Source organism: Hirundo rustica, chromosome 16 (genome assembly GCF_015227805.2).
Source record: "Hirundo rustica isolate bHirRus1 chromosome 16, bHirRus1.pri.v3, whole genome shotgun sequence".
Classification (NCBI taxonomy): Eukaryota; Metazoa; Chordata; class Aves; order Passeriformes; family Hirundinidae; genus Hirundo; species Hirundo rustica.
The window spans coordinates 1-204710 of record NC_053465.1 but is presented as its reverse complement, the minus strand read 5'-3'; the positions used below and the strand labels follow the sequence as shown (position 1 = coordinate 204710).

Sequence of the window (204710 nt, the reverse complement as noted above, 5' to 3'; positions counted from 1 at the left end):
TATGTATGACATGTAGGCCACATTAATGGTACAAAAGAACACAAAGATCAGCCAACATACTTTAAAAATGTCACATTTTTGCAAAAAAATGCAATCACAGTTCTGGTTTTCCTAAAGGCTAATACTACCTGCAAGACAGGCAAAAGAATTATTCTGGGCTCTTTAGTGCTGCTAAGACCTCCACTGGAATGCAATATCAATGCCATCCAAAAAAATATCAAGAAACACAAGAAGAACATGGAGAGAATGGAGAGGAGAACAAGAATGACCAGAACAAAGATCTACTGCAAAAGACTGAAATTAATTTTCTTCAGTCTTAGAAGACCAAAGGGAAACATGGTAACAGCTTTTAAATCTGTGGGGGGAATGGATGAGCCCATTCTAGCAGCAAGCAAAGTGAAACAAGCGGACCAGTCATGAGGGGGACATGATGGTTGTTAAGTACAGGCCAAACAAACATACTGCAAAGGACAGTTATTCCTGGTTTGACCTCAGGGAATGTTCTGATGGTCCCTCACTGTACCTTCTGGCTCTATTTGTCTAGAAAACCACAAACTAGAGAGTCACTGGGTCAGTTTACATTCAATTAATACCTCATGAACCCACCACAAGGTTACTTAAAATAAAGAGTTTATGTTTTCTTCCTCCCCTGCCCTCTGGGTTGTTTGTGGGGGTTTTGTTGTTGTCTTTGGCTTTTGGGTCTTTATGGTTTTGTTGTGTTTTTTAGGTGGGGTTTTTTTGGGGGGAGGGAGGCAGTTTTGTTTGTGTGGCTTTTTATGCTTGGTTAACCTAGTTTTTGAACAGTGTTAAGTACATGGCTTAAAGAGTTGGGTTTTTAATTTTTCTTTCTTTAATTGAAATGTCATACTTGCATAATCTCTACCATGGACATCAATAAACTGTATTTGAATCTTTTTACCAGTATGACAAAACCTCTCTCCACTGGACAACAGTTATTGAAATGTCAAGTAATGATACCCATACTGCTGCATCAGCACCATGTTCTGATTTGATGGATTAATCTGCCACTGTAAACAACTCAGTCTTTGGAAAGCGTGAGGGTCCCAAGATGGTATGTGTGACCTTTGAACAGGAGAAGGCTTTTATGGTTTCATTCAGAGCCACATAACATTGCCCAGAGAATTCCAAACCACCCTTTCTTAACCAATGAATCAAATGTTTCCACAGCTGTCCCACACACAGTTTGCACACATTCTCTTTTTTAAATATTTTGAAATACCACCTGTACAGAGATTAAATGTGAGAATTGTATACTGAAGAAAACAAAACAAAACAAAAAAAAACACAAAAAAACCACAAAAAACCCTCAAAACAAAACAAAACAAAACAAAACAAACAAACAAAAAAAAAAACCACCAAAAAAAAAACAACACCAAAAACAACCAAAAAAACCCCAACAACAACAACAACAAAAATTGAATAGCCACAAACTACTCTCTGGATGTAAACTGAATACTTCCACAGACAACATATATGTGGTAACCACAGAAGATCTAATCCACAATACTTGAGTTAAAATGGCTCAAATAGGTTTATAATCCCATTTCATGATTTAGGGAGGTCTTAATATGTGGGAATTTTTCTTGCCTGCTCTGATTAACAGCTGAAGTTTTTCACAAACAAATATATTTCATTTATTTATTTTAAGTGCAGTAAGTCAAATACAGAGATTCAATACCCATAGACTGGGGTAATACTCTTGACTCTAGAAATTTTAGGGTAAGATAGTTTTTTTAACTTCTATTAAATGCTGCCTCAGAGGAGTCTAAGAAGGCATAAGCATTAACCCCAAATTAAATTGACCGTGGTATGATTTGCATCATATAATGTGATAGCAGTGAAATGCTGAACGGACACAAAAGACCAATAATTTAAATGCTAAGAATTTCCAATTAAAAGGTCACCTGTAAATCTGCAAAGTCCAGTAAAATACAAGAAAAAAGATTAAGATTGCCAGTGCTCTCAGTGACCTAATTTGCATGTATAATTCTGGTTAATTACATTGCAGACAAAATGCTGAATATTCAGGGTATGGATATTCATTTCTCAGAGAAATCTCCACCCTCTCTCTCTATTTTCTTAAAAGATACTTCATCTCACAAGTAATCACAGATCTGCAGAAAACATCCTGCTAAAATACACCAATAAAAGCGGAACAACTATTGATGCAAAAATTGTTTTGGTATGAGTGTTTTATTAATTTCAAGACTGTTTAGCTAAATATTCTGCTTATCTCTTCTTCTGCTGGATGCTCTTTTGAGGCCCCTAAGCTTTCTACCTTTAATTCACAATTTACATAGAAGTAAATAGAAAATCATGAATCCTATGCACATTTTGGAAAAAAAAAATCTTCACGCATGCATTCCTTCCTTTAAATTTCATCTCATTGTTTCATATCTATTATCACTGAGGTGACAAACAAAAGAATTAAGGTATAACTGAGATCACATTCCTATACTCCACATCAGTAAGACTCCCTCCTGTCACAGCCTCCAGACGGATTGTGATTTTCAGTGAGGTCTTTGGCACCATTCACTAGAGAAGGAGGTTTAAGACCTTTAAAACCTCTCTTAGAGAAGATCTTTCTTCTCCTCCATATCGTATGTGACATGTGCTAGACACATGTGCGTTCTAATACCATATTGGAATATTAAATTTTACAGCTCTAGATTTGTAGGAATTTTTGTGCATTTTGTGTAAGAACCTGGCAAAAGAAGGATAGCTGTTGCTCCTCTTTGTTTGTTTATTAATTTACCCCATAGCATTTTTTCCTACTTTGTTCCAGACTGGTTTGTTCTCTGGATTTCACTTCCAAGGTGTGTTCAAATGGACTCTAAGTATAAAAGACAACATGAATTAAAGTGAACAAAATTTACTTGTTAACAAGCTAAAAAAAACCTGCTGCTGTATTCATTCAAGGAAAATCCACAACAATCTTTGGCTGAATTTAATAGATCGGTAAAAAATAATGCAACTCAAATAATATTCCCTACTACATGTTTCCTAAAATTATATATGCACATTCAATTTGCTCTTCTGGACTTCTACTGTGAGACACAACTGAATTTCCCCTTTAAATCCATCTATTGACAGGGCAAGTCACTTCAGCAACAGCTATTTAGGGATTCACATCCAGAGTTTTCCAGCGTTTTCAAACACACATGCATGAGATTCCTAACATGATACCCAGGATTCTCATGGGTATGCAGAGCATTCCCTGATTTCATCAGGGTTTTGTAAGTACTTGAAACATTTCATAAATAACTTCACATAGCAACTTAGGATCCTCTGCTGGAAATAATATAAGTTTCCCAGTTAATTTTTAATTAGTTGTGTGCAGTGCCCACTTTTGGCCTGCATCAGTTAAGTTTTTCCACAGAGTTTGTTACTTTTATCATTAAATCATTCAAACCTAAAGTTTGTTAAAACTAACACTGACAAGCTTCAATAAACAAACCCAAAGGGATTTGAAGATTGGGCATCTAGGATTTTAAATTTATGGCCCTTCAAGGACATTGGCACAACCAGAAAATAGAGAGGAGATTAAGGCGTGGAAAGTTGCAGACTCCCAATGTGAGCAAGAGATAAAGACTGAAGAATGTGGACCAGATTAGCATGAAGAGTGAGAAATCAACAACCAATAGGGGACAGAACACTAACTAAGGAAAAGAGTTACACATCTTAGAACCAATGAATATTGATTTCTTTGTTTGCTAAAAATGTATAGATAAGTGCAAAAGTCTTGTATTGGGGTCCATGTGGAGGCCAGAACTTTGTCAGCTACACACACACCTCTTGGCCAAGAATAATGTACTGTTTTACTCCCTAACACTAAAAAAGCAGAGTCGTATTTATCCCAAATATTTCAGAGGATTTTGGTAATACCTCCATATATCAAAACATCCAAATTTGCCTGTTCTCCCAAATTAGCAGCTTTCCCTAGGTCAAAATTGACTGCAACACCCATTAAAATTTATTAATTCAAAGCATAGGGTTTGATATTTTACATATTTCTGTTGTAATACCTGGTGCAGGATGATAGGACACATGAATATATGTTTATCCTCAACCTACATATGAAGAGGAAGGACTTCTGGTACTGCAAATTATTTGAAGTGATTTTTACCCTTTCCTGGTGTTGACATAATTTCCTTTGGGAGTGGAGCAGACCCTGTCATAAGTTATAGCTTCTATTCAGCACAGTAGATCTCATCTAGTCTGGCAAAGGTTTTTCTCTGGCAATTAAATTCATGTTTTATTCATCCCAGAATTCTTTAAAGCTCCAAATCAAAATGCCACTTTGTGCATTGCAAACCACATTATGAACAGCCCGTATCACAAATAAAGGTGCTTTTTGCATAGTAATCAGACTGCCTCTTTTCAGAGAAAATTAATCTAGCTCTGTATTTATCTCACTAATTGCACTCACAGCATTACAAATTATTACCAGCCTCCCATTTACATTATTCAAAACTCAATCTCTCTAAGTTACTAAACCAGAAGTGAGCCATACATTTCCTCCTGAGACCCAGAAAACACGTCATTTGAACTGTTGATCTATATGAACTAGATTTACCAGGAAAAAAGTTTAGATACCATAATTGATAAGGAGAAGACAGCTGACCAGGCATTTGCTGAATTTATATCCCTCTGATAATTATAAACGTGAAGAGCTGGTGTCTTACCTGAGTTCAGTTAAATTCAAGAGATAATGTAACATCCAAATACAAAGCACCGAGCACTTTCAGAGTTTCCCCCTCAGGTGCCCTCACAGCTCTAATAAGTTTATGGGTAAAGTTAGTCGGTTTTCATTGCTCCGCTGCACAAACGAAAAAAAAATCTTCCATAAAGAGTTACATAAATGTGTGTCCCAACTACCAGGAAAAATGTATTCCATGAAGAGTTACAACTCAGGGGCCAGAATCTGCTACTCTTATTTAGGCCCAGCTCCCACTGATGTCAATGGACTCTTTTGCTTGAAGCTGTAACTGAGTAAAAACTGAGACTGGACCCTCAGTTAAAATGCTGGAGCTTAGAAAGTAGTGGGGATCAAGGTAGCAACTGACACTATAAAAACCAACAGGCAAGCTAGAGTGGAAAAGAAGATAAATTTTCTATGTGGCAGAAGCTGCTGTATGAGACCACTATTTTAAAGATAAATACTCTCACTGCAGTTTGACTCTCCTTGTATGAACTACAGTTCGACTCTTCTTGTATGAACTACTGAAATTTTGTGATCACTAATCTACCAAATTCCAGGTTTTCCTTTTCAAAGATTTTTAGAAAATTCTTGTAAATAATGAATGATAGACTGTACCATGTAAATATGATTCAGTCTAGCTTTGAGAAAATTATCTAAACTAATCACCAGCGGATGGAAAATGTTCCTCTTCTTTCCTTAATGATGTTCATGTGTATTTCACAGATATAACACATGTATCAGGTTAAGACCGTATTCAAAAAGCACAAAATGCCAACAAAGAAGGTTTGCCACTTTACATTTTCTTCTGTTGCCCTACTTTATTTTATTTATTGTATTTATTTGACACCCTGATAGCCAAGTGCCTTTATTTGTTAATTATACTCCTTTATCCTGAGCAATATACTTTTTTTGTATGGGCCATAAAAGCCCATTTACTACTGCCATGTTGTATCATCTTCAGTTCTTGGCTTGAAATTTATTGGAGGTTGAGTGTGATCAGAATTACACTGGAAGTCTGCATGCAAGTAGTTCTGGCATTGCACCGTAGCTACAGGAAAAACAGCCAAGCTGAAGGATTGAATTAAAAGCTTGGCCCTTCCCCTCCTGCTTTCCATGGCCAACTTTTTTCTTAAGGTCTTTTCAAAAACCTGGCATCATAGCAATGCAAAAGAGTGGAAAGAATGATGTTCAGAATCACTTGGATGTACTACTTTGGTTGATCGCATCCCCAGTGAGCAAGCAGCCAATTGGTTTATCCTTGGGGTTCTCAAGAAGAGAAATACCCTCATATCTCCTTATTATCTTTCTTCTCTTTTCCTTTCTTCCTTTCCTTTTTAGCAAATTAAGGTGTGTTCTGTCTTTATTTTTGGTTTTGTAGGGAGATGGATTATGAGAAATTATAATTAGGGGAGGGTTTTTTGCTGGTTCAATTCTATCTGAGCCTTTGCATTTCAGCACCAGGAAGCATTATGAATTGAAAGCTAAATATATACAATTTCTCTGCAATGAAGAACACACCCCCTTTAAACAGGGGTTCTATGAAAAGAAACTCTCACAAATAGCTCACAATAAAGACTGCTACAGTGAGCAAAAAGCTTTTACACAATCAGCCCACTCACTTTCAGAGGATTTGTATTTCGCTGGCAAATGGTCCACTATAACTACTTTCCTCACCTCCCTGCACATACAAGAGAAGGACACTGAGCAGATCTTGCAATCAAATATGCAGGAGGTTTATCTGCAGTAAACTATGCATAGCATGAATAAAATATTTGATTGTAATTTTCTGCAAACAGACCTTAGTATTTACAAAGTTGTTGGTTATGCATAACTTTATTTGTCAGTATGTTACAGCCTGGAAGGGTTTGTAAAATTATTGTTTTTCAAATGATTTTGTCTATTTTGTACTTTGTGATTTACACATTTAGTTATTGTTTCCTCCAAGCTGGAAATAAGTAATTAGTCTTTTTCTTAACTGCCTATATATATATGCAGTTTTTGCCAGGAAACAAAGTCCCACTTACATGAAGGTATGATGAAATATAAAATGGAAAAACTGTCTAAATGCAGTTGAACTGAATGCATTTGAGTCACTACCCTCAAATGCAGGTTCACAGTGTTTATTTAGCTTCATCCTTTAGCTTATTTGGGTTTTTTTCCCTAAGAAATAACAAGAAGGATTATGTTCCTTCAGTTTAATACAGGAGTCACCAGTTCTGCTCTCATTTAGGAGTTATCTCCTCCTCTCAACTCAGACTTCATAACCTTTGGAGAGATTGTGACTCACTATAACTCTAAAAGAAGAAGGACAATAAGGATAAATGATTCTGCTTGCAGTAGTTTGAAGTGAAGCCTGTACTTGGAAATACCTGCTGTGAAGAATTTTCAAGCAAGTCCTCCAAAAATGGACTTCCCAGCCAACACTGGTCATTTTGTTTCCAGCAATGGCATGTACACACTAACACCATCAGAATGTTCCATCTTAAAATTAGGCTTTTGACTTGAGCTGTCCCTTCAGGATGAACATATTACCTCCCTAATGTTTATGTATCTGCTTGACAACCGTAGCCATGGTGATGGAATTCTGCCAATCAAAATGTTGTGTTTCATCCTTAATGTAAATAGTTGCTTCGAAGTGCTCCAGGTTTACTGAATGAACAAATAACGTTTGTGTAAAATATTGAGGGAAAATGTCCACAACCCATCAGCATGTAATTGCGGTTTTCCTTTAGATTCGTACAGTATATCAACAAATCTTCTTTTAAAGATACAGAGGCTCTTCCATTTTAACTGGCTTTCCTGACAGAAACAGTAATGACAAATCAATTTATCTTGCAGTAGATAATACTGACTTTTAATAAAAAGCCAATATAAAAATGATGTAAATCTCAACCATTTAGAATCAGGAATTGGAGTAAGATTAGATTGTACTGCTCCTGTAAGAGATTGTGGAGGGGCTATGTCTCTCTTTTGACTCTGTAGGAATCAAAGAGAGACTAAGACTCCCAACCTGGGGTTTTAAATCAGATGTGCAAGGTTAAGCTGTGTAAGAACAATCACCTTACACATTCACTTTCACCCTCACTAAATGAGCTGGGTAAGACATCTCCTTACTATGTTCTGTCACCTTCATGCATCAATAGCATGAATCAGATCAGCAGTCATAAATTGCCCTTTACTCTGCTTAGGATCTCAGCACCTCATTATTTAGCCAGAGGATGGATATAATAACACTTGCTACCATTAAGGTGTCGTTCTTTCAAACAGGTTTGAGAAACGTGCTGGATAATGTTATGACCAAAAGATAACTGCATAGACATGGAAGATTATGGTCAGGCAAAGGAGCATTAGGGTCCAGGAATTATAGGTTCCCTTACCTAAATTAGTAGCTCAGCACAAACTCTCAGAGGGGAGAACAGTATCTGATTATCTTTTTAGGTTGTGTGTCTTCCTCTAAAATGTCAGGAACTGGACAAACCTAAAGTCCTACTGTACATCAGTAACAACTTGATCTTTAATGTACCTTCCAACCCTAAGCATCCTATGACTGTTAAAAAGTTTGGCCAAATGCGAGCATCTTTTAATAACTAGAGGATGTGTCAAAGTGAGGATGAAGTACGTGCTCAGCCGATGTCAAAGAAAACAAGCTCCACTTCAGGTGGCAAAGATGCTGCATGTATCAAGTCCAGTTTACAAAGGTTTTCTTGGTCTTTGCCAAGCTCATAAAATAAAAGCATCCTATAACATAAGCAAAAGGAATTCAAAATCTGTTTCTCTTGAGCTGGTAATACAGATCCCATTTCAGTTCAGCATTGTGTGCAAGAACCAAACATGGTGGAAAAAAAAAAAGGAGAAGGAATCGTCTTCCCTTTTAATCTTTTATACTGGAATAATTTTACTTGATTCTTATTCCATGGTCCCACTACTGGATTGTCTCAACTAGCTTTGAGTGCTGTCTTGAAAGACAAGTTCCCATCCCTCAGAAAGGTTTAATTTCTTCCCTGCCAAGCCCTGTATTGAATTTATCTCCCTCTTCCTAGGATGCAACAGTAGCCTCAGTTTAAGATGGTGAACTCAGCCACTTAATTATTTAATACAAACTCCCTCCCTGTGCCTCAAACATCAGACTTTCTCATTGACTTTAACCTGCTCTGACTAAGCTATAATCAAATTATTCAAATAATTTGAAAAGCCAGAATCATTGAATAATTTTTTCCATTCATCATTCTAAACCCATCTGTTTAGACATAAACATAGACATGAACCACACTGCCTTTACATGAAGGAAGTGTTGCTTGGCTCTTTGTGTAATTTCTTCCTCAAAATATTTGCTCTCAAATAGGCTAATTGTTTTCCTCTGCCCACACTGACTCTGTCAGGAAGGTAAGTGCACAGCTAACCTTAATACACACTTCACCAGGGAAGAAAAATTTATCGTCATAGGAACTATATCCAGGAGACATTAAGAGTTTTACAGCCAAGTGACCTACATGTGACAAGGTAAAACTATAATCAGCACATTAAATCTTATAGACACATAAGAACCATCTGGTTCAATGCATCCAGCTCCCTGCTTTGGGCAAGTCAGGCACTTTAAAATCTTTTAAAACCCAATTTAAATGTTTTGCTGGAGGTGAGTGCAGCGTGAATTCAAAACTGTTAATTTTGTTAAACAGTTGGTTAAAGCTTGAAAAGAACCACAGACCCCTGTGCAACAGAAGAAATAGATGGGCTAAAGTGAACAGCAGGTGGCAAGAGAAGTTAATGACAGCAAGCCAAGTATGATCGTCAGTTTGTACTTATATATTAATTTTTAGAAGAGCTCCTCTACTTATATCAGCAAAAATAACTTATATGGCCTGTTTTCTCATGTTTAACCTCAAGACCTTGTCCCACTGTTTACTTAGAACTGAGATGCCATAGACTGCTACAACTGATAGAGCATGATCTGTGTTTTCTTTGTCTCTTCGTTGCCATGAAAGTAAGACAAGCTGATAGCATCTGCAGAAGTAAGGGCCCCTCTAGGTCAGTGTGCAGAATAGTTGTGTATTATTTGCTTCCTGGAAAGGGCAAACACATCACATGAAAATAAACCAAACGGGCTGGTAAATTTCAAATGCCACTGTTTCGCTGACTAAACTGGTTACAAGAAAAGTTTTCTTTTTGTGTTTAAATTTCAACTGATTCTGTTCTTTCTCCCCTATTTTCTGATAATTTGTTCTATAAATCTTTGTTCATAAACCTTGGTAGCTTGGTAAGTGCTGTGCCTCAGCAATGCCCTAGTCCCCCTCCTCCCTCTCCTCCCCCCACCCCTTCCCCCCCCCAGTCATCTTTGGACAGTAGATAGGACAAATTCATTAATTTGGTCAGAAGGAAAAAAAGATGAGCAGCTAATACACTAAGCAGTCACCAACAGCAGTAATGTCCATTCCTGTCACTGCAGCAGGGATCAAAGGATAAATCATATTGGAATAAACCATATTCAGTAGATTTATAATCCCAGTGATCTTCTAGACTGCTAAGTACTGCTTGGTTAGTGGAATATGAAACTGCACAAAGTTTCATTTGACATCACATATGTAATGTAATGACCTATTTTCCTCTGTCAAGGTAAGATCTATTCTTCCTTGAATAGCTGTGTTCCAGCTAACTTAAAAAGCCTCATCACTTTATAACAATACATTCAGCCCTGTGTCGCTTGTAAATAAATCATGGTCTCCAGAGAAGAGCAGAAAAGGGAAGAGATTTCTCCCTTCCCTTCCCAGTCTCTATGAACGGTTTTCAGATATCTCATATGGCCAAACTCCAAGTTGCTTGGAGAAACACAGTGGTTTGTAAAGGTTTTTGTCCACGAAAAGAGACATGTACAAATGGATGAAAATATGGTAGGAAAATATTTTATAGCTAATGTCTATGCAAACCTAGTCAACCGTCCTCCAAACAAGGAGCAGAAGGAACACCACATGGCTTAATAACATTTGCTCATTGAATAAATTGAAGTTACTCCAATGCTGGAGACAAGGATTGAACTAGTTGTAGAGAATTACCTGCTTATCATTACTTAAAACTGTCACACAACTTACAGTACTTTGAACTCTTACCACAACCCCAGTGGAACTACAAGCATCCATCATGGCATTCTGGAATCTTCACTGAAAGATGACAGAATCCTCTGCTGAAAAGGCAAGGGAGAAAAATGGTCTGTAGACAGTTTTGTCTCATTTGCTTCAAATATTCTGTCTGCAATTCTTCTCTGGAAGACAAAGTAGGAGGAATCTTCTCCCTGATGCTAGTGTGAATTTAGCTTGTGTGTTTGTGTCTCCATGGATACAGTGTAAACACATCTGTTTTCTTTTACACTCCTGATGGAAGCATTCTACACAGAATTCATCATAGCAGGGAGCAAAACCATTATCTTGAGGCAGAAATGGAGATAATTCCTCATACAATGAAAAAGGAAACCTGGTTTAGTTCAATTCCATCAATGATCAGTGTCACCAGGAGAGCAGAGCAGTGGAGTTTACAGCCATATCTTAAAGCTCAGGGTTTGCGTATCTTGATAGTTGAATAATAAAATAATGTTAATAGAACAGTTGTTAAGCTTGTGTTACAAGGGGAGAAAAAGAAATATAAATGCAGGATACTCATTGCCATCAGGAGAAATGTAATATTCTACAATTCTGAAATGTCAGGACATCATTATAATGCTGCCACATCTGTTATACATTGTTGCCCTTCATGTAGTCTCTAAAAATTAGTAATTCCCAAGATCTGACAACAAAGCTACACTATCAGTAACTTTGTTTTACATTTCCCTAACATCCATGCATTGCCAGTTAATGAAAGAGGAAAAGACATTGCACTGCAAAGATGTCAGTTTTGCTCCTTTTGTTAAAGATGTCCCAAGAACTAGAGAAGGAAAACAAAAGTTTAAGCAGAGTTCATTGTTTCAATAGCTGAATGTCCATTCAGCGCCTGAAGCATGTTAAGCTGGTTTTTACCAATCATAAGAATGTCCCATGTTCCTTGTTAATCCACTAACATAATGGAACACACCACTTGCAAACATGACTCTCTGCAAAAGGAGGGAAAAAAAAAAAAAAAAAAAAGAGTTCCTACCAGAATTTTAGTGATTTTCACAACATCAAGTAATTAATTTTAGAAAATACACATTTATCACAACACACTACCTTCAATATGCATTCCTAACATTCCAGCATTTTATTAATCACTCCTGCTTGTGAAAACTTTAGCTTGCAATATGAACTAGTCCCATGATGCACTAACCAAGTTTTGGCTGTGGCCACAAGCCTAGAAATAAGTTCTTTCTGTAAAGTACCTTCTCTTAAATAGAAGTGATTACTCTTTGCCACACAAAGTCCCCACAAAAGAGAAGAAACAGAAATGATGTTTTAAAGATATACTGGAAATTTCAAATACCAAACCTTTTTGTCATGGACTAGTAACATACTAGTAGTTTCCTTGGTGAGTCCTATGATCTGAGGAGCACCTGGCTCTTCTCTGTAAATATTCCAGTGTGCTGCAGCAGTGTCAGCACATCTTGAAATCATGTATTAATAGACTGGTTGGACAGCTATAGCTGGCCTACAGCTGCACAGATAAAATTAGCCATAACACACCAACCTAGCTCATTAGAGAATACTAGTAAACAAATCCCCCGGGTATGATAATGGTAAGGTGATAATGGTAAGCAGGGGACCACTGCCAACCCCATTGAATCATGAATGAGTACACATCATTGGTCTGGGAGCTTCGGCTGCTGCTGTATGACCTCGGTGTGTTCTTGTCGCATTCCTGTCTGCAACAGCAGTGATAGACTGGGCCAATCTATTTCTTCCAGTGTTGCTGCCCGTGGCTGGAAGGAAAATGTGACCTGGGCTCCAGATTGCCTCCCCAGTAGTCCCAAGGCACTGAAGATACTTTTGATCAACTCTGGACTGTGCATTGTGGTTTCATCACCACCCACAAGGAAAAGCAGTTACAGGCAATAGTCCAAGGGCCATACTAGATCAGGAAGTTTCCTAGTGATGTCCTTAACCTAGGCTTGGGGAAGCAGCAGACTTCCCCAAGAGGAGGGTCTGGCGTTTGGATCATCTATTCCTCTCTGAAGGGCAATAGTCACCTACAACAATAACTTACCTTTCTTTTGACCAAGTCACAGAGTTTGGCCCTTCTGCCCCTGGCAACATCTCTGGCGCAGATGGGCCATCACCATATCATGTATTGATCGGCCTCGAATATCCAGAGCTTCAGTGTTTTGAAGTCTCGTTCTGGTCCTTGCTGAGGGCACGGCTCGGCCCTGAGGGGACACACCCTCCCAGACCGTTGTGGTCAGTGAGGATGGCACGGCTCGGCCCTGAGGGGACACACCCTCCCAGACCGTTGTGGTCAGTGAGGATGGCACGGCTCGGCCCTGAGAGGATACACCCTTCTCAGACCGTTGTGGTCAGTGAGGATGGCACGGCTCGGCCCTGAGGGGACACACCCTCCCAGACCGTTGTGGTCAGTGAGGATGGCACGGCTCGGCCCTGAGAGGATACACACTCCCAGACCGTTGTGGTCAGTGAGGATGGCAGGCTCGGCCCTGAGAGGATACACCCTCTCAGACCGTTGTGGTCAGTGAGGATGGCACGGCTCGGCCCTGAGAGGATACACCCTCCCAGACCGTTGTGGTCAGTGAGGATGGCAGGCTCGGCCCTGAGAGGATACACCCTCCCAGACCGTTGTGGTCAGTGAGGATGGCAGGCTCGGTGCTAAGGGGACGACGGCGCAGCCAGTCACCCCCTCAGCCGCTGCCCCTCGGCGGCGCTGGCGCCGCGCGCTCACAGTCTGCCCGCGCGCCGCGCGCTCGCTTTTAAACACCGCGGGGAGCGCGAGAGCCTCTCGCGTGAGCTGCCGGCCTGAGGGGAGCTGCGCGCGCTCTCCGCTTCTGTGACGTGCTTTCCGGTCGATTATCTTTCCATACTGTCAGTATTTATTTTATAAATGTATCAGCTACCCTGCCCTAAGAACACCCTCAGGGAGAGGTATTGGCATTCACGTCGCGATTGAACCTGTTTAATTGCCAGCTAAACAGGCGGCGGCTCAAGTGTTCTCTGGAAGGGCAGTTCAGATGATTGAAGTTGGAGCCATTTCACAGTCGTTTTACAGCTCCTTCAGCTAGGCCGTCATTTTTTATGCCTTTCAGAATACTCGGCGAAGGAATTTAATGACATGGCCGTACTTTGAGTGAATAGGGTTCAGTACATATCTTAGGCAAATTACAGTTTAAAAAAAAGAAAAAAAAAAAAAAAAGAAAAAAAAAAAGTAGTAGCAGTATGATATTAGGGTAGCAGAAATCAGGAAAAACAGGGTTGCTAAAGGGAGCTGGCTTTTGGGTAGCACAAGCAGAAGGGTATAAAGGAAAAGAGAGCCATGGAATAAATTGCTCACGCATACGCCTGCTCTGCTACTGAACTGCAGGTAGCTTAACGGTTCTTTCATTTTCCTCTCATTTTTCAGAAACAATTTTTTAACATATAAGCCAGGAATTAATATGTTTGTCTATTCTAGTGAAATGTCTGCTTTTTCAGTAGAAGAGTAGCATGGCATTAACATTACATTAATCAAAAATAGCATACATAGTGAAGAAAAGATTTACTAATGCCAGTAACTAATATTTCTGCTATGTGCCTCAAGAGTTCCCAGTCAATGCAGAAATGTTGCTGAGATGGAGGATGTTCTGTAATCTTAGAATTACTTCTGATGGTACAACATTCTGTGTTACTAGCATGTGATCTAGACATCTATGTACCTGTGGCATGGTTCACAGACAGAAGCAGTACAAAACCACCTAGGGACTAAGTCCTGCTTAGCTCTGAAGCACTGCTGCATTAAGAAACAAGTGTGAAAGGACTGGTATATGTCCTCAATGGAAATTGCAGAGAGAATATGTATGTATATATGTTACATCTGTTTATATACTTGTATAACTTCTGAAAAATGTTCCTCTGTCGGTGAAAATATTTTAAGTGGGATCTACACTTAGGAAAGACAAATGAAATGCATAAAAGCAAAAGGGGGACCATTTGGCAAGACATCATTTCAGCATAAAAACATCTGATGCCTATGCTGAATTAGTAACATGATGCTCAAACACAAAAGACTGATCTCATTCTGGGAGGCTTTGCTGCAGGAGTCATATGTAAGGCACAGATACAATCTACTGCACTCCTTTTGAGAAATAAGGATAGTGTTTCCAGGTTGGGGAACCAGATAAGAAAAAGAGTAGAATAAGTGGAGATATTTTAGAAGTGTGGGAACAGGAAGAGACATGGACACAACTGGTAGAGAAACTAAATATGGAACAGTCTAGAATGTCCTGTGTCTTGACACAGAGTGTCAAGAGTTATGTAAAATGTGCCCCTGAACAGACATTTCATAGTAGATATTAATCTAAGGACAGAGAACCAGATCTTCATCCGGACTGGCAGAACAAAACTTAGCCGTGCATCTAAAAGGTTACTAACTTTAACTCACTGCAAAAACTAATTGAACTTCAGTAAAAGGCAGTCAATATTTTCCCTCATTAAAAGTACAAAAATAAAACTGTCCATAAAGAAGGAACTCCTACACTTTGTAAAGCCTATTCAGTACATACTGCAATATTTTCAGAGGTGAAGCAATAGAAGAGAATGAGGTACCCCTAAAGTGCTAGTAATCAAAAAGAATGTGACTGTTCATATTTGTGATGATTTCAAGGTGCGTAAGTGATTTCCATAAGTGCATTATCCAGCACTTTCTGATATGTTCTTTCCTTGTAATTTAGAGAGTGGCTTTGCCCTCATCGCTTTGGTTAGTATTTCTTCAGTCTCATTGAAATCAGCCTCTAACTTACTAAGTTGACTTTTAAACAGGAAAGGCAAGCAAGTAATGAAGGTTCTGTGGGTATTGGGTGGAGGGTTGCAATTCCCATTACAGGAGGAGCTCCTGCTGCAGGAGAGAACACTAATGTAAGCGCTACAGTCCCTATACTTCCTTAAGTCTTTGCCTGATTATGAAGGAAATATACAGAATAGTAGGTTCCATCTAATTCTTTTAACTAAACAAACAAAGAATGCCAGGCTTAGCTACGTACACTCACTATTACGCCAGCAGACTTCTTAAACAGAGAGATACCATTTAAAATTCTGTAAGCTTATATAAGCCAGTATTCTGGCTGGTTATGCTATCATCAGTTGGTTGGTTTAATCTTTTTTGAAATCCTAGACAAACCAGACTATTTCCACAGGCAAACCAGTTACATTAACTGGTGTTAGGCACTAAGCTATCTTTTAATTTCATTCCTTTCATGCTTTGATCATTAGCACCTATTTACCTAATCAGGAGAAACAGAGTTGAATAACTCGCTGAAAGTTCTCAGCGGTGACCAGCGGTGAAATCAATGCTCTTTCTGGTTAGCACAGACCTGGGGAAAAGGGATTTTTACAAGCTGATGCCCATTTTTGGACAGCGGAAAAACAGCTTATTGCTGTTCCACTACAGGTCTTTTATTATTCCTTCTGTGAATTTATAATACTCAAACACTGACCAAAGAAATATTGGAGATATTAATGAGCATATAACTCCAGAGAAAAATGTTCTCTCTTTCATTGCTAGAATCCAGAATAAACTCCTCTACAATGATTCAGCATTAGAAATAATCTTCTTTATCTTCCTTTCTCCCTGTGATACATTCGCCCATTTCCATATTGTGTGTGTGTCATCCTTCGGTTTTAATCTTCCAGTGTCTTCTAGTGCACTATTGTCACTGAATGATGATGCAACAATATAATCTTCTTGGGATCGTGCTTGGCAGGCAAATGCTTCTTTGCTCTAAATCAACACATCACCAACAATAAATAACCTGCTACTGTGTGTACTATAAGGGGGTGTGGGGTGTAATTACTAAGAATCTGTCAAAACCTCTGTTTGAGGCCCTTTCCCCACCCCACACCTTCTCATTCTACCCCCTGGGAAAATAACCTATTCAAATATGAAGGGATTCTCTCAGGTAACAGGAATGGACTTCACTAGTTTGTTTTTATCTTCAGCAATAATTAAGATTTAAGTTAACTTTACGGTGTACAAATATTATTCCTGTGACCCTTTGGGAGCAGCACGTACATCCCCTGAAAACTGCACTCCCAAATTTCAAAATTTACTTTGTAGCACAATGCTTCCTTCAGGACAAAATGCCATACTCCTGAAAGCCTTAGCATTCTGTCTGCTCTGCTGCTGAAGGATTGCTATTCCTAGAAGATTTAGCTCTGTAAGATAAGTGTTAACACATTCTTTCTGCAGGTCCCTGAGGCCTGAAGTTTGAATTTAGTGTGAACTGAATAAAATCATTTGCTTTTTATCACCGTGGTCCATGAACTGTGGTTTGAGGCCAATATGTGACTCTAAGGTAAATTAGTTTAGCTCCAACTCCCTAATCCCCAGATAAGATCATAAAATCACCACACCTCACTCAGTCCTGTTTAGCAAAAAATGCCTGCCTCTCTAGTAGTAATGAAAACTGAATTCTAGTCACTGGCTTCACAAAGATGATGGCTCGTTCAGTTGAAGTTCGTGACTGTGTATGGAGAGGATGGAGTGCAGCCAACACAGCACAGTAACCTCCATTTCACATTGATGTTTGATTTTTGGAAATCTACTCAGAAATCTACTTTAAAAACAATGAACCACCCTCTTGCCTACTCTTTCTCTCATAAACAGCAACATACACATGCTTTTATATGTAATCCTTCTCAGTTAAAACTCATGCTCTACTTTAGGTAAAATACAATAGCAAACATGGGAGTAACTCCTCATGTAGACTGTTGTAATGACAAGTTTAGTTATGATTTATTCAGTTTATTCACATGCAAATGTAGAAACTCAAATGTAGAGATGGTTGCTTAAAAAATTAGTCTTTTCCTAGAGAAGGAAGATACAAATATTCAACAAGCAAAATGTCTCCATTCATATGAATTCACTGTTATTTCAAACATTGGTATTACCGCTCTGGAATATTTGTTACTAGTTTCACTGAATAGATAATTTAGTAGCAAGAACTTCTGCTAAACAACTAAAAGCAAATCAATAGCAAGAATTTCACAAATAAAAAAGAGAAGTATCTCTAAATTTCATTTCAATGGCATGTGCAGATAGTGCACATTTAACAGTGTAAACCGGATGGTGTTTATGTCCCGGCATGGAGCAGAAACAACTAGTACAGTGAATCCTCTTAATAGATAAAACCTGCTTTAATAGATAAAACTTAACTAAATAGAACACTTCTGCCAATTTAATGGCATAACGCATAAAAAGCATCCATGAGAGAAAATGCAGAGGGAAGCCTGTGAGCTCCTTTATGGTTGTTTGCATTGTAAAAGATTAACTCAGCAGAACACTCTCATTTTTTTTCTCTGAAGCAAGCTTCAGTATTTTTTATTCCATCATGAATTCTTTTAAAGAACTTTTCCTTCAAACAAACAAACTTTCCTTATCAAACAAACTTTCAATTAATAGGGAGATAGGAGTTTAAAGAACAGCAAATAGACATAAGCCTGTAAATTGATGGAAGCCAGCATCACTCAGATATATTTTGTAGAATTTAAACAACTACAGTCAAGCACATTGTACTCAGATGAGCTCTCAAGTGCTATTCTAAATTCAGAATCATTTCATTATGTAGGCATAGGCAGAATAGGTCCAGATTTACCGAAAGCAGAACAGAATTTGTTCACAGACAATGCTATAAAAGCTTAATTAAAGATTCAGCTTAGCCCTGGTGCTTTAAAACCACAAGATTTGCTAGTTTGAGAACAGTCCCTCACTAATCTGCACAAACAGCAAACCAATTTAGAATGTGAACAGAGCTATCTCACAGCTGTTCACATCTTACTGTGACTATTCATTCAAAGTTAGTTAAAAACATATTTAAAGTAAGGATCATAATAAAAGAAAAATGAAATAAGAGTTGCTATACAAATTAGTTATAGTGTTTAAACTAAACCAGTACTAGTCAGAGTGTACAGATTAGTCATAATAGTTTCTGTAATTCTCGTTTGAACTCAAGTGCACTGAATTATCCAACTCCACCTCTAAGGAAAAAAAAAAAAAAAAATTAAAAGCAGTTTTCATTTGGCACAGAATTTTTAGGCAAGAGTGACAGATCCTAACAAGAATATGTTGGGGCTATCTGTGCATGCATACCTATTTTACACAGTAGTAAATAAAATATTAGTCTTTTAAAAAAAACCCCAAACAGACAGTGATGTTCAATTAGGAATTCAGAGTTAGACAGTGATATTATTAAGAATATATGACTTTACACCCTGGATTAAAATGAATATGTACTCATATGAAAGATGTTCATACTCAAAAATTATCATTGATTATGAATATATTATCATATTATGAATTATTCTGTGCAGGTGTGCTGCAGCATTTTCTTCCAGAAGGGTTCCCATAGGGTCCAGTTCAGAGATTTTCAGGATTACTTTTTTGCAGTTCATTTTAGACAAACAAGAACATTATCATCTTGTCCTATACTTTGTTTCAAGCTGAACCTCTTTATTCAGTTTCCGTCCTCATACTCCATCACTTCCCCTCTCGTTTGACATCTTTCTGAATAACTTTTGAGTCTAAATTTTACACCCTTTCTACATGTATTCATTTTTGTTTCCATGCTTGAATGTATACATTTCTTGCCTACACACTCCCCAGGTGGCAACATTCTCCAGTCTGTGCACATATCTCTTGCTGCCCCTCTGCCTGTACGTGTTCACTTCAATGAGGAGCTGTGGGAACAGGTAAGAAATGAGTAACCAGAGGGTGCAGGGCAATTGCATTAGAGATCTCTCAAATGAGGGATGGGAGGAAAATGCTTTTAAGTCCCAGCTTTTCAAATGGAGGGAAAATCTCCATTAATACAAAATAGACTGACTTAGATAAAATGAACTGTCAGGGAAAAAGAATGTTTAGGATAGACTGATGCACAGACCTAAATGGGAGCAAAGCCTCAAAAATGCAGGAATTTTTTGTACATTCATTTGAAATTTAGAGTCAACCTCTCTAATGTGTATTTCAGTTCAGAGGTAAAATATTCGTAATACCCACCAGTACTTACACAAGAAGTGATCTTAGCTCTGCTAAAGTGGTTTCTTCTGCATTTGGTTTTGAGATGGGGGAAAGACATGGGGATTTTTTTATTCGCTTTGTTTTTACATAGCAAGAACTGGCTTGGTCATGGCTAAAACTTCAATGCCAGTGAAATTGTGCCAGGGATATATTTGGATCCCAAATACATCAAATCTGAAGTGCCAAGAAACAACATCACAGTGTTCAGCTCAAACAGAGCAACAGAACACAAACAAAGGGGAATAAGGAATATTTTCTTTCAAATGCAAATCTACATGTAGCAAATAAAGTTTTGTCATCTGACAAGAGGTCTCACATGCCATTCGGTGCCTGTTTCCAGAAGTAAATGGCTAATTTTCCTGCACTGCCTTTGGAAACAGTTTGGGCCTCTGTTTGTGAGAATAAGAAGACAGTGCATGCTTGTTGCTTAAGGGGACTGGAAATAGCAGCAACAGCAGCTACCCTGCTGTTCTCAGTGTGACCCAAACAGTAAAGGGCAAACTACTGAGCATGCCAGGCTATTTGTCTGTGGGCAGGACTAGTCTGTGGTGCTTAGTGATGCTGCTGCAGAGTTTGCAATAGACAAAATGTTGTGAAGAAGTAATTGTTTCAATGGTGCAATATTGGTGTAAGGCTATGTGAATATTGAAGTTATTATGATTTAATCCTGCTGTGACACCTATGCTAATGAAACTATGGTAACCAACAGGTTTACCCTGAGTTTACTGTGAGATTATGCATGCTATACATATAATAATGAATATGTAAATCAGCACCAAGAAAGAATAGATTCTAAAGAAATTTTTTTTTACAACTGTTCCCTACGGTCATGCTGCAATGCCTGTTGTATATTCTGTTTCAGACAAATTGTAGTGGGAGTAGGAAAGCGTATGTGTTTTGATTCTTCCAATAAAGACAGTTCCTATCTATCTGGATTTGGCAGAAATTCCACTACCTTATAATAATTTATGCAATATTGCTCCCGGAGACAAGCCATGTAACATCATCCACAGCCGCAGGAAACTGAAGAGTTACAATTAAGGGCAAGAGGCATAGTGAAGTATCAAGTGTGCAGTGTGCTATACACTCAGTGCTGTTTGCTAGAGGGTAGTTAATATTGTCCTGGCTCTGAGTTCTGGCAGCTTCTTACCTCAGCAACAGCATGGTGTGAATGTAGACAGTTTAGCCTCATGCTGTGCCTGAGCTGAAATATCTTCACAGGATCTGGAACCTGTGGAAACCCAACAATTATCACAGAGCTTAGCCCCAAAGGCTTAGAGGTGGTTCCATGGCATGGAGTATATTTACATTGCACCCCTACATGTTCATGTTTTCCCTACCTGAGGGGGATCCTGTTCTTCAGCAGGTGAGACGTTAACTCTGTAAAGATCTAAGTGCCAAACCCAGTTTTATTCTGTTGCAGACTGATCCAAAGGCTCCTGAGGCTATTGATCTCTTCTTATTTTGAATTATTAGAACCCAGTATATGTTCAACTCCACCTGAATGAACTGGTGGACAGAAGGTGGATAACAAGAAGTTACCTCTAACACAGATTGGGTGAAATGAACTGCAGCATACTGATTAGGGGGTTGATGGCTCAGGCACCTACCGCTCCATGCTGACATGGTAAGAGCAAATTACCAGATGTACTACAGTGACAAATATGCTCATTAGCAGAGGTTGTTGTTTTTCCAGGGAAGACAACCACTTCAAAAGCACGATTCTTCATGCTGGAAGACAGTCACAGCAGCATTTTGCTTTTTCAGATTTCCAAATTAGTATACGTATTTGTCATGTCAGGCTTCTACATCTGTTTAAATGTTGCAAACATTTATGACTGTTAATTATTATTTGTTCCAGAAGAGCTGTAAATCAGTTACTTAGGAACCTGTCGTCATATTTATATTGTCTAAAGAAAAATCTAAACTACAATAGAATATGAAAATAAGCTAAATATTAGTCTGCCATCACTATTTATAGATACATTAATTGGTGCACGCATAGGCTTCACATAACATGAGGTAGTTTTTTTCATACTGGCTACGTTTTGACCTAAAAAAAATTAAAAAGGGCTGAAACATATATTGTGATCATATTCCATTAACAGTTAGGCAAAGCACAGATCAGATGGGCCAGGGTTGGACTCTCAGCAAAAAGAAGCCACCAGCTTTAGGAGTTGCTGAATTCAGCAAGCTGAGATTTACAGAGAATAAACCCCTAAAATCAGTAATAAAAATAAATTGCCCATAACTAAATTACTTACTGACAAATAAGGGCTCAATTGGCAAGTATTTAACATTGGAGCTTTCCTTCCTATACACCTTCTTCCAATATTAGTAAGATAATAATTTCAGTGTTTTATGAATGCAAATGGTATTTTCTTCATACTCAGTTAATTTTATCTCTAAACAATAATGTTTCTTCATTACATAATCTGGATCATTCGTATACTCCAGCCAGCAATACTTACAATTTGCATTCTTCCCTCACAGTTTGAGGAGAATAGAGCAAATATAAATTGGCAGCACGAGTATAACAAAAGGTCCTTTAAATTTTTTTGTTTTACTTTGCCCCTTCTGTAGATATGATATATTGAAAAGACATGATGCCAAAAGGCTCAGCTGTAGCCAACTGTTGCTTTCATTACCATTCTAAGATCCAAAGTTTTGTCCATGACGACAAGTCCTGCTGAGTTTTAACCTTTCTTACTGAAGAAAGCCCATAATGTAGTCTGTTAGTAATGGGTGAGGGGAAAAAAAAAAAAAAAAAATTTAGCAGTGCCTTCAGTAAGTGTCAGTCTTAGAAAGTTAACACTAAGTAATGTTATTTCAGTGCATTGGAGGAAATTACTTGTATAAAGGACACACTCGTAATTGTCTAACATATAAATGCAATTGTCTCAAATATGGAGAGTGGTGAAGGAGACAAAGTCAACCTCCAAACAGAAATAAATTTCACTACACAATGTAAGTGGCTTTTTGAATTTAAATTACCCTTGGTGGAAACACTCATTCCTTTTCCATTATTTTTTTTTTAATTAGAACTTGCATGCATTAAATTTTAAGATTAACAGAGAAGCCTGAAAACGCTTTCAAAGCTTCCGTGCAGCTGACACATAACAACCGAATGCCTCAAATTTTACACATTGCTTCATGAGAAATATCTGCCTATAGATTTGACATAATTTTTTCTATTTTCAAGCAAATCAAATAATGTGGGCCATGTAACTTAAAATAAGTGTTCGTTCCCTCTCTCACACATATTACCCTTTAATGATTATTTTGACTTATGTATGTTAGAGATGAGTGATGCGATGGTTGGCTCTCATAATTAAGAGATGAATATTATGTGTATGTTAAGAGAAGTTTTATAGATGTCTAGTTATGTTATTATAGTATGTTCTCCCCTCTCCCTCGTCTTGTTGTCACTGGATGGCCTTGGTAGCTGGGGCACTCGGGGAGGGCTGGCTTGTTACTAAGAGGTGCAGCATGGCAACACCTGACCTGCAATTGAGATGTAAGAAAGTGATCTCCACCAATGGATGGCAGAGAAGAGTCGACTGATGGATTTTAGGAGGGGTTAGGGTTATCTGATGCAACACCAAGTGTATAAAAAGGTGGAGCAGCCATTTTGTGGGTGAGCACATGGCAGTTTAGTCCCATGCTCCCAGTGCTGTAATTTTTCCTTATTCAGTCCTCTGTTGCATTTTATTAAGGTTTAATAAATATTTGAAATTTAAAAAGTGAGCATTGTTTCTTACACGTATAACCAAAACCAATGTATAGAATATGAATGAAGCATATTTGAAGTTAATGACTGAATTCTCTTCCTTGGGGCCAAGGTTCCAGCAGAGTGGCCATCAATCCCCAGGAAGTGCCTGGTTCCAGCAGTCATTATTGTGCAATTGAAGGGATAGCAACCAACATAGTGGAAAACATATAACCTTCTACTGAGAATGTATTTTCTACTGAAAATACAGGCTCACACTAGGAACTCTTTCCTTCCATACCCTCAGATCAGGAATTGAGAACAACCTGGGAGGAGAAGTAAATCTGAGGATAAAAAGAGGCTCAACAGCAAACCAGCAGGTCACAAATAAAATCCCCCCACAAATGCCAACGGGTTTTATTTTTATCTTTCTTTTTTTTCCCCTCATTTTTTTCTTTTTTTTTTCTTTTTTTTCTTTCTTTTTATCATTCTTCACCTTGACATGAATCCTAATTAAAATTTTACACAGTGTGTCTTTTAATTAGCCGTGGCTGGAGTGGTGAAAGCTATCAATATTTAGCAGGATAATTGTACAAAATTACTTTTCAAAAATGAACAGCAGGCATGAATCCACTCAGCAGCAGGGGGTTATTCAGCCACACACTGTGCAAGATGGGGTGCCTCAGATAATGTGTGAGAGATAATAATGCACACAGGGAGGAACACATGCTGCTGTATTTTGTGCTTCATTGGTTTTCCGCAAACAGCATTTGGCTCTTTTTGCACTCAGAACATCAGGGTTCACACAACTTTTAATCTGGTTGTTTTTTATCTTTATGTTGTTGATTTATTTTAACTTAAATACAAGGATGTATTAGTAACAATGCCCACAAACAAACCACTGAGACACAGCTCCATGTAAGAATTAAGTGTGTACACTGTATACTTTGCAGATGCTAACAATGAACAAGGTCAAGAACAGAGGTCTTCTTTCTTCCTTCCTTCTTTTTTTTTTTTTTTTTTTTTTTTAATTCAAAAATAGAAGAAAAAGCTTTGCCCATACTAGCAGAATACAAAGCAGTTAATTAATTTCTGTTTTGCAAATCCATGATGTAAATGTACTCAGCTGTATTTTAAAATAGATTTGTAACAGTTCACTTCTCACGTAATCTTCTCTCCTTTCTTTGGCAAAAGAACCAGGAAAGGGAATTCGCAGCATTTTGTACTTGCTATTTACTTTCGGCACATAAAAAACCCCCCAAAACCAGGGAACACCTGCAGATGTTTCCTACATGCACGAAGGAAACATTCAGTAATGTCACAGACTGAGGTTCCGAGGCAGTTACTCACAAGCAAGCAGTCTGTGGGACAAAGACCTAAAGAAACTGTATCCAAGAGTAAGAACACAAATTCCCAGCACACAGATTCCCTACACAGAGCGCCAGATACAAAGCCCAAATGAGAGCAGTAGCAGAGGGCGCAGTCAGGTGAAATGTATGCAAGAACCAGCCCTTTAATTTTAGAATATATGAATGAGCACGTGTCTCGCTTTACCATCACAACAAAGAGAATTCCCTCAGTTCCTCATCTCCTGCAACTAGGCAGGTAGAGCAGTGACCTTGCATAAATCTAGTTAATAGCAGGGAAAGAATAAGCAAATTCAAGGATTCTATTTCTTTTAGCAAACTTTCTATTTTTTTTTCTGTCCACTTATTCATATTTTGCCTTTCTTTTGTCCTCCCATGCCATTCTTTTCATATGGATTTTTGAATTCTATGTTTTTCACTGTCTCTAAAATTATTAGGTGCATATTAAGGTTAGAATGAGTTAAATGGAACATGCAACGTCTAAATAAATCCATTGCAAATCACATCACCCATATTCCAGAAGAAAATGTGCCTGAACTCTTTTAAAATATCTAAAAGTGTTGTCTCCTGTGAACACCTAAAGGAGTCTGATGATTTTATAGGTAAGAAATAAAACACATGTGGATTTCTCTGATTATGAGGCTAGTCTGTGTGCTTATTGTTTATACAGCAGCATCAATTTCTAAGCAATAAAAGGATCCTGTTGCATATGGGTGAAAAACAAAACCTTGGGGAGGTGGGAGAAAGAATTGAAAATCCTACACAAAATTTTATTCTTCTAACATAGTAGAACATGCACAAGTTCTCAAACAGAAATTCCCAGTTGTATTTGGCACAATTGAGGTGGTTTCTTTAATGATAATCTGAGAATGAAAGTACATACATTTATTATAAGGAATAAACAATATGTACATTAAACAAGTAGAGATTTCCTTGGATTGAATGAGTTTTGCATGCCATGATGATAGTGAGGAAAAGCCCCTAGGAGATTTCTGGCAATTAGTCATACTGAGCATTTTGTTATTCTCAAAAGACTGTATCCAGATATATGCATAACTCATACAGCTGCAAATAGCAGAGTAACTGGAAGACCAGACATAGGAACTCTAGAGTGAAGTGGACTTAAAACCAATAGTCAGTATAGCTATCTGTGCTGCTCCTTCCCAGAAAGTAGGAAACTTCATCTGCAAAAGCTTTTAAATTATGTTTCATGTGTGTTACTCTGTATTACCCAACATTAAAAGGGCATACTATGTGCTACACAAAAAGGAAGGGCTGACTTTAAGATTAATTCTTTAAATAATAAAAGAAGGTAAAACAAAAATGCATATGCAATCAGTCATAATCAATATTTTCCAGGTTCACTGTTAGGTTATATGACCACACTTAGAAATTTCCACTGCAGCTGATAAAAACTGAGAGCTGACTTTTGAGTTTTACAATCAAACAGAACAAAGACAGAATCTGTGATTTTTTTATATGTGCCTACTCGTTTTTGTCCACACTATTTGCCTGTTGTAATCACAAAGTGAGAAACACAACAGCTGCAAATAAAAAGAATATAATACAATTTATAAGAAATTCTCCTTCATATTCAGGTCTCTCATGCATTGTGCTAAGAAATAAGTGAAATAAACATAAAACCAGTGTGATCAAGCAATGGGATGAAAGTTCAAATGATAACTCTCAGCTAGTTATCCTAAATTAATTTAGGAAATTTTAAGATGTTTTGTTGATGATTAAAAGAAAATCTAGAAAGCCTCACAAACATGTAACAGCCCAGAAAAATCAAACCCAAAAAATAACCCAGGCACCAAATGGCAGGAAATAATTTGAATTTTCTTTCTAAATCATTACTGCTTTAGGTAATGTTATTCTTCAATCCCTTTGCACTGTCTTTGCTTGTTATCTTGTATGATTCAGTAGCCAAAACATCATGATTCATGTATTTTAAGGCCAAACTTGAATGTGTGGATGTCAAAGCTCTTGTCTTGGGAGGTCTCTGTTCCCACACATTTTCAGGTTGCAAACAACACATGGCAATTTTATATATTCTGCAGTTATTCTTTCTTATACCATCACAGTATAGAAATAAACATTATTACAAATACTTACAAATATATGTTTACATTCTGCCTGTGAAGATCATGATCCTTACAGCTGCTGTTCCAAGCACGTTAAACTATCTTTTGCTATATAACTTTTGGGGGATAATTTGTATGATACCATATATTGAAAAAGGACACTATCTGGTAAAATCTGCTTAATAAAAAAATACTCCTGCTTCAATGGACTTTCCAGACAAAATTTCAATCCTTTTGCAAAAACCAGAACCCATTTTTTCACTCTGAGAAATGTCCATCTACTTCAGCAGGCTTTCATCTTAGTGATGAATGAGTTAAAAATCAAACGATGGCCTGGGTATTTATTCCACAATATAGTTTCTCTCCTAAGAACCATATAATGAAAATCTCTGTGTGGGATCCTCATTAGCTGCTCCTTCTTCCTAGAAGCTGCACAGCTCAGTCCCTTCCCCCTTCATGCACACATTCAGATTTCTCTACTCTGTCAATACAAAATGCAAAGGCAAACCCCGAGAATTCATACAGTTAAGAGCTGCAGCATGCGATGTCACTGTCATGGGAGCATATATTTCTTAAATCAGAATTTCTTTCTGTAAGAAGAAAACAGTTGAAATTGTTTATTATTTCTGTGCTTTGTGCCAACATGCCAAGCAGCAAGAAGAGCACAGCATGGGACTGTACACTTGCTTTCTACATAAAGTAAGGTTATGCGCAATGAAGGATATCTTACTGTGATGTCTCATTTGTGACTCATACCTGTTGTATGCTTCACAATCCAATTTATATCTAAAGCTCTTTGACCTCAGCCCACCACTTGTCCATCCTTCAATAAAAGACAAGCTTATACACATGCATATTGTTCAGGAAAACTACAACATAAAGAAAGTATATATAAGAATATATTCAGTGACTATATTTGAGAAGAATAAAATGGAAAAGAAATTTTGCTTTTTGCATATGTATTCTTTGTTGCCTAACATAAGCAAGTACTTTCAAGTCAACTGTCTTTGAGACCCTGAAGATTCAAAATCTGTCTTCATACATACTGACATGTATCTCACTGGTGCAGGTCTGGTTTGAGTCCAGATATTAAATCAATAAAGAAAATGGCAATTCTGTTAGAGATTTTTAAGTAGTAAAGGCTAGCAGCTATATCCAGGTGTGACTGTGATTCAAACTGCTTGTCCCAAAGGGAGTGGTTGATTTTAAGGCTCATTACATAGAAACACACATGGCATATGCAAGTAAAATACTGCCTAACCGTATCTATGGTATTGAACAGTTACCAGAGTAGAGACAGTGGTAACCAGTGAAAAATTTGCCATATAACCAGAAAAGGAAGGTGCCAGATCATCAAGTTAATCTCTCACAATGGTTCCTGCTTCTCTTAATATTTACAAATGTATATTTGTGCAGCCTAGCATATAGTTATACTTTTTACTTTATATTTTAGATGTAGAACAGGAAACATGAAGAAAATGTTTAAATACGGTATAAATTAACATGTGTGATTGAAGACAGCAGTAAACCAATGAGTGTTTGTTTTTGGTGAAGAGTGAAACTTGGAGCTGACTTAAAGCCTTAACAGCACAGCCTTACTGTTCTTCATCTGCAAACTACAGATCCACTGATTAATATACCAGTGTACCTGTAGTACCACTGTATAAGTGAAATACAACCTCCAAATACCAATGGAAACATTTCCCAGGGACAACTGTGTTAAATTCCTCCGGCATTTAAGAATGAAGAAATTGCATTTTTGTCGATTGACATTACTTTAGAAATACACAAATAATAGGAAAAATCCATGGACTTGTAATCAGAAATATGCCTTATGCACATTCAACCCATATGAACTGTATTAGATTTGTGCACAATCTGTAAATGCAAGACTGAGTAACTTCAGAGATCTGTCTGCTCTTAGTCTCATTTTTAACTTGCCTTGTTCAAAATGAAATCATCAATCATGAGATCTGCACCACATTTTATGGGATTATTTGATCTTTCCCATTACAAATTCAATTAAAGCATTTCACTTATCCATATACGTTGTATACGTATGTACAGGCATGACATATCGGTACAATCACAACTTTGTGACTTTGGTGAAATTGCAAAACTTCATTAGAATCAAGGAGACAGAGTGCCCTGGCAGTTTTCAGTTCTTTAGGGGGTCATTTATTGATGTAATAAATTTCATTTTTTTCTGTCTGAAGGGTAGAGTCTAAATACTGTAATAGAGCAATATTGAAGTATTTATTTTACCATTTTTTTTCTTCAGCTGAAATGCTAGCAAGGGAATGTTTTTTTCAGTTTGGCAGGCAGCCAGCCATTTCACAGTAAATAATGTGAACACTGTCCTGCAATGTAAAGCTGCACATCTTTACAAAAGTATTCAGTCCCCTACTAGAGTCCAAGGAAATTTTGCTTACGAAGTGTCCCTGCAGAAGCTTCTACAGCAAGTAACTTGGCAGAGAATTCTAAACTATATGAAATACTTCCTCCCTCTGTCTCTTTTTCCCCAATGAAAAGACTTCATGTATTCCTCCTCAAGATGCCTTTCCTCAACATACTGGAGATAGGAAAAAAAAAAATACTAGTCTTACTAAAATGTCTCAGGTGCTGTCTTCTACCCAAATCCTGAAAAAAACACGTTCTGTAACAATCTGCCCGATTCAGTACTGTATCAAAACTGACATGTGATACGTGCAATTGCTCAGACAGCCTCACTGCCAGCGTTCCATTCTAACTATGTGCACTTAAGTCCATGACTGTACTATGTGCTTCAAATAAAGAAATTTCGTTTAGTTACCAACAACTTGTAAATGGGCTCTTAAAAGGGTAACTTTTGGATACATATCATTCAGATCACTTAGGCTACTCGCTGAAAAAGGCACAATCAGTGTTCTAAGACAGAAGCTGTAAAAGGTACAAAGCCAAGGACTCCCATTCTTACCTAAAGTGAAGACAGTTGGTGTAAGTGAATGCATCCAGACAGGTGGATTCATCTTGATGAATTGGACTGAAAAGACAGACTCCATGTTATAGAGGGATTGTGTCTAAAATAAAATCCATTTTAGGTTAAATGTAGAAACCAATACAGCAAGTGATGATTTTAAAGACATAGAAAGTCAAAAAAGTAATTTTGTGAGCATGAGTGGGTAGCAGAAGGAACTTGATGATTCTCATCCTTCTGTCAGCACAGCTACCTTGCCTTTATATGTAACACATCAAAGGAGAAATCTAACTTGTGGAAGGAGGCTTTTTTTACCTCTGTGTATCATCTCACACCTCAAGAAAGGCAAAGATTTACAGCTACTGTGAAGCATGTTCTTTGTAGCTATCCAAAGAGCATGCTTTCAGCAGCTATCACCCCAGTACTGCCTCTCTGCACTTGCTCACTCATCCAACTCACAGCACACTTCAATCTTCAGGACCCGTAACAAAGCCCAACTATACAGAGATAGTGTGCTTCCCCAAAACTGAACACAGAACTGATGAATTCATCGGTGGTTGCAAATCCCTTTGCAACAGAAAAGTGCTCTAAAAGCTACAGATTGTTATTGCTGAACACTTCCTGTTAGCACTGGAGTGACAATCCACTACCCTTAATGTGTTCTGAGGAAGGGGATAGGAAACATGAGATTGAAGTTAACAGTTACCAGTTATCAAACATGCAAAACCTCACAGTTTTGGTAGCTGTGTTTACACAGAAAGACTCATCTTGGAATTGAATATACACTATATTACATGCTGAAGTTTAGACAGCTATTTCCTTATGTAGTTCTTGTATCTCTTCTTGCTATTGTTTCTTTTCTGGTTTTCCCCTTCCCCTTACAAATACAGTTGTTTGCCAGCAGAAGACATGGCCCTGTGGGGTAGGAACTTAACATCCACTGGTATTTTCAGCAGTTAGCACTGCCTATCCATGTTTTCGCTTGCTCACTAGTGTCAGCAGCTAAATGACATTTCAGCTGGTATCAGTTCTGCAGCTTCAGAGATGAATTTGTTTGTTTAGGCAAATACGCTACACTGTCTAAATCTAGGCTATATCTTGACACATTTGAAATAGCACATTCATTTTCATAACAGTTCCTGAGTCATCACTAGCACATAACAAAAAACAAAACACAAAACAAAACCCCAAAAAACAAACACAAAACCCCAAAAACAACAACAAAAAATCCTAGCTTTCGACACTTTATAAAAAGTGGCAACATTCCCACAAATCTGCTTTGTCTTTATAACAAAGCAACTTCTTTATGACTAAGGCTCCAAGGTATGTTTCTGACTGGTTTCTTCAGTTCCAGGGATGATTTTTTTTGTTTGTTTGTTTTTGTTTTTTGTTTTTTGTTTTTTTTCTTACCACTAGGAAGGAAGAGGTGAGTTGAAATTAAAACTTTGTTTTTGCACTCACATGCTGAGTTCCACTTGTATTGTTTCAGCTGGTTCACTTCAGAGAACAGCCTGCTTCAAGATCTGGAACTAAATCCATGGCCCAAGCTTGCACTTTGGATCTTAGGGCTTGCTTTTACCTTCACACCTTAATTACTGATGCTATTAATGTAACTTGATATATCTTTATTTGTAAATGGGAAATTGGCAAGAACAATCAGATTTGTTGGATTGATTTAAGGTTAATGGATCTTCATAGACATTAGGTATTAAAATAATTGATTATAACAGCTAATGTATATCAATATTTTTAACTCTGCTGAAAGCATCACTCTATTAGATAACATTTCTCTCAGCTTTGCTTAAAGAAAAGATGAGAAAAGAAAATTACAGTATAACTATAAGCAACATGCACACAACCATAAAACCAAAATTCCTAGGGCAAACATGTAGTGTGGGAATGGCAAGAGATGGTGTTTTCTCAGCTTATTGCATTAATGAACACCTACTACACACACAAAATGTGTGTTGGAAAACACACCAAAATAGTTTTTGAATAGTTTTTTTAGTGGTACCAGATCCTCATGTCATTGAACTCCCATAACTAGGCACTGCAATAATGTTTTGCGAAGAAAACCAAGTTTTTCAGGGATAGAGTGTTTTTCATGGTGAACCCTGAGGAAACGTGTTCATCCTCCATCTTTGGTCTCCTGAACTATAATTGCTTGCAGCTTTTCCTCTGCACACAATGTTAATGCATTGCTTAACAAAGGAAGAAAAGGCTTATTCTCTAAAAGATTTTCACAAAGGATCTTTGATGATTTTAAGATGTTTACTATATTTGACAAAAACACTGCCTAGATTTTAAACCTTACTTTATACTCTGTAGACTGCCAAATATTGCTTAGAATGAAAAGGAGAAAATGCTGTTGTCCTAGAATCATAGGATGGTTTACGTTGGCAGGGACTTTACAGATAATTTTGTTCCAGACCCTCTGCCATGGGCAGGGACAACTTCCAGGTTGCTCAAACCCTCATCCAGCCAAGTCTTGAACACTTCCAGGGATGGGGTATCCACAGGTTCTCTGGGTAACAGTGGCAGTGCCTCACCTCCCTCAGAGGGAAGAATTTATTCCTAATATGGATCTAATCCTGCCCTCCGTCAGTGGAAAGCCATTCCCCCTTGTCCTGTTACTCCAGCCTCTTGTCCTAAGTCACTCTCCTGCTCTCTTGGAGCCCTTTAAGGAGTGGAAGGGTCTCTAAAGTCTCCCTGGAGTCTTCTCTTCTCCATGCTGAACACCCCCAGTTCTCCCAGTCTGTCTCCAGAAGGACTCCAGCAGGTCCACAACCTCCTTGTGTTGGGAGCATCAGAGCTGGATGCAGTACTCCAGGTGGAATCCCAGAGGAGCAGTGGAGGAGGAGAATCACCTCCCTTGACCTGCTGGTCACCCAGCTTTTGGTGCAGCCTGGGATACAGCTGGCTTTCTGGACTGCAGCACATATTGCCATATGTTATGACGCACAATGATCAAATGTCTATATTCAAATATGTTATTTAGTAGTTAATTTTTTATAGCTAAATAAATTAATGAAATACTATTACTAATAGAGTGCCCTTTTTCAAGTCTGACTTGAAGATCAGTCAAGATCCCAGATTTCACAGATGAAAGAATGATTTACAAGTTCAGCAAACTGCCCAAGGTCACGTTCCAAGAAGAGGCAAGTAAAAATACAGAAGAAAAAGCCTAAATTGATCTTTCCCTATTAACATCCATGACATACATGTATGGTGTATGCATTCAGAATTTGTCATATTGTTAATCCATACAAAAAGTAATAAAAGGGTAATTAGCAAGCAGAAAGAATACATATTTCGAAAAAGGTAAGCAACTGCCTTTGTTGCAGTCATTTTGTAAATTAAACCACTCAATAAAGAAATACTGGTTTGAGACTTAAGACATAAGTTTTTCTATTTACCAGCATTGTTTATTATAGCAGTGGACTGAGATACACTTACCTGCCTATGCTTTTAGACTTTGCCAAGATTTCTTGTACAATTGAACAAGTTATTTGTGTTTTCACTGTTTCAGAGGTCAATTGTGTGCCTATATGTAGTTTTATTTCCAACCATCCTTTGTCTTTCATATATGATGACAGCTTGCTCTCCACTTTTTCATGCATGTATTTGGTACCTAGGTCAATTTGTTTAAGGTGTTAGAAGGAATTTCTATATATTAATAATAAAATCAATAATAACATTCTTAAAGTAATAAGACAAAACCTTGCATTAATGTTAGACATAATATCTCACAAAATTATTATGATCAGTCTTGATTAGAATATATATGGGAATAACTTAGGCTTAAGAATAGCTTTGTAAGATTAATGGAAGATTCACTAGCCAATTTATCATTCTGGTAATTGTAACTATATAGAAATAATTTCTTAAAAATATCATGTAATAACAAAACATCCCTTCAGATAAAGAGGCATTACACATGCATGTTGAGGACAAAATTTCATCCGTTTGGATGAAATTGCAAGAAAGATCGTAATCACCTAATTTTGTGTACTTTTTAGACTTCTTTTGTAACAATAAGATAAAGCTCAGCTGTGTTGAGCCCCTTTAATGCAATGATAAAACTTTCTTAGTGTGTGAGAAATAGATCCCATCTTTGAAAGTGTCTGTTTGGAGTAACACATTGAACCACTCACAAGCTATGTCATAACAGAATTAGTATAAAAATACAGCTGGTTGGCTTCCAGGAATAATATTTTTTTAATAATAAAAGGATGTATGATTAATTTAATTTATGATTAATTTAAATGCAAGACTATCGAGCTTATTTTGACCCTTTGACATTCACCCCATCATAAATCTGACTCTACATCAAATCCTCAAGTCCTGCAAATTGTGACTGGCCCATACTCTGGTTTTAAATGTGTAATTTGATACTGTTCTAGTGAGAAACAAGAATTTTAGAGTTTCAAAAATATATTAAAAATACAAAATTAGAACTTGTGTTGTTAACCCATTAAAGAAATGCACCTTTTTTCCTTCACACAGCATGAATCTCAAGATTATTTTCTTAACTTTAAGTTGTTGCAATTTGAGATAAATTTGCATCTTTTTCTTGACATGACTTCCTAAAAATATTACTCTAGAACCTGCTGGAATAAAGCTAGTGTCTCAGTCCCTGTATTTTCTCTGCAGGATCAACAGGAAACATAGGCACCTGGTTAAAAAGCATGATCAGAGAAAGGTCTGTAACAAGGAAATTAATACGAAACTATACAGAATGGTATCAATAATACAGAACTATTGCTCTGCTATTGTGAAATTCTACACCTGCACTGTATCTCAACTACTGTTGTCTGGAGTGGAGACCCAAAATAAAGGACTGGGCACATAGATGGTCCTCATGTTTGTGGGGAAAACCCTCCGTCTGGGAACGTGAAAGGCTAAAACTCAAACCCGCTAAATAGTGAAAGAGACTTGACTGTTTTGGGAGAGCTTGCTTACAAGAGGTGTCTAAATCTAAACACAGACAGATTTTAGCCCTGTTTCTGACACTGAAGCAGGACGAGACCGATTTCTCCGTGAAACATTCCACGTGGAAAATTCCAGCTATTGGCTGGGAAGTGCAAAAATTTTATCAGGTCGGGACTTTATCGCCTGCCCACCAGAGGAGAAGTCCCATATGCAGATCTTGCTCCCTGGCATCCCCGTCCCTCTCGCTGCCCCACCTGGCACTCCTGAGGCGGCTGTCCAGGCGAACGCCCAGCCCGCCGTGAGGGGAGCCGAGCGCTAAGAGAGAAGCGCCGGCCCTGGTACGGGGCGATTCTTAGGGGGCGAAAGGAGGCGCGGCACGGCCCCAGCCCCGGAGATGCCCAGGGTGACGCGCGCCCTGCAGGGGCTGCAGGCTCCCCGCAGGCCTCCCCCTCCTCGGCTGCGCGTGGGCGGGAGCCCCCGGCAAAGGGCTGGGGGAGGCGCCTCGCAACAGATGATTCAAGCCGGCTCCCGGGTCCTGGTGCGGCCTGCGTTGGCCAGCGGCGCGGGAAAGGGCGGTCGCGCCGCAGTGGCGGCTCCGCGGCGGGAGCGCAGCGCCCTCAGCTCGCTCGCCTCCCTCCGGGGTGCCGAGACCACCTCCGCTCCGGAACGTTGATCGCCTCTCACGGCTCCAGCGCCCGTGAGTGTCCGCCCGGCGGGACTGCGAGTGGCGCCTCATCCGCGCGCAGTCGGCCGGGGCCCCCGGGACTGCGGCGGCGGCGGGGCGCGAGGCCCTGAGGGCGCGAGGCCCTGAGGGCGCGAGGCCCTGAGGGCGCGAGGCCCTGAGGGCGCTCGGGGCCGGGAGCCGGAGCTGCCTCCTCTCCGGTCTAACCGGTGCGCCTGGGAAATGGGGAAGGGCTGGGGGGATTCTTCCCCGGGTGGAAGACGGAATCCATGCCGCGGGAATTTTTATCACCTGTAGGTGAGGGGAAAGCCCCGTTCCCCCTCTCCCTTTATTCCAGCTTCATCGATGCAGAGCCGCTTGTAGTGAGTAATTACCGAGTTTCGGTCTCGGCGCTCGGTGTGGAGCGGAGGACGGGCTGTCAGGTGGGGAGCTGAGATGCGGGGGAAGTGACTTGCCCATGGTCAGTCTGTTAGGCAGTGGCAAATAACGTGCTGTACTAAAAACTTAGGCAGCAGTCAGTGGAAACTTTGAATTACTGTTCGGTGAGGTAGGAAGCCTTGTAAACAGTGTGTTTCTACTGTGATCTGACAGTTCTGATGATCTCCGTAACTGAGTCATTGATTATGACTCTGCAGCTTAGTATATTAAATTGCTGTGTATAAGAACTCGTGATTTTGAGGAGTATTTGGGAAAGGGAGATTGTGCACCTAAAAATTAGATGCTGAGTTGTGTCAGAAGTGGATGTTGTTTTCAGTCTGGAAATGGAATAATGAAAATACCTTACAGGTTTTTGGTGTCTGGATGTTCTGATCAATTGACCTGTTATATAGATTTTCTTAGGTCTGCTTATAGTTTTAATATTTTTCTTCTGGATTCTGTCTTTGCTGTTGATGTGCTAATGGTGTGAAGTTCTTTATGCATCTTTTTTTTGCAATGTTATCCCTGCATGTTACCCCAGAGTTTCTGCCTTTCTGTGAACAGAAAGAACACAAATCAAAAAGGACAGGAATGTGCTTTAGAGTAGGGTTTTGCTCTGTTTTTGTAATTTTAATATAAGAATCCTAAACTCATACATTTTACTTCTGTGGCTGAAATATGCAGTCTGGGAAATTGCAGCTTGCTTCTAAAGAAAGTTAAGGTACCCAAATCCTAAGAAGTGAAGTTTCATTACTTCAACAACAAATACTTTGTAGGCGCATGATTAGAAGACTAGTACTTATTTTTTTATTTTCCCTTATATTACAGTACAGCATCATTTGAAGGACTTCCTAAATAACTGGACTCCTTTATGTCATCCATTCTTTATCAGAGGGAGAAGTAGTCAGTGTGGAAGACTTGAGTGGTTTAGAGAAAAATTATATGTTTCTGCTCTTAGAAAGCTTTTTCTCATAGATAATATGTGCAGAGACAAATTACTTCACCAAATGTAACTTAGTTGCGCATACAGAAGTGTGAGACACTGGTTGCCATCAAAGACAACACTGCAATGTGTCTTCTGCCTTCTAATTCACTGGGTAAATCTTCATCTCTTGTTGGATATCTAGCAGTATCATGACGCAATGGTGTCTGTGGTTCAGTTGGGGGTCTTCCAACTGCTCCAGATCATAGCACACTGATGAAAGTGGAGGCATCTGTAAGAGTAGATAAATGAGTTCTAATTAGTACATCTAAATCTCTGTCTAATGGTCGGTCTTTAGTCACACATCGGATAGTCTAACTGTAAGATCAAAGCACTCATTAAAAATTTTATTGCATTACCTTGCCTGTGATATTTGCATGGGTTATCTTCTCAGTGCTGTCTGCTGGAGAGCAGACTTGCAACGAGCCAACCTTAGATACAATACAAGATCCTGTGGGTTCTGTAGCTGTTAACAGTATGACATTAATGGTGTTAAATTAGCAGCATCAGCAATATTAATTGATTTTTTAATTCAAACTGCGACATTTGTTTGGTAAAATGATGATTAAATATTTGCAAACATTCTGTGTGCAGTAAAGGTCTTTGGGCCCTGACAAATGAGAAAATTGCAGGTTGTAGAAAAATGTAAATATTCTTTTGGAAATTCTTCTATGGCAAGACAAAAATGTTCCCCTCTAAGCAATGGAGGATTCATTTTCACCTCTGTAAAAAAAGCTGGAGACTGTTTTACGTACTTAATACATGTGTTGGTGTCTTCCTTTTGTTCAGGCACTGATGTTGAATTGGGTTTTGTCCTGGTTTTGTTAGGCAAGTAGTCCAGCACTCCACTGTAGAAAAGTGTTGTAGTCTCAATTTGCTCCTCTTGTAATCTTCTGGAAAATTTTGGTAGTGTCTTACATTTTCATTTATAATGGTTTTAGGTCACTTGTTAAGTCCTTTACCATCAGATGGCTACATGTAATACTATCTTATGTGTTTAATTGGTGAATGCATTAACCATGGATTTAGGGAAGGCTTTAGGGAAAGGCTTAATCTAGTTTCAGATAATCCTTATGACTTTTACCCTTCCTGTCTTTAGCAGAGTAAGGATTTGTAGTGTCACGTTGGAGAACTAACGTCACTAGCTACAGAATGTAAAGGCTTCAACAATGTGATGAATTTAGAGTAGCTTATTACCTAGTACAATTTAAAGTATATTTTATAGCTTCTGCACCAACATTCTAAAGTGTGACAGTATTATATTTCAGCCAGTGTCATTAAAAGTACAGCTGAAGTTTCTGTGCTATCAAACAATAAAACTAAACTGTGAGTTCATCGTGCTTTTATCTTGTAATATGGCTGCAGTTTGAAAAGAACCAGGCAGCCTTGATAGTTAGTAATTTTCAAAATTACTAAAATAATTTTCAGATACCTTGATTTTTTTTTGCCAGTCTGCAGGAATGGAGACATTACAAGCAATTAAAAGAACAGTTATATTTAATTTAAAAAAGATTAAGAATTACTGGAAGATTTAACTTGTAACTATCAAAAGTATTCCATGACTACTGTGGTGGATAAAGCTAAGTTAGTCCCTTGGTTTAATTACAGGTGTGAAGAAATTTAATGGGGACTACGCAGTAAGGAAATTTTATATCAGGAGCAGAGAAGCTATTAACACTAAATTTGAGCTCTTGATTTACATGTTATTGTATCCTAAGCAGTTTCATCCTCATCAGCTAGTGTGTAGTTAGATGCCATTCTGCATTACTAAATAAACATACTATAGGCAGCCTCTTAGAACAAGATGGTTGGTGTTGAGCATCTGACATCCATTGGAAACCACTGTTGCAAAGTGGTTTTGATTTAAAACAAACCTAAACCAAGGTCAGAATTTTCCAGTGTGCTGATTATCCTTATAGACATGTGTGCATAGCAACATGAACTTAAATATCTTGTTGGCACTGGTTTCTAGCACATAGGTCACTAATCCTAAGGACTGCAGTGTAGTTATATGGTGTAGTATTAAACAAATTTTTCAAATTTTGTGCTTTTGAATTAAAAAAAAAAAAACACCCAAACCAAACCTAAAATAAAATTTGAAAGCATCATAGGTAAGGACAGTTAAATGTCTTTCAAACGTCTGGTCTGAGTTTTTTAAAAAAATCTCTGGATTTATCTCAGTGACTTGGTTAATTTGACTCTTGATCATAGTCTTAATTTTTATTTTCTGGTGAGAAAAGTCTCACAATTAGCAGATCAGGATTTTAATATACTGAACCACAACATACCAGTTTTTATACTCTTGATTTCTATTTCCTACCCCTTTTTTTATAAGCTGTGAGAAAATTAACCATCTAGTTTTATTTTGCACAACACAAACTAAGCTTATTAAGTTCAAGTCAATTAAAATGAAATGTTTGCGTGTATGTCAGCTTCCCAGAAAATTGTATTGTGTAGTCCTGTACTTCACTATTCTGACAAGCTGAAGAAATGTTTCCAGTAGAGGAATCAATCAGAAGAAGTGAATCATCATCTGTGGGGACATGGGCCGGGGGGCCGTGAAAGGCAAAAATATTGTCCTCTGTAAATTAATTTACCTTTTAGTGATCTCCTGCTACCTCTAGAAAGGTTATAACCTAGAATAGACCCTGATACTGCAAAACAGTATATTCAAACTGTTTGTTGTATTCATCTTCTGTACTGGGGTGACATGGAAGGGAAGATCATCAACTGGGGAAGTAGCTTCCTTTGAACCTTTGATCCCAGATTGTTTCTGTTTTACAGTAGCCTTAGGGAGAGTGTGTGATTCCTCTTGGTTAAATGTATCTCCAGTGTTGCACTGTGTTCTGAAGGAAATAGTCTAACTTTACTTTTTCTATTATATTATCTGTCATTAAAGAAAAAAATGTTAAACTTTTTCTGTATTATCTTCTTTCCTTTGTTAGCGTGTATTCTGTAGAAACCACAGAGAAGTTACTGTACTTCAAGTGGAAACCTCTGCAGAAGATGTCAGCTGTTCTTTGTGGTAGGAGCCTCGAATGGAGTTCCAAGATGAAATTATTTAGTGTAGATAGGAACTTGTTTTATTTCTGAAGTAGGATTTAATAATGATATTACAGTAATCCTATTAATGGTAAGTTGTAGAAGATGCCAGGCTGAGCTAAAAATCCCTTCCAGTACAATGCAGTTTGCTGCAAATTCTTCTGATCTGTCAGACTTCTACTTGAGTACTGTGATTTGTCTTTTCCTTTTTTAGAAAAACTTGTGTGACAATTTCCAAGTAGTTAGTCTCTTTAAATGACAAAAAAAGAAGAGAGAGATCTACTTTCCTAGCTATCTTCATGTTTATGTAGTTGGGGGGCACAACTTTATCAGTTTCTACCATACTGAATAGGCCAAGGATGTTGCATATCTGTTTCGAGACTTTATTTGGCGGTGGGTTTATAAGCAATGTTATCATGCATGTACTGAAGATGGTGAAAACATATTTTGAAGTACACTGGAGTACCTGAGTTTGTATCAGCAGAAATTGGAAAATAACTTTGTGTGTGTTTTATTGGTCTACTTAAAATATACCTGTTTAAGAATCTCAAAAGTAAGGATAGTGCTGGGCCACTGCAGGTAAGTAACACCCTGGCCTAATCCAGTATTCTTATTCTCACACCAAGGCAGTTACAGAGACCTGTCAAGCTCAGTGTTTTGTCTCTTGTTGCAGCTGATAATAGGCACTTTAGCATGTAAGAAGAATACAGATGTAAAGAGGTATGATACTGAGAAGCAATTCTACAAGTTATACTGGGTTTACATGTCACAGTTAGTAACCCTTGATGGTATTTCTTTGCCTATAAATGTATGTTTTCCCTAAATTGAACCTGTACTACTCTTTCAGCAATTCTTGGCAATTTATGTTTGGATTGCGCTTTTCAAAGATTCTTGAAGCTTTCTTCTGCGTGGTAGTTTGCAGTTTTGAGCTCTTTGTTGAGTATGGATCAGTAAGGTGATACGAAGAGAAGGGAACTAACTTGAAGATATGTGTGTAAGTGTGATCAGGATAAGATTGTTTTGGAAAAAAAGACAGCTGAAAAAGAAAAAAAAAATGTTAGAAAGGTGGCAGGTTGAAAGATACCATTTCCAATGAAAGAAAACACTTAATGATTGGGACTTAGTTTAAAAAACCAGTAAGACTTGTTAATTTAAAACTATATTCTAAGTCCTGTGTAAACTTTGTATTCAGAAGCAGCATTTAGACTTGCTTATCTGATGACCTATGAATGTGTTTGTATATTGTGAAGGTTGTTGTGTTAAGCTGGGGTAGGGTAAGGATTTCTTTGTCTCTTAGTAGGCATAGAGCTGAGGCATTTAATAGACTAATTTCCCAGGAAGTCTTTAATGGGTTGATTTACTACTGTATTGTAAAAGATGTCTCAGGAGCATAATAACATTTAGCTGGCTATAAATTTTAGCTTTTACTGAACATTCCACATCATCTGTTGGAGGATGGGGGAAAAACTGATTTCAGACAATGACACTAAACCATATGGTGTGGAAACCATATTGTGTTGGGAGATGATTTGCTTGGTGATTCTTCTGATGTCTAATTTACATCATCTGCTCTAGAAACCCTGTGCTGTAGAAATTGTACATTCATGTGATTATGAAGCTAGACTGAATAGTATGGAATGGAATTTTGTTAAACACTGATTTCCCCCGCCCCCCCCCCCAATTCTTATATTGATGCAAGTTTTGGCAAGAGAACTCATGAGCTGCATTTCTGTAGCTCTGCATGAAGTGAAGAAAAGTGTTAGGTTTATAAGTTATTAATGTGAGTACTATATGTCTCTGAATTTTAGGAAAGCTACACACTTGTAATAAAAATGTTACTGCAGAGAATTAAAGGTTTTGAAGTTGTTGCTTTAATCTATTTTTTTTTTTTTAAATTCTATTTAATCCTGTTTCAAGGCCTTAAGATCAATCTACTTAAAAAAAAAATCAACCCCACTGGTTTGAAATACATTATATAGAATTCTTGATAATTGATTCAGTCTTTCAGAACCTTCTTTAGTGCAACTGATGCAAATCTGTTGGGTACAAACAAGTTCTAAATGTTTATTTAGTGTTGCCAATTCTTGCAGTGTTTGGACTATTGGACTTCTCATGATAGAGCTGCTGCTGAGGTATGTTGTTCATAAGAGACTGTATTGAGACAAAATACTTACGTATGTTATTTAGGTGCTGGTCAAAGTCATTAAAACTTAATGTTTTGGGTTTTTTCTTAACCCACATGACTTTTTTTTTTTTTTTTTTTTTTTTTTTTTTTTTTTTTTTTTTTTTTTAAGTCTTGTGTATTGACTTCTTTCTTGCCAACCCTGTTTTGGAGGAAAAGCTTACTTAAATATTTTCCAGTGGATTAAAAAAAAGTCAAAACCCCAGACTGCATGTGATGTTAAATACTCAGTATTTGTGCATGTATTTGAATACTTAGATCAAGTTGTATGCATGCGGCTGTAGACACAGTATTTTGTTTCATCAAAATAATGTGACATCAGTTAAAAGTGGTATGAATCATGACAGACATGGTGCCCTGGTATCTAAGATACGTCAGCATGCTGATAAGTTACTTGCTTTCCTGCTGTGAGAACTGGTTGCTGTATTTGATTCTTTAGCTGAATACAAACGAAATTAAATCTGCAGTGACCTATATTGTGCTATAGCTAATGACCCAGTTAACCTCTGGTTAATTTTCTGTCTTTTGGTGTCCTGGGAACAGGGACGTGTTTATTTCAGTAACCACAAACCTTTAGAAAAGTGCCACTGGCATTTATCATTCCAGAGCTCTGTGTTTTAACAGAAATTAGCTAATGGGCCATAGGGGTCTGCAGAAGTTGTAGAATGCCAATGAGGAGCTCTCTTTCACTTTTCCTCCACCCTGATTTTCATGACTAAACTTTTAGCTTTTCTTGATTTTTTTTAATAGTTTCTTTTTGTTTGTTTGTTTGTTTTTGTTTGTTTCTTGAGTATTGATCTGTCTCCTGTAGAGGAAACAAACTATTTGCTTAAAGTGTAGGAGTACATTACTGCTGGCAGCTTCCCAGGAGCTCCTCTCTTTTTCGTGCTTTAAATTTAGCTAGAAGCAGTACAGATGTTGGCAGCAAAGTTTGCAACTGATGACATTCTATTATTGAATGTCTGTGTTACGCAAATAGATCTGAATATAACCATAAAATAATAATGAAGATCTTGTCTAAGGACAGATCTGAAAACCACTTTTCTGATGCAAATGAGATTCTCTGGCACCTGGGTGGGCTCATCCATGAAGTATATACTCTTTTTAAGGAAGTGAAATTACACAACAATCAGCTGAAAAACACGGAATGATTATTCATGCCCATTCGCAGTAGCAGTTCATACTGTCTGTGTCACAGATCTATTAGGTAATGCATAATCCAAAACAACCTGAGCATTTCCTGAGCATTAGAGCATCGAGTGCTTACAGGGTGAGGCCTTGAGAAACAGCTGTTCTAGAGCCAGTCCTTTCTGCACTGTCTGTTCCTTGAAATTTTTACCACAAATATCCTTTGGAGATAAAATCCTTGCTTATTTTTTATTTTGCCTGTGGCAGCAACAGGAATAGCTAGGAACAACTTACTGAATACTCTGCAGAAAGCTGATGGAAACACTTCTACAGCAATCCTCAGTCTTTTGTTATCCATGTAGAGAGATGGGTTTGGCAGGGGAGTGTGGAATTTTGGGCTGCTACAGGACACTTTGTTCAGACACTTGTTTTGTTTTTATGACATGAGAATCGCTTCTTGATGATGTTACAAATATGCAATATCTAGAGGAATGGGAGAAATTTCCATGAACATATTCTTGGGAGCTTGATCTGTTCAGTCAGGTGGCTTAGAGTGCCACACCAAATAAGCGGTGTCTTTGCTTGGTGTATGCCATGGGTATATTCTGCAATTTTACTCGAGATCAGCTCCCTGCAACAACGAGGAAGAACTGGCATACCATTTTATCTGTCCTCATTTCCTTGTTACCTGTAAAACACACTGAACATAATAAAAACCTTCCTGAGACAGCACGGTACGAGCAGTGTCACTTGCTGTGAAACCACTGCCATCAAAATGGGACTTTGCATATATTCTACCTGGTGGTTAAACCAATTTTTTCCTCTGTTTTAAGAGCATGTATCTAAAAGATCTGCCATGTTGTACCCTACTGGGCACTGCAGCCCTTCTCCTTTTTGTAAAGTCGGGAAAAAAAAGAGTGAATCTGTAGAAATAATCCTGAAGTTGTGGTTTGTTATGTGGTTACAATGTGGCTTTGTGCCTAAACATAAATGATGAAAATGTGTCCTGTATTTTCCTGGGGTTTGTTTTGTTTTTCTTATGGCAGCGGAAGACGTAGAATATAATTCTCTGTCTTGTTTGGGTTTTCTTAAAAATTAAGTCGAAACAAAAGGAATGTTAAGTGTGAGATATTAAATCCTCTCTCTCTTTACTAACTGAAGCATCTTGAAAATGAGAACTTTTTCTGTCAGTCATCCGAGAGTACAGGGAATTCTATGTATAAAGGCAGTTAAAATGCCCCACAGCTTAGTCCCTGATCTTTTCTTTTTATGAGCTTATTCTGTCAAGGTCTGTTAGTTTTGGTATTGTTAGCTGTTTAACAGGATTTCAGACTTGGTGGTGGTCTCCATGGGTCCTTTGCCTATTTCAGCTCTGAGTATTCCAACTGCTAGAGGAAAAAAACCAGCTGCGATTGACAAGATTGAAATTACACACAGTGTAATTACCTTATTCATAAATTTATAAGGGAATTTCTTCTCTTGGTTAGTAGTTGAAAAAAACCAGATTGCAAACTTTTGAAAGAGTTCTGAGTATGCTTTTTATGTATTTCAAATCCTAAGTTCAGTGATAGCTCTTGTGATTAAAAAGAAATCAATGAGAGGTTTTTCCTGTATAGATATATGTGATGTTTCTATTAATTTGTACAAATTTGCAGTTGCTGCTATTAAGCCAAGAAGAACATTTTCAGATAGAAGGCTGAACCTGAATTCCTTCAAGGCCAGGTAAGAAAAATATACTGCATTTATTATACTGTGTTCTGGGTAATGCTCTCATGTGGTATGCGTTCAGGTTCAGTTTTGTGAGTAAAAATAACTTGGCCCTTCTGTTGATGGGGCAATTTGACATTGTGCATTCATTTATCACAAGTAATTTCTGAGTACCTCACAATGCAATGAAGTGTAATTAACTTTTTAAGGTGAAGATAGGGAAACATGAGAGTGACAGAGAAAGGAAAAAGTTAAAACATTTCTGAAATAGTATTTCAGAAGGAAATTTCAGAAATTCTCTTCACTGAATATGACTCTCATTGCCTGTGCATTTGCAAAAAGGGAAGAGATTTTTTAAAATATTTTGAATTTTCACCAAAGTTTTCATATATACTTGATGAATAAATAATAATAAATAATATCTCTGAAATGCTTCTGTTTATAGAAAAGAAATTACCTCGTAATGGTTCTTAATTTCAATTACTTAACTGAATTTATCAGAGATTCCGTTCTTGTTTGATTTCTTTTTTCAGTGCACTTTGATCCTTGTGGGAGGGTTAACTGCCACTGCTTCCATTGTGGGCACTTGAGGACACTTTAGATACTATCACTGTTTGTCTCAAAGGACTGAAAATACTTTGCATAAATATCCTATAATATAGAAATGGTGTGAAGAAGCTCATCTCCTATATTTGTCCTTGAAAATAGTTCTAAGTGTAAACATTAATGGAAAAATAGTATGTTGAGACTAGATTTGTATTTGAAAGGCAAATATGTAAAAAACAGAGTTGGGTTTTGATCTTTTAAACAGGACTGTAAGTTGTCTGTTAATGATATTCATTAATCTAGTTTAGCCTAATGGATATAATTTCAAAAAACTTCTGCTTAAAAGTTAAAATGTAAATTGCCGTACAGCTTTAGTATTTGTGACTAAATGAGTGACTTTGAAGTGAATATTGTCGTTTGTTAGATGTTTTGTTTTATAATTGTAGTATCCATGACAATTTAGAGAATGTTGAGAGAGTGAGAACCAAAACATTATTCTAACAATATAAGTTCTATTTACTGTCATGGCTATGCTTGGAAATAGCTGTTGAAGAAGCTTATTAATACCTGTTTTGTCTTTATATGAAAAATAAAATTTGATTTTGCAACATCATTTTATACGCAACATAAAAAGAGAGTAAAATGAGTCGAGCAGTTTGTGAAAACTTACACCAATTTTTTTTTTATGTGTAATACTTTTATGTAATTGTTATGTGAGCCTCCAGCATCTTTTTTTTGGAGAAGATTCTTGGCAATAGGACACCTGAACCTGAACTCAGAAAGTTGGTAAGCGCTATCCCTGTGCAGTTAGCAGCCATGCAGCAGAGAGAGAGGATGCAAACCATGTACCTGGTATGTGAGAGAATGGCAGAACTGGACAGAAAATTTGCTTTCCCATGTTAAACATCTGCCACATGAAGTAGGGGGTACATTTGGCACCTCACGTAACACTTCATACTCAGCAACTCTTCCCTCCTCCCATTCCCCAACCAGAAGGTCTTGCTTTTCTTTTGATGTGACTGATTTTGAAGTAAATACGACATGAAGTCAGTATGATGCAATACGTGGGGATAGGAAAAATGCTTTCTGGGAAGTGCAAAAAGTGATGAAACCTGTGAAACCTGATATGTCCTGTTTGGGTTACTGTGCAGAGAACACTGTCAGTCCAACACTGTCCCTGTTCACACACTTCGAACTGGGTTTGTGCCCAATATTTGTCTAATGCAGTTAGCAAAAAACCCCTTTAGATTTGTGCCACAATATGTAAGTTTTACTAAATTTAAATATTTGGAAAACCCCCCAGTATTTTCTTTATTGTGAAGTATAAATCTGCAATTGAAAATAGTTGGAAAACAGAAAATACTGGCTTGTGGAGAACTGGGTTCATACTTGGTTGTGGTGAACAGAGGTAATAGATTTCACTCTAAATCAGCTGGAAACTTGGCAGTAGACTTCAGCTCACTTAAGTGTTTGTGGAGCCATGGATGTCTTTTCTGATGTGGCTTATGGTTGATAAATTTTTATGTTACTTCTTTTAGCAGATGTTACATAAATAATTTGACATCAAGCTTTTGGAAGCTCTGCACTGGATCTTATAAACACATTCCAGTTTAAACTAAGCCTTCAGAATAACAAATTAACAAAAAATAGCAGATGCTTCCTATAGAAAAATATCTGTAACTGGTTTTCTATTTTGGAAGAAAAATGTCTTTTCAAGTTGGAACAACAGTTGTTACAACTAGTGGAAAATGCAGTAGATAGTTGTTAATGTCCACAGAATAATGCTGACATTTCCCCCTCAAGTGCACCTTTTGTCTTAACGGATTTTCACAATAAAAAATCATACTCTGTAATACACATTTATGTCAAAATCAATATGCAAAACGTAGTTGAAAGATGAGTACAGCTGATACTTGAACATCAGTTTTTATTGACATTGTTCCTATGCTCTGTAGATGTCAAGGCAATTAATGACAGTGTTGCAATCCTTCAAGAAAAATTAATTATCCCTGCTAGTTTCCAGATCTCGTGCTTCTTTAACCCTGTTTTCTAATAGCCCAGCAGGTTTGGAGACCTGGTGTTTGTTTATACAGAATATTTCATTGCTTTGAGGGGAGGATGTGAGCATTTAAAAATTCAGCAGCTGTTGCAGGTTGCTTACAGCTTAAGCAGCTCTTTCGTTTTGAGTAATTTATTTAGTTGGCTTCTCGTTGAGACAGTAGCAGTTTGCAGAGACTGTAACTATGTGAAGAAAAGATCCCGATTTGCCAGCTTGGGGGAAGGGGAGTTTTGTAGTCAGAAATAAAAAAGCATTATTCATTTTGTGGGTCTGATGTGTTGGCTATCCCCAGATACAGTTTGGAAAGAAAAGTGCCTATCAGCCATGCATTAGTTATTAGAGACTGAAAAGTGGAGCGGGGGTAGGGGGGAGGGCAGCAAATGCGTGAGGTTAAAAGAAGGTAGTAGAGATTGGATTAGGATATTCTGAAAGAAATAAGAGAAGGTACACCTCTGCACATTTTATGCCTTAGAGGCAAAACTAGAGTCATCAGAACTATGAGCAGATATGAAGATGAAGCTGAGCTTTCCCCCAGCTTGAGAATAAGATACAGTACATGAAGTTAAAAAGAAATAACTGCAGTGCTACATAAAAAATGAGTGTAAAGTACCTACCTCTTAACTGACTCATCTGCTATGACAGTTCACAGCAGTAGGAAGTTTGTCAGATGTATGGCACCAAAAAAACCCCCAAAAAAACAAAAAAACCAAACCAAAACAAAAAAAAACCCCACCAAAACCAGTAATGCTGAAGTCATTAGATGCAAACTTCATCTGCAGGTGTAAATTGATAATTTCTAGAAATCAAGAAGAATGATGGATGTCATCTGCGTAAGTTGGCATGCTTTGGCTGAACAGGTATTATCAAGGTGATAAAGGATTTAAGGATTTCATCTTTTTTGTTTACTTGTGCCTGTAAATTCATGGAGTGTTTTAGATGAGTTCTGAGGATAATGTGCAAGAATAGAGTTCACTGTAGACTAGTTTAAAATGTGTACTGTTTCAAAAATTTTTCAGTGGGTGCTTGGAAATTGAATGATATATATGCATTGCCAGCCACAGCAAGCTTTGCTTCTCCGTTTAAGTTAGTCATCTCACCTATTAAAAAACAACACTGCGTAAAGAGAAAGGATCAGTTAACAATAACTGGGACAAATTGCAGTTTGTGACACTTGTAGGGATAAATTTATTTGATTAACCAGGCGCACATTTGTTGTGCAAGAATTATGCTTATTACTGTGTTTGAGTAGTTTTAATGTTTTTACCCCCTATGAAATATAATACTTATATCAATAGCAGAAATAGCAAATTATATCCAGGATCTTTAGTTTCATTTAGTACAACACTGAACCCAGGGAGGGGTGACTAGTCTTACAGTAATCTGCAATAGTGTCCCAGTGAACTCCAGGTAAGAGTAAGTTAAATCCAGTGTATGTTTGTCTACAGAGGTAGCAAGCAAGTTAGCCACTGAGATCTTTTTTTGCATGGATTTCTGACCTTACTGATATTGAACCATTCATCTGACCTTTCATCCTCCATGAAAGGGGACATATGATTTGGTCTAAAACTGACGTTTGTAATACATCTTTAATGGGTTTTGATACTCTTGAGAAGAGAAAGTGTTCTAGTACAATGTGAGGCTCTGCTGGTTAAATTGAATGGATTGTACTGTGCATTGTTAAGAGCACACACAGGCTCTAGGCTCTCTTAATGTTTCTTTGTCCATTGGACAGAGATGACTGGGGCCAGTGTGCTTAAGAAAAATTATTAGGGAGGCTAGAGTGTGATGTTCTAGGCCAGAAAGATGCTTGACTTTGGAAGGAAGCAGAGACAACTGGCATAAGGAGCTTTATGGTTTTGGTGAAGTGGATTGAAAGTAAGAGGAAATTACATTAAAAACAGAGGGACTGAACTTTATAGGGCTGTGGAATAATGTAAGCTGTACTGAGCAAAACACTGGAATATGATTTGTGAAGCATCCCTAATACTGGCAAGGAGATGAACTGAATAATAATCTAATGTGGCACACAGTTCATGGTTATACCCTTCATTTTGGGTTGTCTGTAAAGCTGAGTAGAGATTAATGATAAACAGTTTTTCTTTCTGCTTTATTTTCTTTGTGCTGATGAGCTTTGCTAACATGTTTTAATAAAAAACTGTAATTGATCTTATGCACTGCTCAGGCTTTAGGCCTGAGTGTTTATGCTGCCTTCTAATACTGCCTCAGAGGTAGCATTCATGTATTTTTGAGGATATCTATGTAAAAGTATAGGCCTCATTGAAGAAGTGTGTAACTTCTATATTTGCCAATTTTAGGTGGATTTTTTCCTTTTCAATGCCTCTGAGTATCTTCGCAAAGCACTATGAAGCTATAATTAATTGTCAAAACCCTACTGGTGAAGTCCACACTGTTCCAGAACATAAAAATGATCTGTTTATTATCTGTAATATCATGATAGTTTCCTTGAACAGTAGTTGATGTCAATTATAGATGATGTCTATAAACTTGGAATTGTGTTATTTATCTGCTTAGGACCTTGAGAGTGTGATCTTCTAACTCAGCTACAGTAGTATAGATTCCATCTGTAGTGCAAAAATTGTCTAAGGACATAAATTACAGCAATTAAAATTAGCTAGAGGAGAGAGACTGACGCATTATTAATTGGCATAGTTGTTAAAGGGCTGAAAAGAACCTAAGAGATACAATGTCACTACGCAAGCACTAAAAGTGACAGGCAGTGAGCAAAGACCAGTCATTGTATTCAAAGCCTAAGGCCATTAAGATACAGGCAATTACGTGGAATTTTATGACTGTGGATTAAGATCATTCCAACATACTAACAATATGATAAAATGGAATTTTTTTAAGAATGGTGCTGTTCAGATGCCTACTCTGAAGACTAGAACAGTAGTGCAATTAATTTCTACCTAAAGAATGTGTAGCACTTTATTTTAAAGAAATTGGAAACAACAAAGAATTGAAAGGAAATCCTATCTGTAATTTGGTGAATTTAGGCAGAAAATTAATGTTTTTCAGCATTAAATATAATTATCTGAGCTCATATAAAGATGAAACCCTGGTACACTTAAGAATGGAGATTTAATTAGGAGTCTTTATACCTCAGAAACAAAGTCTTGCCTGTGTCATGCTGAGAAATAAAGTGTGAGTAAGAGGCTCATGGTAATGTTGCTGTATATCAGCTGCTTAACTTTTTATAAAACTTCTTGTCAGTGAGTTTCAGTGATTTACCTACCTCAGCTAGTTTGTTTTATTGGAAATAATGCTTGTTTTGTAAAATAGTTCACTTGTAGTGCTATAAATGAGGGGGAAAATGGGGAAAGGATCTGTTTTTCATGAGAGAACAGTTTTAATAATTGATTTGCAAAGCAAAGTAGGCTTCAAATACTGGAGATGTTAAGACAGTAGTTTACTTGTTTTGACAACTAATGGGACAGTGTATGTCTGCTGACTGATGAGTGGAGAGTTAAAATTCTAAAGCAAACATCTCAAATTTTCCTCATATAAGGGAACCTTGGGAATTTTTGGCTTTTAAAAACTTACCAATGGTTTCCTGTTCTACTTGCTAAGAATTCAGATTTCTAATTCGTCTCACTGTCTACTCTAAAGTTTAAACACTGAATGTGATTAGCTTTGCTGAACAGATGTCGAATTGAATGGCCTCTGTTGATTCAGAGAATCTGAGTAGTGTCAGAGTTCAGTTACTATGCTTTCAGGAAGGCCTACTGTTGCCAAAATGAGCTTTCTTTTTTCTGTTTCCAAGTTCTATGCCAGAGTCTGCATCAGCATGCAACTGGACTCAAGCATGTATGTATAGCCACTGAAAGAGCAATACAAGTGTACAGCTACATCTTTTCTGAGCCACCCATGCATTACTTGCTCCACTAGCAAGTTCAGGGGGCCTCCCTGTTTGCCTGTATTAGACAGGTACCTTTTTGCCCGAAGTGATTTTTTTGACTGGTTAGTATCCTTCTGAATACTGAGAAGCAGATGTGCCATGACTCTTGTAGCTGTTGAGCAGTGTTCAAAATCTGTCATACATCCTCAGAGACACAGGAGCAAGGCTGACTTTACCTCTGTGTTTGGTGTAGTAGAAGAGTTTGCTTGTTCCAAGACTTTGAAAATTTATTAGTAATTTGTGTATATGGTACAGTCTTGAAATACTCATATACTTGAAATTTCAAGTTTCTTCCAAAGGACCCTTCTTAACAGTATCTTTTGCCACACGGATGAAAATCTGGTCAGGGGAGTTACCCCATGCTGTTTACACATATGTAGGCTATGTTTAAAGATGCATCATTATTGATTTTCCTTTCTTGAGCTTCTTGTGTCATTTATCACATTCTAAGATGTCAACTTCACTTTAATAAACAGTTTATTAGTGATCTTCATTCAGTTAACATAGCCAGGGAACAGCACCTCCCCTGCAGTAGTGCCACCTTTCGTATCAGAAATGATACACCTTGCATGTTCCCATTTAACTTACAAAAGAAGTGATACTGGAATGTTTTCAGTGGCCTTTGACAAAAATATGATTTTAATCACCAGCAGGAGGTCCTAGGGAGGTCACTGGCATGTGACCTGAACTACTACTGCATAACAGCCATAGTGTAAAAAGTTACTGACAACTAAGTGCTGTAGATGCAGGGTACGTGACAAACTTCTGATGAGAGTTTTAGTGGCCCATTTAGTTTGGTCTTGAGAATATCTTTCACCGGTGTGTTACACATTTTAATATGTGATATGCATAAAAAAAAGCACATTAATTAAACATATTGCTTAATAAGTTAATTTGATTTCATTTTGGTTCTCATATTCTGCACTGAGGTTAGTGGGATTGGAGTGGCGTAACTTAGGACAAACAGGACAAAATATGATGTGAAGGGTCAGAAAAAAACAATGCCGAGAATTCCAGGAAGCAGCAATAGGAACTTGAGCTCTTTAATTGTAAGTTCACAAATTCTCCATGTTTAGTTGCTCTTTTCTAACTGGGTTGTACAAGAACCTGACAATTTTAACCATCTCTTATGCCTTTTTTTGGGGGGGAGGGGGGAGGGGAGTGGGGGGCTTTCTTCTAAAATATGAAGCCAACATTAGTGCTATTCATATGGAGTTGATAGTGTTTATTGTATCTATTGTTTATTGCATCATTTCCAAGATATTGTAGATGAAAGTAAGGGTATATATGCACTCTTTTTAAAGATACAAATGGGATTCTACGACTGTTTTAAAAATAGAATTTTTCTTTTTGTAAGCCGGGAAGAAGCCAACTATTAGAATATTACATTGTGCATTGTTCTTGTGGGGTGCTGAAGTGTTGCTTCCTCTGAGAAAAAAATCTTGATAAGCAACTGAGAATCTACTTGAGCCAGATCACATTAACTGACACTTCTGTAACAGAACATGGCTTTGCATTTTTCTTTTTGTGGGAATTTGTAGTTTTAACTTCCTTCTTAATCTTGGTCTCCTCTTTCCTAGCAATGTGTTTTACAAGGCAAAGGAGTGCTTTGTACTCTGTGATCTCATGAGGTTATCTGCTGTAATTTTAATTTATTACATTTTGCTTTTTTAGTTGACTCTTAATTTCATTTTGTCGTAACTTGACATGTTGTTTAGTTGCTGTTTTCCTGAGGTCTGCAGCTCCTCTGCCCTCATCATGTCACTTTTGATTAAGCAACTGCAAAGCCCTTTACCCAGTTTCCAAAGGGTAAAAGTCTAAAATCAATAATTTGGGTCAAAAAGCCAATCCTCCCAAAATACAGTGGCAGTAAGATGAGTGATTAAACATGATTAATAACAGTGTAATGGAAGATGCAAAGTAGGGAAAAGTGCTCACTTCAGCCTAAACTCTGAGATTTATTGCCGAGTACTGCAAATAATGGAATAATCAATCTACCAAGGACTGAAAAAAACCATCTTCTGCAGCCATTTTAAAATGCAGTGGAAAAAATCCTCCCTCTTCATCATTGCCTCTTGTGGCCCAAGAGTATTCTTATATATAAAATTATAAAAGTATATTCATTCTGAGTATAAAATACATGCTGCATGAAGAAATAGGTATGTAAACTTGGTAGTTAAAATTGTCTGCTTTTTGTACAGTTTAAAGTTGTCAAGACTGGGAAAGAAAACAAAATAGCCAGTATTGTTGATTACTATGAATGTGTGTACGAAGATACAAGTGTTCACGTGGTTTTGTAAGATGATAATTACACTTACTAAAACAGGGGATAAAGGAATGTTGCTAAAAGAGTGGAAAGAGAAACTTGCCAAGAATGTAAGGCAAAGAAGACAATTTAAAAGCTTGAGCTCTTATGGGATAATGGAAAAAAAATTAATGATAGATGCTTAACAGTGCCTAGTGTTTGGTTATTGACAACAGAGAGGACTAGCTAGAGACAGGACCAGTTTCCTTACCTTGCTCACCAACGATGAAAATATACAGAAATGGAGAGGAGTCGGTATTAAATAACAGGAAAAGTTTGTTAGCTATTTGTAGCTGAGAGTTAAGTTGTCCATGTCAGAGAAGAAAACCTTCCAGGCCAGTCCAGCTTCTGCAGGAAGCAGTGCTATGGATTTCAGTTGAAATTCCATATTTTAAGAGTTCTGATTTGCATCCTGGATGCAAATTATCTCAAAAGGTAACTCTAAGGTATTTCAAAGCTGTTCCTGCACCGGAAAATATGTCTGCATTTCTAAAGGTGTGTGGGTGGGAGCAACCTCAGAGAAGCATAGAAATCTATTCCTGGGGCAGATAAAATAGCAGGGAGTCCTGAAGGACTGTGTTACAGCACAGAGCAACATCTCCATAGATGTGGGGCTACAGCTTACTCTTTCTGTAATGTACCTTTTTTGGCAAACCAAAGGCTTGTAAAGGCGCCTCATTCAGTAGGAAAAATAGAGCAGTGGTGAAGTCTTTGGGTGTTTTCTTTCTATCTTTGAATAAGCTAAAGCTTGGTGTTAGGACTTGCTCTGTCTTCAGCATGAGAAGTCTTGGGTAATTTCAACTATTCTGAGTTCAAGAGCTCATCATTATCTTAGTTTTCAGTACCAGCTTCTTGCACAGTTACATTCTAGATGCCTAAATTCATCCTGTGGCTTTTAATGGATGTGTCATCACTGTTCTGGGTTTTATTCTCTCCGTCACGTCTCTTGTGTGCTTCCTTGCTTCTTCCCTATTAAAAATAAAAAAAGTCCTTTTAACTTTGAAATCTCTTTGTGCCTTATGTTTCACATAACCCATTAGCTCTTCAGAGAAGTTCCTACTCTGACCTATTCTTCTCTTGTATTCTCCTTATCTCCTTGGAGCTACTGACCTTATACAGATGCGTGTCTTGCATAGATATATGGAGTCCACTTACTTCACGCAAATCTGTTCTGGAGGATTTGTGTCTTCTTTGTGAAACTTTCATCTAGTGATTCTGTTATTTAATTCACTTTCACAGTGAGGTCAGGAAGCTGCAGCCATCTTGGAACCCTAGATCCTTTGCCCAGTGACATCTCAGCATTCTTCAACCTCTTTTTGTTTATTACACATGCTGTTAGTTTGCTGTGGGGTTCTGGTACTAATCTTTCAATTGCATTAAAATCAGCTATTTTAATTTTAACCCTTTTCCCCTGGAAGAACAGAAATGGTATCCGGAGGTATTTTCCAATTACTTCAAATAATGAATCCACCCTTTTTTTCTTTAGCATTCTTGACTGAACTATGGTGCAAGAAATAAAAAGCTTTCTGAAAGAGCAAAATCACTTTCAAAAAGAGTATTCTACCAGTAAGTAAGAGGAGGATGGCACAAAGAAAGGCTGTGATTGACTTAGTTGCCAATCCTACTAAGTAGTAGGATGGTATTCATGTTCCTGGGGAGTTCATGATGTTTGATATGATCAGTCGGGTTGCATCATTAAACTCCAGCACCCATTTGAATGGGAACTGCACTGTATTAAATTTTATTGCATTTAGTTCTTGTTGACTTTCATTCTGGGCCTGCTTCTCTCTTCTCTTATGGCTTTTATTGCCTTTTGGAGCTGTTTAAAGGGAAGGAATCTATATGCATGGGTTTATTGTTATTTATTGTCTATACAGACAGTTCATATTAATTTGATCCATCTAAATTATTCCTATATTTCTGCCAGTCTGGAATGTAGCCAGACAAAATATACTCCGGCAGATACATTCATGGGTTGACCTTTTCTCAGTCAGTGAACTAACAACAGCGATACTCTCAATGTAATGTTTTGGGATTGTGGCCTAGGCTGCAGCTCAAGCCATCAAATTTTCTGCCTCCAGCAATGGAATATATTGCCTGCTGAACTCTTCTCAATCATTATGTCTTTTAACCTTTTTGTATTTTAGTGAGTATTGACTTCTTGTATAAGAATTCTTCTCAGATGAAAAGGAACTTGAGAACTCCTGTTTGCCATTGCATCATCTCTGTGCCTACCACAGCAGCACAGAAGATGACAAAGCATGGAGCTAGGTCAGAGGGCTCTGGGCACTTAGATATGGACTTCTAAGCTGGGCGTGTGGAATTTCTCAAGTGTCCTGAGAGCTGCAGCTCTAGTCTGTGATGCTTAACCTCTCTGTGAAAAAATAATCTCTTAAAGTCCTGTGGAAATATACTCAGATATTCTTGTGTCAGACACTCCCGTTTGGCACGGGAAGTAGTGAAAGTACTTCGGGACTCTCAAAGAATTCTCAAGAATTACCACTGGAGTCAGGGTGATGAGCGTACTGATAATATAAAGTGAACTGAAGTACAAATGAAGAGGTTGCATTGCCAGGCATCAAGAGTGTTCAGGACCTAAAAAAAGGTACATAAATTTTCAGAACTTTTGTGTGGCTGCTTGCTACTTCTGAAAAATCAATCCTCTCTATTTTAGGAGCATAAATGAGACTTACTGTAAGTAAGGTATCTTGTAATTTGTTGTTTACTGATAATGCCAGAGCTTTGCAGTGATAGAAAAAAATCCGAAACCTGTGCCTCCAGTCATTAATACATTTCTCTCTGAATTCGGCATCAGACATAATGATTGAAATCAGAAACAATATGTATTCTAAGCCAGAAGGACAACCACGATGTTTAATTCTTCCATCTGAGGGTGGCACCTGAGACACTGGCACAGGTTGCCCAGAGGAGCTCTGGCTGCCCTTTGATCCCTGAAAGTGTCCAAGGCCAGGTTGGGCGGGGCTTGGAACAGCCTGGGATAGTGGAATGTGTCCCTGCCTGTGGCAGGAGATTGGAAGGAATGATCCTTAAGTCCCTTCCAACCCAAACAATTCTGTGATTTGAGACGTCACTGGTGGCCATTAATGGTATAGTATTGTAGTTATGATCTAGGTTTTTTCATATGCAGGAATCTTGTCACTACCTTATGGAAGATTGTAAACTCTAAAGGTAGGGGAGTGATGCTGAAGCTCATATGTAGGTTCAACTTCATTTTTACCGTTTTGGAAATGAAAGTAATGTGTTCTTTAGCCAGGGGCAGCTTGTTTCTGTTTCAGTGTCTTTTTTGTATTGAATGAAGTAGGAAGAATTTGGATGGCTTTAGTGTCCCTTAAATATTATGTAAATATTCTCTACCCTTGATACCGGTACAAGAAAAATAAACTGATTTGTCATTAAAAATTAACTTTTTCAGAATTATAGTAGTTTAAATTTTAAGAACTCACAAGGTAAGCATTATGTCTTTCAAAAGATTGCACATTCCCAGTACTGAGAGTAATGAAGCTACCATAACACTATCAAAACTGCATGTGTACTTGCTGATACATCTCTGTGGTCTCTACAGGAAGTAACCTGCATGCCCAAATGCACCAAATGACCTTACACAGAGGGAATCAAGAAATCCCCAAGGTCCTTGCCGATGATCAGTAAGAGAGATGCCAGTGACTGGTAGGTGAACATTTCTCATAAAGTAACTACCTTATTTCTGATGGATCAGTCCCGACCCTCAAGGGAAATCCATAAAGCACCTTCAAAAGATAAGCCTTAATATTAAAATTCATGACTCTGATAAAAGGTAAAAATGTTAGACTTATTAGACATACCGGTTTTAAAGGTATTGTAATTTTCTTAACCACTCTTCTCATTTCTCCCATCCCGGTAAAAAGTCTGTGTTTTTCAGCAGATGAGTTACTACCTTATTTTAACAATCCAAACTGTCTCTTTTTCCTTTGTTAGCAAGCCTTCCTATATCAGAGATAGGAACTACTTTCTTTCACATGGCTTGATTAACACATTAGTTAAATTCAGAGCAGCTTAACTTTGAAGATCGCTGCTTCTTTTTCAGATCTGAAGGAGTGCTTGATATGCCTGAGGCTGTGTCTGTTCATTCCCATCTGTAGCAGTTGATCTAATAACAGGTATCACATCCCACTGTAAGCTTTGCCTCACTTGTGCTATTCAGGCAAGGGGACAAGAAAATTACTTTCTGCATGTGCGAAATGCAGGCAGTTGTGTAATTTTCTCTCCTAATATTTCTTGCAGCCGTCCATTTGAAGCCCAGCTTAGAATATAAAAATATTTAGTCATATCTTAATCTATATATCTGTATATCCGTATATCTGTATCTATCTATATTACTATTTAAAGTATTTGAGGTGAACAGTGGTAATTAGAAGACAATGAAAAGTGAAGTAAACTCAGCTAAACTTTCCTAATGGAGGTAAAGTCCAGGTGCATCCCTTTGGACTATGTGCCTGCAGGATAGGTCTTTTTAAGTGTAAGTGCTTCTGCTGTAGGTGCATCAAGTTTACCTGAATGTAAAGACTGCAAACAAAACCTTTCTCTGGCAAAAAGTGCATAACATAGATTGTATACCTGTGCCAGTGTGTGAAACATGCAGAGGCAGGACATGGAGGTGACTGTTCAGGGACTGGGCTAGGACTGGGCTGCTGGAGATAAATGGAGCCACTGTGGTCATGTGAGGAGACCCTTGGGAAACACAGAATGCCCAGGGGACCGCAGGAAAGACTGAAGTTTGTCACGCTGAGGTCTGCTGTTCTAGCCATCCTCTTTAGCAGTTGGTTGTACTTTTTTCTGCTTTAATACTTACAAATCAGAGCATAGTTGTTTTAGATAGACATAGAGTATTTTATCATTATGTACTTTACCATTTTCTTAGGAAATGTTATTTAGATAAGGGAGAGGCTGTTGTCTTTCCTGGGAGATTTTTTAGTAAAAAATAATATAGTAGTCTTTCACATTTTGCATCACATACAAAATTGTGCTGAGAGTGCAGCTATTCATCAATTAAACAATGTGTTCAGTTGATGATTGGCCCATTGCTCCATATCCATAAAACATCCAAGTATTGGAACAGGAGGCAGCCTGAGCAATGTAGTACAACCTGTTGAAAGCCTACAAGGAAAATAAGATCAGGATGTACAAAAGAAAAATAATTCTTCATAAAAAGAAAAAATCTTTATTAAATGACTAAATTATTGCTGACTTATAGGCAGCTGTTTTAAGGGTCACTTATAAATCGGGTAGAAGGAGGCTGCTGATCTTCTTCCTTTTATGGGCTGTGTGACCAGCAATAGTTCACTGAGTTAACATTCTTCATCCTTCAGATACATCCTTGAGCATTATTAATAATACTGATACTCAGGACACAAATACTATTTTTTTAATATGAGTTTCAGGATTCTGCTAGTGTTTCCTTACGAATTTCTCTTTGGCATTGCAGGAAGGATTTGTTTTGAGTTTGTTGTCCAGGTAGATGAGCTGTCACTTTTGTCCGTGCTAGGGTGTTACTTTTATTGCTCTTACACCTTCCTCATTATCTTTGTTGCTTCAATATTTTGCTGGATAGCTTGCATTCACTGTTACAAACTGTGATCAAAATTAATTTGATTAATATTAAACTAGAATTATATTAAGTGTTGCAAACTCGTAGTTGTAACCAAATTCATACAGGATACTATACTTAATCTTTGTTTTCACACAGAAGAGTACAATGCCTAGCATTTAGCTCAAGCAAACTAGGTGATTTATTTTCCCTTCTCCTTTGCTTTTCCTGGTAGCATTCCCCTTTTTCACTTTTTGTAGTAGCTCAAAATGTATAAGCCATTTTCCCCCATAATGCGACTGAACATTTATTGAAAGTGTGACTTGACTTTAAAAGACAAGTGTCAAGCAATTGTCCATAGAATCATATTGAGCTGGAGTCTGTCATATAAAACACATATCATGTTTGGGATCAAGGAGTGGAGCGTGTTGTGTTGTTTATGCCTTCCTAATAGCATTTTGGTTTGTTGTTGAAGCATTATTTATGCATTTTATGCAACTGAAATGCAGTTGCTTAAAGTAGTAAAAAATAAAACTCTATAAACTCAGCCATGAGAGCTCTGAGCAGTGTAATTGCTATAACTGAGGACTGATGGCTGCAATAATTTATACTGAGGAAAAGCAAGGCTCGTGTTCTGTTGTTTGCCTTATATTTAGGTCTTTAAAGATGGCTCAAAGCGCATGTGTACACATTAAGAAACATGAAAGCAGAGAGGGGAAATCTAAATGACTAGTGGTGTGAGAGGTTTACATATAAGTTCCTAAAAAGCTAAAGATTAGCAAGTCTGAAGGAGAGTTAGAAGGCATTGACTAAGTATGTAGAAGTGTGAAAGCCAACCCTGTTTTTCTGTTTCATATGGCATGAGGATGATATTCAAGCTCTAAAAGCACAGTATATTTGGCAACAATGAAAAAGACATGCTTCGCACAAGAGGTTGCTTAGCTTCTATTTTTGGGATTTTTTAAAAGGGCTTTTGGACTCCTTCTGACTCTTCTTGTTTCCCAGAAGTTATTTCCCTGTATCATTGACATGCTGCCATTTCCTCATGACAGTTCCCCATGGTGCTTCTTACGCCCTTAAGTTTTAGCTGTTGTCTCAGGACTGATTAAAAGATAATGCTGTAGACCCCCACTATCTGGTGGCTGGATCAGTCGTTCCCCTTTACATGCAACTCCATACTTAATAGTCCAACATGCATTGTTTTATACATGTTTTTGTGCTATACTACTTGAGAGGAAGGTGGACAGAGGACCTGCAAATTAAATTTTTGAAGGAATTTTTGTGGTTAACAATGTAGATAGTTGTGTGATATTTAAAGAAATGTCTGCATATCTGTTTTCTCCTAACTTTAATAGGTAAATCCTAGGATAATTTTAGACAAATTATTTAGATGATAGGCAACATTTGTTATTTGAGGTGCAGCAAAATAAATTCAAGCTGTTCAATGGCATGCTGTGAGAGAAATCTGAAGTTTATTTGGTGTAAAAGCTCTGGTGTGTCAGTGAAAGGGAATGATCTTGCTTTTTCATTTCATCTTTTGAACTCTGATCAGCTATGATGATCCATACATACCAATGGAATCCTTTTCCAGGTAGTGAATAAAATTACTTCCTTTATTTAAAAGGGAGATACCTGAAAGGTTTCTTCATCGTTGCACAAGTCAGTTTTCAGACCTTCTTGTTTTACTAGTAATTTCACATTTTATTGCCTTAGACTTCAAATAAACCACAGTATTTTAAATACATCTGTATCCCTTGAGTTTTTTGCCGTAGGAAAACTAGCTGAAATCACCAAACTGCTTTAAGTTTGGATGCATCATCGTTGTTACCTGTCTTGTTTTGTAACCGGGTCAGAACAAGTTCTTTTGAAATGCCATTCGCTTGAAGAGGAAGCACTTTCCACTTTTCAGGGCTGTCTCAGACCGGGGGTTGTATTATCCTCTTAATGCACTTGCATAACTCCCATTAACATTAATGGAAATTACATGCACTCCCTGTGAGGTGAACATACTCTTTTGTTGAAATGAGCCATCTATTGTGACAGATTTTCCAGTGACATTAAATCAAATTTAGATTCCTGTACTAATGTCACTAATCCTAGTCTTAGTATCTTTGGATGCTTGTAGTTTGTATTAATGAAATTGTAGCTTTATATTGGGTCATGTGTTTCTTAAAATGGAAAATCCCATTTGCAGTCCTCTAGAAATACAGGGAGATAGTAAATTTTCTTCTTCAATGTGAAATAGTAAATTTTCTTCTTCAATGTGAAATGTGGACCACTGTATACCAAACTTAGTATTTTTTTGGTAGTTACTGCTTGCAGACCCTGTAGAGGTAGTTTATAGAGGTTGCCTGTTGCAGGTAGGAAACTGTTGGCCTGTGGTTAGGACAGAGGAATGCTGGGTTCCTCATTCTGTTCCAGGCCTGAAAGGCTGACTCTGGGTGTCTCAGCTGCCTTTAGACACTAATTCATGTCTAAAATGTGCAGAATCAGAACATCCTGGCTCATGGGTGTGTTGTAAAATTGTCTGTAAATTGTTTCGAGTTGAAAGTTGTTAGCAAAAGGTCAAATGTTATCTCAGAAAGCAGTAAAAATTATTTTATCACAATGTTAGCAAGATGTAGGTCCTGTTTTATGCACATCGTGTGGGTCTATGATTAGTGTAACTCCCTGTTAGGGAGTGGTTTATTTATCCCAACACAGTTGTGCTGTTGCAACCTCTAGTGTGAAGAATCTAGTACTGACTTAGCGTTTCACCTCTCTTGGTCATTCCTGTCCATACAGGAGCACGCTTGGTACCTTAGCAGTGACATCCTTGTGTTTGCAGGGAAGTGGGTGCCATTTCACTGTACAGTATCATACAGTCACCCCAAGACATTAATTTAGGATCTGTCTATGCATAGCCAAGAACAGAGCCAAGAATGAAAAATTGTTCAAGACTGCTGGAGAGAGAAGGCTAACAAAGTCCAGATGAGGTCACTGGGGGCAATGCTTGTTTTAAAGCAAAAGTCCTAATAAATCATAGATTGAACATAATATTAGATGTAATAAGAAGCATCAGGAAATTCTGAGATAACCTGTGTGGCATGTCTGATACTATCAGCATGGGAATGCTAGAAGAAAACATTTCATTTTTATGTGGGGTGTTTTTCTTTTTTAACGTGTTCATCTACTAGTGTCTTCAAAAGATACTTAAGTCTTTAAAGAATCCTCTGAAGAACTGACCGATTTAGATAGTTACCTAAACAATCAGGTAAAGGAGTAAAATGTAACTGGTTGCAAGTAGTGTAGACAGCGCCTTTTGTGAACACAGTCCCTACCTCGAAGAGCTTTGTTAAGCTTTTCTTAATTGGTAATGAATATTGGGCCCTTTAGTTTCAACTGCAGCAGTGGAATGGGGTCTGCGTTAACATGACTTTTTAGAAGTCTTTAGGCTCTCCCTCGCAGGTGTCTTGGGGCAGGGTCTGGGGCAGATGCAGGCCTTCAGCCCCTTTGGGTCTGCCACCTCCGTCCTCCGCCCCACAGCGCTCGGGGTGGGGGACAGCTGCTGCGTGGGGCTGGCAACACTAGGCAAACGCTAGCGATAGGGGACAGGAAAAGCACAGACCACGAGGGGCAATTAAATTCCCCTTCCTCCGCCCCCCGTGGGCTATCCCCTTTGCTTATAAAAGCTCTGTGCACCGGGCGGGAGCTCAGCGTCGGCCTCTTCTCTTTGGAGCGGGGCTGGCCCTGGCACCTCCCCCGGTTCCCCCGTACGCGCCGGGGTGCGGGGCTGCGCTGCGCCATCGTCTTCGCCGCGGTGCTGCAGCTGGACTTTGGACAAGCCCGGGGCCGGTGGAACAGGTTTCCGCCCTTGCGCCGCTTGCGTCAATCCCGGGAGGAGGATCCTCGAGGTAAATGAACTTTTTAAACGGGAAAAGGAGAAGGGAGAGGAGGAAGAAGAGGCGGGGGCAGCACTCGCCCGAGCGCTTCCTCTAAACGCTTGTTCGGGAAACGGGATTTGGCTACTGCCCGGCGCCGCGGCCGGAGGATGCGCTTGCCCGCGCCGCCGGGCCCCGGGCTCCGCGGGCGGGCGGTGGGTGCACCGGCCCTGGCCTGGCACGGCTGAGCGCCGGCTCCGCGGGTGAGTGGGGAGCGCCAGAGGGGAGGTCCGGAGCCCCCGCCCCGCTTTGCGAGCTGGGGGCGGCGCGGCGGCCGTGCCGCTTGTGGGGTTGCTGGCCTCAGAGCCAGGCTGCCATCGCGGGGAAGCCGGGCGGGCGGGTTTGAGGTAGCTGTATAGGGACCGGGTGGGGCTGGAAGTTGCGTGAGGAGGCCCGGGGGGCGGGCGGGCACTGGAGGCGATGCGGTCCCACCGGCCTCGGCCAGCCCTGCTGCAAGCTCCGCGGATCTCCCCCGCCCTGCTGCGGCCCTGCCGGCCCGTTCCGGCGGGTGGGCGCTCGCTCGCTGCCGCCGGCGGCTGCGGACCGGCCGGGGGGGTCGTGCCGCCCCCTCGCAAGGGGAGAGGGCCCGGCCCGGCCGCGGGGGGCTCCGGGCGTGCGGGCTGAGGGAGCCGCGCCGCGCCGGGGCTGTCCGGAAAACAATTCCCAAAAGACAATTGATGCCATAGCGCTTCGCGTTTGGCGTTATCACCGGACGGATCCGGGCAGAGTGTGTATCTGAACGCCTGTGTGTGTTTGCAGCTGTATAAACACAGGGAGGCTTTTTTATTTCCCTGTATACAGCTACAAAAAATAATGTTTACTTGATAAAACGTATTTGTGGAATGGGTTCTGGTTTTGCTTACTCTTTCTGTCTTAAAGCGCTTGCATTCATTCCCTTATGGTATTTTCAGAAGTGAGGGTCTGTGTTTTTTACTGTACTTAATGCAAGTTAATATAATTATCATTAAAGTCGAAGACTGCATCTGTTATATATAGTTACGTGATGATGATAGGTAAAATAGCAAAATAATTCTTTGATTTTTTCAAGTTGTTTTTGGTTGTTGCATATGGAGCAGAAAAACATGACTATTTTTGTGTGTTTGGGGGATCCAAATAGCAATTTAACCTATCAGAGGACTAATTAATTCTCTGTGTGGCACTGGGAAACTCTTAACAGTCATATGCAAGCAGTGGACAGAAAGTAGATTGAGCTGCTTAAAACATTTCTTAAAATATCAGTTGCTAGGGAAATTGATAACTAATTTACAATTCTGCTTTTTTAAAATAAAGTTACAAAATATGAATGAGATTTTGTAACATTACCAAGCTTCTCTGTGATATTTAGGTTTTGTATAAAGTTCACCAGCATAAGGCAAGCAAGTCAGAAGGATGTGTCTGAATCATAATTCAATTCTCTAGTAGTCTGCAAGCTCCATTCCTGACTTTAAATCAGTAAAACTGTAATGTTTAAGAGTCACATTTAGCACTGGGGATTTGATTTTTGTACTTTCTCATAAATTTTTAACTGCCGGGTGGGGGGGGGGGGGGGCAGGGCGGGGAGATGAGAAAGTAGAAAACTATAAGCAAATGTAGCATGTTGTTAGATTACAGCAGTAATGTTGATACCAATCTTCCCTGGGAACCCTGTTAGATTGCAAACAAGATTCTTCCCATCTACTTACAAAAATGTGTTCATCTCTTACAAACACAATACAATGGTTTGAAGTGATGTTTGACAGCTTTAGTGAGAAAAGACCTAACACGATGCAAAGGCAAAGGAGTGACTCCAGTTAAAAGAGCAGCAGCACAGCTGAATCCATTTAACTGGCAGAATGGATTTAATTGGGTTGGTTGCTAGGGAATTACTCCAGCACATGTATTTCAAAGAATTTAAATGCTGGACGAATGACACACCTAGGTCTGCTTAAATATTCCGCTTGGTATTGACTTCCAGCCGTATTGAGAGCACGTGTATGTTGCTTCTTTCTAGCCGGTTTTTCCTTACTGTGCAGTTCCACCATGTGGCTCACGTGCAGTTACCTTGTTCTACAGTGGCTTGCTGGGCAAGTTGAAACTTGTCATACCAATTCTGTATTTAGTGTTTTTAAATAAGTTAGTATATTTATTTAAAAGAAAAACAAACCAAAACCAATAAAACCCAGAACTGGTTAATGCGAACATTGCTAGAAGCAGTAATTTCTAGAAGTAGACTTGAAGCAGACTTATATATTTGATACAGAGTTACAGGAAGAGTCAGATGTTACTCTTGGTTATGTTGTAATGATTGAATTACCTGACTTCAGTGGAGTTTCACAGAGCTTATACATGGGACAGTTGTGCTGGGACTTGCATTGGTGAGGTTGGGAGCACCAGTCTATGCAAGCTACTGTCAGTTACTAATTTTGCATACATGGGGCCTTTTACATCTGTGCCAAGCAATGCTAATCAATAGCATGTTAAAAATGCCATCTGGGATAGAACTGACATCAGTCATCCCTGTGCATTCTGCCTATGCTGCTATAGAATTGACCTTAATTACTGAGGGCAGTGTTACAAGGAAGCCTTTCCTTGGTGTAAGAGCTACTTGGAAACAGCTCTGTGATGACTTCTTTTATAAATGGAGTGTGGATGGCTAGCTTTATCTCTTCAACATTTATAATGTGAATTAGTGTAATGTTTTGTGTTGCCACAAAGGAGAAAGTAAGAGGATGAGACTTTCTCAAAAACAGCCTTCTAAGAGGTTTGATAGGGTTAAGAAAGCTCAACTAGATGCCTCATCTGACGATTTCATAAATTTCTGATAGCACTTTCCTAAACAGAGAACATGACTAGATTTGTCAAGTTCATATGTGTAATCTGGAAGAAAATAAGAGGCATACCTAATTCTCATGAGCGCTGTTACAGATTGAGCATCTTTAATACTGGAGGATGGCCTGCAGAGGCACACAGAGCAAGGGACCATCTGTACCACTCAGATCAAAATGCATCGTTGGAGAGGGTGCTATATTAAAAATGAAGGCAGATTGGGGCACTGCTGTGGAACTGTTCTGGCTTTATCTGTGAGTTGCAGATTAACCTTGTTGACAGAAATGGGAAAAGAGCTGTTTATAGAAACTTTGTCTCATTTCTGCCTGGAAGTTCTTCAAAGAATAGGGGTTAAAAAAATCTGTATTTCACCACTGGCAATTCATGAGACACCCTTGTGTTGCTATTCTGATGACTACTTAAAGCTAGCTTTTGGACTGTACTGCATATATGCTGTTAGTTGTGGCATGTATGTCTTGTGAAAATACACTTTGAGAAATAGGTTATTTTCTAAAATGGCTTTAATTTTCTTGCCTAGTTATTGGTATGACTTTTGCACATAATTACATACTTTGAGTTGATTCCCAGGACTACTTACCCTTATAACAATGGGAACATAACACATCACAATAGCTGAAAAATATTCATTGTAGGGGAGTGAGAAAGAGTTAACAGATTTGGTGGAAGATGCATGTTGTACCTGATATGACATTCTCTCCTCCACTCGCAGTATCCTTTCAGAGATCACTAATTCTTTTAACCACAAATATACAAGTGATTAAAATAGCTGTGGGATAGCAGTTTATGTGCATCCCCAAATGTCTTAAGTATTTCATAGGCAGCTAAGCAGCTCTCTGAACTGGGCACAGCTTCTAATTTTAGTTACTAATGGAGTGTGTGAGGGGCAATAAGCTGAGGAAAAGACCAGCTGAGGGGAGAGAGGCAATGAGGTCATGAGGTTACTTTCATACATTTGTTTTAAAGATGAGAAAAATGTAAGAAAAACTGTTAAATGCACAACACTGATGTTATGACCAGATACAGTAAGAATGGGCAGCCTTCCAAGTGCTTCTAGAAAAGTCAGCAAATGCTCTTATTTTGAGAAGCTATTGGCTAGTATAGACTGAAGAAAACCCTCATGAACTTCCAGACCTTCAGAAAAATGTTTGTGCATAAGGAAAACATCTATACTGTCACTTGTGGGTTTTTTTTAAAAAAGGACTTACATACGTAGCAATTTTGGAAGAGAAGAAGGCATTATCTCTACCTCCTCTCTCAAAAAGCTTGTGTCCAAGGATATCTGCCTGCTAAACAAACTTTTTTCTATCCTCCCCTATTGAAACAGATCTAGGTTTCTTTCTTAAGCTGCTTTTGACTACTCTGGACAGTGGCAACACATTGAATCTGACATGATTCTTCCCAGCTGTACTGCTGCAGATGGAATTCTTAGTATAAGGGATGAAAATTGATTTGATTTCTCAGTGTTTCTATTGCTGTAGCCTAGCATATTTCTAAGCAGCAGCAGCAGATACTAAAGCTGCATCTGTACAATTTGAAAGATTTTTCCATACCCATTGGAACAAGTGCTTAGGATATTTAAAAATTTTTCAGTTTCTAGGAAAAAAGGTTACTTCACCTGCCTGTGCAACTCACTGGACAGACTAGTAAGGAAGGAGGATTTTTCATTTCCTCAAAACCTTGTTAGCGTGCAAGTTTGGAAAGTAGCCTTAATAACTATTGCATCATAGTATAGCAATGTATCTGTTTACTTATGTGAGAATTCATTTCTTATATGAGCATAGAAACTGACTATAATTTTTCAGACCAGTGGTTTTGCTATTGCATGAAAACTTTGATTAAGAAAGTATCTCTTAAAGAGCAATTGCTGACAGAGAGGAAGTAGTAATGTGGCTATGAAATAATCTGCTGGAGTAAAAACTGTTTCTGTAGGGACCAAATAGCCAACACGTTTCTTAGGGTAAGACACATTGGGCTATGTTCTTTCTGCTCTGGCATTTCTGGGCTTTACAAAAAGCAGAGAATCTCTCTTGCATAATTTTAAATTGATTTTTCTTCTTGGCACCAGTCCAGAAAAAGACAGGGGGAAAGTAGGGAGTTCATAAAAAACTGACTCATTCATTGCTGGATCTGATAAAATAATTAGTACGATAATTTTCAGTACATTTTCATGTTGTTTTGACTTCTGAAAGCAAGAGAAGATCCCTTTATATCAGAAGATGACTGAGCAAAACTGCGATTTCAAAGGTTTTTCAGCATGCTAATTCATTTTTTGTAATCTCCTTGTAGGAATTGCTAAGAAATTTTTATTGCCTCATTGACAGGGATAATACCAGTTAGATGTGCTCTGTTTTGCAATCAAGTCAATTTTGGAGTATGTGCTCCAATTTGCAATTCAGTCACAGGCAGTGCAAGTCACTTTGGTGCGTCCATTCCCAAACATTTGCAGTAATGGGACTTCAAATGTGTTAATTATTAATAATGGTATTTTTAAAAGCGTATAATCTTGGAAGCCAACAGAAAAGCTAAAAGGATCTCGCACTAACATCAAAGCTGTAGTAGACTTCATACAATATCATACCATAGTTCCAAGATCAGGGCAGCTTTACTCTTTAATGGAATTTGTAAGATAAATCAGTGTATAACAGATCTTCTGTCTGAGTGTTCTCTGACTTTGCAAACATGTTGTTAGCTCAGTTAATTTTGCTATACTCTGTTTAAAAATAATGGTTGATATGGGCTTTTTCTCTTCAACATGTGCATTTTTGATATAAACAAAAATCTCATATGTAAACATATCACTGGAAGGGAAATGGAAGGTGATTGCTATTTATATGTATGAAAGCAAAACAGTTTGAAACCCCGCCAAATCCTTGAACTTGCTGCCAGATCTGAGCTTTGAGTGAAATTTTGTTGCCTACATTGAAAACACCTCATGAATTTAATTTTTCAAATTTCTGCTTCTACCAGGCACTAGAAAAATTACACTTATTTTGCTTTGTTTCTGGTTTTCTTTGTTTTTGTTTCAGAATTTTTTTTTTTTTTTTTTTTGGAGATAAGATTATTCCAAGTACATTGCTTTTTACTTCTTTGGAGGGAACTTGGCTGTTCCTTGATGGGTGAAGACATAGATAAATACTTGTTTCCCTCCTCTCCCTTATAGGACACCTGCAAAGAAAAAGAAATAGAAGCCATTAAGCTACCTTGTTCAGAAAGAACATTAAATCAGCACAACATGGCACAGCATAGTGTTGTCCTTGGATTATTCATGATGACTGTCTTATCACTGTTGGATGGAAGTTCAACTTTCCTGTTAAATCAGCGCCTGAAGGGAAGATTTCAAAGAGACCGTAGAAACATCCGCCCAAACATCATCCTTGTTCTTACTGATGATCAGGATGTAGAACTTGGTAAGAGCCCAGTATAAAGAGAATTTTAGCTAATGAGTATGACACTGCTTTTTCTTGAAGGTAGGTTCCTATGTTCATAATAAGAATTCTTTTTCAGTGTGAGAAATGATAGGAAGAACAAGTTTAAACCTGCCCTTATGTAGAACATCCTTTCTATCTGCTTGCAATTCAGGGACAGCAAAAGTTAGTCCCAAAATATTAAAGTTCCTGTTTCTGTGGAAATACACGGTTCGTACCTGTCTGTCTTCATCTAAACACCTAAACTTTGCTTCTGGCAATTGCAAATATAACTTGGGACGTTGCATGCCAAAACAGTAGTTTTAAATTCGTAACTGATAATTGCACCATGTAATTATCCAAATTATTTTGTGTAATTGCAGGCATTCATTACGTGCACAATTTTAATTTTATTTACTTAAATGTTACCTAACACTGTCATACTATTCTTGTAATTGTCCATGTAGATGTGTAGTTGATTACTGACCAAAATGACACGGAATAAAAAGATCTACTCTGTTATCAATGCTATGTTAATTGTTGAAGAAAGGAGATGAAGATTAAACACATGCTTTGCCTAATGATTTGGAATAATGAATTAACTGGCAGAGTTTGCCTTTTGTTATGTTACCTGAACAAGCTTGTATTTTAGAAGTGACTAAGTCAAATCAGTTAACGTTAATAATTTTGCATTAGAATTATACTCTCATGTGCGTATAAAGCCTGAGTCATCTGAAAAATGAGAGCTCATATTATGTGTACTCTGGTGGGGGGAGTTTTACCACCAAATTTTTCTGCATCCAATTTCTAGCGTGGATAGGAAAATTTGGAAAACAGACCTCACAGAAGAAGTAGAACATAAAGTTAATCAACTTGTACTTCTCATACACTTTTTCATCTTGTTGAGAAGTTAATCACAGCAACATGGCAGTCTCTTTACAGGTGCCTCCTTCATATCAATATTACCGTATCTCTGCAGTATCATAGATGTCACGTTATTCTCCGGTGTTAAGAAAGCCTGCTATGGAAGTAATCTCATGAAAGTAAATGTCATTCAAATTACCAGGATCAGATGTTGTTGTTGTTACCGCCTTTTTTTAGTGGTTATTTAGATCACAAATAAAGCAATTTCAAGAACATATATCACAAAGAACCCAAGTATGTTTAGGTGGTCCTAAAAAATTTATCGTCTTATATTTTATGCTGGCTTTTGTGTTTCTGATGCAATTGTCTAAGTCCTTTGGGCAGTGTATTTCACTTCTCTGATAACTTGATGGTCTCCAGTTTCAAGGATAATGGGCATGCGTCCATGCAAATTAGAATCTCACTAAGGAAAATCCACTTGATGAAGCTGAGATTGGAAATTTGTCATTTGCCACTAATGATTTTGGGAGACCCAATATTTGTTTGAATTAATTTTTGTTCTCGCCTGTTGTCTGGTGAGCTGTCCAAGTTAATCAAAATTGCCATTTGTGGTGATTGTGGTTAGTGCATTTAAGAAAGATGAAAATAAGATGTGAGTTACAAATAAAAGCTAAGGAAAAGTTGGAAGCTATGGAAGCATAGCAGAGAAAGCTTTGGTTAAGATTTCATCTGTTTCTACGAATATTCTGTAACTGATGGATCTTCTAGCTTTCATTGTTCTTTTGTAGCTACTTTGGAGGTGAAAGGGAATACAACACAATCTCAAGTGCCTTTAATAGCCTTTCATTTATTTAAAGATAGATTAAGTTATGTGCCATTCGCATTACTGTTAATCATGAGTTTTACTTGGGAAACCAAACCTCAGCCTTGAATTTGAAGAAGGAAAATACTGATGAAGGGCTGGTAGATTGAATGCAGATTCTCTGGAGGAGGAGTGTAGATTGTAATGGTTACAAATGGGAGATGACAAATGAGAACACCAAGAGCTACTGACACATACATCTTTGATAGACGGTCTAATAAAAAGAGTTGTATTGACAAGCATAATATAAAGAAGAGGAACAAGGAATAATTGATTAGGAACAAAGACTTTTTTTTCCTCATTACAGCCATTAAAATCCAAGTTAGTAATATGCTGATGTCCCCTGTGTGGTGGACTCTCCAGCTGAGTTAGGTTTGCCTACCATACTACTATGGCTTTAACAAACCAGCTCATTTGATAGTCTAGCTGGAGAAAGATCTGATTATTTAGGAGCTATTTCAACCGCATTAGAGAAATCTGAATGAGGGATGATTTGTATGTTTTGAGACCTTCCTCTGAAAAGGTACAGAAGTAGCATGGAAGATAATTTTTCTTGTGGAGATGGGGCTTTAGAGCTTTGTTAAATGTGAGGGTGTCTTGGAGTGAAGAAAAGGCAATGCAGATGTGAAAAGGGTGTCTAATGTGTTTCAAATACAATTAAAAAAATAAGTCTTATGGGGACAATTAAATAATATTCTGGGGTTCAGTTTCTTGGAAAAAATTCTGAGGTTGTGTTTCAGAGTAAGGAAATCGCTTGATACTGACAAATACAAGTTCTTCAGCAGTTGGAGCTCCATAAGACGTAAATTTTTCCCTCCAACAAAACATAACTAATAGGAAGTCAGTATTATTTCATAAATAATTGGTATATTTTCTCCATTAATATTAGTCAAAATATCAGTTTTATCCCTAAGGTGAACTGTGAAGATATGCAAAGTTATGGAAGGACACATTTGAAGTGAAGTTTCAACATAAAGTTTGCTTAGTTTTGTTCACTGAGTAACTTTTAACACACCACATTGATTAAACTTCCATATTTTCACAGTAGTCAATGAATGTTTTCTTAAAATGTCTTAGAAATTTTAACTGCTAGATTTTTGTTTATTGTTAGCGGTTTTAGATGGGTAGCAGAATATTTTCTGAATTAAATATTGACACTTTCAAAGCATGACTTCCTGTTTTACATCCACTAGTGAAACCTCAGAAGGCTTTCTAGCTCAGAAGGTGATGTGGTGAGGTTCCACTTGCTGATTAACACATAAGTAATCTGCCCGAGAATGGATGTCTGTGTATTGGAGGCAAACTGAAGAAAATAAATTTTGATTGGCTGGTTAAATGCTGTTTAAAATATTTAAAGCTGGCCTATTTAAGATTATACAGACGAGTATGCTGGATTTTTACCTTGCGCTGCCATGTCACTCTGTGTTAGTTCTCAAGCTGGAGAAGCAGATTAGATCATATGTTTTTGTGTAAAGACTGTTGATATATAGGGCATTGTCATTACAGCAGTACAGCTTCTTTTATTAAAGAAATTTACTGTCCCCAAGGGAAGCCTTAACATGTACTGGTATTTATGCACAGATGCCTTTGTCATTTAAAGGGGTTGTTAAATTGTATTTCAATATCGGGTAATAAAACATTCTTTCAGACTGCCTATTTATGCCTGGGCTAGCTCATAAGACAACACAGAGGAAACATCCACAGTTCTCAGGCTCACATAATATATAATTAGCTGTTATAATTAACTGTGCTGCTAGTACCTTTAAGCACTAACACTTAAACCACAGCTATTATAGAAACAAAAAAGTAAAATCTTGCTTTCTTCAGAAACTCCTTTTTGATATGTGAAGTTTAGCAAGTTTAAGGGGGCAGTGCAGTAACGTGCCTTGGTTCTTGTCACAGAGTGATGTGACATGCTCTGACCCGAGAAATGCACAGTTTTGTTTTTTGTGGGTGTTGTTGTGTTTTTTTTTTTTTTTTTTTTTTTTTTTTTTTTTTTTTAATACCCATTTCAACAAAATGGTCTCAGACTAATGCCATGGCAGTTTTTAGGTAAAATGATCTACTGCAGCAGTTAGCCTTCCTTCATGGTGCCAGAGAGTCAGATTTTTTATATGGCTTATGACCATTTTCCCTCTAGATTTTGACTCCTGGTTATATCAATGTTCTCTGTATCAATCAACTTATTGTTGCATTTTCATCATGAAATCCCTGCATAAAGAGCTTAGAAGAAACCTAAATCCGTTATTGACAGAAACAATATAGTTTGTGCCAGATGGTTGCAGAATGCATTGATTAAAGCTGAACTGTTAATCCAACTCAGCCTTGGGCAAGTTAACCCCAGCCCTATTCTAGCATGAGCCCATACCCTCCTCTCCATGTTGTCAATTGGCTTTCTCTGCTCATAACAAGGAGGGAGGGTTGGTGATGAACAGGTTTAATCTCCTCTGCAAGGTCATGTTGTTGACAGGTACCATGACAAATTCTGTAGAAAATGGAAATTCTTCCTAGATCAAGAAAATTTTTCCTAACTTGCTCTGATGTAGTTTTAACTATTTTTCACTGATAGAGGAGGGAAACTAAATTTCTTTTTTCTATCATCCTTGGTGTTTCTAGGTTTAGGAAGAGTGCTGATATGGATCCAGATTTAGCTGGGCAGATGTCTATGGTAAAGATCTAGTCTTTGACCAAAACCAAAGTTTTTAACAGTCCATTTCTGTCTAAATGAACAGAAAAACCATTTAGGCAGCACTGTGGCATTCACTAATTGTTGTCAAAAAGACTTTTATTCATGTTATCCCAATTTATCCAAGTCCCTTTCTTACTTGTTTTTAGACAATGATTATATAAAACATTGTGTTACCTGCCCCAAGTAGTAACCTAAAAATCTGATTCTGCAGAATCAAGCCTAAGAAAATGTAGATAGTAAGACTGTTACCAGAATGGATGAAGCAGATAGCTCAGTGAACCTGTTTTGGAAATTACTATGGGAGCTTTTTGGTGTCTTTGTTTCGGTGACAATTACAGAAATCAATACCTCCTAACACCTCACATTAGGGATTAGAATGGTTTAACTAGAGAACAACTCTAGCAGACCCTTCTTGAGCAGTAGTTTGAACTAAATAGTCTTCCAAACGAAATGATTCTGTGGTTACAACCCTCAGCCTTTTGCATAAAGCTGGTACAAAAGGTAGTGTTTCAGGTTTCTTGTGAAACCAAAGATTAAAAGACACTAATGGAGTTTGGAAGCTTTGGTCAGGGTTGCTGCATAAAGTACTTTTCATCCTCAGCTGCTGGAACAGTACTAGCAGCTCCAGAAGGGATGTCGCGATGCTGCAGATAGTTATGGTTGTAAATCTTGGATTTAGAGAGAGAGAAATGATAGTAGCATTATGATTTATGTCAACAGCCTTGAGTCAAATCTTTGCTTAGAAATACTTCAGTGTTTAGTCCTTACTGAAACAATGGGAGAACTCCACTGAGGTGGGATGAGTAATCTCTCTGGATTTGGGTTCACTTAGGGATAATAATGCCCTTACTACTTGTGCTTCCTTTGGATCTCTAGCATCTGAGCTCTTGTGACTGAAACAAGGAGATAATTCTGAAATGTTTTCCCTCTTTCAGGTTCCATGCAAGTGATGAATAAAACAAGGCGTATCATGGAACACGGAGGTGCTCATTTTGTCAATGCCTTTGTGACAACGCCCATGTGCTGCCCATCTCGCTCCTCTATCCTGACGGGGAAGTACGTCCACAACCACAACACTTACACTAACAATGAGAACTGTTCTTCTCCATCCTGGCAGGCTCAGCATGAAATACGCACCTTTGCAGTGTACCTCAACAATACAGGGTACAGGACAGGTAAGATCAAGGCTGGGCCCATCTGAAAGCTTCCTTAGACTTACTAGTACAGAGGCTAATGTATATAATATTTTAATTCTAATTTCTTCTTGACTGCAGCAGTGTATAATGCCAGAGCTTAAGTGCTGGTTTAGCTTCCTTGTATTTTTACTTGAGGAAATTTTTATTTACAAAGAGACAACAGAAATCCCAAGACTTCTGTTTTTCAGAAGGTGAGAATAAAATGCTTTGCGTGTTTGAACTGAAGGCCTAGCAAACCTAGAATATGGCCTACAATTACCTGAAGTGTGCAGAAAACCCAAGAAAGATGCTATGAAAAGGAATTAGTGCTTTGACTTTTTTCATAAAACTGATATATTAAACAAATTAAGAGAGAAGGGACTGGTCCTTTTGTGCTTCGGGGCAGTCAGCTGGTATGATTTGTCTAGACAATCAATTCCCAGAAAGGTGTTCAGGAATAATTGGCAAGATGAAATGTGCTTCTGAGGAACAAATTATCCTCTTTGCATGTGTGCACCTCAGGAACAAATATCATGTAGAATGGATTTCAGAAAACACGTAGCATATGTTTCACATCTAATTCCATCTTGCTTCCTCCCAACATCAGATTTAGGTGTTTTGCCTGTGACAGTGGTTTTGTTATATTTCTCACTAATGCCTTTTGTCATGATGAGAAATGGTAATAAACCTGTTTCTTTTTGTGTTATTTATAGTGTATATGTACTGCAATATTGTATTATACTCATTATTAATAGTATGTGTCTTTTCCCTTGAATTCGTAGTTATTTGATGTTTCCATAAACTAGTATAAGCCTTGAGTAGTAATTGTAACAAGATCATTATTTTCTCTCTAAATGTTCACATGAATTTTGTGTGTTATTACTTCAAAGTCTTGGTCTTTAAGTGATTTCCTTGTTTTGTTTTTCTAAAATGAAGACCTGAATTAATCTGGAAAGAAACAAACTAGGGAAAGTGCTCGTACCTTATTATTTGCTTGTTGTTCCCCTCCATTTGTTGTTCCTGGCTCTAGTACCGGTGAGCATATGAGTATCAAACGAAGGTTAATGTTTTATTCTTCACAGATTATTTGGTTTGTGTTTACTGAGCTTTGTCTGTTGTAATATTTTTTATATTTAGTGGTTGTATTTCAAGATCCTGCATTTTTTACTAATTTGCATTGTTAGTGTTCTGGTGTTCATATGTCTTACATTTTTTTCATTAACTTAATGTTTAAATTTAGGCCCAAGATCTTAGTGAACCTTTATTACATTTTCCTCTCTTAATTTGGAAACTAATTTATTGGAACACATAGAAATAGGGGTTTTACAAGTACAAAGTGATCATAAGGTGAAAATTAGATCGTCATTCATGTAGTTAAATGTGACATGCTGTATACAAATTTAAATGGAAATTGCTGTAATTGGAGGCTGGCATTCATTTCTGTTCTCCAGTTAAAGTCTGGAGTTATCCACTATGAAGGATGTCAGCAGTAATAAGGTATTTTTTACCTTTTATTTTTCCTTCCCTCTCCCTGCCCCCCCTCCCCTTCACCAGAGATTGATTAGCTTTACCTGCTTCAGAGACAGCAGGAGATTGTACTTGAGAACCTTGTCTACTCAGTTTTTCAAGTTTCAAAAGAAACCTGCTAAGGAGAATATTTTGAAGGTTATGAATAAAGTTTCTCTGCAATGGAGAGTCCTCCTGGAACATGACTACGGTGAACAGAGGAAGATACAGAAAGCACAGGAATTAATTAATTTGTTTGTTTGTTTTATTTTTGAGGTCCTTTGGTTTGCCCTGCAGATGTACAGTTTAGCTTCTTAATTCCTTGGTTTCGATGTGGTTGGTTTGTTTGTTGGTTTGGGCAGGTTTTTTGTTTGTTTATTTGTGGGTTTTTTAAAGGAGTAGGAAAAGAGGCAATGAGGAGTAAAGCTTTTTGAGGCTTGCTTTTTTTATTTCAGTTCGTAACCTTGGCGTGAGAAAGCTTTTTAATCAATTCATAATTCAGGCCTCCCTGTGTTTTTTCTCTCCACTTTCCTCTTTTGTGTAATTTTGAAGGCAAAAATTGTACTCTTCTACTCCATTTCATAGCTTCTGTCTGTTTTTCTTTTCTGCTGCCGGTTTCACATCTCCTTTGCCACTTCCTTATCCACTGTGATTTCTCTGTGTTTTGTTCAATTGCAAAAGATGATTTTTCTGGGGATCAGTCTTTCTGCACTGTGGTGTGATCTCTGGGGTAGTGGCATTTGTGGCTGGGATCTAGAGCCTTGTTCTGTTGCTGACACCTTTGGGAATGTGCTAGTCACATACAGGCAGGAGAGAGCAATGTGTGGTGCAAGTTTTTCTTGCACAAGTTACAAGTGAAATACAGGCGATGGAAAAGGTGCGTCTTCCCCCTAGTTGTTTCTTTGGTTTCAGCCTTGGTTGTCAGTTTTATATTTTTTAACTTTGGCACTTTTAAAAGCTTGATCAACTTTGTTAGGCACTGTACTTGGAAGAATAGAGAGGCCAAGCTCAAGGGAAATTCAGTCTTTGGCTGTAACAGCCAGGGTTTTGACTGTCATGCACAGGCTTGCTGTCACTTTATGTTGATTAATTAAATAGCATGGGAATACAGAGGGTGGGTTTCCTTTCAACAAGGGAAGCCATTGAGGCAATAGATATTACAAGTATGTTGTGTTCTGCATTACCTTGTCTCACAACTTAAAAACTGCCAGTCGTGAGTAGCAACACATGCTATGTAGCCACACACCTTCCCACAACTCGAGTTCCCTATCTCCATATATTCTCCCATAGCATAATATGGGAAATTGAGCAAGAAGGGCAGTTTATCTAAGTAAACTTATTCAGCGGATGAATCAATCTTTAGAAAAGTCACTGTAAAGGACATCTGAATCATGACTAATTTAAAATAGTGGATGCTGGTACTTCAGCCTAGAGCAGGACATGATTAGAATGGAAAAGAAAAGAGATCCTGTGACAAACATTCCTGAATGGCAGTTGTCTGCCAAGTGCTCCTGTGTAAACATTTGTAATGGTCTGTTTTCTATGAACGTATGCATCTTCCTGTGAGATAGGTTTTAAAATGCACAATGCATTGTTGCATACTTTGGTCCTGCATCAACAAATACCAAGATGTTGCATTGGAATACAGATATAAAGTTTCTTTTGATCTTAATTATTGAGGAAAGGCTGTATTTTCTGCTCGTCCACCTGGCTGAATGATGAGGTCTTAAATTGATGAAATAGAGTATTTTGTCAGCCTTCTCTGCAGTCAGGAAATGAAAAGACATGTTTATCTTAAGAAATTCAAAAGAACTAGGGATGGTGGGTCAATTGCAGCCTGGAAGAAGGACACTTTTGCTTCAGTGCTTTTTCTGAGAGAGTTCCCTTAATTTATGTTGTGTCTGAATAAGGCTCAATGTGCAGCAAGCGCAGTACACATTTTGACTCACTTCCCCTCCTTGTTCCTCTTGAGCAGTACTCTATAGCACAGCTAACCCTATTCCTTAAATGAACATGTCAACAAAGGGAGAAGCTGCTGCTTGTATGGTAATGTGTCGCTATCTGTCTGTGGTGCTCAGCCTGGGCTTGAATTATATGAAGAATTAATAAAATGCTATTTTGCGCCAGTTGTGTATTTGAGGCTGGAGAAAAGTGGTTGTGCGAGGTCCATCTCTACCATTATAAAATACTTACTTGGAATAAAAGCAATAATCATTCTCAGCATTTTCATGGGGCTTTAGAATAATTAACTAGTTAATTAATTAAAATTAAGTGACAATTTTCCATTTCCTTCCATTAATATTAGAGCAAGAGGATACAGTGGCTGACTGCATTCAAGTCAGTATTTTGTACTTCACTGTCTGAACTTTTGGTATTTTAAAGTGATTTTAACATTAAATTATAAGAAGGAGAAGAAAGGCTATTGGTAAATATTTCTGAGGTTCATTCCCCCTTTAATAAACATGTGGCCAGTTTTTGATATCTAGATACTGGTCAGAAGTAAAATTCCTAGATTAACTGTTCCCTGGTGTAGAATATGCACTCTGCAATAGTTGCTGCTTTCTGGTTTTTTATTACAGAAATGCTTTAAAACTTAACTGAAGTTGGTCTTTGTGTATAATTGCTTGATGGGGAATAATCGGTAACCTGAAAAGTCAAAGCACAAGCAGAAAAAGAACCAGAATAGTGAAATACTTCCTACAAGGTCCTGTGCAGATGAAAAGCAACGTGAAGAAGAGATGCAAGTTTCATCCACCCTCCAGTGCCCCATCAAATATGCCATATTGCACTTCTCTGTCATGTTATCTACATATAAAGAAATCAAATATAAATTTAAATCAGATATAAATTTTAAAAAAGCAGAGGCAAGTTTAAGACTCAGAACTTATCTCTTTTCTTAGATCTGTTGTGATGGAGAGAACAAAGTTATTTTAAGAAAAACAAGACAAGAATGAATCTGTTTAACTGTAGTGTTTCTGTTATGCCTTCTTACTATATTTCTGCTTTCTCTACCCCTAGCTTTCTTTGGAAAGTACCTTAATGAATACAATGGCTCCTATGTGCCTCCTGGTTGGAAAGAATGGGTTGGATTACTTAAAAATTCTCGATTTTACAACTACACACTCTGTAGAAATGGCGTGAAGGAGAAGCATGGATATGACTACTCCAGGGTAGGTCCTGTTGATTTATTTCTATTAACATTTGGACATGACCACAAGAAAGCTGCGTTTTATGGTTTCAGTCTCTTTTTGTACTTGAAAGCTGCCATGTGTAACATTATCTACAACCAGTAACAGTAGTGCTGGGACTTTCTTACTTTCTATTCTGGGAAGGTTATGTTACCAAAAACATTGTTACTAACAGGGGAAACAAGTAAAATAATGTTAGACTGTATTAAACATTGCAAGCTGAAGATGTAAAAGTAGACTTAAATGCTTCATGTTAACTACTTCTATGCTCTGTATGATAATTATTGTGGCAGTGGAATTACACAAACATTAATGAGGTAAGAATCCATTTCCTTCCAGCTAGACCTACCCTTTTAGTTTAAGGAACTTCTTTCACAGCAACGCTATTAAGTAGTATTCACAAAATCTTGGTACAATTTGTGATAATTCTGAATGATTAGAGAATTTAACTATTATGTTTGTATTTCTGTGCATACAGATGAATGTGCTTTTTAATATCGTTTCAAGGATGTTATATCCTGAACAAACTTACAAAAATGCTTTGTAGACATTGTCAAATGCAGCTTTATTTTTTCTCATCTAACATGTTACAGCTTAAAATCTGTTTATGGTCAGGAATATGTTTATTTCAGCTAAAAGTGTTCCTTTCCAAAGGAACCAGCTTTAGTGAAGTCTTAAAGTACTCAGAAGTGACTCTGAAGTATATGATGGTAGCTAAATCTGTCCATAAACTGCTCCAGTTTGTGTATTATTAAGGATGTTGATTTACTCTGGAGCGATTTGTAATGTACATTTGTTTAACATGTTTTGTTCGCTTTCTCTTATTGATTGCAAATCCTGCCTTCCTGTTTGCGTTTCATTCGCATTGTGTTCACAGCCAGTTTCTTCTTTAAAAGGTTGATGTCTGGGATTTCCTGTCTATGATTTCCACTTTCCTATTTGCCTTTTATAATTGGATGTACTTTGTGCTGAGAGATAAAACTTCACAGTCTTCTAGGGTTACCTTTTCCATCACCAGCTGCTAAGGGGAAGGGGCAAACTACTGTTTTCCTTCTGATCTATGAAGAATGACAGAGCTAGTCTTTACAGCTGTGTACTGAAATGGTTTGATGGAAATATAACTTGTGTGGAACAGTGTCAGTGAAGGCATTTCGTAGGCGCTGTTCTCCATCTCCATTGTACCAAGGAGCCAACAGGGAGCTTTATGTTCCAATACCTTCCGCTCTGTTTTGTGTATGCAAGACTTGAAAATGTGTGTGTTTTCACTTGTTTCAGTTTTGCTTACAGAGTTTGGTAATAAATAAAAAATAAGGATGATGAAAATGAAAACTTTTTATAATCTTCATATTCTTGCATAATTAACAGCTACAGTAGGAAACAGTGTGCAGTACAACGGCACTGGTTGATGTTAACACTGGAGTTCAAATGAGCAAACAGAAGCTGAAATAGAAGACTTTTTCTCTTTCTTTCCTGCCATTTTTGTTGCTGGAAACACGAATTTTCAGCAGTGACCAATATAATCAGATGATTTTTTTTTTTTTTTTTTTTTTTTTTTTTTTTTTTTTTTTTTTAGTCCTATCTATTAATATCAATAAAGTTAATTACCTACCAGTGGAAAACTAGGAAAAAAAAATCACTGACTATTCTCTGTCCTCTAAAGTAACTGCTAAACTCTTCTGAAAATTAAATTCTTCCAGATTTTCTTACAGGATATATTCTACTTTAATTTATCTTTTTCAGTTTCTATCAACATTTAGATTTTTTAGATTAGTTTTAACTTGTACAACTACAACCTCTACAATATGGATCTTAAAAAAAAAACCCTTAAGAAATCAGTTCAGTTAAATGTTTCTGTTTGGTGTTTTGGCCTGGTAAATCCTGGGTTTGCAGTGATTTTCACTTTGACCATGTCGAAACCTCTATCTTTAAAATAAAATCGGAACTCTTCTAAAGGCTAAATCAGAGATGAGTTTCATGCTTAAAGTGATTGACCAGCTTAGAAAAGCAGCATGATGAAGATTAATGGCAGTGTGTTTTTGAGAGCGCTTAAGTATTCTCTCTCAACTACAAATATTGTCTCAGGCATTGAAAGCATGTTCAGAAATCAGTTTTTCTTTGGTACATTTTCCCTTCCCCTGAGTACTTTTATCAGTGGAGGTGCTGCATTTAATGGCTATTTAGAGTGAAAATGCCATCCCAGTAACAGTCATAATCATGGCAGTTTTGTAACAGTCATGCCTTGTGTTGTGACCAGTGTGTAAAATTACAAATGGAGACTTTGCCAGCCTTGTTCTGGGATAGACAAGAAATAACTTGGGGGAAGTAAATATAGTCCATGGAAAAGGCTTCCTCTGAACGACAAGCTGACTTCTCAGACCAAGGATGTTGACAGAGGTGAAGAGGAGCAAGTGTCTTAACTATGGACAGAAAGCTGTATGCAAAAGGAGATGCAATCCAGTCCGTACCACACCTTGTACTTGTTGGCTTGACCAGAGGCAGTTATGTCTGATTTTACATTCTGCTGTAGCATGACAGTTACTTGGGGGTTTTTTTAAGGTGTAGTTTCATATGCTACTCATGTTTGAGGGGTATTTATATTTGCAGTGTTTTCTGGGAAGCCCTAAGGGAGAGCATGTCATTAAAAATCCTGTCTTCAATACCTATAGCTCTTGTAGATATCATAAGGATGACAGTGATATTTCTTAGAAAATATAGAAATAGTCCAACTCTTCTACAGGAAGTTTTCTAAATTCTCAACAATATATGTGATAGAGTGTGCTGGCTTGAAAGCAAAACCAGCGAGAGACTCCAAGCTATATCTCTATCAGATTGTCACTGTAATATTGAATGAAGTCTTTGGTTCAGTTAGCCCACCATCTTCTCATGTTAGTGATTTCTGGTGCAGAAGAAGGTTAAAAAAATAAAAGAACATCAAGCCATTCAGATTTTCAAAGTATTTTTATGATGTAAGGTTGGATTATACACCTTGAAGATATTGATAATCTTTAAAAATTCATACTTGGTTGTTGTGTTTAGTATTGTGTTTTTCATAATGTAGTTACCCACTTTAGGAAGTAAGGGTACTGTTTTATCTCTTTAAATGCCATTCATTTCTGAGAAAAAGTTAGAAGCTGTTGGTTTTTTTATTTCTAGGCAGTGAAGAAAGAATTATTTGGTTCTAGTTTTTTGAGTTTTTTAACATCTGTAACTTACTTCCTCTTTGTACCATTCTAAGTGAAGTAGCTTCTTTTTTCCTATTTCTTATGATACCTCAGATCTCTCCTTATTGCCCCCTGGTTTGAAAATCCTTTTCACATGTCTCATTATACTTTTGGTTCTACTTGCAGGATTATCTGACTGATCTGATTACCAATGACAGTATTACCTTCTTCAGAATATCAAAGAAGATGTATCCTCACAGGCCTGTACTGATGGTTATAAGCCATGCTGCTCCTCATGGTCCTGAAGATTCAGCCCCTCAGTACTCACAACTCTTTCCTAATGCCTCAGAACACATGTAAGAAAAAACCAAAACCTGGAATATGGAAGGTCTGGGTACCTCAGGGGGAACGTTTTCTTTGTAGTACTCCTGGCAGAATTTTGTCATGAATATATAAGAAGAGTTTCTGGATTTTTTTTTTTTATTTTTTTTTTTTAATCTCTTCAGACTAGTACAAGTGTCTTGAGAATGGCTACTGCATCTAGAACTTAGAATTGTAGCTCATTGAGATAAATGGAAAGATTCATATTGAATTCATCAGACATTGTTACATACTGTTTGGAAAATAAAGCACTTTTTATTCTGAGCAGAGTGATCAAAATCTGGTTCTTGGATTATAATCTCTTTGGGGGAAGAAACTCTATCTCCCTGTCCTTACTTATAAACTATAGTACACAATATGTATTACTCTTGTGTCATGTATGGAAAGAACGGAAATACAGGCCTGCAGCACCAAATGACACAGGCTGTTTCTGAATGAGCTGGAATGTCTCTGCATGATGCAATGTCTTGAACAGATCCCAAAAGCAGTATGGCCTGGTTCCTGAAGGAACATGTTCATAAGCTCCATGTTGAGGTGTTTTCTTTTCATAGCACAGAGACACTTTGCATGTACAGCTCTTAATGCTCCATTCCAGGTATCTCCTCACATGGAGGTAAAATGAATACTTCTCCCAAATCACCTCTTGATGCAACTGAAAGCGTTCCTACAGTTTTCTAATTACTGGCTTCATGCCTTCCTTGATGTTTAACATCTGTAACTTTCTCCCTATGTGTTGCCCCCTTCCTTCTTAAGGGGAATTCCGTTTTACTTTGGGTTTGTGGAAGCTGGGAACTAGTGGAAATAATTATCAGTTGGTGGCTGAAGCTCCTCAGGCCTAGTCCAAAGTCCAGGGAAAGCCATTTGAGCTTTTCTGTTTTATTTAAAATAGAGTCTGAGAGAAAAAGCTTCTTCTGTTCTATTGTCTGGTTGCTGTGTAACTTAGAATTATATATTTCATTATTTTCTGCAATGACACAGAGAATCCGTGGCACAGATCTACAACAGTGAAGTGTTTCTTATTTGTTTGCCAACTTAGGCTCTTTTGTTTTCTTTGAAATGAAAACTACAGAAATGCCCAATGAGCAACTTCTCATGGCATATATGCAGTATTGACCTTAGGGTTTTATTAGGTTCCTTTGGAAAGCATTTGGATCTCGGAGATGATTATCATGCAACATTCTGTAACAATTTACTTCCTAGCTGAATGAAAAAGGGTAGAAGGATTGAAGCAATGGAAAATATGGATGATATACATCTATTTTTATTCTGCTAGTACTTTAAACTTAATTGTTCACACTAATTGGGTTTATCTTTCTAATTATAAAGTAATTACCCTTCTTTAATTTAAGTGACTTTTCTTACAGTGATAACAATTACACTGGAAGTATCACTTTGTGAAAAGAAGTTTTGTTTGTAAAAAGAAAAAATTATCCTGGTAGATTAAGGAAACATGTTTTTCTTTTGGATATGAACATAAAACAGGATTTCGTGTACATCTTACACAAAGAAATTGACAGTTGTCTTCTAAACAATTTTTCCAGCACTGCATAATGATGATGATGATAATAGTAGTAGTAGTAGTAGTAGTATTCTGCCACAGTTTTCATTGGCCTGGGTTTAGGAATAAATGTAAAAGTGCAGAACATGTGCAGAGTGAGAGAATGATGCAAGTTTATTCTCTACTTTCCATTTTTCCCCTTGTTCCCAAATTCTAAGGAATCTCAGTGACAGATAAGTCTGTCAATGATAAAGGGTTGCAGGCAGTTCTTACTGTATCATTGTAACATGGATATTGTAAGGAAGGATCAGAATGCAGGTGGAACAGTTACAAATTGCCTTAAAGCAGTAAGCAATACCCTGAACACAGTGTTTGCCTAGTCCCCAAAGCAGAAGGGAGTACACCATGTGGTACGACACTCCACCTTTTCCTGTGGCAGTACTGGTGAAGTCTGTAAGTAGATTCTGTGGAAAAGAAAAGCCAAGGGAAAGCAGGATGGTAGTGCTTGGCGTTGACTGATATACATACTGCATCGTGTGGCATTGCTAGTAATAGCTAAAAGCCAGTGGTCTGGATTTTAGTCATGGTGCTGCTTTGCTTCTGAGCTCTGGTATGTACTTTGGCTAATTTATGCTGCTGTTCTCTTGATTCTGTGCTGTGTTCTGGCTGGTATAACCATTCTGTCCTATACTGCAGACTCGACTCTCTCCATCACATTCTGTAGAGCTCCTCTCCATGTGCATCTGCAGCCTTGTCTTGTTTGAAAATTATTCACAGAGCAGATAGTCAAATGCAATCTGTCTGGGGCTTCTCGTCAGGTTCCTTCAAAGAAATTGTCTCAGCTAGATTCTAGGAATGTTAATTTTTGTATTTTTCCCATAAGAGAGACAAATCTTTTAAGGATTAAAGGGTTACATTTGTAGTAATCAAGGAAACTGTGGGCGCTTTGGTTGGATTAAATAGTGGGAGGTTTCAAATCAGCCAGGAAATCACAAAGTAAGCGGAAAAGGAGTTTGTGAAGCATTTTTGATTCATTCTGGGCATCACATAGCAACAGTTTCCATAAATGTCAGCATTTTCAAAGAAGCAATGTCATTATTTCAACCACATTAACATTCTGAAATTCAAGAGACTATTAACAATACAGAGAGAATAGGCACCAGCCCTTTCCTCCCTGTATGAAGAAGCCTCCCCTTGCCACCTATGCACATTTTTCAGTTAGCATCTGACAGAGGCTTTCAGCATAAAACATTTCACTGTCAGATTATTAGTTTAATATTTGTATTAAATCTCATAAGACTGCCATATTCAAAGATACCTTAGATATGCAGTATTTCGATGAGAAGTTTCTACTTACATTATTTTTTAGCTTAGTAACTTACCTTGATGCTCTGTTGCCTATACAAAACCAAAAGTAGGATTTTCCCAAATGGGAATTTATCAGGAAATTTTGTGTTGCTAAGAGATAAATAAATGAGTAGTTGATATTTTTCTCTGTGTTACTGTGTCACTCTCTTGGCTTGTGCATTTGCATAGACTGAGTTTACTGCTTTAGATGAAAAAAGAAAGCCTAATCAAATTACCTAGGAAAAGTAATTTTTAATGGTTTAGACTCTGCACGTGATGCGTTTGAGCCATGATGTGAAGAAATTGTAAAAACAGTCTTCAACCTGAAGTAATAAGGAATAAATATAGTATGTAAGAATAGTATTTCTTGCAAATGTAAGCTTTAATAATAGCTTTTAGTGAGTTGGTAATGCAGAGAGTTGACATCATGGTGGTAAAATAAATCTTTTATTTAGGTTCAGCTAAACTATAGTAATACAATTATATAATTATGCATAAAAAAGTGATTGCTGGGACTTCCAACCATGTGAAACTATGGACGTTATTTTTTCCTCATCACTTTAATGATGTCCCAGGACTATTGAGAACTTGGAGGAACAGTGAAATATTCTAGGGGGGACATTGAGCCAGGTTGTTGGGATTTTGCAGGGACTTCAAGCAAAGGAGTTGGTGGCTGGAATGAATTTTCAAAATACAGCCCTATTTCCTTGTCCCACTTTTCTTCACAAGTCTTTAAAATCTGGCTGTGTGGCCACTTCTGCTGCTCACATGCAGTTGGATACCAGTAGGCTGAGTGCCTGTGCTCCTCTGGTGCATAAGTGTGAAAATATTCAAGTAACCAGTCATGCTGAACTCCAGAAAGCTGTTAAAGAATACATTAGAACATTTACAGCAAGTTCTATGGTTATTTTTTAACAGCTTGCACAAGATGTAGTATTTGGTGCTACTGTGGGCAGAGTGAAAACAAAGCAGTTGCGTGAGTAGGAGCTCTATAATACATGCTTCATCCTGATCATACTCATGGAGTTAAGGCTTTTAAGGCTAAGTCTCTTGGCCTTGAAATGTACACTTGTTAGTATGAAATCGCTGGAAACATAAGGTATGTTTAATGTTTTCATAGATTTCATTCCCCCCCGAGAGGTTTTCGTGGTCCCATGTTTCATAGCATGAAAGTAGAAGACGTTTCAAAAGCGATCTTAATATTTTCTCATGTACCTCAGACAGTACTTCCTATAGTGTTAATTAAATAGAAATCAATATTCATTTTTCTGCTTGGCTAAAACATTGTGGTTTTCTCTCTGTTCCTTAGTACTCCCAGTTATAATTATGCTCCAAATCCAGACAAGCACTGGATAATGAGGTATACCGGTCCCATGAAACCTATACACATGGAGTTCACTAACATGCTACAGAGAAAGCGCCTTCAGACACTCATGTCAGTGGATGACTCTATGGAGATGGTAAGATTAATAGTCACTTTTGTTTTGTTTTTTTGGCTAAACAGGTGCTCATTTCTTGAGTTAAGCTCCACATTGTCCTTAATATGAAGATAAGGGAGAAAGAAGGAGGAGGACTGCATCCGTTTTTTAATACTGTGTAATCCTCTCACCTCTGATCATTTTGTCTCTTTATTCAATGTGTAAGGTTCCTCATCTCCTAAAGACAGGTACCCTGAGCTGGGTGGTGTGAACAACAAGCTGACTTGTTGCCACAGATAACATGAAAGAGAAAGGGATTGCCTGAAAAACTACACGTCATAAATCCTAAAAATGTATCCTCTGATAAAGAAAAGGTCATCCTACCACCTGTTGGAAATAACTACTTAAAATGTGTGTCTATTTTGATCCAGTAACACTGAGCTTCTGAGAGAAGAAAACAACAGCAGGAAAAAGGAATGATATGGGAGTCTTAACTGGAATGACCCCGGGGTAAACCCATCCCAGGACGTTAAATACTGGAAGTAAATAAATATGTAGATTGGTACTTCTAAAATTGTCTACATCATGTAACGATGAGATTTCTTAATGCAAACTATGTGTCTTCAACAAAATGTTTGGATTCACTAAAAGCTATACTGAAAAAAGAATGATTTTGCAGATTTAAAGGTGTTGCCATTTTTCTGCTTATCTCTTGGCATTCTTATTCAAAAAAATAAGAGGAGTCCTCTAAGGCAAAAATGAGATTATTTAAATGGCATTGCACAAGCTTGTTACTAATGTCTTACAATTACTGATTCAGGCAAATATGATCTCTGCTTCATGTTAATTGTTTAGATGGATCAGATACCAGCATTAGAGGAAATGCTAATGTGTTTTACCTTAAAACAGAATTTTGTATTCTAATAGCCACAATATTGGGTTAGTAAAATTAAGATGTGATTATATATTATTCAAGTGGTTCATTGTGGTAACTCGGTGCCATCCTTAGCTGTTGTTATTTGTACATTACACATAGGCAGAAAGTGATATTCTGCATTCCACATGTAGAGTTACACAGTGGAATAAACTTTATATTTTGTTTTGCTTTTTTTCAGATTTACAATATGTTGGCTGAAATGGGAGAACTGGAAAATACGTATCTAATATACACAGCAGACCATGGCTATCATATTGGGCAGTTTGGGCTGGTGAAAGGGAAGTCCATGCCATATGAGTTTGATATCAGAGTTCCTTTCTATGTCCGAGGACCAAATGTGGAGGCTGGGTCCTTGTAAGTTCTTTGCTTCTGTGTGTGTTGTGTGCTGAAAACTTCATGTTCACACCTGTAGTTGTATTGATCTGGCAGCCAAATGGAGGCACGAAGTTCTGCCCATCCTGCTTATCTTTGGCAGAATATGTCTCCTCAGAAACTGGTAGCACAGGATGGTGTAACCAACTCAAGGCCATTGCCTTTTTGCTTGCATGGGTGTGCAGCACAAGCCACTGAACTTTTGTGGATATAGTTGAAAAATCAATTTGAATTTTGTCCAATCTAGGAAACACTTGCATTCTTTTCAGGAGTGCAAATTGTATGCATAACTGTCACTTTAAATGTAAAAAATATACTGTATAACGTAGATAATTATTGCTGAACACTGGAGTCACTTGTTTCAGTTTATAAAGACCAGTTAATATATTATCATCCACAGCATATTCTTTTTGGCTCATTCTTTTAGACTACATGGTTAGGGCTTTTTGCTGGATGCACACAAGCATGCAGAGTATAACTGTTAATTAAAATGGTGGCTTTGATCAGGTAAAAAATTAAGTAAATGCACTTTCTAAGCAATTATTTCAGATAGCAAATATTTGCACTTAGGTAATGATTTTGGACAGAGTGCCATAAATTGCTGCCTAATATTTATATCAGTGTGCATGTTTTAGCATAATTAACACACGCAGTCTTCCACACATGATTTTTTCTTTACCCCAGAGGAATGGATCTAGTGTGTAATGTGACAGCAAATAGCTATTAAAAGCATCTCATTCTGTATGCTGGTTAAATTCACTGATTCACATTATCTGAAGGCAGAAAAATGTTAAATTCTATAGATTTTGCACTGTGTTTCTGATTTATTTTCAGCAGGTGTGCATGTGAAAAAAACAATATTCTCTAAAGAGCAGGGAGGGTTTCCTCACTTGAGGTTAAACATGTTACCTCAGCACTGAAAGAGTTTTGTCTGCAGTAGCCCGGAATTTCAAATGAGCTGGAATAGCCTTCTAAAAACCTGCTCTCTTTTCCTTTGACTGCAGTTTTTGGCCTTCCTGGAGAGTCAATGCTAACATGCCCCAAGTGACTGAGCTAGTGCTTCTGCAAAATGTAAGGGTAGAGACCAGCCACATTTTGTCTACTGCAGTTCAAGGATCTCTACACTCAGATATCCATAAAAGCTCTGAAACCTTCCCACTGAATTTTATTTTTCAAAGACTTCTGAAGATGAAAACATGTTTCTGCTAGAATTGAAATATTCTGACAGAATCTTAACAGAACAGAGCCTGTCACAGTAGAACAAATAGGAAGAACAGGATAAAACACCTTGGAGAGGGAATGCATCAGATAATAAATAGATCTTTGCTCTCAGCCTGATTTTCTTTAAATGGCAGAACTTCAGTCATACGTGTTTTGTGTGAACTTCTATGTTTTTCCTGCAGAATAATTGTCGTGACTCCCTTTTGATACTGGGGAAATTTTAATAGCAATCACCATAGCAAGTCATTACTAACCTCTCATTTCTGTTACAAATATGGTACATCATAATTGTTAGTAATTAAAATCAAATCAGGTACATCAATTTAATTCATCACCTATGCTTTTGTCAATGCCCATTTGCTTACCCTCTCAAAGAGGGAGTAATTTTCAAATAGTATCTCATTAAATAATGTGACTTTAGCAGCTTTCTTCTTTCCTATATTTCAAGCTGGGATTTTGCACTAACATTTATTGCAGCCCATCTGGTCCCATCCTTCCTTCGTGCATGCACATCCTAACACAGTGATTGTATATGCTGAGTGCTGTAGAACACTGTGTAGCAGTATGCTTGTTCTACTTTTTCCCCCCGTTGTTAAGAAGTTGAGGGCCTTTCTTGATTTCTAATCCTTGTTTTTCAAAGAAGTAAGGAAAAGCAATAGCACACAGCTGATAAACAGTATTCATATATGTTAATATTGTGAGGAATTACACACTCAACTTCAACACACATGGCTGAAGTAAGTGTTTAAGGTTCAACGTAATAAACAACTGGGGTGCAGGACATGAAGGAATACTAAGTAAATCTGATGATGATACTAAACTGGGAGGAGCTGTCGACCCTTGCAAACACAGAGAGGCCCTGCAGAGAGACATTGACAAATTAGAGAGATGGGCAAGCATCAAATGTCTGAAGTTTAACAAGGGCAAGTTTTGGAATCTGCGCCTGCACCAGGACAACCCTGGAGATACGGACAGGCTGCGGGGAGAGAGGCTGGAGAGCAGCTGTGGAAAAGGACCTGGGGGTCCTGGGCGACAGAATGTTGAACATGAGTCGGCAGTGCCCTGGCAGCCAGGAGGGCCAGCCGTGTCCTGGGGAGCATCAGGCCCAGCGTTGCTGGCCGGGTAAGGGACAGGGTTGTCCTGCTCTGCACTGGGGCAGCCTCACCTTGAGTGCTGGGGGCAGTTTGGGGCACCACAATCTTAGAAGGATATAAAGCTATTTAGAGAACATCTAAAGGAGGCTATGAAGATGCTGAAGGGTCTGGAGCCTTGTGAGGTGTGGCTGAGGTCACTTGGCTTTTTCAGCCTGGAGAAGAGACTGAGGGGGAGACCCCACAGCAGTATACAACTTCCTCATGATGGGAAACAAAATGGTAGACACCAACGCCTTCTCTCTGTTGACTAGTGACAGGACCCAAGGCAACAGCATGAAGTTCTGACAGGGAGGTTTGGGTTGGATATTAGGAAAACACTCTTCTCACAGAGGATGGTCAGGCTGCCAGGGGAAGCAGGCATGGCACTGAATCTGCCAGAGCTCAAGAAGCATTTTGGACAATGCTTTCAGACATGTGTTGGGGTTCTTGTAGCTGTCTGGGCTTGTGCAGGGTCGTGAGTTGGACTCAGAGATCATTGTAGATTCTTTCCAACTCAGGATACTCTATGATTCTGTGAACATAAATGGAAAACACTTGTGCAAAAGCAGACCTATAGTAGAACCAAATCACATGATTTAAAATGTTGGGCATTCATTTAGCTACTGAATTCTGGGCTGGATGCATATGAGTTCACATGAGTTCATATACATATGAGTACAGGGCTAGATGCTCTGATATATGAACTCTTATTTAGCTGTGACAGTTCAGTAGGTTTGGGGATAGAAGCTGTCTGACTACTTGGGAGTTGATGCTAATATTTTATCCAAATTTGAAGTCAGTTTGAATTCAGATGTACGGTTAACTGTGGTGGCTGAGGAGCACATGCCATACTCTGCAAAATACCAGAGGATGGCTATTTGTAAGTTTTTGCAGAGTGTGCAAACTCGTGCTCTTCAAAAGATTGTTTTAGTTCAAGCTGTTATTTTTTTTTTTTTTCTTCTTTGTAGCTGTCCCCCCTGTGCTGCTTTTTTCTCCATCCCTTTCCTTTTTCTGTCTCACACTGTAAATGAACAGTCACTTTTAGTTTTTACTAGTGCCTAGCAATATATTTCTCATGTTCTCTTCAGAACATGCCTACTGTGATAGAATCTGAGGTACTCATTTCTTTACCAGATTTTGAAACAGGTAAAGCATGTGCTACCTGCCAAATCTGCTTTTTAAGAAAGTCATCAGCATATTTGGCAGGCATTTTGATTCTGTAAGACACCCAAACAGTTTTTCCAATGGTTTTTTAACCATCTTTTGCAAAAATTAACTAACTTTACTTTATGAACTGCTTTGCTTTCTGCTTTGCTCTGTTTTAAAATATTTGCTCTGTTTAAAATATTTGTATTGGTCTCCTTGAGATTATGCAATTTATCTATATATTATATGCTAATTCCCTTCATGGAAAAGAATCAGATTGTGTCCTCTTTTATTTGCAGGTGTCACAAAATAAGCCTTTTCAGGTCCTTGGACTCTATGAAAGCTGGAGTTGCTTAGTATTATTGTATAGACTTCGAACTCTTTTGTCCTATGCTTTTTTTTCAGGAATCCTCACATTGTGTTAAATATTGATCTCGCACCCACAATTCTAGATATTGCTGGATTGGATATTCCGTCTGATATGGATGGTAAATCCATTCTAAAGCTGCTGGATTCTGAGAAACCAGTAAATAGGTAAGAAATGGAAATGTTGCATGGAAACATGCATGTGTTTGTACAAGAGACTGAACAAGTATTCAGCAGCATGCAGAAAATTTAAAGGAAAGTATAGTAAAATCACCGTCTATCTGAGTACATCATTCACTGGAAAGTCGGAAGGCTATTTGGCATATACAACTCACTTTGGTTATTTTTATTTTGGCACATTCATATTCTAGATGTATGGCATACATGGCGTCTGTATATACTAAATGTAGAAGTGAGAGGGCTACACAGGAAAGTCTTTAGCGATATAAGTTATAGATTTAAATGTCTTGTGGCATCATTTGTAGCAAAGCATTTCATATCAAATAAATAGTAAGATAATTGAAGGTGTTTGTTGTGTATCAAACTATAATATAAAGACAGGCTAGCACTAAAAGCTGCAGTTTTTATTTAAGGCTTTCCATCAGTACTTTCATTGGAAAATGACTGAGGAAGAGAATTAGACTTGCTAGAGGATACTTGCCAGAGAAAATCAGAAGGAAAAGGGAAGAACTGTTTGCTTTATAAGTAGCTGGGTGGAGGGAAGGGGGGAATGGCGGAGCTGCTTTAGAATAGGCTACTTTTTGGGTAGATGCAGTGTAAGAGCCAGGAAATCCTGATTTAATTTGTGATCCTTTGTGAACGAGGAAAATTCAGTTAATCCCTTATGCCTTAAACATGCTTGTGTTGAAGAAATTGTACTGTGTAAACCTGCTGTGGATTTGGTTCCTGTGAGAAAAATACTTGGTTTTCAGTGGAGAGATGTATGTCCCTACTTCATAGAGCTGGATGTCCTCTTGTGCAGTTACGTGGCACGTTTCTTGTTGGACTTAGGGGTGGGAGAGAAAACTGGAGTATAACTTGGGTTACTGGTTTTGTGGGAATTGTCTTCCTCTCCTTGTTTCCTTCTAGGTTTCATTTAAAGAAAAAGATGAAGGTGTGGAGAGACTCGTTCCTAGTGGAAAGAGGGTAAGGAAAGCGTTAATCACAAAGTCTTTTTAAATGGAAGGATATTGAATACCTAAAGGCAAGACAGCACTCTGCTCGATCTAAAGCCATTTAGCTGTGCCAGCGGGCACGCTGCAGTCTGCCTAATGGCAGTGGTTGTGTGGTTGGAGGGAATGCATGGCCTCTGCCTACAACCTGCAAAAATGTGCCCTTGTGGTGGGAGAAGGGGCATTTACTTGGATTGAGAGAGAGGAAGGCATCCCATTTTGCTTTCAGCTGCTGTCCCCCACCCTCCTGCTTGTATCATGGGATTATGAGCAACCCTTCCTCTCCGCATCTTCATCTGCTGGCCATTCCCTCTGCACCTTTGCCTTAATATATAAATGGGGGTATGAGGGGTTTGCAAAGTGCAGCCCTGTCAAATGTGATGTGGTCTCTCTAGAGTGACCGTTGTCACTGCCCTGTGACTTAGGTATGTAATGCAGTGTTTTAATTTTATATGTTTTTGTATGCACTCTGAGAGCAGGACATGAATAACTTGTGTGTTATTGGACAGGCTAAATGCTAGTTTCTACTGGACTGTTGAGTTTTGGCTACCAGGGATGCTGTGGACTTGGAAAATAACTACTCCTCTGAGTCTTTTCAGCTAACTGTATTTGTATGTTGGGGTTAATATTAACATAAGAATATTTTTTCTTTTCCAGTAAACTGCTGCATAAAAGGGAGAATGAGAAGGTAGATGCCCAAGAAGAAAACTTTCTACCCAAATACCAGCGTGTGAAAGACCTCTGTCAGCGAGCTGAGTATCAAACAGCTTGTGAACAGCTTGGCCAGGTAGGGCATTGTTACCCCTGACTGCAAGTAAGCAGTTGTAATTGGGCTAAGCTCGACACCTTCCCTGTCTCAATGTCCTTCACCTCATCATCAATACCAGCCTATAAATCACGTGGTTCGTTCTGTGGCCTTTGCTCAAAGCTTTATTACAGCATTTATGAGATTGACTGTCAGTCAGAAAATTGCTGATTCAAGTGTTCTGTATTGATCCATGACTACCATTAAGGAAACCGCCTAGGTTGTTTTAATGTTTTATTTCCCAAAGAGAATGGGGTCTGGAATTCATTAGTGATGAGAAGCTACAATGTATGTAACAGATTAGCTTTTTTCAAATACATAGAGTTTGCTTTGCTTTGAATTCTCTCTTTAATTCATTTTGTTGTTGTTACTTGGAACTACATATAGTAATGGGAAACTAGAATTCTATTAATTCAATGTATCCCTCCTCTTAACAAAAACACGCTGGGAAAACACACGTACAGTAATGGCTGGAGGCAGGCCGTGTGTATATGGGCATAAATACGCTCATTGATTGTGTGTCATTTCCCTTGTTGCATAACTGTTTTGGGTAGATATGACAATAGATAGATACAAGATACAAGTTACATAGGAGAAATTAATGGGAAAAAAAATTGGGGTAGTATCAATACATGGTCTTGACATGCACAGGACAGGATTTTGTAAATTTACCAGAGCAGTGCAAAGGCAAAGCATGGCTATCTCCAGAGAATTCATCACTCTTGGCAAAATTGACTCTAGTTCATTGCTCTCTCATGCAGGTATGGGTCAGAGAACCCCTTTCCAAGGACTGTAACGCATTCTGTGGACAAAGGGGTGAAGGTAAATGGGTCCACATGCTAATATGTCTGTTATCACACTGGCATTACCTCCTATCCTGGCAGCCCCCGAGGGCTATCAGGATAAGTTAGTCTGTGGAATATGACTGTTCTTGCAGATGAGATATGAATGACTTACCCTGCTATAGTCAGTAATGTGTTACTTAGGCTGCAGTAGTTCATTTTTTTTACTGTCAAAGGCCAGGCTCCACACTTCTGGCTCTACTGATCGTGCAGTTCAGTGCAACTGTGAAATGAGTCCATTGTTCCTTAGGTGTTTGGATCCAATTCATGTGTACAAGAGTTTTCCAGATGTTCTTTTCCTCCTGTGACTTCTATGTCAGATTTAGTATATGGAGCAATTACAATGTCCTGTTCTTTGTAAAAATACCAAACTTAAAGGAATACTATATGCAGTAGTTTATTGTCGTCAGAAGTCTTGAGCTAAAATTTTAGCTGAATGGGAGCAAGCCATTGTTTTATGAATTTGCAATGTTATTTGAGGAACTGGAGGAAAAGTTAGTGTTCCTACTACAACACTGTCCAGTAAGTAGTATGGGGAAATACAGCTTTTGTTTTTTATTTCATCACTGTTTTCACTTCAAGAGAAGTATAAAATGTCAACTCCATACTCAATATTACCAATAAATTCCACAGCATAGATCTGCTAATAAGACATGCTTGTGTTGCATCCTCATTGTCAGGAGACAGAGAGGAGAATTGCTTTGAACAGTTTGGGCAGACATAATAGGAAGTGATAGGATGGAATTGAGCAAAAAAAGAAATTTACGTTGAACATCGGGAAAAATTGCCAAACAATCAAGTGAATGAAAATCTGTGAAGAGCTCTCAAGGGAGTCTCAATCCATCTAACCCCTACTCTAGAGAATATGTCCTAGTAGTCTGTCTAGACAATAGGAATACTGGGAGATGAATGTGCTTATTTGAGGAAAAATTGTGTATAACTTTGGGTGCATCCAAAAATCTCTTCAGAGTGAGGGAAGACTAACTTCTCAAAAGACAAAGGGGTATTGTCTGTTTGCTGGAGCTGTTCACAGCTCTGCACAGTAAGGAGAGTGAGCCCAAGCTAATAACATAGTACTGCCTTGGGGAGTTGATGTTACGCAGATGTAGTGGTTATTTAGCAGATGTCTTCTGATCTTGCAGGACACTATTTAACAGTACTTGGAGTGTTCAGTACAAAAAGTGAGTTTTCAAATCCTGATGCAAAGATAATTACCTGTCTGGGTCAGAATTAGTTGAAAGCTTGCTGAAATCATTGGGACCCTTTCTTTTGACTTAAACAAGTTTTGGGGACCTGCTATTCCGTGCACAGAGAAATCTGAGCAGTCCCAGGAGAGCAGGAGACAAGAAGCACAAATGGAGAACAAAGACTCAGAAGGGGAGTGAAGGACAAGAGACAAGGACAGAGCTTAAAGGAGAGGTAAATAAAGCTTTGAATATGAGATGGAGAATTTGAAATTCTGCTTTGTGAGCATGCAAGCTTGTGAATACTGATCTATTGCAACAAAATTATTTTTGCAAATTTCTGTCACCCTCCTTAACCCATATTCGTTTTGATAAGAGAGTACCAAGATCATGGAGATGAGGCTATTCATGGTGTCTAAAACCTTGTTTCACAGTCCACCATGTGGATTTTTTTGGCATCACTAATATGTGTAAATTCCTCTCAGAGCAATGGGAATCTGTTTGTTGACGTGTTTTCTTTTTCAGTTATTAGGGTTTGGTGTGTGTTACTTATTTGCATCCAACAAAGGGTGTCTGTAGAATCAGATGAAAGAGCAGCTCTGTATTCAAGGATTTAAAAGAAATGAGCTCTTTCCACATGAAATTTAAAAAAAAAAAGAAGTTTATCCTAGTACCTAATGGCTTCCGCACAATTTTTTTCTTTTCAGTGTACTTTGGCCTTTCATTTTAAGCTGGCTGGTGAGTGGAAGCTGACCCACTTTCATCTGGTAGCCTGCATTAATGTGCTTTTGTGGAAGCCAATTATGATAGCAGCATTGCTCTGCAGAGTACTTCCAGCAACCCCACAGTATCATAACAACAGCTGCACAAAATCTCTCTTTAAGTAAGTTGCCAATTTTGTGCACGTTTGATAAAGATGCAGCACCTGCAGCAGTGCTGATTGCCATAGGGAATCCATGCTATACATGTAAAAACTCCCAAAATTAAAAGATAGGAATTTTTTCTTCAGCAGGACCTGCATAGTACAATAATACTCCTAACTCGTGAAGAGAAATAGTGGCCTGATTTCACCTTATTTCCTTTTCAAATATGTTTTACTTTCAAAGATTTATTTACATGCAAATCTGATACAAAGTAGAAATTGCCTTTAAATAGCATTAAAAGTATCATTTTATGTGGCAGTTTTCACCGGAGAACATTCAAAATGCAAAAGTTTGCACTTTGCTTCTTTCGGGTGTTCTGCAAATGAAAGATTTGACATAAGGGTCTTCCCTCCAATTGTTTTGTACTATAGCAGGATCATGAAGGGATACTCTCTTTTTGCAACTGGCCTGAAGAGGCCATAAGTAAAAACACGTCACTTACTTGCTTAGTGCCTGCAGTTCTCTCACATAACATGGCATACCAGTGATGAAAATATTCTGGTCAATGTGTGGCTTCGTTAGCAGTTCAGAAAGGATACCTCTACATCATATTCCTGATTTCACCACAATCATTATTAGCCATTGCTTAGTGCCAAGGGAGGAACAATAGACAAAAAATTGCTTCTTTTTTCTCATTTTTCTGAGGCCAGTGCAGCTTGAGGATTTATCAACCAGACCTAGGAAACAGTGTCAGGTTTTGGAAGGAATTTTTTAAAAACCAAAAAAACCCAAACAAACAAAACCCAGAAAAAAACAAACCAAAAACCAGCTGCTGAGACACAGAATTGTTGGAACCCTGGAGGTTGAGAATTTCAGGCTTTCTGTGCTGGGGAATGCTGACCCTCAGGCAAGCACCGCATTTGACTTGAGGCCTTGGAACAGGCTTCCGAGACTGAGTGATGGCACTGGGGTTGTGGGTGTGTAGTTTGAATGGGGTTGTGTGATCTCACAGGGTAAAAAACTTGGATTTGAGATTTTAGTATATAGCGGTGCATGTGAGTCAGGATGGAGGACTTTGGGTGTTGTTTGAGTCCTCCTTCTTCACCTTCTTCCTCATGGGTTTGGGTGGTTTTCTGTAGTTGGTTGATGGAGTCCGCATTGCGGATTTCAGGTGGTTGATTGTTGCGTTTAAAGCAGGGGTGGTTTGGGTGGCATTTCATGATTGGACAGGTTGTCCTTGGGAAGACCTTAAAGGAATAGAGAATCTACCTTCATTTGCTAACTTGCTAGTTAGAGCTCGTGGCTCGTGAGTCTGTAAATAAATAAGAATTAATGAACATCCAAGTCCCAACACAAACCACCACCTACCATGTATTAATCCCAACCTTGGTGGGGAAAAAGATGCCAGAGCTGTCGCAAATGGTGCCCCATGTGAGGATCGAACTCGCGACCTTCAGATCATGAGACTGATGGGATGAATTAGGGCTCAGCTCTGAAAGATATGTGTTTCAATGGAATATTTTGTAGCAAGACTTATATAATTGGCTGTTTTCCCCCAAAGAAAGCAGTGTCAGTTGAGAGACACTCGCTGAGGGAGATGAGTGAATTGTAGGAAAATATCCTACAGAGAAAGTCATGGCTATTTATTTCTGATTGGGGCCTCAGATAATGACTTTGAATTAACATCTGTGATTGCTGTAATGGTAAGGAGACATTGATGCACAGTAATGCAAAACCCACTTCATGGTGATAAGGGCTGTGGAGGAAATAATAGTTTTTTAACACACAGAAAAACACAATATTTGTTTTTCTGGTAATGGGTCATTTGCATGTTCAAGGTAAATAGTGTTACTGGAACGGAACAAAGCATCTGTTCAGTCTACATCTGCTGCCATTAAGATTCATGTTTCGTAGATATTGTAGTCCTAATTTAGTCTTGGATACATATAGCAGAGAGTTTAGGCTGGAAAGAACATGTTACAAAATGTGTTTTGATTGTTTTCTTCCTTTGCAGTGTACATTTGAACAAGATTTCTGTTCACTGCCACCAGCTTAGCCTATTAAACTAATAAAGCCCAGACTTTTCTGCTTTGCAAGCAAATAGCTGGGTAGCATGGGTTGTGCAATGGGAAGTGGGATAGGGGACGAAGAAAAAGCATCAGAACAAGCTTAGCACAGCTGGTGACAGAAAGCATGATCCCAGCAACTAACATGGTCTGAGGATGGTGGGAAATCTCCAGCTGGAATAGCTTTAATGTTAAAAGGAAGTGTTTGGAAAGTTTTATACAATGTGAGCTTGGTAGACTTTAGGATATATTGCAAAAGCCATTTATGTGATGGTTTGAGTAGCTGTTCTGCCAGGCTTTGCAGGAGGAAAGACAAGTTATTCCTTTGGATTTTGATATGAGCTGGGATGAAGATTGTGTAGCAGTCTGGGTTTTCCACTGAGTTTTGGTTAGTGTTAAACTCCCCTCTCAGGACTTCCTGCTTTTGAGGTGTTACAAACTAGAGATCTTGATTTAGGAACATATCATTTGCCCTAATGAAGAAAATATCTGAAAAGTTTGGGGCATGTGGTGAACTAAGGGCTTTTAGTTTTCTTGACAGTTGAGTTAATCCACTGTTTATAAATAATTATGTTTTGCTGCTCAATGGTTATCATGTCTATCTGTGAGCCAAAGCGTCTCCGAGGCACTCTGAAGTTATTCATACAGAGATTTAATTACTTAAGTAATTATCTCTTAAAAATATTTTAGTTGCTTCCAGGGTTTTCCACAGGTATATGCATGATCACAGAATTGCATAATGGTTGGAAAGGAACACATGGGTGATCTCTTCCAACCTCCCTGCTCAGGCAGGGCCTTTCTAGAGCACACAGCACAGGACTCTGTCCAGCTATTTCTGGAATCTTTCCAAGGGTATTCTCTACACCCTCTCTGGCCAGTATGTTCCAATGTTCAGTCATCAGCACTGTAAAGAAGTTCTTCCTCATATTCAAGTGGTACTTCCCATGCATCAGTTTCTGCCCATTGCCTCTTGTCCCACTGACAGCAGCGAGCAGAGCCTGCTCCATCCTTTGAGCCCTCCCTGCATAACTAACAGATGTGGCTGAGGTCCCCCCTCAGCCAAAGAGCCCCAGCTCCCGCTCAGCCTTTCTTCAGCCGGGAGGTGCTCCAGTCCCTTCACCTCTGCAGCCTCCGCTGGACCCGCTCCCGTAGCTTCGTGTTTCTCTTGCTCTGAGGAGCCCAGAACTGGGCACAGCACTCCAGACGTGCCTCACGAGGGCTGAGTAGAGGGGCAGGATCAGCTCAGGGAACTGACAATGCACTCCAGGACACCATTGGCACTCTTGGCCCCCAAGACACACTGCTGACTCATGGACAAGTTATTGTCCACCAGGACCCCGCAGGTCCTTCTCCACAGAGCAGATGGTATGGTGTGCACTAGAAAGCTACTTAAAAGGCCAAAATTAACAGCGTTTAAGCTTTCTAACGGTTAAGCAGAGGTTTTCACATTTTTCTTGCAATTCCTGCCCTTTTCCCCTAAGTTTGAGAGCATCCTGTGGAAATGACTGCAGCTGATCGAACCATGATATCAACCTAGAGAATTTGCATTTGGACCTACAAGCAGACCAAGGATCAGCTGTTGAATCCCAGACATATTCACACACATGCCCATATCTGTTTTGGAGAAAAAAGTAAAGGCTTGAGACTTTCCTTCTCCTGCTCTCCCCCTTCCCCCATCCGCCATGCGTTCAGTGTTTGCTTCTAATGTAATTTATGTAGCTCTGCACTGCAGTCATTCAGCAGTGGGGCCTGTTAATGCATACAATGTGCCCTTCAGCAAAGTCTTTGACATGTTTTCACTGTAGCATACAGCTGCATCAAAAACGAAAGGATTTTTTCCAGTTCACCTGGAGGGAAAAAAAGAGCATCAATCTCCTGACAAGAGATGAAAGAAATAGAGAAAAAATATTTTTTGGCTGCACATTACTTGCATTAATTCTTATCATGGCAATGAACTTGCCCTCTGTTGAGACTTCACTTTTCATATATTAAAACGTACCTAGAGCATAGAGCTCTACTGAGTAGAAAATGCAGTTTGTTTATATATTTTCAAAAATAATGTTCAGATGAAATGGGAATCAGCAACAAACATTTTTACATCCCTTTTAGCTGCAAAAGCAAGCATTGCTTAGTCTAGTAAAATAACTTCTAGTTCAAACCTCAGTCTGTATGTACACCAATCAGTGTCAGGCATTTATAAAAGTAAGAGAGCAATTTATTCATCAGATGTTAATTCTTTACTGCATCTAGGTAAATAGGTACTACTTTACAGATGAAGATCGTCATGCAAAGATCCTATTGTCAGTATCTCTCCTTGATTTCCTGATTCGTTGTGCTGTAAGTTAAGCCGCGTTTATCTGCATCAGAGCAAGGCTTGGGCTTTACAGGAAGCTAAACACAGATCCAGCTCAGGAGACTTGGCATCCAGGTGTCCGAGGAAATCAATGGGCACACCATAAAACGGATCATTTTAAATGAGAGGTTCTGCCACGGTGATAGGTAAATAGGGGCTGTAACTGGCCACTTCATTTTTGACTCCTATTAGACTCTGATAATAAAAGCACAGTGATCATGTTTTCATACTTTGCTGTCCTGCAAACACTGGAGTAAATGTCAATGGAAAAGACAGGGTTTGTTGTCCCATACTTCGAAAACCTTGCTGTGCAAACTGACACGGCTGAGTCTGCCTCATAGACTGCAGGCTGCCATAAAATATCATCTTTTCTGGAAGTTGCTGCTGGTTTTATTTCTGTTCTTTTATTTGGAAAATTCTCAATATTCCAGTGAGTCCTGGAGGCACGGGCTTACAGTATCTTGTAATAGGGAAGTCACGGAACTCAAGATTCAACAAGAACCTGAGTGTTTCTGAGAAAAAAAATTTTAAAGCAGTAGCAACTGCTACTCTAAGGGGTTTTTTATGTGTCTCTAAGCCTCTGTAGCTAGTAAAGCGTTGATAAATTAAGGAGTAGGTGAAATAATTTTGTGATGAGTGGGTGGAACTTCTCTGCCAGGTTGAAGGCAACTATACTCCCTTGCCCTTGGTACAGCTCTGACAGCAGCACAAAGGAACTGTGAGCAAGTTACTTCAAGTTTTGAGGATCAGAGTGAATTGGAGCTCAGGGACAGCATTTTCTCTAGTTTGAGTACAAGAGGGAGACATCTCACTTCAGAGACATCCAGTCCAGCTCACCATTACAAGTCAAGCCGAAGGGTGTTGAATGGAAAAAGCTATTATGAGAACCGTTCAAGATGGAGATAAACTTGTGCAGCTAAGGACTTCCACAGCTGATTTGACTGTTTGAAAGGTCATTGAAGAGAAATAGGTGGTTTGGTAGAGCAGTCCTGGAAAACATTTCATCCCTGAAGGTGTTCAAGGACAGGTTGGATGGAGCTCTGAACAACCTGATCTCATGAAACGTGTCCCTGTGCATGGCAGGGGTTGGAACGAGATAGAATCATATACTGGTTTGGCTTGGAAGGGACTTTAAAGACTGTCTGGAGAGCTTCCATAAAGCTGGAAGGTTTTGGTCCCACTGCGCTGAGTTACAATAAGACTGTCAGGGTTAGGATACAGCTTGAATGTCCTTGATTTACACCACAGGTATGCTTCTGAAAGTAGTCACTTGCCACCTTCATGTTTTTAGCTGTAGTATTGATTTTTTTTAAAGAAATTTCAATTGTTCTGCCTCCAAGGGGCAAAATCAGAAACAGATGCAACAGTGTTCCAAAGAGTTGCTGTTTTGTCTAAAAAGGGAAGATTACAAAACCTGGTTTGATAACAGATATCTGGTGATAGATGAGCCCCATTTCACTACAAGTAATATTTGATAAGTTGCTGGAGCTGGCCATTAGACAGACCACAGTTGGGACAAATTTTTAATGACCAAATTTTTCTTCCAGAAATGGCAGTGTGTGGAAGATGCCAGTGGAAAACTCAAGCTGCACAAGTGCAAGGGAATGGCAAACTTGGCAGCTGCAAGCAACAGCAAAGGCACCTCCAATATTTTGCCCAAGTATTACAATAGGAATAGCGAAGACTGCAATTGTGAAGAGAATGAATACAAGCTCAGCCTCCTCAGACAGAGAAAGAAACTCTTCTCCAAAAAAAGTAAGCAAACCCACTGCCTTAGAAAGCTGTTGTTTGTTAACTCACATAATTGTCTTGACTGTCATAGGCATTGAATTGTGTTAGCATATTTTCTGTGTATCTCAGCTATGAAATAGCATGTCTCATATTGGACAATCAGATTTGAGAATATCTGTCTGTAGGAGGAATGTTTAGTTCTGGGAAATGCCCATGCTGAAAAGGCAAATTACACACAGTTATATAGGCCATGGAACATGAACAGTGTTCTACAACAAATACTTCAGTTTCCAGTAGTTCCTGCAATGCTTGGAGCTGTTACTTCAGTAATTTATTTTTAATAAGGGTGTGTGTGCTTTGTTACAGAAGCTGCTTGCTTCTAACATCCTTTTCTTCTGCTCAGTCAGCAGAGACAAGGCTGACTTTTAATCAGAGATAACAGCCAAAGGAGATGACTGTTTCTGGTTTCCTTGGCAGAGATTAGTGCTTTTTCAGAAAGCCCATTTTAAAAAATGACTCTGTTAAACCTTAGTCAGACTAATATCTATATTTGAAGTATATAGTATAATTATAGATTAGAGGTAAATGGCAACACAGAATTATTAGTTACTTGTAATGTTTCTTTCATCTCACTCCATAAATACAGAGCCTTAATTATTTAGCAGATTAGTTTTTCTCTATAATGGCACAAACTTGAAACAGAGTTTCAATTTAAATAAATTAAATTTAAATAAATTTAAACAGAGTTTAAATTTATTTTCTCCCATTATATTTGTCTTGCAAGCTGATCAGTAGTTCCTAAGCAAATTCTTAGCTGAAAAACAATTACTGGTTCCATCAACTATACTTGATGTTTAAATATGTGGTACAGCTGATAATCTGTAAAGAACACTAGAATTTGTATTTATTTAACTACTTTTTTTTTAAGTCATGGGGAATCAATAGCAGTAGATGGAAGGAACTTAATGAGGACAGGAAAAAATTTAAGTGAGGGCAACATAATGCTTATCTGATAATACTTAACACTTACTTAAGTACTTCTCATTGTTTGCTTTCTAAACATTAACTAAATTTCACAACATCCAAAGGAGGTGAAGTGTGTGCCTACCTTTAGTTTATGTATGTAGGAAACTGAGGTAAAAAAAGTGAAACTTGCTTCCTCTCACAGAGGGATCAGAACGGTGCTTCTTCCCTGTGTTCTGCTCAGAAGAGACAGAGTTTACACTATACTCTTCAGCTCATTAGCCTCACTGAACCTTAAGGCATAAACTTCAGCAACATAAAATAGGATCTTGACAATCACCTTGCCATTGCTTGTGTCTAAAAGTAAAGTATTTGCCTCCACAGATGCTTTATTTTTCCCTCTTCTCACATCCAGGGTGTGCTATACAGGGAAGAGGTTAGCTTGGACCTGTTGACAGAGACCTTTTCTTTTGGTGTTGTTCTTCTACATGCACTTATCTAATAAATCACACACAAGATGCGAGTGAGCCCAAAGCAGTACAAGGAAAGGTAACATATCAAGGTTTTTCCAAACAGCTTGTGTGGAAAGCTGTCTCACTGGACTGTGGTTAGTTAAGAGTGTGACCTGGATACTCGTGATGTGTATTTTGGTTCTTATGACCTGTTCTGTGAGATTTGGGATAAAGTGTCGTCTGTGCTGAGTTGCATAATTGTTAGGGCGCCTTTGGTTCTGCCCAATTCATCAGAATTTGATGAGTACATGAGATTACATTGCAGCCCTGCTTGAATGCCAATAAGTGCTCTTCATTAGTTTGAACCACTGCCAGACAGAAACCAGAACTTTCTGACTGGACTGAGGGTCACGTCCACATTAATGCAGCGATTCCAAGCAGTAGCGGAGTTTTGAAGGAAGTGCCCTGGTCACTACTTTCTGCTGTGCACAACAGAGATTTATAAAAGGTCATTTTATTGGATTCCAATCTACAGTCATTTGCAGAAAAGCAGAATGGATGCCCTGCATCTAGGGTGCATGAAGCATGTTGTAAACGCTAACAGGGTATAAGGATTGGTCTTTCAGAAAGATTGAAACCAGTTACATAGAGTGAGAACAGATGGTCTAAAAAGCTAGACTAAATTGCTGGTAGAGGGGCTGGAGCACCAGACGTTTTGATAAAATAATTGCTTCTAGTGTAGGCATGGTCTAGAATGCATTTTCAGGTGCACCAGTGCGTTTAGCAAGCAACGGTGTTTTCTAAATTGTGTAAGGTCTGTTTCACAGCAGGGCTGTGTCATATAAGGGCCATTTGGACAATGTAAAAATACGTAACTTGACTGCAAAGGACTTAAATACCAGAAACCCATAAACATTAATACTTGGTATGTCTGGGTTTAGGTGTCTGGAATGTTTGCATTTTTGTCCTCTCTATTTCTTTAGTATGCTCTTACTTTTATAAGGAAGATCAAGCAGAGCTTTGCAGCAGGTAGAAAGTTTAAAGTAAATAATGGGCTCTCAAAATCTTTGGCTGTGTTGTGGCCTATTATGTTTTTCTGGCTGTGGATTTGATCTCTTCTTCCTGTGGTGAACGAGTGTAAGTGATTAAAGGAATTCTTAGACTGCATGTAGGAAATTGATGATAGGCCACACTGAATAGTAAAAACCAGAAGTGTTTACAAAGAGGCTAGTGCATTTTTATTCAAATTTCCCTGACACTCATTTTACTTTTGAGGTGGTCTCAATGCTGGATCAAAATGACATTTTTAATAACATTCTTTGTTACTAAAAAAAAAAGTCTGTTACTTTACAGATAATGCATTTGAAGTATGATTTTTAATTGAAGTTGTGAGAATGGGATACGGGAAAGTACTGCTAAACTTTATCCATCTTTCTAGACACTAGAGATATATTTTTTAAATGTCTTTAAAGTTCCCAGTTTTACTTTGTGTTATCAAAACAAAAAACCCCCCTCTTTTGTCTACCAAATGCAAAATACATAGACGTTAGTGGAAAACTTTGTTCCTTTCAGGTTCCAGTAAAGACAAACTGACAAAATGCTGGTCAAATGGTGTGACAACAGTGGGATGAGGAGGGGCTCTGAAAGCACTTGGTTTTCTTGGCTTAAATTCCTCTGGACTCCATTTTGTGACTCAATGTTAAGGTTGCAACTTCTTAGCAATACAGTAAGACAGCTGGTTTCGATATGTTATGGGTTAGTACAGTTTAGTTTTTTAGTCATAGAGGAATGTGGAATGATTTTCTGGGTCAGGACTTGGGAATTGCTTTAGAAAGGACAGGGACCTATCAGAGGGTTAGTTGGAATATTGGCATCTGTTCTGACCACTGAAACTTGTCAGTTACGACTTTACGAAGTACCGTATAAAACCCCTTGATTTCCTGCAGGTCAGCCTTTTTCCTTTGGCCAGAGAGAGACAGGTAACATTGAGTTGGGCCTGCTGCTCCCCCTTTTGCGGGGGAGCTGGCCTGAGGCCTGGCCGGATTCCATCGGCTCCCGGGTGGAGCGGGGAGGAGAGGTTGCTGTTTTACAACAACTGCTTTCTCCAAACTTCCCTGGAGCAGGGGGAGATCTCTGCTGGGCTCCTGATAAGAGCCATGGGCACCATTTAGGCTGAGGCCACCCTGATTTACCCCAAGGGGTGGCCTGAGAAGGCATTTATGATCCTGCCTGGGTTTTTTTGTGATTCCGGACTGCCTGGTGCTCTGATCTCTAGATGTTTCTGCCTGAGTTCTTCTTCCCCTCACTAGTGTGGCCTTGAACATCTTAACACCATGAGCTGCATCGAGAGAGAGAAAGACTGGGCAGATTTAACCCTTTCTTGGCAACATGAAGCTGCCAGAGCTTGGCCTTTCTCTGAGAGAGAAAAGAAGGAACAGAGTGAACATAAAGAAAAAACAGCATGAAGTCAGTAGAGCGAGAGTGAAAAGATTATTGTGACAGAGGGTTGAAGAGTTGGTTGTTCCATTCTTATTTAAGCCGTGGAAATGAACTCTGTATTTAGATCATTCCTTTAAATCATGGGAAAGATATGCATTTGGGGAGATGATTGTTTAGATTTGTGTGTGGATTTGAGCAAAGGTGATGGACTAAATAATATTAATCCTATAAGATGCTTGAACAGAGATAGAGATGAGAAGCTCTCTGCACCAGTGAAGATGTGAGAAGATATCTCTGTACCTTAAGATGAAGAACCCTTTGCCTTTATTCGTTAAAAATATCTTTAAAAGCTGACACCCCAATATGCAACAGTCTAAGACCCACGACCCACGAGCAGCTTAGGAGCCTGCTCATGGGAGGGGTCACAAAGGCAGGTTTCCCCAGACAGCTGTTTTTGTGACAGTTAAAAAACCCACAAGAGAACTGTTCTAGGTTGTCAGTGGGATCCATGACTCTAAAAGAGACTCTTCTCCTAAAGAATTGATGAAAGACTATTTTCAAATGGTGAAAGTGACTGAAAACTACAAGTTTGGTCTCTTTATGTTGTTTTGTAGGAAAGTGAACAGTTTGTGAGGGGAGGGAAGAGTGTTTTTGGAGTTTCATTCTGTTTTGTTTTAGGTTTTTTTCCACCTTTCTTTTTCGATTCTTTTAGTGTGTGTTAATGAAACTATTTGTTCATTTTTAAGGTTGAGCCCGCTTTGCTTTTCTCCAAGTCTCTCTCCCACTGAAAAAGAGTGTGAGTACTAAGACCAGAATTTAGTAAATGTGAAACCACTACACTGTAGTAGTTGAAGAAGAGAGGAATCAGATTCAGAGAGCTTTCCAAAGGCAGACTTTAGTAAGCTGAAGAAGGGAGCATAGATGGCCAAATATTTAACAGCCCCGGACTGGCTATTTGTAGGCTGTGTACAGAGGTAAATAGATTGGAGAGTAAAACCTGGGGGAGACCTGACTAATAAGTAATTAAACATTAGTATTTATGCCTGCAGTGCACTTAGCAGATGGGAGCGCATAGTACAAATGAACATTGATCTTATTTAATATTTTAACCACTTCAGAGTTTGATACTAATCACAGCACTGAGTCAACACTGTGGGTAGCATGTTAGGGTAAAGCAATACAAGCAATTCTTGATGAGCTGCCTCACTCCACACCAATTAGTTAGTGCTAAGGCTGTGTTAGTTTGGCTGCAAAGAGGAGTGACCTGGCTCCTAGCTGTTCAGGGACATGTGGTTGATGGTTCCCTGGGGCTATCTACTGAGGTCCAGCATGCTGGATTGGCATATTAGACTTGGAAGGAAGATTAATTGTTAGCTGGCTGAGCTGAACAAGATAAAATGAAGGAATTATTAAAGAAATGGGAGCTTATACTTTGAACCTCATTGGTAGGGTGTAGCTTTTTAGAACTTCCTCCTGCCTTGGAAAAGATGGGAGTTTCCTTCTCATTTATTCAAACATTTCCTGAATGGGTGCCTGAAATATGGCTGGTCTTTTGTGGCTTTTTTTTTTTATCCCTTCAGTTACTCACCTCGCTTAATATCAGCAGTAAACTTTGAACCACACATGGAAAGTGTGCAAAGCCAGATAATCCAGCTGGTATTCTGCTTTCTGTGTGTGGCACTGACAAAAATATTGTGCTTGGCCCAGTTTCACGTGAGAGGAGATGTTTATTCTGCTTCCCACAGTCTGCAAAGTGGCTTTTGAGACTGTGCAGTCTATCCGAAATGAATGTAAGGCTTATTGAAAAAAATCAACGCGCATTAATGCCAGAACGTGACAGTTAAGGTACTTTTTTGTCAATTTTGGTTGTTCGACCTCCGGTTCCATATTTTCTTCTCCCCCTGCTTCTTTTGCTGGGGAGACTATCTCATTGAAAAAGCTGGCCTTTCTGTGGAGCTTGGGATTGCAAGAAGGATCCCTCTTCTCATTTGGCACACCGGTTGACTTTTCGCCTTATCAGATTGCAAAGGGAAGTCCGATCTCATGAGGTGTGCTGTGTGTTTCAGTCTCTTTAACTGAGAAGTGACCAAAAGATCCAAGGGACTTAGTTGTTTCTAGTAATGTCTGTGGTAACTCCAAGCCTCAAATACGAAGTAAAGCCTCAGGCTCCCCTAAGGGCAGGGAGCACAAGAGAGTCTGTGGTACCCAGGTTGTACTTTTTTCCTCAAGGAATGAGATGATTGTGCCTAATGAGTGACTCACAGCAGTTGCTGGTGGTGAGCAGGAAATATGGTCAGAGATGACCACATCAGCGGGGAAGTTTAAATATAGATTTAGATTTCATAACTAGGTTCTCTTTGTGCCATTCCAGAGCAAACAGAAGAGGAGTTCTGGGGATTTGGGCTGGAACAGAGAACTTTGGAAAATAGTAATAGGGAAAAGATCAATGAGAATCTTGTACTGCACAGTGGCAATTCATAACAAATGTTTCATTATGCTTTTGAGCTGCAAATGCAGAAGCAAAGTTTGAGGGAGTATATAGCACTGGAGGGTGGTGGTTCACAGAGGAATTGACTGTCTGGGCTGCACATCAGGAAAAGAATTGCAAAGAAAAGAATTGCATGTGGATAAAAGTAAAGATTCAGGTATTAATCCCTTCCAAAAAAATCAAGGATCTAGCCTTGAAGAATGAACATACATCTGGGAAAAGACTCAGGCTGAGCACTGGGAATACTGGGACAGCTTCAAGAAAGTGTTGCAGGAATCCTGGCAGGGAAGGATTGTATGGTGAACAGCAGAAAAGCACAGAGAACTGGTCCCTGAGGGTGACTGGCAGCCTGGATGTCATGACTGTCAGAGTTAGTGCTTAAGGTGTGACTGCCATCTGGTGATTGCGAGGGAAGAGCAAGCATCCATTTGAATGAGCTATTTGTTTTCACTGGTGCTGGACTAGAGCATTTTCTTGCCCCTTTGCCATTCTTTTGTGTTTGCCTCGTACCTGCCCTCTCATGCCCTGTGGTATCCATCCAGCCACCCACCCATGCCAAAGTTAAGGAGCTCACAGGACAACTGCAGCAAACACTGTCATCCAGTTAATTCCAAACAGCACAGTTTGGGCAGGGGTTTTCCCTCCAAGAACCACGAAGAGGAGCAAATTGTAACATGCTGTTTCTGCCCCTCTTTCACTTTTTCCGTGCAGAATTCAAATCAAGCTATGTCCGGAATCGTTCTATCCGTTCTGCATCTGTTGAGCTGGATGGAGCTGTCTATCACCTGGCTTTAGAGGATGGATACCAGCCCGTCTTACCAAGGAACATCACTAAGCAGCACAAAGTGCAGAGGGCTGTTTTCCACAAGGAGGAAGATAGAGACATGGGGGAATATAGTGGCACTGGTAGCATTGCAGAGTACACAGGGCCTAATCTGATCAAAGTGACCAACAGGTAAGTGGACATGGTAGATTTTGAAAAGCTTTTGCTCCTTAAGTGTCTCCTTTACATAAATGGGTGGGTTGAAGTGTGCTAAGCATGTGTCCCTTTTGGATATCCAGTCTAGCTTCACTAAAATTCTTTTTCCCATGTGTATAATAGTCTTCAGTTTTGTTTTAGTTTTTCAGTGTAGAGGGGCGTAATGAAGCTCCTGAAGAGCTGCAGCAGTGCTTTTTTATCTTCTGCAGTGGGTGGAGACAGTAACCACTCATCAGTGCATATGTTTCCAGTGAGGACAAGCAACACTCTTCGCAACAGGGGGTGTTAAACCTGCACGAAACCAGGAGAGGCCTCACCCCTGGAAATCAGTGTGCAGTGGGTAACCTTTCCTGGCTGGAGACCAAAGGACCTGACCAGACCATGAACTGCTTTTATGTCACTGGTTGCTTTGTACAGTTTCCTATATAATCAGTGCTAGGAGAGGAAAATCTATATTATGAATGAAGTTGGATGGACCAGGAGCATTTGGGAAATGGAACATACTGAGAGAGAGGGAAGGCAGTTGTCTGACCACTCTAACAGCTAAAAATAATTTCCTCAGTGGTGAATCTAGGGACTAATGCTGTCTCTTCAGCTGTACTTTAATTAATTTAGTCACCATTTCCACTTGTGAATGATCAGAAAATCCACCAATCATTATTGATTACATGCATTAAATTGTTTAATGACTGGCTCGTGTAAACATGCAGAAGACAGATACCTGAAGTTGCTATCTGTGTTTTCAATTTCACTTCTCTTCACAGAAGTGAATTATAAACTCACCAATATGGGGAAATGTAGGCATCAGAGAACTGTGCCCTCCTACCCTAGCTCTCATGTTCAGGACCCATAAATCACTGTTTGTTTTTCCTTCTGGAACAAATTGAATTGACTTTTGCTGTCCTAGTGGGTGAATCCCAGATTTCCACAAGGAACTGTCAGGAAGATTGTATATTATTCAAGAGCCAACCCTAGCAGAAAAGGCCATGGGACAAAATACATGAGGTGGTTTAAAGAAAATAAAGGAGTACTGCAAATATTTAGCTTTAATTTAAGCAAGCATTCAGAAATGAGTGCATGGTATTCAACCCCTAATAAACCTTCCAGGTAAATCTATCAAGTGGTGATTTTTGCTTTCCTCTTTATTAAATAATTTTTAAAACCGGATTTCACTAGAAGTTAGTGAAACATAAAGATTTTATATTGTCAGAGGATGTTTTGCTTTCAGAGTGAAGGAGATACCCTTGAAAGATTTTATCACTTTTGTAGAAAATAGCAAATCTTCTTTGCTTCTGGTTTGTTGTTTTGAGTTTCTTCTCTTTTATGGTGCAGTAATACATCTTAGAAGGAAGTACTTTATCCTCACTCTTAACCCCTGCATCATATAATTATGCATCAGGAAACTGCTTCTGAGTAATGCTTTCAACGCTTCCTAGTTAGTAATGATTATTTATGTGGAAAGTCTAATGAATAAGCAAGAATTCTGTGTAGCACCATTGACATATAGAAATTAAAACAGTCAACAGGTTCTGCTTGATAGAAATATTCTCATTTAACTTTTCTACTTAAAAATTTCCATGGCAACTCAGACCCAGACTTCTCTCCTGGCTCAGAGCACACTTGTATTTTCTTGAATGAACATTTTTTTTGAATTCTGCATGTCATTTCCAATGCATGGTCTCGTTTGTCCCGGAGCTGTGTTACTAAGAGCAGCTGTTTCTGTTGCTCAGTGCGTGTCTGTATCCATTGTAATAAACACTCTTTGCTTTTCCATGCTAAGGTGCTCTATCCTGGAGAACGATACAATTCAGTGTGACACAGATCTGTACAGGTCACTGCAAGCTTGGAAGGACCATAAACTTCATATTGACCATGAGGTCAGTAATGTTTTTAGTGTTGTTTTTTTGTGGGCTGATAGGATCACAGACTGTCTGTGTGCCTCTGGGTGTCTTTGTCCATCCCTGGAACCTTTTGAACTTGCTGCTGATTTCAGAACAGACATTTCAGAAATAATTAAAATATTAGAAGTTTTTGTGGAGGAGAGAAGTGCAACTGAAGGCACAGCTGAGAAATGTCATATGCCTCATGAGACAAATAAGACTTAAATTGTCTCTCTCCTGGGAAAAAATAATCTGGGTCTGTTTAACATCTTCGTAGCCCTGTTTCCCAGTGGGGAACCTCTCAAAACACAGTCCTTCAGTATCAAATGTATAATCCCAAGGAAAAGTGAGCTTCGTTAGTTTCGATGCTTCTAGAATTAATTTCTTTCACTTGCTACTGCTTTTCTTAAGCTTGCACTTTGGAATTGAGCTTTTTCATAGGATTGTGTATATGAAGAACCTGGAGGAAATTTGCCCAATGAAATTTACCAGTAAAACTTTATCTGACATTTTTGTCACTAATATTCAATTATATAAGCTCAAACTCTTCATGTGTATTGTGTATGAAAGAGGGTCTTAGGACCAGGTAAGGATGGAACAAATGCCAAAGAGAAGCATAAGGGATGGACGTCCTGTAATTTCTTGCCAAATTACTTAAATTCATAGTAAAGTTCTACATAAGAACTTCTTGGCCCCCTTTTATTGTAGAGATTGATACACAAGGCAGATACTTAAAAACTTACTACTCCTCTAAGATTAAAAAAGGCAATTTCAATATTACCATGGTCCTGTAATTGTTTTTTCTTCAGAAAATGTAGCCAATATGGAGCGCCAAAGGAAATGAGAACCCACTTCTGTCCAGTTGTGTTCCTGATTTAGGGTCACAGGGCTGGATTCTTTGTGCATTTTCCTTGAACACTCTGTCCTGTCTCTGCTTCAACAGTCACGAGCTTCTACTACACCTATGGTCACTGATGGCGAATGGAAGTTCTGTAGAGACTATCGTTCTCTAGATTATTTTGATTGTTCTGCGATGTAGAGGCCTGCAGTTATCTGAGTGGAAATGGGCTATGCTGTGTGTAAGCCAGACTGAGCCAAAGCGGGAGTTTCATTTAGTGAAAAAAAGGCAGTTAAAATGAAACCCAGTGGGTGGCCCAATTAACTGCCGATTGCTATCCCATGTATCCAGACACTGCCCAAGCCTGCTTGCAAAGTGACAGAACCTTGCTGCTTTGCTTTTTCAGAACCTCTGAAGAGGGGATTTCAGATCAGTCCTGCTCCATCCCCTTTCCAGCATCAGAACACGCTGAAATTTAAGGACTTTGTTTCCCTCTCAGCAGCCTTTCTCCCCCTGCAAATGTGCTGTAGAGCTCAAGAGGCAAAATCACAGTGGATGCAGGAGTGTGTGTCTGCCTGCAACTGTGTGTCCCCCCATTCCTGCAGCACCGCATTCCACTTTTGGAGTCAAGAATCAGAGCAGGCAAACTGAACCAGCTTCCTCCTACTGTTGTTTCCTTCTGGAAAGCTAGGTAATTTGAAAATGCTTGCTAGTGGTGAGAGCTGCGGAAGGTAGTGAAGAGGAAGCTCTTGGTGACAGTAGAATGTATTTGAGAAGGTTAGAATAGGACTAAATCATGCTGGGTTTTTTCAACCTCTGTCTTTGTGCCTTTTTTCTTTTTTTAGATTGAAACTTTGCAAAATAAAATAAAAAATCTGAGGGAGGTGAGAGGTCATCTAAAGAAGAAGCGACCTGAAGAGTGTGATTGTAACAAGTTAAGGTGGTGTTTTTTTGTTTTTTTTTTTTTTGTGTACTTCCTCGTAATTATTTGTAGTGTGCAACTGTAACTGATTTATGTCCTCACGGGAGAGATCAGAATCTGGTTTCTTCAGTGGCTGCCTGCTTACTGTACTCATGTGTACACATCTGGGGGAAGTTGGGCTGCTGCACAAGTACAAGGCACACCACCTGCCAGGCAGGAGTTTAATTCAGCAATTGAGCTCTTGCTCTGCAAATGAGCACAACAGAAAATCTTCCAAAATCAAAAGGTAACCCAAACAGAATTTGCCTGTGAGAAAAGCTGTTCAGAAAGAGACCCAGGAGCACCTTCTCCTGCTCATGATGACAGAGCCAGCTCTGAGGCTACTGAGAGCACTGCAGCCACAGCAGCAGAATAGTATGAGTATCACCAAAAAAAAGCAAGCTGTATCTGAATAGAGTCAAAACCCCAAGACAGCTGTGCTTTAGCTGTGGCTAAAGCACCTGTGAGAGGGTGTGGACAAAACTTCTCTATCTCACTGGCGTCACAGAATGCTCTTTTGAACATCATGCTTAAAAAACCTCAGAGGTGCAGCATACTCTACAGATATGACGTTTATAATTGTTGTGGATTGTGGATGTGGCCCATGTGGATTCTGCAATATAATTTCAGCAGCAGAGTCAATAAAATAGGGAAATCATCCATTTCTTGGGTTATGGGAGCCCATGTCAAGAATTGCTTAAGATGTATCATTCTAGATGGTAAACAGACAGAAAGTTTATATTGGTTTATAATCCGCTGCTTTCAAAACTGATTAACTGAGTTTACATAAAACTGAGTTTACTTAATATGTACTGTAAAGATGAAGTTATTTTCGGTAAATGTTTTGAAGAAGATGTAAAAAGAGAGTTACTTTTCAGACTGATATAGGGTACACTTATATTCGTACAGAGCATTATTAAGATGACTTATCCCACTGAAGTCAAAGAAATTAATCATCTGAATTACATATGGTCAAGTGTTTGCATTGCAATGGCTTTGATTTAGCATTTAGAATTAGTTGATGAAATGCCCAGCATCTGTGCAAGATTAAAAAATTGACTGAAGAAGATAGTTCTTTAATAATCTTACTTTGTTAATTTGTTATACTGATTTAACTTATGAAAGCTCTCAAAAGTATTAAGAATTTAAAAGATTTGTTTTGAAGGGGGTTTTAATCTGGCAACTAATTGAATTCAAATGTATTGTTTAGAAAGCAACAATTATTAAACTAAGTTTGTGTTTGCTGATTTGTGTAGGTGGTAACTTTATTAATAAGAAAATATTGCCATTGACTGAGGCTCTTCCTTTTTTTAACTTCAGTAATTCCACAGAATGGAAATTTCTGCAAAATTCTGTAAGTTTCTGGAGAGGCAAAGCAGTAGTAACCCAGCGAGAATGTGTATGCCTGCTTACACTCTTGCCTATCTCTGAATGTATTAGACACTGCTCTTACTGGGACAGTTCAGTCCATCTTGTTAAAATCTTCCTGCAACTTCAGCTAGTAATAATGGAGGACACCCCCACACCCCCTCCCAGCTCTACAAACGACGGCTGGTATTGAATTCAGAAGTAAAATAACAGGAGGGTAGTATAAACTTGTCATTATCTGAACAAAATAGGGAATATTCCGTTTCAGAAATGTAATTTAATTACAAATCTATTTATTCTATGTGCTTCATGTAGGGAAACAACCAGTTTAAAATAATAGTAAACTGTAGCTGGACATGGATAGATACTGTAATGCAGTGTTAGCACACGTGGTGTCACTGTGGACAAAGGATCTGAGGAAACAGAGACGAAGGGAGGCTGGGAAGTGCCTGACCCCGTCGAGTGAGGTTGCCTTTATTTATCACATACACTAATAAACTGAAGGGAAAAGTGACACTGGATTAAATCTTCTTCAAATCCAGTCTGATAATGTGGTAAGAACAAGGGCAGTTGTGTTGCTATTATTCTCCAGCAATGCTGTTTTTATTTTCCAGTTACCATTTGAAACACAAGAGCAAACTGAGACACAAAGGATCCAGTCTTCATCCTTTCAAGTAAGTGAAGGTCTGTTCATTTGAGAGAGGACGTGCAAAATGTAATATTAATATTTGGTCTATACACACCAGTTACACACTAGGCAATAGCAGTAGCATTCAACTGATCCTCTGTTAAAAAGCAAAAACACACACACACCTGGGCAAGGAACTAAGCCCATATCAAAATGCTTGTAAATTCTAAGATAAGGTCTCTGCTTTTGAAAAAAGCACATTGCAAACCTTAGGCCTACAAGCCCTTTTGGCTGCCTTTTTTTTTTTTTTTCCCAGTGCTATTGAATTGCAGAGTCATCTCCATTTGTATGAAACACCATTTAATTAAAAAATGTGGATTCTTATCCTCTGAGCGGCTAATTTTAATTAGCTACTTCAGGATATTTTAGGTATGTTCAAGTCTAGCAGAATTTGCATGACACTAATATTTCATGTGTGCAGGAAAGCCCTACAGGAGAAAGACAGGCTGTGGCTGCTGCGAGAGCAGAGACGGAAGAAGAAACTGCGCAAATTGCTTAAGAGAATTAAAAATAATGACACGTGCAGCATGCCTGGTCTGACCTGCTTCACCCATGACAACCAGCACTGGCAAACTGCTCCCCTCTGGACATGTAAGACTGCTGTAAACTAAGGAATAGGTGGGCAAATTTTGGCTAGACTGGACTGGGATGTTGGGTTGCTAGTAGTTACTGGTTTTATTAGCTCTGTAACCAAAGCCTGCCGTCTTCTCCATAGTAAATAATCCATTTCAGTGTTGTCATTATTCTTGCATGAAGGGCAAGGAGGTAAAACCAACTGCAAATAAGCTGCAGATATTGAATATTGTACAGTGATCTGCAAGGCACATCTCACTGTCTGGGATGTTTCACAACCAGAGAAAGCAACCAGACAAGATGTTACTGTAATTAGTCATGTCATGTGCGTTAGGTATGCACAGAACAAGAAGCTGATGCTGGAAGGCATTCTCTGCTTTAGAGCTCAGGAATGAGAATGAGAGTAACTGTCTATCACTAAAGTAATACCATAAACAGAAAGTAATTAGCAGTGCTAAAGACAGAAGCATGTGGCTTATGTCTTTGTAACTCTTCAATTTGCAGTGGGCCCTTTCTGTGCCTGTACCAGTGCCAACAACAACACGTACTGGTGTTTGAGGACGATCAATGAGACCCACAACTTCCTGTTCTGTGAATTTGCTACTGGATTTTTGGAGTATTTTGATCTCAATACCGATCCATATCAGGTATCTGATCACTGTTACTTAGCAACAATAAATTGAAATTGCACAGTATTGCTGAAGGATGTAGTTAATGCCTGCATCATTTAAGCTAGTGTAATGTGGCTTGTTCCTGTTACAAATAAACCAGCTGTATTCCAAAAGTTACCAAATTACAGAGCAATAGTTACTAACAAGAACCCCCTGTTTATTGCAGCTAATTAATGCAGTGAATACGCTTGACAGAGATGTTCTTAATCAACTGCACGTCCTGCTCATGGAACTCAGAAGTTGCAGAGGATATAAGCAATGCAATCCAAGAACAAGGAACATGGATCTTGGTAAGTGAGTCTCCTATTGCACTCACAAACTCCCCAAAGAACCCCAAAGATCTCTTACCGTTATGAAAGTTGAATCAGTCAGAAGGATTTTAGGATTTACTTATACTAGTTATGTCCTGCTGAGAGTGATAGCTGCATTCTCAGATTTTTTAACATGTTCAGTTTGCGTTATGTTTTTAAGATGAAGAATGACCCTTAGCAAAGTGATAAATATTGCTGAGATGCAATAGGAAGGAGGAGGAAGGAACAATACTGGTGGAAAGAGGGAGAGAATACCCTAATAGCCACTATGAAGCTCATGGGTCAGTTGAAGTTGGAAGGAACTTCTGAAGTTCTGCTCCAAACTTCTGCTCAGTGCAGGATCAGATGTGAGGGCATACTAGGTTACTCGAAGCATCAGGAAATTTTTAAATTATTGAGTGTTTTATTTTTTAAATTGTAATTTACCTTATACGGGCAATTGTTAGTAACATTGTTAATTTTTCTTCACCTAGGACTTAAAGATGGAAGCTATGAGCAGTACAGGTACATTTATAAAACAAAGTTACATTATTATTCTTAAGTACCACCTTCATGTTGAAAGAGCAAGTGTGGGGACTTGCACCCACATGGAAAGGCCTGGCCTGAAAGGGCGTTTAAAAGACCTTTCCACCCCACTTGCTTTGAAACATTGGAGCAATTTGTTTCAATGTTATACTATGTACTGATCTTAGCAGTCAAAATTCTGGCTGAATTCTACTTCTTCCTCATCTTTCAGATTGTGCTGCTGGTTGTTTTCTTGGTGATGGTTAACTTTTTTTCTCCTTTTGCTGCTTGAAAATTAGGCAGTTTCAGCGTCGAAAATGGCCAGATGTGAAGAGACCATCATCTGCCAGGTCACTGTGAGTTGGGAGCAATTCCCTGAAAGCATTAGCTTTTACTTAGCTTTTCGCTTCTCTTTTTGCATGCACCATCTTTTTTAACATCATCTATTCTCATGGAATGCTTAGGAGGAAAGTTCTCTAAATTATGCAAGAAATACGATACTGCCATCATTACTGACAACTACTGCTGCACAAAACCTCTTGGTACATGTTTTTTTGGAATCTTGGAGAATTAAGGTCAAGGCAATTTCAAACAAGTAAAGGTAGATGCTCATTGGAAGAAGCCAATTATGGTCAATCGCCAGTATGAATTAAAGACCAGTACATTGGTTTTGTCTAAATTTAAACTGTGGTTTTTCACACAATCCAGCAAGAACAAAACCGACTGTAACTTCTAATGAGTACTGAGGCAGCATCATTTATTTTCTTGCTCTACAGCCTTGTGCTGTGAGCAGAAAAAGGAATTTAAAACAGAAAGTAGACTACAAGACAGATGTGTATCTAAAACTGCTTTTTTCCTACTGAGCTGCCCTTTAAAACTTGATCACAATCTGGCAGTTCTCAATCTGCCAGAGCTCAAAGGTGAGGTACAAATTTAAGTATATTAAAAAGTTACTGTTGCCTGTTACTGTCTCTGAATCTCTCCTTAAAAAGAAGGCAGAGACTTCAACTCATTAAAAATCATAAATTGCTCTCAAACTGTGCAGTGGAAAACACAAGTACCAGTCCCTTCCTAGGCTGAGTCTGATCTTCTTGCCTGAGAGGAGTTGCTCATATAAAGCAGTGGTTTTCTTTCTAACTGGAAGAGATCTAAGACTGGCTTTAGAACCGAAATGAAGCTTGAATTAACAAGCTTTATACAGGTTGATGTTTCAAACACCATTGGATTGTTTCTGTCATACACCTGCTATGCATTTATTGGTGGGTCACAGTGTTTCCATTGTTTTTTTACTGCATGGAACCGTTAAAAATACCTTTCTTACTACTTTCTACTAGAATGTGGTACACTAAACTGCATTTGTTTTATTTTAAAGAGGACAACTGTGGGAAGGCTGGGAGGGCTAATCTCCCCCAGCTGTTGCACCTCCATGAGGATACAAACCGGCCAGGAATGGAATCCATGTACAGACTAAATCAATTGTAGCATTCACCTTGAAGGACTGGACAAACTTTGAGGCTGAAATAGAATGATTGCACTGGTGAGTGAGTTGAATAGAAGTGATGAAATTATGGGAAATGGTGTCAGAAATACAGGTCTCAGAAATCCACTGTTGTACCTGCTTTTTTGCTTTGGATTATACCTCACTTGCTTCACAAGGCATTTTACTTCAAGAAGACACAACTAATGCTGATTCAGGAATTGACAGAGACGGAAACCCAGCCACATCCCAAAGAGGACTGCCACTGCAGCGGCAGTGTTTACACACGATTGAAGGGACCTTAAAACAATTTCCAGTTCACCTGTATCTTTAGCTGTCATGAGAAAAACTTCAAAGCCAAGTACAACTTTAAAGCAAGATTTAGAAAACAAGGATGCTTTTGCTTATGACTGAGGTAAAGGTAATGGCTGGAAAGAACTTTGAATAGGTTCAGGAACCGAAGTCAGCAACACCAAGTGTTCTCAACACCATGGAACTTCTTCCATTTCCTCTGAGGATACATTTTTAGTTCCACATCTACTTGCTCATTGTATTGTCACCTCTGAAGATTAGAGATCTTGACTAACAGGATGCCAGATTTTTGGAGGGGTTGTGTAAATATTGATCAGTGAACTGTTTGAAAACAAATTCTTCAGGTTGTGAAGAAATTTAATAAAAAAGCGTGTAATGCCCACACACCTTTTCTCAAAATGCTAAGTCAGAATTTATTCATTTTTAAAGGTACTGAAGAATTTCACTAAATGTGCATCTTAAGTTTTACCAAAATCAGATTTGTATGAAGATTTTTTATGTGGTACTATTATACTGTACATTCAAAACCAAAACAGTTCCTTTGAGAAAGCAGTGTTTGCTTAGCAATGTAAGTTTTACATCTATTTTTAAAAAGGGCGGCTCTGAGAGTTCACTACTTGTAGCCAATAATCTAGTTATACTTTAGTCTGCAAAAAAGTAAATGTTCTGAATGACAGTTATTGTTCAAAGGCTTTCACAGGGGAAAAAAATATTTTACTAAGGAAGTACAGTGTGCAGAATTATTTGAGTAATTTCATAAGAACATTATTACATACATTGTAGTACAGGCACTAGTGGTGACATTTATATTCATCATTTGTTTCATGTTACTTTGCCACGTGTGTTTAAAGGCAAATGCCTGCGGGCGCTCATGGGACAGACTCAACCAACTGTGGCCTTCACTCCTAATAAAGACGTATTTTTTTCAAAATGCAACCTTAACACTTGCCCTTGTAGAAATTAGTGTAAAAATACAGCACAAATTATTTTGAAAGCCCTTGCTGGTTTTGAAGTTAGGAAGATGAAGTGGAATTTTATCCAGGCATGTAGATCCCTGGTACCACAATCCCATAACTCAAAAAATGTACTTGAATTTAGGAATGAGGGAAAAAAAAAAAACAACCCACACTCAAAAACCAGAAGTGGAGTCTTTGTATAAGCTAAGTAAGATTGGGCCTGAACATTTGTATCACATGTGGTAAGTCAAATACACTACCCAATCCTTTCTTACAAGCTTTTTTTTAATTGTGGAAGTAAAATCTGAATGTCTTGACTTAATCGAGCAATGTATTTTCATTATAACTTGTTAAAAATTTCATGGATTATCAGAAAAATCTACTAGGTGATGAGATCCTGGATCCATACAAGTAAGTAAAAAAAAATACTTAGATTAAGTTCTCCAAAAACCCCACATTTCTGCTGCTTTCCAGAGAAAAGTTTTGGCTAGCTGCTATTCCCAGTGTGCATGCAGAACAAATACAAGGTTAGATTTTTAAAAATTTGCAGCCTTGTGTGTTTAGCCCATAGTCTCTGGCAAGGTGAGGCTGTGACTGTTAAAATCCTGCAGGGCCAGGGTTACTGCACCTGTTCCTCATCAGTCAAAAGGTTGAAAAGTTATCTTGTCCCTTAATAGAAAATACTGAGCTGTGAGACTTGTATGTGACACAAGAAATAGCTGGTAGTTAATGAAAGGTGCAGTGTTGCCAAGTTTGGGGAAAGATACCACCTCTTCTTTCAGCTCTGCTAGAGCCTGCTATTTAAGTTGAAAAAGACCTAAGTTCTAGTTGACGTCAGTGTGTGTCTCATTATGTGAAAGGTCTCAGTTGTTACTCCGTCAGCTTTTACAGCCAACTAGGATAAAATGTAAATCACTCTTTGTACACAGTTTTCGTCAGTGATAGCAGGGAATTTTCTCCGACCTTTATGGGACAATCAGCCTTAAAGTATGAGCTCATACAGTGTCACCAAGTTCTGATTTTAAATACAAACCTTTATTTACATTACTATTAACATCCAAACACAAAAACCAGAAGGGCAGTTACACCTTAAAACCAACCCTTTTATAAAGCAGAACCCATGATTTTTCTGTTTTGCAAAATAAAGATATGGATATTTCAAGCAATACTTATAATGGAAACGAAACTTAGATGCAGTTCTCAATACCATATGCCTTTTCCTGAGAATTTTTTTAAATATTGCTCTCAGAATCATGTGGTTTCATACTTGCTGTATCATTCTGACATCTGGTAGTCTGCACATAAATTCTATAATAAAAGGTGGAACTGGTGCAACATTCAAGTAATTTTTGTCTTGTGACAGAAACATAGTCTGAATTTCTCACTTTGGAAGCAGTATTTTAGGCCAAGGCAAAAAGTACACTACATACAAGTTTAATAAATACATGGTTTCTGTGATCAAAATAGTAATAGAGACATAGCAAAACAATGCTCTTTTATGCAGCAGTAATCAGAGATTCCTGTCCTGGCTAATTCATCTCTTGCTGCTGAATAATGTTACATGAGTTTTATTTAAAAAAAACATTCAGAAAAATCTACTGCTATAGGACCAAAGCAAAATTGATGGTGGTAACTAAATCTCAACAGATTTCAAACTAGATGTCCTATTTAGTGCTGCCACAAAAGAGGCTGTCAGTGCATTTCAAAAATGCCCCCTGCCCCTTCATCAGGTTTAAACTAAAAGTCTTCTAATTCAGAAAAAAAAAGTAGGTACTGGAAAGTTACAACATTCTAAACAGATGACAAAAGTATGAGCCTTTATAATGTCAGTTAAACACAGATGTATAAACAATTACTATTTAAAAAAAAAAATTGTACTGAAAGATGTATATAGCAGTGTAAGAGCTCACCTAAGGAAAGCAACCGGTGTTTGTAGTTTCCATCAGTGTAATGAACAACTACAAAATATAAATATTGTTTTACTCTGATTTGATATAAAAAACAAGGGATTGTTGCCTTTCACCCTCAGTAAGTAGCCCTTACTCAACAAAATTGTATGTTCCAACAAATTAGAAGATAAAAGTTCCTTAGGATTTTAAAAGTTTTGCTTTATAAACACACACTAATTGGACTGAAAATTTCATATAAATGCTGTGATAATCTATATACTCAGTACTAGTGGAAGAGACAGGGTTGCATGAAGTAGATCGATTGACACTACATTCCCTTTGAAACACAGCTGGCTAGGTGCTAAGGATGAATTTTTGAGATCACTTCTACTGAAATTAATTCTACTTCTTAAAATGTAAGATCACTGAATATTCTGAACAATAAAACAACTTGCTAACAGTACCAGGAATAAGCAAGAAAACCCACAGATCAGGGGGGTTTTTTTGTTGTTTCTTTTACTCACTTTGGAGAAATCAGTTTTCCATTACACAATGAACAACAGGACAGAAGCACCTCCACAACAGCTTAACCATTTCTGGGTCATCCTCATCCCTTATGAAGGTTTAGCGGTTTAATTCCTTGCAGCTACAAAAAGTGCAAAGGGATCTTCATTTCAAGCACCCAAAATGGGGGATAAAACCCCCACGCTATCAGCAAATAAAATGTAACCAGACTTAAATACTGCTATGACAGAAATCTGCTTAGAAAATACATTCGTTACTATTAGAACAATCCAATGAAGTGTAGACATTTGGTTAAAGTGTGGCTTAATATCCTTAAAGATTTCTGGATGTTACATAGCAACAAATATTTTGCAACAGACAAACATTTTCAAAGAACATTTAGAGTTCATCAGAATTGACCAAAAAGACAATCCAGATTCATCAGCTGAAAAGGCAACCTATTACAGACAGACATGTCTGTCCTGACAAGCTGTAAGATCTCCCAATGCAGAGCCTTTGTGTCAAATTGCCTTAGGTAAAAACTAATGTAACAAAAGTGCTCACAGGTGGAGAAAGTATTGAACAACCAGTCTTTTTTTTTTTTTTTTTTTTTTTTTTTTTTTTTTTTTTTTTTTTTAAATAAAAAGATCTATCTTAAAGATGTAAAAATAAATGAAGTGTTGAAGACCAAAGAAGAGAAATATGTGGGCCAAAGTCACCCAGCTTCAAAGTCCCTAAATTTAATAATAGTAAAAAAATTCTATTTGGACCTCAACTACACTCAGTTTTCAGAAATCAATTTCATTAAATATTTAGCTTCACCAACTCTGCAAAAATGAGTTAGTGACCTACAAAAGTCATATATATAATACATTATTTTAAAGCTCATATTTACAAAATTTATTCACAAAAAAGACTGCAAAATTCCAATTCTGACTGCAGAGTCTTGCCATAAGTTTTCTGAAGATATTTTCAAAAAAAAAAAAAAAAAAAAAAAAGAAAGATTATTGCTCTAATTTCCATACACAGAAAACATTAAATAATGCAGTCTTTTGAAACAATTCTTAAGAGATTGTGTTTGAGAAGGAACTTGAGCTAACTCTACCCTTCAGATTAAGTCCTTATCAAAGATATTGCATTAATCCATTATATTGTCTTCTATAAAGTGCACTCAGCTGCACAGCAATATGTAAATATTAGTCACAATTGTGTTTAAATAATTTAAATTGTTTATCCTCTCTTTTTATCCCTTGGCTTCAACAGACAGGATTTTGGACTAGCATGTGCCAGTTAATTTTGCACTGCTACTTTGCTTGGGAAATCCCTGACTCTTGGGGTAAGAGACTAACAGCAGCATTTATATTCAGGAATCTATATAAAAGAGCCAAGGCAAAGAACTATATTCTCTGTCAGATATTGTTATTAGAGAAATCATTAAATTCTTACCACTGTGACTTTTCCAGCCACTTTTGTCTGCCTGGGCTAAAGAGCTTTGGATAGCTACAGTAAACAGATAATGTATACCAGGAGTCTACCCATTCCAATCTATTAAAACACCATTACCAATTCACATTTCTAGAGGATGAGTGCCAAAAATAGTAACAGCCTTTTTTTGTACCCCACATCATACAGTAATACATAGGGCTGCTTCTACTAAAATGCATTTTTGTTGGGTAGGAGTTTTTTTGGTTCGTTTTCCTCTGGATGAGGAAATTTATCACTGGTTTCTGTAAGCCCAGTATGACTTGCCATGAAGGATGTGTCACCTTCCTTTCTAACACTAGTGCATTCAGCCATTCTTGTTTGAAGATGTGGTTCTAGATGTCAGCAGTATTTCTGTTAAAGAAAAGATACTTTCATCAGAGATGACATCTTTGCTGAAAGAAATGGTTTGTGGACTGCTTTTGGAAAAAGGAACTACTGACAATCAATGTCTAGAAGCAGAAGAACAGCCTTTTAGTGTTCCACTTTGAAAACTATCTAGAAAATAAATGCTGTCCTCGAATTTCCTAAACACACTCTTTGGTTATCTTTATGCCATGTACATTGGGAAAATCTGACATTTCAACTTCATATTCTCCTCTTTATAAAAGGCATTTGTTGTATTGAAGTCCTCCAAAACTTTACTTACCCCTCAGAAGTCCTAATTATTCTGACTGCTTCCTCATGTATGCTCAACAAAATTTTATGAGGTACATTTTACTTGAATAGTTATAGCTTATGTCAGTACTATGTTGCTCATCCTAGGTATTTTGTGGATAGATGCATTTTGTATTTCAGCTTTCTTTTCAGTGCCTGTTATTTGCAACTTTTCACCTCACATGAGGGGTCTAAATTTTCTGCAGTTTCTGGCTATGCATACACAAGTTATTCTAAGGTATTGTAAGGGCAAGTATCATTATCAGTGTCTGCCAGAAAGATACTCCACTATCAGGATTATGCACCTGACTTGTAAGAGCTATTACATGTGATTTTTGAGATCTGCTGACGATACATTGCACAATGTCCATGGGGATTTTTTCTGGGGTTTCTCCAGGTTCAGAAGTATTTCATCATCCTTTGTGCAGTTTAAGGCTTGATCCTACCCATGATACTTTAAAGTCAACAGCTAATCCCAGCACAGAGCTTGGGTTCATTGTGAATTTTCTTATGTATCATCAAAAAGAAAGTATCTCTTAGGACATTAAACTAATAGGGCCACAGATGCAAATACAAACAGGATAACTGAGAGCAGGATTGTGCCAGAGGAATGGAAATAAGCAGACTACTCAATGGAAAAAGTCACTTGATGTACAGCTTACCTGGTCTGGCCCCATAGGCAGTCCTGACATAGGCATGGTATTAATACTCATCTGTCCAATATGGCCACTGCTGCTATTCATGTGCATCACACTGTACGCTGCTGGGCTACCTTGATGGCTGAACTGCTGCTGGGGAAAAGAACTGCAATACAGAAGCACAAATAAAATTACCTTCCAAGAAGATGTATTGCCTTCCCTGCACCAGCTGTCAACACGTGGAAGATAAAATTATTTTCACATTTACCTGTTTTTACCTAGTATCTATTTAACATGGAAACACCCACCCCCAAAGCAACTTGAACTTTTAGAAACGCAGTTTTATGTGTATGCCTAATGCAACCTTTTTTGGAGGCTATTACAGCTGTATCATCCATAGTAATACTATTTGATACTTTGTATTTCCCCACCCTCTCCCCCAAGTTATTTTTTCTTCAAATATTAAGTTAAATATTTAAAGACTGCACGTTGCTTCTGGTTACAAAGATTGCAGAGGTCCCACATGAATCAGTGGAGCTAAGCATAAAATACACTTAATAATTTTATTTCCTAAACCAGAGCAGGATGAACGACAATACAGACACTAGAAAGACAGTTCCTTTTTCCTCTTGTAAATCCTTTTCCTGCTACATGCTATTTAACACAGTTTCTACTTCCAGCGAAGTGAAAGACACTTTTTGAGAAACAGATTGTAATGGCGAAGTTCACCTGTTTCTGGGCATGCTTCCTGAGGGCCAGCCCTTTGTCTCTGAGGACTGGTACATTGTTGCTGACTGAGGATGCTGCAGCATAGGGTTCTGGGCAGGTCCAATTCTTGATGATACCATTGGATTGGGAGGGCTTGATACTCTACTAAATGCAGAATCAGGTTGTTGGCTTATTCCTTAAAATAAAGGAGACAGATACAATATACTTCAGTTATCATTACCTAGTACTTCTAGTTTATCTGCTGGCAGCAATTGGAAGAGGAAAAGTCATCCTTTTTCATAGCAATATGTTCCATTTTTTAGAATGACTGGTGTTTAGGTAGTTTTGATTAATATAAAAAGGGAAAAGAAAATCAGACAAATGAAAAAAAAAAAAAGCCAAGCATGTTAGCACTCGTACCATAATTAGGTGCATATGGAAATTGCTGTGAAGGAACTTGAGCCATTGGAGGACCTGTCAAAGCACTATCCATGCTTCCTGAGGCTGCCACATTTGGTGGTGGACTGAAGGCCTGAGGTTGCTGTTGCTGCTGCATCATCATTGCCATCCTCTGTTGTCTAAAATGGTGACTTACTAGTTCCCTGTTACGCTGAGCCACCATTTGAGCATTAAGAAAACCTTGCTGCTATCCCCCAAAGAGAAGAAAAATAATATTAAAACATGTTTTTACAAATAAAATCGTGTCAATCAAGTGCATTCCTAAGACCCAGCAAGACAAGGAAAACCCACAGTCAGTACAAAAAGTAATCATCAAAATATTAAGACAAACGTTTTCATTAAACTGTCATTAGTGCTAAACAAATGATGATATTTTACATGGAAAAACTTGGCATACTGAATTGACAGCATGACCTAATAAACAAATTCCCCTGCAATCTCAGGAATAAGGGAGGTAAAACCCCTCCTTTTTTTAAAATTATGCAGAGGAACAAAACTAAAGAGGAATGCTCTAAAGCCATGAAAGAAGGTTGAAATTCTAAACAGATGGCTACTGTAGTAAGTACTTACCTGGGATCCCACCTGTGGCTGCATAACTGGTCTCATCACTGAGTTAGTACCACTGACTGGATTTTCCATTTTTATTTCAAGCATTTGATGGGTCTGATTCACAAACTTGGAAAAAGACATTTTAGCACTATTAGCTTGATAATAACAGTACCTGAACAAAGTAATGGCAACTCCTGCAAAAACATTTTCTTTGCAGATCTCTTGAATCCATAAAGTGCAATGGCTAAGTTTTGCCTTGTCTAATATACCTGAAGAACCAAACTATTTGTTTAAACTATTTGTTCAAACACACAAAAAGAAAAACCCTTCAAACAGTGCAGCATTAACTGGCTTTGGTTATTTCCCTTGAAATTAGCACTCTTTAGAATAAAGAGCAGACTATCTATTAGTTTCAAACAATTAGTGTCACAGAAAAACAAGAGGCAACACAGTACTTCCTGACATTGCCATTCCACGTGTGGAGAGGAAAGGGTTGGAAAGTGGAAGATTGGCAAGGAGAGAGAAAAAGAAGTTGTTTTTAGAATTGTTTTCTCTCAAGGACCAACCATGCACCTGGGAGATGTTAGAAAATACTCTGGCTGAGAAAATTCACGCATTTGTGTTTACTCTGGGATGTTGTCTGTCTACAGAGAAGAAATGGAATTTTCTCACAAAAGATAGCAGGATGTTCTTGAAGACTTTTAAAAGCCTTTCCCATATACTTGGGCCTTTTTGCAAAGGTGGGGGAAGGGTTTGGAGATGTGAAACTACAGCCTGCTGAAGGACTGTGCATGCTCCAGGCCCTTTTCATATGGAATACAGAACTCAAGCCTGGGTGCTTTTTGCTCCTGCTAAAATGAGCTCAGCAGTGTATGTGTCTCTGTTTTTTGGTATCCAAGATGATGGAACAAACCTACTCTTTGCGCTTCAGCTGTGCGTTGTTGTTGCCTAGGTGTTACCTGCACGTATTCTGTTCACACACCATCACGCAGCAGTAGTTCAGTTTTCCTAGTTTTATTTGTACACTGTATTTAATACCAAGCCTGCATTTTAACGTGGGGAATTCAGTGCTGAGGTCATGCACCAATTTTTAAGCAGTGTTTTCAACCTGGTGTTAAGATCTATGCGGCTGTATCTATTTTCTCATCTTTTATCCAAAGAAGAAACCTAAAATAACATCAAATCACTAAACGGAAAGGAAACCCATATATGGATAAGCCCAAATGATTAGTTAGAAAACACAGTGAGAAAGAAGTAACACTTGATTTATGGAAAAAATACAGCTGCGATTTAATGCTGTCTGTGAGGTTCTGAAAAAATACTAAACAAGAATGAAGAGATCATGCAGAGTTGCATTCTACAAAAGCACGGTTTTAACTAGCCAATCGTTTTGTGTGCTGCAGGAATCAATCCAATCTGTAGCTAGGGAGGGTGATGAAGGAGAAACGCTTGTCCTAATAAATGTTCTTCCACTCCTACAGCCATCTGTCAATTCAATGAGAAACACTGTCAAAATAAACGATCCACCCTCTCAATCATATGTTCTAATGTCCACTGTTATATATGTGAAACAACACAATTCCGTGTGCAACTGATTCCATTCTGAAACATGAAGGAAGTGTAAGTGTACGAACAAAAAATTACCGGCTGTCCCTGGAGCCTCTGCTGGAGCTGCATGCGTAGCTGCTTTGGTGTGTTGGTCCGAGGTCTCACCATGTTTGCTCGCGGGTGCATACTTTGCGTAGGAAAATTGCTCAGCTGGCTCATCTGATTCATCACTGAATTAAAAGACTGCTGTTGTCCCTGGATGTTACCTCCTGGCATTGCTGCCCCTTGCCCTTGATAGGGTTGACCATATAACAAAGGCTTCTGGTCAATCATAACTGAAGATTCCCGACCTTGAAATGAATCTTGTTTGGGTTCCAAAGCTTGTCCCTTCAACAGATACAGAAGTGCTTTCACTAGCGGTATATATGGAATTCCTAAAGAAGCAATAAAGCTAACACAGCATAATAAACCAGCCAGCAATTTCTTGGCTAGAACAAAGCATGGACAGCTACTGTTAGTTCTGTCTCCAAACTAATGCAATAGCAAAAGCAATTAATAATAATAATTCTTTTTAAAATCAATTTAGCTTCACACTGCATACACAGGCAGACCAGTGTCACCATTCAAGCCCTTCTGTGCTTTCTGATGCTATTTGTACAAATGATAGCGTCATGTGGGTCTTAGCAACTTCAAATTCCTCATGGAATTTCTTTTTCCTATTTGCTAGCCATGCAAATTCAGCCTGGAACTGAAGGACACAGAAGCATGCCAGTCAAATAATTCACAACCTAAGCTCAAGTGACAGCAGGCTGACTAAGGAAACCCAACACAATTCTCAGTTTACAGAATTGTAATGAATTACACGCCAAACTCCACCTTTATAAACCAAGGCATTATACAATAAACTTCTGTAAGAATATGCCACTTTATATTTCTTGTCATGCACAAGAAATTTAATCCATGCTGAGTTTCTCCATTGAAAATCACTAGTCAATGTAAAGGTTTCCAAAGGGAAACGCATGAAGATGAGGATGTGAGGAGATGAAGTAAATCAGGAGGCCCTCTTCACTTTCTTTTCAAGTAACAAAATAATATTGGTCTTTGGAAAAGAAATGGCCAAAATATCTGTTTACTTACTTGGTTTACAAGATCAGGAATTCCTAATGCTCTGTCAATTTCTTCCAGACCTGTGACATCTGTATTACTCAGCAGTGTGTGCAGCTGATCCAGAAGTGCTCTTTCATCATTCTGGCCTTCCACATTTGGTGCCGAACATAAGAGATCATCCAAAGAGCTTCTAACTAATTGTCTATAAGTTAAAAATAAAAAAAAAAAATACACCACCACGAAAATCATAGAATCAATAAGGTTGGAAAAGCCCTCCAAGATCATGGAAGCAAACCTTTGAGTGAATGCCACTTTGTCAACCACACTTACAGCACACACTAAGTGCAACATCCAGTTGTTTCTTGAACACATTAGGAATGGTGTCTTCACCACCTCCCTGGGCAGCCCATTCCAATGCTTGACCCCTCTTTCAGTGAAGAAATTCATTACAAGGAAAACTACAGATTTTATATTATATATTGACCTGGGTATGATTAAGTATGATAGTCAGCCAGACAACTGAAGTAAGACTTAAGTCCCAAATTTATGTCCTAAAACGTCCAGTCATCTTCCATGCACCCTTGAACACACATAAATTCTGTTTTCCCCTGATTTCTGCCATGTGCCACAGAGATAGGATTTCAGAGTCTCCCATCTCTTTTCTTCTGTGCCTCCCAGCTCAAGGGATTGATAGATTTTGTTAACAACGCCTTTTGTGGAGCTCGGTTAAAAAATATCCAGTGTCAGATCACCAGCAGAAATGGAAGCATTTCTGAAACATTCCAGAAATGGAATTCAGACTCCAATGTGTTATCCCCACTTTGTATGCTACACAATTTTACGCCACACAATCTTATTTCCAGGTCTTAAATTCTTCTGATAGACAGCCAACACTTAAAACACTTAAAACCTTCCCCAGTTCTACCTGTTTTGTGAACCCCGTGACGCTTGCTCCATGGACATCATATTGTCAGGCCACAACTCAGGTTGGTTAGATGGTCCAGGCTGTCCATACAGATTCCCCCCCATGTCAATGTTTATCTCATTTGGTCCTGCAAGGTAAAACATTCGTGTAATTTTTAAAAACAGACTGTCTCATCTTGCTCTCCTAGTGCTCACATTAGGATGATCACACAAATTGTCAAGCAGCTTTGTGAGCTTTCCATTATTGTGTTTTACAGTGTATACACACATAAACTCACAGTCAAGGTAATTTCACATATATAACAGACACATGTAAATATGGCAGACAGTGATCTAAACCTGCTACCCTGTTAGAGCAGAATTGCTATTTCTAATCCTTTAGCCTCTAAATAGGAGCATGATAGACATAGTACTTTACATGAAAAAAAAAAAAAAACCCAAAAAATTCTGGACAATGACATCTGGGTACCAGCAAATATACACTGTCATAGTGACATCAAAATTGGGCATTTTAAATTCCAATACAGAGTGGAAATCAAAAGAAACACAAAGTACATAACATTTTGCTCTTCAGGAGTACTTTCTTCCCTCTACCTATCCAGGGACATACAGCACTATATAGGAGAGTTTATGTCATCCCATTATTTCCCAGAATCTGTATGAATCACCTAACATCAATGATTTCTAGGAAGCTAAGCTGGAAAATTCTCACTTAGTCAGGACCACACAAATTTCTTATTTAGTCTTATATCCTATAATCAAATATCTTATACTTGTTGCATTGAAATAGCAAGTCTGTTTAAGAGAACTGGTGACAGCCCTGGTAGCTTTCCATTATAAGAAAGGAATGCTGTCTATTTAAGCTGGTTTGGGGCACACTGGTATTGGCACAGTAGACTGGAGAACTCCAGCTCTAGACTAAACCTTTGTTAGACATATAGAACAGAAAAAACCCACAGGCTTTAAGACTGTTCATACTTTAGACATACAGCTTATTTTCTCTCATGCACAGATGAACACTTTGAAGAAAAACGGTATTTGCAATGTGGCTTTATATGAAATTTGGCTACTCCATGTGAAAACAATTTTGAAATACTTGAAAGACTTTAAAAGACACTGATTACCAAGAAGTTAACAGAAGAAAAAAAAAATTAACCACAATGCTAATATCTTCACATATGCAATCACAGATGCTATTTAGTTCCTGGACTTTAGGAGAGAAGTACTGCACTAAAGAAATACACAGAAATTATACCCCACCCCAGTCTCGGGACCCAGAACAAATTATCTGTGTATGAGGCACAGCACCAGAGGAAAATAAGAACATCACCAAAAAGTCATAAAACATCATAGTCAGGGAACAGTTAGGAGTCTCTACCTCAAAAGGCCTTTCAATGAAAATCTGGCATTTTACCAAAAGCGCAAAGATTCTTATGATGAACGCTTACCAAGAAACCAATGAGATAGTGCTGTGTAGGCCAAAAAGAAGTTAAGAACTTACTCATGTGAATCATTTGCTGTTGCGGCATTGGCCTAGTACCAGGTATGCTGTTAGAGCGAAGAGGCAGCCCAGACACAGAGCCACCCTCTGGGGGCCTTGGAAGGGTTGTACTAAATTCAGGTCCTGGTCTCAACATTGAAGCAGAACTTGCAGATTCCAATCTGTTCACTTTGGAGTTTTGCAAACCCCAGTCTCCTGACTGGTGCTGATTCATCGCCGCATTTCTGTTGAGAGTGCTTGCTATAATGAAGAGCAGAAAACACAAGAATTTATTATCTGGAGTGTATTATGTATTTTGGGTTTAGAATTATTTTGCTGTTTCACCAAGTCCGCCTGCTGATATCCTACAAAAGCATCTAGAGCTCACCGTGCCAAATTCTAAACCATATAAAAACGATATGAATCTAAATATTCAAAAAATTCATAATGACTGTCTGCCACTGTGAACTGTTCTTGCTTTTGTATAACAAATGCACATGTTAAACTAAAAACTCAAAACAGTAAAAAATAATTTAACTACTCAAAATACCGGTGATGACACAGATAGTTAGCAGTTATGTTCTTATCATTTTAGCTAGGGTAATAATTCAGAAGTATTAAAGATGGTAAAATAAAAATTCTTTAATGTTAAAGTTTCTTCTACCTGAAATTTGTATTTTAATCTTGCAACTTTTTTTACATAAAAGTTATTTCCTTTACAATGAGAGAGCTGTTTGTATACAACCAACAAACCCAGATTTGCTCCAAAATTTTCTTGGTTTTCAATCATTCTTGGACTTCCACCCATCAAGGTTTGCTTTTGTAACATGGAGAACGCATTGACATTCCTCACTGAAGCACCTGAGCCAGTAGGGCTGTCTAAAGACAAGGCTCTGTTAAAAGGTGGGCGAGTGGTCTGCACAGACTGGGGACTCTTCACACCTGTTAAAGAATTGAAAGATGCATGCAACTGTACATTTTAAATAAAATATGCTATTAATGGCTTCAATTAGTCTCATCTCTTTATAAGCTCATATACTTGATCTTAAGCATGCCAGGAACAGTTATGTTGCTTATGTTTCACAACTAAAACTCACCTTTTGAACACATAGTTAAGACCTTTTGCAGAAAAAGCCAAAGGCAGTTTCCTTTGGCCCTACGCAAAAAAAAAAAAAAGTTTCATTTTAATCTAAGTTCTGTAATGAACTTAGTATAACAGACTTCCTGATATCTGTAAGTGGACTGCCCATACTTCAGTTAACTCTGGAACAAATAGTTCTGTCTGGAATTCAGACACTGTGTGTTCCTGAGCAGTGTCCTCCACAGACAATTAACCCACTAATCACTGTGTTTCACAGCCAACAGTATCAGTGGCCTTACATGTTCTTGTACCTGGTTTTGTACTTTTCATTATCCATGTTTCACCTCCTTTGGTTATCTCAGCAATCCACTGCCCTATATAACCAAGAGATGACCAGGATCATGAAAGAAAGCAACTACCATGATGCCCGTCTGTTAGCTACGTTATCCTCCCCTCCTACTAAGGAAGGCATTCCTTTTGATGTCAAGGAGGAGTAATAATTAGAATTTACTGGCCACAAGATGTCTTCATATAGAATAAGAAAGAAATTAAAAGCTTGTCACCAATCCCATATTATATCCCTAGTCATCAGGAAGGGATAAAAAAATCTCAATTTTGATTTACAACTCACAAAACATTTTCATGATGACTTGTCTCTGAGAAATCTACATTAGACAAAGCCAGACTAAACCCTAAAACAAGGAAGTGAATGTTATTCGTTGCGCATATAGCAGGTGAGTGCTGTCAAGACAGCTAATAGTGTATGTAATAGCCTATGAAATCATAATTAGCCATTTTGCATTACATTTGTCCTTAAAGATATAGGAGATGAAGAAAGTATTCTCTAAGGGTTTGAGGATGCATTATGTTTACATCAGGTAAGAAGAAAAGCCTAACTTTAAAACCCAGGTGGTAGATTTAATTCCTTACCTAACAGGGCATTTCCTTGAAACAATGCTTGTTTTGTTCCAGGGTTATTTCCATTTGCAGACACAGCATTATTGTAAAACTCTGAACTAGTAAAATCACCTAGAATTCCATCCAAATTATCCAAGTCTCCATTCATCTGAAAATGATGCCGTGAAATACCAAGGTTATTTACTCTCATATGGCTATACTTCAATTTTTACATAGCTCCTCACTAATCTTAAAATATATGACCAGGAGAAAATGTTTTAATTCACTGACACTATCCGGAGCTATCATTTAACTTCCAAAGAACTTCACATGTCATTTTTTTTAGACTTTTTTTTTTTTTTAGACTGTTTTGCTTGGGTAAGTTTGAAAATTAGCAGGAAACACACTTAATGAAAATGAAAAGCACTTCTGAATATTAACATTTCAATCATCACAAGTTACAAAGATAAAAACAGTAATGATAGTGAACAACATCGAGAATGTGCACCATTCAGTGACAAATAATGTATCTATCATACACAAAAAGCTACTAAGTGACAGTACAAGACACAAAAATGATGCACCGTTTTTTCCGTTCAGTTGGAGCCCTAATTTTAAAAGAAAGTTTGTCTTTAAATCAGATACCGTTTCAATAGAAAAATAATTCATATATAGTGGATCCCTATCTTCACAAAAGAAGCTTCTCTGAATACCTTCATTACATCTCAGGAGCAAGTACTGAAACTACATGTTGTGTACTGCTACAGAGTTGTTAGTGACTTTTCTGTAAGTGGTATTCAAGCAGTGTTAAAAGGTGTTTCATTGACAGTCAGCCAGTAGCTAATATAGAAAATTGTGTTGCTTTTCGGTTTGTTGGGGTTTTTTTGTTTTTTACACAGTTATTACTGATTTGGGAAGTTCAAGGTTTAAGAAATAGCTATATCTTCAGTAAATTCTGCCATACTGACCAGTACTATTTACTTCAAAGTTCCAAATTTTAGGAGTTAAATACAAAAATATTATATACAGATTATAATTTTAAGAACATCTGTTCCTAACAAGTGCACTGCTAGTTTCAGTATAGTTGTTCCATGGTGCTAGTTTTCTGTATCATGACATTTCTTGGAATTCCAGCTCTAGAATTTATTTGTACTCATTTATACAAATTATATATATACATTTAAACATTTTAGGATGCATTTATTTGAATGCTGAATATATATGTGTGTGTGTATATATATGTATGTATGTATATATGTTTGTGTGTGTATGTATGTATGTATTTGGAAGAACACATTCCATCATTTAAGGAAAGACAAAGAGCGCTAAAACCAATGAATGAACTAAAGCAGATCATGGCTATTTCAAGTCTTACACATTTTTGTGTACTGTTTATATTTTCAAAACAAAATCATGTGTTACCTTTTGCGTTTGTATTACCAACTAATTACAGAGGCAGTTATGGCCCCATTTCCTACTAAGCCCTAAATCCAAACATGTGCTAAGATCTAATTTTGAGAAATAATTTGTAAATATTACCTTAATCATACCATAACTTAAAAACATCAGTCCAGAACTCCAGGACATCAGATCTGGTTATATACATACCCTGTAGTTCATTGTGTTTGTGCTTTTTCATTCACAATTAAACCTGAGTTTATTGTTTCATATCATTTGCGCGGAACTTTATTAGAAATGTTTATATATGTTTATATGTGTTCTATATTTAGTCATTAACTGTAATCATAAAATATTGGTTAGCTCACTGCCATAATTTTACATTATACTGTACCTCGTCTGCTGGCTCCATTTTTATTTTCATCTCTTTTTCTTGACTTGAAGTAGGAATTGTAGAACTTGTGCATTGTCCCATCTTATTACCCACACCTTCTACTTTAGGCTTCAACTCTTTGGAAAGTGGGTCCTTAATATCATCTTTATCTAGTAGATATCTTAGTAAAGCATTGTTTTCTTTCTTCTTTGGGCTCAGTTGTTCATGTTTGACAGTGCCTTCTCCACAGGAAGCTGCGTTAGTAGCATCATGATATGTGTCTTTACCAGTAGCTTCAGCTGTGATCTTGGCCACCTCTGCTGGAGAATTACCATTCTGCAACAGTTTATGTAAAATCCTGTGCTTCTCTTGCAAGAGCGATGCATGCATGTTTGAGGACGAAGATACCCCTCCAGATGTTGATGATGAAACTCCAGAAGGACTGGTAACACTGGTAGAAGATTCTTTACAATTTGAGTCTAAAGGTGAGTTTGATGCCGTAGAATGTCCTCTTTCATCTGAGGAGCACGTGAGTAGCTGAAGGAGTTTTTTATGCCCTTTGCTCTCAGACGGTCCTCTCTGACTTTCAGATGCCTCCATATTTCCCTCTTTACTATCTTTTTCACTAAAGAGATCCCTGCTGTTTGACTGGCAGATGGAACTTTCCACTTGGTTTTGTTCGCAATACAAACCAGAGGGGCTTCTGGAGTCCTGGGTACTTGTTTTACTTTGCTGAGTTATGCTAATGCTTGGGGAATTATCCAATTTTGGACTCGGTGAAGAAAGTGTCGATAAAAGGGAATTTCCAACACCCTCACTAATAGCTTGCAGAGCACTAAGAGAACTGCTAGAGAAAGTGCTGTTGCTGGTGTTGCTGGCAGATCCCATTGGTGAGTGCATACCTGTATCATGCGACAGAGACCAAACTTATTAAAGTACTGCGTGTATTTAGTCTTCCATTGGATTATGTATGACTGCCACATTGAGTTATTAATTTTAAAATACATTTTTACCAAGAAGTCAGATATACTACATTCAAGTAACACACACAGGGTCATGCAAAATGGTTAAAATGGATGAAAGATAGAATTCCGATAAAAGTGAGTAAAGATAGCTTGGGGGAAAAAAAAAAAAAGAGCTTATAGCAAAGATAGAATACCTGTAATTGGAGAATACTGGTGTGAACTCATTTTTGGACTCCCTCGATTCCTAGGAGATACCATTAGATTCTGTTGGTTAGAAGTTAAGCCAGGACTACCATGTGGTGGGCTACTTATACTTAATGCAAAACTGTTACTCTGATAAGCACAGGACTGCGTTCCGGGTCCAGAGTTGACTGGTCCCATACTCCCAGGGGCTCCATATCGAGTGCTGGTGAGCTGACTCACTGCATTGGGATCTCCCATCCCATAGTTCCTGTTCTGCATTGACATGGCTTGACCAGGTGGCGTATTCGTAAGACCATTAACAGAATTTGTGTTTCCAGTCACAGGTGTTCTGATGTTTTGCCCAACAGTATTAGGATTTGGCCGATATCCATTTTGTTCTCTGTGAATTCAACATCATTCCCAGAAACCCAAAGAAAACAAATTAAAACCTTATTTGGAATCAAATGCTACAAATACATTATTAAATAATTGCCCAAATGTTTTTTTCCAAAAAAGAGCAGTGAGAATTCAAGCTTCCACAAAAGCAGAACTAAGCCATGACATTCACTTACTAATTACAGAAATGCTTGACCCTTTGAGGGCTTCGAGTTATAGGCACATACAGTATCACTGCCTCAAAAAGCTTTAATCAACAGTCAGATTATTAATCAGACGTATCAATTTAAAGATCCTCCTTTTACCCTCTTCCTGAGTCAACGCCTGACACCATTCTACTTTGCACATTAATAATGTGTGACCCTGAACAAGCTCAGTTACTAATTTTTCAGCAACTGGAGGCATTCTAATGCCAGAAGGAGACCGATTCCCTCCAAAGCAACATTTCAGTTTTTCTTGCAAAGAACAAGAACAGGTCAGAAGAAATACTACTTAAGGTACATTTCAGTTATGGATTATGCATGTGAGAGGGTTTTGTTGTCATTTTAAATGTTCTGCAAAATCATATGACTGAGCATTTCCATTTTCAGTATTTTGTCAGTGCTACCACAAAAGACTAATAAAAACATAGCACAGGCTTTGTGCAGGTATTAAGAAAAAAAATCTATTTTGACTGTGACTGTCTTTCTGCCACATAGTTAAAATGGGACTCTGTTAGGTTTACACATTTATTTGTATGCTATGCAGCTCTGTTTCCCAAATTATTCCCCATCTGAGTTTAATCAGGTAAAATATTTTAGTGTGCTATTTTTCTCAGGTTATCTTCAAGGTCAGATGTGTTTTTAAAAACTGTGGCACTTAAATTATAAACAAATACTACTAATTTCACCTGTGAAGGAAGTGGGTAGAGACAAATCCATGGCGATCATTAGTTATTGGATTTTGAAACAGTTTACTCTTTGTTTGTGCTGTCACTATTGTACCATCCGCCAAAGAAAACCGATACAATGGGGTTTCAGCATGACCCTGTGTATAAGCTGTAAAGGGAATATAGAAATATAGTTAATATTTTAAATCCCAAGAATTATTAATATGATTTATAAGACATTTTTGACATAATACTCTTCATTTACTGAAGATTTAAAAAAAAAAAACACCCCCCCCAAACCTATAAAACTTAAAAAAAAATAAACAAGATACACCCAAGACAGATAGAGAGAAAAAGGAAGTATCCCACAATTTCTCCTCTATCGACAGATGGAAGATAAAAGCAAACAAGATTATTTTGATGCTGCAATATTTTGTGCTCATCAGACACAACTGGCAAAGTTCTACATCTTTTAACAGACTTCCAAGGCCAGATTATAGCTTCCATGGTTCCTGCTTGGGGAAGCGTTTTTACGTTTGCTTCAATCAAAAAATTGTGGAAACTACTGGTTTTCATTTGAGCTTCAAATCTGTTGTTAATTTAGGATTCATTTGATCAGTTATTTTGAAGAACTTTAAATGGAATGGAAAATCCATTTTCTGACAGTACAAGTTTCTATTTATTTAATATCCCCCGTGCTTGAATTATTTTTTAAATCCTTCAAAAAGACCAGAGTTTGGAATAATTAGAAAACATCATCTTTCTTACTGAAGACTGTGGCTGTACTTCACTTATCTATCAAGGTTATCAAATCAGCATTACAAAATATGTGGCACTGGAACACAAAGTATTTTGAGCCCTGTGTCTTGAGAATTAGAAAAATGCATCAACACAACTGTTATCACTTTCAGAGAGTGGTTCTTTAACAAAATGAAAGAATGAATCAAAATAATGTCAAACTAACATTAACCAAAAATAACAAGCTAATGATAATTAAAGATGACGTATCATCACAGAAATATAACTGTCTCTGTCATTGCTGTATCCATCTGTGGAAAAACAGCTTCCTTGAGGCACCCAAATCATGTATCTGGTATTTTCCATGATAATTTCCAAAACAAACACATTGAAAAAACTAAAACACTTCCAGCAGATTTCCTCATTCTCAAGAGGTCATCCTCCTTCAGCCTGTAAATGAATCACAGCAATCAGCAAAAACCATGAAAAAAAAGGAACACAGGCAGAATTTAGCATTTTTGTTATTCAGAAAAAATTGCAGCCCCTAGGAGAAGCAACATAACCCAAACATTGTAAACTAATTTTTACCTTCATGATAGTGGTGTTTATTTGACCATGACTGCCCATCATTGTGGCATAAGAATCTCTGAATACACCGACGAATTATATCTTCAAAGCCAGGTCTCATGGAAGATTGTAATGAGTTTGGATCAATGTTGACAAGTTTGCCTTAGCAGGAAAGAAAATACACAAGTTAAACTCTTTATGACTATGACAATTCTTTTTGTATAAATACAGTACATTTCATAAGACTCCAATATAACCCTTTCAATCACCAAATTCTGAGCATTCAGAAGTTACATTTATGAATTATCTACCATATGAGAATATGATGCTGCTTATTAAAGCATCACTATTCAAAGGGATTGATATAACTGAATAAGAGTAAGTTAATCACCCACAGGTCACTGTCAGAGCTTTAGAAAACAGTAACTGTAGTCTCGGGTTACAGGCACCTAAGAGATGAACACAGAGTAAAATTTTAAAAAATACTTATGAACTACATCGAATGAACATCACAAACACAAACTGGCATCTGTAGAAGTCCCATCTGGATTACACAACTCTTTTGACTTAAACAGCATAAACCACTTTAAACATTAGTTCATGTATTGTATAAAAATACTAACATTCTAAAGGACTTCCATTCACTTCAGTTATGACCTAAAGTATTTCTTCCGCGTAAAGGAAAGCAGAATGACAACCGTTTGAAATGCTAGTTAAAACACAAGTAATGCTTCTTAACAACCTACTGAACAGTAACATAGAGAAGAAAATGCCTCCTACAGGTTTTATTACACATCACTACCAGCAATGGTATTTCGTAAAAAGCAGCTGGGAATTCTCACTATGAATTCTGTAAGTGACTACAGATACGCAATACATACTTGATTTATTTAAAACAAGAGCATATGGACAAAGAAGACTCCTTCATACTTTTGCCCTCGGTATACTTCCTACCTGAAAGATCATGTCTTGTAATGAAGCTCTCTGGATTTGCTGGAAACACCCTTTCTGCAGTTGTGATACGACGCGCCACACAAATCATGCAGGACTGCAAATCTGTATTTGAAAAAGAAATTTCTTCATTCATTGTCTCCTTTTTTACTGTATTGGAGAATCTAATAAAATAGCTGAAGTGTCTCTTGTTGTTACAATGGAAGTACAGGCAATAAGGATTAGAGCTGTTGCATTCCTGAAAATGGTTTGCAAAACACCAAAGAGTGTTTTTTCACAGAAATTTCTACGCACGACAATTCCACAAAAATTCCTACCTTCCCCCTCTTCCATCATAGCTCTTGGCTGTGATAAAGCAAAGCACTGCATAGTTTCGTATCTTTGATGCATATCCTGGTAGCCACCCACATCTTCCAAGAGATCATGAGAGCTTTTCACCATCATCCGGCAATTGAATGTATGGCTCTTCTGTCTAGGTGTTTCATTAGTCCAAGCAACTCCATTAACTTAAAAGAACAAAGAATGCATATAGATTTTCAGATACAATCAACTTATCACTGAATCTTCTTAATTTAGATACTCTGTTCTTAGATTACAGATATTAAGGACTACTTTAAGATGCCTTCTCAATATACCATCAATATAGCTTGGTATAAAATAGGAGTATTGAGAACCAAGTAAAAAACACTCCTCCTTTTGCACGACACTTTCAGTCACTTGAAGGAGCGCTGAGAAGTCATTCACATATTTTAAAAACAAGCAGTTCCTTCAGGTAACCTTGTGGCATTAGGGAAGGTGTTCCTTTAGTGTCACTGTTTCAAAGGTACAGGTAAACCAGTTGTAAAGGCTAAAGTAAAGCGTGAATTTCCAGCATATTTATTTCTGATGGCATGCTATTGTACAAACACAATAGTATTTATCAAGATTAAGATACTTCTGTAGTAAAATATTCATTATATAAGTAATCTGTTTTGAAAGGTTATCCTTTTGAAGGTATTTTTTTCTTCTCTGATTGCTTTCAAACAGTCTAGCAAGTGTAGTAAATCAATTTTTACTACCTGATGATTTAGGTAAGTTTTTAAGAAAGTCCTTCCGGTCCTCTTCATGCAAGATACCATAGACACTTGTATTAACCAAATCTTCTTGCTTATACTGCAGATACTGTGTGACATTTTCTGATACAAATACTATGTTCCCATCTCGATTTACAACAAAGAGGAAGCCGTCCAATGCCTAAATATTAACATGACAACATATGTAAGACATACCAACTAACTCTGAACATAATTTAGTTTAAAAACTGTGCCAGTGATAAATGTCAATTTACAATATATTCACTAATTTTCAAGGGCAGAGATGAAAATTTAAATTCTTCTTTGAGGAAAAGTGCATCTGGTATGGAATTATTTAAATAATAATAATTAATATGTCCATGTGATATTCCATTCAGCTTTCACATTGATAACCAGCCTTGTTGTTTCATTATTGATTCATAGGAACACAAGATCATGAATTTGTAACATTAATTCAATAGTTAGGAAATTGAAACAGGAAGTTCAGTAGAAACAAGTAGTAAGACATGAATATGAAGAGATTTCCACTATCAAGTGATGAGATAGGAGGATGTAGCCAAATACGGTATGTTCTTAATGGGAAGAGAGATTCAATATCTATGTTAGAAAAATTAAACTTCAAAAATGTCTTGATGAACTTGTAAATATCAGAATGGTTTTCTAGGGATAAAGAAGGGCTACCTGCTATGCACCTTTATTTACTATTACTCTTGAGTTATTTTACTTGATGGCAACATTAATTTAAAAAGCTTCATCATTTAGTAACACAAATGCAAAAACACGTAACAAACCTCCCCTTGCAAAAACTCCTCCGTTTAACGTTTATCCCCTCCAAGAAATAAAATATTGTGTATAAATAAGCACTGCTACAGTAGTAATTCACTAATGACTGCTGGAGTAAATAAAGCACAGGAATATTAGGAAACGTCAAAGGCTATTCTATTTCCTTCTACAGAGAATTTCAGCAAAATTAAGAAAACATGATAGATTTTATTCCTGACCCTTTCAAACATACTTCTGCATGGTTCCTGCATACTAGTTTATTACTACAAGATTGCATACTTTATTGTAATATTTTCACCTTATTTAAGTATTTGGTTCCATAGGGGTTTACTAGGACCTAATTTGTACTTGCCTGTAATAAAAGAGGTCCCAGTGAATCCTTGTCAATAACTCCCTGACCCGTGGATGATACATCAGCTTTCTGAACATCATCATCATTAGAAACTGCTTTTCCTGAAAGCCAAAAGATAAATTTCTGTAAAGCGACTTTTCATGTGATGGCCACATTCTAGTATTACAAGCCAGATCTTAGAAAGCGTATGAAATAAAGGCAACAAGAAGCACAAATGAGAGAGAAGGGCTCCTATACTGCTGGTCACTAGACTAGAAAAAATGTCATCGCCATATGCCAAACTCTTTGCTCACATAAATTGACTTGGCAGTTTAAGCTGACATGATAAACTTGCTTTGTGAACATTTCTTCTTGTTTTTCAGACACTGTCTAACGAATACCTGCTGAGTCTTTCAATAGCCATTAAACACACTCATTATATATCTCTCTTTCTTGTGTTTTTATTTTGATCATCTCATTATCATTGGTCACAGTCTTCAGATGCCATCACCACTGTTCTACAAAAAGGCTTTGATTCGTGTTAACGATTGTGTCTGTATGTATGTGCATGTGTGTAATCAAACCATATTTCAAGAATCAAAATATCCTAAGTTAACTGACTGCAGGAGAAGATGGAATGGGAACTCATGCCATGCAGCAGAATTACAGAAAAAAACATTGTGAACTTTATTTTGTGGTACTTGCTGGCTGGTTAAGCAAATCACAAGAGAAGTACAACTCCTCAACTCTACAATGAAACATTAGAATACACTACAAAAACCCTTAAAAACAGAAGATTTTTTTAAAAATCATTTTAGCATGTCTTAATTAAGATGTGGCAATTTGCCACAACATGTAAAACACGTATACACCACACCACATACTCCATTTTTCTAACACTTTACTGCCCAAGTGACGCACGTAAGCTTGGGTAGTCATTGGGAGGTGGAGATGGGGGTGGAGTGGTGTTCAGAAAAAGAAATTATATATACCCCTCACTCTATATTTCAAACACAGGTTTTGAATACACCTGTCAGTCAAAAAAAAAGGTATTATATCACTTAGGTTTACCCTAGCTGACAGAAATTATCAAGATATGATGCATTGCTTCTTTCTTCTTTCTTGAGCTGGCTATATTCTGAATACATTCAATAACACTAAGAAAGCAATTTTTAAAAATCCATAAAAATCACTATCTGATTGTAGGCTTGCCCATAAGAAAAGGATATGTTTCCTTGAAATGAAAGGCAACAGCACATATTCTTCATACCGGTGAGTATTTGGTATAGTGTACAAACAGACGGTAGAGTACCATCTCCTTTTTTTTTAACCTCATCTGTGGTACAAAACTGGTAAGAAAGGCCATACAATGTTTTAAAATCCCAATTCCTAATAAAAAGTAGTGATAAATACTTGCTTATTTTTAAACAGAAAATTACTTAAGGTGCATTTAAGGTTTGAATCAAGTCAAAGTCTGAAGACCTGCTCCATTAAATGCTATTGAGAAAACCACTACACAATTTCCCAAGTAACTATTGCTTCAAAAAAAGAACCACAACAAAATTAAACTATTAATTTTGATTTAGCAGGGAACTGTACCTTGCTCTTTTATTTGTCGAATCTGTTTCACAGTTTCTTTTAAAATAGCACATTTATCTGGTTTGACATTGAAATTGTCAATGTCACTCAGATTAGCAGATATCAGCTCAGCCAGTTCTCCAATGTATTTGCTTTCCTGCTCACGTCGACGTTTCTCACCACTGCAGACCAGACTAGGAATCAAAAACATTGTTTTGTACACTTACATACCACCCTATACAAAACCTGTGCTCACTCTGTGAACAATAATGTACTTAATACCCACCCATTAAACCTAGGCAGTAGTTATTCTTCCAGCAAACATGAATCTGAAGGGCAAATACGTGAGTTTTGTTACAGTGCTGTTTGGTTTGCATCTTTTTTAAGAATTTTAAGTACAAATTTATATCAAGGGTATAAGAAAGCTATTAATAAAAAAAAATTCCCTGTTTTTACTCCATTACTCTACTGTCAAATTTAATGCAAAGAGCAGCTGCTTTTGTTACAAAACTGTAGCACTCACACAAAAAGTATATTTTAATCCTAGAAGTTGCTTTACAATTGCTCATAATTTACTAGTTAAATGAAATTGAATTTTAGCATTCTGCTAGCTACCTTTAGTTTAATTGTAAAGAAATAACTATAGAAGGTGATAACCTCATAAATTTCTAGGCATCAAGACCTAAATCCCATCTCAACATGCAAGAAAAGCAGAATCCCAGACAACCTAATGTTGCTGGATAAAGTGTCTCTTTGAAATTCCTTTTCCTACCCAGGTTAATGTGCTGAGTAAAGAGACTGTCTACAGCCTAAATCAACAGGGAGAGATGTCACACACAGTATGACAAGAACAGGAGAAGGAGGACTCAGGGCAGGGTAAGAATGGGCACATCAGTGTAATTAAAAGAGAATAATCATTTTTTGAGAAGAAACCAAGTAAAGGAGTTAGGAAAGTATGCATGAAGCAACACTGGAGAAAACAAATACACAATGAAGCAGGAGCTTGAAAGATAAAGCAAGCAAATGAAGGGTGACAATCTGAAAAAGAACTCCTGAATGGACAGAGAGACACTGTAGAAAGGGAGAGAGAAAATGGAATGGAGGGCACTCATAAAAAGACACTGGGATGCAGTGGAAGCACTTAAGGGTCTCATACACAATCTGTTGAATGATGAAGACAAGTGGCATGTGGCACTGAGGATGTATATATAAAAGGGACAAATATTAGTACACACAATGCCTGACAACGAATTTAATAAAAGTTAATACTCTATGGGAAAAAGAATATGAAAGGATAAAAGAGAACACTTCATGTAGTGGAAAACAATGAAGCTTGTGGGGGACAGAAAACTGAGTCCCTCCGACGACAGTATCGGACAGAGTTGGGTGAGAGGCAGGAAGATAGCATAGATTGCCAAAATTTAAGAGGAACTTGAAAGAAACAGAAGTACAAACAAACCTCTTGCAAAATTCTTTGCAAAAAGCTCAACCTCTTGCAATATTCTTTGCTAAATGTAACTGCCTGAAATGTAAGGTCTGTTAAATCAATTACGAGATACAAGATGATGCCTTTAAAATTCCTGCGAAGCAAGAGGTTTTTCTTCTTTTGCCTTGCAATCACAGCTTTGAAAGGGATTCCTTATCTAATGGAGGGTATCCCTGCCCATGACAGGGGAACTGGAACTACATGATCTTTAAGGTCCATTCCAACTCAATCCATTCTATGATATGTCCACTGTATTAAAATTTCCACAGGAGTCTAATTATTAAGCACACTTCATCAACCTTGGAGTATCTACAACAAATAGTAGTTACCTATCTTAACAGCAGAAGCTGGCCTAGAGAATTTTTCTACTAAATTAATTCCTTAGTTAGAGCTTACTCTAAATTGCAATGCAAATTTGAAAAGCATTTTTAAAAACTCATTAAAAACCAGGAAAGTTCTACATAAACCTACCTTGCACTTGGTGTATCACAGGGCAATGGCTTGCGCTTCCTTGACTCATTAGTCAAACTATCTAAGGAGTTTTCTCCTAATCCACTCATCTTGACCATGCATCAGCAACTCTTAAAAGCAATGAAATAATATTTGTGAATAAAACACTCAGAATACTAATTCAAAATACGGAGAACTTATCCAGATAAGTAACTTATTTTTATCAGATTTACAAGTGAATTTTTTTTATGCAAATCCATAAACTTTTTTGCTACTAAAAAATAGTTTGCTTACCTTTCTTTAAAATCTACCCTGAATTTGGCCAAAACATGTTATTAAAGCTTTCTATCACTGTAAGCAAAAGAAAAGGTTAAAAATGCATTTAATTTTTTTCACAGATATTTTAAATTTGTGCCACTGAACTGGGACCACTATATAGCTCCAATTTGTCTTAAAAAAAAAAAAAAAGAAAAGAAAAGAAAAGAAAAGAAAAAATTTCAGTATTTAAACACCTATTTAGATAATCTGAAAAGAAAGCAATAAATTAATGTTATACCTAAACACAGTTACAGAAACAAATAATTTTTATCCTTAAGAGTATATCAGGGGGCAGTTAGAAATTTAGTATTATTGTATCCTTTTTACAGAAATTTCCAAATTAAGTGTAAATTTAATTTACTGCATTCCCCTTCAGTCTGCATTTCTTTGCCCTATACAGCAGTGGCAATAAAAGGTGCTAAATATTTAGTTAATGGAGCTAGAGAGAATCTTTCCGCATAACATAACCCAGGCACTAAGAAATCTTTCACAGAAAAAATTCTTTGTCTCCACAAGCAAAAACTACCATTATGACACTTGTTAAAAGAAACTGGCCTAGGATGACCAAATTCCCAGGAGTCAATGTTCACATATCACAAGGACAAGGAACTGCTAGAACTAAATGAAGCTTATGTTAAGGTATCAGAGGCTGGTGGCCAACTGTCTCAAGCAGCTCTGCAGAACAGAATATGAGCACCCTGTTCAACAGGAAGTTAGTTAAATGCAAGTCAGCAGGGTATCCTTGCAGCAAAGATAACCAACCTCTCAGAAAGAGCACACAATCACCTAACTGCTTCTAGGACAAGATATCTAAGGTTAAAAAAAAAAAAAAAAAAAAAAGAGAGAAGTGTGCGCCTTACTTTTGAGATTACTAACCTTGACTGAATTTTTGCATATTGGCTTCTTGGGGGGAGGGGGGGGGCAGGAATCTGCTTTAGTTCTTTCCTAAAGTCTAAACTGAAAGGACAAAGGCACACAGGAACAGATTTGCATGAAGCAGCATGGAGATTTTTCACTCTGCACGTGGAGAATTTAAAAGAACATTCTTCTTACAGCAGTACAAAATTTCGAAAGCTAGATAGGAGAGAGGACTGGACTACTCTAGCATGTGTAAAAAACACAGAAATAAAATGGCATCTTTTTAAAGTACAAATTCCCTTTGCAACTAAGAAAATGTTACAATGCTTAACGTAAAATTATATCATAGCCAGTCCTCATGCTAATTGATATACATTACAACAGGAAGGATAACATGTTTTTAAAATGACAACAGAACTAAACCCAATAATCAAACATAATCATCCATTTGAAATAAACAATTACAAAAGATGCCTAACTCTGTACTATGGGCATGAACTGTACAGGTAAGAACTTGGTCTTACATATAAATATTTGATAAAGAAACAGGATGAATAAGACAAACCCAACAGAGAGGTGGAAGAGCAAGTCTGAAGAACTTTATCCATTCATATATTCCTCCAGGGCAAAAACCTCCCAAATACATACATTGTGGCCTACTTTATGTAAAGTTCAAGAAAAATACACTGTCATGCCACTAGATGACAGTACAGAACTAGACAACTGAAAGATCATATTTCCTTCAATTAGCTTCATTCAGGTGAATAAAAACTACTGATCTGAACAAGTAAGCAATTGGAAAAAAGAGATTATAAAACAGCTTACAATCATGCAAAAAGCAGTTGATTATCTGAAGCTGATACTCAGCATTACATATGATTCAAGGTCTTGGGCCTACAGACCTCACAGCTGAGGCTGCATCTTCAGTCATGCTTGTAGGTGACACACGCACACAGTTGCAGGACTGCTGTTTCCCTCCCCTGGGACTACATTTACAGGCTGAGTATAGACAGAGCTGAAGGTTTAAGAGCTAATGTGGAAAGAGAAAGGAAGAGCTTAAAGTGTAAGTCTTAAGTCTAGCTCAGGAAGGATGTGGACAAATCAAGTACATCTGAAGCCAAGAGTAAATTCTGTTTAAGAGAAGGAAGCATTTGAAATACATTAAGCAGTTGAAAATTTGAGCCAGGACATTTCAACTATGACATAATTTTGAAGGTTCCATGGTTGTTTTAAATGATTTAGAAGTGCCATTTTTGGTTTAGCATCTACTTGTACTGAGAGATAACTCACAATGCAATTAAATAGCAAACCAAAATCACTACATTTTGTCTCAGAAACATGATAAATACAGAAGCTTGGACAAGGAAGGAAAAATCAGTAATTTCCATTGCCTGTTTCCCTACTCTTACACCCAAGTAGCTGGTGGTAGTTTATTCAGGCCTAAAGCTGCAGAGCTGCTGCACATGTATTTTCCTTTCCCTAAGAATATAATTACAAGCTGTGCAGTTAGGTCATGTCTAGAACAACTCTGTAACTGTTTAGGTATGGAAATTATAGAAGCTGCTTCCCAATACAGATGGATTTGCAGCACAAATCGTTAGCAGTCAAACTATCTTCCCAGCTACTGGAAGTATTTGCAAAAGAAGCTACTACTCAGTGAGTTAATAATTAAAGAAATCACCAGTTTAGAAGTACCAGGTGTTATATTTGTTCATCGAAGACGAACCTGTAGTTTCTAATGGGCCAGGAAGTTTTTTCCAAAGGAAGGCTATTTCGGGGGTTTGGGGGAGTTTTCCTGAAGTTAATTATTTCAAAAGACAGCTCTGAAACACAGGTTTCAAAAGTTGAAACTTTTATGCATTTTTATTACTAAAAGAAAAAAAAAATTAACACAGGCATCTTTGTATACTTACTTTATACTTAACTTTCTGAGCTAAGAAGCAACAACATTATTTCTGGCTTACGAACCAGTAATGCTAGCTAGAAAGGCTTCTACACCACATTACCTACCTAAATGAAGAATTTTTAAAAGAAAATAATTTAAGAGTGAAATTATTTGTTATTTGCATGATTAAAATAAATCTAAAAGCTACCTTAATGTGACTGAATAGCTCAGTTACTACATAAAACTGGGCAAATACAAGAAATTCTATTAAATTTTAGATCAGTATAAATTACCCAAAACAAAGTCTTCAAAGCAAGGCACTGTTTAATTCCATTGACTGTAGCAGTAATGAGCCACTATATCATGATGCTCCTAACCCCACCAGTGGAGTGGAACCAAAAGCAGCAATATTTGGAGCAAAATTTCCAAACTTTCCTGATTATTTGCAACATCTCTTCAGGTATAATCTTAAATTTTCCAATATTCTTCTCAATTCAAGAAAACAAAAATAACAAAGATCTGCTTGCTCAGCAGTAATTGTGCTGAAAAAACATAGTCCTTATTATTAAGGTGCTCATGCCTACATCTTTTGCAATGCACCATACATTTTTCATATGCCAGGTCTATTCACTTCTCAGTGAAAAGCATAAATGAGTTGTTAAAAAGGTACTGGGTTTTGCACATGGCAGATAAAATAAGACCCAGTAATTACAAATCCATCCATTGCAACAGCAATATGTGCAAACATACATTCCGAACAAAACCATAGAATTAAAGAAATCATGAGAGTTGATGGGTAGCCATGTCCAATCTGTCAGGGTTTCAGTATTTCGACAGGGTAAAATCCATTGTTTTCTAAAATTCTGCCCTGGAGTAACAGGAAAACGATGCACATGCCAACAATACAGTACATTCGCAATGGGGAAAGTTCCATTGCAAGGCTATTTCCTACAGAGCATTCAAGCCAAAATGACATTGAAATTACTAAGCATAGTAAGCAAAAAGTTTTAAGTTTGATACAACTATTTCTTCCCTGGTCTTACTCACCCCCCCAGAATTTAGAAAGCTACTAACTTAATACCCCTTAGATTGTTCTCTGCTAGCTTGTCTTTCAATGCACTGGTTTCCTTGCCCAGCTCAAGCGTGATTCCCTTGTGCCCATGATCTCAATAGCTGCTAGATGAAAGACCTATTCACCAAACAGGACATGGCAAGTGAGAAGGTTTTGTCCTAGCAGGGGCCCAAAAATACAAACAATTAGATGTTCCAGATTTAGTTTTTATATTTGTTTCTCTGAAACAGTTGACTACCCTCCAAAACGCACAGCTATATACCTAGTTAAAACATATCCAATATATTTTCTTAAATCATGTTTTTTGCATGAAAACATCTTCAATACTTTGTTGGTCCCATGAAACCACCATTTTTCCTATGTTAAGTATGTGTATTTGTGCTATCTTGCATCCTTGGAAGATCCTTGCATCTTCTGTCTGAGCTGATTTCTTATTTGAAAAATTTACTAAGCAGAACTCAGCATTATTCAGGATAATGCAGTTATACAGAATTAAATCAAACAAGTTCATTTCAATGAATCATGAGGATGCCCTGGAATTTTAAAAATTGTATATCATGTTAAAATACTAAGTATAATCCTCCCTCCTAAAAACCAAGATGTATGTCACACACTTTTGCAAGATGCAGATTGCAATATTTAAATTTTGATAATAAATAAAACTAGTGGATATTCCATTCTGCAACTTCGTATACTTAGTTGAAATTTGTTAGTTGAACATTGCATCTCCCTCCAATACACATAAAAAAGCATCAAAGCTTTCCAGTGACACTTCTGAATCAAAATATTCTTGATATTATGCTGAGATTCTTTTGCTCTAAGACTGGCCACAGAAACAACTGATGTTTCCACTTAACAAGCAGCAATTTCACTTTCTGGCAGTGGTGCAGTAAGGTTTTTGGTTTGAGCTGCATTTTTTTTTCTTCTTTCTTCCCTCCCCTCCTTTCCTTTTTTTTTAAGTACATGCTTCTCATATACTAAACTGTAGCTTTAAAATTGTTCAGGTATATATAGTCCAAATATGACATCAGTCACTTACTAGTCCTTAGCAAACATTCAAGCACTGTATACTTTTCAGAGGACCTTCAGAATCAGAAGTAATTTTAAGTCACATCCTGAAAAACAAAAATAATATATAATATGTAACTTCATGTAACTGTCATCTCTGCTATGTGTTAAACAGTTGACCATTCAGCTCTGTTGTCCCTTACTCTAAACCCATATGCTCCTCCTCTAAATACAGAGGTATTAGCCAACTGCTTAATATCTTAAATTTAAAAACAAACAAACAAACAAGCAAACAAAAACAAACAAACAAACAAAACCCACCACACTGTGGTCTGTTCTGATGCACGTGAATTAGTTTAGGTTGTTAGGGAGCTTAAAGGTTATTAGGTTGCTTATAACAACATGCATCCATACACTAAGCTCTTGGCATTTGGGGTTGTGCAGTCAGCTTCTCCATCAGATCTCACCACACCAGTACAGCTTTCAACACAGGAGCATATAATTTCCTGTCTAAAGCCTGCTCAACCAAAATGCAAGAGTGCTCAAACAAAAACATTCAACACGTTTGGATCTCAATGAGCTCAACATACTGACCTTTGACTGATTTACCCACTCTCAGATGAGCTACAAAGATAATCATTTCACATCATGTAGAAACTTAGCATCCACCACAACCTGGCTAGCAAATCTAAGTTTACATATGGTAGGTTTTGTGATCCAATTTTCAAAACACATAAAGATCATAACATTACAGTCTGGATGAGATGGCTAACTGACAAGTCACATTGCTACCTGTGGCACAGACACCTAAAGACAGAACACATTACACTGTGTTCAGGTTAAAAATATACCTATATATAATGTGCCAGATATGGTAAATACAATGGTTACTTTTTAAAGGAAGACATAAAAAGGGTAACATTTGCAATCTTCCTTTAATGTTTCACAGATAATTAATGTGCCTTTTAAAAAAAGAACCCAAATACAATACACTTTCAATTACAGTGCACAAGACCAATGTATTTTTAAATCTCTGAGGGAAGGGCAAATGCAGCAGATAAAAAACGCCACTGAACCTTTACTACAGCTTTGTGAATCTGAAAGTGCAATGTAAAAAACTACTGAAACAGACACTCATGTACACTGAGTAAAGAGGTTTTCATGTACAGTAACTAGTTTATACTAAAAAGTCTTTCATTGTCTTTTAAGATGAAACACATATATTTATATTATGAAGCAAACAGGAGATTATATTACTTATACTGATACACCACTGTGCTAATTCAACACTTCCCCCATCAGCGCAGTAACTAATAAAATCCTATTCCAAAAACACAGGAATTTGATCATTTGCTGCTCTTTCTCCCTACCACATTCCTCTCACAGACAAAAAGGTGGCTTACTAGGTAATAAGTTACTCAGAGACTTCACTGAATCAGGACTTTCAGGTTTTTTTTTTTAAAAAAAGTGCCATCTGTAAAGCCAGTGAAGCACACCTTGAAGCAACATGTTAAATATTCTTAATTTCGTGCATATTCATTTTATATTATATATTCCATCTTAGGAAACTGATTTTTCAGACCTTGTCAGGTTTCATTTACCAGTTCCCCTGCAGTGTTTATGTTTAGTAAATACCATGCACTCCTGGGCTATTCTTCAGATATGAAATTAACTCGAGCCTTTTTCACTTGCATGTACTAATATGACAGGACACTTTTAGTTAAGAGATGGTCAGAGGTGGAAGACCTTGGAGCTCATCTCCTGTTCCTCTGATAAATAATGCATGTGACCTATGTTTGGAATGTCATTACTTGTTAATTTGTTTCACATCCCAGTTTGCCAGTCAGAGCAACAGATAAAGGACCATGCAAACAGCAAACAAAATGTATGACAGCGAAAAGTGGGGCCCCAGTGAACACACAGTTATAAAAGGGAAGATTTTTTTTATCTTACGCCTTCAGCCCACACTGCCAGAGACTTGTAAGAAATTGTCCCTTGTCAGCTTCCAAACAAAGCACCATGGTGAAGTCGGTCACTGCATCTCATCACAGCTCAAGACACGTGAGCTGCATTCTAGTCTCAGAACAACTGCTATGCTCAGAACCCAGCTGTGAGCAGGTAGTAGATTATCTGGCCAGATGAGTTTGTTCAGGATATAGCTTTTGTAAGGAAAAGGCAATTGGGCATGATGCAGCCATGCCACTTATTTGGATGATGCTGGCAGTGAGAATTGGTAGGCTCAAACATAGTAGGCCAAGAAAATACTGAAGGGAGTCTTCAATCTCGATTTAATTTCCAAGCCACTCTGCTGGAAGAGGAAATTGGGGCTTTCATTATAATTGATGGATTCAGTTGAGTGGTTGTAGAATATATTTAGATTGTTTTTAACATAGGTAAGTCCTTAAAGACTGGTATCCAAAAAGAGGTGGTAAACAGTTATTTAAAAAAAAAACCTTAAAATTTACGGAATACATACATATATAGACACAGAAAAATCTCTAGCTCAAATACCAGAAAGAAAGAAACAGGATGTGATGTCCGGGTTACTACAGTGGGACTTCTAACTATGGAACTAGTAGGAAACAACAGAACACCACTAATACATTCTATAAAAACATGCTCACAATAACTGCAGTCCCTCTTCCTAAATACTGAAAGGCATTTCCAAAAAACATAGCACTCCACACTACCCAGCCTCTACTACTGGACAGAAGTACTGATCACCCTCTGAAAAAAAAAGTGCCAGAAACTGGGCGGCATGCACTCATGAATCTGCAGCAAGCTGAAATGCACAATACTTTCAAAGGCACATGTATTTGAAGGGAGAGAATTCAACACAACAATAATGAGGAGCACCTTAAATAATTTAGCTAAATGTTTAACTTAATCTCAGCATCCTATAAAACAACCAGAAATTATGCTGCATCAACAGATTTTTTTACCTTTTGAGTGCTGGGAAATAAAGTAGCCAAACCTAAAAGGACATTGGTACAAGATACATAGTGCGAAATAAAGAACAGTTTCCTGTTTCTCTAAACGCTTGCTTTTCCTATGCATAAATAACCTGTCTCAAGACCATGAAAAAAAGAAATGTTTGGTTAGAGCAAAATCATTTTTAATGAATGGAAGATCACTGCTACTGCTTGCTCAACTAAACCATTTGCATATCAGTGCAACTAATATGGCCCCCAAGCAAATACAAATTGTCTGCTATGACACCTCAACATACGGAATCAAGAGATCAAACACATATGGTGTTCCCCATATTTCAAGGAAATCTACATCTATGCTAAAATCCAAAATCTAAATTCACTGTTCTGACAGACAGAAAATATTGTATTGAGGGTAGCTAATCTCAAAACAGAGCAAAAATGTCTATGTTCCTATCGAAATTAAAATACACAAAATTACAAGTATTTATTTAAAATTAGTTATTCCTAATACTCCTAGTTGTTTTAACAGCACAGGTGATGCCTTTAATCTTTAGGATAGCATAAATACAGCTTTAAAACACAATTGCACACTTACATTTCTCACTAAAACGGCACACTCCTTTGGGGATATTTTTAAGTCAACCATCTTCTGCCATACTTTGTAGATTTTCAGTATATACAAATACTGGCAGCTAAATTTTCCATTCACTCAAGTAGAATAATTTTAAAATTATTGGTGAACTAAATTTTGTTTTGTATAGCCTATGCCAATTTGCCTGAGAAAGGAATCAAAGGAGGGATGGTCATTAGAGTTTCATGTGAGAAAAGAACCCAGAAGAGTCTACACATCTGTGACATCTCAATATGAATAGAGACAATAAGAGCCTTACACAGCTATACAGGAGGGTGTGGGGGAGGAAGGATAGCAAGCCTTTTTTTTTCCTAACACGAAGATGTGAATAATTTTCTAAATTAGTCTGTTTCTTGCTAGATCTCTCTGCTGAATTCAATTTTTAGATTAATCAGGCAGCAGCCATGAAACAAACTCAAACACAGAAACAGGAAAAGAAAAGAGTAAAGACTTTCCCTCATTAAACAGACATATACACTGCATGACACGTATATTCTAAAATTTCTAGCACATTACAACGTTGTATTTATTTCTTCATCACATCACATCACTTGTAGCTCCAGTCCACACTGTTAAAACCATGTATCTCATCAAACAGTTTTAACATGGAAAGAAAAAGGAAAAGGAAGGCAGCAAATTAATCAGTCACTGCTTGTGTACACAAATCAAAGAAAATGTGAAAGATGGTATAAATGTCCTATGAGGTTAGTTGTGTTTAACAAAACAACATGCATCCTAGAAGTAGTGTGGAATACTAATCTACACTTCTCTAGACATATGTGAGGACATCACCACACATCCCCAGCCCTCAAGGCAGGAAAATGACTACAGTGGCCCTCTTATGACTGTATTGTAATAACAAGAGAGAGAGAATGAGAGAATGAGAGAATGAGAGAGAGAGAAATGATGCTGCCTCAAGTGAACTCTGGATAATGTTGTTACACTACAAAGTTTTTGGAGCAGAGAAAAAAATATAAATAAAATACCTACATGGCTCCATGAGAAAGCTAAAGAGGATGCCGCAGGGAAAAGGTTAGCATTTAAAAAGTGGAAATCTTGCTTACATGAGAACTGAAAATGAATTGGAACAGGAAGTAGAGGTCTAATAAAAGAGAAGACTGCACCTTGTGCTGAACTACAGCTGATTATAAAAAGTTTAAGTAGCACATCAGAAGCAGGAAGCCAGCTAGGGAGAGTGTGGGCAAAGGCATAAACCAGGTACTCAGAAAGAATAAAGCTGTAGCTCTGAAAATTTCTACATGTTGGCCTTCTTCACCTTTGTCAATCCAAAACACAGAAAACGCATTCTGCCTCTTAGGAGCGTTTGAGATTAACTAGGGTTTAAAACCCTGCTGGTTCCTAACAGCAGCAAAGAAATCCTGATGGTATCGCAAGAGAACTTACAAAAATTATTATACTAGCAGAAGAGGTACAAAAATTAATAGATCAAATTTTTTTTTTCTTAAGTTGTTGCTATAAATGTGCTTCTCAAGAAAGCACTTAAAATTCAGAAACCCAAGGCATTATTGCTGCAGAAGACCAAGAGTTCACTCATCGCTGAAAAGCTGCAGCAAGGATATGGACAGGACAGTTTTGAGATAAACCTACTGAAGCCAAGAAAAAGCCCCTTATTGCATCCCATGATGAAAGAAACCATCGCACTGCAGGCAGTAAGTTTCATCCCCAACTGAAACTTATATTGCTGGATATAAAAGCAGAAAAGACAGGTGCAATGGTAACATTTTAAAACCAATTTAAAAATCTGAGGTCCAACTACTACATGTCTACTCTTTTTCAACATCATTTATGCCAGCATGACAGTGAGGAGCCAATCTAGGGGGAACTGCCAAGCCTTAATAAACCAGCAAAAATTTGAAGCATGCAATAGCAGTCCTGATGAGCTTTGGAACAAATAGTAGTCTTCCAAATTGAGAGGCTGTACTCTAGAATTTCCTCTAAAACACCTTTCCATCTTTTGCTTAGAAGAAGGCCGATAGAAAATCGCTTTCTAGATAGAAAATGACTTATTCTAGATAGAGAAAAAAATAGATGAAAACACCATGGCATGAACTTCTCTTTAAATTTCTCATTCACCGTGTGGAAACCTCAGTGAGGGAGAAAATTCTAATAGGGCAGCACTAAAAAGCAGCTGGCAAGACCCATTGTGGAATATGGGGAGATGAAACCAACACCTCCATCTACTCTGAATAAACACACAGAATAAAGCAGTATAGAACATATATTTTCAGCTTGTGACTGTTCATTTAATGCTTTTTGGTTACAAAATGCCTTCAGTGTCCGTGATACCCTTCTTTCCAGCCATATTCATTACAGGAAACGGCTACATTAGTGATTTTTCATCAGCAGCAGTTGGCTCTCAACAATGGTCTTCAAAAACTCTCCCCCCCCGCCCACCCCAGTAGGGTCCTTTGAAGCTATAGAATTTACAAGACTAACAAAATGTGTACTTCTATAGCTTCAGTTTCAGCATCACTTTTTTGCCAGTTTCCCACCCTACTGCTGGCATGTGCCGCAACAATTTTAGAGTTAATGGATTTTTACCACTAGAAGGCATGTACACACAATGTTATCACAATGCAACCATGCAATTGTTCAAGCGAAGTCTAAGACACATTAAATTATGCTTCAGAAACAAAGTTCAGAAGTGATTCCTGATTTCTAACAGTTGTTCCTCACTCTCCTTTAGGAGAGCATTTATTCCATTTTACTGTGATAGGCAACATTGTGATAGGTCCATTGTGAAGGCAGGTGAACTGTCATGAAACAGACAATGGGAAGCACACAAGACGTATACAGGCACAGGGAGGGCAGAACAAAGAATCAGAGGGAGTGGGGGAAAATATGTAAGAGCTGCTGCTTAGGAACGCTAGCTGGAATAAACAGGGAGGCCACAAACGATCACTGTAGGTGCATGTTTTTTTTCAGTTTCAAGAACTGCACACACGAGGATGCAGAGGATCTGCTATTAATCATTTAATACTCATTGTTCCCTCGCTGTTGCTGGCAATGCTTCTGGAGACTCCCTCAATTCCCAGAAAAAGCTGCATCAAGAACAGCAGCACTACAAGAACAGCCCACACTGAACCACCATGATTCTGTCCTACTGTATTAACACTGCTGTAAAGTAAACACTTCTTAATCACCAAACTGCTTACAGAACGGAATTTTTTAGGAGTCGATCACAGGAGTTGTGGGTCTCTCCCCAGCCTAATCTCTCATTAGGAAAATGGACACTCTATACATAAACCCCACAAAACTATTTGCAAGAACACAGAAGAGATGTGAAAACAACAGACTGAAGTAGTCAGGCATCAGGTGTCTTTGCTGAGGAAGAGTTTTGAATGTTATTTCTAGGTAAGGTGCTGAGTGACTCCTTGATTAAGTAGCACTTAACATTCAGTAAATTTAATATTCCAGGGCCATATTTGTGCCTAAGAGCTAGTGAGGAAGGAAATGGAAGCTGATACAGTAATCAAGTCAGCGATTCTTTTGTCAGTGAAGACACACATTTAAGGGGAAAGAAACGTGAAATAACAAAATGTCATACTCATACTTCATCAAAAATGTAATTCTGCTATAATTTGCCTTGCTTGGCAAAGCTACACAGGGAAGGTGAATTCTCTCAGCCACAGATATTTCGGGTTTGTGATAAAATCTGCACAGTACGAAAATGACACACACGCTGATTAAGTCCAGAATTTGCTGGAGCCACATACCCAAAATAAAAATTCCTAACAATGGATACTCTGGGCCCCCGACACTTCACAATTTGGCGGCAAAGTTCAGCTGACACTGTTTGTCTCTGAGACTGAGGTGTCGGGGGTTTTCTTGTTTAAGAAAGATGCAGAATAGAAAAATAGTTAGGCAAATTCGTATTTAATTTACGGACTGAATTAACTTAGTATGAACTAAATAGTAATACATTAGTACAGTAGACATTTTTCCGTCGGATTTCAGAAAGGAGACACCACCTCAATCTTTTAAAAAACAACACGTTAATTAAGCAACTGAGCTCGCTGAAGCCAGCGCACCAACTGACTCATTCTCCCTTCCCCACATTCTAATTAGCCCCGATTGTCAACACCAATTTGCAGGTTGCTTTTAGTTGGTTTTTGGGGGGGTTTTGTTTGCTTGTTTGTTTGTTTGTTTTTCTTCAACCATACGGAAACATGTTGGAAACTGAAAAAACGGACTCCTACTTGTTTAGCGATGGGACTTTTAGAAGATAGCTAGTACTAGCCGTTAAGGCAAATTCCAGCTTTGACGTTAGCGGCACACAAGCAAACTACTCGCCTGTTCTCGTCCTCCCCCTCCCTCGAGGAGGCTGCACGCAGCACAACACGATCACAGCGAAACAATACAGGAAAAAGGGGAGGGGAGTGAGGGAAAAGAAGCGCTCTGCTCTTGGCGAGCAGAAGGCGTTCCACAAGAACTGCTACAGGGTCAAAAGTTTACCGTGGTTTCAATTTCACCTCTTTGCAACCAATGAGCGTGCGGCGGCTCCAGACAGAACCGCGGGCAGCAGCGGCCCTTAACTCCTTGCGGCCCGGCCCGGCCCAGCCCGGCCCGGGAGCGGACAGTAAGGGAGAAGGGCCTCTCGTCCCTTTCCCCGCCCCTCGAACGAGCAGCAGCCTCCTCCGGACCCGGCACTGCTTTCAGCATGGAAATAAAAGGAGAGGGGGAGTCATCGGAAGCAGTATGGCAGCGAGTCAGAAAACGAGACCTGCAGAATTAGGGTCCCTTTCCCCTGCTTCAGCGGAAAACCATGGCAAGTAAGCGAAGGGCTAGAACTGATGCTAGGCATTATCAAAGCATCACTTAACTCCGGAGATGTTACAGCTATGAGCTGCCTGTTTGTGCTGGCTAACAGGAACGACCTTGAGAAAGGGGAGGAGAGGCACCGACACAAAACTGCCAGAAGACTCTGAATGTGAGGTCCAGAGCTGCAGTAATTTACTTTGCTTCACGTCAAACAAAGAATCCACGTGGTGCTGTGGCATAAGGCTGGGCAGCCCAGTACCAGTAATAATAGCCTGCTTCTAGATGTTGACTACAAAACAGGACGTCATCTGCTCCATGAAGGATGGACATTGAATTCATGGCTCTTGGCTACAAAAATCCTCAGTCTTCAGAGTCTTGCAAAGGGAAACAAAAAACTTTACAAAAAAAAAGTAAAAAAATGCTCTGGATGTGAGATTTGTAATAGATTGTCTTGATTTAGCACTGAAAAAGAAAAGATGCATCGTCACTCATGTTATTAGAGAACTAGAGCACAAACATAGAACAGGCTTCTTGTCGCACTGTATCATTGCCAACAATGTAGTTTTCACCTCAGGAACTACAGACCGAGGTGAATCAGTCCATGGTGGGGTACCCCAAAATCAGTGCTGCCACCGGGTTTTTCTCTGGGAGATTGGTGAGGATCTTGCTGATAGCAAATGTGAATGACACTATATGATTTGGCATCCATTTGAACTTGAAAAAAGTCAATGTCCAACTGCACTAAATGAAGGAGAACATTTATCACTCCTTTATGGATCTTGCAAGGAAAGAGGACTAAAGCTCTTGTGAAGATGTGCATAGAGTTCTCAGTACAGTGCAGCAAGGGACACTATAATACAAGACAGCATGAAGGGAAGTATGTAAAGCATGTAGTTCAGGCAAATTCTTTAGCATTCGTAACCTAAGAGTATGATTCAACACAGCACAAAGAGGCAGGCTTACCTAGAGATTTTAGCAGCTCTGATTCGATACCACATAGAATGGCAACTTGTTCCATACATTTGCAGAATAAAACACATGGAACTAACCATTCCAAAGCAGGAGGCAGTCAAATTGGGAAACATTTGGAGGCAAGTACGTTGGCATAGTCTGATCTCCAACACAGTGAAGAAAGGGTAACAAGAAACTGAATATACTGTGAAGAGGTAAAATGAGTAAATATGCCATCGACATAGAGAAAAGGTTTATGGTAAGGATGCCAGTGAAAAATAGAACTGAATTTTCCAAACCCTGAAGCCATGGTAGACCATTCAAGATTATGCACATGACAACTTAAGTGGGAAGAAAACATTAGTCGGCTGGCAGCTATTACTAATTTTCCATTAACATACTGTTTCAAAAATCAGTAAATTATCTTACACAGAATGGTAAAGGCTTTCAATCCCCTTTGTAACAGTGAAAGATACTCTGGTCTCAGACCTCTATACAGGTCCAGAGAAAGGATAAAGACTCTTACAAAACAGCTACGCCAGCTGAAAACATTGCCCATCAAAATTACATAAATCATACTTTCGCAACTCAATTCACAAAATAGTTTTAGTCAATCAGATAATCATGCAAAACCTCTTAGAACCTGCTTCAGGAATAGTCAGCTATTCCAATTCAGAGCAGCCAAAGAAAACCAATTTCCAGCTGATGGGCAAGGACAAACAGTGATTTCTTGAACAGACACAGGTAGATTCCTTTCTTAATCTATGCAAATAGGCACTCTGTCAGCTTAATGCAGCTACTATGACGTTAAATTTAAGGCCTTGAGAGCTGCTACCAAAAGACACAGGAAGCAATTAAAACACAAAGTCAGAAAGTTGAAGACATCATAAAATCCTAGCTGATTGAGTTCATGCCCGACTACCAAGCTTTCCTACTGTAGTTCAAAAATGGAAAGACACCACAGAAAATGCTATCAAACAATGTTATATTTTCACAGGTTAGCTAGATTAGGATACAGTTTTGCCGATACCAATTTCAGACTTAATTAGTTTTATAAAAAGCTCTCAATACACTCCTCTCAGTAAAAAGTGCCATTTAGTTTTGTTGGTTTGCCTTCTCTGAATACCGTGTCATTTTAGAGAATTTCTTTCACAGTAAGATATCATAAATAAATTGCCTTTTTGTAAGATGGCCTCATTCTACAAGAGAATGGATACTATAAAATTTTATATCAAGTCCGCATGTTACCAAGAAGCTTTTCTGTGTTTTCTGAATTTGATTAATACAAGCCAAGGTCACTTCCTGAAAGAAAGATGCCTACTATTGCCGCTGCAAGCAAACTAGACTCAAAAGCCGGGGGATGGGAAGACAATACTGGCAATTGCTAGCACTGTCTCCAAAAATATACCACTTACAGGAGTAAAATTTGGAATTTTTTACTACATCACTACGTAAGTAACCTAGTAACTAAAGTCTGAATCTGTATAATAAATATTCCAAGCAAACACGATTCATAATGATGCACCAACAAGCCTGCAAAAATCTGAGGACCTTTCACTAAACGGTATGCAATTTCCTCAATGTTTTTGGTTTTTTACTATGTATGTTTTATCATGCAGTTCACAAAGTTAGTTAAGAGACGGCCCTTAAATTAACAGCATATCTCAGTCCTAGTGAGACTGTGAGGCTCCACCCAATCCACAGTGTCCTATTCTGAAGTCATTTAGAAAAAACAAATTTTGGGAAAGCATGCAAGCTCTTTACAGAAATCTTCAGCATGCATTTTTCCAGTTTCTGAAGACTGTACCCAGCTTGCAAAAACAATTATAAGTAAGCCATGTCCACCTGTAATGTGCAAAGATATTTTAAGCCCTGCGAAGATATTTTAAAATAATAAGCTGTTTTTAAAATGTGCCACATTTGCATTATGCATGAGGCCAATCAGACGTAGTTTTCCCTTCCCTATTAAAACTAACGGGTCATGAAAATAAGACCCTACCAAGCAGAAATAGTATTCATTTTGCTTTTTCTATAATTTGGAGCACCGCATTGGCAGTGGAAGGACTCTATTGCTGAAATACATTTAAAACCATACATCAACAGACGTTTCCACAAGGACATCTGGGGACACACAGACATACACACACTCTCTCTCAACCTAATATACTTTATCTTTAATAAAACAGCCTTGATACACCCTGTATTGCAACAGATGTTTCATATCAGGTTGAAATTACAATGATCAACGAATGAAAGTTAGATTTGGCAAATTGGTGCAGTAAAAAGAAAGGAACCTTGCTAGTTTGGGGTGGGCACCTTTGCCTAAAATAGAAAAATAAACTACAACATATCAGCGCCTGTGTAGGCACAACTACATCTGTACTTAAGGATGCCTACCATTTTCCTCAGCAGCCTCTTCTAACTCTTTAATGCTTGTCTCTGACATATGCCTCAGAACTACTTTTTGGTTCAGACATTTAAAAAATGAGCAGAAAATTCTGTTGAACAAAGGGTAAACTTTTAATCAGTCTGAGAAGTTAAAGCTTTGGAAGAGAAACTGGCTGAATGTCTAAACAAATTGAACTTAATCTTGCTGCTTCAATGAAGATATCTGTATAGCTAGGAACTGCCTTATTTAAAGTACTTGAACATGCTCAGTTTTGTTTTAAACCAGTGGCCAAGATCCTCAAGTATTTTATCTAACCAAGTTAGCTCTGTTGCTCCACAGCTCCTCCACGCTGACGGAAGAGAACGTGCTTTATCACTGTATTACAAAGACCAAGAGCAACTTCTCTATAAACCTGCCAGCTACAAAGCAGTTAAAGTGCCTGACAGCGCAGCAGCTAGTGACCAGGGACATTTTTCTGGGTTATGCTGCCACACCCATACACAACATCCACAAAACATGAGGCGGCAGCAGGATCAAGGCCTTAGCAAAGGCCATCCTTACCTCCCTCCTAATTCAAGATTTCATTTGAAACGGCAGCTGGAGGTCTCAGCCAACGGTGCTAAAATCCCACTTTCCTGCCCCTCCAGCGAGTAATCCTTGTTAGAAGGTGCACTCAGTTTAGCAACCAAGGCGGCACCCTGCTCGATGACTACCTTGCTGGCAGAGAAGAAATTTCCTTATGGCAAATTATACTATTTTTTCCAAAGGCTTTTTTAAAGACATCCAAAAACTTACACTGAAAATACTAAGGAGGTGAGGTCATTCCAAAAACTTCATACAGTATTGTCAGCTCCACCTCTCAACACTTCTTTAATCTTTGTTGCACATTCTCAATTTAAGCAGATTCCTGAAACAGTGCACTGCACAGATGATACAACAGGCAAATAAGGCTATAGTAGTCTTTTCTGCGAACTGATGGGGGCCAGTCCCACACAAAGTCTCATAAGCAGAACATGGCAATCACTTCCAATTCACTACAGAGTAAGAGATAATCGTCTCATAAATGGAGATCTGAAGTCTGTCGAGGACCTGTATCTCAACTTTGCCCAGCACGAGTACTTAAGAGTTTCAGTGATATTTAGATCAGGACACACAGATTTTTTCCAATGGAGAGTAAACAACACTGATACACACCGGCTTGATTATGACAGATCACAACTTCTGATTAAGAACATTCTTTTAGAGCAGACTTAAAACTGGCATTTAAATCACCCATTTAACTGTTGGAATATATTTATGCCCATCAGTAAGGGCTCATGGATGGGCCCATGAGCATGAAAGAAATATACTCCATAAATCACATTGCCTTGCCTTTGGCACATTTTGCCAGTCAGCAGATGTAGCACTTATGAACAGTTATTCATGTGTTTGCACTAGAACTAAGTTAGAGCATTAATGCCAGTAAATATACTATTTTACACTGGAAACATTATACTTTTAAAAATGTAAATTCATATTCTGAAAAAGTGTTTGAGCGCTGTGGGGAGAGAGTAAGGGGGAAGGCATCTATCCATTACAGGGTTTCCTATTGTGTAAGTCTAATTGGCTTTAAGGGAGTTAAATGCCCGGCATCTTAAGAACGCCTTTGAGAATCCTACTTAGTATCTTTTTCCATCGTGCTACTATGATAGATTCTTTTTTAAATTTATTGAAAATCACACATCCTCTTTGTTTTTAAGATTAGATCTTGGTATTTGCGGATCTAATAATATTTAAAGGCCTGTTAATGAAGTTAATGAGTTTTTGGCATAACTAGACTCTCAGATCTGAGAGTACAACATCAGAAACTACTAACCCCAAATAAGCTGCTGAAGAAAGGAAATCAAAATAGTTCAAATTTTCCATGTATAGCATAAGCACTTATATATTATTTATTTAATTGAAAGGAATAAGTACAGCTACTTACTACAAAGGTGACATTTCTAAACCCCATTTTGTCCTTGAACTATGGAAACATTTGAAGCTCAATGCTGTAATTAAAATCGGATTAAGGCTGAGTACTTGCAGGTACACTCCGTTTGGCTGCAAGAGGTATTCATTTAGTTCAACAAAAATGCTTACCATTCAAAACCAGCTGTCTACCTATGTAATACCAATAGATTTGAGCATTCCATTAATTAGGATCCCCTCTCCTCTTTTTCATGTTACTTACTTTATTTCATTCCTAGTGAACAGAGCTAGTAGAGTACCTTGAGTGAAATTGCAAAATAAGGACAGAATAGAATCCCCTTCCAAATCAGGTTAATCTTTCCACAATACTGTCAGGTTATCACAGAGCATCTGCTACAATTTACTGCTTAAAACAAAGCTGTAGTGGTATTGTGTATGTCTCTGGTCAAATAAAATCTTAGATTTAAGGGCTCAATTATTTAAAAATTAAGCAAGGTGGAGTAATAAAATGGAAAAGTGCAAAGGTTGGTATCTTTGCTCAATGCTACATAAACAAGAGTAATATCACCCAGAGAGGTATTAGAGCTGGAGAGTCACAGAGTCTCCTCCAAGGCCTACAAGAAAAGGGCAACAGGCAAGCTTTACTACCTGCAACAAGTTAAATTTCAGTTAAATAGTGATTGAACACAGGAACCCCTTTCAGATAGCCTACAGAACCCCTATTCTGAGAGAGTTTTAATACTTGACTGAACAAAACCTTGACCAACCAGCACTAACTTGGTTCATGGTGTTTGGATTGATGCTAGTATAATTACACTATGAGTTTCAGTAAAACAGTGTAATCGGGGAATTATGTACTACAGCCCAGAGATAAACTGGGATGTAGTACATAAGATACTGAGGTAAACCATTATAACAATGGGCCACTAAGACAGGAAAGGAACATTACAATTGATCCTACTTTGTTTAATTTTAAGATATATTACCACATTCTTTTTGGTTCTGATTGAGAGATATGTTTTATTAAAATCATGTACGCTTTAGACTTTGCATATATCAACAGTTCCATCTTTACCGGATACAGTATGCAATCCTAACCACAACATTAATTCCTACCATCAAGGATCTTTTTTCCCCCTCCCATTTATGAGAAAAAATGTCATGCTTTTGAATAAGGCTCTCAGTGCCCTCTGGTTTTTTTGGGTTTGGTTTTTTTTTTTTTTTTGGTCCCAGCTTCTCTACTCTTTACAAGGATTTTCCATAGCCTAAAAACCTTATGCTTCTAGTTTTTGTAATGTTCTTTGAAAGAAGCAGTATCTTCTCTTTCATTAAAAAGCCATTTCTCACCAAATCTCACATTAAGCTCCCAAGGATTCCTCCAGCAGGCAGAAAATCAGTCTTACTCATTAAAGCCTTTAAACAAACGCCCCCTTTCAAACACTAACATTTATCTGAAGAACTCTCCAAAATGTCACTATCGACAACAGCATAGAAATTCCAAGTAATTTTAGGAAGATTAGCAGTCATCCTGGAAGTTAGTACAAGAGGTCAATGACTACCAAAACCAGAGGGAATGATATTCTTCCTCTTCAAGTGCCAAAAGCATTTATAACATCTTCAGATCCAGTTCCTTCCTTGTTTATAGATAAATGGCTAAGCAGTTGTAGTTTCACATCATCAGGAAGCAAATTTTATGTATTCTTATACAGTGCACTGGTGGAAATGCCAGGACAGAGCTGTAGATTTTTTTTACTATTACCTTTTCCTTACATGCATTTTTTCTTTAGTTCCCATACGAGTAGACCGACTGAATCGTACTTCCCATACGAAACCCTGAGCTGAAGAGACATTGTCTGATCTTTAAAGTTAGTACTCAGCCACATCTCTGCTCTGAAAAAATGTCATATTAGCATCTGATACACAAATAGAACATAGTAACTAACTGAAGAGCACATGGCCATGCACTTATGTCATGCAACTGGAGAAGATCATCCATGAAGCCTGATTGATACAATGTGTTTTCTTATCAGCAAATCCCACACTGCATTCATCCAGTGAATGACCCTCTGCTACAGTACATCCCACACAGTGTGGGAAGTTATGTTTAGGTACACTGCGGTCAGAAGTTTACATTCTTCGGCCCTGTAAAAATTATTAGGAGAAAAGTCACTAGTAACTGTCTCTGGACATAGAATATCTTCTCTTTTCAAGTCCAGCAAGTATTTTTTAGGGTACCTTATGGTCCACTGAAAGTTCAAAAAGCTACAAAGCCTTACCTACTCCTGAGCTTTCGTCAATATGAAAACTTGTTAGATTCTCATACAGATGAAGCCTATAAGTAAAAGTGTACAAACAGTAACAGGATAATCCCAGCGCACCACGGAGGGAACACATGAAAAGAGCATACAAAACTTAAGCCTGATATCATTAATCCTCTTGAAGAACAAAATAGATGTGAGCTTCTTTTTATTGAAAGTAGATTTATGGCAGACAATATGTTCAGACAAGTGACTGCATCCAGTCAGGACCAGAAGTTATTTATCACTTGTCCCCACCTCATACTATTTACCTCAGTGTGTCATCTGCCTGCAAAACATGGTTTAGGAACTGTAATGTTTTGATAAGCACAGTTACCTGAAACAGTCCACAAATTCTTCTGTCCTTTGAAGAGATCATTCTCCAAAGGTTTGCCTTCAACCATCTCCTTTCATTTTCTCCATTTTACTTTAACCCTACCCTAGTCTAACCAAGCCAGCTCACCCAAATTCTATTTCGGGGCACCTGCTAAACCACAGAGCTTAGAGGTTGAACTTAGATAAGAGATGCTTGCGAAGGAGGTGCTTCCTTTCTCGAGACCCAAATGCCACTGAATAGAATGTCCAGACAAGTGTTCAGTTTCACTACTCTCCAGCAACAGGTACAGAACTGACATATCAATCTAATTGAATAGAACATATGTTCAGAAGCTGTGACCGAACTTCAAACAAACAGCACCCAATAGTGATTCGCATTATATCTGCACTGAGCCCAGAACAGGTATAGCCAAGAAATCCTATTTCACTATCAGTCTTTCAAAATAACGTGAATACTTTGCTCAGAACAATTATCAGTTACTTCAGGAAGAAGAATACTCTAGTACCAGTGATAGAGCAAATCAAAAGCCAAAGGCAGATATATACACACAAGGATACTAGCACTCTATCCCACATCTTAGGAGGAGCACCCTTTAACAGCCCAAAAGCCTAATAGCTTTAGATACCATGATACATACCAAGGCCAGGTCATACCATGCCTTTCCTCAAGTTTAAGTGAGGTGGAAGACAGCAAACTATATACCACATTAACATAGAATATTAAAAAAACCCCAAAACTCTATGTTTCTAAGGGAATTGAAATTATTTTGTCCCTTTTTTAACCCCTCAAATATCAATAGTGTATGAGAATTGATGCAGAGAAAACAAAGCAGTCGTGACAGAAAACTTACCTAGCACAGTATTCGATACAGCAGAAGCCAACAGGAATGCCTAAAAAAGAAAAAGCATATGAATGTGTTTTAGCATACTCTTGAACTTTACAATGTACTGTTCAGGAATTTCCTTTTTCAAAAGGAATGAGTCTCTTAGCTGCTGGTTATTCTGTGGCAGTCAGTTCTGTAGCTAAGCTCTACCCTCTCTGAAAGTATCCTCTTTTTTTATTATTTTTAACCCTGTCGTCTGATAATGAGGAGAGTAAGTGAAATGAGGGAAGAAGAAAACACTTCCTTCCTGTTGATTTTCCATTACACTTGTGGTTTGCTATAGATCTGCCTCGTACTGTAAGGCCAACACTAAAAAAAAAAAAAAAAAAAAAAAAGAAGAAGAAGAAGAAATGCTGGAAATTCTGTGACTCATTAAAAATACAGAGAAACATAGTCCATTATACTCTTTGATACTGCACATACCAGAAACACTTACATTCGAGAGGAAAGCATAGCATGTTTGTATAATAATGTAGTATTTTCAATTTTCTAACCTTTTTCTTCACTGACAACACTCATGTTTTGGAATGCTAGTTAGCACTGGTCTTTTTGACAGAAGAAATAATTCAGATTTTTTTTTTTTTTTTTTTTTTTTTTTACTGACTGGGGGAAAATTGAACAGGGGTCTACTGGCTATAGCATATCCTCTTCTTCCCTAGGTAAAACAGTAGCAAGAAAGACCAAAGCATCACTGGAGTAAGAACAAGACTCCTAAACCAAGTGGTATGAATATATCCAGTCAGTCACCCTGAAAAGAAAGTTCTCTCAAGTCACTGTGGCTTCTTCTTCAGTGACCACTCTGACTGGAATTACTACCTGTAGTTACCACATCTACATTTGTAGAGGACAACAATAAAATATCAGAGGTAACCAACTACACTAGAACCTACTACCAGAACAATAAGTGTTTGAGTTTTTTTCTTTTAGTTGACCAAATCTTTATGCACTATGCTTTTATTCAGTGAAGAATTGTTTTAATTGCAGAACTGAAATAAGCAGAATAAAGACAAATGCAAAACCAAGCTCAAAGAACACCAGAACTCCTGTAAGGCTGTAGCATCTAGCACTATAGTGAAGTATCTTATCTGCCACCCTAGCTTTATCCAAAGCACAAATAAACAAAGTAAGTTGGTTTTAGGCTTTGACAATAAACACATTTCATTTATCTTATGTCTTCAGCAATACATTTTCGCCTTCAGGAAGAAAAAGTCTCATTCAGACTTAGAAATACCATCTCAAGCTTTAACTTTGCATCAAATTTGTAAAGGAACAAAATTATATAAGATATCCAAAAGGTATACAAAGCAACAGTGGTAATTTCAGTACTTTTAATCAGCGAGCAACCAATTAATACATAACTCACAATACAATCCTTACATAAGCTGAAAAAGACACTAAAGTTCCTGTCAAGTTTAACATGCTCTTCCTTTAATTTTAGTAATTAGCATTCTCAGAGCACTAACTTCACACGTGAGAAAGGATTACGAGCAGTGAGGAAATCAGATAATGAAATTTTTATATAATTATAAAAAAGTAGCCCAACAAGGAGAAGTGACAGAAAGGAAGCGCAATGGCCCTGACTTGGCTTGAGAGCTGTGGAAATATACTATGCTATCTTAAAAAGACAAAATTCCATTAACATGCCTTTGACGGGTTCAGGTTTTATATTTTCAATTAATACTAGAAAGACAAGAGTGTGTTGTGATGTTGCTTACTTTTTACACAATACAGTAGCTTGACTCCCACCCTGGCATTTAGAAAAACAAAAACCACATCCAAATATATGAAGGATTCTTTAGGCCCTACCCCAAAACGGCTTAAGTCAACAATAAATATCTGTAGTGACAGAAAGACAAGATACATTCCAAGTACAGAGTCCTCTTCACCTTGGAGAAAGATCAGGCAGCTTTTAGAAAACAAGAGCAACTTACACAGGAAAGAGCTTTAAGGTAGACAAATGAGGTTGAACCTGTAGATCCTTTCAGTTTGATTTTCACCATTGTATCTGAAACTACAATAATTTTAAAAATAACCATTAAATAGTCTTTAACTCTTTGACAAAAGATATGTTTCCTAATGTCTTTCTTCCTTTGTATATTAAAGATAGGATAATCAAGATTTCTAGCTTAGCAGCGTACAGTCTTTACTGGAAATGTTGTTTTACAATTACCATCAGAAGCAACGAAAGATGTACTGTCACCTAGCAGTGATCATGTAGAAATAGGAACAGTTAACACACTGTAAAACAAGAAACTGAAGCAATATAATCAGTAGTTGATACCCAGCATGAGAGTGGTTTATTCACAGTCTTGCACATGAGAATTTACTTCTTGACAACTGATTTTCAGCAAGCACTTGTTCACCAAATAGCTTGAAGTTTCTTATAGTCAGAAAAGGATTCCTAACTGAAATTCCAGCAATAAAAGCATGCCTGCATGTTATTAAAGGAAACAGTGGAAAATTTCTCAGGCTGCCATCCAGAATGTCTGTGGTTCCTTTTCATATTTCTCTTCTTGCAAAGCACTTATTAAACCAGACCCTAAAAGCTTTTTATTTCTTCTGGTTGGTCTTTTTTTGTTTGTTTTTGGTGTGGGTGTGGGGTGTTTTTGGTTTTTTGGGGGGAGGGGGGGGCGTGGGGGTTTTTTTGTGGGTTTTGGTTTGGTTTGGGGGGGGGGTTGGTTTGTTTGTTGGTTTGGGTTTTGGGTTTTTTGTTTGTTTTTTGTTTTTGTTTTTTTTTTTTTTTTTTTTTTTTTTAGAAGCCTAGAAATTTCCACTGATTTTAAAGAGCTCTCCCAAATATACTGCTCAAACAACCTTCCACTTCTGCCTAGACAGACTCTTTTGTTCAAAGCAAAAGTTCCACTGGTATAAAGCAGAGCTAAGATGAGGGGGAAGAAAAAAATTTTGCTCATACACCAAAAGCATTGCTTGGCCAACCTGAAATATTATCATACTGTGTATTAATCTTGATAGAGACCACTTCAGGTTCAGCTACAGACAGATAGATGGGCAAGAGAAGACCAAGCAGTTGATAAGGCTACCTTGTAGCTGTACATTTGAACAGAAATTAGAGTGGATGACAATGCAAGCTATTCTGTTCCTATCAAGTGATGGTTCTCCTTCGACTTTCTCAAATTCGCACTCATTTTCCATTGTTCCCAAATCCCACTCATCAGCCCTGCTTATTGTCTCTCAAACAGCCAATATAAGTCTGGTAAGTTTGCTAGCACTAGTTCTATACCTCACCTTTACAAACCTTACAAACCTTGAACATACATCACCAAAAATTAGGGGGTTCAACAGAAAACCTACAGTTGTAATGCAAAAGTCTTTGAAAGCTACTTCAACCAGGGAAGATGCTTTATTTTCTCAGTTTTCTGTGCACTGAATAGAGAAACTGCCTTCATTTTAAAGGGGAGATCAAGTGTACATTCTAGGTTAACAGGAGACGTTGGCTTTGTTCTCTTTTAATCAAGAGAACAGTACTCTTGCTTTTGTTGCCATTAGCACTATCTTTGAATCTATGACTAGATAAATACTTGAAATACTGATTAGGAGGAGATTCTTTCAATTACTACCTAAGAATGTTAAGGAATATGCTGCCTGCCCATTTAGCCAGAAATCTCTACTCTGAACATCAAAAAGCCTGCCACAGAAGATAAAACCAGGAGAGTACTGTAACAAAAGATGCTGCTATGTCTGCTTTATTCATTGCAGCAGCAAAGAGCCTAATTCCCTATTTCCACCTAACCTCTCTAGCCTAGCCTTTATGGGGAAAGAAAAATTATTATAAGGGAAGATGCCTGAAAAGTCTATCCAAATCACTGGCAAAGAAATTACAATTTTTTGTTTGAAATCATCTCCTTGAAATGTAAGCTGCCAGAAATAGAAAACCATTTTAAAGTTGTCATTATTATTACAAGAAATAAATTTTGAACCTTTACTAGTTCTTCTGTGAGATTCAAAAAAAACAGTGTAGCATTTCCACATACTGATGGTTTATGTGCGTACACACACGTGTATGCTCCTAATATCTGTCTAGAAGGTATTAGAAAAAGTTCACCCACACAGACTATATTAGCCACTACCCCCTCAGAGACACATAGCAGCAAAAAGCAAGCAGCACAGTTTTACTTTTTTTGTGACTTACTAACCTTCAGAGAACATGATGAAAAAAATCCAGCAGTGTTAGGATGTTAATATATTCTATATGGCAATTGGCAAAGTGTCAGAATTACAAATTGAGTGCACAAAGCAGACTCAGAGGAATGATACCTTTGGTTTACATTTATTTTGTTCTTTGGACTCACACAGAACAAACCAGAGAACTCTTCTCCTGACTGACTTCTAAACAATCGTTTCCCCAAAACACTGGAGAGAACATGTATTTCACTGGGCATTTTGCAAGCAAATTCTTTAGTTTTGTCTTTTACTTAACCCTTCCATTAAAAGATAAGGCAACAAAAGTCATATACAATCCCTGTTCCATTACCTGTTCAATTACATTGGAATGTTTCAGTGAGACAGGGCATTCTGTTATTAGACACACTGCACACAAAAGACTAAAAATCCTTCATGAGATTGAAGGCAAGGCAATTTTGTTTCACTTTTCAAAAATCAGTTTATTGATAACTAAGTTTTAGAAGTCACTAATTAAGTCTTAAAGTAACAGGATACGTCTGAAATATACCTCCCATTCATATGACGCACAAAATAATTTGATTTGCCTTCACTCAGCTAAATGCAGCATACAAAAATCAGAGTGGAAATACATTCCATAGCAGATTTAAATCAACAGCAGTAAATTCTTTTACAATTGCTTCTTGCCTAATACTCTGCATCTAAAAACATCTTTAGATCTAACCAGGGAGGAAAGGGGGAGAAACAAATAAAAAAGACTACATAGGCAGGCTGCCCCAGCATTGAGGTTAGATATTCTTCACCACCTTCTTATAGCCTTGGCATAAAGGATGCTATTCCTCCTCTCCCATTCTTCTCCACTTTTTTAAAATTATTAAAACAAGTCAGAAGAATATTTAAGATATTTATAAATACTCAAAAAAGCTTGAACATGAAATGCAGAAGATGCTGTATCGTACAGTCCTTTAAGATCACCTTTTCAAGAGAGACTCATTTAAATGCAGGAGCTGAAGCAGCCTGTAGAGTCACACTGTAGTGTCCAATAACTTTTCACACGCTGCAAATGGTTTCATTTTGCAGGCAAATATAATCAAGACACCTTTTCTTTCCCAGAGTTCTTGAAAAATAAAAACATTCCCCCCCGCCCCACTTTCTATGAAACTGTACAACAGAGATTAATCTTTAAGGTTTTGTGACTGTGATTTTTTTCTCCAGTATTAATTTAAAAAAACCCACTGCAATCAAAAGATAAGGGTCCATTGTAAAAGAGACTTGCTTCTTTCTAATCTGCATTTTGTCTCAGCTATACATTAGGGTATACATCACTGATACAATGCAGAAACAAACAAACAATCCAAAAAACCTGGTAACTAGGCAATACAAAACTTCCAAGTTAATAAATCCAAAGCCAGGATGAAAAAGGGCCTCAAATGAACAGTTAAAAGAAACACAAAGCCACAGGCGAGCCCCAAATGCACACAAATCATATTCCAAATAAAATCAGACCAGCAACAACACACTGTAATCAGGAGAGGTACTTAAAGTGAGGCTGAATGCTGGGTTTATTTTGTCTATCACTTCCCATATCCCACAGCCCCTATCTTCACAGGTCAGTAGTGAATCCACAAAATCCACTGCAATTAGTTAAAAAAAAAAAATCAGTAGTAGTAACAGAGTTGAACGAAACTCTTTACAACAGTTAGTTGAACAGCCCATTGTAACAGCAGTTAACAGTAAATATAACTACTGCATGCTATAATGCACAACCTTGTTTAAAAACCAAAAAGTAACGAGACTGAAATAAAACAAAAAGCCCATCACCACCCACCCCCCCCCCCAAAAGCACCCAATTTTCTTTCCTCTAAACCCAAGCTTTTATTCTCTGGTTTTCGTTCATATACTATTTGTTTCTATGAAGCTATATTTTATATTCAGAACACACAACTTTGATTCAGGAGAAACAGAACATTATAAGATGGAAATATTCCATGAGAAAATATTTACTTTTACAATAGTGATGATAGAATTTTAAGTATATTGTAAGAATCCATTTTAGCTGTATTACAGATACCATATACTAGATATTGCCATCCCTCACATTTTCAGATTTCCTTTTGTTTTGTCTTGTTATTCCAGATAGAATCTAACATACTATTTTCTGTTCACTTCTGTCTAAAAGAGGAAGAAGATACCGAAGATTAAAATGAGCTGACAAACTGAGAAGCTTCGCTTTTAGAGGAAAACTTGACGGTGCTTAGGAGTAGGAGCAGAAACCACAAACAGAACCAACTCTGGAACCAAAGAAAGAGAATTGTGGGAATTATCTCAACCTCACACTACATTCTAATTCATAATCACCCTACTCATATCCCAGAAACACTAGCACCTAAAGTAGCATGCGACCTAAGAGGGGAAAAAAGAAAGGAAAAAAAAAAAAAAAAAAAAAAGGGGAAAAAAAAATCTCACCACAACAACACAATTTCATTGTAGCTACGAAGCAGAAATGGATAAGAGGCATGGAAATTAACCTTTTAGTTGCAGCATTTTTCATCCCTTTTATTATGACCAGAGATAAGGAGACAAGAGAAGTCAGCTCTAAAAGTTACCGAAGCTACAGGAAGACCAAGAGAATGCTGATATCAAGGTCTTTGAAACTGCCTTGGTACCAGATAAACCCAGATGAATGGCAGAGAGGGCCATGGTAACCGTGGTATTTCACCCACCACCTTGCCCCTCCTCAGATTGAGAAGCCGTGGGTCAGACGATTCTAAAGCCGAGTCGTCAGCGACTTCAGGTCTCTTTGTATTCTACGAGGAACCTCCACCCCAAATCACCATACTTAGATATGCATCACACAGCGATAAGGGAAGCCATCAGTCCACGCATCAGTTCCCCGCCACTGCCCCAGGAATGCCCCTTCAAAACTCAGTCATCAGTAAAGTTAAAATAGCTAGAAAGAGGTAAAGGCAAGCACACGTTGTCCGGGGAATCCCTTCATCTCCATCCCTGGAAATACTCGTCACACACACACATCCCATCTACGCTCGCCTTCTCCTCCCCTCAGGGGAGCCACGTTCATACTGAGGAGGGGGCGAGAGACAGAAAAGAGCCGCCCTTCAGAGCCACCCCCAAGCTTCTTCCTTCCCCGGCAAAGGGCAGCGCTCCCTCCGCCATCCCAGTCCCACCCCAGCACTAGAAGCAGGGGAACTCGAACTAGAACTCCCCTCTCTCCAGTCGTTACTCACTCCCTCCCTCCAAACCCCACTCACCTGGGAAATGAGCCAAAGCTCAGCTACATTTCCGTCTCCCCCGCACTCAACCCCACACCGCCATTTTCCTCACTGCCTGGATTTAAATCGGGACCTCAGCGGAGATACCAGGTGGCATGAGGCATTGTGGGACCTGTAGTGCGGCTCCGCGCGGGCGTTCACGGGACCCACATCCCCTTGTTCCGGGAGCTCATGGTACTTGTAGTCCGCGCCGGGCTCGCGGTCGGAGCGGTCGGGCTCAGCCTGGTGCCACAGCGCTCCGGTGTCGCCTCTCTGTCGCCGTAGTCTCTGCAGTAGGGCGGGCTCAGAGAGGAGAAAGCGGTCCGGAGGGAAGCTGGCCGTGCTCTGCACCCCTCGGCGCGTTCCCGCGGCACTTGTTCAGTGCTCTTAGAGGTCACAAAGTGCCGCATCTGTGTCATAAGGAGCGTTTTCCTGCGTCCTAGAGTTCAAAATACAGTGCGACCATGGGTGAGGTGATGTCCCCCTGTTTCTGCTGAGCTCCAGCTGTGGGTCCTGATTGTATCTCTGGTCCTGTGCTCACGGTTCCTAGGTAGTTTTGGTTCTTGTTTTTTGTTTGTTTTTTTTTTGTGAGCGGCGTGTGTTTGCATATGATGGAGCTGCTCTCACTGGGGCCACAGCCGTGAGAGAGCAAGCTAACCAAAAAACCGGTTTTCATGTTACTCTTCAAATTTCCACAATTTACACTGGGCTTCATTCACTACACCAGTGAGACGTGCAGCACCATCACGAGGGCTGACTCATCCGTGGAGAGTAAATGTTGTCTGGTGAGTCTCTCGATGTGTCTGAGCTAATGCTGTGCTGTCACCAAGTCACCTCATTCTGATTTAAAGTGTCCCAGTGTGATGAAAGTACACATTGAAGTACGACATGTCTGTGGGAAGCGTCATGCTTTAGGGATGTGCAGCTTCTGAACTCCATAAATAATTCAGATTCCCACAGAAACCTGCTGCTTCTGGGACAGGAGTGTCAGGAAAGTGATAGTTCTTTTCCATGGAGCTGTCAAGATCAGAACAAAATGGTATTCATGGCCCACTTGCAAACCACAGAGCAGGATAAATGGTGTAACTGTGTATTTTTTTCCTGCTCTCTGCACTCTCCCAAGGATGCATCGGACTTCCCTGGCTCATGGCAGTTTAATCTGCGTGTAAGAGCTTCCCATGCCTGTCTGTGCAGCTGGGTCAGTCACTGGGTATCCCATAGGAGGGACCTCAAGCTGGAAAAACCCTTTGAGACCATCAGGGCTGCCACAGCACTGCCAGGGCCACCCGTTACCTATGTCCCCATATGCCACACCAGGAACCACCCACTGACACAAATTGGGCCAAGGGCTGCAGACACTGACAGCATCACTGCTCACTGGCAGGCAGGCTGGGGGGGTCCCAGAGGGGCTCCAAAACCCCTGGCCTTCCCAGGCAGGGTGGATGGTGTGGAGAACACAGGGTGCTGGAAGGAGCAGCCAAAAACCAGACTCAGGATCATTCACCTTGCCCAAGCAATCCTGAGCTAGATGGAAATGTGCATCTCCCTACTGCTCTGGTATCAAGTGTCAGCAAGGGATAAGATCCCAACTCAGGCTCCCCCAGCCCATCTCCAGGTTTCTCTCTAAGCCCTCCTGATGAATACCAGTGCCCGCTGCAGAACAGAACCAGCACCTGGCCCGCAGCTCCTGACCTTGGCGGGTCAGTGGCACTGCCAGGAGTACACCAGGCTTGCAGCAAACTGACCAAAGTCAGCTAACTGACAGCCCTAAACCCTTCAAGCCCTCCCAGCAGTTTTGCCAGCGGGCAGGGTCAGCACCAAAGACACGGACACCAACCTCAGGAATTCAGTGTCATTTACTACTGCTCAAAGCAGCAAAGACTCTCACAAGGAGAAGCTCAGCAATGCCTCTCAGCACTGCTACACAGGATCACCTGCAGGAACTGAGACACAGCACCAGGGACCCTGAGACTTCACCATCCTCCAGAGCCGCACAGCACCTGGGAACCTCCTGTCACAGCCAAGCACTGGAGAGCCTCCCCCAAAACTGGGAATTCCCATGGGTGCATCCACCCACTGGCAAAGAGGCTTCTGACCGTGCTGGGACAGGGCTCAGCTCGGACAATTGGGTGCCAGCAACAGGCCGACACAACGTCCAGTGCAGCAACAGTTGGGCTCGGCTTCCTCGTGGATTGGGCCCAAAGCCTGGCCAGGGCTTCAGGAGCAATCCAGGAGCTGCCTTTGACTCTGTGCCTCCCAGCAAGGCCACAGGACTGATTTCAGGGCCCTGTCCAGCCTCTAAACACTGAAAGGTCAAGCTACATTCCACTAATGAGCACAGACCTAGTCCAGAACACTAACGATCGTGGCTATTTCACTACTGAGGGGATACAAATACAACACCTGGTTTAAAACTTCATCTCGAGGTTACCATGAGCTCAGGGCCTGTTGTTCAGGCTTTGGCACTTCACAAGTTACAGCAAACTCACAGGTGCACAAGCATTTACACCTCTGATGCTGAAGCTCACAGACTCATTCTGGCTGAACTCTATTCAGAGTCCAACGGCAGCAATTCTGTTCTGCATCGCACTCTGAAAGGGCCTGGAAGGAACTGGGTGAAAGAGCCTGGGAACCATGAAAAACTACTGAGACTGTCATCCCCACACGTCTCCCAGACACCTGGCTCAAGGAAGTTTTCCAGCTGAAGCACATCCTAAAGGAGCTGCTTTCCTAAAGGAAACCCCACCACTGGCAATGCCAGACCACAGCACGTGACACCTTGGAGTCCCCAAATACTAAGGGAGCTGGAACAAAAACATTCCCAGCAATAAAAACAAGGGAAGGGCTTTGGTAAGGATTTTTCTTATTTTCCTGGGAAAATTCTAGGAGAAAACCATATTCAACTGTTTACTGCACAAAATCAACACTAAACAAACCACTCTGGGACACCCAATAGCAGCTCTTGCTAAAACACCATTGGAAATTCTCCTTTGGGTTGAGCCTAAACCACCTCTGCCCCCAGGGATTGCAAAGAAAACCGCAAATGAACAGGTCCCTCCCCTAACAGGAAAAGCAGGACAAAGAGACAGGACAGCACTGATGCAAACAGCTCTGGAAACCTCTCCTGCAGGTTGACACATTCCTGTCTACCTTCCCTGTAAGGCTGAAAGCCAAGCAGAAGTTAAATCTAAAACTTACAGAACCCTTGATTACAGCAGCCTCAAAAACACCATAAAGAGAAACAAAGAGAGAAACAAAGAGGTAACAAAGGGACAACGCCAAACAAGCCTCACAAACAGGAACTCACAGAAACTCTCCCAACCCTATCTGCTGCTTCTCTCTGCCAGGGACCAAGAAGTTTTGCTTCAGTTCTTGTCCAACACTTGCCAGGGACCTCGAGAGAATAAAATGTGCAATTCGTACTGTCTGTTAGGGCAACGGGCTTTGGGTTCAGCCTCCTGGAAATAGAAGCGGACACTCCTCACCCTGCCGGAGCTGATTTGTCCATTCCCTGCCCTGCTCGCACAACCCTTCAGCCACGCTGCCAAACCCAGCAGTGCTGCAGAGCTACAACAGAACAGCAGTTCGTCCGCTGGGGACTTCTCCAAACACACATTTCCTATTACATAACCAGAGCAGTTCATCCACAGGTTCATTCCAGCAGGGACTGAGCCTCGTGTGTGTGCAAACCCAGCATGGGTCTGGGCAGGTTTGCACTGGGGGAAGCTCTCGCTTTATCCTTTGGCAGTTCTTCTGTGGAATATTAAACAAAGAGGGAGGCCTTGTCCTTAATCCAATTACCACAGGGCAGAAAATGACTGTTTCTTGTTAACAAGCTATGAACAAAACTGAGAGCAGCACTCAAAAGGTTGGGAGCTGCTGCTTCACCACAGTTGTGTCAGCAACAGAGAGAAAACACAAAATGTGTATCCAAAATCAAGGACAGAATGATTGCTCCTGCTTTTATTGGGACCACAGGTAATTATGCCCTGCAATGACAAAGAACTTCTCCCCCAGACCTTCAGAGACCCCTCAAAAAGCCAAAGTGCGGCAGGGAAGGAGGGAAGAATGGAAGGAATCGTCTGCAAGGGCAAAACCTCTTTTATTAAAACTCATCTGAGAATTTTCCTCAGGATGCTTTCAGGCTGAGGAGAGCCTAAAATCTGACTCTCAGGTAAGTGGACCATTTGAGAATTGAATTCACAACCTTGGCATGACTAGGACTCTGTTCCAACCAAGTGAGCCAAACTCCAAGTCATGGGGGTGGATCTCCCCAGGATGGGAATCCTTGGTACCTAAAGGAAGTGCAGCACCTTCTTTTCTGCTAAAGCTCCTTTAAACCCCTGCCCCTGGAAACTCTTCCAATAACACTGATTTCCTGCCCTTTCCAGGATTTAGCCAACAGCCATAAAAGTATTCACGCAATGTCCTTTTCCAGGCAGAAATGAGCCGAATGAGTCCCGAGGCTTCCCTTGCTCCACAGCCAAAGCTCTGGAGAGGCAGGGCTGTTCCCACCTGCAGAGAGGGGTGTTTCCTGCAGGTGAGTGTTGCCAGGCCAGTATGATGGTGGCTGCTGAGGCTGGGGCTGCTTTTCCGTCCCAGAGCTGCACGGAGCCCTTGGTGACTCCTGCTCGCTGCCGGCGATGTTCCTTGGTGTTTCTGTGGGTCCCAGCCGGCCGGGAGCGTGGGGCGGGAGGAGGCTGGCAGCCCCCGAAAGGCAGCCAGCACTTCTTGTCCTTGGGGTGTGCAGGGGAGGAGCCGTGCCTGCAGCGTCCCGCCCGCGGCACGCACCGTGCCAAACACGCGTCCCAGGGTCGGGCGCCGGGCTGCTCGGACAGCGCCGGCACAGGCACGGCTGAAGGGCTGCCCGCAGCTCCTCGGCCAGGGGCTGCTCTGCACGGGCACGGGGAGATGCTTCACCCCGCACGGAGGCCACCGAGAGCCCCGAGGCGCCCCGAGGAGCAGCTGGCACTGCTTGGGCACGGGCGGCTCGGGCCATCCGCAGAGGGGCTCAGACGGCGATTCCCGGTTCCCACCTCCCGGAGCTCCCCCGCGGCTGCCAGGTATGTCCTGGCCACCCCAAATCCCCCCCTTCCAGCCTGAGGACATCATCCATCGGCAGCACTAAAGCCGAGAGGATTTCCCACACAGAAATTAAGTTCTGAGCAATAGCCCTCGGGGATACCTTAAAATCAAAGCCTCAAGTGGGACGGAGTTCTGTTTGGAGGACGCTTGGAGTTTTATATTAGTTTTTAATATAAATGTATTTTATTTTTGTTTTATTTTGTACTTTCTTTTTATTACTTTTAAATTTTATTTTATTTTAAAATTTTTAATTTATTTATTTTTAATTTATATTTTCATGTTTTCTTTGTTCCTTTTTCTTTTCCCCCCTTACCCTTTCTTACCCCGAGTATGTGGAAGTTTGGCTGTTGGCAACAAAGAAGTTGGAAAATGACATCCATGGCCACCCACCGAAGTTCTGGATATAATCGAGAGAGAGCAAAACTTCTGTATTTTCTGCTCCATTGAAGAACCCAAAGGGAGAAAGCTGTAAACACCACGGTGCTGTTTTTTCCTTTTTACCCCCTAAGAGGTCTCATTCTACCCATGTACAGTGTCAGCAGCAGTCACTTGATGTCGGGGTGTATTTCAGAGGCAGCAATAAAAGAAAGTAGATTTTTTATTCTGTAACTCTCCAAACATCATTGTTTAGTAAGAAAGAAATCCAAAACAAAGCAAACAACCAAAATTTAAAAAAAAAAAAACCAAAAAAACCCCCCACACAAACAACCCTCCACGCCACCCTGAAATAAACCACAGAAAGAGAAAATCTGCCAATATGATTTTAATGAGAATGAAATCTTTACCCTTTAGAAAAGCAGGCTCATTTAATTCTAATTGATTGTGGTTCTGATGTGTCAGGTTAATGAATTCGTATAGTTTAAAATATCATTTATCATATAAACAAACAAAATTTTAAAAATCAATACAAAAATGGGAAAGTATAATTAATAAAATTTGCAATGTAAAATACGAAAAATAATATCAGCAATATAAATAAATACAATCTCTATTATGACACGCTATGTGTATTATAATATCTATAATATACATAGGTATGGATATAAAACAGAAACGGTAATGATAAACATAAACATAATAAATACTAAAATTTAAAATATAGCCTAGCATGAAGGCTTTTTTGGTTTGAATTTGGCGAGTGGCAGGGTTACGGTAGTTGCGCTTGGGGGTCTTTCGGGGCATTTCTTTTGGAGGATTTTTGGGCGGGTATTTTTGGGCCCGTTCTTTTTTGCTTCCGTTCCGTGCCTGTCCCCGAGTCCGGGCTGTGAGCTCGGGGCATTCCGCGGTTGGTCGTTTTCCCGTTTCCCCATTGGTCTGTTTTGGATCCTTGCTCCGATTGGTCGCTTTGAAATTCATTCACCCCATTGGTCCGAGTGTCAAAGCCCCCCACCTCGTTCGCTGTGAAAAGGGAGTGTGGGCCGAAGGTCCAGAGCTTTGTGTGAGGCAGCAGCAGCACCGCGGGTGAGTGATCGTGGGTTCGTAGGGAGGGCGTGTTTTCGTTTCGTTATTCCAGAGGCGCGGCGGTGCGAGCCAGGGCACGGCGGGGAGTGCACACTCCGGGGAGTGTCCACTCCGGGGAGTGTGCACTCCGGGGAGTGCCCACTCCGGGGAGTGTGCACTCCGGGGAGTGCCCACTCCGGGGAGTGTGCACTCCGGGGAGTGCCCACTCCGGGGAGTGTGCACTCCGGGGAGTGTGCACTCCGGGGAGTGTGCACTCCGGGGAGTGTCCACTCCGGGGAGTGTGCACTCCGGGGAGTGCCCACTCCGGGGAGTGTCCACTCCGGGGAGTGTGCACTCCGGGGAGTGCGCACTCCGGGGAGTGTGCACTCCGGGGAGTGCCCACTCCGGGGAGTGTCCACTCCGGGGAGTGCCCACTCCGGGGAGTGCGCACTCCGGGGAGTGCCCACTCCGGGGAGTGTGCACTCCGGGGAGTGCTCACTCCGGGGAGTGCGCACTCCGGGGAGTGCGCACTCCGGGGAGTGCGCACTCCGGGGAGTGCCCACTCCGGGGAGTGCCCACTCCGGGGAGTGCTCACTCCGGGGAGTGTGCACTCCGGGGAGTGCCCACTCCGGGGAGTGTCCACTCCGGGGAGTGTGCACTCCGGGGAGTGCCCACTCCGGGGAGTGTGCACTCCGGGGAGTGCCCACTCCGGGGAGTGTGCACTCCGGGGAGTGTCCACTCCGGGGAGTGTCCACTCCGGGGAGTGTGCACTCCGGGGAGTGCACGCACTCCGGGGAGTGGGCACTTGGGGGGGGGGAGTGGGCACTCGGGGGTTGTGGGCACTCTGGGGAGTGGGCACTCTGGGGAGTGGGCACTCGGGGGGAGAGAGTACTCGGGGGGGAGAGAGCACTCTGGGGAGTGGGCACTCCGAGGAGTGGGCACTCGGGGGGGAGAGAGAACTCGAGGTAGAGAGCATTCGGGGGAGCGGGCACTCAGGGGAGAGAGCACTCAGGGGAGTGGACACTCAGGGGACACCTCCTGATGGTGGCTTTTTCTCCTTTGGGCTCTGGTTGGGCTCTGATGTGTCAGTTCTTGGCTGTGTCATGCCATTTTTGAGCTCTAAAATGTCATTTTTGGGCACTGACATGCCATTTTTGGGCTCTCACAGGTCACTGTTTGTCTCTGATGTGCCATTTTTGCCTGTGCCTGCCGTGTCATTTTTTTGGCCCTGCCATGTCAGTTTGGGCACTTACATGGCTCAGGGATTTTAAATGACTTTCAAGGAATTCTAAAGGCTTTTATGGGATTGTAAAAGGCTCAGGAATTCTTAAGTGGCTTTTCTTTTAAGGAATTCTGAATTACTTCTATGGAATTCTGAATGGCTTTCAACGAATACTGATGGGCTCAGAAGTTCTGAATGGCCTTCAAGGAATTCTAGATGGCTCGGGGGTTTTAAACTACTTTTAAGGAATTCCGAATGGCTTTTAAGGAATTCTAAACGGCCGAGGAATTCTTAAGTGGCTTTTGAGGAATTCTAAATGACTTTTAAGGAATCCTGAATGGCTCAGGAAGCATTTTCCAGCTGGAAAGAGTCATGGAAAAGGCCCCAAGTGCCAGGAGCAGTCAGGGCACTGCTGTCCTAGCTGTTGCAGGAGAGGGGCACAAATGTAATTAACAGCTACAGTCCTAATTGGGAGCTCTTACAGCCACCTGTCCCCTTCTGCTCCAGCCTTTCCTGGGAAGAAGAATCCCTGGGAAGAGTAGGGAGGAATTCTTCCTCTTTTCCAGCTTTGCTGTTGCTGGGAGCGTTTTTTTTAATGCTCTTCAGCGCAGCAGAGAGAATAAAATACGGAATATTTGTGGGCTGGGATTCACCTGCTAGAACTGCTGCAGCCCAGGATATCTTTGGCTCAATATTCGTGGTGTTTTTTCCAGAAGGAACAGCTCAGAGGTGACAGATGTTTGTGTGATGAGGGGAAGGGAGAATTTGGATCCCACAGAAGTTCTGGAGGAATGCAGAAATGTTTATTCCTGTGGCCATCCCCGTGCTGGGAAAAAACAAAGAGTTCACCCTCTTGTGCTGGTTTTTCTTTTTGGGGATCCTAATAATCTTTCCCTTGGTCGTTTTTTTTTTTTTTTGTTGTTTTTTTTTTTTTTTTTTATTGTATTGTTTTGTTTTGTTTGTTTTTGTTTTTGGCAGGCAAACGGCGATAATCTTCTCCCAAACCTCTTGTTCTGAGTGAAGCTAAAAAGCAGTTGCTGATCTACAGACTACCTCAGGTCCTTCGGTTGCACCTTAAACGCTTCAGGTGAGGCACTGGGCCCTGAATTTTTTGGGGAAATAGTGGCCAAAAGTGTGCCTTTAACTTCCCTCCATTGCTGCTAAAAGCAGCTGTGTGACTTTTGAGCCATCAGATTTGTGAAACTCCCTCAAACAGGGGTTTTCTGCCAGAACTGAATATTTTGTGCATATTAATCCTTAATTTCATTGGGTTTTACTCAAGTTTGCAGGCAGCTTGGAAGGAGAAGTCAGTAAGCTGATGAGAGATTTGGTGAAGATGGGATATGGAGAGAATTCAGTGCCAGTATTGGCTCTTTACCTGTTGAATAAGCTCAAAATCTTAGAACAGGTGTCTAAAGTAGTTAGACTGGGTGTGGGAGGGGGGGATGTTGTTGGTAGAACCGAGGATTTTAAAGGTGGTAAGAGGAAAAATCTGGCTCAGAAATACTCCACCTAAAACAAAACATATCAGTGGGAGACCCCACCTGAAATAAAAATCATCAATGGCAGAAGGAGACCTGACCTAAAACAAAAGCCATCAGTGGCAGAGGGAGACCCCACCTAAAAGAAAAATTATTAATGGCAAAGGGAAACCCCACCTGAAACAAAGCCCATCAATGCCAGGAGGAAGAGAGCAATCAGCTTTACCTGCCCGAACAGCTCCACTTTGGCCCAGTTCCTTACATTTGGTGCTTGGCATCCAATAATATTTCCCATGGGAGATACATTTTGGGAAATTGGGGATTAATTCCCCTGATTTGTGTGGGTTTCCAAGTGCCAGCAGCAGTCACATTCCCTGCCCGTGTAGATGGAATTCCCCTGCAATTCCAGAAGCCGAGTCCATGTTTGAAATCCTTGGATTTGTAATAATTCCAACACCTGTTCCCAGGGTGCAGGACAGGTAAAATTGGAATTTTAAGGTGTTGGGGGTTTTTTGTTTGTGGGGTTTTTTTTGTTGGTTTGTTTTTGTTTTTTTGTTTTTGTTTTGTTTTGTTTTTTTAATGCCATCCAAGCCTCTCATGCCAGGCCTGGCCTGGAAATGTGTCAGAGCAAGGAGAAAAAATTCCAGTGGGTTTTTTTGGGATGGGAAGCACCTTCTGTCCCTAAGCTGATGTTAATTCCTGGCTTAGAAATGGGGAACAACCCCCCACTTTCCATTATCCTGGCAGTGTTTGCATGGATTCTCTCAGCCTGGCAGGTTCCTGGGCAACAGCTCCATGGATTTTTGGTGTCTTGTCAAACCAATATTCCATTTATTGCAGCTGGATTGTGGAGCATCCTAGAATCTGCTAAATTCATCCATTTAAGTCATAAAAATCCGCATTCATTCCATATACAGTGAGTGATTTATTAATTGATTTTGGGGGGGTGTCAGAATGAATTCCACATGAATTCCATGTACTATTAATGATTATTATTGATTTTGGGGGCTGCTCACAAACTGATTCCCCAGCTTCCCATCCAGGGAGGGAACGAGGATGAATTCCCAGGAAAACACTTGCTTAAAAATCTGCTTTTCCATGCAGGATGGGCAGGATTTTCCCACTCCTGAGGGCATAGTTAAGGCTGTTCTCCATCACTTAAAAAAGTAAATCACAGACTAAATTCCAGATTCCTGGCAGGGAAGGGAAGGCGTTTTCCCTCATTGTGGAATCCCCTGGCAGACAGGAGGGATGTGATTCCTTTGGACAGAGGAGCCAGGCTGGAGTTTGGGTGGATTCCACTCCATTTTTCTGGAGTGTTTTTTTCAGCAGTTCTAAATCAGATATTTCTGGAGTTCTTTCAGCAGGTCTGTATCAGCTTTTTCTGGCTTTTCCCCAGCAGCTTTAAACCAGAATTTTCTGGATTTTTCAGCAGTTTTAAGTGAGATCAAGTTTCTGCTCCAAGCTCATTCCTGATGTCACTGCCAGTGCAGACCTAGCGTGTCCTTCTGAAGGACAGCAGCAAGTGACTAGAGAATCCAATTAATTAATTAAAGGCTACAAAGGAAGGACCTTGAGGGTCCGAGGAGGAGCCAGGGGGGATTCACCCAGGGCCGATCCTTGTGGGTCCCTTCCAGCTTGGGATATTATGGAATTCCTGACTTTTCCTGGCTCCTCAGCAGCTTTTCATTCATCCAGGTTTGTTCCAACTGCCCCAAATCACGCCTGGATCCTCTGCAGGGCCTGGCCCCAGGCTGACCCTGGGCTGGGGGGGATTAGTGGGACCAAATCAAACCTGAGATGAACTCCAAAGCGCCTGGAACATCCTAATTAATCCCCTTTTCCCACAGAAACCATGTCTGCCAAATGGGAATTATCCCCACTTTACACAGAGCTGCAGGTTTTTTATAGCACGTTCCAACAGCACCTTTGGAAAAGAGCCTTTTGGAAGGTTTTTATGGGGTTTTTGGGGGGGGAGGGGGCACGAGGGGCACTTGTGTCCCTAAACCTGAGGGCAGCTGCTCCCACAATGTCTCCAACTCCAACCCCAGGGAAAAGACCCAAATAATGTGAATTCCCAAGCCCAGGAACCCCAGTGGCACTGCCTGGGACCGGGAGCTGCTGCTGCTGCTCCTCCGCAGCACCTCAGAGCAGCTGGGGTGCAACCTCTAACTCCCAGTGGCCCCTATGCAATCTGTGAGTAACTCACAAGCGGTGAGTAACGCCCACCCAGGGTGGCCCCAGCCCAGGGCACTCAATGCTATGCAACACCCAAAGGCTTCTCCTCCCACCTTGGCCATCATTCCTTCACCTGTCGCAGCTTTCTGCAGACTTTTCCCAGGAAGCTCTGTGCCTGGAGTTTCATCCCAATCTGGATTTTCCCTCACAGAAGCAGCTGATGGGTCTCAGGGTCGAGCTCGTCCCTCTGGCTCTCGGGTGTGAAATAGAAATCATGTTTTTATGTTTTTGGAGGGTTTTTAAAAAATCTTTACTCTTTTTATGCCTTGCTTTTTGTAAGCCGAAGTTTCTTATTAAAATAAAAAACAAACAAACACCGAACCAACCAACCAAACAAAATTTCAGTGGGCTATGTTGTTATTCCATAAACTTTAATAAACATCCGGGGGTAGAGGGCACAGGAGGAAATTCCATGCACATCCTTGAGGAAACAATTCCCGAAGGAAGGAACGGATGGATGGGAAACTAAGCTCCCTTTTGTCCCTGTCACTGCTCCAGGCAGGACAGGGGTGATCTGACCAGCTCCAGGGGGATCTGAGCAGCCCCACAGCTCCGATCCTGGTGGGAGGGCGAGCTCTCCTCCTGGTGGCTCCGACTCCTTCCTGGGACAGGGATTCAGCATAATCAGGGGAGGTGGTTCTGCTTTAAAATCTGTGTAAAGAGGGGCTTCTGTGGGTTTTGGGGTGGGCTCGCCCCTGATTTGTGTCACTCACAGGGTGACAGTGCTGTCCTGAGGGGGTCAGGGTGAGTTTGGGGGGCGTTGTTCAGCCCTGAGGCCTCAGGTGGCAGGGACAGCACCCAAGGGCGGGCTGCATTTGGGAGATTTCGGACGGAGATTGGGAAAGGCTCTTTCCCCCAGAGGGTTCAGACACTGCCTAGGCTCCCCAGGGAATGGACACAGCCCCAGAGCTTCAGGAGCGTTTGGACAGCGCTCCAGGGACGCACAGGGTGGGATTCTGGGGTGTCTGTGCAGGGCCAGGGGTTGGATTTAATTCCTGGGGGTCCCTTCCACCTGATCCCACCCCCAGGGAGCCTCCCAGCCCTCACTGCCCCCAGCCCATACCTGCTACGGGACGGGCTGCGGGGCCATCGGGTCGACGTCCGTTAAGTTCCGAGCCACCCAGACCCCGGCGGCAAACGGCCCCAGGTTCACCAGCGGGTTCCCGCAATCGTAAAATCCCAAAAGCATTGAGGTCAGAAAAGACTTTGGGAAAGTTCATCCGAGCCCAAGCTGGGCCTGATCCCCACTTTGTCTCCACCCTGAGCACTCAGTGCCACCTCCAGGTGACACCTCCAGCCCTGGGCACTCCAAACCTCCCTGGGCACTTCCCAGGCCTGAGCGCCCTTTCCATGAGGAAATTGCTGCTGCTGTCCAAGCTGAGCCTCGCCTGGCACAGCCTGAGGCCGTTCCCTCTCCTCCTGTCCCTGTGCCCTGGGATGAGATCCCAAATCCCCCCCGGCTGTCCCCTCCTGTCAGGGAGTTGTGCAGAGCCAGGAATTCCCCCTGAGCCTCCTTTTCTCCAGGCTGAGCCCCTTCCCAGCTCCCTCAGGACTCTCCAGCCCCTTCCCCAGCTCCCTCAGGATCCTCCAGCCCCTTCCCCAGCTCCGCTCCCTTCCCTGGACACGCTTCAGCCCCAAAATGTCCTCCGTGGACTGAGGAGTCCGAACGGGACACAAGGGACTGAGGGACAATCGCCGCTCCTGCCGGCCACGCTGCTCCTGATCCCGGCCGGGGACAGATACTGGGCTCCTGATCCCGATTCCCATATGCCAATCCCAACTCTGACCGCTATTCCGGTCCCGGCCTCGATCCCGACCCCATCCCGATCCCCGTCCTGGTTCGGACCCGCGGAAGTCGTTGCGGTCGGTGGCGAAGCGGAACGCGCTCCGCAGCCAGGCGCGGATACCCCGCGGCGGGGCCGCCACCGCCGCTCCTCCTCCTCCCGCCGCCGCCATTGCTGCCGCCTCCCCGCGCCGCGCGATGACGTCATTCCACCAGGTGCTGTCACGGGCGCGGCGTGACGTTGCCAGCGGCGCCGGGAGCGGGAGCGAGCTCGGGGTGCTGGGTGTGTCCTGATGCCCTGGGAGTGCGGGTCTTCCAGGATCCTTTGTGGGATGAGGACTGTGGGATGTGGTTATAGTGAGGTTTATTACTATTATTATATAAAGCTTTTAGCACTAAAAGTAACTTATTCTTGCACAGCAGAACAGACAAAGCTCACCAACCAAACGAACGGCACTCTCACACCCATTCCAAACATGTTATTTTATTTTTATTTTGTCTGATTTTTATTATTATTTAATATATTTTATATATAATTTTCTTTATTATCTTTTTATTTTTTATTACCTTATTAAAATGTTTTCTTTCATTTTTGTTATTCACGTTTTTTCTTTTTTTTTTTCTTTTTCTTTTTCTTTTTCTTTTTCTTTTTCCTTACCCTTTCTTACCCCAAGTATGTGGCAGATTGTCTGCTGGCAACAAAGAAGTTGGAAAATGACAGCCGTGGCCACCCACCGAAGGCCTGGATACAATCGAGAGAGAGCAAAACCTCTGTATTTTCTGCTCCAGTTGAAGAACCCGAAGGGAGAAAGCTGTAAATGCCATGCTGCCATTTTTTCCTTTTTATCCCCTAACAGGTCTCATTCTACCCATGTAGAGTGATAGCAGCAGTCACTTGATGTCGGGGTGTATTTCAGAGGCAGCAATAAAAGAAAGTCTATTTTTTATTCCGTAACTCTCCAAACCTCATTGTTTACTCATTGTTTAGTAAGAATGAAATCCAAAACAAAGCAAGCACCCAAAAAAAACCACAAAAAAACCCCAAAAAAACCAAAACCAAAAAACAAAAACAAAAAAACCCCAAAACACCGAAACCCAAACCACAAAAAAAAAGCACTCTAACAAAAAAAAACCTCCACACAAACAACCTCCCCCCGAAAAAAACCACAGAAAGAGAAAATCTGCCAATATGATTTTAATGAGAATGAAATCTTTACCCTTTAGAAAAGCAGGCTCATTTAATTCTAATTGATTGTAGTTCTGATGTGTCAGGTTAATGAATTTGTATAGTTTAAAACATCGTTTACCATCTAAACAAACAGAAAATTTTAAAAATCAATACAAAAATAGGAAAGTATAATTAATAAAAATAGCAGTATAAAATATGAAAAATAATATCAGCAATATAAATAAATACAATCTCTATTATGACATGCTGTGTGTATTATGATATCTATAATATACATAGGTACAGATATAAAACAGAAACGATAATGATAAATATAAATATAATAAAGACTAAAATTTAAAATATAGCCTAGCATGAAGGCTTTTTTGGTTTGAACGTGGCGAGTGGCAGGGTTGTGGTAGTTGCGCTTGGGGGTCTTTTGGGGCATTTCTTTTGGAGGATTTTTGGGCGGGTATTTTTGGGCCCGTTCTTTTTTGCCTCCGTTCCGTGCCTGTCCCCGAGTCCGGGCTGTGAGCTCGGGGCATTCCGCGGTTGGTCGTTTTCCCGTTTCCCCATTGGTCCGTTTTGGATCCTTGCTCCGATTGGTCGTTTTGAAATTCATTCACCCCATTGGTCCGAGAGTCAAAGCCCGCCACCTCGTTCGCTGTGAAAAGGGAGTGTGGGAGGTCAGTCGGGTGTGGGTTCCAGGGCGCGCAGTGGTGTGCGCTGCCTGAAGAGACCTCGCCGTGGAGAAGCAGCAGCGCCGAGCCGATGGAGCGGCCGTGTCTGCAGGCGCACGGAGAGCCTCGTGGCTGAGTTGCCCCTGCAACTCTCTTAAAAGAGCGATCACTGAGGGTGTTGTTGAGCCTTCGGAGCATAGGGCGCCTTTTTGAAGGCGCCCGGCTCCCGGATGGTCTCAGCACCCGAAGAGGCTCCGCGGCCGGGCTGGAGCAGGCAGCGGGCGCGGGCCGAAGGTCCAGAGCTTTGTGTGAGGCAGCAGCAGCATCGCGGGTGAGTGATCGTGGGTTCGTGGGGAGGGCGTGTTTTCGTTTCGGTATTGCGGAGGAGGTCCGTGCGTGTCCCGGCAGCCGCGTGCGTTCCGGGGACAGAGGCCGGGCAGCGGCGGGGCTCCCCGGTCGTGCAGGCGCAGGGCGAGGTCGGGTGGGTTTCCGCGCGCTGGGAAGAGGGCGGCGGGGGGTGTTTTTCCAGTTGCCATTCTAGCGCTAAAGCGCGGCGCCGCGGCCGTGAATGTGCGGCAGGAGCTACGGGTTGCCCCGGCCGCATGGCGCACGGGCGGGGAAGGTTGGGGGGGGGGGCGGGTCTGGCGCCGGCAGTGAGGATGCCTTTGGGGACTGGCGGCGCGGCGGTGCGGCGGCTCGTGTTGGCGTGGTGTTGGCGAGAAGGAAGCGAGGTAGGCCGGCGCCGTGGGTACGTGGTGCCCATGGCTCTTTTCGGGCGGGTTTCCCGGCGCTGGGAAGGGTGGTGGGGGGTGGTTTTCTCTTTGCCGCGGTGCGTAGGAAGAGCGGCAAGCCGGCGCTGAATGCTCAGTATGTACGCATGGTGCTCATGGCTCGTCGGTTCCCCGGCGCTGTGTGTGTGTGGGGGGGGGGGGGGGGCGGCTCTGCCCCCGGGAGTCGCGGTCCCTTTGCGGGGGGCAGGGGAGCCGGGGCCGGCCGGGCAGCGCCCGTGTGTTCGGTGGCGTGGTGTCCCCGGGACTGAAAGGGCAGGGCGGAGCGAGTCGTGGCCGAGGGTGGAAAGTGCTCGGCTCCCCCGTCCCTCCTGTCTGGTGGAGGAGCGGCGTTCGGAATTTTTCGAAAGAGGCGCCGTTTCGGCAAGGTTGTTTTGTCCGATTTGCCGCCGTGTAAGTGCCTGTCGCTTGAGGTATGTGGAGAGGTTTTTCCTTATTCATCAGCGGCTTTGATGGTGGTGACTTCGTGGCGTTTGTTTTTGGTGGGTTTGAGGTGGCGCGATGTCGTTGATGTGTTCGGATTTTGTGATCTTTGGAATTGTATCCTTGTTTCTCGTAGGCTAGGGGTTTCTTTGTTCGTTTTGTTGGATTGCAGTGTGTATTTTGTGGTTGTGGAATGTTTTGGGAGCTTTAGGATTTCACGGGGAGCAGCCTGGCTGTGTGGTGAAGGCTGGGGTGCTTGTTCGCTGCCTTTTTAAATTTTTCCAATTTTTTTTTTTTTTTGTGCCGAGCGGTTTTCAGGTGGTTTTGAAGAAACGTGTGGCTTTGTTTTGTTCGTCGATGTTGTGTGCTAAGGGATCGGGTTTATTTCTTTCTTAATCGTGCGTTCCTTAGGTTCCAGGTCGATGTTTTCGGTTTTGAATTGAGTTTTGGTGTTGAATTTATCAATGCGTGTGTGTATGTATATATTTTTTTTCTTTTTGCTCTAAGATTTCTTTAGACCCTATTCCCTTGTGTGTTGACTGTTGCACCCTGTTGTCTTTCAGATGTAGGGGTAGGCAGGTTTTTCCCAGGGCGGGCTGCAGGAAAGCAAGCCGTGCGCTTGGCTTTAGTGGTATTTTCTTGCCGAGGCTTGATTTTATTGTGCTTGGTGTGAGGGATGGAGCAGTGGGGGTTTTTTTGTGCCTTGTCAGGCTCGTTTTTCGCTCCCTGGGGCTTTTGACGCAGCCAGTTTTGATTTCTGTGGACTTGAGGAAAGAGTTCGTGGTCGGAGATGAAAGGCTGTGTCGTGTCCCTTTGTCCTTGAGTGCTTATCAAGGTGCTGGTGGTCGGGGCGGTGCCGGAGCGGTCCCCGGTGGGCGCCCAGCCCCGGTCGGTTGGAAGGCAGTCTTTTGTCTGTTTTGTGTTGCAAATGAGGGCGTTGCTGTTGGCGGCGCCGGGTTGAGCGTTGCCAATTTGTGTCTTTGCCTGCCTTTGGTTTTTGAATTGAGTTTTATTTTTTGGAAGGTTTACTTGAGAAGCAGGAAGGATTTGAACCTTGTTTGATGGGGGATGTGAAGAAGACTTTTTTCCAAAAGAGCATCAAGAGCCCAAACTTGTCCTTTTTAGTCCCTTTTATTGTTTGAGCCTAGTCTTTTTGTCATTTATTAGGGGAAGAGTATTTTTTAGCGTTGTGGATTTTAAGGCTCACTTAGCAGAGTTTTTTTGTGGGTTTTCAAGTGTTTTCAAAAGAAGCGCTTGGATAAGCTTGCTTTTGTGACTTTGTTAGGAGGAGTTTTTTAAGCCGCTTATGGGTGATGGGTTTTAGACTGTAGCATCCCGAGGTGTTTCTTTTTAAAGGTGCATCACTTTAAAGGAAGGTATTTTTTACTTTAAGGTCCAGAGATGTCTTTTTCGTTTTTTACCGTCGCAGGGGGCTTCTCCTCTTTCTCTCTGTTTCAGCATTTTATAGGCTATGACTTGGTTTCTCATCAACCTTTTTGCTTCAATTTCCACACCCATGAAAACCATTCTTTTTTAAAATGCCTCTCTTTCTTATGATTGAAAGGCATGATGTAAACGTAGAGTTTATTTTCATGGCTTAAGTAAGCATAGAACCACTCATTTTTTAACGCTCCGTTTTAATCTGTTTTTTTACTTTTGGTCCTGACTTGATGCTGTTGGTTTTTGTTTCCTCTGTCTTTTTTTACTTTTTTAGAGAAGGGTTAAGCTCTGGAAGCCTGCTGTTGCTAAGAGAGAGTTCCATTTGCTCGGAGTTTGTTTGGTGTGTTTTTTTTTTTGTTTGTTTGTGGTGTTTGATGTTTAAGGCTAAGGCTGCACTGGTGAGGGAGGAGGAAGTCAGAGAACTATTAGAGATGGGAGGGTGTATGTATTTGTCAGGGTGGTGTGCATGATTTGTCTATGACAGCCTTGTTTGTGTTTCCTTTCAGGAGGTGAAGCTGGATGTCGACGTTGGAGGTGACGTGTGCCCGGTGAGCCGTGAGCGCTAGCCAGAAGCCGTTGCTGTCGCTGAAGTCTGACTCGGTGGTGCCAGTCTAAGCCTCCAGGACGGTGCGTTTTAAGCAATCCCCTGCCAAGATGCCGAACTTGTCTCAGCAGCCGATGGTTTGTGTTTTAAATTTCATCTGTCAGAAATGTGTTTCCTGGTGCACGAGGTCTTAGAGATGAAGAGCGGCCCTTTTTGGTGGGCCAATAAAGTCTGCTTCCCCTGCCCCCCTTAGTAGGGGGCATTTGGGCGTTCCAGTTGGATGTGGTAGTGAGGCGTCTGCCCGCTTTTGCCAGCCCTATAAGCCTGCTTCCCTTCCCTTTCTGCAGCATGCGTGTGGCCCGGTGTTAGGAGTTGTGCATGCTTTGAAAAGGAGAGCTTGATGTTGCCTAAGTGATAGACCTTGGTGAAAAACGGTGTGTTTGTGCAATAAGTAAGTCTCAGCAAGTTGCTGGCCAGTTCCCTGTAGATTTTCCTCTTGAAATGTGTTCCTCCATCTGCCAAGAGCACAAAGGACACCCGTCGGTTCTTCCCGCCCCGGGTTTTTGCAAGCTGAAGGGGACCCGTCCTTTTCCGTGTTCTATGCAGCCCAGGTCCCCGGCCCTATCCCACACTCGCATCACGTAAGCAGGTTTGAAAGGTGAGGCAGCTTTCCCGCCAAGAGTTTTTCAGTGGCCTCCGTCCACGGGAGTTGAAATGATGCCAAAGCCCCCTGGTGCCTCCCTATCCCCCCTGGCCAGAGGTGCCAGGCCAGGAACAGCTTGTGTCTGTGGAGCACAAGTGCTCCAGTCAGTCCTGTCCCAAGCAGACGTACAGCAGAAGAGATGAAAGGGGGAAGAATGAAGGTAGGAAAGGCTGTGTACTTTGCACGAGAGTGCCTGGTGTCTCCCCCCTCCAAAAGCACCAGGGCCCAGCATCACTGTGATGTGTAGAAGAATGTGTGAAGGCAAAAGCTCCCCCACGCCACGCCACCCCAGGTAGGAAAAGGCTTTGGCATTGTGAGACCCACTGTGAGTGTCCCAGAACAGGTGCCTTGCAGCTGCAGCAGAGGTTGTGCCGTCCACATGTCCCACGTTCCGGACACCTCCATAGTCCCACATGCTACAGCTCCCAGGCATCCACGAACACGTTGTCCCTGCAGCGAAACAGGCTAGAGAAGCTGCACACCCCCGATCAGGAGAGCTTCCCAGGGAGCCCCTCAGGCAGCCGCTCCTTGCAGCCCCTTTTCAAATCAGCTTTGGGCTCACAAGCGGCAGGGTCCCCGAGGCCCTACAGATGTCGGCCGACGTGTCAATAATTTTCCTTTGGAAGCGAACGCTGGTATTGGATTTGTGTTTGGTTTTGTGAGATGTGGGATTTGTGGCGGGGAGACGGTGTGGGCAAAAAAGGAGGGTGCGCATGTGCGCGGGGGTGTTGAAGGAAGGGGAGTATTTGTAAAGCGTCTGTGTATTTCCCAAGACTTGCGGGGGGTTTGGATTTAGGCCGGGCTTGTCCGCTAAGCCCTAGGCACAGCACAGCAGGCCAGCTCATGAACATCCCAGTCAAGGGATGTTTGAAATCGTTGCAGAGAAAGTCAAGGTCTTCACGATGGCAAAGGCAGAATTGCAAATGAAGGGAAATGATGTTTGGGGAATTTTTGGAGTTGTGAACCTGAGGCCCGTGTCCTTTTGGAGGTGGCCTCCCCATTTCAGCCTCGGGCACATGCAGGGGAAGCGGGGTTCTTGTGGCTAGCAAGGGAAGGCTGGTGGCCCAGTGTGTCAGGTGTAGGCAAGGAGCTGTCCCTGGCATGAGCAGCAGGTCCGCCGTGCCCCTGCCCTCCCAGCTGCCTGGTGTGAGGCCTCAGCACGATGAGGTGTCAGAGCCCGGGTCCAGAGCAGAGGCAGGTGAGAAGCGTGTGGGTGATGAAGGGGTGGCCGGTGCCAGGGCCGCTCCCTTTGGCGTGGGGCTGCCGGAGGAGAGGGGCTTTTTGGGTGTCCACGGCACGTGTCACAGAATAGCTGTGAGACGATATCCAGTGTTCTGGGGGGGCCCCTGGATGCACTTGCACGCCTAGCACGGCTTCAAGGAGGTGCTAAGCCGCAAACCTTTGTGCCAGGTAGCAGCAGCAGCAAGGGTGGGTTTTTGGGAGTGTTTTCCTTTGCATTTTTGTGTCATTCCTCCCTCCCCAATGGCCCTGGAAAGAAAAAATGAGGTTTTGAGGATCCAAGTGGCTTGACTGGAGAGAAGGAAGACCTCTTGTGTTATTGTCTGTATAAAAAGATGTCAAGCTGTCTTTTGTCGTCGTTTGAGAGCTTTGGTTTATTTTTTTGTTGTTCTCAGGGAGTAAATAGAAGGGGAGCGTACGTACCTTTGCCACGGGATGGGTTTCACGTGGGGCTCATGCCCGTTGTTGCCGCTTCCTTTCCTTGGAGGGCTGAAATTGCAGGAAAGGCCAGCTTGTCCAGCATGGGAAAGGTTTCTATTCCCTAGGATCTTGTTTGGTGGTGTATGTTGTGTTTTGATGTTGTTTCTTGTGTCCAATTTTTTTTTTTTTCTAAAGTGAGGATCACTTGATGGGTGGGTGTGTTTGTATTGGAGGTGGAGTGGATTTCAGTCTTATTTTGAATAGGTGTCTGGCACGTGTTGTTGTGATTTTGTTTTTGTTTCTTGGATGTGAGCATTGAGATGGGGTAGGGCCCCAGCGTGGCTGGCTGGTGGAAGCTAGGGTGTTTTGTTAGATGCAGTGTGTTGTGGGTGTTTGTGTGGTGTTTTTTTTTTATTTTTTTTTTTTTTTCTTTCTTTTTTTTGTTTTGTTGAGGGGGGTGTTAGGGTGGTTTTGAAATGATGGTGGTGTTTTGTTTGTGGATGGTGTTTGATAAGGGATATGGCTTATTCATTTATTTGTTTATTTCATGTTGCATTTCTTATGTTTCCTGTTGATCCGGTTGGTTTTGAGTTGAGTTTTGGTGGTGTTAACTTTCTGGTTTTTTGGTGGGGTGTTCTGTTTTTAGAGGATGTGTTTTCTAAGGTTTACTGTGCTGCAGGGGGCTGTCACTTGAGGTGTAGGAGAGGTGTTTGTGGATCGTTTTTCTTGTGGTGAGCATGTAGCATTTGTGTTAGTGGGTTTGAGGTAGCGTGATGTTTATCGTGTGATAGGGGTTACTTTCTTTGGCTTGTTGGATTGCAGTGTCTATTTTATCCTTGTGGAGAATTTGGTGGCTAGCTGTTTGTTTCTAGCGGGGCCAGCGTTGCTGGCCGGTGGAGGCTTGTGTGTCATGTTAGATGGCTTTTTTCTAAAGGTCTAAGTTTTTCCCTTGAGTGGTTTGAAGGTGGTTTTAAATGTTTAGTGAGATGGGATTTATTTCTTTCATGTCGTGTTTCTCGTGTTCCACGTGAATGAGGTGGGTTTTGTGGTTGTTTAGGTGTTGGATTTTTTTTTGGTGGCGTATTCTGTTTTTAAGGAGGTGGGTTTTGTGGTTGTTTTGGTGTTGGATTTTTTTTTTTGGTGGCGTATTCTGTTTTTAAGGGCCGTATTTTCTAAGGTTTACTGCTGTGGCACGGTCTACGTGTTGATGTCTAGGAGAGGTGGTTCTTTATTCGGTGATCCCTTTTATTGTGCTGAGTCTGTCGCGTTTGTTTTATTGGGTTTGAGGTTGCGTCCTGTCATTTATTTGGCCGTGTTTTCTAATCTTTAGAATAGTATTCTTGTTTGTGATAGGAGATGGGTTTATTTCTTTGTTTTGTTGGATTGCAGTGTGTATTTTATTGGCATGGATGCTTTAGGAGCTCTTTTTTAGGGCTGCATGGGGGAGGCTATCCCTGTTGGCTGCTGGAGTGTGATGTTTTTTAAATGGGAAGTTTTCTCTTTTTTGTGTTCTTTAGTAAGGGTGTTGCTTTATTTTGTTTGCAAGCAGCGTGTGAGAAAGGATAGGGTTTATTTGCGTACGTCCCGTTGCCTTTCTTAAGTTCCATGTCGGTCAGGTCGGTTTTGAGTTTTTTGTTGAATTTTTTTTGGTGGTGTCAGGTGTTTGTTAAGGCTGTTTTCTGAGGTTTATGACAGCGTGAAGGGCCGTCGCTTAAAGCGTAAGAGGTTTTTATTCACGGAGCGGTCCCTTTTATTCAGTTTGGTACGTTGTGTTGTGTTTTCTTGTGTTTGAGGTGGTGTGATGTCATTCATTTGTTGTCGTTGTGTCTCTTTATTTTGATTGTAAGTGGTATGTGAGAAGGGATAAAATTTATTTATTGATTTACTTCATTGTTGTGTTTCTTAGTTTGCATGTCGATCAGGTTGTTACTGAATTGAGTTTTGCTGGTGAGATTTTTTTAATTATATATAAAATTTTTTTTTTGTGGTGTGTTCTGTTTCAAAGAATGTTTTCTAAGGTTTAGCAAGGTGCAACGGGCTGTCGCTTGAGGTGCATGAGAGTTTTTGTTGTTTTATTTTTTTTATTCTGGTGAGCACGTGGTGTTTGAGGTAGGATGCGTTTCATTTGTTCAGGTTTTGTCCTATTTGTCCTTGGATTGTTGTCTACGATACGCTAGGGTTTTCTTTGTTTGGTTTGTTGGACGGCAGTATGTCTTTCATCGTTGTGCATCCTTGGGAGGTGTTTGCGTTTGAATTGGGGCCAGTGTGGGTGGCTGCTGGAGGTTTCCCCTTTTTTTTTGTTTCAGGTTTTTTCATGTTTTCTATGTATTTTCTGTGGAGCGGTTTGGAGGTGGTTTTTAATCCTTGTGTTGCCTATCTTTGTAAGGGGTGCGTGAGAAGGGATAAAGTTTATTTTTTTCTTTCTTTTGTGTTTGTTTGTCTGTCGATGAGGTTGGTTTTGAATGGAGTATTGGTGTCGGTGTGTTGTGTTTTTCAAGGCTACGTTTTTGAAGGTTTTGTCATGCCGCCCACTCCTGCGGAGCGGCAGTCACAGCTTACCACCCTTGTCCTTTCAGCAGAGGCGTCCCAGTCTGCGGGGCTTCTGAGGCCTGGCGCCGAGGGTGGTGGGTGCAGACGTGGCGACGCCTATTTCCGCGGTCCGCCACGCTTGGACAGGTGCAGGGCACTTGAGCAGGAGCGGTGGTTCTTTGCAGCGCCTCGAGTAGGACCCCACGTTGTGGCTGGAGATGCTGAAGAGCAAGGTGCCAGGGTAGCACGTGTGGCAGCTGAGGTTGCTGTGGAAGAGATTTGAGAAGAGACAGTACAGTGGTTAGCTGTGGTTTGAAAGAGACATCCCTTGCTTCTCCCCCCCGTAATAGGCTGGCTAATATAAGGGTAAGGAAGTGCAAGCCTTTGTTGCAAGGGAGATCCTTCCATCTGTCCCCTGGGTGTAGCCCTTGTCCTTGCCGAAGCCAGGGGCAAGAGCCGTACGCACGGCCCCTTACTTTCTAGAAGCCCCTTGCAAAGGTGTTTCTTGATTTCTCCCTTCCTCCTGTGCCCCTGGCTGTCACTCTGGGGATGTCAGGGGCTAGGCAGGTAGTGTCTTTTTCCTAGAGCTATCCTAAGTCCTTGTAGAATTTTTCTCGTGCCACGAGTACCTGTACCTCTGTGTATGGCTTGTATGATCCCCTAGCTTGGCTTATTTGTTGCAGAACTACTTTGATCCGTCATGTGTTTGGTGCCGAAAGGTCTGGCCATGCCTCTCCACCCTGTGGCCCGACATGCTAGGACCAGAAGGTGTTTTAACTTTGTCACTGGCGGCCTTTTGGTACAATGCACCCGGCACGTCCAGAAGGCACGTGTAGGCCAAGGCCTGCCTCTAGTTCCCTGGCCAGTTGTCCCTGTGTTCCTGGTTTTAGCAGCTGTCTAAGCCTGTTCCATAGTTTGCTTTGGCAGGGTGAAGAGAGCCAGAGCAGCAGGCATTTGGAGGGAGGCTTGTGGGTGTCGTGGGGAGCTCCAGCGAGTCCCTGGATGGGGTTGTTTTAGGAAGTGTAAGGCCAGAGCTTTTTGCATCTACAGCTTACCATCCTTTTTAAAGCAAAGACCGTTGTTTTTCCTGTGTCTAACCCCACTTTTTTTTTCATTGTGTGCAAAAGAGAGTTTGCCTGCCTGTGATGCCATTCCTTGAAGGAAGGGGAGAATGTTTGAGCTTCTGGGCCACCGTGGATCTTTTGGAGCTTGTCAGCCCATCGGTTTCCTACGGCTTCCTCCTCCGAGTCTCCTGATGGGTATGTGTCTTTTTATTTCCCATATGTCACGGCTCGCCTTTTTGCTAAGATCCATCAGCACGTCCAGTAGGTGAGAGATGCAGAGTTATGGAATGCCTGGATCACCCCATCTGCCTCCTTTGAGTCAGTAAAAAAAAAAATTCTCTGTCTGATTGTGGTGTCCTAGACAGGCTGTGAGGAGTGCCTCTCCTTGTGGCCTCTGAGTTGAGCAGGTGGAGGGTCCCCTTCCCCCTTGTCCCTGCCTTCCTTTTGTTGCATTTCATTTATGATACAGGATGCTGTCCATTGTTTCCCTTCTAGCAGCTTTGCAGGGCCATCCATGCCCAGCTTTTGTCCCTCAGGCCCTGGCATGTGTGCTGCCTCTTTTGCAGCCCAGGTGTGGAGATGTAGCTGAATGCAGTCCTGGGTTCCTTCCTCCCTCCCTGCCCCCCTTCCTCTTCAGGGCCGTTTGAGCAGGAGTATGGTTTCAAGCCTGTGGCCATTTTAAAACTGAAATGCTCCTGTTCCATGAAGCAGGAATCATTGTGTAAGAACTGAGTGCAGATCAGGCACTGAGTTTTGCAGAGCCTGGGGCCAAGCCCTGGCCTGTGGGTGTAAGGCTTTGGAAAAACAAGCACCAGGCCTGTTTTGCCCCCCCCCCCCAATGGTCTTTTGGTAAAATTCCTTTGCAATGACCCTGATTAACATGTGCATGGAGTTGAAATTAGTTTTCTGTGTTTAGAAGGGGTAAGTGTGGGGCATTCCCCGCATTTCTCCTTTCCTTTTTTAAAGCTTTGCTGCCTCCTGCTGTCCCTACCACGACATGACCGCTGTCTGGTCTTCAAAAAATATTCAGTCTAAGGTGTCTGGTACAAACAAGTGCTGCAACTCCTTTCTTGCCTTGGGTCACGGCACTTGTCAACTCCCCTGTATTCCTTCCAGTTGTATTTAGTGAACCCCCCCAATCCAAAAATGTGCCAAGGACGCGACCTTTTTTTTCCCCCCAAGCCATGTGCCTTTTCCTTCTAGTGTAAGTCCTGAACATGGTTTTAACTTGTTATGAATCTGTATTTTACCTCCCAGTAGCAAGTTGGTCCTCCCTTTGTATTTTTTTCCCTGTCCTTGAGCTGTGTTTGGTTGGTTTCTGAAAGTTCCTTGATGGGTGTGTGTATCCTGAGCGGTCATTTGTTTGGAGGAAGCGTGTGTGGGTCTTGCAGCGTGTGAAGCTGACAGCTGACTAGGGGGGTGGTCATGGCCCTCTGAGTCTGGTCCTATGTGTTGAGCCCTTTATCTGGAGTTCCCACTGTGGTGTGAGTTGTTTGCAAGACCTTGGAGGGCCTTTTGAGTGTAGGTGTATGTGAAACATGTCGAGATTTAATTCAAAGCTACCGTCCGGGCTTCCTGAGGTGCACGTTTTTGTACGTATGTAAGGGTGAGGTTTGAGTCAGAGAGCCTCTTAAGAGCTACTCTTTTTTTTTACAATTGCCTCTGGATGATGTGTCCCTGCCTGTGCTTGGCCTCCATTGCCAGTGGCGTATGGGGTTTGTGAGAAGGGGAGTCCCTCCATCATTTGCTATGGTAAAGCCGGTATGTCAGACCTCTTCTGTTAGAATTTGATTGTTCATAGGGCTAGGGGGTATATCCCTGAAGCCCATTCCTTCCTCTTTTTGTCATTCCTTTCTTTCCTCCATCCATTTGAGTCTTTTTATTCATCCTCTCCCCCCTGAACTTTGGGTGTGCCAGGGCGTATGTCACTGCCACAGCATCCCTAAAGTTTTTATGCTAAGATGCTGTTTTGTGATGCCACGGGGGGCACGGTCTGAACCTGTTTTTTATAAACCTGTACTGGGGGGTGATGTGTTGTCATCTTATTTTTACCACTTGTGCTGTTCCTTTAGTTGTAGGGAAAGTTTGTAGCCCACGGGTGCAGCGATCCACTCTCATAAGTAGGTCGTGGTACCTCTGCAGTGGAGGAATTTCTGTGCAATCCACTCTTTTGTTTTGAAAAGGCCTCGACGCGTGCTCTCAGTCTCCCTCCTGGTGTGTGGTTTTTCTCATTGCTTTTTGGTTTAGTTCTTGGGCTCTGAAGCCTCTATCCCTAAGTGGTTTTGCAAGACTGTTGTTAGGGGTTACTCTGCTTTGGTTTTTCCTTACAGAAAAGTTACCAACCGTATGTTTATGATGGCCAGGCAGTATACAGCCTCTTTCCATCCTATGCACTGTGACATTCACAGGTCGTATCAAAGCCTTGTATTTACAGACCTGTTGAACACCCCAGATCCAATGCATCTTCTTCCCCGTCAGCTCCCATTCCTCCCTTTGTATGCTCCTTGCCAGAAAGGCTCTGAAGCATGTGTGGTTTGTTTCCTAAAGTGAGTGCTGGGTCTATGTTGAGGAGGTGTCCCTGAAAATGAGGAAGATGAATCTTCGTGATCCTGACCTTTCTACCTTTTCAATGCATTTGTGACCCATGTTAGAGTTTAGTTTTGTGTATTGAATGGGTCCTTTGAGCAGGAAGTCTGCAGCTCTGTTGTGTGCTCTTGAGCCCATTTTGGTTTTCGTGACAGGTCTAGCTCCATCAACATAAAGCTGACAAGCAAGGAGTTAGTGAATCTGAGCTATCTCATATGTGGCTTGTGTTGAGTGTGCACAAAGCTTCCTTATCTACTTTCACCTGTTTCAACCACTTATTCTGTTCACTTTTCTAAAAATCCCCATTTGTTCCAATTTAAGCTCTGCCTAAA

General features: G+C 39.6%; 2 protein-coding genes and 2 long non-coding RNA genes across 18 annotated transcripts; 3 read left to right on the top strand and 1 right to left on the bottom strand.

Annotated features, from left to right (window-relative positions):
- The first annotated feature begins 35502 nt into the window (after positions 1-35502).
- On the top strand, positions 35503-123186 carry SULF2 (sulfatase 2). 8 transcript variants are annotated; one of them, XM_040079880.2, is made up of 24 exons: positions 35561-35636; positions 45028-45094; positions 57489-57592; positions 57990-58062; positions 69396-69642; positions 74990-75229; positions 79754-79905; positions 83271-83440; positions 87620-87770; positions 88844-89019; positions 92943-93071; positions 93993-94049; positions 94733-94862; positions 103736-103943; positions 110973-111216; positions 113021-113117; positions 114804-114898; positions 116902-116961; positions 117397-117566; positions 118053-118195; positions 118386-118509; positions 119004-119034; positions 119334-119390; positions 120407-123186. In XM_040079880.2, exons 5-24 carry the CDS (start codon positions 69468-69470, stop codon positions 120435-120437), a joined length of 2640 nt encoding a protein of 879 aa, XP_039935814.1. In that variant the 5' UTR covers positions 35561-35636; positions 45028-45094; positions 57489-57592; positions 57990-58062; positions 69396-69467; the 3' UTR covers positions 120438-123186. The 8 variants fall into 8 exon arrangements, with proteins under 8 accessions (XP_039935818.1, XP_039935816.1, XP_039935815.1 ...); XM_040079882.2 differs by lacking the exon at positions 45028-45094 and having other exon boundaries at positions 35530-35636; XM_040079879.2 differs by lacking the exon at positions 57990-58062.
- Positions 122793-177673, bottom strand: NCOA3 (nuclear receptor coactivator 3). 7 transcript variants are annotated; one of them, XM_040079869.2, is made up of 25 exons: positions 177546-177673; positions 170104-170143; positions 153015-153090; positions 147864-147973; positions 145928-146100; positions 144350-144450; positions 143200-143374; positions 142459-142647; positions 142145-142246; positions 141586-141639; positions 141212-141352; positions 139907-140054; positions 138633-139021; positions 137495-138375; positions 135736-135871; positions 134478-134666; positions 133746-133985; positions 132246-132372; positions 131351-131522; positions 130310-130600; positions 128687-128791; positions 128078-128303; positions 127679-127853; positions 126974-127115; positions 122793-126008 (listed from the first exon to the last, which is right to left on the bottom strand). In XM_040079869.2, the coding sequence occupies exons 4-25, from the start codon at positions 147959-147961 to the stop codon at positions 125997-125999; spliced, it is 4266 nt and encodes a 1421-aa protein (XP_039935803.1). In that variant the 5' UTR covers positions 147962-147973; positions 153015-153090; positions 170104-170143; positions 177546-177673; the 3' UTR covers positions 122793-125996. The 7 variants fall into 7 exon arrangements, with proteins under 7 accessions (XP_039935803.1, XP_039935805.1, XP_039935810.1 ...); XM_040079871.2 differs by having other exon boundaries at positions 128078-128300; XM_040079876.2 differs by having other exon boundaries at positions 134586-134666.
- A 13354-nt stretch (positions 177674-191027) lies between these two features.
- LOC120760207 (uncharacterized) lies at positions 191028-191741 on the top strand. Its single transcript, XR_005703340.1, has 2 exons — positions 191028-191077; positions 191469-191741. It is a non-coding gene; the product is annotated as an uncharacterized LOC120760207 (long non-coding RNA).
- Positions 191742-193286: 1545 nt separating this feature from the next.
- Positions 193287-201994, top strand: LOC120760206 (uncharacterized). Of its 2 annotated transcripts, none has more exons than XR_005703338.2 (3): positions 193287-193373; positions 195800-195920; positions 201856-201994. It is a non-coding gene; the product is annotated as an uncharacterized LOC120760206 (long non-coding RNA). The 2 variants fall into 2 exon arrangements; XR_005703337.2 differs by lacking the exon at positions 193287-193373 and adding an exon at positions 193713-193843.
- The last annotated feature ends 2716 nt before the right edge of the window (positions 201995-204710 follow it).

What these genes read in the sequence shown, in the direction of transcription:
- SULF2 (XM_040079884.2), top strand. Translation starts at nt 69,468, where the DNA reads ATGGCACAGCATAGTGTTGTCCTTGGATTATTCATGATGACTGTCTTA. An exon ending in TCCAGTCTTCATCCTTTCAA is followed by an intron (nt 116,962 to 117,396) that starts GTAAGTGAAGGT and finishes TCATGTGTGCAG; the next exon opens with GAAAGCCCTACAGGAGAAAG. An exon ending in GGAAGCTATGAGCAGTACAG is followed by an intron (nt 119,035 to 119,333) that starts GTACATTTATAA and finishes CTTGAAAATTAG; the next exon opens with GCAGTTTCAGCGTCGAAAAT.
- NCOA3 (XM_040079869.2), bottom strand. Translation starts at nt 147,961, where the DNA reads ATGGTCAAGATGAGTGGATTAGGAGAAAACTCCTTAGATAGTTTGACT. An exon ending in ACAGCAAATGATTCACATGA is followed by an intron (nt 132,373 to 133,745) that starts GTAAGTTCTTAA and finishes TTTACCTTGCAG; the next exon opens with GACCAAATGAGATAAACATT. An exon ending in GGAAGCATGCCCAGAAACAG is followed by an intron (nt 127,116 to 127,678) that starts GTGAACTTCGCC and finishes TCTGTATTGCAG; the next exon opens with TTCTTTTCCCCAGCAGCAGT.